The sequence below is a fragment of the Colossoma macropomum genome, unplaced genomic scaffold (genome assembly GCF_904425465.1).
Source record: "Colossoma macropomum unplaced genomic scaffold, Colossoma_macropomum, whole genome shotgun sequence".
Taxonomy (NCBI): Eukaryota; Metazoa; Chordata; class Actinopteri; order Characiformes; family Serrasalmidae; genus Colossoma; species Colossoma macropomum.
The window spans coordinates 18,264,697-18,492,717 of NW_023494787.1; the positions used below are offsets into that span (position 1 = coordinate 18,264,697).

General features: G+C 39.8%; 5 protein-coding genes across 8 annotated transcripts; 3 read left to right on the forward strand and 2 right to left on the reverse strand.

The window, feature by feature from the left end:
- Positions 1-8,550: 8,550 nt before the first annotated feature.
- Positions 8,551-16,541, forward strand: zbtb8b (zinc finger and BTB domain containing 8B). The gene is made up of 4 exons (XM_036566305.1): positions 8,551-8,668; positions 9,915-10,990; positions 11,938-12,095; positions 14,212-16,541. The coding sequence occupies exons 2-4, from the start codon at positions 9,952-9,954 to the stop codon at positions 14,512-14,514; spliced, it is 1,500 nt and encodes a 499-aa protein (XP_036422198.1). The 5' UTR covers positions 8,551-8,668; positions 9,915-9,951; the 3' UTR covers positions 14,515-16,541.
- Positions 16,542-17,521: 980 nt separating this feature from the next.
- Positions 17,522-21,847, forward strand: fuca1.2 (alpha-L-fucosidase 1, tandem duplicate 2). The gene is made up of 8 exons (XM_036566306.1): positions 17,522-18,101; positions 18,266-18,403; positions 18,848-18,985; positions 19,223-19,328; positions 19,414-19,614; positions 19,754-19,944; positions 21,028-21,127; positions 21,240-21,847. Exons 1-8 carry the CDS (start codon positions 17,746-17,748, stop codon positions 21,369-21,371), a joined length of 1,362 nt encoding a protein of 453 aa, XP_036422199.1. The 5' UTR covers positions 17,522-17,745; the 3' UTR covers positions 21,372-21,847.
- Positions 21,848-21,967: 120 nt separating this feature from the next.
- Positions 21,968-35,376, forward strand: gmpr (guanosine monophosphate reductase). The gene is made up of 9 exons (XM_036566307.1): positions 21,968-22,448; positions 25,823-25,942; positions 27,944-28,027; positions 29,311-29,484; positions 29,596-29,677; positions 30,305-30,411; positions 31,441-31,483; positions 31,589-31,748; positions 34,227-35,376. Exons 1-9 carry the CDS (start codon positions 22,362-22,364, stop codon positions 34,405-34,407), a joined length of 1,038 nt encoding a protein of 345 aa, XP_036422200.1. The 5' UTR covers positions 21,968-22,361; the 3' UTR covers positions 34,408-35,376.
- A 5,956-nt stretch (positions 35,377-41,332) lies between these two features.
- Positions 41,333-175,252, reverse strand: atxn1a (ataxin 1a). Of its 4 annotated transcripts, none has more exons than XM_036566308.1 (5): positions 175,103-175,252; positions 138,635-138,802; positions 85,048-85,157; positions 49,785-51,876; positions 41,333-48,140 (listed from the first exon to the last, which is right to left on the reverse strand). In XM_036566308.1, the coding sequence occupies exons 4-5, from the start codon at positions 51,543-51,545 to the stop codon at positions 47,580-47,582; spliced, it is 2,322 nt and encodes a 773-aa protein (XP_036422201.1). In that variant the 5' UTR covers positions 51,546-51,876; positions 85,048-85,157; positions 138,635-138,802; positions 175,103-175,252; the 3' UTR covers positions 41,333-47,579. The 4 variants fall into 4 exon arrangements, 3 of the variants coding, with proteins under 3 accessions (XP_036422201.1, XP_036422202.1, XP_036422203.1); XM_036566309.1 differs by having other exon boundaries at positions 175,099-175,242; XM_036566310.1 differs by lacking the exons at positions 85,048-85,157; positions 138,635-138,802; positions 175,103-175,252 and adding an exon at positions 59,095-61,043.
- A 45,209-nt stretch (positions 175,253-220,461) lies between these two features.
- fam8a1a (family with sequence similarity 8 member A1a) lies at positions 220,462-226,570 on the reverse strand. The gene is made up of 5 exons (XM_036566311.1): positions 226,078-226,570; positions 225,621-225,741; positions 225,301-225,424; positions 222,503-222,642; positions 220,462-222,404 (listed from the first exon to the last, which is right to left on the reverse strand). Exons 1-5 carry the CDS (start codon positions 226,469-226,471, stop codon positions 222,260-222,262), a joined length of 924 nt encoding a protein of 307 aa, XP_036422204.1. The 5' UTR covers positions 226,472-226,570; the 3' UTR covers positions 220,462-222,259.
- Positions 226,571-228,021: the final 1,451 nt, after the last annotated feature.

Here is a 228,021-nt window from a genome sequence, read left to right on the forward strand (position 1 = left end):
ATGTATGAACCCATAAAACAATGTTTTTTATGGGTTTATACCTTACTACTAATTCATTGAAACCTTTGAAGTTGAACGGGACAAGCATAAAGAATCATTTTACACATTTATCTGCAACATGCAGATGGCACAAGCTCCAGCTTAAATGCAAACATTTGAAGCTTGTAACCAACAATCAGGTACCAGATTCTTTCATTTGTATATTGCAGTGAACCTATTAGTTATCAGCCACCTCTATCAAGGCCAGCACCCAGAAGTCTCATGTTATTATGAAAAGACTCTTTGGGAAATCGGCATTCAAAATACAACTGGGAAACAATTAAAATAAATAAATAAATAAGCAGCAAAACAGGAGAGAGAGTGTGCTGCCAATCTGCCATCATGACTGTGATCTGGTATCAGCGGGGTTCTGTGAATAAGACTGGAGAACAGTCCATTGTGAGAGCGTGAAATAATACTGTACAGCTTCAGTTCTTTTAGGGAGACCTGTTCACAGTTTTTCAAAGTTCAGTCTTAGAAGTTGGCTATTTTCTGCTTCTCACAATCCAAGTAATCCGAGTGATGTTGAGTTCTGGACTCTGGGGTGGTCAGCCCACCACAAAGTCCGGAGTCTGTGAACACCAGCAGCTTCTTTGTTTGCACATTGTCTTCTTTTTTGTCCTCTTTTTCTATTTCCTCTTCACAGCTACACATCCTGTCAGACTCATAGTGTTGAGCTGTCTTGTCACAGTGAAAGGATGGGCAGAAATTGATTTTTTCTGAGGTTGATTTTTTCCTCTCTCTCAAATATGAGAGTTTATCTGTTTATCTGAAGATGACAGTTTTGATAGTCTACCAGGTCTTGCATTGCAATGTCATGAAAAATGAATATCTTGTGCTTAATGGCTGCTTTCATCAAAAATTAGATAAAAGAATGTCTCTGACATTTGCATGGTAATGTATTTGCACTTTTATCATTTAACACTGTATGTATAAGATTTTATTTTTTTGAGAAATCCTCATTTCCAGGCTCTCACCTTCTTGTAAATGCCTGTTCTCTTTTTGTAATTCCTGCTACTGTTCCAGACTTATGAAAGGTGAATCCAAACTTTTGAAGGCTGAGTAGCCTCAGGACAGGGTTGCTTGGTCAGTGTGGAAAGCGGGAGATGAGCGGCAGTCTCAGGCTCAGGTTTGAGCCTCAGTGTTTGGCGGGTGTTGGAGAGCTGTCAGTGTGTGGTCAGGCTGCATGATAGTGAGGGCTGCAGGCCTCCAGCTCCGGTCACCACGCTGCTATGTTTGAACTTAATTACATCCAGCCAGCCCTGTCATTACAGCTCAGCTTAGAGCACCGTCGGTCGGCCCGTAGGTAGCGGCAAACAGGAGGCCAAACGCCAGCATGCCACAGTCACACAGTCACACACTCTCAAATTGCTCCAAACTCACAGCCTCTGGCACGGACACAGACTCATCCAAACCACACGGACACAAACAGAACCACGCATGCAGGCGGTCACATTCAGCCTCACTGCATTTTCACAAACATAAAAACCAACCTCTTAGCACTGACCTCGTGAGTGGACATACAGTACCAGTCAAATGTTTAGTCACAGTTTGAAGTAGGAAAAATAAACATTAATGTGTGTTTTTCATAATCTTATATTTTTAGGGTTCTCAGTTAAAAGAAAATCATGTAATTTTCTTAGTTACTCACTGTTGCTATGACTCAAACAAGTTGACGCACTTAAGGCACAACACCCACTGGCATCTAACATTAACTTAAATGTTGATATAAGACTGTTTATTTAAGATTTTGGAATGATAAATAATGAATATATGTTGTGCTGCAGGCTGTGAAGGATCTGTTTCAAAGAGATGAGATGGATGAATGAGATACATTATGAAGAAAATGTCTGTGTAGTGTTAAAGGAAGGTAACTGGTGTGTTGTTAAAAAGGATTTTTTGAAATTTCACCATATTGCAATCATTAAGCTGGAAACTCAGTCAGAGTGGTTTGATGTGAAATGCTCTGTTCTAAAGACAATTAAATAGTCAACATTGTTCACAATGTTTGTGATCCATCCAAAGCATTTAATGCCTCTAAAAGCTTCCTCACTTAAAGTTGTTACACGAAATGATTATGAATATACTACCTGATGCCTAAGACACTGTTTTATGATAGTTTGGTCTAAACCATGTTTTTAGTGATTGCGCATTGCAAAGCAACCACCAACCATACTAACTGTCTAGCAACCACCTGGGATACCACACCAACCACCTAGCAACACCATAGCAACCACCTAGGATACAATAGCAACTGGCTAACAACACCTTAACAACCACTTGTCATACCATAGCAACCACCTAGCAACACCTCAGCAAGCACCCACCTGGAATTCCACAGCAACTACCTATCAACACTCTAGCACCCATATCAAATACCTTAGCAACCGCCTGACAACACCTTAGCAACCGTACTCAAATCGCTTCAGCTGCACAATCACTCTGCATTTTGACATGTGTAGGTTCACTGGTCATTTTAGATATTACGTCAAATGATAATAAGTAAAATATTTACATCATAAACATTGTGACCCCTGGCTCCTATCACCACCATTGTAAAGAAATTTGAGTCAGTAAGTTTCTCTATGATGCACCATTTTACATCAAACCATTCTGAATGACAACTTACATCTTAGCTACTGAACTGTGTAGTAATTTTGAAAAATTAATGAGTGGCTCCTCATGAAGCTCCTTGAGGAAAGTGCCAAGTGTGTGTAAAGTTACATCAATGCAAAGGTGGAGGGTCTTTAAAGAATCTAACTTTTAAGATTTGTTTGTTTAACACTTTTTTTAGCCACTGCAGAATTATATAAGCCAGGGGTGTTCAATCTCAGACATGGAAATCTACCACCTTGGAGAATCACCCTTGGATCTGATATCCAGATGTCCCTGAAGGTCTTCATTAGCTGCATCAAGTGTGTTAGAATAGTGTTGTAGCTACACTCTGGATCTCCATTGGGCATCCCTGCCATAAGCTTTATTTCATAGTCCTGTCTATACTATATAAATTTAGTCATGTTTAATTCAGTCTTTTAGTTAGATCTCCACCAGTCGCATGATACTACCAACATTGGGAGGGTGAAGGCTAGCACATGTTTCCTCAGAAGTGCCAGCACATCTTTTCAGACTGCTGCCAACACCGCGTCAGTGGACAGCTCAAAGAGCTTGAAGGAGAACGCTAACTGCTGATTCTGTTACGTCAGCTAACAGATGCTCATGCTGGCTAGCATCACGCTGAATGATGGGGGGAGAAGGATATAACTCGTGATCTCCCGATGATGGCACGAACTCTTAGATAGCTGTGCACACATGTGTACACATTCAATTATATATTGATAGATAAATCAAAAATATCTTTCATATTTTATTTTATTAGTTTTCAATATCTTAAATATGATTTTTTTTTGCTAATTTTAACCAAAAACTTTATTTATTCGACATATAACAAAAAAGAAAACATGAAATATTAAACTTTTCCACATTTTATTTATGTCAAATTTAGCCAATAAACAGTAACTGTGCATCAAAAAACTTTTGCAGACTGTACACAATGGGGTTCTACACAAGACATGACAAAACAAAAAATGTGTAAAATAGTAAAAAAAGAAGTAAAGAGATTCTCTCTATGAGTAAGTGTGTCTAAACTTTTGACTGGTACTGTAAGCATGCTGTTTATTGTCTCTGGTGGGTGCTGGACACGTTCTTAAGTCTCAAGCAGTGACTGTGGGCTGTTGTGGACAGACTGATGAATGAAGAGGAGCCAGCGAGTTCCACTTCAGCTCTAGACAGCAAAGCCATGCTCAAAGCTAATCCAGCGCTGCCGGAAGCGTGTGGTCACAAGGACAGCATTTATTATTCTCCCTCCGCTTCTATATATGCAATAATAAAAAGCCTGACGTGTTTATTTCTGGCAGCCGTCAAACCTTAGAAAGAAAGAAGGACCCGCAGAAAAAAAGAGTCAATGTCTCCAGAAGGAACAGGCACATTAAGTGGTAATTACAGAGAGAGGAGATTTCCCTTTCTTACCCACGACCACAGAGGAGAGTGGCGTCTTCAGGCCAAAGAGGGGCGCCTGTTCTATTAAGCTCAAAGAGATGTGATCATATCATCTACCCCCTGCCCCCCACCCCCCCACACATTGTCCAATCCTCTAGACTCTCTGCGGTGGATTTCATGAGACGCGCACACACACAGACGCATGCATGCACACACGCAAACGCATACACACAACAAAGACAGTCAAGTGAGACTCTGTCTCAAATCTTATGATCAATGAGAGAGGGTCTGCGCTGGTGCCACAAAACAAATTCCAGAGATTCTGGGATAATTCAAACGTTTCACGGAACATTCTTATACCCATAAGCAGCAGAGCGCTGAAAATCGGAATGCCACCACTCCTTAGCAATCTCTCCCCATTGTCTTCCTCTTTAATCAGTGTTTCTCAGTGGCTCTAAATATGCCCGTGGTGTGCGTCCTCGTCTGGGAAAGTACAGCTCTTCTCCCTTCTTAAGCACAACAAAACACCACACTGCCTGCCTCCCTGTACTCAGGAGAGCAATGATCATAAACACAGAATAGTTGTGGTCATTCTTTAGATCTTTCTATTGCAATCCATAGGAGAGCCTATATGAGTACCTGAAATTATGTAATGTGCATTTGCCGCCTGACTCAAAAGGTTGCTGACATCTAGCTTTTCAAATTGTTTTTAAACACAAATGAGCATGTTTTCTCGGTTTGCAGTAGCTTAGAGGGCCTATATGATGGAAAACTGAATTACCCTAATGTTTTTGAAATAAATGTGTTTGATGATGTATGTTTAGAGTGTTTTCAAAGTTGCCATTCACTCCCCAGTCCATGCAGTCCATTTACGGAAACCAAGCTTGTTTTAAATTCATATATATATATATTAGTTTTTTCAATGAAAAATATTATGGCTTTACGTGTGTATATCTGTTCAAAGCTGTTTGCTAGTCATGTACTGGCTGGAGTTTTTGAGTTCTTCTCAAAACTAGCAAAAATTGTACCTGCCGAAAGAGTCACAACAAAAACATTAAATACAGTTTTGTTAGTATTAGGATTATTTTGCTAGGGACAAAATGGACTATTCAATCATTTAATAAAAAATATATATATATATATATGTATGTAAGGTGTAGGGTCATTCAAGTAATTTTAGTCCAAAGTCCAAGTCAGTTAAAAGTCTGAAGTGTGTTTTCAACTCTGACTTTTAAACCAATCTTGTAGAATGATCCATATATTTTTGTTCTTACTTAACCTATTTAATCCCAAACTTTCCCCAGCTATGTGGGTACATGAATTGTAATCATTACACAGCCCCACAAACTACTTATCTTTTTAGAAAATGTTTTGCAAATGTTAGTGTAAAGGTTTATTCTTAGTCACAGCTGTATGGAAACTAGAGAGTGAAGTTGATCAATTAGACCAAATTACACAAGAAATAAAAACTAGAAAAATAACTAAAATTATATACAGTGAACAATGTAACAAAAACAGATCATAGGCTACTGACATCATAATGGAAATGCTGCATCTAGTCTCCACTGGGTCACCATGTTCTATGATGTCCAAAAATTAGACAAATTTAAGCTATTTGAAAGAAAACTATTGATACAATCCACAACAGCAATGTGAGCCACTGTGTTGTCCAACAGCCACAACTGCGACTGTTCATAAGTTTACATCTCCTGTGAGCATAATATTAATGTCAATACAATCTTGTTAAAATATCAATAATATAATAAATATCAAAACCAAATAATGTAGTTGTAGCTGTATTCTAACATGTTTTACTGACTTACTTATGCTCTTGTGGAGACTTCATTGTTTTCAGGTCCATGCTTGAAGTAAACAGCTCTGGTCATGTGACACGACCTGCACTATTTTTTACTGTTTAGTAGATAACAAATTAACAACTCTGTTAGAGCTTTACAAACAAATTTAGGACACAGTTGTGACTGGTGGGATTAAATGGGTTTTCTAAAAAGTAACAGTGGGTTTGATGGTTAATGCGCATTAAGGAAATTTGCTGAAGTTGAAATTCAAAGCTTTTCCTTTAGCGGGGTGCCCTGTGGCCGGCATGAGAGTCAGTGTTTGAAATTGTCTCGCTCTGAGTTTACAGTGTTGGGGACACCACTCTGATTTATTCTGGGTTACATGTAGGGATTATGAGCATGAATAAGCTTTATGAGGTGCTATAAATTTCATTTTCAAAAGAGGGGCTAAGGCCGCTTCAGTCAGCCTGCCTACCCTGTGGTTTTGAAAGGCCACCACGAAGCCTTTGTGCTCTGTGGGTTTACCATGGGAAAATTCTTTAAACAAATAAGTCACCCTGCGACCCCTTGGTGTAAAAAACACTTCTGAGAGCTGTGGATTGTACTGCACGGGTGTGGTGTGGCCTGCAGGATCCATGTGTTTACTTTATCTTGGTCCAAATGTTAAAAAAAGCTATTGCCAGCCTGAAAGAAAGCAAATAAACAGACATTCCAGAGAAACAGCGTGTGTGGACTGACACTCGTACTGAAATGGAAAATAAGGGCAAGTGAGGAATTGTTGTCTTCACTTTGACCACCATGGGGCTTCCTGCTGTACAATGCTGTGCAAACCTCACCTGCATGAACTGACCCTCCTGATACTGCTGCTGTTGCTGACTCGAACTATTTAATTAGAGCCAATTCTTTTTTCCTTGCCACTGTCGCCACTGGCAATGCTCATGGGGGCTCAGACCCGGGTTTTTCTGTGAAGCTGCTTTGCAACACCGCCTTTTGTAAAAAGTGCTATATAAATAAATTTTGACGTGACTTGACTTTAGTGTTATAGCACAATTCACTGGATCTTCTCTGGCATTTGATTTTTTGGATCTCTGTAAGCATGATGGAACTATAGATATGGATTTGCACACCACTTGCCTCTTACCAGTGTTTTCCGTTTTTTGGGGGATTTTGCTCCCCCCTCTGGTAATAAAAGCTACCGCAGCATATGAATAGTTATAATACAAAGTATTTAGCACAGTGCAGTAATAGCATCATACACTCTGGGAGCAACATCAACAACAATCACTACAACCACGATCATAATTATAATAGTAATACAAATAAGAAGAACTATAGCAAAACCTCAATGTGTCCAAAATATATAACAGCATAAAGTTTCCCATTCATATTCCAAAGCAGCCTACTCAGCTTATTTTCAGCACACTACAGGCTCTTAAACAGTTTGATAGAGGAAATAAAACTTTAAAAAGTTTCAGTCTACAGGAACTTGAGTGCCAGCACTGGGAAACAATAACATAACATCACACCCTGTCTTGTGACATGAAAAGGACAGAACAATACTGGATATTTAAAGAGGAACTACGTTGATTTTTTTAATCTGCATAATTAAATTGTTAAGATGGGTTTGATGTGAAATGGTCATTTTGGATAGTAGGTAAAATAGCTATGCAAACTCTAGTTCCTGTCACCAGCATTGAAAAGAAATCTGTGTTGGTAAGTTTCTCTACAGTGCTCTCACATCAAACCACTCCGAATTACTTTCTTTACATCTCAATCACTGAATTACACAAAAATTTTGAAAACCTGATTTCCCCTTTAAAATTTTTAACAGGTCTGACAGAACTGACCTTATAATTGTTGTTATAATGCAATAAAATATTACTAATGTCCTAAAGTGTCTACATGGGCCCATATCCTACATTTGTTTCCCTGTTGTTGTCTTTTTTTCCTGTTTATTTTATTTTTTCTCCTGGGGTACATTTATAGTGTTTGTGTGTTTTTTTTGTCTCAAAAACAGTCCTTATTAATTTTTACATATCTAATTTCCAATCTCTCTTCATTTCTTAATCAGGCTGTTTTAGTTACTCACTGATATATGTAAATTACCTCTGTTCTGATTGGGTACTCTGTATTACGCCTGATTCAGACAGCAGTCTGGGCTGAAACACTCCTCAAACACAGCGCTAGCTGGCAGAGCTAAACTACTGCGGGGTGAATAGGAAGACTGCGTAAATATGCTGTTTTTTGTGAGCTCACAAAAACAATGAATTAAAAAAATGTTATTTAGTGTTCATTTCATATATGGACTTCGTGGAAGGGGGAGTGAATTATACCCCAGATAACAAAGCAACGTTGAATCACGTGATTCTCCGTTGTCCAGTTCAACGCAGAACTGTTGAATCAACGTTGATTCGTAGTTTATTTTTCGGTCATCGACCAAAAAAGACGAAAATGACGCGATATCAACGTTGATTCAACGTTACTTTGCTATCTGGGATGTTTTTAATCGTTGATAATGTTTACATAATACATCACATTTTTTACTTCAGAAAAAGGAGAACATTCATATTTCCATGACATGGGCCTTAAAAAAATACATCCATAATTTTATGTAGGTAGTTTCCATCCTTCCATCCGTCCATCCGTCCCTCCACCTCTCCACCCTTCCCTCGCCAAACGGTGCTCTCGATTGGTCTGTCAGATGTGTCGTCATTTCTCTTGTGACACTACATGGTCTCCGGAAGCGGATAACCACAGCTTAGCAACATCACTGAACGAAGTTTTGGGGGAGAATAAACAGTTCGGTCGTTGGAATTACAGGCTCCCTCATTAGTAAGGTAATATGTTTAGGCTACCCCTGTTATTCCGTTCGTTCATGTGAATTATGAACTTTCTTTTGTAGACTTAGCAGGAGAACAGCAGTCTTGTAAGCTGCGTGCTAAGCGCTGTTCCTTGAAATACTAACGGCGAAGCGCTACAGAACTCGGCTAACGGTGTTAGCGGTGTTCTAACGGTTCACCTCAGTAACGCTTTAAATGGTTTCACTCACGTTTCTCTGTTAAGCTAACTACAGTTACTACCACTAATGAAGTAATACCTGTTAAGATTCTACTAATGTGACTTTACCCTAAGCTTTAGAAAACACCCTGACAGTAAGGTGGCCCATAGTCCACATAGAGACTAACAATAACAACAGAAACAATAACCATGTTTGTTTGTAACGGCACTTTTCATACGTAAAAATTCAGCGCATGTCCAAACATTTCCAGCATTCATGAGCCAAGATTCCAAGACTAATTCAGTGAGCACGCATCTAGATGGATAATCGACTTAATGTTAAATGTAATTTAAAATAATGCAAGCCATTAACATCACATCAACCTTTTATACTTTTGCTGTATATGAAGGGATCTTGCATTTGCAATGTGTAGCAATATATTCGCAATATATTTTGGCCATATTATTACTAATATCCTAATAGCTCACTGCAGTTCCTTTTTTAAATGGTTTCACAAACGTTTCCCTGTCGTGTAATGCACCATTCACTTGTAAGACCCTCAGAGTTTTAAGCCTGGAGGCCATAAACAACAACAACAACAAAAAAAAACTAATGAAGTTACTGTTAACTTTGAGATTCTGATGTGACTTGTAGCCAAGGCTTTAGAAAACAACCTGATCGTACGTTGGCCTACAGTCCACATACAGAGTATTATAAGAGCAATAATAATAAAATACCTGTCTTCGAAAAAATGCAGTGCAAGATAGAACATGCATAAATTAAAAAATACAAGACTCAGAAATTCACTGAGCAAATTAGCTGGATAAACTGCATTTTGTTCAGAATAATGCAAGGTTGTCTTAAACCTTCATATCCACCATTAATGCTTTTCGCAGCGTTGTATAGTGAGAGATTTCACAGTTGCAATGTGTAGCAACATATTCACAGTGTGAATGTTCACAGATATTGTGCCGTCTTAATTGCTGCAAGTAACACGTTATTAATGTCTGCCTACTTGGTTATTCAGTATTCATTAACCCTTTATGATCAATCCTTATTAATCTGTCTCCTAAATTTTGGCACAGAAACTCAACAGATCCTGGCTGCATGTAAAGGGAGAAGATGGAGGTGCCCTCCTATCAGTCCAAGCTTTTGTGTGAGCTAAATGAACAGCGTAAGAGAGACTTCTTCTGTGACTGCAGCGTCATTGTGGAGGGTCGTGTCTTCAAAGCTCACCGCAACATACTGTTTGCCAGCAGCGGCTATTTCCGGGCTCTGCTGGTGCATTACTTGCAGGACAGTGGTCATAGGCAAAGCACAGCTTCATTGGACATTGTCACGGCAGAGGCGTTCTCTCTTATTCTGGACTTTCTGTACTCTGGTCGGATAGATCTGCGGAGCGATAATGTTATTGAAATCATGTCAGCTGCCAGCTACTTGCAAATGACTGATGTGGTGAACTTTTGTAAAGGTTACATCAAATCATCACTGGAGATTTGTAACAGGGAGAAAGAGAGCCAGAGGGAGAGGGGTAGGGAGAGAGAGGGACCGGCTGATAGTGGCACTCCAGCTTCAGTCTCCAGTGCTAATGCGGCCTCCACGTCTCAGACAGATAGAGGAACCCCTCAGGGTATGGAGACACCCAGCTCAGTGGAGGCTCCTTCAGATATTCTTTCCACACCAGCTGCTACCAGCAGCAAAGACTCTGAAAGCGAGAGCTCACAAACAGGATTCCCCAGCCAGCCCCCCATAAATGCCCCTATTAAGAACTCAGGGCAGGACTTGATCAATTCTTCTTCTTCAGGGCTGTTTGTGGGGTTGGTACACCCCAAGATTAAATTTGACCCTGATGAGGAAGGTGAATGTTCGCTTGAATCTAAAGAAATGGCCCTCTATGTAGACCCCAGTCATGGTGAGGACAGGACCCTTAGTTCAAGCCCTGCACCCAGCACAGAGCCAACGTCCTTGCCCAACTATCAGATGAAGCAGTTTGTAGATGTATTGCTTCGTGGAGGACCCAACCCAAACCGTGAGGAGCTTGTGCCTCATTTTCCCCATAGTTTGGGGAGCAGTAGTATGATGGGCCGTGTGGAAGAGGGTCTTGGGCACGGAGGCCCTTGCAGTATGGAGCTGCAAAGTGACTGGTATATGGAAGATGCAGGTACATACTTTTTCAGAATTTTGTATCAACAGTGGGATCAGACTGAAAGATAATTAAGGTTGTATTCACAGCAGTTTTATTGCTCAATTCTAGTTTTCCATTTATGTTTGTAAGTTGCCTCTATCTATCATTAGTGTGACAGACCTCTGCCCAGAAAAGACAGACAATATGTCCATGCACCGCAGGGGGAAAAAAAAACACAAATTTTAATCTGCTCTAATTATGGTCGGCTAGGACCATTCTAGGACCATGTATGTAAGGCTACATTTATGTTACCTGGTTGAAGTGGCACAAATCAGATTTTTTGCCTTAATGTGACATAGATCAGATGTTTTAGAGCTGTGTGAACACACAAATCTGATCTTTTCAAATCAAATATGAGCCTCTTTTATATGTGGTCTGAGATTGGATATATATCCGATTCGTGACCTTAATGAAAACAGTCAGGTCAGGTGTTTTGTTTTTGTTTTTTTTTTTTGTTTATTTGTTTTTGGTTTGGTTTTTAACAGCACCCTCATTCAGTGTTGGCAGCAGCACCTAGCTTAAAGCAACACATCAAACCCTTTTTCATGATGGTGCTTACGTGACATTATTGATTAGGATTTGCACATGTGGGCTGTTTTAGACAGGGTTCATTCATATTAATGACAGTTTTGAGTCCCTTGCCAACATGAATGTGAACCATCAAGTTAGAAAGATCACATGTGAGCAAAAACTCAGAATTGGGCGATAAGGCTTGAAATGTGAATATAGCCAAATGGCTCATCATTTTAAAAGATTTTTGTATTCATACAGCTCTGGAAAAATCAGATCTGTCACATTTAGGCAAAAAAAAATCAGATGTGTGCCCCCTGTAATGTGTGCCTAGTCTTTGTTTGAATGATTGCTGTTTTTAGAGACTTGTTTAAAGGGTTGGCTTAATTTAAAATGTCACTCTACTTACTCAGGAAGACTACATAAATGTCCATTCTGCCCATACACCACCAAACAGAAGGGTATTCTGAAAAGGCACATCCGCTGCCACACAGGGGAAAGACCTTATCCATGTGAGATCTGTGGAAAACGTTTCACACGACAGGAGCATCTACGGACACATGCTGTTACTGTAAGCTACTCAAAATGTTAAGCTTTTTTTCAGAATTCACACCAGACACATCAAACACATTGTGAGTGAAGCACAGTGACCATTCGTCCAATCCACGCTGTTTCAAACTCAGTCCTCTGCCATTTTATATTCTTTTCCGTTTCTAAAGGAACATTTTTACGGCAGGTTTAATGTGTGGGGACAAACAGCAGATCTGACAAAATTAAGATTACAACAAAAAAGGTTGGGTAAAAGTATTACTTATTCTCCTGAAAGTACAGATACTAATAGTACTATGCAGTAGTTGCTCTGCAACTATTACGGACTATGATAAAAACACACCATAAGGCATATTGAGCAACATTTGCATGTGTTTAAAACACGACATAGGGCAGATAACACCATTGCCCTTTAGGGACGCCAGTGCGATCATTATGCATGCATATGGCTATATGACCCCAGTTCTGCTTTGAGGCACAGAACGTTGTTTTTCAATGCCAAAATGTGAACAGAACAAGACTGTAACATTGTAGTAAGTTATGAATTTATGCACAATTTTGGGTGTAACAATACAACATTTAGTATTTTGATTCAGGTCAGACCTTTCTATTTGAAATGCATGGGACATTGAACAGTACATTCACCAGACTAGATTAAATAAATTACTAATTTTTAATACTGCCTAAATTGCTTGAGGGGTAATAAAAACTAATGAGCCTAGTTTAGGGTAGAACATCCCTTCCTCTTCGTCACCAGATATGTTTGGGGGAAAGTACATGCCCAGTAAGTCTAATAGCTTATGGCTAGTGCATCAGCACATGACTTTCTCACTAGATTGTGGCTAGCATGTAAGCTTGGCACTAGGGGGTAATGCTCAGGACTAGATCATTAGCTTGAGGCTGTTATTAGCACATTAGGATACATTAGTGGCATGTCTGCTCATCTGTGTGCATATCGTCTTTGTCAGTGAAATTTAAAGAAAACAGTTAAACAGTTCAGTGGCTGTGGTGGTTAAGCTAAGATGATGTTTCCTGTATTTTGTGGTTTTCTCTCTGCAACTGGGCCTTTGTTCAGTATGTGTGCATATGCCCATGCAACTTCACTGCCATTCCAAAGTCTCATTGTCCTTTTATAATGTTGAATGTTGTAATAAACATTTAGCATTGTAAAAGAAGTTGGAAACCTAAGGCACACTTTCAGGCACTCCTTATGTGTTTGAAAAGTGTTTCAAGAGACATTACTGTATCTTATTAATCTGAATTATGAAGGTTGTGAGTAGTTACAACCCTATTCACAACACAATACACAACAATATACAAAATTTACTTACGTGAAGGGCTGCACAGTTGGAATCGGCCAAGATTGGAATCCGCAGATTTTTTTTCTCCAAACATATGACTAGCAGGCAATTTTTTAATTTGATCTACACTGATCTGTGTTGCAAATTTATGATGTACATATTATGAGACACTGCACTCATGTTGTATTTTAATTCTGCTGCTACACCGGTACCAAAATGTCAGAGAATAATTTTGCACGATTAATTGCACTAAAAAGCCAGTTGCCTCTTACTTTCAGTGCAGCACTTTGTTTGATTCTTGTTTAAATAATAAGTAATAACAAGAATAACTTCCTATGTAGTCAATTTTCATTTATGAATTTAAAATTCTAGTTTGGCAAATAATGTTTTTTATATTATGATTTTGGCTAATAGAAAGTAGTTGCAGGGTACTAGCGTTTTTCACGTGTTTAGCCCACATAGTATGAGCTTCAGGTTGAAAAAGAGGCTAATAAAAAAAAAAAAAGTTAAAAAAAATTAGCCATTTTGGTTATAAGGAAACTGGCTATAAAAATGTATGATCTGTCCTCACTCGTGTACTCCTGGATGTGTAAAAAGAAACGCAGCAGCGCTGAAGGGGTGTTTGATGAACATAAGACAGTCAGTGTCTCTATGGGTTGAAATCTTAACTAAAGTGGAGCCTGAACCTGTTTCGTCAGTCGGGTGACTCAGACACTTTCTGTGTTAATTGGCTCTTACCCTCTACCTTTAGTGGTGCTTCTTTGTTTTTTTGGACCTTGTGTGATTGCAGACACCTTATCTTCATGTTACTGTATACACCTGCCTTTGCTTCGACAGGTCCATCGCTCCAGCTGGCCCATTGTGTGTAAGGGCTGCAGACGTGTCTTCTCCGGGGTCGTTTCACAGGGACTGAAGCGGTTCGGCCTTTGTGATGGCTGTACTTGTGTCACTACAACTAACGAGGACTCCCCATCCATGAACCTCAGCAGCCAATCAGTGAGTGTGGAGCAGGGCTCAGGAGATTCTGATTGGCCGATCTTCATGGAAGATGGAGATGAGGAGCCCAGTGCTGGCGCTGGTGAGCTGGATGATAAGAAGGACATTCAGAGACAGCTTGCAGAGGGTGGGAGTCTTCTGTAGTCACTTGGTCCTGATCTCATTTCAACCTGGCAGTATCGTTATATCACCCTCAGTCACGCTTCATTATAAACGTACTTAACACACAACAATCAAGGCCTGGGAAAAAAAGATGTTATGTACCAAATGTTGGTAAAGTTTTAGAAAAAGATGGAGAGCAAACCTATCAGTGATGCTCATTGTGGTAAGAAAGGAAGGTGTGTTGTGAGCCTGGGGCTGGGCGATAAAACGATAATGATAATTATCTCGATATAACTTTCCTTGATAGAACAATAAGAAATGTTTGATAAATTTTCGATATAATACACCATTCTCACACTTCCACGTTCTAGCGAAAACCCTGGTGGCTATTTCTACTGCAAGGAAAGCGACACTACTCTGCTGTCGCCAGGAGAGGGTGCACTTCCAAATTTTTCAACATGATTAGAGAGGGAGGGGGCGACGAGTAAAATGAGTCGCCAGATATACTTTAGCAACGCCTGAAACGTGGGGTTAGACATTCCCTGTTTGAGTGGAGTGATCGGTGATCTGTTCTCCTGTGACCGAGTGCGAGTGATGAGATAAGTGTCGTAACTGTACTGTCCTACAGTGAACTCCCCTTTCCTAACGTCCTAATAAGCTTTAGCAGCGTTAAATCACAACTGCTCCACACAGCTACAGCACTGTTACAGCACTCAAAAGGTCATATGAATATTAGTGCATTCCCAGGAGCAAAAATCAGCCTTCAAACTTGAAAGAAATAATGATTTGACATTTATCGTGATATGTATATCGAATGATATGAATTTTGTTTATCGTGATAACATTTTTGGCCATATCGCCCAGCTCTATGTGAGCCTTATGCACATCACTGAGAGGAACTGCAGTCAGTTTATAGGGAATGAGTCCATAACCTGATTAACCCGATTTCCACAGCCTAGGTGGAATTGACTGGATGCTTTGTCTTACTTTAAACGTATAATGAAAGGTATTTACATCTTTGCCTTAAAGGTACAATACTAAGAATTTTCCTTGATTTTTTTTTTTTCTTTAAAACGTTAATAATCTTCATAAATATGATGCAGATGTTTAATCATGGTCAAGTTGGTAAGAATCACTGAGACATATCAAATGTGAAACTTTTACCTTGGATTATTCACAATAGCAGTAATGGCACAAAGTATTACAGTGGTATGACTATTTATTTTTACTTTCTGTGTGTGGGTGCATCAAGAACACTAGTTATTTATCCTCTGGCCAGCGACGACCATCCAGTCTAGACAAATACTGCATTATGCATATAACTGTCCACGTTCGAGAGATGAAAAAAATGAGAAGGCAATCATATTCTTAGGTTTTTACTTGAGAAAAGTAATTGTATATTGAGAATGTTAATTTCTATTATGATTCTACAGTGTGTAACGGGATACTTTCATATCTGAGTTTTGGTATTTTAAAATGTGAGTATTTACAGCAACATGACTTGAGCCCACAATGTTAATCATGGATTAGTACAGTTACTGTGTGCAATTGAAGTATGACCAAAGTGCAACTTTTATAGCTTTAGTTTTATTTACTTTTACTATGTATGAAAGTTCATATGTAACGATAATTTACAGTATGCTTACCCTAAAAGTGGCTGTGTGGGACTGACCATGAAGTTCTGATATTATGAAATAACATGCAGAAATAAATGGTGATCTGTATTTTTGTGTCTTGCTGATCTTCAGTCCAAACTGCTGAGTAATCAGGTCACAAGATCACCAAAGGCTCCACACTTGCTTGCATTTCAATTGTTAGAACTGTGGCATCTGTTTTCCACCAGGAAGTCACAGCAATCCTTAACTCAGGCCATACTTACTGAACCGGGGTCACCTTTGTGTCCCCCAGGAACGTTACATGGCTAGGAAATATGTTTCCAGGGCTCTGTGTTCCCATGACCCTGTGTTTCAGCCCCGTGATGCCCCAGTCCTGTTTCCTCAACATGAAAATAAGAGTAATGTTCATGGTTCTGGTATATTTACAAACGTACATATTCTGATGTTATGTGTCCCACAAATAATATCTGAAAGTGTGTTTATAGGCATGTTGCTTCTCTCTATTAAAACATAATCATGGTTGTACATGTCAGTGAGCAAGAATGAGAATCCGTTAGTGCTGACAATGAAATCTGAGCACATTTTCAATACCTAACCATTTCAAAACTGACATTCGTTTGTTACTTTACTACAGATGAGTGATAAAAAATTGACACACATTTTTGAAATATTGACTTAGTCTTGAAGCAGTAACTTTATCAAGATTTTGAAATTCTTACATACTATGTGGAAAATGAGTTATTTTTAGAAACTCTGTACTTTCTAGAAATAACTCATATGGTCAAGTTGGTAAGAATGATGAGACATAGTGTGGCGTCAAAAGTAATTGTCTTAAAACAATAGCTGTCAAAATTATGACCATAGTGATCATTTTGACAGTAAGTTATTGTTTTAGGAAAATCACGTTTTGACAGTGTGAGGCACAATTTCAAGACACGTAAGTTGTTATTTAGAGATACTAAATCATTATTTTGATAGTCAATTTTAGGATACGTTCAACGTTTAATAAGTCAATATTTCGAGGACATAAGTCATTTTTTTTTAAATGAAAGAAGTCATTACTCTGAGATACTGCCAAACAAAGAATAATCACAGAGGGAAAAATCAGGGGTGAATGGGCTTCCAGTTCAGTGCTTGACGAGGCTTTAAAGAGTCACGAGCAGAGAAGCAGCAGCTGAGTGTGAACAGCATGACAAGCAACTTCTGCCGCTGTGACAAAGTTGCACACTTTATATTTTTGTCTAATATGTTAAATTCAACAAATAGTGCATTAAACTGTGCAGAAGTGTGTTCCGTATAGAGGATGTATTTACTTTCACTCAGAAAAAGAAACAAAGCATGTCTTTTTGTTCAGGGGCGCACAAACATTTGCATAAGACTGTAGCTGGTCATTTACGCAGCATAGCTCTCACCTTGACTTCCTGAATGCGCAAACGAGCCGGTCGAGTAACGAACAAAACGTTCGTAGAATGAATCATATGACCGTCGGAGAGCGGCTGTCACATGATCCGCAAACAACCAGTTCTACACGTCCTGGTAGATTTCGCCGACAGTTCTGTGTTGTTTTTCTCTTTGAGGACAAATAAGAGAAATTTCTGTTTCCGGGTGAGAACCAAAGTGAACGGACGTCGTGTAGCTTCTGCTACATTGTTTTAAAATGGGCTCGGAAAGTCTCCGCTGGCTGCTGCTGTGTCTCTGCGCTGTGCTCTGTGTGTCGGGCAGAAAAGCCCGGTACACTCCGGACTGGGCGAGCCTGGACGCCAGACCTCTTCCAGCCTGGTACGACGAGGCTAAATTCGGCATTTTCATCCACTGGGGGGTCTTTTCTGTGCCCTCCTACGGCAGCGAGTGGTTCTGGTGGGACTGGCAGGGCGAAAAGGATCTGGATTACGTCTCGTTCATGAGAAAACACTACCCACTTGGATTCTCCTACGCAGAGTTTGCACCTGGCCTCAAGGCTGAGTTCTTCGATGCAGATGAATGGGCTGAGATCTTCGAAGCTTCTGGGGCGAAGTGAGTGAGTGAATGAGTGAGTGACTGAGTGAATGGATGGATGATGTGAGGTGATAAGATGTGCAGCTTCTATAAGGGCTGACCATTTTGTGGAATGTCTAGCAAGTGTTTAATATTTCCATCCTGTAAGCTGTTTTCACTGTTTTTGCTTGTGTGCTGAGCAGGTATGTTGTGTTCACTTCAAAACACCACGAAGGTTTCACCAACTGGGCATCTCCAACTTCATGGAACTGGAACTCTGTTGATAACGGGCCTCATCGAGACATTGTAGGAGAGCTGGCCACTGCTGTTCGGAAGAGAAAGTGTGTGCACTTATGTCTCTGTTGGTGTCTGTTAATATGTGTGACTCTTAATAGGGGTGGGTGACATAACATGTCTAAAAATGTCCTTGATACACAATAAGTGTCACAATGTTTAGCCTTTTGAAGATTTGATAAGTTGGAAGTGACAAAATAGAATAGCTGCCTCTAAAAAATACTTTTGAAAACTGGATACAATGATACATTCAAATTTTCATATGTTGCACAAAATCCAGTTAAACAGGACTAATTGTGCTTTTGTTGGAATGAACTATGCAGTTTGTCAGTGTTCTTTAAGCGCTGGCGATATCCACAATATGCTCAGAAATGCATATTATAGCAGTTTATCATGATAACAATACATATCATATTGCTCACCCCTACTGCTTGCTCGTGACTGTAATTATATATAGAGTATGTTAACGTGTTTATGAACATTTCCTCTAGGTCTCTGCACTTTGGACTGTACCACTCCCTGTACGAATGGTTTCATCCCCTCTACTTAAGTGACAAGGAATCTAACTTCACAAAACAAGACTTCATTTATAGCAAAGTCATGCCAGAGCTGCATGACCTGGTCACAAGGTAACATGCTGCATGTCAAATGATGTCTTATGAAAAGTGCTGAAATCTGATTTTTGCATGTTTTTTTTTTTTTTTATCCACACACCTAGACCTAATAACTCATTGTCCTACACTGACAGATTATGCAGACTGTACAGCTTCTATTTCAGTTTTGTTTTGGGCATGTCTGGCCATGCAGGGAAGGTTAAAGTTTTGAATTGGGACGTTTGTTAGCTGATAATGTGTCTGTCTTTTTAGTTACAAACCAGAATTGATATGGTCAGATGGTGACTGGGAAGCCCCTGACACTTACTGGAACTCCACTGAATTCCTGGCTTGGCTCTACAATGACAGTCCAGTCAAGGTGGGAAATTCAGTCTTTAAATCACATCTGTCTTATATTTATATGTCTTGGAATTTTAAGTTGTATCTTTGTGTCACCCCTGCAGGACGTTATCGTGGTCAATGATAGATGGGGACAGGGTTGCTACTGCAAACATGGCGGTTACTTTAACTGTGCTGACAAGTACACTCCATCTGAGCTGCCTGAACACAAATGGGAGAAATGCAATTCAGTGGACACACGCTCCTGGGGTTACCGTAGAAACATGAAACTCAGCGAGTTGATGGATTTGCCCACCATTATAAAGGTGAAATACGTTGCCCTTGTAATATAACCAATGTAAACAGATGGCTAATCACATGTGCTGTGAAATTGATTATGAACGTTGAGTTCTAATCCTTCATATGTTTTTGCGCTGACTTCTGACACTTTTTCCCCCACTGCAGGACTTTGTCTACACTGTGGCTCTGGGAGGAAATTATCTGCTGAACGTTGGGCCTGCATCAGATGGCCAAATTCCAGTTGTATTTGAGGAGCGTCTCAGGGGGATTGGAGAGTGGTTGAAGGTTAATGGGGAGGCTATCTTCAGCACCAAGCCATGGAGGGTACAGACTGAGAATGGCACTGTGCCAGTCTGGTGAGTTTTGAACTAAAGTGAAGCACTTCTGTTTATTCTAAAAGTGAGTTCTGTTACTGTGTTTTAGGGGCTCAGATCTTTGAAAACTGAACGCACTTTCTTGAAATAAGAGCATGTGAACAAAGTTTCAAAATGTGCCATACACTGGCCAGTCCACACAGTCCATATATGGTAACTAATGTCGCAAAGACCAACTCATTTACAGATCCCCACCCATTCAGCCCACAGCAGTTTCGCCCTGCCCATTCATGCTGAAGTTATAAGGAGTGTTTTAGCCTGGACTGGTTTTTATAGGAGGTTCAGTACAGGACAATCAGAATGGAGATAATTTACATATATAAGTCTTAAAAACACAATGACAAAAATTCTAAAGGATAAAGAGAGCTTTGAAAATGGTCATGTAAAAATAAGTTATGTTTTTAGTACATAAACCAGAGCTGTAGAATATGACAGTATTATTGCACGTGAAAGGAGAAATTCAACCTGTGCAAGTACGAAAAAGATCAGTTACACAAAGGAACTCTATGCGTAGTGCACATATACACATTTTTGTGTTACGTTATACTGCTCATGGTCATTGTGGTCAATTATGTATTTTATGAACTGTCACTCCTACGTGCAATGTGCAATATCAAATATTTCTATACTGCCTAAGCCATCTTCTCATACTGTTTATGGTGCTGCTTATCTAGCACCAGCGATAAATTCAAAAATTCAAATCATTCAAAATAAAAAAATTCAAATCACCGTCATGTGATGGAGAAGAGATGTCAGTACTGTCCCGGAAGAGATCTCGGTAATGTCCCAGCAACTGTATTCTTCTAAATTGGGGAAAAGTCATAAAGATTGAAAATTACAACAGAAATAAAAACCACTTTTGGACTGGTGAAATCCAAATGGTCCAAATCCAAAAGACAACTTTTAAGAAGAGTTTCAGTTCTGACCAGTTGTGGTCCGCTGTGCTTGTAACTTATCAGTGTGTCTTCAGAAACAGAAGAGAAACTTCTGTTTTCTTTTAGTACTTTGAAAGAAAGCAGTGTCTCTTGGAATGCATTACTGTTTTACTTGTCTTCCCAATTGCAGGTACACTTCCACAAGCTCTGCAGTGTATGCCACCTTTCTCACAAATCCAAAGCAGTTCTCTTTCCAGCTCTTTGTCCCCAAAACCTCAGAAAGCACTGTGGTATGTATTTCTGTAGCTTTTTGCACTGTGAGACTGATCCATTCAGTTACATATGGTCATTAATAGGATGAAAAATGGTGTCACTAACTCCTATATTACCTTCTTTGTTTAGGTGACTTTGTTGGGGAACCCTGATCCTCTAAAGTGGGCTCCTCTGCATTCATCTGGCCTTGTCATGCTTTTGCCGGACCTGCCCTCCACCCCTGCCGAGGCCTGGGTCATCAAACTGGAAGGAGTGGCATAGCATTTACAAATTTGTGGCATTTAACATACTACTGGAGGTGTTAAAGTAACCTTAGACAATCAGGGGTTTTATATATAAAATATAATGATGTGCCTAATATCTTTCTTCGAATGTCTCTCTGGTTTGTTTGGCTGGAATAAGGGATTTTGAATGCACTTTTATTATTTTTAATTTTTTTCTTTTTTTAAAAAAGACAAACCACTGAAAATAAATTATTTTTGTACGTTTTACATTTTGGATTGGAGAGACTGTCCATGTCTCCTTTTTTGTATGATGTGGATATGATATTCACCACATGAAATAGTTTCCAAGAGTGTTAGATTGTCAATCTTTATTTCTGCAATATTTGTTCATAAATCAACCATGTAAACAGCCAATCATGTCTCAGAGATTGCTGACAGATATCACAATATTACATAAATGTTGGGGAAAAAAGGAAATTTAAAAATTTTACAGCAATAAAAGCTAAGACATTTCATCAGACTATGCATGCTTTATTACAACTCTATTAAGTGGGCGAGCCAGATCAGATGCTATCATCTTCCTTCCTTCTTCTCTATCCCTCTTTCACCCCCCCCTTCATTTTCTCCTACTCCCTTAGGGGACTGCTTGTAGGGATGCAGGGGTAATGGCCCTGCTCGCACGCTGTTGCGCATACTGCAGTGCTGCGCTGAGCTGCAGTGTGTGTGTGTATGTGTGTGTGTGTGTGTGCGCTTGCTTATGTGTGTCAGCTGGCCAGACGGGAAGCGTGCCTGCCGCTGCTGCTGCTGCCACTCCATAGTGCGAGAGAGGCGGGGGAAGGAGAGAGCAGAGAGAGGGAGAATACAGGGCCTCGCCAAATAAAGCCATGGGGGCCTGGGCTGGGACGGCCCGTTGCACGCTATAAATACGCTGGGCTTCTGCCGATTCGGGTTTGGTGGCTGGACCTGCACAGCAGTAACCGCACCAGCCCAGCTCAGAAGAATCTCATCCACACTCAGGCCCTCAGCCATGCCACGGGTGGACGCGGACCTCAAACTGGACTTTAAAGATGTCCTGTTCAGACCAAAGAGGAGCAGCCTGAAGAGCAGGTCAGAGGTAAGATCAGCAGTCTCTGATGGACATAAATGTAGATAGAGGCAGACAGAAGGGGGAAATCATTGATCCAAAAGGGGAATTCGGTTGCCATAGTAATAGAAGAGTATGGGACATTAGATAACAAATAGGCTAATTACTCCTGTCACGCATATTTAAACAAACAGTGCAAAGACTTCAGACGCAAACATGACAAAAATCTCTGCGGGGAAAGTCTGTCATTAGGAGAATGTCAAAGTTGGGTTAAGTTAGTTTGAAGGTTTGTGTGCATGTGCAGCGGAGCGAGTGGTGGAGAATGCAAGTAGAGCTGACCTTGCCGAGGTCACACTAACTTGGCTAAGGCCTTGTTTAGGCCCCTGTGTGGGCTTCCTTATGAGCCTACTGTTGACAGGCTGTTCTGACTGCAGTCTGTCGTTCTGTCTCTTCTTCATTATCTGCTGTTGATGCAGCCCGAATCTAACCCAGATACCCAACCCCGAGGGAGAGGGCCAGCTCACGGTGACAACTGATCGAGCTAAGGTAGAGCAACATGAGCCGGGCCAGTGTGCAGAAAATGCGTTTAAAAATAGGTCTGAAGAGCTCTGTGTGCTAAATGTCAGAGAGAACAGATTCCACTGTGGTGGAGTTGCCCTTCAGCAACTCATGCAAAAAGGAACAACATGATGCACTTACGAGGAGCTAATACTTTTCTTTTTCTGGTGGGGAGGAGAATGGGTTTTGCCTGGTTAATTTCATAGGGTTGTGGAAATAAGCCTGTGATCACTTTATTAGGGTATAAGTAATAAACATCTAACCCATTGATTTCCAATCTATGAAGCTGAGATATCTTACTAACAGTCATTCTACCATAAAGGCAAAAAACATTAACATGGGACATGTTTACATGTTTACCAGCAAACAAGACCCTGCTCTTCAATGCTACTTTGAGTGTGACTTGACTCGTGTAAGACTATGCTGTTTTTGCTGGCTCATAATCAGCAGCTCCGTCTTAGCCATTGATCTCCTGAGCGAGAGGAGAGTCTCTTTCAGTCTGCATTCCGCTGCAGGATGACGTCAAAGGCTGGCAGAGCCTGTTGACGCTCGGCTGATTTGATTGGCCAGTGCCTAACCGGCTAGATGCAGAGGCTAAGATGCAGTGGCCCATTAAGCTGCTGCATTTAAGGCTGGACATCCACCTTACAGAAACCATCCCCTAGGAAACTGAAATGTATGGTTATACTTTGTCAGTATGTAACAGAATATACTGGAATACACACTTTTGTATGGAACAGCATGGAAATAACTGGCTACTTTTAAATGACATGGAGTGGGCAGTTTGATGATATTTTATCATATCATGACAAATTACATCACATTATGATTTTCTGAGCATATCATGGATATCGCCATTACTCAAAGAACACTAAACAATTGTATGTTTCATTACAAAGAGAGCATGATTAGTTCTGTTTCACTGGAGTTACTGTAGTACAGTATGTAAAGCATCTATCATTGTAATAGTAATAATGTGTGTGGTAATAATATGACGTGTTTTTTTATATGTGACACTAGTGGGGCTTTCTTTTGTTTGAACTTACCAAACCTCAGAAAAACAAAATACTGTTTTCTGTGATAAGTATTGTGATATTAAAATATAAATAAGTATCGTGATAGGATGTTTTTTGCCATATCAATCTCACATGTAAGAAGAAATATGATTCTGACACAGTGCTCATACAGTGTCAGACAACATTAATATTAAAGGGCCTGTTTCACATAAAGTGTTTTTTTCTTACTTTCTTGAAATAAGCGTTTGATGTAGTATGTAAACACTGCTAAAGTCTATCAGACCATATATGAAAACAAAGCTACAAAAACAGCCTGTTTTGAAGTCACTGTTTCTGTGATGTCAGAAAAACCAGCACATTTACAAATACCCACCTGTTCAGCCTACAGCAGTTTAGCCCCTCCCATTCATGTTGATATGTAAGGAGTGTTTCAACTCTGAGTGCTGTCTGAATGAGGCACAAAGCAGCACAGTCAGTCAGAACAGAGGTCACTTACATATATCAGGCTTAAAGGCACAGTAACAAATCCAGGCTCTTTAATTCTAAAGCACATGGGTTGGAAATGGTGATGTAAAAATGAATTATGATCATTTGTAGTTATTAAACACACATAAATGTTAGAAGTGGATCTAAAAAATAAAATACAAGATAAAGGTAAGGGATGGGCCCTTTAAAACAGCAGCTGAACCGATATCAACCTTGTTACATAGCATTTTTACTCCTGCAATTTTACTGATGTTGTCCATTTTACTTATATGGTCAGTGAATAAAGCTTATCAGATAATGTACCTCGACCAATCACACCTTCCCTTACACGTCTTAACCTCATTTTGCATAATTACTAAATGCTTCACTTAATCATGCCTTTAGTGCTAACGCAGAAGGAGCGGCCACCCTTATAATACATGAGATCTGAAAGAGAGAAGTGTGATGCATCAGGTTATAATTCACATAGTCGTTAACTCAACTGTTCCTATAGTGGTTCTGCACAAAACTACATTAAGGTAGCCAGTTTGCTTACCTGTCAAAAGAAAAACATATCTCAGTTTTGCAACACGCATTATTTTTGAAAGAAGCACCGTAAATGAAAGGCCTTTCACTGAATCCCTTTTAAACAAAATAAGGCTTTTATAAAATATGAGGGTTTGCATACTACATCTGTTTCTAAGCAGATTGTTTTAGATTCAAATCACCCTGCTGTGACAAAATATCATGTCTCCAACTTCACAGGAGGACAACAGTGTTTTTCATTTTAATGTATGTAAATGCAATGAGATTTTAGTAGAGGTAATCTTAGGCCATGTCCATTATGAAGTTTTCAGATAATGTAAAGAGCAGCTGGTGTTTTAAACAAAATTGAGGTTTTGGTATGACAGTGATCATGTAGAGATCAAGATTTTAGCATATAAAGACAAGCTCATTTCAGCAGGACAGAGAGATAAAAAGAGAAGCTAGTGTTGTATAATTCCTGTAAGACATGCTGGTAACTATCACTCATGCTCCTACTAATAATACATCTAAAAGAAATACATATGAGCCACACATGGCCATCAGCTTCTACAGCATGTGCTTACGTGGTGAATCTAAAGCCCCCAGACTGCACACTCCGAAGAATAGAACAAAATTAATCTTTAAATTGTAATGTTATAAAATAATTAAAACATACCTGGGGTCCCCCGTTGGTTCAGGGGCCTTAAATGAATATACAGCTTGTAAACTAAAAATGGCCTTAGTTACACACCAAAAGAGCAACTGCTGTAAAGGTTGTAAAGTGTTGGTATGTGTGTGTGTGGGGCCTAATATAGTTGCCCTTGTTTATCTTCTGCTTAGGTGGACCTACAGAGGACCTTCACATTCCGCAACTCAAAGCAGACCTACAATGGCATCCCAGTCATCGCAGCTAACATGGACACCACAGGTACTTTTGAGATGGCCCAGGTGCTGAGCAAGGTGAGCATTTCTTCAGTACAGTAACCTACAGTCTGATTCAGCAGCTGTTTCTTTTTCTTGATATGCTACACATATCTTCAATATAGACATTTATACTGAATTAGATCAAACTGTGGTTTCTATTAAAAAAAAAAAAACAGCAATTTAGTGTTCAGACCTTAAATGTTCACAAGTTGTTATTATCTAGCTAAACCCAAGGCATAAATAGAGATAATAATAACCTAAATATATACAAAATCATCATTTATAGGGTACTTTCTTTGGAAGGTGGCTGTCCCAAACCCTAACCCCGAAATTTCAGCTTGTGAAAATAATACTTTTTTTGTATTTAGTTTTTCAGTGTTTATTTTTTATTTTTTGATTTCATTTAAAGTTAAAAGATTTATCATGAGTTTTATTTTTAGATATTAAAAAATGAATTCAAAAAATGCTCTTCCACGCTTTCATGTCATTACCAAAACACAAAGAGTTTTAGTCCATAGGCGGAGCCTTGCATTTTAGATGCTGTCCCTCACGGCCTGTCCCTCACGGCCAAATGGTGAACAATTAGATCCCATTGTTTTGAAGTAAATGTGTTCCAAAGTCTGAAAATCAGTGTGTAACTTTAAGAATTGTAACTACTGAAACTCATATTTTAGTTAAGTCAAACTTTGTGTTTTAATGGAAAATGTTATGATTTTATGTGTGCAACTGTTCAAAGTTCGCCCATTATGTACTGGCTAGCGTTTTTGAGTTCTGCTCAAAGTTAGCTAAAATTGTCACTACTGAAACATTTGGTAAAGTTTTGGTAGTGCTATGATTGTTTTGTTAGTGACAAAATGCAATGTTCAATCAGTGGTTTTCATAAAATAAACATTAAGGTATAGGGTGACCCAAAGCTAAAAGATTTTAGTCTAAAGTTTCAAGTGAGTTAAAAGTCTAAAATAGGTTTTCAGCTCTGATTTTAAAAAGTTCAGTAGAATGATCCTCACACTACACTGCCTATCAGAAGTTTGCAGACACCCAGCTTTTCAGAATGCTAGTAAAGAGCTTGTATCGTGAAAAAACAAATTTACCTTGTTAATCAAATGTCCCTTGTTTGAAATAGCATACAAACATTGTTAAAGGATCAGAATGTACCATTTACTATGCCTTGCGTATGTTTTATATGTAACTAAGCCTCAAAAACAGCCAATATATTGTTTCTGTGATGGAATGAGAACCAACTCATTTTCCTATATCCATCTATTCAGCCTATAGCAGTTTAGCTCCGCCCATCCACACTGATGTTCTAAGCAGTGTTTCAGGTTTTTGAGGCACAATACAGGGCAGCCAGTCAGAACAGAGCTCATTTACACATCTCAATCTTAAAAGTCTAGTTAATTATAAAAGTTAACAAAAGGCTGGAAAACAGTTATGTAAATATGAATTATTATACTATTTTTGGTACATAAAATAACAAATTTTATAAGTGGAAAAAATTAAATACAACAAAATGTAGGAAATGGGCCCTTTAATATCTGAGCATGTTCTTTTTGCAGTTTAAAATAGTTTGGCTAAGCAGGTTTATTTAAGAAAAAAACATATCACGTTAAATATCTGTGGCAGTAAGTGTGACAGTGTGTCCTTTGGAACATTGCCAAAGTCCACGTTTTATCACCTTGTTGTGATGCCAGCGCTGAAACCTTTCAGGTGTTTAAACCACCTTCAGACCAAAAAGGTTTCGATACGTGCTTTTAACAATAGTCTGCAAAATAGCTTTTAATGGTCTGCAAAAGAAATCTGTCCAATCATTATTTAGGAAGAGCTAGTTTGCTCTTCAGACTAAGGAAGCCACTTTGATGAATGTGAAGCTGTGTTGTAACATATACCTGAAGTGTCAAAAGCTGTTTAGGCTAACAAAACCTTACTTAATTGAAAAGTAACTGCAGGAAAGTTACATTTTCAAAAGAAGGAAAGTGTGCTGAAACAGAGTACGTCCATTCTGTGCTTCCAAACTCCTCTTTGTTTTCCCTCTCTCAGCACACGCTCTTCACCACCATCCACAAACACTACTCCCTGGAAGAGTGGAAGACGTTTGCAGCCAGTCATCCAGAATGCTTAGAGGTAACATGAAAAATATGGCTGTATTTTCAGCTTTTGCCAAATGACAGAGCAGCTGAGTGTTCATAAAGGTCTATTGTGCATGTGATGTAAGAGGAACAAGGAAAAGAGAGCCAAGAAATAGTAGTGATTTAAGTTCAGTATGGAAGATTCTGTCTTCTGGATTTAGGTTGGCTCCAGTTTTGATGTTTGATGTGCAGACAGTTGTGCCCTTTAGTGGTATTGTCAGATGGACTCCTCCTGGACTGAGGAAGTGGGGAGGCCACCTGGGCTGTGGCCTGGGATTTTCTTTTTTAGGCCAACATGAATCGGAAATCATAAAGCATTTTTCTTCCATGCTGTGACATATTTTTGAGAGAAACAAGCTGTCAGGGAGGGTCTCTGAGCCAGCAGAGCATTTTCTCTCGATGACAGGGGGGTGGTAGGAGGGGGAGGTGAAACATGATATTATTGTTTAATAGTATTTCTCTCCACCACTGGTCCATGGTGACATCATCAGAAACTGTTTCAGAGGTGGGCAAATGACATTACATTTTGATGGAAGATTAGAGGAAAAATAAATGATATGATTTATCATTGTTTTGTGTGAAACGCTCTGTTCCCGAGAAACTTGCTGAGTCAGAATTGTTTACAGTGGTGGTGATAGGAACCAGACATCTAAAGTGTGTAATGACTCTAAAAGCTAACCTTTGCAAAATTAGTTAAAATACTCTGCCTGAGACACTGTTTTACAATAGTTTTGCGGTAAGCTTTTGGTATAAAATGTGTTTTCAAAGCCAGTCACAGTGGAGAACTCAGAAGACACTTGTAGGTTCACTGGTCATTTGGAAAATGTATACAAAGGATATGTTTGTGTTGTAGACATCATGTCCCCCTGGTTCCCACCAACACCACTGTAAAGAAATCTGAGTTTGTAAGTTTTTCTACAATGAATAGTTTCACGTCAAACCAATCCGAATGACTTTGTTTACATCTTAACAATGAAAAAATCGAGGAATTCCCCTTCAATGTCACCAGGGACTTGAAAAGGATTGTAAAAAAGATTGATTTTAATTCCAAGTTGCCCTTAATGTCAAAGAACTTTCAGTTGCTTTACTGTGTACAGTGAAGATCTATTCTGCTTTAATATTCTTCCTGTGAATTTATTATCCTACCCATTCAGTCACATGGAAATTCGGCTTGATTTGCTGCTGATCTGAATTTAATCAATCAGGCTGCTCTCTGCACAGCACACTGATGCATACTGAGAACTGGGGCCACCTTTCTAAAGCATCTTGTGTTCTCAGCATGTGGCGGCCAGCTCGGGCAGCGGCAAGGCTGATCTGGACAGACTGTGCAGCATTCTGGAAGCCATTCCACTCATTAAGTACATCTGCCTGGACGTGGCCAATGGATATTCAGAACACTTTGTGGAGTTTGTCAGAACAGTTCGGGAGAAGTTCCCTAACCACACCATCATGGTGAGACAGCTGAGTAAATTCCTTCCCAAGCATAATAAATAAGTATTGCTGTTGTTCTATTTAACTGACAGTCATATTATTGATGACTCTTCATTCTGATGGACCAAACAGGCTGGAAACGTGGTGACAGGAGAGATGGTGGAGGAGCTTATCCTGACAGGAGCTGATATCATCAAAGTGGGCATTGGGCCAGGTACGCACCATGTCTCCATTTTCATCTACTCAAAGCAAGACTTAAACTGCAGGCTTACTACACAGATTTTAAGGGGGCACTCTGGCCAAAAAGAAAAACATAACCTTTGCTTCATCTATTGTAAACATGCCTACTCGCCTCCTACGCCAGTGCTACATTTTTGGTTTAAATACCAGGAAAACCTCCTTCTGATGATGTATTTTGAAGGTGGGAAGAACTTGGGTGGGTACTTGAGGGCAGGCTGTTAGAAAATTAGAAAAAAAGTTCTTCACTAGCAGTCTGGATTTCTTTATCGCAGCTGGAGGAGGAGTGAATAATGTATTTGCGTAATGCATGCTGGGTATTGTAGCTGGAGAACATAGATGAATAAAAACACATAAAGAATACAAAATTGTGAATTCTGCCAAACCACTGTGAATGAAGTACACAATAGTGTGCTACACAATGTTGCAAAACACAACAAATAGCATATTAAATGCTAGTTTTAGGCCAAAGTGCCCCTTTAATCTCAAAGGCTTATTATTTCAGTAATGTAGTTAAAAAAGAAAAGAAAGTGAGGAACTGAGCTGTGGGTCTACATAGAGGAACTTAGATTTTAGGAAGTTAAGATGAACACTGTGTTTGCAGGTTCTGTATGCACCACCCGCATCAAGACTGGAGTGGGTTATCCACAGTTAAGTGCTGTTATTGAGTGTGCGGACTCTGCTCATGGACTAAAAGGACACATCATCTCTGTGAGTTCTCCATTATGATGAGCGCTTTTAGACACTTTCCTCTAATGCAGAAAATAAGAGCTGATTTGTAACAAGAACTTGCACTTATGCTAGGCTACCACAAGAGGGCAGCATATACTGTAGATGAGACACAGATTAACTCAGTACTGAGATCAGTTAGGATCAGTGGAGTTTCTCTATCAAAAGCCATCATTGTAAAGTATTTAGTGCCAATACAGAGCCCTGGTGGTGACATCCTGCATAAAAAAAAAATAATGTGTGGCCACAACTTAGTAAGGCATGGTAACGAGATCCTAATGCGTGGCCACGACTTAGTAAGGCATAGGAATGAGATCCTAATGCATGGCCACAACTTAGTAAGGTGTGGGAACAAGATCACGCCTTACTAAGTCGTGGCCATGCATTAGGATCTTGTCCTCACATGTTAATATGGCGTGGCCACACATTATTTTTATTTATACAGGATGTCACCAGCAGGGCTCTGAAGTGTCAAGTTAGGCTTTAATTGTTTCTGGCATATCAGGCCATTAAAGTCATTATATCACAGAATCATCCACTTTGTAAAAGTTCAATTTTTCTTTTACCCTAAATGTAGTCAGTCAGTCAAGTCTGGTGTCTGTAGTTTTTTGCTCTAGAACTAAAAGGCTAATGTAGCTTTTTGTATACTTTATACTGTATATTATGGATACATTATACTATATGTATAATGTATACTTTTAAGTAATAGTAGTAATGTAATGTAGGCTTATGACTGCCATATGTGGTTTGTGACACTGTATAACATACTGCTGTCTATAAAATGGACAAAAGCACATTGCCTAGATAAAACAGTAGAAGCATTCATCTTAAAGCCTGAATTTTGTTTGTATTTTTGTCCATTATTACTACATTTTGTCTGTATTTTTGCCTGTTTTACTTGTTGGCCACATTATCCTTGTATCTCCAGTGCAAAACTAAAATAGCAAACTTCAGTTACTGTTACATTCTTAATAGTGCATCTCTGTATATCAAGTTACTCTTTTTCTCCAGGATGGAGGCTGCAGCTGTCCAGGAGACGTTGCCAAAGCCTTTGGTAAGTTATGTTCTCAGATTAATGTGTTTATAGCAAAGCTCACAAATCCTAAAATCCACATCTGAACTGAGGGATCGCACTGTTTTCCTGACGGTGTCCCTGTAGGCGCAGGGGCGGATTTTGTCATGCTGGGAGGCATGCTGGCCGGGCATGACCAGTGTGCTGGTGACATCATCGAGAAGGATGGAAAGAAGTTCAAGCTGTTCTACGGGATGAGCTCAGACACTGCCATGAAGAAGTATGTCGGTGGTGTGGCAGAGTACAGGTGAGATGTAACTGGTTGTTGTCATCAATAGACCCCACCCCAGAGGAACTGGCCCATCTTTGTCTAAGACTGCACACACTCATGGCTAAAGCCTGTGGCCAGTTTTTAAGTCAGTAAAAGTTAGTGCCCATACTCTTTTTTCAGTTGTGGTTTATTTTTCTCCTGTGTTGATTGTGTGTCTTTATGCAGGGAAAACAACCATCAAACATTTTTACATGGCCATTTTCCAACTCAGCTTATTTCTTAGAACAGGCTTTTTTGCTGTTAACATAAATGTCCTTGGTAATGATTGGGCTGGATTTTGCCTCATTCAAAGCAGCCAGGGCTGAAATGTGTGCAATAAATGGTGATAGAGACGGCAGACAAAAATTCGCATATCTGGATTTTTTGGGATGCTGCCGCCAGCAACAGCACAGCATCATCAGTTTCATCACTCTCCTCCATATCGTCTGCTCCAATAACTCAGACTGTCTGCAGTAACACTCCTCATCACTTCAATGTGAGTGGGCGGTCATATGCAAATTACTTCAGAACCATGATGAATTCAAAACAGGCTTGCAGTTTAGTTACCATATTTAATGTTTACATCAGTGGTGGCCAAAGCACACTGTCCTTGAGTGAAGATAAAGATAAAACTGGATGTCCACTTTTTTATTTCTATTTCTACTTTAAGTAGATTAATTTAAACTTGCAAACTAGTGCAAAAGTGCAAACTATATGCTGTTAAATGTGTTTAAGTATCAAAAGTGAAGTATTCAAGCTATTATAGTTATATAAAATTATTATAATACTGAGGCAGCTGCCGAAAGAGGGACTTTTGGGGTGCAGTTTGCACAGTCTGTGCCGTAGCCCACCCCCATCCCTGCTAAACCAACTGTTTATGTTGTTATTTGATGTTGTTAATGTTGTTGTTGTTCTCTTTAGGGTGTGTGTGTGTTGTGTTTTATTGTGTTGGGCTGGGGGTTAGTTGGAGTAGGGTTGGGTTGGTTACAACCATTAGGAGAAAGAGTAGTGCTAGGAGTGACCTGCCTCTATCAGTTACTTTTCAAGTGGTGTTTCTGCCTTGTTCTAAGATAAAAGAGCATTTTTGAGTAGAAATTATTATTATGGCCATTCTGACTCTTCTTCTGCATGACGCCACAATATTTTGATGAACAATTTCTATAGTCTACTGTGTGGCTGAAAATATGAAACAGTGAGTTTAAAAACAGACAAATTTTCAGAAAGCATGTGGACAAAAGGGTCTCCAGTGTGTCTTTGAAGCCTGCATAAAAAAACATCAAGAAAAATAAATCACAATTAGAAAGAAAGAAATATCATCATATAGCAATTAGCTAACTTAGTCACATACCTTAGACCAGATGTGCCTGTTTCTTGTGATTTTATAGTAGTAAAGCTGGATACTACACTTCTCCTCTTATGTCTTTGGTTTAAGAAATGGGTGAAATTTTAATTATCCCTTCAAACTGTTACAATATTGCTGGGTATGTGGTTAAAATCCACAACATAATATTATGGCATATTGTTCTGAAAACTTGCTGCATGGCCCTATTACAGTTGCCAAACTACGATTGGACAGTTGGTGCTTAGGGGAGTGGTTTACTGAAAGGTGCACTATAATTAGTTAGCTTCAATTTTAAAATGCATCAGATATCGTGCATCATATTTTCAGATAAAAAATGTCTTTTTTTCTGTCACTTCAGAGTAACAAGTAATGATGCACTCATTCAAAACAGTAAAAAGTAGAATATTTTACTTTCAAATCTTGTGGTGTGAAAGTAATAGTCTCAAAAAAGAACACATACTCAAAATAAGTACTTACGTATAGTATTTAAGTACTACATTACTACCCACCACTGATCTTGTGCAGTGAATTGATTAAAATGAGATTTTCCACAACACTGGCTGCTCAAAGCCACAGTAATACTGGATCTGCATGTTAGCGTTGAAAAAAAAAAAACATTGGGCCTCATTCAACAACCGCTATTTGCTGTGGTGACAGCATCACCAGCAAAAATAGACGATTATCAGAGATGAGCTTTACCCATGTTGATTGTTTATTTAAGGTGGAATGAAGGCAGGAGGATGCTCTGTATTTGTTTGTTTTTTGTTGCATAATACTGGATGAGCCTGGACTTCAACAGTGACATTCAGCATCCATAACTCACAAAAAAATCAACATCTGATTTATTTCATCCCTGCAGTCAACAGCAATAGTTGCTAAAATTGAACTCTTGATGTAACATTCCTCTGACGGCTGTGGTACGCAGCTGTCGCCCCTGGCAGTGGCGGATTTTCTGCCATTTCTCCTTCAAAAATGATGGAATATCCGGTTTGCCGTTGACCGCCAACACGTAACCGCAGCATTAGGGTGACAGCATGGACTACAGTATTCATCGTTACTGTTCTATGATCCTTAATAATTGAAAACTTGACCTTCAATGTCGTCTCTTCACCCTCTCATTCATGTGTGTGCAGGGCGTCTGAGGGCCGGACGGTGCAGGTGCCCTATAAGGGTGATGTAGAGAACACTATCAGAGACATCCTGGGCGGTCTGCGCTCCACCTGCACTTACGTAGGAGCAGCCAAACTGAAGGAGCTCAGCCGCAGGACCACCTTCATCAGAGTCACACAGCAGTCCAGCCAGATGTTCACCTAGACCCATCCAGCAGTACATCCAGATTACAGATACACCCCGTACTGTACACAACACCTATCGGGGTAACATGCAGACAAAAGATCAGTCACACTCTCAAACCCAGCCAAGGACTGTAGCAGCTAGTAAAAGCACTGGAGCAGTAGAGCAACTGATACATGTTGCTTTGATCTCGGTAGAAGAACAAGACTCAGACATAAACATACAGCCTACAGTACCTCACCTACTTCTGTGTCAGCCAAGATGTCCTGATTTGTGCATGTTTCTTGGGTACGAGGATCTTTCATTGAGACAGTTCATACACAGACACAATAAAACAATGCCACAGATTCCTTCTGTTTCGCTCAGGACCCTGTGCTGTACGATACTATACCTTTTTCTTGTGAAAGCAGCCAATTTACAGCATGATTCATCCTGTTGTTAATGTAAGCCTTTAAGCTCTCCAAGCATGGTGCGTGTGTAATGGCAGTGACGGCAAAGTATGACAGAGGTTGAATAGGGACTCATGAGCCCTTAGGGAATACAATGCTTGGAGAATTCATTCACTGAAACTATGCAACAATGATGGCAGTGAAAGGACACAAGCCAGCACCAGGCTTAAGAGGAATAAAGGCAATGCATCTTCTCCTTATACAGCAGAGATACTACATGTCGACTGAAACGTTGTGGCGGCTTGCGGGTGCGTGCTAGCACTTTATATGTTTTAGCGTATGTAACGTATGCAACTTTTGTCTTGATTTGAGCAGAGACTGGTACACAGCCTATTGTATTATTTCTGTTGGCCTGCTTCCTTCATGAATGTACACTGGGTGTGGTGGGACGTTGTTGCAGACCAGAGGAATGTGAAAGACTGCACCGCCTAACGTGCTGTTCACATAGGTTTGTGCACTTCAGATCAGGAAATATGTACTTTTATGTCAAACTGAGTGAGACACTGTAAGTGACAGAGTAATAAAGGTATATCAGTGATGACTGTGACTATGTATTTACTCCTAGAGTAACTTACAGATACAGTATTGTTCAGACTGGTGATGATAAGCACAAAACATCTGAAGTGTATCATACCTCACAGAAAGCTTTTACACTAAATGGCTATAATAACCACTCCGGATGACTTTGTTTATAGTTAAAGTTTAAGTTACATGCAGAAATACTGAAAAGGAATTCCCATATAATCTTTTTATGTTTTCAAAAGCCAATTTAGCTGCAAAGTTTCACAGATGAGCCTTTGTTTCATAAGTTAAGGCCTGGCAATGCCGTCTGATTTCCTACATGTTTAAGCACATGCAAAGCACTTTCCAAGCACAATAAAGGTCAGTGATTGGTCCAGGAATTTGTCTTGCTCTATCATCAACTGTATTGAAATAAGATGAAATACGTTGAACATCTGCTGAATGCTTTACTATTTTCTCAGGCTGGGCAAACTTAAATTTATATCACTGTATTTTCCACTGTCTAGTCAATAACAATATCACATCAAAAATATACTATTAGTGCTGCTAAAAATAATAATACAAACTATTATTTTTGCTATCATTACAATAAAAAATAGACATAAAAATGACTTATATTACAGTTCTTTTGTACCATGCAGAGCAACTGGCTCCATTAACCCCTCTGCGCCCTGGTTAATGTTGCATTGTTTAGTGTTTAGAGAGGCGGTGAGTTATGCAGGTGCTGAGTGAATCTGTGCTAATTGTGTTAGGCCCTACTCTCTGCAGATTGCTGTGGGTTTCAGTGTCTGCGATTAGATCTGATTATGCCTTCGTTGACACTTATTTAAATGAATGAGGCAGCTACTAATGGAAGCTGATACTCAAGACAGCCACCTCATCTCACACCCACACTCCATTACCGCCTCCGTCAGGATCTGCCCAAACAGCGCAGGAGCCCAGGGAGCCACGGCACTGTGCTTTTCTAATGGAAAGCACGGTATACGCACCTAATGCCAAATTTTGGTGGGCATGATCTCCTAGCAACAAGCCTGTGTCGTCGAAGTACCAAGAAGGAGGAACAGATCCAGCAAACCCTAACCTCCCATATAAAACATATAATTTAGTGAAACTATATTGCAGTGTATTCTATTTGTTGTTAACATTTTGTAATGTATTAACAACATATAGAGGGATGACAAATTGAAAGGAAAAACTTGAATAACTGAGTTGGGAAACCTGCGTGCAGATGCCTCCAGACAGGTTTACTGCATTATACAAATAAGCAATTAACATCAGTTAACACCCTATCAAACTATGTGACGTATAAAATGCTGAACAGGCCCATACAACCTCGATTTTGGATCAAGATGGCAAGAGGAAAAGATCTAAGTGAACTGGGGTGTTGATTATTGGGGCAAAGATGGCACAAGCCTTAGTCACAATGTTCATTCAGTGTTCTCAGGTGCAGGACATGATTAGACAGTATCAGCAAGAACAATCCATCCATAACTACAGTAGAGGGATATGAGTAGGATCGCAGTGTAAAAACCCCTCATTACAGAAACCACAGGCTCTGATCTACAGAGAAGTAGATCTACAAGATGAGTCATCCTTCACTATGTTCTCCACAAGTGAGACAGTGCATGTGCAGTGTACACCAAGAGAATGGTAAAAGCCTGAATGCTTGACCTCTAAAGTGAGGAGCTTCCTGTGGCTCTGTTATGCTGTGGGGGCATTTTGCTGGCAAGGATTAGGTTCATTTGGGTCCCTATGATAAAACATATTGGTCCATTTGGGTCCCCCTGACAAAACATTTGGGTCCATTTGAGTCCCTGTAATAACACATTTCTATTCTGATGGGAGTGGTCTGTTCCTGGATCGCAATGCCTCCATCCACAGGGTACGAGGAGTTGAGTATGAAAATGATGTAACTGATACGCTATGGCCTTTGCGGTCACCAGCACTCAGCACCACCATCATGAAAACACCAACTGTGGGAATGTCTTCTGGAAGAATGGTGGTCCATGCCTCCAGTACAGTTTCAAGAGAATCTATGCCAGTGTACACTGAAGCTGTTTCGGAGGCTTATGGTGGTCCAACACTTTCAGTAACACAATTGATGTATGTCTTTTATTTTGTTTGTCATCCATCTGTGTGTCACAGATATGCTATCAGTATATATGGAATTTTGTGAAATAAATACTTGCTTTGGCTCAAATCAGCAAAAAAACTAGTTTGTGTTGTGTGTGTAACATGAGACAGGACTGAGTAAAGGGCCCATATCATGGAAAACCAAATTTTCCTTTTTGACATAGTATGTAAACAAGTTTCAAAACGTACCATTCACTTCCTGGTCCTTACAATGCTTATACGGAGTCTAAGGTGCAAAAACAGCCTGTTTTGAATGCATTGTTTACGTAATGTCACAAAAACCAACTCATTTTCATACATCCACCTATTCAGCCAACAGCAGTTCAGCTTCGCCCATTCATAATGAGGTTCTAAAGAGAGTTTCAGCTCTTTCTATGCTTTTTGAAGACGGCATAATATATATATATATATATATATATATATATATATATATATATATATATGGGATATGGGCTCTTTATGTATTTCCAATAATAACACAAACTCCAAAAAGTCCACATTTCGCTATTGGCACTGAAATTTTATTAGTACGTGTATACTGAAACAATAAACTTGTACTGGTATACAGACGATTTCTTTTAACAAATTTGTTCACAACCTGAATCAAATATTGTTTTTTTGTTATTCAGAATAATGAAATAAGTTCTAACTAGAAAACCGGCAAGCACCATCAAAGAAAGGGACCATAAAATCCAAGAAAATGGACGTGAGTGTATCCTACAAATAGACACACCACAATTAGAAAATAGAATTTCAATTCTTGAATTTTTATATTAGTTTCCATTTTTAAAAAAAGCTAGTGCAAGTACAATATTTTACACAACTTACAGAGTATGCACGCATATGGAAACAAAATGAAACAAATAAAAATAATCTCCGTTCACAATAGTTCCTACTTAGGCCTTTATGCAATTATATATGGTTTCTTCTTGTACTAAGTAAGGTGCAAAACATTACTCCATCTCCCAGGACTGCTTCTTGCTACTGGCCTGCATCCTCTAAATCAACCTCAAGAGTACTGCATCTTGGGATTGGACGTGACATTCATTGATTTTACATTTAACAGTCTTCTTCAACATGGTATCTTACATACGATAAGACCAGTAACTCCAAAGCTCTGAAACCATATCACGTACAGTTCTCTCTAAACAAAGCGGACACCTCCCTCCGTCCAGCCATTGCTTTCAGACAGGAGCCTACGTCCTGTTGAGTGGTTCTACGATCGTCATCCTTTCCATACAATGGCAATTGAAAGAAACTACAAACAGCCTCCTTTCTCCTTCCAGTGGAAGACATTAAGCCTCTTCACGACAGCGACACCCCGCAGCACCCATGTCCAAAGTGTCTAACACTACTGCAACTTCAGAGACCACTCTTTCCTGTGGAATGACCAATGGCTTCCTGTGTCACTATGCAACCTCTCATTCACTGCCCAGCATCTTTGAATAAAAGGGGGGGATAATGTAAAAGTCAAAAGAACTAGAAGTGGCAGGAAAAGCGTGCACATTTAAAAAAAGAACTAACCCCCTCCCCTTCTCAATCATCAATGAGAAGATGGTCATTTCACTGGAGGGTCACTAGGTGGAGCTTCAGGCCTCAGCTGTAAAAAAAAAAAGCTGTTGCTGATGCAGGCTGGAGTCTCCTCTAAAAGCCTGTTCTTTCACTCTTGGGTAAAATGTACATCCTCCGGTCACTAATTTTCCATTACGTTATATTATATATAAAGTTTTCGTACTGAGTTTTAACTTCAGAGGCAAAAAAGAATGGTACTTTTTTGGTGACATACAGATTTACATTGATGTTGTATTGAGCATTCATTGGCAACATACTCAGTGGTACAAAATGGTCATATTTCATATTTTGATGTCAAAGATTTTTCTGGACAAAACAATTTCTGAAGGATAAATACATACACCAGCCGAAAGGTTGTTGATTGCTATATACGAGGATGACATTGGGGATGTGAGAACAGCTTTATACACAAGTCGGATGTGGCCCTTGGGTCCAAGCCAGCGATCATCAACTGGTCATCCTTGGTTTTAGTTCTCGGTGGTTGACCAAGGCAAGGACCTGAAATGGACGAGCAATCTTTAGCATCCCAAAGAAGAGGGGTTCAGAAGAAGTCTTTTGCCGTAGAGGTTTTTGTTTTTTTTTCCTCTCCAGGCCTAAGACAGCTGGGTAAGAGGGCTGAGGAGGCAGGGCTGGGGAAAGAGAACAGAACGGCCCCTCTCTCTGAGTGAGTGTTTGTCAGTTGACCAGCTCGTTCAGGACTGGGCATCCCACTGCAACATGATGTGCGTGCCTCCATCCTCAAAGGAGTGCACGAGGTTTACTATCCAGCATGGACACAGCTGAATAACAATAATCATCATCATTATCATCATCATCATAATAGCAATAAGAACTGATCATAATAAACAATCTACCCATATTAAGAAGCCCACACACACTGTATAGGGTCAAACAAAAACCTTAAATGTGGGCTTGTTGAAGTTTCTCAGCCTGAGATTATTAAATCCAGCGATTTGGACATTGACAAGACGTCAAACAACAGTCAAGTTGAACAGAGGACTCCTGGTTGATTTCAGTTCAAACGAAAAAAAGAAAAAGGTGTCAACATGACTCGCAGAACTTTTCTTTTCTAGTAGAAACCCAAAAAAAACAAAAAAAAAACAAAAGGAAAAGTACATGTTTTTGAATTTCGCACCAACATTCTTTTCTTGTTATTTTGTGCCAGTAAAACAAGGAACTTAGTGGTGCTCCACTGTCATAGAGCCCCTCAGAGTCATCACACATTCGCTCAACGCGCTCTACCACAAGATCAGAGTGCTACACAGAAGACCAAAGCAAAAAAAAAAAACAACAAAAAAACCAAAACAACAAAAAACAAAGTTCCTAACACATCGGTTTGACGCAGAACCCATGTGACCTAATGAAGAAAATAAATTTTGTGCACACGTTGTGCAACATAAGTCGTGTTTTCTGGTTCCAAGAGGACCAACTTCAAAAAATGGACTGTCTTGCCTCGACCTCTCGACTCGTTGGACCCAGGAACGAGCAGAGAGCGAGGCACCTTTGCACGAAGAGGAGAGAAACTCCATCACTCTTTCACACTCTTTTCTTTCTCGCTCTGTTTCTCTCCCTGACGCTCTCTATTTGAATGAATGTTATACCTCGAAAAACACTTGGCACTGAGACCAAGCCTTCTCCTCGGATTAGAAAGTGCTGAAACAGTATTATAAAGTCTACTCTATAAATGACAAAAAACATGTGCATTTTTTATTTCTGTTAGTTTTTACAAAAGTGGTCCCCACTTTAATGAGGTTTTTTAAATATATATATATATATATATATATATATATATATATATATATATATATATATATATATATATATATATGATGCGTTTCTCAGTCTGGATCACTCGAACAGGTGAGGATCAGGGCTTATGACATCACGGATGATGAGAAAGCAACACGACCAGACAGACAGACAGACAGACAGACTTTCACACGTAAGACATAAATACAGTCTCTAATTGCAAACAGTCAAGACCGACACATAATACGAAGACAACAGAGAGGGTCAGGAAGGCCTCATGGGAGTGGCCTAAGCACTGGGGCAAGTTTAAATACACATACATACAAGAGTTTTTGAGTACACTAAACAGACATGTAGAACTACACTGTCACGTCTGCTTTGCACGCACGCTTATTCAGACACGCTCCTCATCCCTGAGTAAAGCCCGAGGAAACATTTGTGACGTTAAAAACAAAGCGAATCACGTAAAAATAAAATCAAGCCATGGTCTCTGAACGGCAAAAACCCACCCACAGGCCAAAAACAAAAAGAAAAACAATGTATTGAGAAAGAAGAGAGGAAATGTGCAAAACTGGACAGATGCAATGTAATAGCTGAGGGGTCAGCATCTCTAACCGATGATGAAGTTACAGTCCCTGGAACCAATACAGAGGCAAACCGTACTGATCAGTCACAGACACATCACATGCGTAATGAATGAATAATGCTACATGTACTCTGCGTTTAGGTTTGAGTTCTTTTACAGCTGGAGGGGACTTTTATGGAAGTTCTGCTATTTAGAATACAAGCAGAAATCCTCAAACCACATTTCACATTCACGTTCTTCAAACTTAAGTTGAACTTGAGTTGATGAATATGCTTTACGTTTTATTGCCAATGCTCACATTTCATTTGTTAAGCTTCCAATAAAAAGCTTTGTAGATCCATACTGGATATGTGGATTAACAGTTTGAATCCTTTGAATACTGGGTCATTAGCTGTTTGTCAGCCAATAAGAGTCAGTCAGTGCTCCTAAAAATAAAGGTGCTAAAAGGGTTCCTCAGAGAGACCTAAATCAGACATGTAATGTAAAGGTTCTGTATCAATTAAAATTTTTTTCCTTACAACAACCTGTCCAAGTCTTTTATTTTCAAGTACTATGGAGTTCATTTATGCAAAAAAACATCAAATCAGAGAAATAAGAAACAGGGCTTAGGCTTCTTAATAAGAGGAAAACTGTAAATAGTAAAAAAACAGGACAAGGCCAAAGAATAAGTACTGCACATGGCACAATCATGGGAGAATTAATTTTGAGAATTGCACATTTCTTAAAATGATACCAGAGCAAACCTGACATTTCAATGATTACACCAAATTCCCAATAATGGCCACTACAACTCTCACAACATACAGTACTGAGCAAAAGTCAGTGACCACCCTTCATTTGTTTAATCTCGAGTTAAAACAGCCATTAAGTACAAGTTATTCACTTTTCTGAGGAGATTAGATAAAAAATAATCATCTTGCACAAGGAAGTGGACATTTAGATGAAAAACGAAAAAAAAACAAAAAACAAATCAGGAGCTTCTAAAACAGGAGTTGATGAAAATGATTAAAATATATAGAGAAAATGGGACTCTTAACAACCATGCAAGACCTCATAGACCACCAAAACTGGCACCATCAGGTAAACAGCACTTAAAGCTTTTCTCTTTGAGAAATCAAAATTCACTCTTGCTTCACATCTGAAAAAATCCATAGGTGTTTGTCCATCCTTCCACTGTGAGAAGACAACTCAACACTGTCAGTCTGAAAGGATGTGCAGCTGTCAAGAAGCTTTTACTGAGAAAAGGAAATAGATCTTAATATCACTGAATGTGTTTAGGATTACTTGGATCAGACAATCAAAACCAACCTACTTCTAATACTGAACTTTGATGGTGCAGAAAAATATCCCTGCTGAATTATAGAAAAAATAAAAGCAAGTCTCATGGAAAGTAAGGAAGCAGTAATAAATGCAAAGGTTGGACACTGTAAATACTACAAAAATGAATATTAGTTTTTGAGGCTTTTGTGTAAATAAAATAACTTGTATTTAGTGGCCGTTTTGACGTGAAACTTAAAAGGAAAGGAAGAGTGCCCTCTGACTTTTTCCCAGCATTGTATATTGAGCATTGCATGGAAAATCTTCTCTCTGCATACTGTTGGTGGCTGTGGGTAGTAAATGAGTATTTGCTTCTGTATAAGTTATTCCACCAGTACCTTCTGGTTCACAAGGACTGACTGACATACATCACAGCCCAAACACACATGTATGCACACAGTTTCCATTACTACACACATAGATACAAACAAATGATCTTTTCTTCTCTGTTGGTGCCGGTAACGTTCCTAGCCAATGAAGACGTGTTGAGTGATTATACAGTATGCATCAGTGTAAGAATGCATGTGCTATTTCTGTCTGCGTCTAAACAGGCTTTTGTTCCATGTTTACTCTCATAACTCGCACATTACACTCAAACCAGGATATCAGGAACGTAAAAATACTGACTAGGTTCTATGGCTCTAAAATGAAAATGATGGAGAGAGAGAAAGAGAGAGAGAGAAAGAGAGAGAGAGATAAAGATAATGTGCTGGGGTTTGCAGTTGCACATACAGGCCAAGCCATTAAAGGTAGCTGGCGGTTGTGGCAGGTAAACAGGTGCGAGGCGTTACTGGTTTTGCATGAGTGTACCTGAACAGGGTCTAGAGGTCACTAGCAGGAGAGGGTTGAGCTGGGTTTAGAGGGACAGATGCTGTCACTGCATATACGCTTTACATTTCTCCCTGAAGATACAACGGGCTGGCCGTGCAAACTGCGACGAGGAGGAGAACGCCAGACTGTTAGCCTAGATAGTGGAGCAACAACTGGGCTTCCGCCATAAATAATCTGTTTTCCTTTTTGGTTTGAATACTGGAGACTAGGGTTATTGCTGTGTCATTATTTGGAATGCTTCTTGTGTATACCTATAGCGAACCTATGCAAGCAGAAAGAGAGAAGCCATTTGATGAAAAACCAGAATAGCACAGAAACAGCATGACAGAAATCAAAGTTAAACACAGAGAATGAAAAGGCATGGCAATAGATGAGATGCGGCTGAACTAATGCTTAAATAAAATGAAAAAACAAAACTAAAAATAAAATTCTACCTTTTGGCCCAAAGCTAACAGTTCATAATCATATCTGCTTTTTCGAAGCCGTTGCTTTCTCAAGATACCCTACCTAAACATTTGCATTCAACGCACACACATACACACTCTTCAAAGAGAGGGTATGAAGTGAAATGTCGAAATGATTTAAAAAAAAAAAGAAAAAAATGCACGGTTGTGATGTTGATCTGAGAAACCCTGTTTTATTATAAAAAAATAAAGCATTTTCAAATTGAATATGGGGTGCATTCACCCACCCACCACCATCCATCAGGCCATCCAAGCATACATCCATCCAATTATCCATCCATCCATACATCCATCCAAGCATCCATCATCATCACCATCGCCCACCCTGGCCAGGTCACCTATTCAAATACACCTGAACAAAGCCATCAATCAGAGAGCTCAACAAGTGTGCGGGCTTTAGGCCGTGGCTCCTCCTCACTACCTGCTTTGAGTGCGTTTCTGTGTATGTGTATTAGACAGTCCTCATAAGCGTCTGAAAACGTGTGTGAGTTAAGTAAGCAAAGGAGTAAAAAAGGAGGCCACGTCAGACCAGCAAGCCGAGCGAACTTGTTAAGTAACTGCTACATTTCAGTAAAAGTGGGTTTTCAGCCATGGCTGAAAACAAAATAATAAAAAGTCATGTTACTACCTCTCCAGATGTGCAAACTGCAAGATTCTCTTAAGTAGAACTTTAAACAGAAACACTGGACAAATATTTTGGGAACACTTTATTGAAGGGCAGCGTTCATAAGACTACTTGAATCTTACATAAGCCTGACATAAAGCTTCAGAAACATTTATGAAGGCTTATTCCAACATCCAAAGAATGCTTTGTCAATTTCATTGTCCTCAGTAAGTGTTATGACAAATGGTTGGAATAAGCCTTTATATACAGGTTTACATCAGTTGTCATGAAAGTCTTATGTAGGTGTCTTGTAGCGTTGAATGCTGCTCTTCAGTAAAGTGTTACCAATATTTCTATATATATAATATGTGTGATATTATATATACATACACAAACACACAAACACATATACCACTCTCTCTCTCACACACACAGAATGTACATATACACACACATACACATACACGCACACACACGCACACACTCCAGACCACTGAAAGTACTACATGCTTTGTGATTTCACACTAAGGTGTCCCTTCAGTGTCTTGGGAGATGGACTGCATACAGTGATTCAGATACAGTATATGCATTTCTATACATGGTAATGTACAAAAAAGACATATAAAGACACGTAACCGAGAAGTAAATGTGTGCTTGTGCGCGTGTGTGTGTGCATGCACATCCACATGCGTACATTATAAACAAACGTGTACAGGACACCCTTAAACCCCACTAAAATTTCTGTGTCCAGAGTTTCTCACATGCACTTTCTCTCTCTCTCCTCATGGCATATTTGGACAGTCTCATTACCTCTGAAGCCCTACTCCTGCCTGCGATCACACTCATACACTTTCATTACGATGATTACAATGGCAGTCGCTTCATGGGCCGTGCCCATGCTACACTTTATTGAAGAGTTCGGACGCCTTTCTAGCTCACTGTTAAAGGAGAACCTCATCGATTTTTCATATTTATGCATAACTGAAGCATTAAAATGTACACAAAGTTATGATGTGAAATGCTCTGTTCTAGAAAACCTACGCAGAATTGTTCACAGTGTTGGTGAGGGGGTTTAAGTGCCATTATTTTTAATGCTTTCAAACGTATGTGCAGGATTTTGTAAGGCAAAATACTACCAAAGATTTACTACTATTTTATCATCATCAATATTTCATATAAAAACTCTGTTGGTTCACTAGTTATTTTGGATAGTACATACATTTTGGTTGTTGTAGACATCCAATCACCATCACTGTGAAGAAATCTGAGTTCCTTTACAATGAACCCTTTCATATCAAAACAGTGAACAAGTTCTTACAACTCAATGATTGAATTATGCATAAATTAAAAAAAACTGGTGGAATTCTCTTTTAAGAGGAGCTGTACAGACCAGAGCAGCAAAGTGCTTCTCTATCTCTCTGCCTTTCGGCTTTCTGCTCTCGTCCGTCTTCACCATTCACATTCATTCTATTCACAGATCGAGGGGCACCTGTAAGCCCTCCACTTTTCCACAGAGCGCTATACTCCCCCGCCAGTCAAATACAACATACTGTACAGTACTGTGTTCATGTTCAGAGATCAAATAATAATAATAATAATAATAATAATAATAATAAGAGGAAATAATAATAATAACATTAATAATAATAAGGACTAAATTGATTAAAATAACTATCTGCTAGTGAGTGTGACAGGTGCGTAAAGTGCTTCGTCCACCTGTCCCTCCCTTCTCCAGCGACTTTCTCTCACTTTCTCTCAAATAACCAGCTTTCTTTCATTACAGTGAAAAATAACTGGTAAGTTTGCACCAAACGAGTCGTCTCTTTACCCCTCTACATATACCTCAACCTTTAGAGACACGTCCTCACACGTATACATAGACAAGAACTCATGCTGTGTCTACATGACTGAAAGTGACCCCTGATTGCAAGGTTTACACATTCATTGCAAAAAAAAATCTACCCATCAGGTCAGATAGGAGGGTTTAAGAAAATAATAAGCAAAACTACAAAAGAATAAAATAAAATGGTTCGACAGTTGAATATATAAAAGCCGTCTCTGAGCCTATTAACATAGTTCCCTCTTTTCCTAAGGAGCAACTGGCACTGCTTGATGACACGTCTCACTTCTCAACTTCTCTGACTCTGATTGTGTTACAGCACCCGGCCTGGTATGTACCTTAGTATTCAGGTGCCCGTCTATTACTCAGAATAAAAGCTAACGCGATCTATGCTGAACCGACATCTCTTACGATGTCCCTCAGATCTCTTTGCAACGGTCTTCGGATTGTCTTTTTTTACGCCTAAATCTCAGATGAGACTGCTTGAGCAGGATGGCTGACATCATGTAATCTCCTGCAGCCAGTGAAGGAGTGATTTCCGTCCTGCCTCCCTGAGCAATGTCATCCACACCAAACCTCCATCCTCTCTCTTATGCTCAAATATGGATGGAGCCGGGACTAATGCACTACGTGCGCCAAGGCATCCCTTTTAGTGCTACTTCAGTGGGCGCCCTTCAAATCATCCCCCTCGTGTTATGACAGGACAAAAAAAAGTTAGACAGATGTAGGGCTGAAAAGGTTGTAAGATATTTTGTACCCTGGAGGGCATCATGCAGTGCTCAGGTGTCCTATATAAACCCTCCTCACCTTGCACTATACCTGCCCCAGATTTGCCCAGACAAAAAAAAAAGAGAGAAAATTGCACCAATTGCCTGTATATATTCAATGCACCTACTAAAATGTTATTACTACACATAAGGTGGTAGGTATCGGCCTATACTGAGTTAATTTAGCCTACGGTACAGTAATCTGGATAGAAAAAAAACAAAACAAAATTAGAGAATTTAAAACTGAAATTATAAAAAAAACAATATTCAAAGATCAAAATGAAAGTGAGAAGAACATTGTGAGGGTAAATTTTTTTCCATTCAATTCAAAACCACAATCTGACAGTCCGATGGGCTTTTCACTTGCCAATATTTGATCTGCCTTCAATGCTGATTTTAACCTCCTGAGGGATGAAAGAAGGCTTGGGAAGAGTCAAAGGGGGCTCCTCCTCCGGCTTCTCCACTTTGCGGCCCTCGGGGGCCGACCACCTCCGCTTGCGGCCTGGGGGTTTGCTGATGGACTCTGCCTCTGAGGACTGTGAGGCTTTGCAGGCTCCCCTCTCCCCAAACCTCAGTTCTCCGTTCTCCGCGCTGGCCTGATTACCTGGCCCTCCCTGACTGCCGCACTGCCTCAGTCCATTCTCCTGCTCCTTGTGCCGTGTTCCACCTCGCGTCCCACCCGAGGGTGCTTTGGGCGGTTTGAGGGGCGGCCCGAGGCCCGCCACGTCCGGGATCTGACCCTGACTCTTCTTCAGTGAGCCGTTCTTCAGGTTCTTGAGAGTCAGTGAGATGCAGACGTCGCCCACTGACAGTTTGGCGCAGGGCAGCTCCAGCAGCTGGGTGGTCCGGTCCGGACAACAGGACGACCAGCCCTGACCGAAAACAAAGAAGGGGTACTCCACGAGCACCTCCACACTGACCTGAGAAAGAATTGAAAAAAGAACACAGAGAGCAAAACAAGTTATTTAAACAACGTATGATGAGGTGAATGAACTGCTTTGATAAAAAAGATGTCACATTCAGGCATGAGTCTCGCTGCTGAGCGTGTGTGACAGACTTTCAGCTTGAGTAGGCGGCCCAATCTCAATTCACAGATAAATGAAACAGATTTTTCACACAGCCCCCTCACTTCAGAACAGAAGGGAGCTGAACTAAGGGAATGACTCAGTTCTGCCTTCGAATCCTACACAAACAGCACCAAACAAGGGCAGCATACGGTAACGGGCGGAAGAATGACTGTGGCAAAAGCAGGGGACCAATAAAGCAGACATCCAGAACACTTCCTTACTCCAGCAAAGATGTAAGAGAACTGGTAAACTGGCAGCAGAAAACGTTCACACCTCCAACGCATGATCATCAGAATCAGCACCATACACTTGACCAAACTCTGATATGGTGGAAAAAATAACCTAAAGTGTTACTTTTCAGTCCAGTCCAGCCCATCCTCCAGATGGCCCACATTTTTAAGCTACCCAGCTCAATGAATCAACCCATTAACAACACCTGGCACAAGTGTACTAGGAGCTCAGTTAAAGCAAAGACATGGACAGTCTGGTAGGCCCTGAGAGCTGGGTTGAAAAATGCAAATCAATAAAATTCAGTTTACATATGAAGGGTTTAATTCCAAAATGCTCTATATCCGTTTGTAACACTTTTGAATGTAAATATTTTTTAAAGGAATAACAGTTGATGTTGACTGAAAACAGTTATTTCTCTAATAAAGATGGTATTAATAATAATATAGCATTGATATGTATTGTATGTGTTAAGCCCACTCACAACAACCTATATCACCAAAACAAGAAAAATTCTGAAAGTAACCATAACATGGTAACTTTACAGAAGAAGAAAACAACTTTCCAAATTTTTAATAGAAGTTAATGCACTGGGATTCTGTCCAAGATATTTAAGGCCATTCCTTTTGGTCAATACATCATGAGATTTTGGCAAAAAAGGGCAGCTGGTGTTTTCAAATCATGTAAAAAAAATGAAAAACGAAATTGGAGATTATTTTTGGAGGTTTTGCTCTGACAGCTACAGTGGAACAAATTCTTATATCTCCAAAATAATAACTTTACAGGAGAAGGAAAAACTTTCCTGTCTGATAATGTAAGTTAATGTAATAACTAATTCTTTCTAGCTCAAGTTTGTTTCTATGGAGATTATATGTTATAATAAGTTGCGTGTGCAACACTGAACACCTGTGTCCACCCGGATGTATCTTAAACTAGCTGATTTTACTACTAAGAAGGGGTGTCTGGACACTTTTGGACATATACTGTACCTTGAATACTAATAATTTGTTAAAGCATAAAAACATTATTTCCCATTTAAAATCACTTGGAAACATCACTGTTCCAGCAACATATTCCAAGTGTCTTATCTTGATTGAGGGGAAAACCAAGCTGTTTCCAATGAACTATGACTAATGTTTTCTGGAAAAATGTAGCGCAAACTGATTTAAGAGCAATTTGTTCTGATTATTACACTCGGTTATCAGTTGTTATTTTTCATAACAATAAAGAATTAAAAAAGGTCTGTAAAGACAGCACTGAACATCCCACCTGCGAGCGATGCTCTCCCACTGCAAACTGGATGATGGCAAAGTTAGGCGTATGGCTGCTGTCAATGCGCTCTACAGTGCTGGAGTCGATCTTCAGCTCACTGCTGATTTCGGCGCTCTGGATGAAGTCTTCCGTCTTCAGGTCCTCCACTCGCTTCAGCTCGCCGTCTGCAAGCTGGATAATGGAGCCCTTTGTGAAGTAAGGGGGCAGCGATGGGGCTGAAGGTGGAGGCGGAGTGGCCAGTAGGCTGGCAGGGGCTGGGACCATGGGCAGGTGGAGCTGGGCCTGAACCATGGCCCCCGCTGGGTGGGGGTAGGGGGCCAGGGATTCGAAGGCTTCACCTTTGGGGGCTGCTGAGGTGACAAACGCATGGGGTAGTGCTGCGGGAAAGGCTGTGGCTGCGGATGTGGCAGTTGGCTCTGCACCACTTACAGGGATAATGACCGGCTGAGCCCCAGGGATGACCAGGTGTTGAGGCAGGCTGGTGTGGTAGCCGAGAGGCTGTTGCTGACCCGTGCCTGCAATGTAACCAATAATGGGCTGATGAGCAGGATAGAAGTTCGTGGAAGTGAGGCCCATGGACAGCGGCTCGGTCGCATTGTGTGTGGTCTGGATCACTGTATGAGGGGATAACGTGGTAACTGCCGTCTTTAGACCGTCCACAGGCAAAGGTGGGGGTGGAAATGGATGGGAGGTGGACGAGGAGCTAGAGGGAGTACGAGTTATGGGCTTTCCTGCACAAATCCCTCCTTTTTCTGGCATAGAGGGAGGAGGCAGCTTATCTAAAGTGCCCCCTGGATCAGTGCTGCTGGAGTTGTGACTGTTGGGCACTAGCACTAGTGAGGTCCGTATGTCCTGTGCATACTCGGCAGGCAGCACCACGTGCCTGGCCTCATAGTGCTGCTGCTGGTGGATATGGTGCTGCTGGCTGGACAAGGACCCTTTGCTCTGCTTTCCTGCACTGGATTCTGACAAGCTGAAGCGCTGGACCTTTTCCAGCTCCCCGTTCAGCACCTCTCTGGGCCTGGCCTCCTCCTTCTTGGGCGCAGGTGCATCGGTGTACTGCAGCAGGACCTGAGGGGGCCCACTGAGGGCCAGCGTGTGTTGAGGGTGCAGGTGCAGAGGGAGGTGGGCATGGGGTGAAGGGGCAGTCCGAGGGGCAGAGATTTGGACGTACTGGGTCGAGTGTGGCGAGAGGGTGCTGTCCGACATAGGTGGGCCGAGAGAGCGGCCCAGGGGGTGGTGCTGCTCAGATTTTGACGAAGGAGAGTTGGTGGCGCTGGCGTAGGCTTCAGTGTGTCTCTGGGAAGTGGCGATGGTGGTGGAAGCTGGAGGAGGGTGTACGAGTGGAGAGATGTAGCCTGTATATGGTGCAGCATAAGAGGGGCTAATGAAGTGCAGGTTCGGGGGTAAGGGTGTGTACTGGATGGTGCCTCCATGCTGAGAGATAGGGGACGTGTACACAGCCGGGACGCTGGTCACTGCGGTCGCACTGCGGGTGGACTGTGTGGAGCATGGAGGTGAGTATTCAACCAGCGGTTTGTACTGAGGGCTGTTGGACCCCACTGCCATTCCAGTGCGCTGACCACCACTCTCCTGCCCACTGGCAACACTGGCCAGCCAGGCCAAGTTCCCTGTCCGCTGGCTTTCGCTGGCTGGCGCCATCATCACAGGCCTCTCATCCGAGGGCAGGGTGCTGGCTGGGATCTCACGCTTTTTAGGGGGCAGGCACTCGTTGCTCCGCTCCTGGGTGGGCTTCATGGTGTATGTGGCTGCTGGACTCTCTGGTTGTTTCTACCTGTTTATCTCTCTCTCTCGACCTTTCCCTCTGTCCCTCTCTCTTGTTCTCTCTGTATGTCTCTCTGACACAGCGTGCCCACCCACCGGTCGGCCGGTGCTGTTGGAGGGGATTGGGATGGGGGTAGAGAGAAGAGTGGCGGCGAAAGGAGCTTTTCTCCTCTGTTTAGGGCCGGATGGACACAGATCTCAGTCGAAAGCAACAGAACGCACGCCTGCCACAAAAGAGCTGTGCTCGTGGTTCATGCGGAATCATGTCCCTCTGAAAGCAAGGCTCCAGGACTGCAGCAGAAACCTGCAGAGTGCACACACACATTACTCAGGATCAAAAAACGTGTCAGAAAGGGCATTAAATACACTGAAGCAAGTGAAGCTGCACTGTATGCTATAGTCCTTAGAAGTTACAGTTATTGTTGTTACGCAAATCCGTCTCAACTACTGTGAATTCCTCCCATGGAGATACAGAAATTCACGCATGTAGAGGCTAATAAATACAGATGTGATGTTTATCTTCCTAGCAGTAACATTAACTGTCTGGAATCCTTCTGCATTAGGATGGGGGGTGCTAAACATTTTAAACATCACATATATCTGCCCTATACCTCTTATAGTTTTTCTTTTTCTTTTCTTTATTTTTTTTTAAGTTCCACCCACGAAGCAGGAGAGTAGGCATGCATACATACATAGACTACATGCATACATACATAGGCCAGACTGCCTCTTTAACACAGCATGTAAATGTACATTATTATGCAGAACTATATAACTATTTTGTAACTATAGAATTATATTTCAATATTCTACCAAACTGACTATTTGACTATAACAGCTCTACATTTGTAAGGATAAAAAGCAAAGGAATCTACACAGTATGGTTTGAGACTAGCAGGGTGTTTGAGCAGACGTTTTGTTGAGGTGTAGATGTGTAGGGATGCCTGTGTGTGTGAGCAGCGATATATCTCCACCATCTGCACACACTGTGTGTGTGAAGTGTGAGAGTGGACCCCCTGCAGGGAGAGATGGAACACTCAGTGTGAGCATCATTAATAATAAACTGGCAGCTCTGCACTCAAGACTGATTTGAAACCAGTAAAAGACCCTACTTTAAACAGTCACACATTCTCTCATTCACTCATACATACACACACACACACACATAGATATGCACCAGTGTGGGGCACTATATCCACTATTTATAAATACTAATGGATGCACATGAAGACACATACATCATGTACTGATTCCAGATGTGTGCGGCCAGAATCGGCAGATGTTTGCTCCAAACATGCAATCAGCATTTGGCCAATTATTCTTTTGATTTCAGCAGATCAGTGTTGCATTTTTGTGATGTAAATCATGTGAGTGGGTAAGTGCTGTTATAGCTATACCATAATGTCCTGGCATAATTATGCATGACTGATGGAGCTAAATAAACAGTAGCCTTTCTTTCAGTGTAGCACTTTATTTGATTCATGTTTTTTAAATAGCCAACTGATTTATCATTTATAGTTATAAGTAGCAAATAATGATACAGTCATCTGCAAAGGTTTGGGCAGGCCTGATCAAATTATATGTGTTGTGAAAACATGTATACATCCTTTGCACATAATTCTGCACATTTAAATGCACAATTACTGTTTATTTGCTGAATTTAACATACTGGCAAAAAATTAATAACTCCCAGTGCAAAAGTTATGGCATATTTTATATACATATTTTTTCCAATATGTTAAACTCAGTATAAAAATAGAACCTGTGTGCCATTTTTAAGTGTGCTCTCTGTAGAGAATGCGTTAACTTATTTTCAGTTAGAAAATCAACAAAATATGTCATTTGACCAAGGCTGTTCAAAACTGGATTTATATCGTGACTTTGGCCTTTAGAAAGTAATACAAATGTGTTTCATGTGTTAGTTCGGCCTCTACCGAGTAAGCTAATAAAAACTTGCTATAGGCCAGTTTGGCTGTAAAGAAATCAGAACCTGCCACAAAAATTCATAATCTCTCCATCAATTCACATCCAAAACCAAAAATCTTACTACTTATTCGATGGTGAGAAAAGTCTAAAGTGCTCATGCACTGCACAACATGTCAACTAATCACATGAGCAGTGTATGATCTTTTGGCTTTAGTGTTTGTTTGAGGGTCCTGCCTGAGTTGCATTGATCGCACCCCCCCCTCACCCCCGGCTCTGTCTGCTCTGTCCAATACTCGTAGGAGGGCTCTTTTGCATTTCAAACAGGGACTTGATGATTTAAGAGGTGTCACACTGCAATAAGAGTCTGGGAGCACTGCTGGAGAGATACAATGCGCTCATTATGCTGATGCCTGTTTAACTGTTCTCTTCATCTTATGTGCGCTGTCCCATAGCCTGTAGAGAGGAAGTACCCGTCCTCTTCATGCAGGCTCAATGATCCTCACTCATCACAGACTTCACAGTCCTCTTCTGTCTTTATCACTCCTGGTCGGCTCGCTTTGCTCATGATTTATTCATCTGAACCAAACTTTTCGAACATAAGAGACCTCCGGCGAACCAGACACCCAAAGTCATGCTAACTCCGTCTTTCAAAATCTGAAATGAACTGTCTTCTCACACATGTACAACGTTAGGCTCAAAAAGGCACAGATGCATCGTATAGATTCAGACGAGTATTTCCCTTCATAGCAAACGAAGAAAGGCTGTCAAGGAAGGAAAGAAATCATGGCTTAGACAAAACTCAGCACTACGGATATGATACAATCGTGCGGTGAACTTGAGACGTGGTAATACTGAAAATATTTTGCAGGATGTTATCCAGCATAATTTTTCTAAATTCTCTCCTGCAGGACGACATTTTCAGCTGTAAATGATTTACTTGCACTTAAAGGAAGGCTATGATTCATTCATTAGCTAACATAAAAATTTCCAGCAGACAGACCGCATTTACTCTAAATGTGAAGCTGGGAGTTCAGAGAAACAGTCATGCATATTTCATAAAATAAAATAAAATAAATACATATTCAAAATGATGTTTTGTTGATTTTAAATAAGTTGAAGTGAAAGTAAGTGCACATCCTCTACAGAGAACACATATCTACACTTTTTAATGCGCAATTAGTGTTTTAGTAAACATTTTATTTTGATGCATCTTTTTTACAATATATTAAACTTAGTAAATAAACACAAGTTAACAAAAAGGGTTTTGCATATGACCGTATAATGAAGTGCAGCCACTATAACAAATAAATTGATAAAATACTAGGAAAGAAGTTCTAATTTTAAGGAGCTTTGAGGAAACGGAAAACTTAAAGCGTTCCAAGTGGACCTGTTACATTGTTCCTTAAGTGAAAGGAATTATGGAAAAAGTGTCGACGACAGAGAAAAGATCTCTGACCAAAAGGCTTCATTGTAAAAAGGTAGTCCCTCTCTTGTCCTTCTCCATGGTGTCCAGATCATCCTCTCCTCAAGCTTTTTTTCAGCAGAGCTGTGTGCATCAGAAAAAGGCAGTCGAGCATGCTAATGAATAAATTACCATAATCATGTTCATACGGTGTCAGTTCCTTTAGATGACAATAGCCTTTTGTTGGTACAGTAACATATTGCAGTGGAAAACCTGAAATATTTGATCTGAAGTTGGTTATACAAGATGCAATCGTTCTTTAAGAGCCTTGATCTAAGAAAGTCAGAAATATATAAAGAAATTCATGTTTGTGTGATTTAGAATTACTGACAAGCAGCAGCCTTTTGGTTAAGCATAATATCATTCAGCCAGTAGTTCTCAACCCTAGAACCAGTGACACTCTACACAGCACAGTTTAGAGATGTTCCTCCACCCACACATCAAATTTAGCTCACGAAAGGCTAGTAATTAGCAGATGAGCTAAATCAGATGTATTAGAGTGAGGAAACTGTGTGATGAAGTGCAGCTCTAGGACTGAGAACCACTCTAACAGCTACTCTATGCTTACCTTTAGAACTACGTGTAAAGCACTAAAGATAAATGACACTTGAAAGTGAAAGACAGGAAAGAGAGACAGATAAGAGGTGAAAAGAAGAGAGGGATTTGCAAAGAGGGTGTGACTATAGGCTTTGCTGTTTCATTAAAGATTGGTTTATGAGCAAGACACCACAAAATGCTCAGCTTTCCTAAATTTTCCATCAGGTAAAATTAGAGCGTAATCTTCTCGATCACAACAGTTCTTGATACAACAATCTAAACATGAAAACCTTAATATGGTTCTTTAAAGCTACACTGTGTAAGTTTTGGGGATTTGGAGACCTCTCTGGTGGAAATGTGTAATTGTATGCAACATGTGAAAGCAAATTTTGTAATATCAGTTGCACTTCAGACTCTTTCCCGAGCGGATGAATCTGATGATTGCAAGCACATAGAAAGTGTAGTCAAAGAGAGCTTGGTCAAAACTTGGTAAAGGACGTGTCTTCCGAGGATGTAAGTAAGTTATCTGCTATTGTCATCATATCTTCTTCAGCATAATGTTGATTTTGCATTTGAGACCTAAACATCGAGCCAGACCTTCTTTTTGAGTCGTGTGAGTCTCTTTTTAGAAGGTTATCTTAAGTGAAGAGCTATTAAATTGCTAATTTTGAAGGATCGTAGATTCTAAGGAAAAATGTTAGATTGGTATCGGCCAGTACTCGAGGTTTCAATATCAGTATCAGAAAAGAATAAGTGGCATTGTGCTATCTCTATTTATAACCAAATAATGCCTTCATGGTAAGCAGAGAAGAAAGGGTGATAAGGTCAGAGAACCACATATTCTAGCCTTGCATGGCCAGACGGGATCTCTTAACCAGAATACACACCTAGATACAACTTGTTAAACTTTTGGTGTTGGACTGCGGCAAAATCACCCCCTCTAAAATCTGTCCCCAAATTCCTGTAGTCTAAGTAAAACAAGCTAGCTAGCGAAAAGCTATAAATAGCTAATGAAACAGTTTTCGATTGTAACAGGTAATATTTATTTTTACTGCACGTAATGTGTTCTCCACACAAGCAACGCTCATCTACATGCTTAACTGGAGGTTTCTAGGGGGATTTTTTTGCCAAATTAACTTACATTACATCCATGGCCTAACAGCAGGCTTGTTGTCCATCAGACAATGTGGATGAGCGCAAAATCTTTCTTTAAAGGGCCTGAATCCAGCATTTTTCTTGCATTTTATTTTTTCCCTTGAGATCCACTTGCAACCTTTGTGTGGTTTTATGTACCAAAAACGTCATAATTAATTTTTACATGACCATTTTCCAATCTCTCTTTATCCCTTAGTATTAAACACGCTGTTTTTGTTACTCTGCGTTTAAGACTGATATAAGATGAATGATTTCTGCTCTGACTGGCTGTCCTGTGTATTAAGGCTCATCCAAAAAGCACTCAGAGGTGACACATTCCTTAGACTTTCAGTGTGAACGGGCAGAGCTAACCTGCTGTTGGACAGATGAGTTGGTTTTTGTGAATTCATAAAAACAATCAATTCACAATGGGCTGTTTTTTGCAGCTAAGTTTCCATATATGGACTGTATGGACTAGGGAGTGAATGGTATGGTTTGAAACTTTAACACTGTTTACATATTACATATGTCAAACTCTTTTATTAAAAAAACAGGGAAATTCTGTTTTCCATGATATGGGCCACTTAAGCTCCGCCTCCTTAAAGCATTGGATCGGTTTAAAACTTAGGCTTTTTCCAGCCTAAGAAGTCTACGTTCCCACCCACACTTTCCCAGAATTTCTCATGGTTGCCCCCAGAGGTCACGTCTGACGCCGCAAGACTAGTGGTCCTGCATTCTGTAACTGTCCCCTTGATTAAGACGTTTCTCCAAGCCGTGTTAAAAAAGAAAAGCAATTACTCTTGCCTCTTTTGGGTCATGGTTAGAGAACCATTCATTGAACTGTAGGGCCATGCCCCGTTGCCCTGTACAGAACCTCTGTGAAAGGACTTTATCAAACGGCTAAGTGCATTCATCTACAGGGACGAGATGAAGCGCTCTAAAACGGTTCCCTGGAGCTTTTACTTTTGGAGTGCTGGGAGGACAGCAGAGGGGGAGGGACTGAAAAAAGCGAAAGAGCATGTTCTACTGAACGGACTACAGCCTACACTATTTTTTAATGAACGTCTGAAAGTGCCAGAGGCCTGTGAGGATTAATAATGAAGCTGCTGCCAATAACTGGTATTTTGCACATGCACACATAAACACATGCAGGATCATAAACGCGCCTCAGTCTGTTCCTCCATCCCAGCGGTATCCCGGGGAAAGCCAGCTCCTAATCTTCCACTGTTGCGGCCTCCCTGCTTTATCCCTCCGGATTAAGAGAAAGGCTCGAATCACGGCTCAGTCTGCTCTCCCAGCATAGAGACAGCACAGCTCAGCACACACACACACACACTCACACTGCACTGGAACTGGGAGGGAAGGAGCAGAGCAGCCTCTACTGACCTACATTAGAGGGAACACCACTCAGCACACACACTCGCACATGAAACAAGGGCACACTGCAAAAGACGAGTGGGAAAGGGGTTTGTATCATGCGTGCGCATACTCCAAAAGTACACCCCCATCCCCCAAAAGTACTGCACTGATATTGCTAGGGTACTGTAAGTTAATAGCACAGTGAGAGAGAGTTGTGGGGGAGAGAAGTGCGTAAGCTGGATCTTGCTGAGTACACATGCTCAACAAAGCGTGGTCAGTATCAGATGACACGAAATCTAAACGTATTGTCCTCCATCAGGCCTAAAAATTACAGCCCAAGGTCCTTGAGTTAGAGCAGCAGCCGGGAATCACTGCCATTTATTAAAAAACTTTTGGAGATGATTGGTGGAGAAAATGTATGTATAATAAAATGTAACTTTAACACATTATTATATCATTAAAACTAGTGCTTGACAGAATTTTAATGAAGTTCCTAAAACCTTTTTTCAACAACAAAGGACAGAATAGAGCCTTACAGTCATATGGTGCAACCTTCTGACACACATATCCATTTTCTCATCTGAAAGTAATGCAATCGCAGCGTTCAACAGCTACCAAGCTGTAGCTGCATGGCCGCTGTTAAAACACGCTGCTGTCCCTTTAAGAGGTGGGCATGGACTTAGAGTACAATTACTGCTCTCCCTGGCTTCCTGATCGCTTCGAGTGCCAGTTCCCCACAAAACGTACCTCACTGCAGAAGCAGGCAAGGAGCGACAAGCAGTAGAGGACAGAGAGAGAAAGTGAGAAAGCGAGAAGGAGAGAATTAGAAGAGTGCTCTGGAGAGGGAGACAGAGAGAGATAGAAAGAGTGAGAGAGAGAGAAAGGAGGGTTTCAGAGAGGCTGCATGACTTGCACTTTCCCTCCCTGCCGGAAAGGAAAAGTCTCACAGCAGGTTAAGAAAAAATAGCCTTAAAGAGTAAGTGGAAGCCAGCAGAGCTGCAGAAGGGGGCGGACAGTCCAGTAAGAGCCGCCGAAGGGCTGCTGACGAGCAACAGGAGAGAAGCCCACAGCAGGGAAAGCTGGGAGAAGTATGCGAAGACTTACCGCAATGTCTAGAAAGACTGCAGGTCCTTGATGCTTTCCCTTATTGGTGTCCAGAAGGGCAGTGAAATCTTTTAAACCAACTCTTCTGCCCTACTGGCTACTGGCTGGCTGTTTTCCCTTCTTTTCTCTCTCTCTCTCTCTCTCTCGCACTCTGGATATGTCTCTCTCCCCTCCCTGCCGTGGATGAGAGCAGTGTGTGGGACTCCACAGCTGGACCGTGCTGCGTCCAGTGTGCCTGAGTGTCACACACAGGCTGCCCAGAGCCGGAGCCCTGACCGCCCGCTGCCCGCCTGACCGCCTGCATGCAGCACTCCAACGTGTGTTATGCAAGGCCCTCACTCGCACTCACACACACACACGTTCTCACTCGCTCGCACACACACTCACTCACTCGCTCGCTCGCTCGCTCTCTCTCTCGGCTCCTCCCATGCCTCGCCTCACTGCCCTCCACCAACTTCATCAGGTATTCATTCAAAAAACATACACGCCAGCTGGCACCATGCCCAGACTCCACTCACGAGGAGAGAGAGAGAGAGAGAGCAAGAGAGAGAGTGAGAGAGAGGGAGGGAGGGAAGGAGGGAGGAGAGACAGGAGAGAGGGAGGAGGACACTCACAGATAGACGACTGAGGGTGGGGAGAGAGAGTGAGTGAGATAGATAGAGTGTAAGTGTGTACACTGAGCAAAAGGGAGGTGGGGAGAGAGAGAGACAGAGACACGGAGGATAAAGAGAGCAAGCGAGATTTAAAGAGAGAGTGATAAAGAGAGATACTCTCTCTCACACACTCACAGAAAACTCCAGGGAGAAAATGTTCCAGGGTCTTGTTATTTTTTTCCCTGCCTTATACATGGTTCAGCACTCACACTGTGCAATAAAACCTACACAGCTGTGGAGCACACACACTCGCACACACCTTCACAGGCATCCAGGTGGGGTCACAACTCTCTCTCAGGCATCTCAACAGACTTCTGAGTGTACGGTATAGTGCACAGAGGCAAAGACAATGTGCCGATATTTCCAATGACAAGGTGAGCCGATATTCAACACGTGTGGTTCTGGCTTCACAAGCTCCCACCACACTGTCGCACTGTGATCTCACGCGTTATTTAATGTTAGTACACCTGTTTTGGTGTTCAAAACAGCTGTTTTCGTGTTTAGCCCATCACTTATGGTTTAGAAATGACAACGTATGTCAGAAAGGTTGCACCATATGACTGTAAGACTTTATCATGTCCTATAGAATGACTTGTGAAAGGCTACATGCACTGTAACAGAATGCTGTAAAGCACTAGTCTGAGAACCTTCATGCTTGCACTGCTCTGCTTTTATACTTGATATGCTATCTAGGGAAGCAAGCGTGTTCCACCAGGTGGGAAAACAATTAAAATTGAAGGGGAAACCAAAGCCTTGATGCCCAATAATAGGGAATTCCACCATTAAATTACTTAAATTAAGGTTAAGATATAAACAAAGTGACTCAAAGTGGTTTGAGGTGAAATGCTCCCCTGGTTCTTATCACTTCCATTATAAAGAAATTGGTACATTTCTCTTTTATGAACTATGTCACATCAAACCACTCTGAATAACTTTGTTTACTTCTCAATGATGGAAATATACCAAATTTTTTGAAAAAATCCCCTTTTCCCCTGAAGTGCCATCAGGGAAGTTATTGTCAAAGACAGAAATCCCCAACATGTATAACCACGAAACACATTATTGCTATTATAAAATAACCTTCAGAAGGCTACATGTTTACACATGTATTATCTTAACTCAATACAATTTCATGATAATATCATAAACCAGGATAAAAGGTTAGGTTAGGTTTGCTACTGAGGCCAGATTCTTAACAGCTGTTTAAAGATCAGCTTACAAAACCTCCATCCACAATTAGCATGATTCAAACTGGCCACATAGTGGAAATGGGAAATTCTTCTCTCATTTGCAAAATGCATTGTAATAAACACTAATCTTACATGTATAGGGAGGAAAACCCCTGCGCTCTCTGTGCATCTCAGTATCAGAACTGACTCCTGTTTCCAGCAAACAAAGGTAGGCCTATCTTTATATTCTAGCCTTAAGAATATATACATTGACAAAGTATTGCTGTAAGTCAGTGCGGATAAAAGCATCTGCTAAATGTTTTAAATGTCCTCGTTGCACTTCCATGTGTTCTCCACCAGGGTGCAGTATTGGTAACACTGCCTCAGCTCCATAGCTACAGGCTGCGGTTTGTTTCATTGACCTAGTTAGCGGAGCACTTTTGATAAATATGTATTTCACACTGCAGTGAGGAGTGTGGCACGCACGCTTAGTGGGGATGGCATGACACAGACAGGCAGACACACAGAGAGGGAGAAAGAGAGAGATAAAATACAAATTGAATGACTGAACTAAGGCAGGAAAAGCACAGTGAGGAGATTAACCCTTTAAACGCTTTAAACCCTGTGGGCCCACACTTTGATTCATCACTCTCAAAACTACATCACTTGCATGTCAGCTGCATAATAGTTACTAAATAATTAATGGTAGTTATAGTGTAAGTCTCAGGCTTAATAACTGAATAATAAGTGATTTAATGAGTAATAACACCCAACTAGTTTCAACTTTGAAAAATGCTCAAAAATAGGAGGGCCACTTGGGCCACTTGCAATGCAAGTAAACTTAACTTCACTGTGACCCAAACATCCTTCTTGTAGACTCAACACACAAATACAAATAACAGAGAGCGATGGACGGAACGGGAGCATTTACCTGAGCATACAGATATCCAAACCCAGCTTGTGTTTAAGTAGGGTAATATTAAACGCAGTGTGGCAAAGTGAAAATGTACCAGCTTGGTGCTAATATAACACTGAAACCCCATTGGCAGGCTAGCAGAAATAAACATTATTGCAACTGGTCTAAACAATCATGACAAGGTGAAAAAAAGCACTGGCCTCAATTTTTCCAGACTCTTTATGCAATTTGTGTGGCAGTTTCTCACACAGCTGACCTTAACCAACATTAGGAAGGAGAGCGACAACCACTTAAGTCATGACTGAGTTCTCTCAGTCTGCTTCTCTTATTTCAAAATCATATTCGATCAGCGCAGCGTGAGGGTGGTGTTCTCATTAGGGGGCGTTACACTGGTTGACGTATTTGCATATTGTGCCATAGATTTGTACTCCAGTACTAATCTAAGTCACGCATACCTATAACAAATTTGAACCAGAAGGGGCGCTGCAGAGGCTGAGCTGACCTCAATATAGATGTTCCTAAGAATTATTAGGCCAAGAAATGGTGGCAAGATGCTAGGAATGTATAATGCCTCACACATGCTATCCTGATCATTTGGTGGATCGTGCTGTGTTTATTTCATTCCTGAAGCTGAAAAAGTTCTGGATTAATATGTGTGTAAAGCTCAAAAACTCAGTGACAAAACTAATAACAGGCAGCTCTAAGGTAAGTGGAACTTGATCAGGGTTAGAGTACTTGCTAATGAAAAATGAATACAATTAATGTTTAGATCAGTTAGCCAGCTTAGTTAGCTTTTCTTAGCTTAGCTGCTGACAGTGCTGACAATTTAATAAGTCAGTCAGGTTTAACGGGATTGTCATGTTCACATTTGCAATTTAAACATTCTGTTTGAAAATGAATATTAAAGCACTCAAATGCATACATTCCTTTGCTAAAAGACTGTGTAAAAGGTAACATATCTTCTGCATCAACTAACTTTAGGTGACTAACTCTAACTTCTGACCATCTGTTTTGTAGGTATTCTTCATTCATTTATTGGTTTGTTTATTACATAAACACATTTATGAGGAGTTGATGATAAGTTAATAGCCTACTAAACTGTGTTTTTTTAGTCTGGCCCACTTAACACTGGACTGGGTGTAATGTTCCTGTTACTTAAAATGAGAAATGAGGTGGTCCTAAAGGTGATTGAAGGGTGCTCCTAAAGACTAGTACTCACTTCTAGAAGAGTCTGAGCAATGGAGAGCTGATGGAGTCTCTGTTAACCTGCTTTTCCTTTTTTGAAATAAAAGTAAAAATGCTGACATCAGTGTTGTTACTGCATGTGATGCTGCAGCAGGAGTGGAGGCCTGATGAAGTAAGGCAGTCAGGGCAATCCCCATGAGCGATTTCCTCTGGGCTCTTCCATGGAAAGTCTGAGAGGCCCAGAGTGTGTGCGTGTGTCTGTATGTACAGGCAATGTGACTCAGTGCTGCAGATCTCTAATGCCAGTCCTCCAGGAGCAGAGAGCACATAGATAGATAAAGGGGTGGAGAAGTGCAGGAGTGAGGAGTGAAGGAGAGGAGGAGTACGTGTTTACACAACTACGACAAACTCACGGAAACAAGCCGCAAGCAGAGGCTTGTCTGTTGTCATGGCAACCAATTAGCCATGCTCTCTTTTTCAGGACCATTAGGATCATTTATTCACTTTCTGTGTGTTAGGTCAAAAATGTGTGCAGCCAACAGGGAGAGGGAGAGAGAGACAGAGAGAGAGAGAGAGAGAGAGAGACAGAGAGAGAGAGACAGAGAGAGAAAGAGACAGAAATAGAATAACAGTAAAAAGTAAGAAGAAAAAAACAATTAAAATAAGGACAGAAATGACAAAGATCAGTGAAGATCACAATCTCTCTCTCTCGTTTTCTTTCATTCATTCTCCTTCTTGCTCTTGACCACAGAGACAATCTGTTAACCAAAAAAAAGATCCTTTAAATCATTACTTGGAGGAGTTACGGCAATGACTTAATTATAGTGACATTCACCAACCATGACAGAAATCCAAAATGTGGTTTTTGTTGGTTAAACTGGTCAGCCTCTTTCTTCCTGTGTCCAAGCAGAGGACAGACGACCTCTCAGTCTGCCTCTGTGCACAGCTCCAGCCTCTCAGACCACCTGCTGAGCCTCTCACGGCTTCTTACACACATACACATATACACACACACCTCTCAAAAGAGACATCAAAAGGGCTGCCTACAACTCTTCAGTAGTATAGTGTATACTCTCTCACCCTCTCAGTTCTTTCTCTCTTTGTTCTTCTCCTCCCGTTCCCTCAAGCACCGAGCAATTCGTTTCACATACGCTTGAAAATTCCAGTGGGAAGGACACTGGAGGCAGTCTGAACTGTAGAGGAGTTTTCTCTCTGGAGCCGAGTTCTCTGATGCTACAGTGAGAGCACACTGCTCCAAAGAAAGCCCAGCAAAGTCCTGAAGTGTGTCAGTCAGTGACATCTAAGTACAGTCCACTCTACACCAGGGGATAAAACTGCTTCAAGCAAGGCAGAGTTAGAATATTTAAATTTATACTTTTGGCAGACGCTCTCATCTAGAGCAAATTACAATTTTGAATCATGTTACACAGGTAGGTGAATGCAGCATTAGGGGTCTTGTGCAGGACTCTCATTAGCATGATGGGTTTGTCCACGTGGGGAAATGAACCCCAGTATGCCATGTAGAGAGCAGTGGTGTTAATTACTACACTATAACAACTGCATAATATAATAATAAAGCTCAGTTTGTGACCAATTTAACATTCTCTAACTATTTTCAAATGTAAAATAAAAAAGCCTGGCATATTGCTTTAGTGTTTATGTTCCACTAATGTGCAAACAGCTCCTTCAGTCACATTTAGATAGTCAGTGTACAACCTTATTACCCAAAAAAGCTGGGATGCTGTGTAAAATGTAAATAAAAACAGAGTGCAACGAGGTGCAAATTTCCTGAAAGAATTTAAAATTTTGATTTGTCAGACCACATGACACTTTTCCACTTTGCCTCAGTCCATCTTAAATGAGCTCGGGCCCAGAGAAGGCGGCGGCGTTTCTGGATCCTGTTTATATATGGTTTCTTCTTTGCATGGTAGAGTTTTAACTTGCATTTGTGGATGCATGGAAGAAATGTGTTCACAGACAATGGATTTTAATGCCTGAGGTCTGAAGATCAAGGCCAGCCAATATTGGTTTTCAGCCTTGCCCCTTGCATACAGAGATTTCTCCAGATTCCTGAATCTTTTACTGGTATTATGAACCATAGATGATAAATTCCAAAGTTCTTTGCTATTTTACTTTGAGAAACATCATTCTTGAATTGTTGCATTATTTGGCTATGCAGTCTTTCACAGAGTGCTGAACCACTCCCCATCTTTACTTATGAAAGACCCAGCCGCTTCTTTTACCCAATCATGTTACTGATCCGTTGCCAATTAACCTATTTAGATGTGAGATGTTCCACCAGGTGTTTTTTTTAGCATTACACAATTTGTCTTTTGTTGTCCCTGTCCCAGCTTTTTTGAAACATGTTGCTGGCATTAAATTGAAAATGGGCAAATATTTCAGTTTCAACATCTGATATGTTGTCTTTGTAGCATTTTCAATAAATATATGTTTTCAATGATTTGCACATCATTGCATTCCGTTTCCAATTTTTTTAGAATGGGGTTGTATTTTCAAAATGAATTTCAAAATTAACCAAAATAATCAAATCAAATAATGTCAAATTTTGAAATTTCATGAATCATTTCCTAAAAATCAGAACAAAACCAAATTGTGGTTGCGTATGATTCTTTATGAATCAAAGAGATTTATAGCCCAAAGAGGCGCATTTCTGCCTTTCAGTTGTGCTCTCTCTCTTTCTCTGACTCTCTCACTCTCTCTCTCTCTCTCTCTCTCCTGATGCCAAGCACCCAAAAACTTCACTAACACTGAAGAATTCTCTCAATTCCTCTATACATACACTTTACACATACACATTTTAGTGCATGATTGATTGCCATACTAGTAACTGTGTCTTTTTCGTTCATTGCTTGGAACTATGTACAAGCCTAAAGTGGCCACATTGGCCCAGCAGACATTTTGTTTCCTAGCTATTGATACTAAGAAGCTCCCAACTGGTGACAGACACAACTCGAACTCAAATAAACAAACATCACTCACTGCTGTCCTCTAAAGGTGTTACAGCACCAGTTAGAACTTTTGTTATTTTTGAAAGATCCAAAGTTTTCTGCTTTTCTGTATTTACACATAGTGGCCTCAAATCAACTTATGCAAGTGCACTTAGTTCACATTCTGTTTGTTGTGATGTAGACATATGATTATGAAAGCTAACAACTGTGGAAAATAACTGCGGTCAGCTTAAATAATTGTGATCAACTCAAATAACTGTGATCAGGTGATCACGTAATAATTAAGTGAGAGTATATATAGATGGATATACTCTTTAATTAAAGCTAATGTTTTTTTTCTTTAACCTTGTCATCATTCCTTTCAAATTCAGTGTGCCAGAGTACAGAGCCAAAACAACAAAAATGTGCAATGTGTTGTTTATTTATAAACAAAAGCGGTCAGTATTCTGTAATGTACATAAGATACACACAAACATTTTAAAAAAGATCTGCAGGAACTTTGAATGATATCGGGGTAAAGCAGGAGGAAATAGCAAAAGGCATAATGGTTCAATTATTTGATTAATTAAACAATAGTAGATTAATTAACCCATAACAGAAATAATCACTGCTCTATATACGCTCATGCATGTGAGAGAATTCATACACAACCCAAACAAATCAGAGCTCGCCCTCACACAATTCAGTCCCACTAAACCCTACTACTGTCATGCAACAGAGCTAGCGCACAACACCCACTCTCTCTTTCGTCATGTATGTTATTCTTATTTTTCATATCTATAACTCCAGAGATGTTGCTAAACTCCCTCCTTGCCTGTCTCATCATATGCCTGCCTCAAACCACAGAACAGTGGCTCATTAGCAGAGTGAGCAGACAGACTGGCAGGAGCACACAGTGCTACAGCAGTGAACAGCAGGCAGGAGGCTTTATTGTGGAGTAATAACCCCACGCTGAGGCCTGCTAGCAGAGGAATGGCTACAGATTAGCTTTATGCATGGCATAATGTGCTGCCCTGCAAAGCCTGGCCAGAACACCTGAGCACTTCATTACTACATTAAGAAAAGTTGTGAGAGAATTTATGGAGTTTGTGGAAGAGAGAGAGAGAGAGAGAGAGAGAGAGAGAGAGAGAGAGTGTGTGTGCTGGAGTCAATACAGTACAGTATAAGCAAAACCCAGGCTGAAAAAACAGATAATTTTGAATGAACTGTTTCTGTGATGTCACAAAAACCAACATTTTTATGACATTTTGTGCATATTTAGGCTACAGCAGTTTAGCCCCGCCCATTTACGCTGAGGTTCATTTGCATACACATCTGGGGACAACTTAGGCTAAACTTTTGGTGCTGGATTGAAACACATCAGCTTATAAGAGTTCGCACCTTCTAAATTTTTTTATGTCTGGAATAATCAATAACACAAGCAAAACAAGCAAACCACTATTGCTAGCTTACATTCATTGAATGTTCCAGGAACAATGCTCAACTTATTTGGCTTGTTTTATATTTATATAAATCATTGACTTTTATATTAAACATTAATTGATGCTTAAGTGGCTCCAACACCCCACCGCGACCCAGAAGGATAAGTGGTTTAGATGATGTATGTATGTATGATGCTTAAGTGACTTTTTGAGTTGAACAAATCTGAAAGTCGAAAAGTTGAGACCTGACAATGATTTTTGCCAAGTGACGATAAAACAAGTTAGGAAAGCATTTTTAACTAACACTGGAGTCTGTTTAACCGGCTGATGATGGTTTATCATATTAGCTCAGTTAGCTCAGTATGGAGCTCCACTGCAGAGGAAGAGAGAGAGCAAGAGCCACTTCAGCCTCACAGCAGCTCTCTGTGTAAGTGTATGCTATTCTCAAGAGCATACACAAACACGTACACACCATTGCCGCCACCCCCCAACACGCACACACTGTCTCTCTGAGCCAAGTCTGAGGGTGTAAATGAAAACTATAAATGAGAGTGAGGAGGTCCCTGCTGTCAGCCAACTTAAGAATACAACTATACACACACACACACACACACACACACAAATCACTGTGCAGAGAGGTCAGAAATGCAGCTGGGTGGCTGCATAATTCTTGTGACATTTTTTTTTGCATGATCACAATTCTGACATAAGATTCTTCAACAAACCAATTTTGAAAAGTTACTAACCAAATTCTTACATAGTAAAACTTGTAAAATGTATAATAGGAGTTCAGATATCAATATAAACAGCCATTTCAGAAATCTATGAATACACAGCTTTATAAAGTATTATTTAAATAAACACATAAAACAAATAAAGAAATGAATTTATATACAAATAAATAAAGTAGTTGCAAAAACCCTGTTTGTGTGACCTGTGCTCTGATCTACAGATCGACCGTATGCTATAGAGAGCCTTGTCTATGGATGCACACGTAGATTGTGTATGTGTGTTTATAGCACTTGGCGGTAAGGCTGCTGCAGTGGCAAATTCTCAGCACCAAGATGACATCACAGCTAGACTTTAAGCTTTGAGTGTAGCAACTGCGCGTCCTTTGTGTCATCGTTCACACGACACTCAATACAACAAGCTTGCTGAACGTGGCCAGTGCGGTGCAGAAGCACCGCACTTACGGCTTCTGAAACAAGCAGAGAAAGAGCGTATTCTAAAATTTTAATCAATACACACCTGTGTTTGTAAGTAAATACACTTTACTATCATATGAACTTCATAAAAAGTATGTGTATGGTCTTATAGCTTGATACAGTGTAAATTCATTATGTAACTAACTATGTAATTAATTTTGTAATTACATTTGAAATGTACAGAAAAATAACAGTAATAACTCTTGGCCTCTAAGAGTTAATACTTTCACAGTTTTAAAGTAATTCACAGTACTACATGGTCAGCACAGCACTGTGGTTTAGTACTGAGTAGGCTGATTAAACATAGCCACATTTGGATGAAATACAAGCAGCGATGGAACACAGAGCTGCATTAGTAAGGGCTGAGCTACAGAGGTGACCTTGCTGTGGAGCTCCTCCTTTCATTTGGAGCTCAGAGCAAGAGTGAATAATCTCTCAATGTGGATCTCAGGCATGAACAGCATGAGTGAGTCAATTCAGTTTTATCAAATGATTCTTTCAAACTGTCCGTTTCAATGAATCAATTCTTTCATTCAAGGATTCACTGATTCAAATTTAGTCTCATCTCTCTCATATACCATGACATAGCACTAACTGAAAACATATGCAAATAAGCAAAGCGGGAGGTTCTTAGCTGGGAAATATTACTATTTACATTTATTAGCTGTCTTCAGCCTACAGCATGAATACAGGCATTAGAACACAGGTAAAGCAATGATATTACAAATATCTCAATCCAGCCCATATTATGCACACACAGACTCAAATGACTGGGCTTCTTTTCTGAAGATACTTATAAATTCTCAGGGATTTTTCAAGGTTATTTTGTAAGAGAGTTGGAGTGACAGGCATTCATAAGGTTCCATTTCAGAACTTCTATTAATCAGAGCGAAACCAAATAATCTGTGTAGTATAAAGAGTGGCCCGAAAAAGTATCTGGACACTTTAACCATTGGTAAACTTTAATGAAGTTTACAAACAAACAACAAAATGAGTTAGCAAAATGATATCAGCACCACAAGAAACTGATGATAGACTCTTCGGCCCAATCCCATTTTACCCCTTGGCCCTACCACTTAGCCCTTACCTCTCTGTTTTGTGTGTTGACGACCAGGGGTAGGGTGTCCCGATTTTTGTTGAGATGGAGATGTTGGGTGAAGTGTTACGGCCCTCCAAACGGAGGTTTTTCAGAAGCACACTCCAAACGGAGTGTTATTAGGAAAAAATTGCAAGATGGCTGTGTGAGCAACCAAGAATCGGACAAATGTATTTTCTCTGTTAAAAATGACGATAACCATTGTATTATCTTAGATAAATCTCATTTCATTGTATTATGATCCTTCATAACAGGCACAAGCTGTATGCTGATGCCTCGGTTGCTAGCTAGCTAAATTGTTTTCTTACAGTGGTGACAGCGAGCTTGTGATTATTAAAAGAATCAAGAATCCAAGAAGTACTGCCAGCTTCGCTCCTATGCAGGTTTGCAATGTGAAATATTTTACATTTTTCTCATATTTGGGAGATACAGACAGAGGAATGGAGAAACATTCAATGAGTGGAGATGATCTACCATGTGGCGTGCATAAAAATCTTGATTGAGCAGGTCCTGTTGACTTCAAATGTAGAACAAGATGGCAAGAGGAAAAGATCTAAGTGCAAAAAGGGTTCATTATTGAGGCACGGATGGCAGGAGCTTCAGTCACAGGTATCGGCAGATATTTGCATTTAAAAACAGTATTGGACAGATGTTTAGACTTAAGTGATTTTTTTAAACCGATATTTGATGATGTATTGATTTCACTGCAGATGAGCAGAATGTTTAGGTGATGCTGGGCTACTGCATTTTTTACATTTCTCTGTGGTGCCAAATTATGTGGATGTGGCTCCAATTTTTACAATTTATGAATGAACTGGCATCAGCATCAGTACTGGCAGATATGTACATAAAAGCATCAGATACTGGCAACTCCCATATCGGTGCACCCCTTAAAATAAATGTCACTTGCTTTGACATTTTGTTTCCCAGCACAATTAACTTAAAACATTTAGCACAAATGTCCAAATACTTTCTGGGGCCGCTACAATGAGAGCTCTGTAGAATCAAGACAGTTTTAACACGTAAATTACTGAAAATCAAATCAAATCTTGACCTCAGAAACTAAAATCTATCATTAGATCCCTGTTAAACAGCACTCTGTGCTCAGAGACTGTCCAGCCCAGTTCCCTTCATAAAGCACAGACTGCGCTCAGAGCTGCGGCCACTGCTGCAGCCAAACTCAAACCTCAAATCAATTTCATGCATCTCCCTGTACTTGGCACGAACCGTCCACGAAGCGCGGGTGTCCTGCCCACTGCCACTGTTCTGTTCATCCCTCTCCATTCACCCAGACATGTCCAAATCCTCCACTATCAGGCCAGGCACACAGAGCGCTGGGGTTTGTGTGTATTACGCTCAGCCAAAGCACTGCTAAGCTCCTCTATTACTCGCTAATCCCACAGGAGTACACACGCTCGGCAACACACAGTGATACGCTGACACAGATACACACAGCACACAGATATATTAAACACACACACACACACACACACACACACAGAGGATCGCATCTTGACAGCACACCAAGGGAACTAAACCATAGTGACTACAGGCTGAAAAAATCATTTACATCACATGACTGTTGTTATGGACTTCATTTATTCCTAATGAAAACATATTTTGTCATTACTGAAGCATGAAAATACATCCATACACACAGCTGGCTGGTTGTGTAACTGTATGTACTGTATGCTTCACTACACTTCAGTTATCACTTTCAATGTGTTGTTTTTGCACACAACAGCTCTGAAGCCTATAGCAGCAGCAGGGGCCAAGACTACTGAAAAGGTCATCCAAGGGCAACATGGTCAAAAATCCATCTGTTTCTCTGCTTACTTTGTTAGCCCCCTTTTACCTTTTACCTGCAGCAGCAGATAAGGTGGACAAGGTGGACTGACAAGGTAGGAGTGTCTAATAGAGTGGACAGTGAGTGGACACAGTGTTTAAAAACTCCAGCAGCACTGCTGTGTCTGAACCACTCATACCAGCGCAACACACACTTTTTGTTACAATAGAAGAAAATTTTTTGCAAAGAATGTTCTTCCATTGTAACTAAAATGATGGCTCTTCAAGGGTTCTTTAGTAAAGAATTTCCAAGCTTGACACCGTAACAACAGAAGAACCCCTTCTGGTGCTTTATAGAACCCTTTCCAAAAAGGTTTTATACAGTAGTGTCTACAGCACATTCTGCATCAATCTGAAGAACACTTTCATGATGCAAAGAACCCTTTAATCATGCAAAGTGTTTTTGATTGTTAATGGTTCTGTATAGAACCATTTTCTTCACTAAAGAAACCTTTTAAAAACTTTAAAAATCTTATTTAAGAGTGTATATAGCCCAAAAAAGGGCTGATATTGTAACAATAGAAGAAATGTAGTATACAACATCTACATAATTTTTTTAATGTGTCTTAATATTATGCATGCAACTAATTTATGCAGATCAATGCATGACAATGCTAAAATTTAATAATTATTTTGAATTAATTTTATTTTTATCACTACCATTTTGTCACTCAGGCCTAACTGACCCAACACCTCCATCTCTCCTGTTCCTCCAAACAGGCTGACCCACACCTTGCTCACTGACAGATCACGCAAGGGCAGAGAAACACCATTAGCCCTGAATGCAGGAACCAGAAAGTAGTTGTCTGTCAAACACATACACAAACACAACCCACCCTCAACAGCACAGATGAGCTGCTGCACAGCATGCAGTCCTGCTCCAGCCTATTCAGTCCCGCAAACACCCGCTGTGGAACTCTTTGTGCATCTGACAGCGCAGAGCTGGACAGCAGAGTGGCTCTGTGGGGCAGGAACTCTTAGTTTTGTGGACAGAAAGGTGGACGCGCTACTGCACTCTGTGTGGCCTTGTCTGCCTCCATTCTGGCTCTGCTGGGCTGCACTGGCCTAGACAAAGCAGCAGGCCTGCTTTAAGGCCACTGCTGAGCTTCACAATGGCTCACTTTAAACTTCACAAGGCTGACTAATGCACACCGTGTCGGTTCAATCAAATACACGAGCAGAGTTATATTCTGAATGAGTCCAGAGCTTCTTTGTGTCACCGCTGAATGCCAACCACCAAAAATCAGATGAGTTGCTGTAAGGGTGCACAATACGACAGAATACCACACTGCAGTTTTATTGCTCCATATTGCAATTGCAATATGCTTTAATACAGCCTATTGATGCCATCATAATTTTTCTGCTCACAGAACTTTTTTTCCTCTAATATTTAGAAGAAACCCATATCGCTGTTTTTTGGCTTCTATCTCATTTTTTCCACAGGATTTCCAGTGAGATACAAGAACTGATTCCACAATCTCCATATTTATTTTAATAACATTAACATGTCTTCCAGCTCTCCACCTCAGTGCTAACAGTCTCACTCACTTTCTAGCACTCAACTCTGTAATCTGGGTTCTGATCCTATTATACTGAATTGAATTTAACAGACAACGCTTCGCTAGCTGTGGCCATCTTAGCATGCATTATACATCAGACGGTCTGTGTACCTCTGCGGACGGAGCATCTGAGGTTACTCTTCATACAGCACGGTTAAAGACTTTCTTACATTACCGTAAACACAATTATTTATGTCTGTTGGATCGTAGCCATGCCTTGATTCATCACACAGGGTCGCTCACCTGGAATGTCTGAGTTTGTTCAGGATGCTCAGCGCTCACCACAAAACACTTTTAGAGAGCTCATTTACATACTGCAGCCTTCTGCCATATCAGCATTGCAAAGGCGAGCAAATGTGATAACCACTGAAATATTGTGCAGCCTTAGTCGTCCTGTATCAGAAAATGCTGTAGAACCTCCAGCGCCATTACACAGTTCAGTACATTGTACAGTTCAGAATAATAAGCCTTGCTGTATTGTGATGTCCTTAAAGAAAGCATCTTCACAAGCAACGATGCAAGAGAAACTAACAATGAGGATTTTGCCATCCAGGGGGCTTTTCTTTCACAGGCCTGTGATCACTCATTCGTGGCAAATCAAACATTTAGATAACTCTGAGCTAATAAACACATAGTGAGCAATGAGAATAGCAGAGCATCCCTACCTCATCCCCCACAAACCCCCACCAGCCACCTCCTCTATAAACAGGATGAAACTTGATAGCATGAGAACCGCACGACTTGGCAGAGAGAGAGAGAAAGAGAGAGAGAGAGAGAGAGAGAGAGAGAGAGAGAGAGAGAGAAAAGAGCTTGTTGAATTGAATTGAATTGAGAGAGAAGAGAAAAAGGAAGAGAGAGAGAAGAAAGAAAGACAAAGGAGAGGGAAAGTAAGAGAGAAAGAGCAGAGAAATAAAGAGAGAGAAGAAGAAAGGGGATAAGAGAGAGAGAGAGAGAGAGAAAGAATAAGAGACAAATATAAAGAGAGAAAAGGAATGGGCAAAAGACCAGAGAATGAGAGAGAGAGAGAGAGAGAGAGAGAGAGAGAGAGAGGGAGAGAGAGAGGAGAGAAAGAGAGAGAGAGAGAGAGAGAGAGAGGAGAGAGAAAAGAAAGAAAAGAAGAGAGAGGGGAGAGAGAAAAAGGGAAGAGAGGGAGAGGAGAGAGAGAAAGAGAGAGAGAGAAAGAAAGAAAAAGAGAAAAATAAAGAAGGGGAGAAAGCGATAGAGACAACAACAGAGAGATTCAGAGAGAGAAAGAATGAGAGACAAATATAAAGAGAAGAGGAACGGGCAAAAGACAAATAAGAGAGAGGGAGAGAGAGAGAACAAAGAGAAAATAAAGATAAAAAAGGACGGGTGCAACAGAGAGACGCATAGACAGTGAGACAGAAAAAGAGAAAATAAAGAAAGAAAAGGAGAGGGTATGAGAAAGAGACAGAGAGAAAAAACAGAAACAGAAATAAAGAGAGAGTGAGAGAGAGAGAGAGAGAGAGAGGGAAGGAGAGATTGAGAGAGGGAGGGAGGGAGAGAGAGAGAGAGAGAGAGAGAGAGAGAGAGAGAGAGAGAGGGAGGGAGGGAGAGAGAGAGAGAGAGAGGGAGGGAGGGAGAGAGAGAGAGAGAGAGAGAGAGAGAGAGAGAGGGAGGGAGAGAGAGTTGAAAGCGTCAGTGTCGGGACCACACTGGAGGCTGTAGATCACTGGCTGTGCTTTAGGTTGATCTAAGCGCTGGATTAATAAACAGACGCGTTTGTTCTTGGACGTGACAAATCGCTTGAACGTTTTGTGCTGTTAATCATGGATCCTAAAAGGACAGCTCCTGCTGTTTCAAAAACACATGACTGATGGCTTGGTCCACACATTGTGCTAATATTCATCAATACAGTGGCCAAGCAACTGACTGCAGCACAGTCATGTGGTGTGTCATGTGTTCTTAGACAGAGACCGCTAGGATCTTATGGGCCCCCAGTGCAAAAAAAAAAAAAGAAACAGTGAATAAAAATATGACTATGTAATTTGCTTGGTCTCTCACTATTATTATGCCTCAGACAAGATGATGCTCTTACGGCACACCCACTACCATCTGACATTAACCTAAATGTCTGTATTAGACTCCCTATTTAAGATTTGAGAATCATAAATGAATATCATGTTGCAGGCTGTGAAGGATCCATTTGCAGATGCTGTGCCACAGGCTCCAGTGTGATCGCCTTCCTGTCCCCCAGTAGTTACACCACTGCCTGCCATGTCACTCCACTATGAAGTTATTTGTTGACTATATACAGCTGAGCTTAGCTGCAATGTCATAACATGAGTTCTCTTGCCAGTAGGGTCCAGCTTCCCAAAAGAAAGAAGTGAAGTACTACAGCAGTAGTAGCCACGTACTGTACCACCATAACTAAAAATTGTGTTCGGAATGGTACACTTGCTAAGTTAAACAGTGTCTGTTATGCAGTGAATGGATTGAAAGGTTACCATGGAATTAAACTAAAAGATTTATCACAGAGAACTTGAACGGCACAACAAAACGGCTGATACTTTACACACTGATCAGGCATAACATTATGACCACCTCCTTGTTTTTACGCTCATTGTCCACTTTATCAGCTCCACTTACTATATAGGTGCACTTTGTAGTTCTACAATTACAGACTGTAGTCCACTGCTGTGTCTGATCCACTCGTACCAGCACAACACACACTAACACACCACCACCACGTCAGTGTTACTGCAGTGCTGAGAATGATCCACCACCCAAGTAGTGCCTACTCTGTGAGGGTCCATGGGGGTCCTGACCACAGAAGAACAGGGTAAAAGGGGGCTAACAAAGTATGCAGAGAAACAGATGGACTACAGTCTGTAATTGTAGAACTACAAAGTGCACCTATATAGTAAGTGGAGCTGATAAAAAGGACAATGAGCATAGAAACAAGGTCATAATCTTATGCCTGATTGGTGTATAGGGCTCTACTTTTGAAATAGGTAGCGTGAGTAAAGAGTAAAGTATAGCACAATATAATGTACGAGAATACATGCGCTCATACTGCTTATCATGATGTAGTGCACAAAACCTCACTTCTCCATGATCATTCTCAAAGGTATATTGACTTAATGGACAATACTTAAGGCCCACACTAAAAATGATAAGTTGAATTGACTTCAAATGTACATCACTTTTATACAAGTTTGTCTTTTGGTTCATTTACTCAGTAATTGTACTGATATAAAATAATTAATTAAAAGGGAAAACATCCTACATTTTTCTTATATTTATTTTTTCCTGAGCTTGACTGTGATTTTATATGCTAAAAATAGCCATAATGCCATGACGTTGCGTGAGCAGCAGCTCGAAAAGATGCGGTGGCTGGCTTCACAGGTCTCGGAGGAAGCCTGTGCTAGCCTTCGCCCTCCTAGTGCTGGTGGTATAATGTGATTGGGGGAGGCCTAACTAGTGGGTGGAACTGGATTTGACTAAATTGGAGAGAAAAAAAACAGCCATAATTCATTTGTATATGACCATTTTCCAACCTTTTACTAACCCTTGGAATTAAAAGGACTGTTTATGTTACTGGTGCCTTTAAGTCTGATAAATGTAAATGTTTTGATTGGCTGCCCTGTACTGTGTATCATTCAAAAAGCAGTCTGAGCTGAAACACTCCTTTTATTTCAGCAAGAATGGACGGAGCTAAACTATACAATGGTTGTTAATGACATTTTTAATGACAAAAGCTAAAATTCAAAACAGGCTGTTTTTTAGATTAAGTTCCTTATATGAACTGCAAAGACTGAGGAGTGAATCATACGTTTTGAAACTTTAACAGTGTTTACACACTACATCAAACTCTTATTCCAAGAAAGCGAGGAAAATTTAATTTTCCATAATATAGGCCCTGTAATGTGGAAGCTATGTACACATTTGAATGATGTAAATTCAGTGTATCACTTTTTAGTGCTGTAAAGAAGCTCAACAAAGAATGGACAAAATTTAAGCAAGGCTGTAGTGTAATATGAGACTGTTGTATGTGTGAAGTCTGACTCAGCACACTGCCCATCTGACCCTGAACCAGCCTGCTGAAGGTCAGCGTGTCACCTTCCACACTGCAGCAGCACAACTCCTCACCCGCAGCCATTGTTTGCAGGGATAATATAGCGCTTAATTGGTTTTCTAAGAACTAACAAGGGCTCAGAATCATCAGAGCTCAGGATCCAATGACGGAGCAAAATGCGTCTGACATTCGCTGAAATCTGAGACAATTCAAGGGACTTTAAGGATGACAATGTTTGACCCTTTGTAATGCTGGACTGAACTGTTGTGTGGCTCAAGGATATGGCATGCAGTAAAAATAAACAATGCTTGTCTCAAGCTCAATTCATATTTACGGTATTTCTAGCACAGTTCCTAAGAACTCTTGTAGGCTGAGGGTTAAGTAGGGGCTGGTTTAAGTTCAGATAGAACTCACTGGCTTGGTTTCTGGAAACAGATGAAGCCTCCTCTTGGATTAAAACTGGAATTCTCCATTGTAAATACTTGTCGTGCAGAACTAGACATCATCTGGATCCATGCATCTTGCCCTTGATGTACTTTATAAATATAGCTATAAAACAGATTAAATTTATTTATGCGTACTACTGTTCAAAAGTTTGGATGCACTACTTAAAAGTCTGGAATTGATATTTTCAATAATATTAAACCAATTGTAAATATAAATGTAAATATAAATATAAACGTTTAAAATGATTCTAACATTCTAGCTAGGACACTGTGAAAAAAACAACATAAGGAAATTTGGTAATGCTTTACTGAAGGGCAGCATTCATAAGACTACATGACACCTATGTACAGAGGAGGGTTATTCCAATGAGTGTCGATTGTCATAACACTAGCTGAAGAGAAATGACATCAAAATGGACAACAGCAACCCTTTATGACATCTGACGCTGGTTAGAATAACCCTTTATAAAAGTTTATGTAGCTTTACGTCAATTATCATGAATTGTCTTCTGTAGGTGTTGTGTAGCTTTATGAATGCTACCAAAAATGGAACTGGATCATCTAAAAAATGGACAGAGTTGTAGACAAAGAAAGATGTATAGCTTCGTGGATGAAGTTATAATAAGGTTAATATCCAGAAGCCTCATACTCTCAAAGGGGTAATCAAAACGGGAGGGAGATAATTTGACAAAACAATATTATAAATAGGTAATAACAGTATATAATATACTATTTCATAACTTCTTGCTGTTCCAAAAACATCTGAAGTATCAAATGAAACTTACTTTTGTTTTTTTACAACATACAACATTTAGAGTGTGGTAGTTTATTATATTTCAATCTACACTACATACTTTATATAAAATAACAGATTCCAAATGTTTCAGTAGTGCTGCATGTGTGTAATTCAGAGATCCTTCCTGTCTTGTACCTAACGGGATTGGAACTGGAAGTGATGGAAAGATTTTGTACTGGATCAGTATACATGGAAAGATACCAGTACACAGACCGCTGCATCATTTGTGTAATAAGGACAGAAACAGTTTCTTGTGTTTTGGTATATCGCTAAAGAACATGGAACTGCAAAGGTTTAAGCACTCATTAAACCAAATCTAAAAGCCACAATGGTTTATATCTAACAGCAACCTTATGGAAAGCATTAAGTCAATTTCCGTTACTGATATATTTTCACCACGGCCAGATGTGAGGTGGCTGAAGGTGAGTTTAGCCAACAGTGCGATGCCACATCAGTCTGGAAGCTAAAGCTGCTAGCCAGGTCTGCCAGAGACTTCAGAGGAAATTCCAACTCTCTGATGTGCTCTGGGTGGTCCGTTCCACAGGGGAAGAGAAGGGCCGCAACTGAAAAATACTGGATGATTCACAGATCCTTCCTTTCTGAGGAACACGTACTCTAAACTGTGGGTTTTGCAATGAAAGAGATGAAAGGAAAACATTAAGATAGTGTGAAAGATGGTGTAGGAGTAAGAGTAGGAGTAAAGTACTGGAAAGTACAACGTTGGCATCACGCTAATGATACAAAATATGAATATGAGTGAGAACTGCTTGAAATAAGCTGGGGTCATGTTTATAAAACATCTACTTTTATGAAAATAGAAGCGCTGGTCCTGGATCAGCTTTTGACTTTCATGTTCACATTGAAAAAGGCCAGTTGTAGGTCAGTTCTCTTACTCTGAGGATCTTTATGCATATAGGCCCAGATTTTAAAGTAACAGAAGTGCACGCAAAGTACTGGGAAGTACTATGTAGGCATCATGTTAATGATGCAACATGAATACGTGTCAAAACTACTTAAATAGTCAATGCACTGATACATAGTTGAATAGTTTATACATTGATATACATATTAAAATAGACAATGCACTGATACATAGTTGAATAGTTTCTACATTGATATACATATTATTATAAGTAACAGCCAGTAATAGGCCTTGACTGGAAACTCTGTAGGCTACATCTGCAGCTGCACTCCTGCAGTTATGCTCCAGCCTTTTGCCAGAAAAAGGGGTTCTCAGAGGTCATGCCTTTTATTGGCCTGTCTGCTTTCTCCGAATTTCATCGAGAGCCAGCAACTAACTCAACAGATTCGCAAAGCCAGTTCCTCTGACCTCCTTTTAATGCTCCATAACCTATGGCTTATAAACAGTTCCAGTGAATGGGGCAATGTGCTAAGGAAAGTGTTTATGGCGGTGGTGTGTGTGTCAGACTGTGGTAACTCTGGGTACAACAAGAACTCTGACCTGGCACCCTACTCCAGAACACCAGTCACTAGCCAGAGTATTAGGGTGGCCAGGTCCTGGCAAAATACTTCCCTAAAAGCCACAAAAGATGGCCTGGAATATGACCAAAATGGCCAAAAGCAAGTCAAAAATCTGAATTAAATGCAGAGGTTTTCAGTGAAAATTAAATATTATGTACAGTACAGTACAGTTTAGAGAACCACCCTCTATTTAACAATTCCAGTTAAAACAGCCATTAAGTAAAATTTTTTTCTATATCTTTTTTTTTTAAGAGATTTATCTGTGGGATGTGCAGCTGTCAAGAATCCGTTACTGAGAAAAGGAAATGGCTGGCATTCTCAGAACAATGAACTGGCCAGCCTAGAGCTCAGATCTCACTAAATGTGTTTGAGATTATTTGGACCATAAAAAGCAGAAAATGCAACCAACCTCTAAAGCTCAACTTTGGAAGTGTGAAAAAATATTCCTGCAGATGTCTTGTACTGACTTGTACTTAACGGTTGTGTTGACTGGGAATGAAATAAATAAAGGGCAGTCTCTGACTTTACAATAAAACCGATCTCTAGTTCCCACTCATTCTAAAACAGAAACGGTCCTCCGCAGTGTAGATACTTTGTCTGCGGATGCACTTACCCCTTACTTACCATATAGCTTGTGTTCATAGCTCTTTTTGAGCGTTCTGGTTTAAAATAAAAATATTATGTGAACTAGCTCAAAAAGCCTTTTTTCCAACTTGGTTTCTAAACTAGCTCAAACTGGCATTAAAACCACAAACCTGGCAACCCTGCTGAGTATACACAACAGGTGTCTGCTTCACTGCCTGATAAAGTACTGTGTGTGTGTGTGTGTGTCTGTGTGAGTGGGTGTGTGTGTGAGGGCTCATGTTAGAAAGACGAAGTACAGAAGCGAAATGCTTGTGTGGAGTTCCACAACAATGCCCTCTCTCTCTTTCTCTCACTCTCTCGCTCTCTCTCTAGAAAGCCCTTCACCGAGAGCAGTGAGCAGCCGCATAGCTTTAAGTGGTGAGGGAGAGAAAGAGTGAGGCACAATGGAATGCCTCTACTCACCCTGCCAAGAACACTTTTCCCATGCAGCGGAGAGCCAAGACTTCCCTCAGCCAGCCAAGAATAGCACCGCTGTCCTAACACACCCACCGAGGCCTAGACACACACACACACACACACACACACACGCATACACACACATCCCTCATGTCTGGAGTATCAGGGCCCCTTAAAGGACTACGGGGTGCTTTCCATAAGCTATAAATGAAAGACCTACATTTTAAAAAGGCAGGTGGGCAGTGCAGACTACCAGAAAAAGATCAATTTCATATGAGCTGATATGAGTTATGAGTTAACAGATGGCTTGCTGAAAGTTGTCATGAGCCCAATGCACTTGAACTTGAAAGTTCCAGTCATAAATTTTCTCCCAAGATTTGCTTCCAAGCAGCCAAATAGGGATCAGGGTAAACACATACTGCTGAGTTTTACTGGGTGCTGTATACGAGTGGGAGCAAAAAATATGACATCATGATTCTTCAAGACATTTTCATGATGCACAGTATGTAGCATAATATTTAATTATTTTGAGAAGTGTAAATAAATTTGAATGCACCATTAAAATGGTAGTGCTACATATAAAAACTGAGTGCCATCGCAAAAATAATGTATTTAAAGCTGCACTCTTCTTCAGGTGAAAAAAGCACGCTAAAATACACACCTGTTTTTGTGAGTCACACTGTAAAGCCTGAAATATTCTTTTCTTATAATATAATCTTTGGAGTTTTCAGAACACGTCATACACCTTTACGTATTAACTTGACATGCACAGGCTCAAACAGACAGTCCGGCTCAATGTTTAGGTCTAAAATGCAAAATCAGCATTATACTGATGAACATGTAAAACAATAGTGGACAATTCAGTTACATACTTTCGTTTTGACTGAGTTCTTTTTGACCAGTCTCATACTCACTCTCAATCATCAGATTCATCCACTCAGGGAAGGATTTTAAAGCCCAACCAATGTTACAAAATGTTCTTCCATACATTCTTCAACCTGCAATTACATATTTCCACCAGAGAGGTGGAATCCCCAAATCCCCAAATCTTACACAGTGTAGCTTTAAGAAGGAACAGAAGAACAGTTGGTAAAAAATAAACAAATAAAATTATATAATAACATAATGAGCTGAAATCCACTGGTTATTGTTGTTTACAGTTTCTCTATAATTGGTTTAAATATGCCTTTTATATGATGTATGCAGTTGTTCAGTGCTCTGGATGTACTCGCAATATCCTTAGAAAGGCACCCTGTAACGTAATTTATCTCCATAACAATAACATCCTCACAAAGGCCACCACTAGTGCAGTAGCACCCCTGTTGATGGTGTCCCTGTTAACGCAGTTGCAAATCTGCTCTGCTGATCGCCCTGATTGCTGATTGGGGCTTACAGATTACAACCTTTCATTCTATTTCTGGTCTGAAATGTAACTCACTGTATTCCGGGAACATGCCAGCTAGCACAACACAAAGGCCCAACTCTCCATCTCTTACAGAAAGGGCCACAACAACAAATAAACAAATACAGCCACAAACTGGAAAAAGCAAGATATACAATTATTTGCTGATTCTGGAAAACACTTTTGTCAAATGAAATGATGTATGCATTGTTTTGTCAGCCTCACATGTCATTGCACAACTCAATGTTTACTATCCGGTGTCGACCAGAGGAGGATGGGTTCCCCTTCTGAGTCTTGGTTCCTCTCAAGGTTTCTTCCTGTTTCTCTTAGGGAGTTTTTTCTTGCCACTGTCGCCACTGGCTTGCTCTTGGGGGCTTGGACCCGGATTTCTTTCTGTAATGCTGATTTCTTTGTAAAGCTGCTTTGTGACAACACCTGTTGTAAAAAGTGCTATAGAAATAAACTTTGCTTGCTGCTTGCTTGTATCTCCAAGGTACTTGTAAGTAAATTGTAATTGATGTAAATGAACCCATTTAATCTCACCTGTTTCCTGTTTTCTACTGAACTGTTAACTATAAATGAAAATACATGCTGTCTTGATTTCATATGAACAATATATGTGGGTGGTATGAATGGTTACATTTACAGAACCATTTACTTCTAACATGCACCTGAGAAAGATGATGTCTGCATTGAAGCTCCAAAAAAAGGAAGCAAGTAAAACATATTAGAATGTTGCTACAACAACTATATTTGGTACACAAAATCTTTAAAGGGTCTATTATTTATGTTTTAATAAGACTGTACTGACACATTTATGTCATGCTCACAGAAGATGGAAACGTGAACAGTCACAGTTCTGACTGGTGGGAGCCTCTCACAGAGGCTCAGTTAGTGGCTTCATACTAACTATGAGCATTTTTTCCACATAGCTGGACTTTGCCTGACATTTTGGACATGTTAACTCAATAGAGACAGCACGCAACATTTCCTTTATTATACCAGTATGCTGCCTTATTTTTTACATGGTTCACTGTTTTTCATTTTTTTTTTTTTATCTCTTGTGTAACTGATAAACTGATGCAACTTTTGACTCTGTGACAAAGAATAAAACTTCTATATTCACAAGTGTTTATGAATGTTGATGCAGTTTGTGTCATGGAGCTGTCTAATAACTACAATTCATGTACATTCACATAGAAAAAAATGGGATTAAATTGGTTAATATTTCATAATTTATGAACCACTTCTATTAGTCCATTCTTCATGAAATCATCACACAATGTAAAGGGTAGCTGCCATTTTTAAATGGTATAAAATAATTTAAAAAGGATACATAATGAGAATATATAATGAATATTTTGTGACGCTGGTGAAAATTTATCAGCCTAATCAGCTCACACTTATTTATCATCAAAAGCACCAGCCTGCACACTCAAACCCAGCTTGAGCTCAGAGAATGTGGTCTGGTGGTAACTTCAACTATACTGCCTTTCAAAGTGCTCCCGACCGCTCCCACACTCAAACGTCAGTAGGGGGCAGCCTTGTGATTCTCTCACCACAACCAATCAACACCCAGCCAGAAGAGAGAAGAAAGTGATACAAACACACATAATTAACTGCACAACTCACTAAGATTAATAAACAAACTCAACGATTTGTTTACCTGACATGTACTAGACTATTCTACCAGCACTGATAAACTCCTCAGCTAATAGAGAAGTGCCAATTAAAACCATCCAATAATAAAATCTATAAAAATAACAGTCCTTTCTTCTTGTTATTTTGTTGGTGACCAGCCGAATAAGAAACAAGAGCCTTAATGAAGGGACTGCTCTCGCTTCCCAGTATGCTATGAATAAAATGACCTCAGTGACCGGCTTACATCACCTGCATAAAAATATACGAACCATTTGCATGATTCATGGACCATTCCTTTAAAAGATGAAGCGAAAGAGTTATGAAAGCAGGGCTTTTTAAATGGATCTATGTGGAAAGACTAATCTGAGCGCATGTGCTCAGTGGCAAGCAGAGTGTGTGTGTGTGTGTTTGCACGCATACAATCCTATACGCAGGATTCAGATGTTACAACACTGGATAAGAGGAAGCTGATGCGATGCTTGCCCCACAGCCACAGGGTATGTGTATGTGTGCTCTGTTTCCTCTATACAGTAAGTGTGAATCATAAAAGGTGCGCTCTCCTCGCCACAGGAAGAGACAGGCTGGATTTTCCTGGAGGTGTTTTGTGAAAGTGGTCTGGACCCAGGTTGTGGGCGCACACTGCTGTTTGGTAAACAATAGCTCTGTTGCCAGGCAGACCCGCACATCTCCTACACCAATCAGGGCTCGCCATGGAAGGGCAGCGCGGTTAGCGCTCTACTAGCGAGGCATGATTTCTACAGTAGCTCCTGCATGTAGCTTCACGCTACCCTAAAACCAAATCACGTTGCCTCAGCGTAAGTGGAGTAAATGCACACATAACAAATACGAACATGCTTCATTAGCACAATTGCACCTTGTAGGCCAAATTACTCATTAAACAGCTGCTCTGTGCTCTGATATTCTAATGTACAGGAATCTGATTTGTTCTGATTTATGGGCTAAGCTAGGGGGCCTTAAGACATCAGTGGGCGGGAAGAGAACAACCATTACAGCTGTCAAAGACAAACAGATTAGAGGTGACAGAGATGTGTGTGTGGTGCGCGTGTGTTTCGTAAATCCTATCATACCTCATTCAGTTCAGCTCCTGTGTTCTCCCTCCAGTTTGTCAGCGTGTGCAGAAGCCCATGGGGGTCCTTACAATCCACCACAGCACGTGTTCTCAGACTTCCAGCTCGGCCTGTACACACACACACACACACACACAAACATTTGTTTTTATACTATGTCAGGACAGAGGGAAAATACATGCTGTATGTCACTTTAAAGGAGAAGTAAAACGTAACTTTAAAGGAGAAGGAGAAAACATTCTGAACATTAATATACAATAATGTAACAAGATTTTACTTCTGTCCATTCGTCATGAAAAATTCATACCATATTAATTGCAGCATTAATTTTGAGACGGTGTAAAATAAATAAATACATAATGAATTTTAAAAAAAGTTTGATATGACAATGACCATATGTAACTGCCTATATGTAATCAAGCAATAAGTTTCGATGTTTCGAGTTCGATGCTTTACAGTGATTTTATCACAGGAAGAACTTTCAGTCACTCATCACTGCATATTGCAGTCATTTCTATCTTTCAATTCCTGTGGAGCGAGACTTAAGTGAGATCATTGATTTTGAATGCGCATGTGTGTATCTAGTTGGTTGCTATTAGCATGTAGCTTGAAGCCAGTTTTAAACTGTGTAGCATCACAAGTGGCAAGATAAACCACTCCCAAACTGATTGTATAATATATATATATATGTATATATTCTTCATTTTATACAGCGACAGTGTTGGAAAAAGTGGCCTACATTCACTAAAAAAAAAAAAAAGAAATTTTTCCCCATGAAGCGTGAACGCTGCATAAAAGAACCCAAGTCTGCATTTGTGTTTTCTCACTATGAATAATGTGTATCATAATGTTTGCAGCAGTTGACAAAGATACAAAGTTAAACCAAACAAGGAGCTGAAACTCAAGTGTGTCAGTAATTGAGCAAAGGAACTTAATGGAGCGATCACCAGCATTATCTTGGAGCGAGGCAGGCATATTTCTGTCCTGAAAATCTAGGAAAACAAACAAGCAAACATCATAAACACAATTAATTCAGTGATCCAGTGCCAGCTGCCAATGCTTTCTCCACAAACGAGACTTTGAATTCCTATCAGTGGCCTGAGGCAGGGTGCTAAGCAAGCGCGAAGTGACGAGCAGACATGATCAACGTGAGCCCACATCAAACAGCCTCAGCTCAGAATACATTCCAAGACACACAGATGTACACCAGAGATTTGGTAGCACACACTCTCTGACACCGTCTCTGATACTTTTGATAAGTGTCTCATCTGCAGACACACACAGCCCCGTTCGGATCAAAGAATGCAACAGTGACACAGTAACTAGACAACACGCGGCTCTGCGGCTGCTCTGGGATCAGCCTCTAACTCTGCAGCCCACAAGCTTGTTAGTGCTAATCTGACATCAGGATCTGCTCAAGCAAACCTGATTTGAACAAAATGAATGACAAATAAAGACACATGCCCAAGTCTATCTGTACTGCAGCAGTAACCACAGTTCAGCCTTAAAGCGATAGCTCGGTCAAAAAAGCACACAGTTTTCCCTCTTCAAATGCAGACAAACAGCCGAGATATGTTTGTAGTTTAGTTTTGCGCTACATGCTAATGTAACAAGTAATGGAAATTTATTTCAACCAGGTGGGTATTGTGCAATGCACAAATCACATTCAAGCAGATGTTTCTTAGAAGTAGTTTCTGAGACTGTATGATATACGGTTACATATGACATTTTTCTGCAAATTTTAGTGCACAATTTCTTTCTATTTCTATTCTTTCTAACAAGTTGACAAGTGTTTGAACTTCTGCATACACCTGTGTATAAAATGCACAAAAAACAACCAGAAAATTCAACCTTCAAGATGGCAGCTACTACTGTTTTTGGCTATGTAACATACTTTTATCCATTTTTAGATAACCGTATCACATTAATCTCAGAGCAGGCTGCGTGACCTTCTGTCCACTCTCTGAATCCGGCCCACGTCTCGCTTTAGTATTCTGGAGGAGTGCGCACTGAGCTCAGAGTGACCACTGGAGCAGAGCTTGCAGTGTGAGGAAGCCAAAGCAGCCTCTATAACACATATTTCTGGGGCACCATGCGAGAGACAAACTGTTGCTTTCAGAGGCCTAGGAAGATCAATACAGGTTCCTTACATGAGCAGGGCCTGTATAAAGCCCCCAGTGGAACACAGTGGAAAAAGACCTGATTTCATTTGTTAAAAGTGTCAAAGGAAGGTAGAGGAGAAGGGAAGAGGAAACTAATGAGTAAGGTTAACAGGTTAACCTTAAATGTTAAATGTTCTATATTTTTCTTGGATTTAACCCGAAATCAAAATGAACCGTTTTAGGTTGGCTTCATTACACTTGGTAGGATCGTGAACCCTATATGTGAATGGTGCGCTTGTGCATTTGGGGCCAACTGCATGTGCCGTTTTCGTGCAGTGATTGTTCATACATGCTGTTTCCCATAAGAAATGAATGGCAGAATGTTGAGAAAGTTCAAACTGCCAGAAATGATGTTATAAGGGATGTCCGACACATGCCCCTCACAGACATTACACACATACTCACATATATACACACATTAATAACCACCTGGGATATCATAGCAATGGCCTAGCAACACCTTAACAACCACCTTGGATTCCATAGCAATAGACTAGCAACATCTTAGCAACCACCTGGGACACCAAAAAAATGGCCTAGCAATAGCTTAGCAACCACCTAGGATTTCATAGTAGTGGCTTTGTTAAGCCCTTTCTAGTTAGCTTGTCAATTCATGTCCTTTAACCCCTTAAAATCCCAGGCGTATTACATACTAAGGCTTATTATTCAGTAACTACAAGGGCTTCAATGCAAACTGGTTGAGCTATTCCTAGGTTATAGAAGTGGCTAATAAAACTGTGTTGGGCATTTAAGGGGTTAAACGTGTCATATTAAGCTTAGTTAATCACATCATACATCAAGTAAAAGACAAATTCTGTAATCTTCCATCAAAATGTAATGACTTTTGGCCTCTTCTAAAATGTCTTTTGAGTTTTGTTTATGTCACCATACACCACCACACAGGGAAAATATTAACCAATAATATCATGTTTCACTTGCCCCTCCCACCAACCCCATCTATCATTGAGTGACAACGTTCAGCCAGCTCAGTGACCCTCCCTGATATTTTGTTTTACTTGGAAATACCTCACGGTACAGAAGGAAAATGTGTTTTATGTGATTTCCAGTTCACACTGACTCACGTTGACTTTTCCCCTCCTGAAGGCTACTTATTATGTTTGTATTTTTTCATGTACCAAAAACAGTCGTAATTCATTTTTGCATGACTCTGTTCAGCCCCTCTCAGGCTGATTTTATCATCATGCCTTTAAGTTTAAAACACATAAATGATCTTCTGAATGTTCTGATGGGCTGAGCTCTTCACAAGTGAAAACGAGGCACATCACATTCAAAAAGCAGTTCAGGCTGAAATGCATGGAACAAACACTTAATACGGACTGGAAAAAATAAACTTCAGCCACTCCTTTTGGATGTCTGAATCCTTTGCTAGGCAGCAATGATACATTTACATCCCAACAGTTTTCAATTTTCCATGATATAGGCCCTTTAAGGATTGGGGTGGACACACTGCAGCTCGATATTGTGCTCCAGATCTGCAGGAGTGTATGCATCATTTTTAGTGGACATATAATCAAAGTCATCTGTTCTGAACATTGCTATGGGGACGACTCCATGTGGTTATGTATGGGAAAATCCTTACGCCACGTTCTACTGATCAATGCATAACCAAGCATGATGCTGTGACCTTCATTTCTGAAAAGCTGCTTAGTAATCAGTGCTGCAGAGAGTTCCATCCTGGTTCCAGTAATTTGCAGAAAGAAAATCCATTTCCTGTTCTCCTCCTGCTGAACTAGACCTGACTAAATTGGGCCTGACTCTGGTGTTAATGTACTGTGAAACCAGGCATGGCATTGAAAGGACAGGCAATGCCCGACGCCTTTTGAATTCCTTCGCAGGTTTTCTCTGTACCAAGCTGTAGCTCAGACCGCAAGCAATAAACAGGACCAGTATAAACTTGCTCATTCTTTTTAGGTGCAATGGTTCAGTCTGACACTTTCATTTTGCCACTGCATCGAATGGCACTCCTCTGAAAGTAACTCTTAGCTGCTGGAGACCACTAACAGAGCCAGTTTCTCCACTAAGTAAACACATTTCTATAACTGTGAGCATTCAACTGTTCACTCCAGGGCTGAGGGTAAGAAGCAGAACAGAGTGAAATTCAAAAATTTAAAAATGGAATGAAACACACATCCAAGCACATTAATGCAGTGAACAGAAGAATGACAGTTAAGAATATTATCTTCAAACTTTTTTATTAAAACTGCCATGAAACTATGTATTTTTTATTATAAAAATGACTATTTATTCCAGAGTTGTTTTTTTAGTATTTCTTTTAAACACTAGGGGCATCATTTATAAAATATCTGTATATGCAGATTTGATCTTAAAAAAGATTGTACGTAAAAAATCACTTTTAGTGAATGTAACATAAGTAACAGAAGTTTCAAACCTGACAAAGGTTTCACAGTGTCAGTGTCAATGGGCTACATGCATTAAAGTGCATGTACAAAGATTCATGAACATGTGCTTTTGTAAATCATTCAATGGCAAATAATGAGAATTTATCCTAAGAAGAACAAATCTCAAATGAAATTCATGCAGCTTTTATAAACAAGGCCCCAATACTTTACTACAATCCTAATGAAATATTCTATTTTTAGCACCACTGGGTTTCTCTAAACTATTTCAAGCTATTTTCCTAAATGCTGACAATGTGGAACAGCTAGAATCAATTCTGCAGTGATTATTTCACAGTGATTATAACACAATTGGAATTGTTCATAAGAATATACCTTTTGTGTATAAAATATTTAAAAAATACTCATATTTTTAAAGATATTCAAAATAGCATGAGCAAAAGCATCTGATTTAAGCATGGCATTTTTTTAAACTGCAATGCATAAAGGGATATATTATATGCACGATTCTACCAAATTAGTTCAACGGAAAACTATTAGAAAAACAGCAATGAAGTATTCAGCCCTCCGATATTTTCAAGCATTATGTTATGATGTATTTAAATTCAAGACATTAATTGAGATTGTAATAAGGCAAAAATAGACAACATGTCCCTAAATGTCAGCTTGTGGAAATAATACTTTTTCTTTTGCATTTTTTTTAGATCTTTTTGAGTTAAAAAAAAAGTTGAAAAATGTACATGTATCTTGAGTTTAATTTTTAAATGTAAAACTTTATAAAGATTCCATGTCATTACTGAAAGTCAGAATTTTAGTCCATAGGCAGGGCCTTATTTTAGCCTCACCCCAGACTGCATCCCTGTCCCTTGTGGCCACATGGTGAGCAGTTAGATCCCAAAGTAAATGTGTCCCAAAGTCTGAAAATCAGTCTGTAACATTTAGAATTGTCATTACCAAAACACACATTTTCTGCAATAAAGTAAACATTTTTGTGTCTGAATGAAAAATATTATGGTTTGATGTGTTTGCTAGTCATGTACTGGCTGGAGTTTTTTTATTAAAATTTTTATTTCTACTAAACTTCTGTAGCTTCCTCTCACAGCTGAAGTACTTGAACTTGGGGAAAGTTCCAGCACTCTCTGATCTGCTCAGCAACAGAACATGCCACTGTGTGCACTCTGAAGAGTTGCTGTGTACGTGGACGCTGCTACGGATTTCTGCTGGTTTCTGCAAGTTTGGTGTGGAGGCCTAGTGCCCAGGCCTGCGTTCCCTCATAATGAGTGTCTGATTTCAGCTGGCCAGAGCCCGGCATGTTCCAGGCCTGACGGATCGTCTGACAGATGGCCTGGGCAGAAAAATGCCCGACTCCCTGTTTTTTTTTATTTTTTATTATTATTCTCAGGCATTCAACTCCAACTGGCCAGGCCGCAGTAACATACCTCAGAAATCTCCACAATACCTCAGGCCTGCCCTGCTTCAAATTCCACTCAGTCTACAGAGGTCCCAGTGCGCACGTTTAGAATGCAGACAGTTTTGTTACTTTAGGAGCCTCAAGACTGGAGTAATGTCTTTTATGGCACAGATTTGGTTCCAATTTATGAGCAGACCTGGGGCTTGAGGTGTAATTGAAAATGGAAGTGACACTGAAAAATGTTCTATATAAAATGAGAGTATTTCTCCCTCTGTCCCACTCTTCATGTAAATTGCTCTATCGGCATAAATGAAATGGAATCAAGACGGACCATGCCACATCACTCAACTCTAAACCGCTCTGATGTGAGCGGATCTCCAAAATAACTCCACAATAGAATACACAAGCTTTAACAAGGACATCCAAAAGGTGGAAGACACACACACACACACACACACACACACACACACACATACATACATACATACATACATACACACACACAAGAGCCACTCAAAGGTTTGGAATCACTTGTCATGTTAATAATTGCTGTTATAACAAGTAATGCAGTGTAGATTGAAACACTATAAGCCAAGACACCAGAATCAATCTTAAAAAAAAAAATGTGAACATGAACAAGTTATTCCAAATAACTTCAAGCTGTTCATACAGTGCTTTCAAATTTTTGAGTGGCAGTGAACAGTACTGGGCAAAAGTCAGATCAGCATTTGTATATTTAATGTCCAGTCAAAACAGCCATTAAGTACAAGTTTATTTTTTAGAATGTCTGAGGAGATATAGGATAATCCACTTAGACTAAACTAAGTCAAATGAAAATATTATTAAAAGACACATAGAAACTGGGAATTCTAAGAGCTGTGGAAGTCCTGGTAGACCACCAAAACTGTACTTAAAGCTGCGTCACTGTACTGTACAAAAGCAGAAAATGCAACCAACTTCTGAGACTGAACTCTTGGGAGTGTGGAGGTGTGGAAAAATATCCTTGCAGATTTCTTTGAAAAACTGGAAGCAAGTCTCTCAATAAGAATGGAAGCTGTAAGAGAGACAAAGAGTGGACACACTAAATACTGAAAAATGTGATATTATATTTATTTGTTGAGGCGTTTACGTAATTTTCTGTATTTATTTCTGATGATGACAAATTAACTTGTACTTAATGACCATTTTGACGGGAAATGACACAAAATAAAAGGTGGTCTCTAACTTTTGCACAGTAATGTAAATACAAGGTATTCTGGATGTTAATTTATTATACCTTTTTTCCTTGAGGTTATACAGCTTTCACAGTCATTTCAGAATCATCTATAACCCCGTTCATCATTCTGGAAACATTTCTTAATAGTTTAAGTCTTTCTGCAAAATATTTTAAATTTGAGACGTTACACAGTACAAGCATATGCAAGAAAACTAAGCTATTATTGACAGTATTGATTCCAGGCTTTTTATCAGTGTTTCCAAACTTCTGAAATGTGGTTTTTATTTAAAAGTCTGTTAACACTGGGGAAAAAACTGTCAACCATATTTGTTTTTCAGCATTGCTGACCAGGGCAGCCTGGAGGGTCACATATGACACACACCATACACACACAGTGTTCCAAACAGCGCCTTTCAATCTTCATTAGAGCGGTATAAATATGTCAGCACTCCGGCACACCTGTGCGTTATGGAGAGTGTGTAGAGAACTGTGACAGGCTGAGAGCTGGACCTGATGCCTGTCAAGCGCACGTACACACCGCTCATCACACACTCAGCCAGCAGACCACGGGAGAGGAAAGAGAGAATGCTCAGACACAAGCTGAGTCTAAAGAGAAAGAATGGAACGATGAGGAGGAGTGTGTGCAGTGATCTGAGGGAAAACATCAGTAAATTCTGGAGCTGTTTTAACCATTTTTCCTTTAATAGCCATCCTCACATAAGAGGCCCATATCATGTAAAAACTAATTTTCCTCAGTTTTATAAAATAAAGAGTTTGAGGTAGTGTGTAAATACTGTTAAAATATCTAAATGTGCCTTTCATTCCCCGTCCATATACGGAAACTCAGCTGCAAAAACAGCCTGGTTGAAATTCAATTGCGATGTCACAAAAATCATGAGCCTACAGCAGATTAGCTTCACCCATTCAGTCCATTCATGCTTAAGTTATAAGGAGTGTTTCAGCCTGAACTGTGTTTTGAATGAAGCACAATACAGGGCAGCCAATCAGAACAGAGCACATGTACATATTTCAGTCTTTAAGGCACAGTAACAGCCTGTTTAATTCTCAGGGATACAGAGAGGTTGGAAAATGGCCATGAATTAACATTTGTGGTAAATAGAACTACACAAATGTTATAAGTGCACCAGGGAAAATATAAAATACATAAAAAATGTTCTCTCTCCATTTTCTTTCTCTCCCTTTATTTAACATACATAAGAATTCCATGTTACGTGCTATAGTCATCACTATGCTGACGTGCAGTTGGTCTTCTTGTATATTTTTTCCAGCTATTGTCTGAAAAGGAACAGCTTTTGTCCCTATTCTTTATTGTAAATACATTAGAAGGCCCAGAGGGAGTTTGCATACTTTTCACACTGAGCCAAAACAAGAGCGTGGAGGATGTTTCACATTCTTGACATACAGCAGCTTTCTTCTACACATTACTTTAGGCTGTGAAAGAGAAACAGGAAAATAATACATAGTGCAAAGGCTGTATGATATAGACATACAATCTGATGTTCTATTAAGTGGCTGGATATTTTATCACAGTATGAGAAGTGATATATTATAATTGAAATACTGTGACTTACTAAATCTTACCATATTACTATTTCAGAAATCTTACTAATTTCTCCTTTAGGCAAAGTTAGAAAAGCACAATTCATCATTGTGCAAAGTGCAAAATGAGAATCATGAAATACCAATAGCTCATCACAGCACATTATTTGTGCAGACCTAGTGTAAATTGTAACAAACTATGAATAAAGATTATTCATAATTAATTATTTTCACCTGCAAAGCCAATGCATATACCAGGTGGCATCTATCCCAACATACACTTTTTGTTTCAGAGGTCAGTTTAAGTTAACAGAGTCTTTCCCCAGAAACGTACAGTTAAAGCACAGCTGCTAATGTGTGCATATGCACAAGGGCGGGATTGCAAGTATGTGGTCTGAGGAATTTCTATTAAAACAACTGTCATGGGCGGAGCCAGCTGTAGTGTTTTCATTGGCTCTCTCCATTTGAAAAATTACCTTGGTCAACTACCAAATACAACAGACTATAAAGATGAAGTTATTTAAAGATATATAATCCCAAAGCTAAACACAGCCAAGCTGATATGGTTTACTATAGAGGTTAATTTACCTGTTTTGATGAGCTATAGCTGCTTGGATACCATCTGTATGAGGCTTGATCCACCATTGGTTTACATAAATATAAAGGAACATTTCACTGACTGTGTTATTATGTCAGATCCTTTTCTCTGTTTAGACCGACTTGGACAGGATTATTCCCCCGAAGTTATTAAAAAACTGCATGAGAGTGAAGGCCAGTGCCAGACTGTCCATATATAACCCCGTTTCCAAAAAAGTTAGGACTTAAACCATATATTTCATTAAAAATTGTACAAAGACAGCATATCAGATGTTAAAACTGAGAAATCGTATAGTATTTTGGAAAATATTGGCCCATTTTGAATTTGATCCGAGTAATACATTTCAAAAAAGTTGAGACGGGCAACAAAAGACTGGTAAAATTGCCTAATGCTAAAAAACACCAGATGGTTAATTGGCAACAGGTCAGTAACATGATTAGGCATAAAAAGAGCATCTCAGAGAGTCTTTCAGAGGTAAAGATGGGGAGGGGTTCACCACTCTGTGAAAAACGGCATGGGCAAATGCAACATGCGCAACAGTTCAAGAATAACGTTTCTCAACACAAAATAGCAAAGACGTTGGGGATTTCATCATCTACAGCGCATAAAATCATGAAAAGAATCAGGGAGTAATCTCTGTATGCATGAAAACCAGTATTGGCTGGCTGTGGTCTTCGGGCTCTCAGGCGGCACTGCATTAAAAACAGACATGATTCTGTAGTGGAAAATCACTGCATGGGTTTAGCAACACTTCCGAAAACCCTTGTCTGTGAACACAATTAGTCACTGCATCCAAAAATGTACGTGTTCTGTGGACCGACGAATCAAAATGTAAAACTCCTTATGGAAAACATGGACACATCCTCCAGGCTTAAGAGGAGAGGGACAATCTGGCACGTTATCAGCACGCAGTTAAAAAGCCAGCATCCATGATGGTATGGGGGGGCATTAGTGCACATGGCATGGGGGCATTGCACATCTGTGAAGGTACCATTAATGCTGAACAATATTTAAAGCAAGAAACGCTGCCATCCATGACGTCTTTTTCAGGGAAGGCCTTGATTATTTCAGTAACACAATGTCAAACCACATTCTGCACGTATTACAGCAGCATGGCTCTGTAGTAAAAGAGTCTGTGTGCTAAACTGGTCTGCCTGCAGTCCAGAACTGTTACACATTGAAAACATTTGCCGTATTATGAAATGAAAAGTATGACAAAGGAGACCCTGAACTGTTGAGCAGCTGAAATCCTATATCAAGCAAGAAAGGAAAAACATTTCACCTTTAAAACTACAGCCATAGGGCTCCTCAGATCCCAAATGCTTACAGAGTGCTGTTAAAAGCAGAGGTGATGAAACATAGTGGTAAACATGCTCCTGTCCCATTTTTTTTGGAATGCCCTGTTGGTATCAAATTCAAAACATATGTGAGCATATATTTCTTAAAAAATTAAATAAAATAAAAAAAACATTTTAACATTTGATATGTTGTTCTTGTACTATTTTCAATTAAATAAGCATTCACATGATTTGCAAATCATTGCATTCTATTTACATTTACATTTTGCACAGCATCCCAACTTTTTTGGAAATGGGGTTGTACAATAGCTCTATTAATGGAACTAAAATACACTTTAAGTAGTAAGACAAAATCAATTCAACTGCTGAGAGATTGGTGCGAAAGCAAAGAGTTAAAGAGAAAAGGAGAATGAGGAAGACTTTAAGTCATTTATTTAACCATTATTTATGTAGGAAGGGCATTTAAAAGGATAGAATGGCTAAAGATGGTATACTGTGTATCAGAAATGAAACTGCAAAGCATCTGTTTCACTAATGGATAAGACTTCCATCCATTCACTTTATCTGTTTAACTCCAGCAAAATGGAATTCAATGAGCCAATTTTGCTTTGCCAGTCAGAAAGTTTTGTTAGAGTGTATAGTTCTGGCTGATTCTGGGAATGCTTGTAACCAAAGACTGCAGAGAAAGCAAAAACTTCAAAATCGAGGAGGGTATTATGACAATATGTTATCAATATAGTCATTAAATGTTTTTTTTTTCTTATGTTAACATCCTGGCCAATCACAAGTGTTCTTTTAGATAAATCAAGACAGGACCTACTCAGGACCTTCAGAGTCTTCAGAGAAGGCCTAATGAAAAAAAATGCATGTCTCTAATTTTGGTTCAAATCTGTGGTATCTTGGTAGATACAGCCAAGTCAACTCTCCCTTTGGTTAGGCCTTCAGGAGCTGGACAGAAGTCCTTAACATCCACCAACATAATTAGGAAGCGACTGTGGAAACAACTTATCATGTATTGCTTTAAAATGGGTGGGACCAGCTTTGTGAGTAAAACATATCACTCTAGGCCTTCTGGAAGTTCTAGATACATCCATGACTGTGTATATGAGCCATAGTCTAACCAGGTTTCAGTTAGTTGTTAGAAACAGAAAACAGCAGCTCTATGCCAGAGCTCTTTACTGAAAGAGTCTCTGTAAAACCTTAATTCAAGGTAAAATATATGTTAACGTGTCTGTTAAAAGCTTCAAATATACACACTGAATGTCTTTTACAAGCATAATTCAGAATGGCTAAACATTGTACGTGTGCACCAGGGTTAGTTTAGTGCTAACATACTATTAGAAATCCCTCAAGGATGTTAACAGAAATTAGTATTATTGTAAAGATGGATGTTTCTTCTCGTTTTTGACCACATTTTGACATGTATGGCACAAGTAAAGGCCTAACTCAGAATCAAAGAATTCACATTATCCATAAAAATATTATTTCAGGTAAAACAATACAAACTAGTCATAAATACGCTATGTTAATAGTTCACTAATACGTTTTAATACAACACAAAGCACACTGGAATTACAATATATGAGACAACATAATCACAATTATTGTGTGCATATTGAGCAGCCTCAGTTATGGAAAATATAGACTCTATAATAACAGCAAAGGTGTTCATTAATGACACTGACCGTCAAATTTTAAATTCAGGGCAGTATAAATCCTTCATGCAGCTGCCATGAGAGACATAATAAACATGTGTATGATTTGCTCGCAGTGCATTCCGACTGGTCGTACTGCCTCTTCTTCAAACGGACGGATAAAATCAGACAGGACTCCTATTTCTCTCTAAAGAAAAACACATGATGAAGAGCCTCAGAGGAACCAGGTTTTGTGTGTGTGCACATTAGAGGTCCTCCTTTCATCTCCTAAAGCTCAGTATATCTCTCCTTGTCTCCCTGTCTCTCCCTCTCCGTCTCTCACACACGCACACACTCACACACAGTGAAAGAGTGAGTGCGCCCAGTAGCTCAGTCCACTGAAGGTCAGAACTGTGAGTGTGAGTGTGTGAATGAGGGAGTGGCAGAGGATGACATCATTACTACTCCAGCACTGTAGACCAGATCGATAGACGAGCGGCTGTGGGCGGAGCCATGAGCTCATCTTCTCAGCCAGAACCTGATGACTACAGCCTGCCACAGTGTGTGTGTATGTGTGTTTGTTTTTCATACATTATCAGGACAGAAAATGTACTTCTAAGACTGAACTTTGGAGGTGCAGGTGTTTTTTCAGTTTTTTTTTTCCCCTGATGCTGAATGAATAACTTGTACTTAATGGTTATTTTGAATGGATATTTTAATGGCTGTTTTGAATGGTGGTCTCTGACTTTTGCAGAGTACTGTATGTATGATCCATTGTCCTGAAACTGTATAAAAACAAGTTTGTCTGTGTGTTTGTACTAGACAGGCGGGGAAATTCCACTAAACAGAAGAACAAACACATATATTTACAGTCCAACACACGAGCTAATCCAACCTGAAGCAGGATCGTAGGCTTTTCTCCTCTTAATTTATCTCCTGTGTTGCGCCAAGCAGTGAGTCAGCTCTGTTTTAATGATGAAAAACGACTTTACACAGCCATTCATGTACGGAGGGATGCTACCCATTTCCTCAGCAACACTGAAGCTCATTCATTCCCTCGCTTGCCACAATGAGGGACACTACCATCCTGAAAAGGCACTATTTACATTTACAGCAAGCCTCAATAATGCTGTACCTTACAGTGGAGAAGCTCTGCTTCTAATAGCGCTACTTCTAATGCACATTAAGACTGCACAATATATTGGTTGGAAATTGTTGTAATACTGACATTGCAAGAGGCTGCTTCATGCAAATGAGGTTTGATGTGAAATGTTGCACTGTAGAGATACTTACTGACTCGTATTACTTTATGATGGTGGGGACACAATGCTTACGAAACAAATATGGCCATCTTATTTACAGTCAAAAACAATCAGTGAACCTACATTAAATTTTTTGTATGTAAAGAAAATTTTCTTTATATTAAGTAAGTTTTAGGCCGAAACCTTCTCTTGAAACTATTGTAAAACAGCGTCTCAGACATTTTTCAACATATTTCTAACCATGTCTTACTACACTACGTGGCCAAAAGTATGCAGACACCTCACCATTACACTTATATGAGCTTGTTGGACATCCCATTCCAAAACCATGTTCATTTACATGGAGTTGGCCCCCCTTTCCAGCCATAAGAGCCCCCATTCTTCTGGAAGAGTTTCCGCAATATTTCCGAGTGTGTTTGCGGGAATTTGTGCCCATTCAGACAAAAGAGCATTTATGAGGTCACTGTGAGGGCACGGATGTTGAATGAGAAGGCCTGGCTCACAATCGATGTTCTAATTCATCACAAATGCGTTCAGTGGGTTTGAGGTCAGGGCTCTGTGCAGGTCACTGGAGTTCCTCCACACCAAACTCGTCAAACCATGTCTTTATGAATCTTGCTTTGTGCACAGGGCACAGCTATGGTGGAACAGGAATGGGCCTTCCCCATCAGACAGCCAGATAGTGAAGCGTGATTCATCACTGCTGAGAACATGTTCCCACTTCTCCAGAGTCCAGTGATGATACGTCTTATAACACTCCAGTTGACGCTTGGCACTGTGTTTAGTGATGTTAGGCTTGTGTACAGCTGCTTAGCCATAGAAACCCATTTCATGCAGCTCCTGGCGCACAATCATTGTGCTGATGAAGCTTCCTCAGGCAGTTTTGAACTCTGGAACTACCGATTTGTGGCTGAGCTGTTGCTTCTAGTTGCTTCTATTTCACAATAATAGCACTTACAGTTGACCAGGGCAGATCTAGTGGGGTAGAAATTTCACAAACTGACTTGTGGCAAAGGTGGTCTCCTATGACAATGCTACATTTAAAATCTCTCAGTACGATACATTCTACTACCAGTGTTTGCCTATGGAGATTGCAAGACTATGTGCTTAATTTTATATACCTGTTAGCAATGACTGTGGCTGAAACACCTGAACTCAATAATTAATTACTCTTGGCCATATAGTGTAGCTTTTAGAGGCATTAAAAGCTTTAGACATCTGGTTGCTATCACCACCACTGTGAACAATTTAAAGTTTTTCTAGAACAAAGCATTTCACATCAAACCACTCTGCACGACTCTGTTTACATCTTATGGATTTAATTATGCAGAAATTTTGTTAAATGAGTTGAATGTACTGCAAGGCACACAGCAATTACAATATGTAGCAGTGCAATAGTAAGACTGTATTTTGTCCATATTGTGTCACCCTGCTTGCAAACTAGAACTAAATTTAGCAAATAAATCATGGCAAGGTCAGTCTAGTCACCAGCAATCTCAAAGCCTGTCATTCAAGCACCAACTACCATTCAATCCCTCCTCTCTGTTCCTCTACAATGCAAAGGTGAAAGAAGAGGTGGAACAGCAGATACCTCATACTCACTCTGACAAACATGCATGCTTACTTTCTCTCTTTCTCTCCAATGCCTAAATAGCTATCTAAAGCTCTTCCACCCACTCAAGGCAGGTGAACTAGATGGGTGTCAGCTCCATTCTGGCCCAGGCCGTGCTCTTTCTCTCTCTGTCTCCCCCGTTTGTGCCTCCGTGAGCAGGCTGATGCAGAGATAGCGAGCGTCCTTGCTTAATTTCTCCTGCCTCTGCTAACATATCGGCCGGGACAAAAGCAGCAGTAAGCAGATAGCACTAGCTCTCTCAAGTTACCACGCTGTACTGAAACAACCTCCCTCTCTCTCTCTCTCTCTCTCTCCCTCTCTCTCAATCACATACACTGAAGGCCTCAAAGGGTTCAGCTCCTGTTCTAGGTCTGGGCTTGACTGACACCATTGTCCACCAATCATACAAACCTATTCACATACCAGGTGTACGTTACTATCCAGCATTGTTATAAAGCGTCCCTTTTCTTTCTAGCGGGTTGAGGATCAGCTTACTGCCCACTGCAGCCGAGCTCCTGTGAAAGCAGAATTAAAACGGCTGATTGGACGCAGATATCATGTAAGACAGACAATATGCACATCTACAAAGACCCAAAGACAGAAAAAGACAGACAGACACAGATGAAAAGTGAATGCACACATTAGAAATATAAGGAAACAAAAAGAGAAAAGAGTCTTTCTCCGCATTGCCCAGATTTTCAAAGCCCCCGAGGAGCCCGGAGAGTCTCCTGAAAGCATGCGTGGGACTGCTATTCCCCAGGACCCCCGCTGCGAAACAAGCCGGAAAACAGACAGTGCTGGCTTTCTGCTTGCAGAAAAAAATTTCCACAATATGAAAGGCTTCCATTTATAATTGATGCTGTGCAAGGGAAGCGAAAAGATTATAAATATTCAGTACCTACACGTAGTTTGAATATCTTAGAGATATTAAAAGAAAGTTGTCTTTTACTTTGCTCTTCACACAGTTTGTATGAGCTCAATGTGGAGAAAAGAAATCAATCACAAACTGCATTCACACTTTGTACAGGCAGATGGCGCCGTTCCGCAGCTCACGCTGGCATTCTGAACAACGTTAAGGGGTCAGTGGGAAAATCCAGCTAATGAGCGCAAGGCTGCTCTGAGGTCAGTAGGTACAACTATCTGAGCATGAGTGCATCTCATTGCAAGGAACAAGACAAACAGCACTTGTAGCAGTTCAGCATCATTCCATGTATCTGTAGTACATTATATTACATGAGACCAGTAGAATATGCATAAATTAGTCATCTGTAATATCACAGAGCAAAGCACACTGGCACTACAACTGATAAATATGCTAGCTATCTCAGGCAAATGCAGTGACCCGAGTTATTGGGCTCGCTAAACAGAAGCTGAACAGCCCGTAAAGGTCACAGCACTTCACCAAGGGAGATCAACTGGCATGTAATTGTGGCATTTGGGCTGGCTGGCATAGGGGACTCTTAGAGAACACAATCCTGGTCCAGCGGTGCCTTTAGATCTGACCACCGCTGAAGCCAGAGCTGGGAGACGCTCATCTATGATGCGTTTACATTGTGACATCACCACTGGAACACTAAGTTGCCTAGTAACACTGTTGCATAAAGTTCCAGGGGCATGGTTACAGAGAGCGAGGCTGTTTTGCTGCGGTCTAAGGCAAGTACACGGAAAATGTAATTAAGGAGCCGACTACCTCACTGCTCAAATACTCCACATAAATATGGTGAGGTGGGTAAGAGAAGTGGCATGTTGGGGGAAAAAAGAGACCAGCACATGCTAAACGGGTGCTAAACACTTAACTGCATGTTTCAATGCTGGATGATTAAACCATGACAAGTGAAACTGGTAAACAGATTGTGAGTGATGAGGAAAACGCTAGCACCTAGCAATGACAAAAAAATGATAGTCTAGTGCCTCATGCTAGGCCAACAAAGACGTAACGATTGCTGATTGGATATAAACTAATATCTGATAGCACAAAGTTGACTGACTGGTGCTGGAGTCAAATGTGTTCTGTGGTGTGGCTGTAGCTAACAGCCTGTTAGCCATTGCTCAGCCACTCTTTTATGTAGTTTTTCTCAAGTATTTCCTGCTTCTGCTTTAGCGGTATAGCAGATGGAAAAAAGAAACAGTAACAAGTTTCACGAGTCCACACCAGCGGCCCTGGGAACCCTTTGACTCCAACGTGGAAATGAGGCCTAGGTGTATCCAGTCAGAATGAAGTAGGCAGAAAGGGACGAGCGGCTTATGTTATACAAACACTCAAATGACCAGATTTTTATTCAAAAAACACTTATAAATTCTGGAAAGTTGCAATTTTTTGGACTTATTTTATTTGAAATCTGTGCCAAACCAGTCTGTATGTATTTATGTACATATATAACTAGTACATCATCAGAGCTCTACAGAATCAAGACATTTTTAAAACATAAAATATAAAAAATTGAACCAAATCTTGAGCTCCAGAATTAAAAATCATACTGAATCTGAGCATATGCGTATCACTACAACCCTAAAGGCCAGACATTTAAGTGACATTTTCACAAGGTGAACTGAGGGCGTCCAGCAGCCCAAAGCTGTTAGGAGAACAGACAGCGAGGCATAAAAGATTGCTTACATTAGAGGGCATGGTTGCTTGACAAAGTCTCAACCATTATTTGAGACATTTCCTTGGCGACTTAATGTAATCTCATGCCTTATTACCCCTCTCTGCTAAACGCTCTCATGCTTGCTCTCGTTAGCTGAGAAACAGACAGCAGAGACTAAAGTCTGCTTGTGAACAAACTAAGTAAACTACAACATGAATCTTCCATAAATGTCACATGCAATCCCCCCTCCCTCCTCCCTGTCTGGAGATGTAGAAGCAGAAGCAGATCTGATGTAGCTACTAGGCCAGGCCTGGAGGGCCGGTGTCCAGCACAGTTTTGTAATTCCCTTACTCAAACAAATCCACTTAAACTGGCAGTTAAATCAGGAGTGCTTGAGCAGGTAAATCACTGAACTTTGCTGGACACCAGCCCACTCGATACTAGGCATGAATACAGATTATAAATCACCCTCATAGAAACCATGAAATAGTTACACATGGCTGACATTTTACTGTTGATCTGCAGCTGTACTAACAGTTTGAATTGATCTGCATTGACTAGACCAGGAGAGCGAAGAAAACTAGAAAACTTTAATCACTATTTCTCATTACTATTAAAAGTACATGTGGTCTTATTTTTTTACATTTCTTTGTAGCTCTATTTATTCTTTTTTTTATTTTTGGCTGCTTTTCGGCTAACAATTTTCAGTGCATCCCTATGTACATGTTACTGTTTCAGTTTAAGAGTAGGCAATATGACAATATCTATTGTTAGTGTGATGATCTACATAAACATGTGGTTTTCTTAGGGTATCATGGATGTTGTCAATACTCAGCAGTGACCAACTGTGTGTTTCATTACAAAGACTGCGTAATTAGTCTGTTCAACTGGAATTCAGTGTGTGAAATGCTGAACACAAATCACTGTATTCACAGATTTTGACTGTATTTTTTAAATGTGGCACTTCTGGATCTTTATTAATCCCAAGGGAAGTTGATTAAATAAAGTGTCTTATCTCTTTGTTCCAAACATACTGTGTATTTCATTTTTTTCTTTTTTTTTCCCAATAATACCCACCTCTGATACACCACTGCCTAAACGTAAAGCTGGAACTCTCTTTACCTGTGCATGAGCAGAAAATGGAGCCATGGCCCGGTGCGTGTATGAGGTGTGTGTGTCACTTTAAGAGGCGCGCACAGTTCATTGAGGCAGCCACACACTGAGTGTCTATTTATAACCTCTGTGGTTGAGGTCTCCATTACATTTGCATGGGAGCCGTGCGCTCACACCCCACTTGCTCCTCATTTACATACGCCGGCTGGTTTGCACAAAGCCCTTCCTGCTGCGGCTTACCATTCAAATGGCTTTTTGTGTGCCTGTGTGTGTGCGTGCATGTGTGTGTGTGTGTGTATGTGGTGCATGCACAGTGGGAGGGACAAACATTAGGCGTGTGACATGTGAGAGAGTGTGGCTGTCACTATGCTCTATCCTCTGTTAGCGCTAGTGGAGTGAGTGTGTGTGCGTGTGCGTATGCATGTAGAAGGCGTTTAGCAGGACTGTGTGTACTCTAGCAAAGCGAGCCTGGCCGTATGTGTGTGTGATGAGTCACTGCCTGACACAGCAGGAGGATTAATTACACTCACTGAGCCCCTATGTGTGTGTGTGTGTGTGTGTGTGTGTGTGTGTGTGTAGGTTTGCAGGCCTGAGCGTGCGCATGCATATATTAGCGTTAGCATGAGTATCAGTGGCCATGTTTAAGTAAAAGAGTTCAGTTGTGCAGGTTTGCAGAGCGTATCAGGTGCTCCTCTCTGCTCTCGCCATACTGGGCAGTTTCTCTGCTCCTGGGAGCACAGAGGCTACTCAGATCACCAAAATAAAGCTGGACAAAGCTCCAGCCAAGCTCACTAACACCGGATACACCATCAGCAGAACAGCACTGAGCCTTCTCTGCTACTCTCCCTCATCTTCTCCATGAGGATGGCCAAATCGATACCAAAGTATCGATACTTCCAATCCTGGTGTTACCTTTTGAGAATTGATCCTGAAACAAAAAGATCAATACCAAGTGTATTCTTTTAGAGTATTTGTACTGGATTATAGCTCTGGTATCGTCCTTTTGAGAATCGATTCTTAAGCAAAAAGATCAATATTAAGTGTGTGTAATCAGTGCTGAATGAGTGAAAAAGATTAAATATGTGTCAGATAGGAGCATACAGCTGTTTGCAAAAGTATGAGCACCCCTGGTCAAACTGCATGTTCTGTTCATTCTCAGGCAGCAGACTTAAATTTGCCATTTTGTTCTGCAAACTATCATAATTTCTATTTATTTGCTGATTTTCACATATTGGAAAACATAAAACGTGAAAAATAAAATGTGCCATAACTTTTAGGCCACAAGCCACATTTTATGCTTCCTTTTTTTCCAGTTTACTGATTCAGCAAATAAACAGTAACATGTGCAGATGTGGGTTCTCTGTAAAGAATATTACCTATTTTCTCTCAAAAAATCAACAATACATTTGTCCAGGGGTGCGCTAACTTTTGCACAGGCTTAGGTATATAGTGGTAGGCCGAGTAGGTCATTTTAATCATTTAACACCTGTAAATTCTTGAGAAGCACAACTTTGCAACAATATAAGACCAGCCATTATAAATCAACACCAACAGGATCTCACAAATGCATGTATATCTGTGAATGTCAACTTTCATCTACATGAAATAAAATAAAATGACTGCTTTTACAATTGATGTCTGCATGAGCATAAACATTCCCCTTTTTCACACGCACAAGAAGACATCTCTGTTGTTACACAGGATAAAATCAGTGGTTCTGCCCATCCCTAATCTCCTCTGCCTAGCGCCGCCTCTTAGAGCATGCTGCTCACTGCATAGTTCCCACAGTGGACTCAAATGACCATCAGCATGACTCAGGACCAGCAAATGGTGTCTGAGTAGCTTGTTTGTGAAACACTGATATCATCATTCTTGTTCACTTTCTGAGTTGGCTGTACATGTTAATAGCTGACTTAAGCATGAACACAGATCAGAAAGCAGATCATATGGACCTCTGACCACTCTAAAATGTACTGTGTAATAGCTAATGCCCCTCTCACGCTCAGCATTAGAGCCTATAAAATATAACGCTGATACCCTTCTTAAACACAAAACTACCTTTAAGTTCTTTACTAAGCTAAGTGGAGGCCCTGCCACTAGCCATAATGCATTGCAAGTGAGAAGGTCATTAGCGGCCCCGGCCATTAATACAGCCCAATCCTTCTGCTCGATACTATTTGCAATCCAATCAACCTTGACCGAGTGTCCAAACCCCAGGCTCGCCTCACAGCCCAGTCCAGGGGCAGTTTATCACAGCAGCCTGCCTGCAGTCAACTTGTCTAGTTTATAGCCATCGATCTGTCTTTGCATATATCGTGCTTAGCATTTTTACTGGACCAGCAACCGATTTGAGAGGGGAAAAACTACACATATGCAAAATAATAAACATAAAAACAAAGTTTTGAGAATCAAGTACGGGTCCAGAGGGCTGAGTTAAAGCCACCTGTATCTCATGCACATTTTTCCATTACATTCCTTCACACACACTCATCCAGCAGTCACTCACTGCACAGTCTGAGGAGGGTAGCTGTGACTATGTGTCTGTCACTGTACATTAGTCTCTACATCCCAGACCTCACTCTCATCTGCCAACGATTTGGCGCGGTTAGTGGTTTTTCCAAAACAATGCAGGAAATGTTCACGCATTTCGCTGGATTTCGATTAGCAGTCATCCAATATGTCTCAGTTGCAACAGTAAAGCCTGTGTGGGAGTGTGAGTGCATGTCTCTAGCTGAAACATGGACTTAAAGAGATAGCTCAGTGATAAATCACACTCACAGTTCGCCCTTCACCCCCGGATACACTTAACTAAGACATGTTTTGTGTCTAAAGCTTGCTTCTTTACTTTTGCACTGGAGCTATGAATGAGCTAATGTAGCTGACAAGCAATTAAGGATTACAATACAAAAGTCTAATTTAGCCATGAAAGTTGTTTAAAGTATTTATCTCAGCAGTAAGTATGTTTTTGCGAGCGAAAAACTCTTCATTTTTTGTGAAAAACGATTAGAAATGGTACAAGGGATGAGACCATAAACCTAAAACAAGCTAATTTCAGCCTCATTAAAAGAGGAACAAGATAACATCTACTGCTCCGGAATTAAAACTTTACTTTGAATCTGGTTAACTGGTTAATAATAGTTTATTTTCAGAGAATTACGACTACAGTAATGATTTATCAGCACATCACTCCGGTTTCTCCTCGTTCTGTAACCTGCTCGAACTCAAGCTCCCTTCAGCAGCATCATTTTGTGAAATAAGCTGTTGGTAAGATGTGTTCAAACATTAGTCACCTGTAATCATTTATTAAGCTACTGGACACTACTTGGTATAATCTGAAAACTTTTATCCTATCACTATGATCTGTAGCAGCTCAAAACAATGGGTTAACTACACTGAGGATGGTTTAATCTCTGCTATCCCTTGGTAACCAGCTCTGCTGCTTTCTTGGTTAATATCATGTTATTCATGTTATGTTATTCATCCTGCACCAGCCGACGTGGCAGCGTTTCGTGCACACTCCAATATAAAGCAGTTTTGAGCAGCTGAAAAAACTTTTTTAATTTTTTAATTTTTACAACGATGGTTAAAAACATGCTCTCCTGCACCGGTCACTGCTGTTCAGAGCCAGATAAGGGTTGCCAGATTGGGTAGCATTTTAACGCAATTCAATTTTCAATTAAGTTTTATTAAAAAGGAAAATAAAGACAATTTATGCAACAGTGACCAAAAATAATAATTAAGCCAAGAATATTTTTTTTTTCTATTCAGTTATTAAAATGAAACGTCTTAATGTATTGTTAAAAAATATTCAAATATTCAAGATATTTAGCATATATTTGAAAATGAAGAATACAGATCAATATATGTAAAACATAACAAGAATTTCTTTTTTTTAATAATTAAAAAAGTTAGAAGAACACGTTTGGCTCCTGACTTCTCAGTCTGCTACAGCTATTGCATGGATTTCTTACAAATTATCAGCAGCACACATGATTCAATATAATGAAGCATTGACTAGCTGAGCTACATACGATGGCAACTGTAAACACTGGGCTCCCTTAAGGAAAAGTGCGGAAATGGTTTATTCTAATGTTAGTGAGATGTTTGCAAATTATTTATTTTAACGTTAGCATTTTTCAAACAAATAAACACTCACAGCTCAGATAGTTTTACAAATCATTTTCTCAGGTGGCCTAAGACTAAGACTACTGTACTGCACACTTCACTAAATAAGCGCTGTATTCCTAAATCACCGCAAACTTGCCTCAAACTACATCAAACTGTTAAGAAACCTCAAACAGGCTTGCTTATGACATACTGTTATCTATAAAAATGGACAAAAGCATAGTAATAGCAGCCCAGATGTTGTCCGCACATTGATTTATTTCTCAGCTACATTGGGCTTGGGGGAAAAGTGTACAAATTTGATTTTTCACTGAACTGCTCCTTTAAAGGAAGTATGTGTGGGGATGACAGCGAGATATAATGAGTTAGTTCTGCATGTACAGTCACTGTATTTGTAAAAGATTAGGGCTGTCCAGAGCATGACAAACGATCCAGCACACAAAGCACCAATCAGAGCAGTTAATCCACTTTGGGCAGGAGTAGGATGGGTACGGCTGAGGGAGAAAATTACACGTGTCATTGCTAATGGAGCAGCGCCTCAGATAATACATCTGCATTACAGTAAGATCCACACATTCCACAAAATCACACATACAGAGAAGCAGCTGCAAGTGCATCCACACTGAGAGGGCTGTTCACTCTCAGTCAGTCGAAACTGCTCCACCTCTCTCCACACATACACACACAGGTTTGTTTTCATACCTTGTCAGAATATGAGGTCTTACATATGTATTATGTATACATAAGTAGGAGAGAGTAGGGTACAAACTAACACAGGACAAAATGTAACACATTAAACAGGTTCAAGTAGGACATGGTTTTGGTCACCTTCTCATTCCCATAGCAACGTCATCTATGGATTTTCACAGCAATAGAACAGATATTTGTCAAGATGAAGACTGAAGACTGTTTCTGCACCATAAAGTAGCTTTTCATCTTAAGTGTTTTCAAATACAGGGTTGTTTGTAGAAGTCACAGAATTCACTTCTATACTTTTTAATCACGCTCTTGATGGCTGTAATATAGCACCATTTAACTCACAGAGAGCGCGAGTAAGGCTAAAGTGCAGCCTCCACACAGCGAGGTTAGTTGTAACACATTCCTACTTTGGATTTATTCACCCAAAATAAACAATGATATAACTCCATATCCTCCCATTTAAATTAAAACAATCAATTGTTTTGAAATTTTTATGCACAGATTCATAAAATACATTGAAATATTTTGTTCTGATATTTTCTCTTCTACTTTGTGGTCAAAAATCAATTTGCCACATCTGACAGATTCCCTTTTCATGAATCATATTTAACATATTTTTCTGTATTTACATTGGAAAACTTGTCTAGTACAGAACTGTATTAAATTAATTCTTGCACTAAGTATTGAGTTTTGTACTGATGATTATATATATATATACACATACATTTACACAATGTAAAGGACAACAGGCATTTTTAAATTACGTCAAAGCAGAAAAAATATATATATATACAAACACATATATAGCACCATTTTACCTGGTATCTCCATTTTTGTTGTTTTTCAGTTTTTGACATAATTTAAAAATGCCTGTTGTCCTTTACATTGTGTGTATGTATATGTATGCATATATATATATATATATATATATATATATTATATATATATATATATATATATAAAAACCAAATACTTTTACCCTCTCAGATTTTAACAATAAAAAACATAGCTTTTATAAAATGCACTTTCCAAACTCATGTTGTTGGTCTTGTCTGTGAGCCCTGTTTTTCTCTGGCTTTCCTACAAAATAAGAACATTTTTGTCCTGAAAATGCACAAAATCAACCACACACCCACACACAGGCGTGAGCACATACAGGAAACACAAATGAAGCGCTCGTATGCAAATCATTCTCACACACAGAAGTCTACATGCACAGACGTGCGCGCACAGAGCCTGTGTTTGCATTGATGTGGTGCTGGATGTTCACTGTTGCAGAAAGTCCAGCACAGCAATAAACCTGCCACACTCCCACGCTCTCTAATCCAAACCTGCTCACTGCAGCGACACACACACAGCACAGGCAGCCAGGCACGCGTGTGTGTATGTGAAAGGTTTAATATGTGCTGTGCGTAAGTGGGAGCTTTCATGCTTGTTTGTTAGTGCGTGAGGGAGAGTTTCACTGTTTTTTGTGTATGTGTGAAAGGCTTAATGAGAGTGTTTGTCTCAGGCTGTAGGGAATCCTCAGAGCCTTCTAGGGCTTCAGAGAAGGCCTAATAATTTCTGTGAAATTATAAATGAAAAATATATGTCTGTAAAAAAAAAAAAAAATGTCTGTAATTTTTAGTTGTTTTTATTTAATAGATCATGCAAGTAATGCAGCAATGAAACAAAAGGATTCATTTCTTGAAAAGCCTATTGGAAAATGATCCAATCTTAATTTATTTTCTTATTTTCTTGTATCTAGGCAGATAACCATTGGTTATGACTTCAGGAGCTGAATTGAAGGCTTTGCTTGTTAGATGAACCACTAACATAACAGTGGAATCAACCAATCAAGTTCTGATTTACAATGAGTAGGACCAGTTTTGTGAGGAAAAAATGTCACTCTAGGTTTTATGGAAGTTCTAGATACATCACCGACTGAGAGTACAAGTGATATCGTGATCAGTGTGTTTCAGTCAGATGTTAGAAATGGAAAGCAGTAGCTGCAGCTCTATGCCAGAAGTCTTTACTGAAGCAGTTACTGTAAAGCTGCTATAAGTTAAAAGATAAGTTAATGGAATAGAATGGAATAGAGCCTTTTACAGACTCCAGACATCTGCTGTTTAATCAATAACAACTAAAAAATGTTCATTTGAATGGCTGTTACCTTTAAGCGGTAATATACTACTAGAATCCCATAGGGGTGCAAGCAGAAATTTGCATTATTCTAGAGTTTTGACATACATGGCCATCACTCGGGTGTGTTCTGTGTGTATCTGTGTGACTAACGGTCAGGTTGTAAACAGAGCTGTTTTAAAGCGCACCCAGCAGCAGCGGTAGAGATATTTCTTGAGAGCTTCATCTATTTCTTCATTACACACTACTGCCCTGTAGCACACACACCCACACACACACACACACACACACATACACACACATACACTCACATACATTCCTTTCTCTCTCCCTATTTCTCCACACTGTCCCACACACAAATACACATACACAAATCCAGCAGAGCCGCACTACAGCAGGAGCATTAGCCTCATGCAGGGAGGGGCTCCACAGCTTTAGTTTCTGTATAATGTTTGTGGACAGAGAGTGTCTGTTTGTTTGTGCACCAGTCATATGATACTGAATTACTGAATACAGTATAGCTGAGCAGGAGCTGCCCTAAGACTACTGCCATGTTTAGCACCATTATGTTACACTATTACACCACATTATTATACTACATCATTATACCACATCATTAAACTGCACACTACAAACCTACACTATTATGACTCACCATTATACCCTGCTGTATACTACATCACACACTGTAACATTATACTACACTGTATACCATTATTCCATTATGCACACCATTATTTCTTTCTCTGTCCTTCACCATTTCCCTGTCCACACCATTATAACGTTATATTACACTACTATAGTGTACCTTTACATGTAGCACTACAGCATTATAACATACCATTACACCAGTATATAAACCACTACATTATACCATTATAGCAGTATATACAACATTACACTTTACCATTATAGCAGCATATACAACATTACCACACAGTTTAACATTATACTACACCATTTACCAGTCCATTACACCAGTTTATGCACTATTACACCCCATATTATACTACACTGTTTACCATACCATTATACCATTATGCATAGCATGATACTACATTGCATAACATTACAACATTAACATGCAATACGTACAACACTAACATACATCAAAACATTATTATTTCTTTTTTTCCTTCAGCATTACTCCTTCCACACCATCATCATACCATTACAATACACTACTACAGTACCCCTGTATACTATACCATTATACCATAACATTATAGCATTATATTATACCATTATACTACAATATTATACTAACCCATTATATCATAACATTATACCAATATACTACACCTTTATACCACAATATTATACTAGCCCATTATATCATAACATTAGACCATTATATTACATAAATACATCATAAAATTGTACCATTGTACTACATCATTATACCATAACATTATACTAGTACACAATAAATGCACAATTACACTACGCTGTCGAACCAACCAGAGAGACAGACAGACTGATGAATATATAAATAGTCAGAAATATAGACAAAAAAAGGGAAATACAGATAGACATATAGATGGAGAGACCAACAAAGAAATGATTAGACAGAGAGGGATCAACAGACAGACAGACAGAAAAACAGACAGACCAAAAGAAATATAAACAGACATAGATAGATAGATAGATAGATAGATAGATAGATAGACAAGCACACAGACAGACAGACAGACAGACCAAAAGAGATATAAACAGGCAGACAGACAGAGGGAGGGAGACACAGTGACAGACAGATAAGCATACAGACCGACAGACATATGGATAGATAGAGGGAGACATAGGGACAGATAGATGGACTGACAGAGAGAAATGGGCAAAGATACTGATGGGCAAATAAAGAGACAGACAGACAGAGTAAAGGGGTCAAGCAGTGTGATGTGAGAGTGTGCTCTGGCTCTGTGGTCTGCAGTGGAGCTCAGCGATGTACCGTCCAGACGGCTGCTCCAGTTGTGGCTTTGACAGGTATTCTCCATCAGCTCTACCTGCAGCCACTGCAGCTGCCAAACACACCATCTAGAGCCCAGCACTTCACATCACAGCATCATTAACACAATCTCCACACTGAACACTCAGCCACTGAGCTTCACTCACGGTCTGAAACCTTGGCAACACGGAGTGGAGCCCATACTGATGATGTCACTCCACAGTACCATGCCCTCTTTCAAGTTATAAAACAGTCCTGATGTACAAATGCATGAATGTAGTGAGGACCCGGGGGTGGGAGTTGGTAGAAGGGAGAGCGCTCTCACTGGAGCCATTAATAACAATAATCAAACCCATAAATGGGAGGAATGAATGTGTGTGCCGGCCAGAAACATTCAATTTGTCTTATAAAATGGCCAGTTCAACTAAAACGGCACAAAAGGTCAGAGGCATTTCCACCCGCTTGCTCTTTAAAAGCTTGCACACAGACGACCAAACACGCACATGCACACACACACAGACACATGCTGCAAAACTATATCTTGTTAGTGCTGTGAAAAGGAAACCACAGAAATCTGTAAAAAAACAGCTTTTGAGAAGAGACAAACTTGTAGATTTTCCACCAGTTTGGCCTTAAGTAGGAAGCTTTAAGAGCATAGCTCAATTTTTCACTTTACAACAAATGTAATTGTAACATTGTATAACTGTGTAAATATAACCATACATGTAATAAGAAAGCCAAACACCATGAAGAACAGCTGTTTAATTTGCATCAGTATTACTATATCTCAGCTCTTTTACCTCAGCTAGACAAAAGAAAGCAAACCACATGACTGCTCACTTTTGTCTGAGACTTGGTTTTGCAGAGACAGTTGAAAAGGTCTTTTTGTCCCTTCAAGCAAACGTGGGCACCAGTGAGGTCACTAGAGTCACTGTAATAGTTATTATGAGGTCACAGCACCTATGTATTATCTATGTATTATAATTAGCCAGCCAGGCTGATGATCCCACTGCTTAAAGGACTTGTATTTGTATTCTGATGTGTTTTTCTTAGTAAAGGAACAGATAGAGCACACATGTAATAGAAGCAAATGGCCAGCTGCTTCAGAACCTGCCCGTTTTCTTCTATTTATCAGTGGGCGATATACCAGTTCGTCCAGTATACTGGTTATTTTATATGTGCCTTAACTTCAGACCAGCATGCCACAAACAAGCACACACTGTTAGAAATAAGGGTTCTGTGCAGGTACATTTTTCAGTCATCAAGGTACAAACAATGTAAATGTATCCACAAAGGTACAACAGTGGTTTTAAGGTCCAATTGTGCACCTTAAATAAGTTTTTCCCAGCTGAAAAGTACATATTTGTACCTTTTCATAACAGAACAATAAAATAAAAAGCCTGGAGATGAGACAGGGTGTGTGGAGTCAATATAGCTTATATAATTTATACATATATAATTTAATTTAAATAGATTATGGTACAATTATGTTCCCTGACTAAAGGTACTGAGATGTACCCTTGAGGGTACCACCCCAGTGACAAGAGGGGTACTGCCCCAGTGACAGTTTCATACCTTTTTTCTGAGAGTGCAGATATCGCAGCATCCAGTCAGTCCAAAACATGCTAAAGTTAATCCCATTTAGCTGAACTGAGTCAGGGATGTTTCAGCCATGATCCAGTTTAAAAAAAATGAAAACACAGACGTGTCACAGCAGTTTGTTGTCAAAGAAGCAGACACTAGTGAGAAATACAAAAAATGAATATGAAAAGTGCAGCCTAAAAGCTTTTATTTGAGAATATGCAAATTGGGTGAACAGTGTAGGAATTACAAGCATTTTCATACATAGCTCCCCCCTTTTAATGGGCTCAAACTTAACTGGACAAACTAACAATCATTAAATAAATTGTCATATTTAATACTTGGTTGCAAATCTAGTGTACCGCTGTGTTCTTTATTTTGCCAGAGTTACTGTTTCCCATACATAATTGATTTGAAATCTTCTTCTCTCACATGGCTTCACCTCGATTCCTACAGAAAAGCACAGAGAGTGCAAAGGAGGCTCCACCTTGTGTCTACTGGAGGAGAAAGAGAGCGCGAGAGTGAGAAATGACTTCAGAGCAGTAGATCCATTATGTATACACACACTGACAGGTAGGGTTCCTCTATAATGCCCAGCCTGAGATTCAGAGTGTGACATGCTTGTAGGTTGCCAAGAGAGTACAGCGTACTCACATAACGGGAGGGAGGGGGAGAGCGAGAGAGTGAGAGTGAGTGAGAGAGAAACAGAAATAGTGGAATAGACAGGAAAAAAGAAAAGCAGAAAGGGGGGATACTAGTAGGCGATCTCTGTGTGTTACACAATTCACATTGTATAACAGTGTGGGCGTCACCCACCATCTGCACAGCAGCAGCCCCTGCGCTCCACACCTCACTCTGATGTATATTTAGATCCATCCGCTGTGATGACACAAATAGCACCATCTCTCCAGGAGAGAGGCTCCTCCACTGCTTCGGTGGCACTGGGAGCCCCCAGCCAGCAGGCAGGCACAGGAGTGGGGAGGTGGGGGGGGTATGTGGGGAGGGGCAGTGAAGTGGGTAAAGCCTGGCTGGGACAGCAGAGAATGCACTCACTGCCCTCGCAGCCTGTGATTTAAGAGGCTACTACAGTGAGGTGAACCGAGTTTTTTTATGAAGTGTATCTAACATTTAAAGGTGCTCATTGTAAAAATCTAATTCACACAGTTTTGTCCTTACCCCAAAATGCCAATCAGGAAAATGTATTCGGTGTCCTAAGTTTGCTTGTTTACTTTTGTACTTGAGCTACTAAGCTAACATAGCCAACAAGTAATGGATGCTTACATATGCCAAAGTAGAGATACCCTTTGTAAAATATTACTCAGGTAATAGATATCCTCCATTTATATATCTACTTGAGTTAAAGTACAAAAGTACTTGCTTATAAATGTAATAAAGTATCAAAATAAACATACTGTAAGTTATTCTAGCTACATGTGGTCCAGCAACACAATGCAAATACAACGCAAAAAGGCACACCGGAAAAGGTATGCAGCCAAGACTTGTTCAAGCAATGCAACGATACATCCATCTGACATTTATCTGGCAATTGCAGATAAAGCTAGCCTTCTAGTTTCTCTATGAGTGCAACTAGACTAACAAATCAGCCAACTGACCATTCACTAAGCTTTGTTTTGTCACTTTTGAGCTCACCATTTCAACTATGGAGCTTACAATGGCAAAAAGGATAGCTACTAAAATTTCATAAAGAGTTGATAGAAAGGCCTCCAGTTTGTGTTTGAAGGTTCTCAATTCTGGTCTTGAAGATCCACCACCCTGCAGAGTTTATACTATTGGTCTACAAGTTTGTAGACACCTGTTCATTAACGTTTCTTCTAAAATCAAGGACATTAATAGCAAGTTTGCTCTTATTGTTTTGTCCCAGTAACAGCCTCTTCTCTTCTGGGAAGGCTTTACACTAGATATTGGAACACTGCTGTGAGGATTTGATTGCATTCAGCCATAATAGCATTAGTGAGGTCAGGTACTGATGTTGGACCATTAGTTCTGGATCACACATGCCACTCCATCTCATCCCAAAGGAATCAGATGGAGCTCCATCATTCCAGAGAATGCAGTTTCACTGTTCCACAGCCAATGCTGTACCCCTTTAGCTGATGCTTGGCATTGGACATGGAGCCCTTAGGCTCATGTGTGGCTGCTCTAAAGGCTCCCATTCAATTGGTCAGTGCTTTTCTATGGAGTTTTTACAAGCTGTGTGTATGCAACGGAACACTTGTATTAGTAATGGGTGCAGCTTAAAGTAGCTAAGCTTACTAATTAGAAGAGGTGTTACTACTTTTCTTTTGCTGTATGATGTATTTCTATCAATTTTTATAGTTAATAGTATACAGTGCTAGAAACAACACATGTACATAAACCATGTCTGTGTACATCTGTAGTAAGGGAAATATTTGTTTTTTGTGCAAATTTGCTTTTGACTTCAATCAGACTTTACTTTAATTTAGCTGTGTAATCATACCAGAACACCGTTCTCACTGCCCTCAGTGCTGCAACATGCATCACGTTACTATTATTACTCTAACATACTGTCAAAAAAAAACCCACAGCACACACCTCAAACAAATATGCCACCACCAACAAACACGCAGGTTCTGAAGCCTGCAGCTCAGTGGCACACCCAGCACCCGCCGCTCTGGCAACAGTCTTTGTTTTCCTGCACACCTTCTGGCTCACAAGGAACTTCATACATGTGATCAACAGCAATAACCTCCATCGAAGCTGTGAATTCACCTCATATTTTTAGATATAAAGTAGCACCTCTCAGAGCTCACGGATCTCACACTTGCTCTGGAGGAGAGATTCCCACGACATGCACGCACACACACAGACACACACACACACACACAGCGGATATACACACACAGCGCTGAATGTGTGGCTGTAGGCGAGTGCTCAGAGTCTGATTACTACAGGCTCCGCACCTGGCAGACGCAACACGTTTCAGTGCAAGCTGCTGAACACTGAGGAGGAGCTCAAACATTCAAAGCATGAAACTCGCACCACCTATGCATCTTTTTCCTTCTACTACAACAGTACTGTTAACATTACTCCTTTAGACATATTGCACATTCACGTTCATCTTTTATTACTGACAATTACAAAAAAATACATATGCACTTCAATGCACAAAGGTCTTTCAGTGTTTTGTTGATTTTCTAAGTAAAATGAGTGCATATCCTCTACGAAGAACACACTTCTGCTCATTTAAGTACTGTAAGTAGCCTGGGCAAATGTTATGGCATATTTTATATTTTATGTTTTACCTTTTTGAATATGTTAAATTCAGCAAGAAACAGAAATTGTAAATGACAATTTGCAAATAAATGTCATATTTAATTTGTTCCCAGTAGAGAATGTCTGAACTTTCACCTATAAAACCAAAAAAAGTGACCACAGGTCTTTTTTTGCATATTAATGTAAATGATTTTGACAGTACTATGACTAGGGGTGGGTAATATGAATATATTGTATAGTTATCGTGATCATTTATTTCACAATATGCTTCTCTGAGCAGTACTTCATCAGTACTGAACACTGATCCATTTCAGCTGCCTGTTCCCTTATAAAGTGAGCATGATTAGGTCTGTTCAATTGGATTCATTTCAGTGCTGTATGTGAAATGCTGAATAAAATTCACTGTATTCATTTTTGTACTTCCCAACTTATCAAACCTCAGAAAAAAATAATTGTGACACATATTGTGTATCAAGAAAATATGTGCAGTATTGTGATTAGAAATATCATTATCTTGCCGTATCATCCACCTCCATCTCCGCTTATTATACATGAAAGCCTTAGTCTTAAAATATATTTCATTTTAATTAAAATTAAAGAGGTTGCTAAGCACTAAAGGCACAATGACTTTTCAAAATAAAACACTTCTGTACACAACAGAACGGGAAAATGAATGGACCACATTTTATGGTTATTGTAATAATTTACGTTACAGTGGGCTTTTCCAAATATTCTGTGGGTAACAACACTACAAAACACATAATTAGACCATTTATAGAGACTCTGTAAACAACAACAACAACAACAACAACCAGTGAACAGTAACGGCAGAAACTGCATAGATTATTGATTTCTCCTGTTCCTTCTCTAAGAGTTTATCATGCAAAAGTTGAATTAAAAATATTGTACTTATGCCTGTCACAATTAGTGCATAATCGCATGACTGCAATTATTTAAGCTGCTATTATTTTTCATAGTTGTTAGCTTTCACAATAATATGTGAATGTGAACAAGAGGCAATTTGTGATACATGTTATTTATTGTGAAAATGTCTTCAGGTATCATTATGTTATATTTTTGCCATATTGGTCTCCCTTAATACATGCACATACATGTACGCACGCCGTGAAACGTCTCATTAGTCCTAGGCTTCCTGAGCTTCTTGGTCGTCCAGCTGTAGACCTTGTTAAACACACACATGTTAAAGCATGTGTTTGTAAATGGCCTCTGGATAATGCCTAACACATGCAGAGGATCAGAACTGAGCTGAAGCTGCAGAGCTCCATCCATCACTTCACATCTCTCCTCCTCTGTCTCTCTCTCTCTCTTTCTCTCTCTGAGCCGCGCTAGACCCTCCAGCCGCTGACCTTGCAGCTCAGACTCTCTGAATGCCAATGACTGTCAGTCTGGCTATGAGCCTCTGTAGTCTTTTTTAATGTGCCAGACACACAAAGAAAACCTTTAGTCCATGCAGATAATAGAACACAGCTCCGAAAAACACAGCAGTGTCATGTCAGCCCTCTGTACCACTGTGAGGCAGTGGTGTTTACAGATATATGTCATAAATATAATCATAAACATCACTGCCATATCTAGTACCATCTAGCTGATTACCATTACAACGACACGTTTTGGAGCAAGCTGCTGAACATTGCGGAAGAATTCAAACTTTCAAGCATGAAAGTTTAGTCTAATGTCCAATCTGGCAGTAAAAAATCATAAATAGACATAATAATTTTCTGCAAATTTTATGGCACAATTTCTATTAAAAATTAGAAAAATAGAGAGAGCAAGAGCGAGAGAGAGAAAGAGAGAGAGAGAGAGAGAGAGAGAGAGAGGCACTTGCAGACAGTTGCTCTCTTGGCCATTCAGTGGCTATTCTTTCCATGCATCTTATTTTTATTAGAGAAGTGTTCACTCTGCTTGCCCTCTCAGCCCTTTTTCTCTGCCATCACTGGGGCCACAACACCCAGCGCTCTCCACACGCAGTGCCTCGCGGCCATGGAGACAAAGTGAGCATACAATAACAACACCACTTTCACATCACTCTCTGTATGAGTGGCAATGCCCAGAAGTGAAGCTCAAGTCGACTCTTAAAATAGATCCAGCCTCGAGCTCAGATACATTCTGTGTGATGACGGTTATCAGCAACACCTCGGACATCAACGGGGTTTATATCAGGACATCAGAGTGTTAACCCTTACATGCATGTTTTACCAACCGTTCACACATAGCTCAGGTGGTTAGTAACACAGCACGTATACGTAACACAAATCGACACAACAATGTAATGATAAGGGAAACTGGCAAAACACAATAGTAAAATAAATGAAAATAATTTAATATTTTATAAAAAAAATATTATTTTTATTATTTGAGTAATTGCATCAACAGCAACAAAACAGCAAAAAATGACAATTATTGATATTACTATTAACTGTTTCAAACTCTATAAAATATATAACAGAATATAAAATACATGTATATTTTTATTTATTTTATTTATAATAGTAATAATAATAACAATAATATATTGTTGTTAGTAGTAGTGGTGGTGGTGGCATAGTAGTAGCAGTAATTATTAATTAGTATTGCATATTATTATTACATTTTTTATATGTGTGTATATATATATATATATATATATATAATATATATATATATATTTTTTATATTTTAATAGTTTGCTTGTTACTAAGCTGAAAAAATAAACACTAGAGGGAAGCGAAATGAGGTCTGGGGTTACTACCAGCTTGAGGTATAAATTTGAGCATAAAACTAGTCATTCCTGCACTTTTACTCCAGCAGGGCTTCCATTCAGGGGGTCTTTCACAATAGAAAGCTGAAAGCTTAGACAGGGCCATTTTTAAACGCAAAAACCAATGTAGGGTTGTAACTGGTCCATTTGTCACCTGCCTTATCAGTGACAGCAGCCTGCCCTGCTTGCTCGCCAAGCCTGTCACAGTGGAAACCACCCAGAGAAAGAGAAGAAATCCATACTCTACCACACCTCCTCTGTTTCTCCTGGGTCAGGAGTGTCAGGCTCTGATCTGCTGTAGCAGGTGATGAAACGTGTGCTCTGAATGGCAAGATCCACACAGCTGTGGCAATAAAGCTGAGGCAGGGCGAGGGGCCGGGTGGAGTGAGGCAGGGAGAGATGGGCCGACGAGGGCTGTGATGTACAGCAGGAGAGTGAGGCCTTATGGAGAAGATGAGGGGAAGGGATGTTTTTAGAAGAGAGAAATGGAGACTACCACAGACCTCACAATGTGTTAATAATGGACAAGGTTAGAGTGTGGTCTGCATTATTCTGACTAAAATAATTTACTACAGGAACATCTTGATTTATCAGAACACTCACAACATCCTGTGCTTTCTAATACTGATTTCATAACAACATCAGACTACAATACACACAAATTTAGTAAACGTTAGGGAACAGTAGACATAGGAGTTTTTTTTTTTTTGTATTTGTACACAATCTTTAAAAATTTAAAACTTGCAAAATGACCCTCTAGGTTTTTCTATACCTAGTATTAGGGACATATTATGATACCAAAATAGGATATGACCATAATTCAATGTATTCAATGTATGTCAAACAACACAAAACACCCTGCATATACAGCATGGACCAATGCTTCTGGGTACATAAACAGCGGTTTGAAATAACTGTTTACATTTACACAGAGCCATGTACTTAACTACAACTGTGTTAGGTTTGTAGCCGAACCTACACTGCTTTGCTGTTGCTCACACCCCTCATTTTCTCTTTTATTTTAGACTAAAAGAATCCCCAAAAGAGAAGCAAAGCACATAACAAACTTCAGCTCACATGCTGACGGACGGTGGATGCACTACTGCAGTTCTCAGTAACTGAAGACTTTTTGAGGTTTCTTTTACTTCTCTTTGAGCTATTGTTTAACAGAAGTCAGGTAAGACTATACGCGAGTGTGGTTTTAGGCCACTCTGCATATACATGCACATGCAAACTCAACCCTGCAAACTAAACCTCATTAAAACGTAACCTGCACACAGATGTCTGTTTTTATAAGCTGTTAGGACGTGGACTCATGCATATTATATGTATATATAAATAAACAGTTAAGATATATACATAAATAGGTCATATATATACAACTCACCTTAAGCTGAAGATAATTATTGACCCACACCTTGTTTGGTCAGATTCTGAAGAAAAGGTGTGGGAAAAGGCCTACATCAAACTCTGAACCTATTGTTGCCTCTTAGCAAGTTTGTCATTGCCTGTTCAGTGACAGAAAAGAAGAACTAAACAAATTGGAAATAGTCAGAAGCCAATAGAATATAATTCCACAAACAAGACAGGCTGTGAATTGTTTTACAGACTGGCTGGAACGAAATGACATTCAGAATAATGTGGTAAACACTGAAGCACTGATCAAGGCTAAGCTGAACCTGATATTGTGACAGGTTTATAACTATATGAGTAATACAAAGGTTTTTACTTTTTTTTTTGCTAATATTAAAGCACATTTGAGAGAGATATTTTGCTGAATTATTGTATAAAAGCAATAGAACATTTGAGGTCACGTGTTATCACAGCCGTGATGTTATTATTCACGCACTCCCTCACATGCTCTATTGCTTTCAATTCTATTGCTTTTAGAGTTAAATAAAGAAAAAAACGATTACATATATGTAAGTGCCAGTCTGGCCCTGAACCTAACCCTAATCTTAACCAAACAGAAATGATTTTGTACTTTCACTTTTAAATATAAAACATTTAGCTTTCATAAAAATGACCACCTGATCCCGACAGTTATTATTGCTTTTCTTTGGCTTTCCTACACAGTCAGGACATCGTGTCCTGAAAAGGTATGAAAACAAACAAACATACACACACATACAAACACACACACACACACACACACACACACTTACACACACACAAACACACGCATACATGCACACTTCTTGCATGCCCTAACAGTAAATCCATGCTACTTGAATGAGTTAAATCATGCTGAAAGCATTAGTACGAGAGTAACAGTCTCTCAGCTCATCAGGCTGCTGTATTCAGGATGTCACTCTAAATGGCTACAAAGCACCTCTCAGCCTCTGCGATTAGCCTCCCCGCATCCCTATGCCCCCCCACTCCCCCTGAGCACTGCCCACGGAGCTGAGGGTGGCACTGAGGAGAACAGAGCCAGGGGACGGCCAGAGCAGTGCAAAGGCATTTTAATCATTCAGATTCAGTGCTCATTTACACCACAATGGCTCGCTATACAAAGCCCTCTTGCTCTGCCATATGAGTCACAAGGATTTAGCTAAGACTGAAACTACAGCCAGACTAATTGAAATGTGTTTCTCTCACCAGCCTGATATGCCTGCATTGACACCACGCTGGCGCTGTTGCTCTGCCTAGAATGCAGACAGACGGTGAATGCTTGCATAACAACAGCATAGAATATGTACAGTATGTTCTGTAAGGAAGTTAAAGAGGAGGGTGAGTGTGGAGTGTTTGGACAGTGGTGTGTGTGTGTGTGTAGGGTTTGTAGCTGGAGGATCAGTGGCGTACACACTCTGAGTCACTCTCTGCATGCCGTGATGTCACCTTATTTCTCTGATCACACTCTGGTTTTGTCTGTAGTACTCACTAACACACACACACACACACACACACACAGCGCTCACTGCCAACACGCTCTAAAAATACCAACAATCTCTCTCTCTCTCTCTCTCTCTCTCTCTCTCCGTGTGAGTGAGGATGAATCACTCGATCAGAGAGAGATACAATACTCATCTCTGTATTCCATCTCACGTCTGCTGCTGCGGGTTTGTATGTGCGTATGTGACATAAAGACAGAGAGAGAGAGAGAGAGAGAGAGAGAGAGAGAGAGAGAGAGAGAAAAGATGACAGAGGGAAAGTAAACAGAGATAGAAAAACAGACAGAAAAAAGAGAGAACAAAGAGAGAGAGAGAGAGAAAGCAGAAGATGAGAAGGAAGACAGAGAGGAGAAGAGAGAGAGACAGAGAGATACAGGAATAGTAAATAAAAGAAGAATGTGTGAGAAAGAAAAAGGGAGGGAAAGAAACACAGAGAAAAAGCTAGAAAGAGAAAGAGAGAAAAGAATAAAGAGAGTGAGCCAGTGAAACAAAGAGAGAGAGAGAGAGAGAGAGAGAGATGAGAATAAGAGAGAGAGACCAAGAGAGGGAAAGTGGAAAGAGAGACAGAGAGTGAGTGAAAGAGAGAAGAAGAAAGAGGGTATAAGAAACAAAGAAGAAAAGATGAGAGAGATAAAGAAAGAGCAAGAGAAATAAGAGAGAGAGATAACAGAAGACAGAGAGCCTGAGAAAGGGAGAGAGAGGGGGAGAGAAAGACAGAGAGAGAGAGAGAGAGAGCTCTACTGACTGGGCATGTGTTGGTACATGTGTGGTTTGAACAGCACTGAGTGTGTAGAGTTTTGAGAGTGTGACACACACACACACACACACACACAGACAAACACACACACAGACAAACACACACACACACACACACACACACACACACACACACACACAGACACACACACACACACACACACACACACACACACACACACACACCGCTCAGGTTCACATTCCAACCACGCCAACGTTTGTCACTCACGCACATCAACTTTCACTCTACATCACAAGACAGACAGATAGATGGACAGATAGCACAGCAGAGGAACCAGCAAAAACAAACTGTACTAGAGGGAGACGGGAGGGTGAGAGAGAGAGAGAGAGAGAGACAGAGAGAGAGAGAGAGACAGAGAGAGTGTTAAAGTAAGAGTGACAGAGAGAGAAAGGAACTCCTCCACTGAAGGCATCAAAGCCAGCAGTATCCGTCAATCAGCAGCTCCATCAGTCAGGGAGGCCTCAAGCATCTGGCAGCGTGTTCTGGAGGCTGTCCACAGTGAGAAAGCCGTTCACACACTCCCACACAGCCCAGCATCACACCGCCTCCCCGCTACACACCATACGGCGTCTTTGTGGCATGTCTCTACCACTCAGACTCTGAGACCAGGCCAGTGAGTTCCTCTGGTAAGGACAGCACTCAGTTCTTACTGAGGAACGACTAGTGCCTTCACCTGTCACTACTGATTATAACAGTGATGTAGTCACATTACCTATACGACTTAAGTGACTAATCAGCACATTGCAAATAGCTGACCAGTCCGTGCTCCACTCAAAAATACGTCCTTTTGTAGCAACTGTTTCCAGGTTGGACAAGATTTGAAGAACGTCAGTAATCTCTAATTTAAAATGCTATGCAACCGAGCTATGAAAACTAGTAGGAAAGCTGTCACTGGGGTGACCCTCTCAATGATACATCTTCAGTACCTTTAGTTTGGAACTACAAATATATCATATTCTGTTGCAGCAATATTTTTAACCCCTTACATGGCCAAGGGCCAAACTCTGGCAGCCCCAAAGGTATATTATACACTTCTATAACCTAAGAGTAGCACAGCCAGTGTGCATTGAAGTCCCTGTAATTGCTGAATAATAAGCCTTAGTATGTAATAACCCTGGGATTTTAAGGGGTTAAACTGCATTGATTCTGTGCACCTTGTCTTGATCTCAGGCTTCTTATTTAATATTTCTACATAAAAATGTTAAACATGTCCCTTTTTCCAGGGAAAGTGAATGTAGTGTACTTTTAAACTCATTTAAGGTACACAATTGGACCATAAGGACCACGTTGTGCCTGTACAGTCTAAATTTCAGCCAGACAGCGTACAAGATAAAAATGTATATAAACAGGTGTTTCATATACAGACTTCTTTCTGTACCAGTAGAAGAATTTGAAATGTTTTAACATCATGCAAATTCTCGACATACATTGATGATTTGCATTTTTTGTGATAGCCCTAATTTCCACAACTCCTGTTCGCAAGAGACTTGCTCTGAACTCCCCTCAGCTATTTCCTGCTGGATCTTACATAACCACTCCCTGGCCAATGTCAGAGTCCCAGTCAAAACAGCCCAGCTGAACATACAGGAATAATTAGCGCTTACATATTCTAAACATTAGCTTGATGGAGTCCAGGTACCAAAATGTCCCACCGCAAACACTTAACTCTCTCATGAACTGCAGGTATCACTACATGCTTTATACACACTGTCCATCAGAGGTTTGAAGAGAGAATACCCGTAAAGCTTTTGGTAACATTAGGCCTATGACAGATGTGAAATTTAAGCTAATGATTAATTGCTTTATAAATAATTGCTATTAAGAATTTACTAATATATATATATATATATATATACATATATACATATATATATATATATATACACATATATATATATATATATATATATATATATATATATATATACATATATATATATATATATATATATACATATAGGTTTGCTATCTTGCTTCCTAGCTGTCAATATTTGGTAGCTCCCAACCAATAAAAGACATAACCCAAGCTCAAATAAACAAATATCACTTATCACTGCCCTCTAAAGGTGTTATTAACAAATATCGAGTAAGCAAACATTGCTCAACGCTGCCCTCTAAAGGTGCTATAGCACAAGCCAAAAGTCGGAACTTGTTTTTCTAAGACCCATGACGTCTCGATGAGCACACTTTCTGATTTCTTATATTTACATGTGTTTGTCTCAAACCAACTGATGAAAATGCACCCAATCTGTTTGTAAACAAGTGTGAGGGTGAACAAATGTGTAAAATTTAGCTTTTGTTCATCTAACCAGGGGCACCCAATCCTGATCCTAGACAACTGCCACCCTGGAGAGTTCAGATCCAACGCACCTGGCTCTGATATTCAGATGCTTCTGAAAGCGTGCATTATCTAGATCAGGTGTGCTAGATTATGGGTGAACCTAAAACCTGCAGGATGGGAGATTTCCAGGACCAAGATTTGGCACTAACTTAACCTCTAACCTATTTACTTTGCATTGTTTCATGTAAAGTATTAATTTGAACTAATTCTTTTAAATTCAGTCAAAAACAATTTTTTTTTTCCAATCGGAAGCCTTGTCTACAGAGGCTACAGGCCTTCGCCTCTGTAAGTAGCTACACTGTATTAGTAAACCTGATGATGGAAGAGCCCTTATGGACTCATAGGGTAATATAAATCAGCACCACAATGAGAGCCACAATTATTACATTCCCATCAGCCTACCAGCACTCTCTTAACCTGCCTGCTGCTTCTACAGCGCAGATAGATTAGAAAGAAATGAAAAATCAGACGAGCGGTAGATGAATGGAAAGGGAGTGAGAGTGCATGTTAATCTGTTGTTCATTGCGGTGTATGAAGGTGTAGAGTTCTGAAAGGACTTAACTGATATCTAAGAGGCTGTGTTACTGGGCATCAGAGAAATACTGGCTAAAGGCCAGCTTGGCCAAAAATGAAATCTTAGACAATTTTCCTATTATTACACAGGTAGTCGGATTAGGCAAGGCATGTTTAGTGCGTCTTAAGTTTTGCACTAGAGCTACAAGGCTAATGTAGCCAACAAGTAATGGAAGCTTATAGCCACCAATATTCATCATGCATACTCCATGCCTAAATCATACACTTGCCTCAGATGATTTAAGCATGCAGTTTGCAGGATGCTAATAATATGTCTACTTGATAGCTACATAGGGAATAAAAGGAACATTGTGTACATTTCCCTTCAGCTGAACCATCCCTTTAAAGTGGCTGAATATAAACATACGAGGTCATAAGTCAGAAATGATCATCACTACAAGTAGAGAATGACCATATAAAGAACAGACCCCTGAGCTCGTTTGAACACACAGCCAGCGTGACACGTCGGGCCTGCGGCTCAGAGAGAGCAGGGCAAAAATAGAAGCACTATATCAAACATTTTTTTTTTCTTTTTACAAATGAACGTAAGGCCTTCTTTTACAGACCTTGAAATAAAAAGAACAATTCCAGAAAGCTCTGAGCACAATTATAGGAATCACAACAGAACTGAATTCCCTGAGCTGCTGCATGGTAGCTGACCACATTATCAAAATTCACCATCAAGTTCTGAAGGTTTCAGAGAATTGTTGCTCATATTCTATTAACATTTGTCACCATAGTCAAAATTTCCAAACGCTTATTCATTCTCAGTATGTCTCAGCACTGGTCCAAGCTGTTATTTCACAAAGCTTGGCCAGACAATATAAACTTGAAGTAAACCCTGTCCAATAATGACCCTCAATTTTGGCTTGTTATCCAGCTAACTGAAAAATCCTGCTTTGTGAATTTAGCACCCTCCCGTGAGCCCCACACGCCCTGCATGTCAAGCCAAGTCAAGGTTTATTCATATAGTGCTTTTTACAACAGGCGTTGTCACAAAGCAGCTTTACAGAAAAATCCACATCCGAGCCCCTATTAGCAAGCCAGGGGTGACAGTGGCAAGGAAAACTCCCTAAGAGCAAGACGGAGAAACCCTGAGAGGAACCAAGACTCAAAAGGGGAACCCATCCTCCTCTGGTCGACACCGGATAGCAAACAATAACACAAGAACAATGTGAACAGAGAATACACATTTTAGTGTTCTCCCTGCTACCAACACACCTGACTCAACTCATCAGCTCATCTACCAGCCTCTTCAGAGTTGAAGTGGGTGAGCTAGAGCGCACTGAATTTTTTAAAAAATATGTTTACCTGGCAGTCTTAATATTTTGATTTCACAGAACCTCTAAGCATAAATTAAAAGACTGAAACATGTTGTTATCCTGTAAAGTCACAGTTACAGGTTCAACGAACACAAAGGCAGCCAGAGTATTCACTCTTTATATGTGGGTGAAACGGCACTCATAGCAGCAAATCAGGAAGACTTGAAGGGTCTTATAAGAGCACATATCCCACATTTATCTTGCATTTTTTTTGTTCCCTGATGTACCTGTATGACGCTTGTGCAAGTTTATGTGCCAAAACAGTCATAATTCATTCTTACATGACATTTTTGCAACTTCTTTTTATCCCTTAGAATTAGACAGAATGCTTTAGTTAGCAGTCCTTTAAGGTTGACATATGTGAATATAGGTAAGCTCTGTTCTGATTGGCTGTGCTGTATTGTACCTTATTGTACCTAAAACAGTGCAGGCTGAAACACTCTATAACTTCACCACGACTGGGCGAGGTCTTCCAGATGTAGGCTGTGTATGTGGAGATATGCAAATGTGTTGGTTTTTCATGACATCTCAAAAACCAATACATTCATAAATGGCTGTATTTACAGCTCGGTTTCCATACTGTATGGACTGGGGAGGAAAAGGTGCATTCTGAATGTTTATACACTATTCTTTTGATATCAAACTCTTTTAAGTCAAACAAAGACCTAAAAGACAAAATAATCTTGAGACAAAATTGTTTTTCCATGATGGTGATCCGGTGAATAGACTGGACATCAGCTCAAAATAAAGGAAACAAAGGTTATAAAAACAAGAAAGACCACTAATTTTACCATTGAGATGTAGAATTGGTGGTCAGCTTTTGCCTTCTTGCATCAATTATTAACAGCAAAGGAGTCTCTCAGACATGCATATGGACCCAAATATTGACTACTGCCTTCCAGGCTGTTGCTTTGTGAATACAAATGTAGAATGTTCACTCTGCTTTGAGCTCAGACCAGCACTTCAGAGTGGACCACACACATATTGTAGTTCTTAGTTCCCCCAGCATTACTTATTTACTATTTTTGCATTACTTTTTATCAGCACTACCATCATACCTCCAACATCCTCAGTGTTCAGTCACCAGCCCACTAACCAGCACCTGTTCTCCTCACCTGCTCCACAGATCTCCATATCTACTCTGAGTACTTCTGAGAGGACTTTGAGTGGACTCCAGTTTGCGCTTACCTCTCATATTCCTCTTCACTGATCTGACATTTGCTTGTTTGACTCTCCAGCTTTCCGTACGACTGATGCTTACAAACCACCACTTTAATTCAGACATCCACCTGAGGCAGTCAAATGTAAGAGACATCCTATTTTTTTCCATTAGCTGCTTGACAATACCATCATAGGGCATGTGCCAATCGTCTAATATCCCAGCATCTCATCAGTGTGGTGGCTGCAGATGCAGAGCTGTGTGATTACGGTATAATGCAGCTGGTTTTGTATTCATTTCCCAGGAAGAAAAAAATCGAAGAAAAAAAAAATGTACACAAGCTAATTTTCCTGAGGGCACATTGTGGAGTTTTTCTTTCTGAGATACCATCCCATCACCCCACTATGGCGCTACAGCTGCAGAGGAGGGATGGGCTCCTCCTGATAAAGCAGAAGATATTAAAGATCATCAGTCAGTGCCCGGTGGCACATCGCTAATGGAAACACCGCCTGTAATGTCCAACTGCTCCAGTGGTCTACCTCTCCTGACCTTCTGCTACTTTCTACAGTTATTAGGGTGGAGTAGGGCAGTAAAGTATATCACTTCTTTAATCTCTATAGCAATATTAGTCTTTGCAATACCGATATTGCAGAACTGTGCAACATGCAAATGAGCCTCTAGTCAATCACTGAATGATTTATTGTGTTTTAGGGATGTCCTGACCAATTAAGGATGTTCTTTGGGTGAATGGTGAATTTTTGACAAAATTAAGGCCAATACTTGCAGCATGCAGTCATGGTGACCGTACTATTGAGGAAAATGGATTATGATCAGAGGAGAGTTTACGAGTGTAGCTTGTATTTAAGGTGGACAGAGAGCAGGAGGATGCTCTGTACTCTTTTATTTTTTTGTTGTATATTACTGGGTGAGCCTTCGACAATGAGACATTCGGCATCCATTTCTCCCCAGTTTATTCCTCCTCCGCAGTTGACGGCAAAAGTTGGGAAACTGTAACTCTTAAATGTAACTGACCACCGGGGTACGCTGCTGATGCTGCTTTTAAAATATCAATATACGGCTAATATATGGCATTTGCAATACACAGCAATTTAACTGCAGGAGTGTTATTTTTGTCCATATCTATATTTGTCCAATTGTCATTGTTTGTCCATATTGTACAGCCCTAAATAAAATCTTACTATATATCACTACAGGGCCAAGTGATAAGGGCAAAATATTTAACTGCAATTTTTCTGACCAATACTGTGCCTGAGATTTAAATTATCATTGTTTTTTTTTAATTGCAGTTCAAGTTTTTTTGCCAAGAAGACCAGAACATCCACTTTTTCTGGCTTGAGGCTTGAACACTGAACATACTGTGCCAGACTGCCATGTAGTGTTGTCATGTAAACAGCACTTGGGTTCTTATTGGTGTAACCCTAGAGGCGATTCACAGGTTCCCCACAATTTCCCAACTTCAACCTTGTTGATAATGTAGGCTACAACTAAACTGCAGTCATTACTCTTTGGAACAGCAGTTTCAATATAACAACAGTTAATCTTTCAGCCCTATGTTGCTACAACTGCTGCCTTTATTCCCCCTGTAAAAACACATTTTCTGTGCTAGAGTGATAATTAGCTGTATTTGGGTATATTTTATCTGGACAACACTTTGCATATTTTGCATATCGCAAACCTAAAATATCACAACGTGAATTGTACCCCAACATTGTTCAGCCTTAGACTGGACTGGGCTTCGGTTTGTAAGTGTAAGTTCTAGAGACTGGGAATAGAGTTTGGTGGAGCAGCACAAAGTGGCTCTTTCACAGGCCGTCTGGAAACACGCCAATCGATCGAGATCTCCTTGAGTGTGCAGATATCCACAGGACGCGCTCCGTAAATATCTTCCGCCCTGCTTTCTGCCTTTACTGAACATAACAGATAAACACAAAGGAGAAATAGTTACATTTCTTATTGATTCCCAACAGCTGTCAGAAAGTATTTTCTTAGTGTTGTGTAGCTACAATGAGATTGCTTTCCAATGATAAAAAAGCTCTTGATGAAGCGCATTTGAAAAGATGGCGTATGAAAGGAAATCCATCTGCTCTAAGCAGGACGGAGAGACATAAGTATGCTCATATTACATCGTGCATACAAAACCAGCTCTGTTCTTCAACATGGCTTTTAATGGACACAGGGACACTTGCTCCTGCAATAAAGACGTGAACAGCTCCTTTGAGAGGAGAGAACCTTACAGCTCAGCACTCCACAAGGCTTTGGTAATTACAGACTGTATGCATAAATTCATAAGCTCTGGCGCAGGTAATTAACTCATTGTTTAGTAATTAGAGGCATAGGGAGGGAGGGAGGGACAGAGAGTGAGTATGAGAAGGGCAAAACACAGTAGGGACGAGGGTGGAAAACAGAATGAGCACTCATGGGAAGATGCTGCCTTCACATGCTTGTCCGATTTCTCACTTGCATTTAATTGCTTTGTAGTTGTCAACTTGGAGGATTTCAGGAAGTTAAGCATGTTTGGGAAAACCTGACTACAAACTTACTTTGAGCACAAGCGTTCAGTTCTGTTCTGGTGTTTCCCTAACATTTTCCCCCAGTATTAGGGGTGGGAATCTTTGGGCACCTCACGATTCGATTATAAAACGATTATCAATGCATCTTTTTTCTCTATACCGGTTGGTTAAATCTGCAATGAGAGACTGTCTTTCTCTAAAAAGTTGCGAAAATGAACTCGCTTCTCTTTCGAAATTTCCCGTTCCACCTTAAAGTGCAGCAGTTACATTCGGCGCCTAAGGCAGAATTTAAGGTGGAATGGGAAAATTAGAACGAGAAGCGAATGAGAAGTGACTTCAGCCTCGTAAAACAGCCGAATGCTGAGACATTTTACAAGAAACTCTTCTAGTTTTGAAGAAAAGTTTTCTGGCGGAGATGGGAGGAAAGCGGCTGTAGGCGAAGCTTAAAGCAGAGTAAATCTGCGCTCTCGTTTATATTGTTTAGCCTAAACTAGCACATTAACACATACTGAGACATACTGGACATTAAATGTTGTGGCTCCCAAGGTGGTCTGACTTTGTTGAAAGGACAAAATGGCTCTTCTTATCATTTGTGCTGTGACTCCTGACCTAACCTGGCTTTAATGCAGAGGGAGCCGCTCGGATTTCTCTCTCGTCCTGTTGTTTTTGTTATGTGCCGCCAGAGACTGTCTGGGCGCTGCACTTACCCACTTCCAGTTCCGCCTTTTGCGTTCCGTCAACATTACGTTATAAATTACATATTTAGAAAATCGATTTTTGACATTTATGATTCGATTCATGATCGTTCACGTCCGCATCGCGATGCATCTAAGAATCGAGTTTTTCCCCCACCCCTACCCAGTATAATTATGTAAGTTAATGTAATGTGATATTTTCCAAGTAATTGTTGACCCAGCTTGTACAATCTCCATAAAAGGCACTGCCAATACAACAAGATGCTCTGGAACAGCTCCACATGAGCCTAAGGTCGGCTAGAGGGGTATAAAGCCCCCTAACGTTGAGTTGTGGAGCAGTGGATCAGCATTCTCTGGAATGATGGAGCTCCACCCCACACTTTTGGGATGAGTTTAAGAAATTCATAACTATTCATTCAGCATCAGTACCTGACATCAACTTTTGCGGCTGAATGCAATCAAATCCTCATAGCAATGTTCCAACATCTAGTGTAAAGCCTTCCCAGAAGAGTAGAGGCTGTTACTGCAGCAAAGGGGGACAAACTCCCTATTAATACCCTTTTGATTTCAGAAGAAACAGGTGTCTATAAACTTTTAGACAGTGTTTGTCTATGGCCTTATTGGTGACGACTAACAGTAAGCTGCATTCAAACAAATAAAGAATTATAATGACAAACTGTGAAATCCTCTTAAATCCTGTCAATATATCTACTACTTCTCATTTCTGTATTGTTGTAAAAATATTATAAGATTATTCAGCTTATAACTAGACCTTCATACTAGACTTTTATACTTTATACTTAAGTCTAGTGAAATTGTCAAGTTGTATTGGCAGATAAAAACAGGAAGAAAAAAGGAAAATTACCTGCATTTTTTCTTGAAACAAGCAAAGTTACCAATAGAATCAGACAATTTCTCAAGACAGAATTTCTTGAAAAAGCAAATCTAGAAATCAAGTCAAATAATCTTATAATATTCTCACAAGAATCACAAAATGAGAAATATTAGACTTATTGTTTAGATTTAAGATGTTTTCACTTGCCAATATATAATTTTTTGCAGTTTACCTATCATCAACCACTCATATTGTCCTTTCTTCCACCAAGGGTAAGGGTTAATAACAAGTTAAAAACTGTTATTTAAGTTCTCTTGTAATTACACAGTGAAAGGAAGCTGTACAACTTTTGTGCCACACTTATAATGATGTCAATAACACATGAAATAGCAAGTCAAGATGAAAGCTGCACTTCAAGGTTTGTGATGAAGTCTACGCAAGTGTGAGTGAGTGTGAGGAAAAGGTGGTGGACAGATCTAGATGATCAGAGCAGCTGCTGCATCAGCCATAGAGCCCAATGTAAGCCTTTGTGGACCATGACCAGGTCAGGCAGGGCCTCACAGACGAGTTGCACAGACAGTGGAGCAGCTCCTCTCTGAGGCCCTCCTGTCAATCAGTCAATTTCATGTTGTGGCTTCCAGACTCTGGCTGACATTCTACACCCACCGTCTGTGTGTTTGCTCGGATAACAAAAAAAAAAAGAAAAACAGAAAGAATGCGCAGCCAGAGTTTCTCGCTGTGAAACCGTGTGTGCAATGGGAGCTATTCTGAACAGAGCATTCCACAGAGCGAGCAGGTTTTCCTGGCAGTGATCACTGCTGGAGACAAATAAAAGAGGCTGAATGATAAGACACAGAGAATAGAAGAGAGAGAGAGAGAGAGAGAGAGAGAGAGAGAGAGAGAGGAAAGGTGAGAGAAAAAGCAGAGAAGAGGAGAATGAGAGAGAAATAGAGAATGAGAATGACACAGAGAGAAAGAGAAAGAGAAAGGACAGAGAGAGGAGAAAAAGAACAAAAAGAGGGGGGAGAGAGAGGCAAGAGAGAAAGACAGAAAAAGAAAAAGAAGAAGGAGAAAAAGAAGAGTTAGAACAAGAAAGACAGAACTAGAAAGAGAGAGAGCAGAGAGGAGAGAGAAGACGGGGCAAATAGATAAAGAAAAAGAAAAGGATGGAGAAAGAGAACAATACAGAGAGGAGACAATAAACAGAAACAGAATGAGAATGATAGAGTGGAAGAAAGAAAGAAAGAAAGAAAGAAAGAGACAGGAAGGTGAGAGACAATGTAACGGATAAAGAAAGAGAAAGAACAGAGAGGAGAAAAGGAGAAGGAGGAAGAGAAAAAAGAAAAGAGAAAATATAGTGAGAATGGAAAGATAGAAAAGAGAATGCAGAAAGAAAGAGAAAGTTATGAAGAGAGAAAGGGGAAGAGAAAGGAAAAAGAGAATGAGAATAAAAAGGAAGAAAGAAAAGAAAAAGAAAAAGAGAGAGGACCAAGAGAGGGGAAAAGTAGAGAAAGAAATAAACCCAGAAAAGAAATAGAAACGAGAACAAAGAAATGAATAAGTTGATGGAGAAAGAGGAGAAAGTAAGAGAAAGAGAAAGAGAAAGAAAAAAGATAGGAAAGGGAAAGAGTGGAAGAGAGGAGAGACAGAACATGAATGAAGAAAAGAAAAGAGAATGAGAGAGAGAGGAGAGAGAGAGGGAGGGAGTGTGAAGGCGGAGATCTCTTCCAGAAGTCAAAGCAGAGCTTTCTCTGACAGATTTATCTACGCACTACTGGCCACGACTACAGCTGCATCCACAACCTCTATCAGAACCCAGTCCCCCCGGACCCCCAGACTACCCACACACCACAAAGCACACACCCAGAACAGTCTCTGTCTACCCGTTTATCAGATTCAGATGCTGTCCACATTCGGCATGTCCACCTACACACAGCCGGCCTCACGCTAAACACTGTTCTTCCCTCCAAACCCCGAACACCAACTCCATACAAGACGAGCAGGGGCTCAGCAGGGGGTCCCCAAGATAAGCTCCTTTGTCCCAATGCACTGGAAGAGCATAAAAAGGTGAGTTCTGCTGGAGCGCTGGATTTACACACACATCCTCAGAGGAAGGGTAATGCATCACCCACCCACTGATAGCCAGAGACAGAGAACATAGACAAAGAGAGAGTAGTGAAATAAACACAGGCAGAAGATGTATTGTAAAAAAAGTCATAGGGGACGGTGGGCTTAAACGGCCTGGGATGAGACTGACTGAAGGGGCTGGTTATGGAATGAAAGGATACTTCCTTTTTTACTTTTAAGCATAGAAAAAAGCCTTTTTTCTATACAGAATAAGGTTGTTTTAATTCCACAGTCATTAAACCTTTTCCAAAAAAGAAATCACATGACATGAAGCATTTCCAGTATATCCAAGGCAAAGTATGGATTGAATTTAGGCCTCTATAACAGACATTAGGGATTGACTAATACAGGAATTGTGGTCCGATGTCGATATCCAATGTTATTTCTCAGTAGACATTTCTGAGGAGATTAGACACACAATAATCCACTTATATTAAAAAGGGGAAAGTTAAAGGAAATTAAATGCAAAGCAGCAAGACCTGGAAGACCACCAAAACTGTCACCACCAGATACACAGCACTTCATCTTTGAGAGAGAGGAGAAAGTCAAGCTCCACTCTTGATTCAGATCTGAAAAAATCCACAGGAGTTTCTGTCCATTCTTCCACTGTGAGAAGACAGGGGTCAATGCTATCATCTGAAAGGACGCTGTGTAGCTGTCAAGAAGCCCTCACTGAGAAAAGAAAGCAGACGAAAAAAAAGAACATTTGCAAATCAAACAAAGAAGTTGCTGGTTTTCTTAGACTGAACTGACCACCCCAGAGTCCAGACCTCAACATGATAGCGTGTTTAGGATTACTTGGATCAGGAGAAGCAGAAAATACAACCAACTTCTAGGACTATGAAAAAAGAGAAAGAGAACAAAAAGAGAGAGAAAGATAGAAAAGAAATAAGGAAAAAGAGAATGAAAGAGTGAGAAGGAGAGAGAGTGAGAGAGAGATGGAGAGAGGGAGGGAGTGATAAGAAGAGAGAGGAGAGAGATAGAGAGAGAGAGGGATGGAGAGAGAAAGAGAGGAGAGTGAGAAATAGAGAGAGAGAGGGAACGTGTGAAAAAATAACCAAGTTCAAAGATGAACTTCGAACGTATAAAAAATTAAAAGCGGTCTAAGGTCTTGCACACTACTGTATTTGCTGATGTCGATACATAAACATTTATAAAATGTGGAAATTAGGACCACATTCACCTTGATAAGCATTTCAGTGGAAATATAACATGTTTATAGAGTTAAAAATACATTTAGAAATATAGACTTTTCAGTACAAAAGCCCATGTTATGCTATGTTATATTTTATATGTCATGTTATGATTTATGCTCTGCAGGAGCACAATAACTTATTTATTTTAAGTGACTGTCTGTCAATATTGATATGGCTCTCAAGGCATTTTATCAGGATATATCACATTACTGTAAAGGGGATAGAAAAGGAGAATGGCAGTTTTCCAATAAGGATGTTTTTTTTTTTTTTTTTTTACTGGGAAGCCAGTATCTCCCCTTAAATTGAGCCCCGAATGGGGGGCTTGGATGCTGACAGAGATGATCAAAGGAAAATGTGAAAATGAAATAGCAAGACGACAGATAAGAACAGGGAACTGAGAGTGTAAAACTGAGCGCATAAAAACAGAATTACAGAGAAGCAGAGGTGAGAATGAACACAAAGAGAGCAGGTGGACAGAGGCCAGGAGAGGAGGCAGCTTCAGACTTCAGTGAGTCAGCGGCACACAGAGAGAAAGCAAGTGGGTGAGAGGAAGGAGAGAGAATAGTGAGGAGCAGGAGGAGGGGAAAAATAGCCACACTGTACATTTCCACACAGCTGTGAGAAGAGGCTGACCTCTCGCCACCCGCCTTTACACACAACTACTACAGAGAGAGGAGTGGAAACTCCAACAGTCACCCAGCCAGCTGTTCCGGCCATCAGCACAGCGCATCACAGCCTTTAACTATGACTGAAAACGTACAGACGAAACCACAGAGGCCTTCATCTACTGAACAGTAACAGAAGAACAGGGTAGAAGAAACATGACCTAAGCTGGACTGCATTAGGGCTTCAAATAACAATTCTAAATATGATCAATAAACCTAATGACTATTAATCAATTAAGCAACTAATACAATATAAGTTGATTAACTAATCTTCAGTTACTCTCTTTTTGCCCCCACTATCATTCAAAGTTGCTTTAGTGCAACAAACATTTAATGTGCTGCTGGAAACCCTACTTTTAGCGCCCATAATAAGAGCAAAGGGGCGGCTGCTCAAGCTCAAAATCATACAGTTACCTAACAACCAGAATTTTACATTCGCAGTTTCCAAATGCATGGAACTCTTAAAGGGGAAATCCTCCAACTTTTCAAAAATGTTGCATAACTAACATCAGTGGATGATAGGTCAACATCATTCAGATGTGAAGTGATTAATTGCAGAGAAACTTAACAACTCATTTACTTACAATGATAGTGAGAGAAATCAAGGTTTTGATGTCTAGAACACAAATATAGCCATTTTATTTACTATTCAGAATGGCCAATGAAACTACATGTGTAGACCGTCAGTGTTTAGCGCCTGTTTTAGTAAATCTGCCACCTGCCACCTGCAACCAGTCGGCATAAGAGCATGTATCACAAGAACTTTGTTAAACATCAAAGGCAACTCTGTCAGCTAAGCATTCAGTTCTACAATGTGTTACTGTACTTGAACTTGGGTTCTGCATTGACTCTGTTGGCATGGACACAGTATCATTTGCACTTTTGAATTGAAATGGTCTGGAATAATTGAGGGAAAAGGCGTGATCAGTACAGTGGGACAATCTATGCTGTTCATATCAACCTCAAAAAGCTGTAGAAGGCACACTAAAATAACAAACCAACCTTGTTGGCTCCGGCAGTAAAAATAATAACTGTAACTGCTTTATGAGAGGAGCTCATGATACTATCCAGAGGACAAAGAGACAGAGCAGTCCACAACCAAAACCAACCCTCATAACAGCGCTGATACAAAGCGAACAGAGGAAAGCTCTGCTTTCTTACCTGAAATCAGAGGAGACGAGTGACTGGGTGGGACGCTCCTGCTTAGTTGAAGAGTCGGGTCCAGTTGTTAGCACAGTGACTGGTCTGAATTCTGAGGGGACCGTGTGTGATTCCCACTCTGTCTGTCCACTTCTGCGTCTGTCTGGCTCCAACTGCTCTCACCATTCCCTACCAAACAAACAGACAGCAACACAGCAAGATTAGGAAAGTTATAATATGTATACATGCATAGTGCAATTCACACAATAGCAAGTGTGTTCACCACCTATGGAAAAAAAAAAAAAATAACGATACCGGTCATAGTCTGAACAGCCAGTGTTTACTGGAATGAACACAGAATACTAAAATGGTTATAGAATAACATCTGTGATGATCAAACCTATAAAAAGGTCTCTTTTTTATCAGTACAAAGCCTTTTGAATGTTAAATAAATCAAATAAGTATCAAAATAATTTAATCATGACCTCATTCAACAAGTTCTGAAAGCAGTTAGATGAGGACACACAATATAGCCTAACATTCAACACACTGTGTTTAAAACTACAAAATGGACTATACCATATTATGATTGTTTCTTGCTGCTTAAGGTCATGTTAGTGCAGCATTATATCACTCAGCCTCACCAGTTTGACAGAATTCACAATTTTACATTGTTTTCATGTTTTCATCAATGTTCTCTCACTACAATACCCAGCATGCATTACGGAAATATATCATGGAACCATTGGAAATCGAATAGTGTCAACCAATCCTGACTGCTAGCCTAGCGACTGATCTATAGGCTAATGAATATAACCAAGCTAACATTAGTGTAACTCTTACCTCATCAAACAAACAGTTAAGGAAATAGTGAATTTATCCTGAACAGAAAATGGACGCCAGAGATAAATTTTACATTATTTACTCCAGTCATCCGGCTACAATAAGATATCCTATCTTCCTAGCAGCAACATTAGCTATATGGTTTCCTTCCGGGGTTTTCCTAATCTTTAAACTGGAAAATCTCACTGTAGGGACCACCTCAGCACTGCTGTAGGAGAAGAGCAGACAAGTTAACATTTAGCAATGGTTACATTTTTTATTTTGGCCAAAATGTCCTTTCAACTGCATGTTTTAGAAAATGCATCTCTGCTCAGCCAAGTCAAATCAGCATGTGCGATTTGACTCATCTATTGCCAGAATACAATGCCAGTGTAGTGTTAGCCTATTTAAAAAAAGACACTAAAAGTACCAAAAGTTAGAATATTGGATTGTTTACCATATTGTGGTTTTGAAAAAGGGCTGAACTTGTGGTACATAATGCCACACTGTGTAGACAGAGGTCACAGCTAGGAACAGACACTGATGTCACACTTTAGTGCCACTGGAATCACAAGCCATCTAAAATGGTATATATTGTGATCATGTATGATGTTAAGAGGGTCTCACAGAGCTTCCCATTAACACGCTGTGGAGGAGGGCAGTGTTAGTACAATGTGTTGGGACTGCATCATCTCTCCATCCCCACACTATCTTCCGTTTGCATTCCTGCACTGAGCATTAAGAGGAAGAGCTTGTAAAGCAGAAGCTCAGTGCGGGCTGCCTCAGTCTCTGACGCTCCCAAGGGAGGGCGCATTCACAAAACAAACACTGCCCACTATTTATAGACGGCCGTCGGCATGGTAACCACTCTTTGTTTGTTTGAGTCAGAAACTATTTCTGCTCTTTGGCGAAACACGAGTGGTTTCGCTTCTTTCAAGATCGGAGCTTCCGTCAAGGCCAGCATCATGATTAAAGCCACGTATTGATCATAAGTCTCACTCTTAATAGTACATGCTGTAGTACTCACTGTGCTGTTGCATGTTCATTTTTGAATGAGAACCTCAAATGCTTTCTTAATAAAACAGTGAATGGTCTTTCAAAGCCATCCCCTCATGGAGATGGCATAATTTGTGCAGCCTCACTTGTCAGGAGAGATGGCAGAACAGGGGTTTTCTGGAGATACAGCACACTACTAATTATTCTTCACGAGTTGTGTCTGAACAAGAAAAACACTGAGCTCTGCACTGCTGGGGCCTCCAAGGATGGAACTGGGCAGCCTTGCATTACACACTGCTGTATACTACAAACTGGCATTAGTTCTATGGTTTCTTTTGCAGTGTTTAGTAAGATTTGAACAATAATGTAAACATAAAAACTGTGATCCCAGTGCAGTCATGAAGATCCACATGTAAACTACTACTACTACTACTACTATCAATATTAGTAGTATAATCATTTTGTAGGTAGTTTGACCAGAGGAGGATGGGTCCCCCCTTGTGAGCCTTGGTTCCTCCCAAGGTTTCTTCCCCAGCTCTGAGGGAGTTTTTCCTTGCCACTGTCGCCACTGGCTTGCTCACCAGGAGGATTTACATTTCATGTTAAAACTTTGTCCTTAATGGATTTCTGTGAAGCTGCTTTGTGACAACATCAGTTGTAAAAAGTGCTATACAAATAAATTTGACTTGAAAATTTGACTTAAACATTACAGAGTCTTACTCTACAGCTTGTACCTTCTCTGATGGTAATATAATTAATTGTAATTATATTACCATCAGAGAAGGTACAAGCTGTAGAGTAATTACCATGCAGACTGACTCTTAATATTACTTAATTTATAATAATAACAACTACATACTTTAATTATTATTATATAACTGCACAGACAGCATGTCACACTGTTAAAGGGGAATTCCATCGGTTTTCCAAACTTTGCACTTAATTCAACTGTTGAGGTGTAAACAATGCCATTAATAGTGTTTGGAAGTGAAACTGTGTATTATGCAGAAACTTACAGACTCTGATTTTCTCTACAGTGGTGGTGATAGAAACCAGGTGTTGCAATGCCCACAATGCAAATATAGCCATTTTATTTACAGTCCAAAACCAGTGAATCTAAACATATCTTTTGAGCTTTTTATAAGTATGCTGATAATGGCAAAATAGTGGTAAATCTGTTTCTCTGGGGACTATTTTAGCTTTCAAGGCTCTGCATGTACCTCTCTGCCATGAATGGATAGCCTGAAACTTTATCTCAAAACTATCATAGAGCAACGTCTCAGGCATCAGGTGATGTATCTGTAATTCTTTTGTGTTATCACTTTCTGTTAGGGACACTAAATATTTTGGACGTCTGTTTCCTATCACGACCACTGTGAATAAAGACTTTACATTGTAATGATTGAATTATACAGAATTATAGAAAAATTGGTGGAATTCCCCTTTAACCTCCAGTGGTTGTCTATATTTGTTTATCTGAAAACCAAAACATTGCCAAACACACACACAAATATCTCATGTAACAGAGTTTCTCTGTGTCATTTGTATGTTCCCTTGTATTCTTTACCAGACTTAAAATCTAGATTATAATCTTGTTCAAAGTATGTATGTGTAATAAATTAGCTGGTGATGTTCTGTTTATGTTCATTATGTCTCAATATATTCTATTTATTTATAATTAGATCTCAGTATTTTCTACTCTATACATTTTTCAACTAACCATAGATTAAAATGATTGTACAAAAAGTTAAATAAAGGTAAAGCAGTAAAAAAAGAAAAATGTAAAAAAAGAAAAAGATCACATGGCACATGACAGAGGACAAATAACACTAATGTGCATTATATTGTCACTTATTTAAAAGATTACAATATTGATAATACCAATTATTGCCCCAAGGTTGATGTTCATGAGACGTTCTTGGGGGGGGGGCAGATGTGTAGAAAGGGAAATCCTGACAAACATGAACTGATATGGTGTTCTACCAACACAGGTACAGCAGCACCTGCACTAATTAAAGCTCACACACACATCACACTCTCAAACTGACTCACTGGTTTGTTTGTACAGGTCTGTTATGTGCGAGCTCTAACAATGCTCCTCTCTAAAGTGAACAGAGTGAATATCTGTAGGATATCTGACGTGCTGTGAATCAGCTTGCACTTCTTCATGAAGTCATATACTTCACAATTATCCAGCACTGGCACACTTTTCATAGAAAGTCTGCCAGTTCTCTGTCTGTCCGTCTGTCTGTTGCCCTTTTTTTGCTCTGCCCTTTGACACAGTTCTGTGAAATGAATCGAAGAGTAAGATAACCTTAATTCCACTGAGCTAGTAACAAAGTTTACTTCTGCAACGTTGTAGAGGAACAAGAGCCGCTGCAATAGATAAGACACGCACACACAAACAGGCACGCACACACAGGCCTGTTTTCTCCTGACTCAGCGGTTGTGGGTAGCAGTTTCATTTCTCACTAAGAGTCCCACACGAGCCTGAGTAGAGTAACCAGGGCAGACCAGACACGCCCCTGTACTAGAGCATTACAGTCAGGACTCCTCCCACTTCACACTTTTTATGACTGTATGACTGAACATGGCAAGCCATTTTGCTTAAAAAAGCACTGCAATATGACTGTCACTACTGAATTAGTATTTGTCATCAAACCCAGAGTCACAAAAAGGCCAACAGATAAAAATTATAATTATAATGCATGTCATTTATCTTTCACTTTATCTTCAATATTATTTGACTTATTTTCTACAATTACTTAGCAGTCAACATCCGAACAGGACCCCCACATGAGTGGTCTAACACAGCAGTGCTACTAGAGTTTTTCTACATGGCGTCCACTCACTGTCCACTTTATTAGACACTCCTGCCTTGTTGGTCCACCTTGTAGGTGTAAGGTTAGAGATGATAACTCATCTGTTGCTGCACAGTTTCTGTTAGTCATCCTCTCGTCTTTCATCTGGGGTTATTTACTGGCCACAGGACGCTGTTGGCTGGATATTTTTGGTTGGTGGATTATTCACAGTCCAGCAGTGACACTGAGCTGTTTAAAAACTTGCTAACATGTCAGTCTTACTGCAGCACTGAGAATGACCACAACTCAAATAATACCTGCTCAGTGGTGGTCCGGCAGGAAGTCATAACCATTGATGAATGGTGTAAAGGAGGTCTTAAGAAAGATGGTTCCTCGAGGGTTCTCCTGTAAAGGGAATGGTTCTATTTAGAACCATGAGTTCTAAGTAGAACTATTTCATTCTTAAATGTTTTTTTTGCACAGTGAATTGGTTCTTGATGGAGAATGTGTTGTACACGGTTCTACATAGCACCAAAAAGGGGTTCTTCTGTTGTTACAAGGTTGACATCGTAACAACAGCAGCATCTTTTTTGGTGCTACATTCAAAAAGGTTCTATACAGAACCATATACAACACATTCTCCATCAATCTGAAGAATCATTTCACCATGCAAAGAACCATTTAAGCATGAAATGGTTCTATACAGAACCATTCCCTATACTAAACCCTCAAAGAACATCTTTTTTAAGAGCATAAGAGAGCTCTGTAGATTTTTATGTTAACTTGAGTATAATTTATTAATCGTCACAGCTCTACAATATTTTTCTGGGATACTGCATATTCGCCTGCTACAGTGGACCATCAAGACTTTCCACTGTAAAACTAGTGTAATTTCTGATGTTCAAATGACTTTAAAGTAATGTTCACCAAAACTTTCCACTTAGATAATACCTTTCCATGATCGACGTTCACCTCTTTTGCTGTTGCTATGCCATCTGACTGTCTGTTGCTAGGACAGAGTGGGCCAGCCAATGACAGGTCATATGAGATACAGTAGCCAAGGCAACTCAACCGAAAGAAACGTGGTCAGTGTACGTTCTTCTGCAGATTTCGCCCTCATTGCATTTCCTTTCCCATGCTACACTGACGGCAGTGTTGGTACCAAGATTTATATCAAATTTGTAGCCAGAGACTAGAAAACACTTTAGGTCACTAGGCTTTCAGAAAACAGCAACTCGAGCCACTTCTCCTTTTTTCACATGAAGAACTTTTGCCCTCTATGCCTTATGCTTTCAGGGCAGCTACAGAACTCATTCGCTTGCTTTACATTCCATATTAAGACTACTGGATAGATAGAGGCTGACAGCTGACTGCTACTGTTTTTAAGCTGACCATTTTTATAGTCATACAGTATCAGAACCATTTTTTGCTTTGTACTTTTTTACATCCATTTGAGCACAGTAGCTGCCCTTCACACTGTGTAACTATGTAAACATTTCATTATTACTGGACCAATAAAAATAGGTCAAAATAACTTGGAGAAAAAAATCATAGTACATTAATACACATTACAGTTAAATGTTTTTTCTTTCTCCTACAAGGGCAAGGCAGTAGCATTCCTCACTTATCTGGAGTTTGAGAGCGTAATCCAAAAATAAAGAGATAGACAGAAGCTTCAGTGCTCCGTAAACACAAAGACCCTCAGCACCCCCTCATCTGGCTGTGTGTGTGTGTGTGTGTGAGTTGTTCCGGAGGGTTTCCTCTGTGTGAGGAGGAATTCACAGTACAGTCAAATTCATCTCCCTCCACATAACCAGCTGTGTTTATATTACAGAAAGACGGGCCAAGAGAGCTCTACCTTCAACCCTCTCTCTCTCCCCCTCTCTCTCTCTCTCTCTGCCTGTCATGCTTTTAGTCTTTTTTCCCCTTTTGCTCTGTCTATCACTCTCCCTGTGTCTCTCACTCTGTCTAAATTTTCTCTCAGGGTAACCAAACTGCCTGTCTGTCTGTCTTTCTGTCTCTTTTGACAGTCTCCTCACATTTTTGCCTATCATTACCTCTCTATGGTTACCTGCAGCTCTTTCCTCTCTCTCTCTCTCATCCTCCACCTCTGAGAAGAGTAGCCTGTTCTTTGGTTATGATCCCTCACCAGCCTGAACCTGTAGACCCAATGTGTAACACTATTATATATTAGGTAAGACAATTATATGAGACAGAAAACTGTTAATAATGAAGTGCAATGGAACCAAATCTAAACAATTTCATAATTAACATTATTCAATTAGCATTCAGCTATTTATCTATATGTTATGCAATGCTGTTTAGAAAGGTGAGCTACACAAGAGTTCATTAAAGGGGATTTCCAGTGATTTTTCAAAATTAAACAATTAAGATGCAAACAAAGTCATTTGTTGGTGGTCTGAATTAGTTAGAGTCAGAACTATTTACAGTACAGGTGATGGGAACCAGACGTCTAAAGGGTTTGATCCCTCTAAAAGTTACCTCACAGAAAGTTATTACATGAAATGCTTACAAATACACTCTCTAATACCTAAAATATATGATTTTAAATCTATTCCAAATGAAAAGGGATATTAAAATCCCTTATATATATATATATATATATATATATATATATATATATATATATACACACACACACACACACACACACACATACATATATATATATATATATATATATATATATATATATATATATAAGGGATATTAATATATATACACGTGTGTGTGTGTGTGTATACACACACATATATATGTATACCTTTTATTTGATGATCAAATAAATAATGTAATGAAATAAACAATACTGTAAACAGTGGAGATATGGCATTATTTCTCACCTGAGTGCTACAGATAGACAGAATGAATCAGAATCTGTGACAAAATGTCCATATCGGTCAGTAACTAATAGACAGGGACAGAACCAGACTCAGAGAAGATCTCTCTAGAATACCTATGTTAACAACCGGAAGGTTGTGCCTTTCAGAAAGCAGAATTCCTTCAAGCTTATCTTGAGCATTGTTATTGCTTAAACAGAGTTTGTCTGCCTCTGACCAAAAGTGACCACACGCTAGTAGCATCCACCAGCAAGCAACAACAATACAAACAGGCACCGCAACCACAGACGAAACTCAGGCCTAGCAGAACAGGCCTTTGCTATGCAGACACTAACAGCAACTGTCCATTTGTGGTGGGGTCAGAGTAAAGTTTTCCAGGAGCAGAGTAAGCATCTTACAGAGTGAGAACTTTTCTGCAACAGTTACTGAACAAGTGAGTCAAAGTCCAGCAGCCATGAGCAGCCTGGCTCACACACTAAGCTTAGAGTACGTTACATAACTCTAAGCACATGCCACACTGGCCGGCTCAAAGTCCTCCCCCTTACCCAGCTGGCTGACCTCTGACCTGTGTGTATACTGGATGGCATGCTTTCAACACCTGACACTCCTGACAAGAGTGAACGCCCAACTGCAAAACACAGTCAAAGCAATTCCATTATAATTTGTTAGGGAATGATTCAATGCATCATGAAATTTCATATTTCATTACAATTTAAATTTGATTTCTTTTGATAACTGAATTATTTTTATAGAATACTGGAGAAAGTACTGAAATATAGACAATATGAACTATACAGCAGGGTCTGAAAGTCTAGATCAGACTGAAAATTCAGGATTTTTTGTCATTTAAACCAGAAAATAAAGAAGAGAAACTTTTGCAATTTTGAAAAAAATAGTCAAAGAAAAGTTATGATTAATATCAAGTAAAAAAAGAAGCATATCCAGTTATTTCGGGGTTTTTTACATTTTAAAAATAGCCCAAAATGTAAATTTGGGAAAAAAATGGGTACATACTTTATCAAACTTCTAAAATTGATGCACTTGAATCACCATATTTTTTACACCACTACTAACTGCAAACAAAACAGCTCAGCCTGCTGAAAGCAAATAGATTAATAGGAAATAGTACACGCTGCGTGCTGTGCTGCTCTCACACTGAACAGCAAGAACAGGTACTCGGCATGAGGCCAAGCGAAAGAGATAGAGCCCAGAGCCAAGCAGCTGACCGAAAGAGGAAAAGCACTCTGGGGGAAAGTGGGAAAGAAAGAGCAGACACACAGTTACAGAGTCTCTGCCAAGCCTGACTAATTACAACAGCACCTTACAGGAGAGAGAAGAACACAGAGAAAAAGAAAAAGAGAGGGAGAGAGAGAGAGAAGAAATGGGCTTTTCCAGCATAAAGGGATAGTACAGAAAGCTCAGCACTGGTCGTCTGAACTAAGGAGGGGTCAGGGTGAGACTCAGAGCTCTGCAGCTCTGATGTATCAGCCCACTTCATCAGCAAAGAGGTCATACACATACACACAGACCCAGCAAGGACCATCCTTGCCCAGGAAACAAGTTGCTGACTTCCCCTCCACCCTCCCGAACTCTGAATCTGCGTAAATCATGCGTAACACGAGTGCTCACTTACTGAAAAAAATGTAGAGCATAGTTTAAAAATGAAATTTACTGTGAGACTAATCCCTTTAAACGCTCATTAAAATGGAGCTGATGGTTTGCGCTCTATTTAACTTCTTACATTTATTATATTTTTGCTGTACACAGCTAGCGTTCATGCTAGTTCTATATGGAAGCCCATACCTGCCAGGTAGACGAGAAAAAAAAATCACCTGTTTTTTCTTCTTCTCTGTTTATGGCAGCATGAGAAAATATTGGCTTAGTTCCTCAAAATATTGACTTACCTTCTCAAAATTTTGAGTTATTAAGATGAAATTCTAAAATATTGTGTCAAAACAATGAGTTAAATTAAAAAAAATTATAATAATTGTTTGGGGTTAATAAGTCATTATTTATTTTTGGATAAACAAGTGATTATTTTGAGATAGTAAGACACTTTTGAGAAAACAAATCATTGTTTAAGATACAAAGTCAACACTGTGAGAAAATAAGTCATTATCTTGAGATAGTACGTCACTATTTTAAGAAATCAAATAATTATTTAAGATGCTAAATCAACATTGTGAGAAAATAAATCATTATTTTGAAATAGTGGGAAAACAAGTAGTTATGTCAAGACAATAAGACAATATTTTGAGAAACTAAGTCATTATTTTTGAGACAGTATGTCAAAATTTTGACATACTGCTGCTTGAAACAAAGACAGAAAAAATTGTTGGAATTCTGATTCCTAAACGGATTTACAGAAGTTGTTTAAACTTTAGGAGTGTGAGTCTACAAAACTGTATACTGTAAGCAGCGCCATCCCAAGATTACATTTTTCATCACAACTCACAACGCAGGTGAATTTTTTTCCTCCCGTCCTTCAAAAATGGGCTTCCATAGTTTCATAAGATTTCAGTTTACTGTTATTGTTTGAAAAGAGCATGCATATTTATCATGCTTGATCACATGATCACACCTGGCTATTTAACATTAGCTGAAAGTACATATCATGTGTGTTTGATGGAGACAGTTTTTCACCATATTTTATGGTGGTGATGAAGAATGTAACCTCAAGCCCAATCCTGTTGAGAGTCAGAATTCCCTTCAAGCTGGTAGCAGGAATTCTCAAAGTGCCGTAACAGGTTCTTTGGAGGAAGACTGTAGAGCGACTGAATCTCTAAAGACCCAATGTGACATGAAGAGATGTGTAAGAGAGAAAAACCATTTTAAAGTCACATAATGTAAAGCTTCTATACCAATTAAAGATTTTTTCCTAGGAAGGTGCGCAAATGTAACCATATAGGGACTTTTATTTCTGTGGTCTGCAGCTGTTTACTGTTTTCTTCTGTCATACATCAGTTTTGCTTGTTTACTTGTATTATCCTAATACCTGTTGTGATGTCTGTACCGTATTTGGTAATGTTCCAACATGTTCCATCTTCCTCAGGCCTGGGAAAGGCGCTATCTAAATAAAACACATTATTATTACTGTTTTTATTACTATTATTAGACTAAATGACTGCTGTCTAGACCTCGTCCTCCACTTAGTGAGCTCCATTTAGCAGAGTCTAGTCTAGGCCGGCTCCACTGCAGCTCCAAAAAGCCACACCTGCTTCTGCAGAGTGGGGTAATCCCCCACCCAAATCCACAGCAGGTATAATGCTGGATTAGGGGTTTCTGCAAGGCATTAGTGGTCCAAATACATGCTTCAAATTTGCTCTCACCTCCTCCTTGCACCTTCACACGCTTTCCCTGTCACACCATCAGAAGAAAGCTCTATTCATGCTCCACTCACTCGCCCTCTCTCTCTCTCTCTGCCTCACTCACACTCGCAGATGAAAAACGAGAAGGAGCTTTCAGTCTGTTGTACCCAAAGAGCAGGCGCCCTGTCTGCATGCTGCAAAACAGTGGACCATAGGCCGTGGGCAGTTGCACTGAGAATGAGACACCACAGAGCACACTGATCTGTGTGATCTCCGCTACAGCTAACTGCACTCCATCATGCTGACAGCACTCACACTGTGTGTGTGAGAGGGAGTACAGTGAGCCTCACAGCCGCTCCAACTTTCATACTCTTTACAACAACAATAGCTGCAACTGAAAGGCCCACAATGAATTAAAGACCAAAGCTTTTTTATTTTTTTCACGACAAAGTTTGAATCCCTTTCAATGAAAATTCCTGCATGCTTGCATTGTGCTCTCTCACTCAAACCCTCTCTCTCTCTCTCACTCAAACCTGCATGCTTGCATTGTGCTCTCTCACTCTCTCTCTCTCACTCAAACCCTCTCTCTCTCTCTCTCACTCAAACACTCTCTCTCTCTCCTGCTCTCTCTCTCTCTCAAGCCTTCTGTTTCTCTCCCAAAAGCTCTCTCTCCTTTTCTCTCGTTCTCAATCCCTCTCTCTCTATTTCTCATTTCAGCTCTTTCTCTCTCTCTCTTTCACTGAATCTCTCCCTTTCACTCCCTCTCTCTCTTTTACTCATTCCCTCTTTCTCTCTTATTAAACTCACTCTCCCTTTCTGTCTCTCTCACTCTTTCACTCCTTTTCTGTCTTTCTCAAGCACTCTTACCCCATCTCTGTCCCTCTATCTCTCACTAAAGCCCCCTGTCTCTCGGTCTCTTATCCAAGGGCTTCTCTCTCATTATATCTCTCTCACTCCTTTTCTCTCCCTCTCTCTCTCTCACACACAAGCCCTCTGCCCCCTCGCTCTTTGTCTTTCACTGACTCTCTGTCACTCTTTCAGCCTCACTCTCACTCAAGCTCCCTCTATCCTTCTGCTTCTCAGTTAACCCAGTCAACATGCCTTCTTTGTCTCTTGCTCTCTCTAAGACTTGCTATCTCTCACTCACGCCCCCCGTCTTTCTTTCTCTCACTCAAGCTTTCTCTCTCTCTCTCTCTCACTCTAGCAGTGCAGAAAACCGTCCAAATCATGCATTCAACAACTCATTGTAAAAGCATGCCAGATTCAGAGAAATGGAGGCTGGAGAGCGACCAAGCGTACACAGTAAGTCATGTTCAGAGCTCTGCATTCACACAGCACACACATGCAGCAACAGGGAGGTGATGTGCCAAGAAATCTCAACTAATTTAAGCAGTGGATGACACACTGACTTCTGTAAATGTGACACACATTTTACTGCATGGCTTTTTTCAAAGAGCAGCCCAGTGACCTGCGAAGACACTGCATGTGATGTACCTTGTGATTTTTTATCAGGGAGGAGGGGATTACACTCGCTATTGTGTTTGGGACAGTGGAGGCTAGCGATGCACTGATATAGACTATCAGGGCAGATGAAGATAATGGCTAATTAACATCTTGTTGTGGCCAATACTGATACCAGTAATAAATAATATACTTGTTTTGCATTTAAAAACAAGCTTACACTTTAATTAACGCTTATATTTATGGCATTTGGCAGAAGCACTTATCCTTAGGCCATCTTATTCATTTGACGTAAAATGTTAAAACTGCTGCAGAGGTAGGGTGAATGTAGCAAAGAGTCTTAAGAGCCTTGCCCAACTATGGTGTGGTGCTTATCTGGGCAGGGAAGTGAACCCCAGGCTGCTATGTAGAGGGCAGCAGTGTTACCCTCGACACTATACCAACCGCATATACAAAGTACAGTGAGATATGAGATATTAAAGACATGATACTTAATATAATGTAAAACTTTACAGTATGTCAATATTTTACATTATTTAGTAGACACTCACAAGAGCCACTTAGAATCATAGGAGACTGTAGCGTTAGGAGTCTTGCCCAAGGACTCCTATTAGTACAGCAGTGGTGTTAGAAGGAATCGACCCTCTAATCCAGTGGTCACCAACCGTGACCCTAGAGATCAACCTTCCTGCGTAGTCCAGTTCCAACCACAATCTGTCACACCTGTTCCACCTGATTAACTTCGTCAGAAGTCCTTAACTGGTAGGAACAGATGCACTGCTGTAAGGCAAGAGTGGAGGCAGCATAATAGATGCAGGTTGGAACAAAGCTGTGCTGGAAAGTGTATCTCCAGGAGGGGGGGTTGTGCCACTGCTCTAATCTTTTATGTTGGGGGCTGTTATGTTTTCCCACTGTGCTCTACTAACATAAAAAGAACGGAAGTTGTCAGCACTAGGGACAATACACATCACAAATATGTGCAGATAACACAGTGTACATGCAGAGCAAACTATGCTAACCCCTTTAGCCTCTTTAGCTGAGTGGCTGAGTCAGGTCTTGGGGCCTTGTGTGCAAAACAAGCTGTGGACCAGCTATGGACACATGAATGACTGAAATATTTTCCAAATTCCAGCTGTGTCTGACGGTCAGTGACATGAGCGTGTGGGATGCGTGTATGAGCCAAATGACTTGAGAAATTTGACGAAGTTGAAGTTGGCTTCTTATTCGAAATTTCTGTTCCACCTTAAATGCTTCTGCAGTTGCATTCAGACATCTCAGGTGTCAGAATGTAACTGCTGCTCCATTTAAGGTGGAACAGAAATGATGAACAAAAAGCTGCCTAGTAAGAACTTCAGTTAGAAATAAGTAGACATTAATTAATTAAGACATGAAACAACAGTTAGCACTGGTTTTGCCAGGCCTGTGCGACTAGTGTTAAAAAGCAATACTGACAAAAGTGTAATCTATTTATTATTCAGTTTTGTTTCTGCTACTTTGCACAATAAAATATTTCAGATTCACAGTGATGAAGGGACAACTCAGAATAACAAGCCACTGCTAACATATAAACCTAGCTTTACTTAAAATCTAAAACGGTTTTATTTGAAAACATGTATATACCCTGATATATACCAAAACGGTCAGACATTTTAATTATACCATGAAATAAATTCATAGCCATACTGCCCACTATTACCACCAGTACATCATACACCCCCAGGAAATCTCAAAGCATGAGGTCATACTGCTTAATCCACATCAGTGAGTCTCACTACAATTCATGTATTCAGGAAAAGTGAACTGAAAAGCAAGAGTTTTGGAGAGCAGATTTGTCCTTGAATGTCTCTGCCAACCTGTGTATGTATGGTGCTGTATATGAGACATGTCAGAATCCCTCACCGCTCTTCTCCCCAGAGGCCTGTATATGACGCCCCTGCTTATGTAATGAAGGTTGAGGCGACGGGGGAGACACAAACGCACACACACACACACAAACACACACACACACACGCACACACACACACACACACACTGGAGAGCTGTTTTGCATTCCTGGCTGCTAGACAGTACCGTTACTTAATGCACACTGGGGCTAATGATATCTGCTGAGATGTGAGGCCTGCTGGAGCCGAGCCAAAATGTCAAGGCCTGAAAACTTTCCCAAGTCCCCCGGGGGAAACTGGCTTCTCTATGATCAACAACAGCCTCTGTTCAGAGCCCAGCGTGCGATGTGTGTGTTAGTGAGGGAATGACTGTGACATGTTGTACGCCGAATACATAAACGGTGATTCACTAAACCGAGTCCATCCCTTAACAGGAGCCCAAGATGAGTGTTGTTGATGAACTCTGACCCTACTAGGGATGGGTGTGGTTAGTCTTTGTATTCAATTACGTGACCAGGTATTTGAATAAGGCATGTGTAGGTTATAGTAAAAAGATAATACATGTTTTGTTTCAAATTATCTTCAGTTTTCTTGTTGTGTTGTTTTTAACATCTAAATAGAGCTTTTATGGAAGATTAATCATTTTTTAATCCAATTTACAATTCGAAAGAATTCAGTTTTCAAACAACAAGAGCTGCAATTTTAATTTTAGCCCTTTTTATCAACACTGCTGCCCTAAGTTTTAAGGGAGAAATTTAACTTTATAACATGGAGCTTGTGAGCTGCCTGTAGACGAGTTAGACCAATCAAAAGCAACCAAACACTAACTGCAGTGTACATCACAACCTCAGTTAACTGGCAGTCTGGCATGCTACGCTCAGTGCTCAAGCCATGAGCCAGAAAAAGTGGATATGCTGGTTTTCATGGCCCAAAAAACAGGCCTGTAACTTCATATATAGAAAAAAAAAAATCACAATTTAAATCGCAGTCACAATATTCGTCGGAAAACTCTTTCAGCCCTATATGGAAATACTTCTAACATTACTGTTCTGTCATTGAGTTATTGTTCTGCACTAAATCTACCAAACAATCCAAACGAATCTTAAGCTAGCCACACATAAAAACGAGTGTTAAGCCTTCCATATTTTTGTTTGCCATTTAAAATGATTAATGATTACTTCTACAGTTGGTTAATCAATTTACCTTTTTTTTTTTTTTCTTTACTTTTTTTAATCTAACAATTATGGTACTGTTTCAGGGAGACATTCCCATTTTTTAACATGACAGCATTAATTTGGAACCATATCATATTATTAATACTACCTCAGTATGGCATAATTTTTACTACATTGTGCTTAACATCTGAAATGTTCCTCTCTTCCAGGAGAGGTTCTGTTTTCTAACGGCTGTCATTAATCCACTTAGGCTAGTTAATTAAAGCACTTTCCCAGTATGGACAAGAATGGAAAACTTTTTGGAACCCCTAGGCTTTTGTTTTATTTGTGCATGATTGTCGTGATGCTGTGAAACGCCTCCTCTGCTTTGATTACTGTAGCATTCTCGAAATGTGTGATTTCCAAAGCCATTAAGAATGTATTATGGGGAGCCTTTAGAAAGGTCCAATAACAATCCATTGCTTTAAGAATGAAAGTGAATAAAACATGATGTGTACATATTTTTAAATATTATTTAGAAAGCTATTTCAAATGGAATTCCTCAGTAGATCTCTGTCAGTTCTCCTTCCCAACACGCCTTTATTACCTTTTAAGCATTGAAATTGGGTTACTTGTCAATCATCGACAATATAGCTAGGCCTACGTCATCATATTTAATATGCTTCTTCCTATTATGGAACAACACACCAGAAGCTACATTAGATAAGTTTATTGAAATCTATCAGAATGAATGTACACATTATAGAGTGTTTTTCTTTAATGAAAAAGTTAATTATTATTTTGAATATATGTAGTTGCAGCACAGCACAACATAAAATATCTTCTTGTTAGGGTACTGAAATGTTAATGCAGATATTTGACAGCAAACATGATTAAAACATTAATCCAAAGACCCTACACTGCAAAGATGTCAGACTCCGTCTTGCACAAGATCAGAGCTAGAGGCCTCGCTTCAGGCCCAAACTGCTGCAGTACACAACACAAAGAAGCACAAGTGTGTGTTTAAATATATACATATATATATATATATATATATATATGCATGCAGAATACTCCATATGAACTCTCAGACTACTCTACACACTCATTACACACTGCGCTCAGAGTGCTCACACACACAGACACCCACATCCTCACACTCACTCTCTGCCAGTCCATTCTTGAGATGAAAGACTAAAAGTGGGGCAGAGGAGGATAAAAAATGAAAAGTACTGCAGTGGTAGAAACGAAGAGGGACTCCCGCCCCTACCAACTCAATTCTCCTATTAAAAGCCACTGAAAAAAGGCAGCTTTATTGGGGAGAGCCCCAATCAGCTCTGCCGAGCTGCACTGGAGCACCAGGGTAATTGATACGTAATTGAGGAAAAGATCTGGAGACCTTTAATTAACTATGATAGGATTGCTGTGTGCTTTCAGTAAGTGCAGCTATGGTTACTGCCATGCCCTTAAGAACAATACAAAAAAGGAGAAAAATCAAACTGCGCATCATCTCTTTTTTAGTCAAGGACCCAGTCAATGACTAAATGATCATTATTATCAAAAATGAGAGCCAAAGCTTTTATATATGACCTCGGGTAAGTCAGCTAATGTGATTGTAGCGCTTGGAAAAGGGAGAGGTGAGCAAATTGAATAATCATAGCCACAAAAAAGGCACTGCGTGAGAAAAGCATTTGTCATGCTTTGCGTGCGTGGAAGCACGGTATCGTTTCATGTCATCTTTTGGAAGAGCGGAGGCATTAAGCAACACCAGAGCCAGCTGGAAAGTGTCCCTGCATTTCTGAGCGATTCAAAGAAAAGAAGAGAGGGGGGTTAAAGGGGGTGTAACTTGGACACAGTGCTTCGGAACGATCAGTAAACATACTGTGAGCCCGGACAACCTTTTACCATGAAAAAAAAAGCAAACAGTTCCCATTCAAAGAAAAGAATCCTCGCCACGGGACGACGAGCCTACAGTGCAGAAACTACAGCAGGAAATGTGGGTAAGTACAAGTAATGCTTATTACAAGTTTTAAAGCTTTCAGAAGATGAATAATCAACAACAACAACAACAACAAGTACACAAATCTCTAAGTTGGAACAAGTAGGATTGAGAAATGTTACTACTGATGGAGCATTCATGTGCTACACTTGGCTCACTGCCTGAAGAGCCAGAACTCACTTTGCAGGAGTTCAATGAAACTTGCTAATCCAGCAGCTTCTTAGTAATTAGTGCAAGATGTAGGACATGTAATTTGGTAAGGGCTTTTTATTTAACCCCTCAAATTCCCAAGCTCATTACATCCTAAGTATTCAGTGCTTACATGGAAAACAATGCAAACTGACTTATTCTTAAGTTGTAAATGTGAAGAATGGAACCCCGGACTCACTGGTGGGCTCTGGGCATTTAAAGGGGCACTCCTGCCTAACTGCAAAATGTAACATTGATCTGTACATTAACCCCATGTAACCATTGATCTGTTGTACACAAGCCAACTTGCTTCCTGCTGTAGTGATGCAGTAGTCTGTAAGCCAGATTTTCCCATTTAAAGACCAGGAAAATCCCCTTCTGATGACATATCTTGAAGGTGGGAGGAATTTTTGAAAAACTACAAGCACTTTAGGGCAGATGCATGAGGGAGAGTTGTTTTGAACTGTTTTTTTTTTTTTTGCACTAGCTGGGGAATGCAGAACGAAGGCAGACTGCTAAAGGTACTAAAATGCTAAAAACCATGTCTGTGTTGAGCCTCTGCATCAAAGGGAAGATACTTGTGGCAAATTTGTGATTCTTTCACACCATAGGGCTTAAGGATGCCCTGCTGCACTACAAAATACTCCCTAACACAACAAATAACACATGAAATGCTAGTTTTAGGCCTTAAGGAGGTCAAGAGTAGACTCTGGAAGCAGCTTTGCTATCTTTTTTTTTATCAGTCAACGAAAAACATGTTTAATCTGACAATTAGAATCCAGTCTGTAATGTTTTTGGGTGTAATTGTGAAAAACACTGCAGAGAAATAAATATCCTTACATTCGGTGCTTCACAGCATGCAGAAGCATGTTCCCCTTCTATCATTAGCCATGCACAAGCAGCCAAAGCTCTGCTCACACACCAGCTGAAGCTGACCAGTCCTATGCTATGGGTAAATGAGTTTATGGGAATACAAGCATGCAAATCAAATCATTTCCCCTCAGGAAAAAGAGGATCCTCCAGCCCCTCTCTGGCATGCGTGTTCTGATGTAATCTCCAGAACGGCAGGACCAACAGTCCTCCCGCTGTAGCTAAACCAGTCGTGACCCTGGACCCTGGCGGTGCACAGAAGTGCAGTCCCAGGAGAGCGCGCTTCTGTGAGTGACCGCTGTCCTCTCCAGCTGGGCTTTGGGTCACTCTGAGCAGTTTCCCTGAAAAGGGACGGGCAGACTAGGACACAGGGCTGGCTTTTCAGCCAGTGAGCTGCACCAAGTCTGTAACTTATCTCCATAACTGTGTTTCAATAAGAGCAGTATTTTGGCGAAATAATCAAATTCACACAATTTTCACTTTGATCAGCACAGACCGCATCCATAAAATGCACCTGAGATAAACAGTGACATTAAGAGCAAATAGCGTGGCAGTTACACGTTTGCTCATCCATAAATGAGGATTACTGGCATTGTACCGCTTGCACAATGTGAGGCGTGTCCACACACTTCCTTCATTTACATATGGTGGTAATGATCCATTGCACGACACAATTCCGCAAAAAAACAACCTCTGAAGCACTCTGACGGTAACTTTCCTGGTAAGAAGCCGATGTGTTTCCAAACATGTTTGATCCCACATGTACACATGCACGCTGCACATACACACACTCTCAGCTGATTAACCAATATGTTTAAAAGACACTGATCTGTTTGGACGGAGCAGCATAACAAACTCCCTAACTTCGGCTCTAAGAGTACAGAGCAGTAACAAGACTTGCTTGAGCAGATTTCAGATCAGCAGATTTAACTGCCCCTGCACTTAAAACAGCCTCTTCTTCCTGCACATTTACACATTTACAGTGACACATTTACTTGCTAGATTCTTTTCATTTTCCAGTAAAAACTGTACTATTGTACTGATATCAAGAATTTAATATTTACTAGTTGCAATTTAATTTTTACATTGTAAAATGTGTAAGATAAACACAAAATGGGAAATAAAAGCTAAAACAGCTACCATAGGAATTTGGAATTGAAATTGAATTGGAATGTCAGCATGTCACTTAACATAAAAATGACAAAATATTAAACTTTGTTAGTAAAAGTATTATTATTATTATTACTGTTGTTGTTGTTGTTATTATATGAATCTGACTCATTGTAGCTAAGTACACGGCTAATGTTGCTAAATAATGGAATCTTATATCAAGAAATCATTGTGCATGCTGCTGCTTTTAGCTATGCAGTGTACTTTTTACTAAACAGTTCAACACAGTTTGAGGCAAGTGAGGCGATGATTCAGGCATGCAGAAGGCACAGTGCTAACTGCTGGGCTATAAGCTTCCACTACATGAATTAGCATGGTAGCTCCAGTGCAAAACCAAGTAGGTAAACTCCAGGTGCCAAACATGTCTTGACTGATCGACTACATTTGGGGAAAAGGAATAATTGAGTAAATGTAATTTTTTTTAACCAAACTACTCTTTCAATAGATTCATCATGTTCTTGTGCAAACGCCTCCACAGGTTTGCAGTTAATACAGCGCAGCGGATGACAGGATGTCAGAATTTTCAAATTTTTGTGTGAAATTTATAAATAAACTGAATAATAAATGCAAATATTTTATAAGCAATTTAGCTTCTCTCATATTTAAGAACCATGCAATGTGGACTATATGGTCCACCAGAGGGCAGAGAAGAGACCGAGTCACAGCACAGACTACTGCTGCCATCTAAAGGCTACTACATAATGGACGAGAAGTGCCATTTCGCGCAGACAGTATAAAATGCAGCTACGCTAAATAAAACATTCGACAGCGTTTAACGATCTGATCATGTTTAGTATCCACTAACTCTTCACAAACTCTGTTTTTGAGTCAAAAGGTTCAACGTGAAATCAGCAAATAACGTTAGCTGAGGTAACTGATTATTAACATTGTCTGTTCATTGTAAAGACTTTAGATTTGGGGGTCTTTCTCATTGTAAATTTCAAACCGGATATGACTATAGATCTGTGGTCTGTGTCTGGAAAACAGCACATCAATAGTTTGATGCTGTGTGGTGCTTTTTTGGACGCTGCAGGTCACGGTAGCCTCTAGAGGGAATGTCTGTATGTTTGTATAGTATTCTTCGAATAACGTCTTACAAATTCAAATTCAATGACACGGAAACGGCCATCCTTACTGGATAACCCCACAGACCAGGGTTCAACTTCTCCACCCCGCCAAGAACACCACCCTATACAAATAAGAATCCTTAGGCAAAACTCTAGATGCTATATTCGCTGACCTCTGTATCGTGATTAACCCGTAAGGTGCTCTGCTAAATGGTACAAATGCTAGCCTGTCAGGCGTGATACATTTAGCTGCAATAACTGCAAAATTACATGCACTGGAAATGTCACACAGTCCTACAGGCTCATAGTCCAGACACTCTCCCTACAGGTGCTACACAGTCTGACCAGTGAAGTGCATCTTTTTTCACTGCCCTAACAGCCAGCTGCTATTAAACTACCCACTGTAAATGCCTCTGAGTGGTTGGAATCTCTCTCCAGTGGTGAGGGGGGGTTGATAATGACATGTTATGTAACATTAGCAAACATTACTAAATCCAGGCTGTAGCACATAAACTCCTATTCCCGGACATTACTCCATCGAAAGTGCCTTAGTGTAGTCGAGACTTAAGCCGGGTCTGGAACACCACCCCCTTGTGTTACAAAGCAGTGAACATGATCTCTCTCTTGCGTGATCGTTTAACAACGTGAGAACAATGCGCAGCTAGAAGGAGGACGTTCTCCGTCTTTCTTATAGAGCAGGCGTCCTCTCTCTGATGCAGATTTAACCTCTCTTCATGATGATCCTCTTTCTAGCTCCCTCCTCACACCTCTTGTTCTCCTCTCAAACTGTGAAGGACAAACGGCTGGCATCAGAGGACACTCTGAAAAGAATAACAGAAGCATAGCCCAGGCTATCCACCCAGGGTGTTCCCTCTTAGCAGCACACTACACACACGTTACGAAACACTACGTTTTCACACCAAAAAATAGCCATGCATTCACTTTTTTGCTTCAAATACGTGCATCATTGCCACATAATGCATCAACACAAGTACTGATAAAAAACCAAAGTCATTTTGATAATGTGGAAATCTTCAATCTATCTGAATCAATGCATTTCTTTTAGTGCACTAATCAGTACCTTTTGGACAATCAGACCTGCGCATTTGACATTTCGGCCCACATCACAGCCGGCTTCAGTTTGACAAGCTGAGAAACAATTTTCCAGTGTGGAGCTCTTATGTCAGCCAAAGAGAATCGATTTTATTTTACTACGCTCAATATGGATTTCCATGATGCTCGTAGCACACACAGCGTTAGTGCTCATCTATCACAGCACAGCTGTCCGTGTTATCACACGCTGGCTTGTTGGACATGCAGTCTGTACACTGCTTCGCCATGTTATTTCCGATAAGCTTACGCACCTCTTTCACTCCAGCAAAGCGTGTACACACTCCATGCACTTCTGCTAGCTCTTCCAGCCAGAAACCCACACACTGAGATGCTCTCTGCACTTCTATGCCTCATTTTATTCTTTCGATCATCTGAGGAGTAACATGCGTAAAGAAAAGCTCACTTCTTAGGGTGATGCTTGACATGAAAGTAGGTCCTGAGAACAAATTTGAATGTTATTACCACAACATATTATAAAAATCTTTACTTTCAATGTAAGTTAATATAACAAGATTTACTTTTGAACAATTTATGTTGGTCTAATGTTGGTGTTATGTTGTTTTATGTGGTCATGAAATTTTCACACAGAGTAAATGGCGGCTGGCATTTTGAAACTATAAAAAAAAGGATAGCATATGGGCCTCCACTTCAATTTGTCACTCAGTTGCACAGTCATCACTGAACAATGTATTACTTAGCGAGCAATTAGTCTAACCTAAAAGTGTGTTCCAAAAAGCTAATGTTGCAGATGCACCAATATAGGAATTGTGGGTTGATTCCACTATTTTTTTTTTTTTATGTACATATTTACCAATGTATGTAGAAATGTTTAAACTGGGAGTACATCTACATGGCTTAGCACTGTGGAGAAATATGACCTTTATTTACACAGAGTTAGAAATGTAAACCTATAAAATGAATAAATAAAAAATAAATAAATAAATATAATGCAGAGTTTTTAGTACAGTACTCCAGTATTGTCTAAACATTCTAGTAAATATGTCATCAAATATCATTTTGAAATATTGGTCAAATCCAAACATCTGTCTGATGCTGATAACTGTATTCTTCTAAGACTCTGATATCCTTGTGCATCAATATTTACTAACAATGAAAATAAACAGCCTTCAATTAAATCTTATACACATGCCATTATGCTAACTGGTGTCTTCTAACTTCCATTCACTGTTAGCAACATTAGCATGTTTGGTCAAGCTAGTCCTTTACAACTAATAACTGTAGAACAGGCCTGCAGTATAAAGGGTTAATGCTGTTGTTTGATGTACAACATCATAAGATCACCTTTAACTTCATGAAGACCACCTGTAAACTGTCCAGTGTTGTATCTTATAACCTGCAATGTCATGCAATAGTGCTCGCGTATACTCTTTACATGCTATTTCTGTTACATTGATGAACTCCAGATGTGAAAAACAGGGTAAAAGCTGTTGCACAAACATACACCCCTGTGGCTGTCTTGTATTATAGTGTATGGAAGCTCTCTCTCTCTCTCTCTCTCTCTCTCTTGCTCGTGCTGACGCCTGGGATAGTGCATCACAGTGAGGCCCCCAGATTAGCCTCATTTATCTGTGTCAGGCCTCATCAGTCCACTGCCTGCTGCTCATTCAACCTGCCTCTCCATCTGAGTGCTGCTTCCACACACTCACAACTGTTGACTCTCCACATGCCAGGGATGGCCTATTTACCAAAGAACGTGCCATTTATCACTGCCAGGATCCGAATCAGAGCTTTTTGGCAATCAAAAGTCCCTGGAAGATGTGAAAAAAAAAAAAAAAATTCTGAAACACAGCCAAAGGTAGTGATACACAAAGCATTCATTTAAGTTAAGCAGAAGTGAGATTACAAATGAAATTCGAAATGCTTGACACAAGTCAAGTGTTTTAGAATGCTTATGTCCAAAGAGAGGTCTATGAATTTGCGTTTTTTTATCTATGTTTGATGTACCTCTGGCTGGCCAGCACACACGTTTTTGGAGCGCTTGATGGAAAAAAAGGGAAAACTCCTGAGAGATGTGGAAGGCAGGAATGTTTCTCTGGCAGCCCTCCCCTCAGACGCTCTCTGGGCGGACTTCAGAGGGATGACGCGTGGCCAGCAGAAGAGGTGGAGAGAGGAAACGTCTCTCTTTCTAAACACAGACGCTCTCTCGCTGGCTGCATGACATCACACAGAAGGGGAAATGGGACAGAATCGGGCAGCGTTTTAAGCTCCAGCCTTATCTCTGCACCCACTACTTTACTTAACACCAGCCTGTCATTTCTCTAGTGCTTGTGCCATGGCCCACTATTCAGGGACACTTTAACTCCAGTAAATTACTCTTTATCTGTGTGAAGTGAAGCATGTAGTAGTGAGCAGCATAAAACTCACAATATCAGAATATTTTCCAAATATATTACAGTATCGTGTTATCAGATGAGGGTTATATCTGCAGCATAAAGTAAATGAACCCATGTTTCCTGAGTACTGATACTCCATGATAGGAAAAGCCCTACAGCAATGTTTTTTTCTCTTAAAACTGCTCCAAAGGGAGTCTTACTAAGAATCTTAAACTACAGGCCTAAAGGGGCCCTTACAAAATATTGTGTTTTGGGCCAACTTTTCACACACAGCAGCTAATGATGCATTTACGTTACAGTGAGGTGGCGTGTCGCTAAAGCACAAGCATGTTTATCTGTCCAGGAGGAGTTCTAGCCTAGTTCTGTGTTCTGATGAAATGCAGGTGACGCCTATCTCCACAGAAATGAACAAGAGACGCGATGAAAACTGTCTCGCTTCACTGTAATGTAAATGCAGTGCAACAGTTGATCAGAGGAGGGCGGATGCTGTTCTCTGCCAAGTATAAAGAGCAATTCCACAAAAATATTCTATAAATAAATACTGTTAGTGTATCACAGATGTGTAAAATACCAGTTTATTCCATCATGACATTTTTAGTCCATCAACTCAACAAAACAAACCACTGTCAAACTGCTTCTCTGTTAAGAGCGTGCAGGTTCGGGTCAGATTCGGGTTTCAAACTGAGCAATACCAGTTAGGCCTGGTCGGATCGTATCTCAAAGTCATGGGTACGAGTCTGCTCTAACTCGGGGTGGGGAGCTCTGTACCTGGAGGGCCGGATTCCTGCATTGTTTGGTCATTTTCCTGCTTAAACACACCTGATTCAACTCAGCAGTTAATTACCAGGTTTAGCTGTTGTGTCAGAGCAGAGAAATCAGCAAACTGTGCTGGACGCCGGCCTTCAGTTCCCCACCCCTGTCTAACTACTAGCACTACAACATGGACACTGCTATTTTATGGAGTACAATGTTATCATGGACATAAACAACATTATCTGTCCATCTATGCCGGTATAGACAACATAAACAACATATCACTCAGCACTAGCTTATAGTAAAGTTCCCAAACACACTGTCAGGAATGATGCACTCTCTCCACAAAATCCACATTTAAGCACCTAAGGCACCTCAGGGTGAATCAGTTACAAGCCAGTGTGTGTCACAGAAATAAGAAAACATGCATAATAAGGAAAGGTTATGCCATGCCAAAAATAACAGTAGTAAGGGTGGGTTTTGGTATTCCACAGATTGTTTGTATCAGTGCCGTTTTCCTGTTATTGAATTCCTTTCTCGATGCATATCCTCCTTTGTGCTGGACGCATTCGTGGCTCATGAAGTTTACGCTGTTTGGCAGGGGCTTTCAGTGCCACCCTCACCCTGCATACACAAACCCACACACCATCCACACAGCAGCTTGTCATGCTCTTGTCTCTGGACCTGTCCTGGAGAGAGACAGAGTTTGTGCTTCTACCCTGAAAAAAAGTCATGCACTGAATTTACTTGTGTCAAATGTGTGCATTATTTCCATGATAATAAAATATATTGCATCAACAAAATTGTTTTAAAAAGTAAGTAAACTAAAGAAGGAAAATTGTGCTGATGTAAAATACACAGTGCTGGGTAATACACTGCGTATCAGTACACACTGGTATACCAGTTTCGGTGCAAAAAAACTCCACAATACTCACTGTCCATTTTAGTGTAGTTAGCAGATAACAGACTTGGTTAACTGCAATGTATGTCATTTGTCAGCTGTTTTAAAAGAACAGTTTAAATTACATAAAACTAAATAAATGGTTAATTTCCTTTCTGGAAATGTGGAGTCTTTCTGGTTAACATTTACTATATAATGCACTATAATACATAATAATCTGTACATTTCTGTTCCATGTCATTTTAAGAGAAGAAAACAGGCCAATCCAAAACCAGCTATGTCAGGATTGTAAAACAATCTTCTAGCATAGACTAGCAAAAGTCAGGAAGCATGAGTTAATTAACTTTCTCATACCTTGATATCATGATCTATTTGGAAAGTACTGTGATATTACATTTTATCAGTGCTGCCCAGCACTAAATATACAGTATCCTATTATGTGGATATTATGTACACATTTGAAAAGTTGATTCTTCTCTCTCCTCTCTGCCCTGAGCTGATGGCTTAGGCCTTGTGTTCACATCACAATCACCCTGTCACTCAGAGTGAGCTGAAGCCTGTAAAACCGCCCCACATGATATCTTATCCACAGTATGAGGTACACATAGGAGAGGTAAGAGGATGAGACTGAAGCGGACAACAGAGGAGGGTCTGTAAGGGGTATAGGTGGGCGCCAGTCTTTTGGTGGTCATGCTTAGCTGCTTATCTCCACCAGAAAAAAAGAGCCTGCTGGCTCCAGAGTAATTGTCTTCCCGTGTTTGCTGTTCAAGGGCAGATGCTAGCCAAGCTGATAAAGGCTGCACAATATTGCAGTTGCATTGCTACATATTGCAACTGCAATTAATTAAAAACATATCAATGAAAGCCTGATGTGGATAAAGATTGGTATTATATTTGACCAAAATGGTTGGATGATGTGAATGCCTAAATGCACCTAAACACCTACAATAACCCATCTGGAACATCTGATTGATCAAGACACAAGAAAAAAACTGTGACTTATTAGAGGGTCATTTGCATATTCCAGCCTCCTGCAATATCAGTGCTGTAAAGGCCACTACTGTGACGATGATTAACAAACCAATGACATATTACACAGCTCTGAAACGAATTAAGTGGCACAGCAATGCCAGTCATTGTTTATCACTTATAAAGTCTGTCCTGTCCAAAGCAAATCAAATATCAGGATCAAGACTTCCTTTTCCTGCCTCCATATCATATTAACATACTAATCAATACAAGGGGTTTATCAACTACATGCTCTGCCTAAAACAAATCAAGTAACCATATCAAGATTAATTTATCCTGGATCCATATAAGAGTAAAACGTTAGTACAGTCCTATGCAAAAGTTTCAACATCCCCAGTCAAACTGCGATTTCACATCCTTCTTAAATATTGCAACTTTCTACACATTGTAGTGCACAGTTTCTATTTATGTGCTGAGTTTAACAAACCGTGGGGTCAAAAGTTCTAAGAACACTGAAAATGCTTCTGTTGTGCATTTCTTTTTAATTTAACGCAAAGTGTTTTTTATTACAAATGATATAAACAGCATTACAACTTAAAAAGGTAAGGCAGAATCTCTGAAAATATAACATGAATTCTAGAATTTTTTAGTATTCAATTTGTTCCCCCCCTTTTTCTTTCATGCCAGCGTGCACTCGAGCTGGCATGGACTCCATAAGTTTGTGCAAAAGCCTCTGATCATTAGATCACATCCACCTGAGAGTCATCTGAACATGTGCTTCAACAAAAGGAGGAAGACTAAATATATGACCTTGTAAGTGCAAAGTTTTGAATATTTCTTATCTATTTTAACTGTCATAATTTTCCTTTCTTTTCATTTAATAAAGATTCCTTAAATAAAAAAATACCAGATTTCCAATGTGTTCCCAGACGTTTGGATTCCTCTGTATTTGAAAAAATAAAAACATAAAATATAAAATATGCCATAACTTTTGCACAAGCCACATTTTAAGGTTCAAATGTTAACTTGTTGTTACTTAGAAACTAAACAAAACGTCATTTGACCAAGGGCGCCCACACTTTTGCAAATGACGGTAAGACATTTCATAGGGGTTTCTCCTATGATCTTTATAGACCGTCTTCTGTACTCTGACTTTTGGCTGAAGGAGGAACAGAGATATGGACAAAGAGTTGTTCAGTCACCTTTGAATACTACCAGAATTGTTCGAATGAGCAAGTGAAACAGACGACTGATGGTAAGCCAGCTATAAATAGATGGATGTTTTTTAGTCTTGTTTCTCCACTAAGTTCCTCATTACACGCAGAGTCCTTGGTTGCCGGGATACCTCCCCTGTCTATCATACTACAGAGAGAACATTATCAAATATGAATCAAGGCCAAGCCGGGGAAGACAGTGATATGGATTTGCACTGGCCTCAGGTCTAAGGAAATATACAGAGGTCTTGCTCTGAGCGCAGCCTCGATGACTGGTCTTTCGATTAGGCTTTAACACTCATTACATATCATTACAGTTTTCCTGCAGGTTAATGCTTTAGGCACTTTCATCATATCCATATAAATGTGATGGCAATAAAAGTTAGTTTTATGTTGATCAGGAAAAGAGCTGTGCACAGAGTCACATCCAACAAACAACATACAAGATACAGTCCCTGAAGAGGTCAACAGCACACACAGGGGTCATCCAAGGCTCAAACTGATGCACGGCCACTCTCTCAGACAACCATTCAGAAGTTTACCGGTCACTGACTCGTCACTGAAAGTTCAGTACTTTTAACTTTAAAGCTCATCAAGACTTTAACAGTTAGATGCAACATTAAAGCATGATGTAATTCAGATGGCATGATAAAATTTTAAATGGTTTCTATCAATACTGATATTGAAACCTTGAGTATCGGCCGATACTGATTCTATATTTTTTTCTTTAATAACTACTATATAATCTATAAAATTAGCTACTTTTAATTTAAGCACTTCACTGAAGGGGGAATTCCATCGATTTTTTACATCTTCTGCACAATTAACTGGTTACAATGTAAACAAAGTCATTCAGAGTGGTTTAATGTAAAACGCTCCGCTCTAGAGAAACGTCCCAAGTCAGATTTGTTCACAGTGGTGGTGATAGGAATCATACGTCTAAAGAGTTCAATGACACTAAAAGCTACCTCATAGAAAGTTATTACATGAAATAACAAATATGTGGCATGATGCCTGAGACACTGTTTTACAGGTTTGAGATAAGCTTGAGATAAGCTTTTGGCCTGAAGCACATTTTTAAAAATCCATTCATTGTGGAGAGTTACATGCAGAGCATTGTAAGGCAAAACGGTCCCAAAAGAAAAAATATTTTTCAGGTTTACCAGTTTTACTATTTTCAGCACTACATATAAAAACTCAACACATGTAAGTTCGCTGGTCATTTTGTATAGTGAATTAAACGGCCATATTTGCGCTGGACATGACCCCTCATTACTGTCACCACCACTGTAGTCGGTAGGTTCCTTTATATGAACCATTTCAAATCAACCACTCTGAATGACTTTTTACATCTCAATGATTGAATCATGCAGGAATTGTTGCATGAGCAAAAATTCACAAATGCTCAGCTAACAACATCACATCATACAGTGTGAGTGATTTCAGGCTAGATTAGTTACAGGATTGGATTGGATTGGATTTTTTCTTTTTCCCTGCAATATCTGCTGATATCAGTCTAATATTGGTACCTGCTCTTGGAGTGCTGATATCATCAACATTAGTAGCTCAGATAATCAATGTAAATCTGTTGAAAGTGTAGATTCTAGGGGTGTAATGATATACGCAGCCCCCGATTCAAATTCCAGTACTGGTTTCACAATTTGGTATTCTTAATATATTGAGCAAAATTCCAATGAAGAAAAATGGTGAATATAATAATGCTGTTGCACAACTTGCTAGTGACACTAGAGCTGGGAGGTGGTAAGAGTGCTGGAGTGATGTGTTGATCAGTGCTGACTGTTTACAGACTTTGGTGTTTGAAGAACGCAACTGCATTAGATGTAGAGATGTAACAACACAACATATGATATTGCATCAAACTGTATCGTGCTGTACTGTATTGTATCACTGACTGTGTTTACATGCATTTAATAATCTGATAACTGTAGAAAATAGATAATCAGATAATGGGAAAACTCCGGGTCTACGTAAGTCAGGCAGTAATCAGATTTCTGCTTTGCAACCAACCATAAACTCACAGAAAAAGACATGATGTAAACATAACGTAAAACTCATCATCACACTGCAGCTTCTTTTTCAAACATTGAGTCACTTTAGCAGAAAATATGAATCATCTAGAGGATGAAGAATTTATAAATCCTTAATTTCTTCAAGCATGTAGCTGGTTTCAGCATCACTCCTAAAGTGTTTTATTGCCACATCGCAGGCGCTGTTTGCTCTTTGCTATTTCTGGTACAGCGCTCTGTTTTTGCACATGCGAAGACGGACAAAACTGAAAGAAATCAGAGTGAGGGTATACAAGTAAGGAAATAGGAAATATATAAAAGTATTCAACACATGCAGGATGTCAATGTTTATAGTCGTATAGTTGTAATATAGTTAATGGGATCATTCCAAAAATGAATCACTGCTGCCTTGGCATTATAGAATCTGGCTGTCACCCGCTTCAGGATAAGAATGTTCTGGAAATATCCATACCATCCATACCACAACAGTGATCCTGAAATATTAGGTTCAAACCAACTTTGCAAGATTGATTTCTTGGCTGCAGTTAAGGCTGCCATCACAACCATTCTTTGTTGTACACTAAGCATCAAATTATGATCGGATTACTGAGTGCATGTAAACGCATTCAGTGCAGTTTGACCAGCATGTCAGCTTGTGGCTAGAGCATTAGGTTAGGACACTATAAAGCACAACTACTGTTTAAAATATTGTAATTTCACCATGCTTAATGCACTAATAAACTAAAAATGGAAACATTAACATATTAATAAGGCACAACTGCAGCTACTGTTTATTTCTGCTGCATCAACTCGAGACACTGCTGCATCATATCATTTCAAATAATGAATCTGGTCAATTGTGACACTCCTCTTTAGAAAAATAATTCATAAAATGTCCACTTTCTACAATGTGCATTGTGACAGTTCTGCACTGTGATACCATAATGTCACAATGCATTGTTACACCCCTTCTAAACATCCAATCAACATTCATAAGTAGAAGAAATTACACATGTAATTACACAATCACATGTGAATAGCACAGCAAAACAAAAGTAACAAGTCTCAACTTCTAACAGTTCAAATTCTGCTTGAGTCCCAAAGCACACTGTTGCACAAATACTTTGATAAAACCTGCACTGACTGCATGATTTATTTATAGAAGCATTTCCTCTCTTTTACCGTATGCAGTACTGCTCTCACGCACTCTGCATGGCTGCACAGATGTGTCACTGTCGATTTAACAAGGACAGTCTTGGCTGATATGTAGGACATAAAATCTCATGAATGCACTCCACTTTCGTGTTTGTTGCATTGTTGAATTCTGCCGTAAAGTGCAAGCTTACATGTAATCGGTACATAAAGTCCTCACTTGGAGTTGCGAGGAAGAAGAATGACCCGCATGCCGACATCCACTCACCGGCGAGAGGAATGTTTTTCATCTTGACATCAAAAACCTCTCTCCAACACTACAGTACAAAAGCAGTTTGCGTCTGTGTACTTCGCCCATGAAGGGGGAGCAAATGAATAAAGCTGAGATGAAAGGGGGCTGGAAAGGTCTGGAACCAGCATCATTCATTCCGTCCCCATCCTCTTTCCTTTCCATCTTTCCATCTTTCCTGCTGTACTTTGTCCCCACTGCGAATTCTCCTCTGTTTTTATACTATGAAAGAAACCAGAGCTCCTATAGCTGCTATGAAGCTCTAAATCCAAGGTGCACTTCCGAGGATTCTCCTGGAGTAGCACAGCAACAGCACCGGACTTGCATAGTAGTGCTGCATGCTATACTGTTTGTTAATCATTACTGGAATATTGGCCTTGGCAATGCTGATACTGCAAAAGGCTGCAATATGCAAATAAGCCCCCAACAAATCACTGTTTTTTTAAACTGTGCACTGTGAATTCTGACAGATCCACATGAGTCTCTGTGGGGGTAACAAGAGATTCAGATGATCCAGTTTTTTTGGTGAAAACGGGGCTGCACTATACGGACAAGATACTACAACTGCGATTACATTGTTGCAAACTGCAATCGCGATTAGCCTAATGAATCAATAATGTGACATTCTGATCAGTGTTTAGCTTGATTCATCAAAATGCTCACAGAAACACTCATCTGGAACTGACATATGATGCTCACTGCACACAGAAGGACGGTATCAAGACCACCTCTGTCATTTTCAAGACAAGTACGAGACTATCACTTGTTGAGACTGAGTCAAGACTGAGTCTAAAGGGGGTCAAGACCAAGTCAAGACTCAGTCCAAATGCAAGCAAGACCAAGTCAAAACCAAGCCTTAACTAGTTTTCAACAGCTTCAAGTCCAAATTCAACTCTAAATTAATCCAAACAACGTCAGCGCCAAATTGGCTAAATCAAATACAAACAGTTGCAGTGATCTGGTTTTTTAATGTGAGTTAATGCACACTGGTGACTGACTGAATGATTTAAGGAACATATCTAATTGCCATTTTTCTGACCAATATTTAGTTTACATAAACAACCCCTTAAAATCCCAGGCTTACTACACACTAAGGCTTATTATTTAGTAACTACAGGGATTCAATGCAAACTGGTTGAGCCATTCTTAGGTTATAGAAATGTGTAATAAATCTTTGGCCAAATAAGGGGTTAAATTGGAATTATTTTCTATAAATTAATTTACAGACCTCTTTTTGGGCCAAGAAGACCAGAATAACCCTTTATGGCTTAAGGCTTGAACACTGAATGTAGTGCACCCGGCTGCCAGTTGTGGTTTTGATGTTACAGCACATGAGTGTTTGGTTGCTTCTGATTGGTCCAGGCAGTTCCCTAGCTCAGAAGTGTTATTTCCCCCCTTAACACTTAAGCAAACAGTGTTGATAAGTGTTGAAACATTTCATATTGTGGTACTTGTGATTTGAAAACTGCAATTTCTTTCAAATTGCAATTTCTTAATTTTTTAAGAAATCAATCTTTAAGCACGATTTTTTGTTAAAATTCATAAATTCGTAGCATAAGGAAAAAACAACATGCTAAAATACAACGTGTAATCGCTGCCAAGAGTTTTTTGAACCACGTCGTACCATTACCTATTAACGTCTCATGCACAGGCTGAAAAAGAAGGTCTAATTCGACGTTTAGGTATCAAATGCAAAATCAACATTATATTGATGGAGGTATGATGACAATGGTAGATAATTCACTCACTTTCTCCGAAGAAACATCCTACACCAAGGTTGGACTGAGTTCGCACGCAATCATCAAATTCATCCAGTCGGGGAAGGGGTCTGAAGCACAGCTGACGTCACAAACTTTTCCTGACACATGCAATTACACATTTCTACCAAAGGAGTCCAAATCTCCAAAACTTACATAGTGTAGCTTTATTCGAAAGAAAATACATACATATAGTTTATTTAAACAGCAATTGGTTTCATTTAAGACCAGACACTGGCTAGACCAACGGCCAAGACCAAGACAAGTCAGAGTAAACAAACTCCAAGACAACGGATAAAACATCTGAAGTCTGAGACCAGATTCGAGCACTACAGCACTACAACACACAGTAAAAACCACTGTGACTGCTTAGAGGGCTCATTTGCATATAGCAGCCTTATGAGATTTCAGTACTGCAAAGGCCAATATTGCAGTAACGTTTAACAAATGATAGAATGTGAAACCCTCATGATATTAATGCAGGCCAGTCTTTAACCACATCAAGGATTCTCTGTAGTGTATCGCAAAGCACATCACAAGTCCAGTATGCAGCAATGCTATGACAACTTTTGCCCATATCGTGCAGCCCTAACACACCCGTGAGGGAGTGTGTACTGAGAGCTTGTCTGGATAGGCCTAATTTGACAGAGTGTTCTCAGAAACAAGGTGAAGCCAGGTTGTTGCGGGTCCCTACCCTCCGCAGTGTAAACGAATTTCTTGTTCGGCTGGCTCTCCTCGGCTATTGGCTGACAGTGTCCTTGTCAATCACATCGGCATTATGCAAGCCATATCTGCAGGTGGAGGTGTGTCCCTCCATATTACACCGGCACTCGAGCGTAAAAAGTAAGCCTCACCTGCACCTGTCACACGCTCGCCATGCTTCAGCACACTGAGCCTGTTACGACACTTTTAGTGCCTTTAAAGGTGCAGCTGCACTTACAGAGAAACACTGACAAGAATGAGCAACTAAGGAGCCACTGGCAGGTGTGTGCATGTGTGCATGTGACTGTGTGTGTGTGTGTGTGTGTGTGTGTATAACTCAGACAAATGAGCTGACGCACAAGCGCACTTGTGATTAGGCCACACTTTGTGTCTTAATTACAACTCATCAGCATTTAAAATTAAGTGGTGCGGAGGATAGATCAACACTGGAGGCCTGACACAGCACCACAATACGCTCCCAGCACACCATCACAGACACAAAAAAAACACATAAAAGCCATAAGCAACGACTCAACAATGCTCCTAGCACAGCTCTCATGACCTTACAGACACATAATACAGTCTAGTTAGAGTATCATATAACCAAAGCAGCTTGGAGAAGAAAACACAACAGATCTGTCCTTCTTTGTGGCATCCTGTGGCTTGTATAACTGTTTCACTTATGTCTGTATTAGCAACACTCCCTCTTTGGTTGCTAGATGCATTAACGCCTCCGTGTCAAGCTCTTGAGAATAAGAATTTTTTTTCCGCTTGGAAAACAACATATCTGCTCCAGTTCTGCTCCAGTGAGCCACTGCCAGCTTGGGCAGGGAAACTCAGCACCCTGCTCACATACATGATCATATGAATGATCTTCAAAAATGCTATTTTATCTGTTTATTTCTTTCCTTACTTACTTGTTTAGATTTGCAATAAAGTGACATCTTTATTTATTTATTTGTTTATTTATTCACTGACTTATTTACTTATGAATGATTTGGAAAAAAACAACTATATGTTATTCATCAATTAGTTAATCAATTAATTCACTTCTTTATTTATTAACATTTGCAATAAGCTGACCTGTACTGGAAAGGGAATGTAAGCACCCAGACCACCTACACGACATTATGAGTGACTTGGAAAAAAAAAACGACTATATGTCATCAATTAATTATTTAAATAACTTCTTTATTTACTAACATTTGCAATAAACTGACCTCTACTGGACAGGGAAAGTGAGCACCCTGATCGCCTATATGACGTAATGAACTATATAAAAATAGCAACTTTGTTTAGTCATTTATTTGTTTTCTTGTTTGTTTGTTTGTTTTTGCCATAATGTGAACATTATTGCACAGGGACAGCAATTTTTTATTCATTGTCTACATGATGTGATTGACCAAAGAAAATGCAGTTGTATACAATATATATGTTTATTTATTAAATAGAGTAAAGAAAGTAAGAGAGGAATCAGGGAGCAATTCAGAAAAATGCAACTTTACTGAATATTATTACTATTATTGTGACTATTTGATTATTACTAATACTATGCTTATCATTATTCTTCTTGCTATTATTATTACTGTTCATAATAATAATAATAATAATCATCATCATCCCTTTGATCCTAACAGTGACCTTTATTGGGCAGGGAAGGTGAGCACTTTCATAGTATACAGTGCAATGTAATAGTCTAAAAATGCAACTATGAAAGTTATACATTTTCTCTCTTTCTTCTGAAATTAAGTGACCTCTCCAAATCTCATATGTCCAGGTCTTGTAATGCACAGTTGTGAAATGATGTGAATGTAAACAAAGTGAGCAGAGCGGTAAAGCCTACTGTAAGCTGGAGCAGAGATCCCTCACCTCATTATATAACCAGCGGAGCTGGACTCACACAGACACGGGAGGCTAACTACACACAAGCGGCAGAGTCAATGAAACAAACTCATGCCTGGTTTAACGTGAAATAACATGAATGGACCTTAAAAACAGTGGAGATTTCGCAGTTTTGATCGCTGTCGTTGTGTAGAAGTGTCACTACCTCATAGTACAGTATTTAGACGGGTAAACAGCGTAACGTTAGCAACACTTCCGCGATTGTGTTTTCTGGTTCAGCAACCCGATTCCCACTAGCGTATCGACTCGGTGGAAAAAAAGACAAAACTACATACAAGACACGTTGAAACAAGCAATGAGCAGTTCTGAAAAGTAGAAATGACGACCCAGGGTGGTGCGAAAACGGTGGCAAGGTGAGTGCGTTAGTAAGCGGAGGAGCTGTGGGGAAGTTCGCCAGCGCCGTCTCCTCCCTCAGCAGCCCCCGCCAGAGCGCTCCCTGCCCGGCTTCGCCTCGCACCGACTCTGACTGTGACTCTCTCTCCCTCCTTTCGCACTTTACTGAGTTGTATAGTTTTGAAACCGCATGACAACCTGCCCTGCACACGGCCGTCTGGTCAAAATAAAGGTACGAAATCGGCCAATCTGGAGTGAGCAAAAAAGTAACCTAAATAATTTTGTCGGAGCTTTCTTTCTTTTCTTTTTTTTAAAGATGAACGTCAGTCTCTGATCCGCTGCGTCCTTTTCGCTCCAGCCATTTTTCCCTCGCCCCGCTGCTCTCGGCTCGCTCAGGGTGGGTGAAAGTGGCAGGAGAAGCGGTGAGTTTGAGCGGACTTACTGTGCGCTGTAACGGGCAGTGAAGTGTATGGCTCTCCGTGTTGGGGCTTCCTGCGCCCGCTTTAGCCGGTGGAACCGTCTCCCCTCCACTAGCACGACGACGTCTGCTGCAGCAGAGCTAATAGCTCTGTGGCTCTATGCCCCCACCTCCTGGAAGTGTGTGACCGAGGGAGCGTGTGTGTATGTGTGTGAGAAAGAGAGAGGGCGTGTGTACGTGTGTGAGTGTGTGAATGTGTAACCCAAATATGGAGCAGTTGGCCGGCCCCGTTAGCTGAGGGCTTTGAAGCCTGGGCTGTATCATGAAAAAAAAAAAAGAAAAACGGAGGAGGCGAGGGGGTGGAGGGGGGCGCCTTTAGCAGGGCTTACATTCACATTCAGATTCAGTTCACAAACAGCAGACTGAGGACCTGTGAATAAATCTATGTTATGGCTGATAAAGGACAGCTTCGTGCAAATGTCAGCGTCACCTATAGGATAATAAAGGAACCACCTTTAAAGTGACCACTTACATCTCTATTACATACCTCTCACTGAGAAAGGACAGCATGTTTCTGGGGCTTGACATTAATAAGACGATAAAAAGGAAATAAGAACAATATTAAAGGTTAAGGAAATAAGAATTAAAAAAAGAAAAACATAAAAATCATAGAAAACCCCCCCAACCACCAAAAAAGTCAGCCCATTGCCTACATCCATTATAATGGTCAAAATGTATGAATGAATTAAAAATGCAACTTTGTATGGTTTATTTGCTTGGTTGTTTGTTTGTTTTTGCAATAAAGTGACATTTATTGCTCAGGGAACTTTAGAAAACTGTATTTGTATTTGTAAACTATATTTGTTAATATTATTAGAAAAAAAGTAACTTTTTTGATAGCTGAACATGAAAAAAACTAATTTTGTTTATTTACAGAAACCAGTATATAATATAATATAATATAATATAATATAATATAACACTATTGTTGGAACAAAACCACAAATTTCCAAAATGATAACTTTACAGGAGAAGGAAAAAACATACTTTACTTTTAATGTAAGTCAATGGAACCAGACTTTTTTCCAGGTATTTTTGGCCATTTCTTTTGGTCCACTCATCATGAAATTTACTCACAGTGTAAAGGGCAACAGGCATTTTCAAATTATGCCAAAAACTGAAAAACGACAAAAATGGAGACACAAGTTTTTTTCCCTATAGCAGCAATAAATGATGCTCGAATTTGCTAAAATCACAATCAATATTATAGTATTTCTGACAATAAGTATATTTATTCTCCACTGTTCCATCATTTAGAGGCCATGTAGAAGTTTCAGAGCTCTTTTATATTCAGAGCAGAGTATTAAGCAGGTGACATGAACCTAATTCTCTCATATGTGGGCTACCACTTTGTTTTTCAGAAGCTGTGCCTGTGGCTTTAAATCTTTGCTTGATGATTGGGAACACATGACTATAACAGTAGTTTCTCAGAAATGTTCAGCAACCACAGGTGAAAGGTCAGGGGTAACAGATCTAATAGCAAGTGATGAGACTGAGGAAAACAGCAGACTGTGGCGATGAGAAATGCATTTTCAGACCATCACTCATAGTTAAAACCCTGTAAACAACCTTAGAAAATCTCAAAAATGTTCATTATATCTGCTGTTACTTGAGCTTTCAGACATTCAGTTTGGGGCCAGAAATGTTATTTACTTAAAATGAGGCATGCACAAATGCTGTCACATTTTCTTGAACAAACTCGGATGGGACTTTTCCAAAGTGTTTGTCGCTGCGTTACTGTGGAGACCACATACTCTGAGCGCTCCACCCGGGAATATATTATCATTCCTGCCCTGTTCAACTGCTACGACTGCACAATACACAGGCCTGTTGGTGCAACACTGCATGAACTTCACCTTCTTAGGGCACCAGGATTTAAATCTGTATTATTATTAATGTCACAAATGACGTATTAAAGAGAATATTACCTTTAAATACTTCTAATTACTTTCTTAGTTTACGTGAGAGACCCCATAGTGTTGACCTTCTTATATGAATTTTGTCTGAGGGTGTGAGATGGTCTGTGTGCTGTGTGTGATAGAGCTGCCCTCAATGGATATACACACACACACACACACACACACACACACACAGTCACACACTCACACACACACAACCACTCCCATGACCACCTTTGACAAAGCAAGGATCAGGGAAAGTATTCAAGAGTAGGGTGTGAGTGAATGTAGGCAAATTTGTACTCTTGACCTGAAGACAATGAATATTCTAAGTACTTACAGCAATGCAAAAGTGTGTGTGTGTGTGTGTGAACCAGGTTTATGCCACATTTTCAGGATGGACCAAAAAGCTGTTCATAGACCACATTGTAGGGGCTGTTCTTCCTAGTGGGGACCACAAGCTGGGCTAGTAGTAGATCTGGTTGAGAATGTTCTGGTTGAGAAACAAGAAACACACACACAATTATCATATGTAGATACGTACATATATATATATATATATATATATATATATATATATATAGTATGGGGTGTTTTATTATTTATTATTATAACATTGTAGAAGAACAAATGTCTGTTGTGTGTGTGTATGTGACAGTGTTTCTTCCCTAGGTTAGGCCACTCCAAGGGTCTTCCACTCACCGGACTGACTGTGTGTGCTGTAGTAGAGTTACAGGAGTGCTCTAATGATGAATCACTGATATTGGTCTTGCTATGTGCATCCAGATGGAAAATCATACCAAAGGCATTTCTGAATATGAAAGCCAGTGGTGTAATCACAGTGACAGTTCTGACATTTCTCTTGAACTGAATGCTTAAGGGTTGAGTTGTCTGTGCCTGTTTTGAGCCACACCCAGGCATTGGGTCTCTGTGTGCATTCACATTTCAGCCACACCACACTCCCTTCTACTGGCATGTCAGACGTCCATCTGAAGATTAAGCTGAACGTAAGCCACATTCACCTGCAAGCACTGTCATGCTTCTCATCATGTCTGTATACTGCATGTAGTTATGAAGGGACATGTTGATTCCCATGACAAATACACTGTACAATTCTTCTGTGTACATTTTTAACACAGATGTAATGATGGTCTGAATCAGTGTTGTATGTACAAGAGTAGAGTCAGGGTGTATTTAATTGGGATACCAGAAGTGTCACACCCTCTGCTGGGCAAATCAAAAATTGCAAAGCAGGCCTAAAAGAGCAGGTGCTGACAGCTACTAGCACGCATGGATTATGCATTCATCTACTTTTTGAGACAGATTGAATTTGTGGCATTGTGAAAATATACCAACATGGCATGACTCTGTACTTTTTCTTTGGCCAAAGTTATAATGAAGGCATTCTTCTAAGGTGCAATAAGAATAGACAATATTAAGTATGTACAAGCATATTGTCACTGTCAGGAGAAAGCCTTGTGCTTCTTTTTTTTTCCCTTTTTTGCTTTTTTTTTTACATAATTTGAAAATACCAGTGGTCCCTTACACTGTGTGAACATATAATGTTGAATGGACCAACAGAAATGGTTCAAAATTGCTTGGACAAAAAAAAATCAAACAAAAAAAAATGACCTTCCTTTCAAAATTAAGGTAAAGTTACCCTTTTTTGAGACGACCGTGATGATATGCTTCTCTAAATGAGCCCTAATCTATTCTAGAACCTGACAGCACAAGCTACTTTTATCATTTATGATTTTTCATCATTAATGTTTCTACCTCTGTGATAATCGTTGTTACACAGGACAGGATCTAATTAGTGCAGCTATAATAACAGATCTAAGCCATTAGCATCTTTGATAGCGGCGTTAAATTAGGCTGTTTATGTCATAGTGCCTAAAGGGAGACACTGTGTTGCATAACCACCAGATACATGTAACATTCTCCATTCTTTACTATGGACGCAGATGTTTACACAGACTGAACAGGCCTGAGGAGCCTCTTTATTTTTCAGTTGACTTTACAGCACAGAATAAATTAACTCCACAGCTCAGAAATGCTTAGAGAGTTAACCTGAGTCGTATCCTCTGCCGTTCAGCCAGAATTCTCAGGAATCTTTATATAAACACCTTGTATGCCTCATTCTAACAGAGCAAACACTCTATAATAGGGAATAATGTAGTTTATTTAGTTTTTGGCTGTTCAGTGCAAATTTAGTTATTGATTACTACGGGTGGCAATCTCTAGGCACCTCATGATTAGATTTGATTACGATTCAGGGCTGCGATGCGATTATAAAACGATTATCGATACATCTTGATGCATCTTTTTTTTTTCTACACAGCATTTCTATTTTCTCACTGTCTGAGGACTTGGTAGTTTTAAAGCAAAGTATTTGTAATGATCCATAATAAATTTACTTCCAATATCCTTTATTAATAAATCAAATGGAAGTGATGTGGCAAGTGAACTAGAAGGCTCTCATTGACTGCCTTTGGAGCACGAGACACTTCTGCCACTCATCTGCGATAAAATGCGCAGTTACGGTGAAATAAGATCCAGTGGTGATGGATGTCCACGCAGCGCGTTACCGCCGTCCTACCCGTTTTTAGTGACTTTATAACTTTGGTTTTGGTCTCGTTGTAGAGGAAAGGGTGGGGGGTGGGGGGTTGCTGTGTCAGTAAAATATCCCTGAGACGGGTCGTGTGCAACGCAGCGCGAAAGCTCTGTTTCGCAACGACTGAGAATTGCCGTGCAGACTGCAGGTCACATAGCAACGATGCGTTATTCGCATTTATAAGCAGCGCAGTTGGTTTCCTGGTACGTTAAATCTGCAACGAGAGACTGTCAAACAGTAAAAAAGTCGCTTCTCTTCCGAATTTTCTCGTTCCACCTTAAATGGTGCCGCATTTACATTCGGCGCCTCAGTCAGAATTTAAGGTGGTACGGGAAAATTCGAACAAGAAGCTGGAGAAGAAGCGACTTCAGCCTCGTAAAACAGCCGAATGTTGAGAGACATTTTACAAGAAACTGTTCTAGTTTTGAGGAAAAGTTTCCTGAGGGAGATGGGAGGAAAGCAGCTGTAGCTGAAGCTTAAAGCAGAGCAGAGTAAATCTGCGTTTTCGTTTATATTGTTTAGCCTAAACTACGACATTAACACATACTGGACATTAAATGTTGTGGCTCCCAAGCTGGTTTGGTTTTTGTTGAAAGGTCAAAATGGCTCTTCTTATCATTTGTGCTGTGACTCCTGATCTAACCTGGCTTTAATGCAGAGGGAGCCGGTCGGATTTCTCGCTCATCCAGTAGTGTTTTTGTTATGTGTCGTCACAGACTGTCCGGGCGCTGCACTTACCCACTTCCAAGTTCCGCCTTTTACGTTTTAAATTAAATATTTGGAAAATCGATTTTTGACGTTTGTGAATCGATTCAGAATCGTTCACGTCCGCATCGCGGTGCATCTAAGAATCGAATTTTTCCTGCACCCCTATTGATTACTGTATGATTTATATAAATAGACTAAAGTGTCTTTGTACACATCAGAACAGCTTAAATGCACCTTGACATAGATTCTACAAGCCACTGCAACTGTACTACAACAACATTCTTCAAAAAGATATTCCCTCAGTTGCTGTTTTGATGGTAGTGGTGAACAGCGCTGTCTAACAAATTCTCCCATAGGTGTTCATCTGGGTTGAGATCTGGTGAGTGTGAAGGCCATAGCATATTATTTCCATCATTTTCATACTTATCAAACCATTCAGTGACCCTTTGTGCTAGAACAGACTCCCTTTAGTATAGGAATGTTTCAACATGTAAAACAACCAATCAGTCAGAATATCGTTTGACCTTTCCCTATAAGAAGACAAGTGGATCAAATCCATGCCAGCAAAATGCCCTCAACAGCATATCAGAGCCTCAAGACCCCCTCACTGTAGGTGTTAAGAATTCAAGCCTGCACTTTTCTCTGGGTGTACACTGTACATGCACTCTCCCACATGTGGAGAACATGGTGAAGGAACACTCATCTGACCATATCACTTTTTTTCCACATTTCTGTAGATCAGTGCTGATAGTTCTCACATCAATGAACTCTCAAATGCCCATTCATCTGTGTATTGAGGGCTTTATGTATTATGCATCTACTATAATATCCTCTCACTGTAGTTGTGGATGGACTGTTCTTGCTGACACAGTCTGATGACACACAAGCATCACAGTTATTTAATGTGTGCTTTTGACCACAGTTTCCAATTTACAGATGTCCTCCCTATAGATCTAAATGCAGGTGTCATTTTAGTTGCACTTCCTATTAAAACAGTAGCCAGTTGAGCAGCCTTTGTGACTGAAGCTCCTGCCATCCGTGTCCCAATAATAAAACCTCTCTTTTATTCACTTAGATCCTTTCCTCTATGCCATATTGATCCAAAACAACTGAGATCAACTGGATCTGCTCAGCATTTGTACACATGCCACAGAGCACGGTAGGATATTAATGCTTAAGGTACTTACATTTCTGAGTTTCATTGACTCAGAAACAGCTGAGAAGTTTAAAAACATTTAGAATAATTCATTGGATACAGCTCTGACTCCCTCCTGCAACAATCTGGTCTCTGATCTAAATGCTTAAGGGAAAACTCGACATTCTCACTCCAGTCAAATGGAAGAAAAACTGGCATACTCATAAAAATCCTTGGATGAATGCGAAAATTCACCAGCTTAAAAGAAATGGTTGTAAATCAGAGCGCTTATGGAGGAAAACTAAGCTGCAGGTACATGATGACATTCTCAAATTGCAGATCTCCACCTAGAATAATGCTATGAAAATATTCAGTCATACCTCTCTAGTGTAATTAATAAACACAAGGATAATACCAAGGTTCTTTTTTACACCATAGACCAAGGGTGTCCAGTCTTATCCATAGGCTGCAGGTTTTCATGCCAAACAAGCTGAAGCTCACCTGATTCCACTTGTTTAATCAGTTGGTCTCCGTCTTCAGCAGTTGATCACATGAGCTCCTGCACTGTTGGAATGAAAACCTGCAACCACACTGGCCCTTTGCGGATGAGTTTGGACACCTCTGCCATAGACCGACTAACTAACCCTAACTGTTCTGCTAGTGTGTCTCATGGTGGTTTATCTAAAATTTGCAGAGTTTAATTTTCAAAATTAAATAGATCTGATGAGACAGAGCATAGCTCAGCCAGCTGAACCAAGCTCCTATAACCTTCCTGATAAGCCACCTACATCAGTAGTGACATCTCTGTTATCAATTATCAGGAGCTTACAACTGTTATAAACAAATCAAGTTGTAAACTGTTCTCTGTCAACAAGTGCTTTCCCAGAAGCTTTTAAAACTGCTTGATGAAGCCTCTTCTAAAAAAGAGTAGAATGGATCCTTCTGTACTAAATAATTTAGAACCATCCTTCTTCAAGTAAAGTCTTAGAAAACATTATTTTCAAACAATTAATTGCATATCTAATATTGAACAAGTAATATGAGACATTTCAGTCAGGTTTTCGTCCTAACCACAGTATTGAGATAGCATTGGTTTGCGTTGTGAATGACCTCAGGCTCAGTGCTGAGGCACAAAATGTTTCTATCCTAGTATCATTGGATCTTAGTGCAGCTTTTGATACTACTGATCACAAGACTCTACCATCTTGAATACTGGGTCGACCTCGCGGGCACAGTTTTAGAATGGTTTAAATCAAATGTATTTAATAGACAGTTTACAGTTTTGCTGGGAAATCATTCATCAAAGTAAATGTAACATTTCTTGTGGAGTACCACAGGTTTCAGTTTTTGGTCCTTTGATTTTCTTTTTGTACATGTTACCTCTAGGTGATGTCATTAGGAAACATCAATTTCATAGCTATGCTAATGATACACAATTATACGTTTCCACTCCTTCTGATAATCAAGACTCTATAGACAGATAAACCAGCTATGTGTCAGATATTTAACAGTGGACATCACAAAACCTTCTACAACTAAATCACAAAAAAGCTGAAACACTGATTTTTGGTGCTTAAACTCAGAGAAAGCTGCTTTATGGGATGCTCAGTTCTTCATATACTGAACCTGAAGTATGAAACCTGGGTGTGATCTTAGACTCTGAGCTCAGTTTTATCCTGCATGTAAACGCAGTCACTAAAGTAGCTTTTTATCATTCGAGAAATATCGCCAAAGTTATGCCTTTCCTATCTCAGAATGATGCAGAGAAACTTGTTCAAGTATTTGTTACAAGCAAAGTTGTTCACTGTAATGCTCTCCTTACTGGACTTCCTAACAAAACAATACATCCTTTACAACTCGTACAAAATGCAGCAGCATGAATACCAAAAATAAAATCATTTCACTCCTGTTTTGAAAGAACTGCACTGGCTACCTGTATTGTTCAGGATAGATTTTAAAGTTCTGCTACTAGTTTTTAAAGCTCTAAATGACCTTAAAGCTCCTGTGTACCTCAGAGAATGTCTGTCTGTTTATGTTCCAGCATGAGATCTTAGATCTGCAGATACTGTCCGTCTACAAATACCTTCTGTAAAATACAGAAAACATGGAGAGGCATATTTCAGTCATTCTGCTTCTATACTGTGGAACTCGATTTCACCTTTAATTAGACAGTTAAGCTCAGTGCTCACTTTAAAGAAACATTTGAAAACAAATCTCTTTAACTTTTTAAAGTTTAATTAAACCTCTACTTCTAATTTTCTCTACTCTATTTTTTTTATCATTTTAATTTGATCTGTGATTTTGTTATATGATTTTAAATTAATACCCATGGTTTTTTTTTACTGTTACACTCTATCACTTGTCTGTAAAGCACTTTGAGCTGCCACTGCCATGAAAAGTGCTATCTAAATAAAGATTATTATTATTATGATTTTTATTAATTGTATCATAGAGTAGACCTATCTCGAAGCATCTGCACTCATTATGTTTCTTCAGTCATATTTTTTTCTTTACATTGTCAATCTTCTGTATAAGTATTTATAAAGGTCTGACATAGCTGTCATGACAGATGTATACTGCTGTTTATATACTGCAACACTACATATACTGTCATATCATGTCTGTGTTGCAAATTAAATGCTCACTGTATGTGACACACTCTGAGGTATCTAATAGGGCACAATTTACACAGCAACACAGCTACAACTACAAATAGTATGTGGGCACAGCATATCTACTGCTCTGCAAAGCGTAGCTGCTATGCAAAGTATTCTATGACATGACAAGTGCAGCATGAGTGGGTGGACAGGCAGAGACAGAGTCGAGTATGTAATGCCAGACAGCAAGATGGTAAGGCAGAGCAACAATGCTGTATAGCATCACAGAATGTGGAGTGGTATGGCCTTCTATAGCAGCCTTCTGGGTTTCTTCTGCAGAATTCAATGCATTATGCACAGTCTGTGAGTGGTTGGAAAATGACACAGTTTTTGTTGTTTTGTCTCTGCACTCCAGCACATTGGATTTTTAATGAAACAGTGGCTGAGGTTAAGCAACAGCTTTAATAAATGCATGCTTTTATGGTATACTGAATTATTTCTCACTCATAGCTCATAGCTAACTTTCAATCGATACCATGTTTGCATTTATAATTAGAAGATGAGACATTCTATTATGATATGAATTTCACAAAAATGATTGGGGTGCATGCAGCATTGTTTTTTGCTATGTGTTTGTCATTCGTTAATACTGACACAAATGGAAAATAGAACTGCACACTCATATTTGTTGATTTATTATGTAACTATATGTCTTCAGCCATGTAATTGCATAACTATAATAAATAGTATAGCAAAATAACAGTAGTGGATAATAGCTGATAAGAATTGTGCAGAACTGGAGGGGATCTATACAGGTTATATCTCTACAAGGTCCATATCATACAAAAGCAAACCTTCTTCACTGTTTTTAAATAAAAGAGTTTGATGTAGCATGTAAACATTGTTTTCAAAATGTATAATTCACTCTCGTCCATGCAGTCCAGGTGTGGGAACTAAGCTGCAGAAACAGCCTGTTTTGAATTAACTGTTTTTGTGACGTCACAAAAAAATGCATATTTGCTTACACTGATGAGTCAAAACATAATGACCACTCACAGATGAAGCAAATAATGTTCATTATCTTATAACAATGGCGCATGTCAAGGTCTGGGATATATTAGATGATAAGCAAACAGTCGGCTCTTGTAGTCGACAGACCGGACGCAGGAGAAGAAGGGCAGGCGAGAAGACCTGAGTGACTTTGGCAAAGGCCAAATCGATATGGCCAGAAGACTGGTTTGGAGCATCTCCGAAACATCATGTGGGGTGCTCCAAGTCAGCAGTGGGGAGACTGGGCAGACAAGGCTCATTAATGCACAAGGGCAACAAAGGATATCTCATCTAGTCCAAACAAATAGAGGGGATGTTGAGGTACAGGTCACAGAAATGATGGTTACAGGAGGAATGTGTCCCAACACAGCGCATAACACTCTTCTGCATATGGGGCTGCATAGCCACAGACAGCTCAGAGTGCCCATGCTAACCACTGTCCACCATTGAAAGTGCATACAATGGGCACACAAGCATCAGAACCGGACCTTGGAGCAATGGAAGAAGGTTGCCTGGTCAGATTAGTCCCCTTTTCATTTACATCATTTGGACGGGTGGGTAGCAGCATACACCATGGGAAGAAGACAGCGGTGGAGGGAGCATAATGCTCTAGGCAGTGTTCCACTGCACATCCCGTGATAGTAATAGTATTCCCCGATAGCAATGGCCTCTTTCAGCTGGATAATGTACCCTGCTGTACTGCAAGCATTGTTTAGGAATGGTTTGAGGAGCATGATGAAGAGTTCAAGGCGTTGCCATGGCCTCCAAATCCCCCATATTCTCAAGTCTGCTCTGCGGCGGCTCCACCTTGCAATTTACAGGATTTCAAACATCTGTTACTAACGTCTTGTTGCCAGACATTACAACACGCCTTCAGTGGTCTTGTATAGTCTGTGTGTCGGAGCTGTTTTGGTGGCGCACGGAGGACCAACAGCATCTTAGGCTGGTGGTCATAATGTTTTGGCTCATCAGTGTATATGCGCCTATTCATCCTACATTAACTTAGCCCCGCCCATTAATACTGAAGTTATAAGGAGTCTTTCAGCCATACTGCTTTTAAAATGAGGAACAATACAAGGCAGGCACTCAGAACAGAGGTCATTTACATATATCACTCTCAAAGGCACAGTAACGAAATTATGTTTAATAATGAGAGGCTGGAAAATGTAGAAATGAATTATGATGGCTATAAGTGGATCCCAGGGAAAAAAAGTGTAGGATATGAGTTCTTAAAGCATATGGGAATCACTACCCTTTTATATATAGCATAAATTAAATATTTAATTAACTATAAATGATATATCAAGAATTAATGAAACGTGCATCATTACATATGTATCAGAGCATATTTTATCACAATGAAGGCATGTGTTGGGTGCATATTTCTGCAAGTGAGCTTATCTTTTTATTTGAGTTCTCATTTTAGCTCAGCTCCTGGCACCTGTGACATGTGCATGATTACTATGTTCAGTATTATGGCTGAACCGAGACATGATATTAAACCTTTGTCGTACCACAGTCTACAGCATGTTTATAGACATGTAAGTTCCTTTGAGGATAAGGATTTCCTTTTGATGCTTTCAGACAGCAGGATAAGATGTTCGCAAGCTTTTTTTCATACATCCATCACCTTGTTCAGCAGCGAGGGAAATAAAGTTCCTAGACAAGACATAGAGAGTTCCTAATCTGAGCATTAAGAGCACCCAATTTAATCAACTTGTTCGGCACAGACAGATTAGCTCTAATCTTGAAGCACCTAATGTGATCTTTAGAAAGTTTAGCCCTAATTAGTGGTTGGAAATCCGTCAGAACAGGCAGAGTCAGCGAGAAATCTTCCGGAAAGAAGGAATGGGTGACAACATCTGAATAATGCATGATCCAGCAGATCAAAAGGAACTCATCCACCACTTAACATCCACAGGCATCCAGCGCTGCCGAGGAAAAGCAACCAGAGACGACTCTCAAACCTCCTTCAGCTGTTGTTTTCCAAGACTGCGTGGATTTGTCTGGATCTTCCACTGGGCTATTATCGCTTTTACAGGCAGTCCATATATAGAGATGAGGCTTGGTAAAAAAAAAAACCCAGGGCTACACTTGTAGCAGTCCATAAATCAATGAGTTCAAGTAAATGGGGAGATGACATTGACATACCATTTGGATCTGAAGTTCCCCTACACTGAAGATAAAGTGTGCTTTACTCTGAGGCTTGTCAGTGTGTCTCTGCTACTCTAACTATTGGGCCTAGTGGGTCTTTGGTTTGGTTTGCCGTATGGTATTAACGCCAGACGGTAAGGCAGAGCTGTCATGCTGTATAGCATCATAGAATGTGGAGTGGTACAGCCTTGTATATCAGTATTCTGGGTTTCTTCTGCAGAATTTAATGTGTTTTGTACAGTACAGTCCATAAGTATCTGGACAGCGACACAGTTTTTGTTGTTTTGGCTGTGCACTCCAGCACATTGGATTTTAAAGAAAACAATGACTAAGGTTAACCACTCACCATAATAAATGCATGCTTTAACTGCATATCACTGTTGTCGGAAGAAAACCTTGTATCTCCAAAATGGTAACTTTACATGAGAAGGAAAAAACCTACTTTACTTTTAATGTAAGTCAATGGAACCAGAATTTTTCCCAGGTAATTTTGGTCCGTTTCTTTTGGTCCATTCTTCATGAAATTTACATACAATGGAAAGAACAACAGGCATTTTCAAATTATGTCAAAAACTGAACAACGACAAAAATGGAGATACAAGCTTTTCTTCCGACAGCAGCGATGTGAATATTTCTCACTCATAACTCATTGAGCTGATAAGAGACAATCTGCAGAAACTGCAGATTCGGAACTGTCAATCAATACTATGTTTGTGTTCATTATTAGACAAAGAGGTATTTTATGATAATTTGAATTTGATGGAAAATTATTGGTGTGCATGCAGTCTTGTTATGCGGAAAATGCCATCCTTTACATTTTTGTGTTTGTCATCTATTTCACCAAGTAAAGACTGAAAAATAATTTAACCCTTTAAAAGGCCAGGCCCTACTGGTGGGCCCAAGGTTTTATTAGGCACTTCTATAACCTACAATAGCTCAGCCAGTTTGCAGTGAAGTCCCCATAGTTACTGAATAATAAGCCTTAGTAGGTAAGTCTGGATTTTAAAGGGTTAAGAGGTGTCAGGTCAGTTTTTCGAACCACGTCATACAGCTTTACTTATTAATGTCACTCACACAGAGTCAAAAAAGGGGGTCCAGCTTGATGCTTAGGTCTCATATACCAATTCAACATTATACTGATGAAGATACGATGAGAATAGTGGATAATTCATTCACATCCCCAGAACACACGTTCTTCCTTTTGACTGAGTTCTTATTGAACACACTTTCAACACACTCTCAATCATCAGATTCATGTTCTCGGGGAAGGGGTCCGAAACATATTAGGGGTCATATTACAAAAGCTGCGTCCACATTACCAGGTTGAAGTGGCACAAATCTGATTGTTTTGCTCTAATGTGATTCAGATCTAATGTTTTCAGGGCTGTGTGGACACGCAAATCTGATCTTTTCAAATCCGACCTGAGCCACTTTCATATGTGGTCCTAGATTGGATGTGTATCTGATTCGTGGCCCTGCGACCTTAGTGTGAACGCTCAGATCGGAATTCATGTGTTTTTTTCCTACTGCGCATGCGCCATCATTCAGGGTTACCATGGCAGCAGCTGCGAACAGACAATAAAGCCTGTAAGCGGTCGGAAAGCAACACAGCTCACCCTTTTTGCCTTTGTTTTGTCCTTATAATGAAGAGCTGAGAGCTGTTCAGAGTTAATTATCTTCTCAGCGAAGGCTCGCTCTGCTTGTTAGTCTGTTTGCTGTTCATGACGCACGTCATTCATTCAGGTGATATTGCTGATTTTGATGTGCGCATGCGAGTCATTTCAGGACGCCGTTTCATTCACATTAATGACAGATTTGGGTCATTTACCAAAATGAGTGTGAACCGTCATGTCAGAGAGATCGGATCTGAGCAAAAAATCGCATTTGAGCAATAAGGCTTGTAATCTGAACTTAGCCAAAATGTTCTTGTATACACTGCATGCCATTACAAATTTCCACCACAGAGGTCTCCAAATCCCCAAAACGTACATAGTGCAGCTTTAAATATGACATTTTTCTGCAACTTTTAGTGCATACATTCTATTTATTTGTAGAGTGGAACATACTGGAGGGGATAAAAACTAAATAAATTAGAAATTGTGCCATAACTTCTGCACAAGCTAAATTTTTTTTTTTCCTACTATGTTAAATTCAGCAAATAAACGGTAAATGTGCATTCAATTGTGTGGAAGTGTGTTCACTGTAAAGGATGTGTTAACTTATTTACACTTAGAAAATTAAATAAACATGTAATTAGACCAGGGGAGCCCAAATTAATGCAAATGACTACATTACATTGACACAGTTCTCAGCAAAAGTAAGTAAAATAAACAGTAATTGTGTTGCAATATATTTCATACAGCCCTGCGATGGACTGGTGACCTGTCCAGGGTGTGTCCTGCCCGCCACCACCCCCCGCAACCCAGAAGGATAAGCGACTTAGAAGATGATGTGTGTATATTTCATATATGTTGAACCAGTGTATGCATTTAAATAAAAAAAAAAACACTTTTTCAGTGTATGCACATGTATTATTTTGCATTCTCTGCAAAACTAAAAAAAACTCTGATTCTGATTGTAAAAGATATGCATTGAATGGGCCAAATAAAAAATGAATTCCTGTCTCCTCCTTTTCTGTTAAACGCAGGATCTGTCCAGTGCTAGTGTTCTGTATAAGAGACAAATGCCGGTTAAATATTGACAAGACAGTGAGAGCCTGCATGAGGAAACATTGCACCCCCTCACACACACACACAGCCTGTTGAGTGCCATCAGCACACTCCACTACGCAAACTGTGTTCCTGTGAAAGAGGGGTTGCACGGGGGGCAGCTGAATTATGGATGAGCGAAGTGGAGGCGGCCTATGAACAAAACGAGACTCAGCTTTCTCAGCAGAGCCAGAGAACGCCGCTGAACCAGTCAATGGGGTTCAAAGGCTGAGCTGATGCGAAGGTTTGTGCAGGCAGAGGTCCCGCTGCTTTCATTCAGATGATGGATGAAAGTGTTGAGCAACCAAGTGCTGTTCGGTTGTAGAATATCTAATGCAGACGTTTACACGTGCGCACACATATACATGCTTACTAGCTGCCATTAATCATCCTCATTACTATCAGCTTGCCTCTGACATGGGCAGAGCAAGGTTAGGCAAAACAGTTAGAGAGAGAGAAAAAGAGAGAGAGAGAGAGAGAGAGAGAGAGAGAGAGAGAGAGAGAGAACATGTTTACTCATGTTCTCCCCTTGCTCTGAGATCTTTGTGTACCCATAAAGTTATGCATAGCTGCTGCGGAGTGCATGGATGACATGAGGGACCCACCTGTTCAGTGCATTAGCGAGAAACTAAATCATTCCTGCTACACTGAAGACATCCATAGTGACTGCCTACTCCAGCTCTGTCTGCTCCCGTCTATTCCAGACCATTCACAGTACTTTTTAAAGTCGAAGTCAATTAGCTTGTCACAATTAAACAATCTGCTCATTTATAGGGGCCAAGTATTACATTTTTCTTGTATTTTATCTTTTTCTTTGTGGTCCACTCATGATGTTTGTTTGAGTTTATGTACTAAAAACCAGTCCTAATTCATTTTTTCATGATCATTTTTCCAACCTGTCTTTGTCGCTCTGTTTTGTTACTGTCACTTTAAAACTGATATATGCAAATAATCTCTGTTCTGATTGCTTCATACTGTGCTTCATTCAAAAAGCAGGCTGGGCTGAAACACTCCTTATAACTTCACTGTGAATGGGCGGGGCTAAAATTCTGTAGGCTGAATAGACGGAGAAGGGTTGTTTTCTGCAATGTAATAGAAACAGTGAATTCAAAACAGGCTGTTGTTGCTGGTTACTTCCCATATATAGTTTTGAAACTTTAACAGTGTTTATATAATACATCAAACAAGAAGAAAACTTGCTTTTTTAAGTTATGGGCCTTTTAACATTCAGAGCACTTTTAGAGACTATTATGCTTAAAGATAAATTTATAAATTAACATATTTTCCAAAAATTCAATCACTGAGAGGTAAACAAAGTCAGAGTCATTGTTTTTGTTTCTATTTTTCTTAACACATACTGTATGTACCTGTACAATGTATCAGGCATCAGGCAACATATTAATAGATATTTCATGTAATAAATGCTTCAGGTATCTGGTTCTTATCACTATAACTGTGAACAAATCTGACTCTGAAGTTTTCTCCAGAATGGCAAACTTCACATGAAACCATTCTGAATGACACTTAACAACTGAATTATGTAGAAATTTTGTAAAATCAGTGAAATCCCCCTTTAACATTACTAAAAATACATAAAGCATCAATAAATTAATTACAAGAAAGCCAAGAAGACTATTTAAACCTATGTAAGTCAGCAGTACTTGTTTTTTTACAAAATCTTTGATTGAGGTGCAGTGACTTTTTCCCACCTGTAAGGCTGATTTTTACATCACTGTGCACTAATGGGTAGAGAAAAAATATTAACCAATGGTATTTTGTTTCACTTCAGCCTTCCACCATCCCACCTATCATAGAGAGAAAATGCTCAGCTGGCTCAGTATTGTATTTTTAGCCTTCCCAATACAAGTGGTATCCAACCCTGGTCATGGATAGCTGCCTACCTGACGAGTTTAGTTCCAACCTGTATCCAATAAGTCCCGCCGCTTATTTCACTCTAATACATCTAAACCAGCCAATCAGGGACTTGGGAAAAGGTTGATTAGCTGGAGCAGGTATGGCAAATTGTAATTGGAACTAGGATCTGCAGGAAGGGAGCTCTCCAGGACCAGGGTTGGAGACCAATGCCCCATATAGCAAACAGGGTTGCTATATCCAGGAAAAATCTTCAGCCTCAAAAAGCTGCTCATCAGAAGCTGAAACTTTACAATGTTTCTTCCACAGCTGCATTGTAATACTAGTGCAATTTGATGGAAAAACCGTGAACCTGGCAACCCTGACAGGGCATGCGCTATGCCAAACACTCCACATTATAATCAATAGAACCACCTCATCTGTAGACATGCTCTCCCCTTTCTTGTTTGACATGAAAAGCTCTTGTAGTGGCTAAATCTCATGTATGGATGGAGCAAAAGTAATAATGGAGATGTTATGTGATATTGTATTAATCCAAAGGGGCTGTGGAAATTTCACAAGTCATTCTTGGCAGCTTTCCTTTGCATCCCCCCCCCCCACCCCCCTTAAATTAAGCTCTGGCTAAAATGTAGAGAACATACCAAAGTGCACAGTGCTGAATGAATGCAGATGCACCGAAGGACTAATCTCATAATGTAACACTTAAAGTGCTCCATAACAGTCATGCATTGTAATTTAGTCAGGATAGACTTAATCCATGTCTAGGAAACTGGCCCTAGATCTATTCATGTTTGCTTAAAGCATTCCCTTCATTGCTTATTGAGACTCAAGGAGAGCACATAGCAAACTAAGAGTCACTCTGGATCACAGCATCACATTTTTACCTCAATCTCTCATTCCTATCAGTCATGTAAAGTCACATGGTCCCTGTGACCCTTACTCTGCCTTTGATGTCAAAGTCAGCTGAACCACAGAGGTATGTGTGCGTACAGGAGACGTCAGCTCAGCTCATGGGAAAAAGAGCGATTTAACATGACAGCACTCTGCGCTCAACCAGGAAGCATACCATCTCTGGATTTCCTCTTAAGGGCAAATCCTCAAAGATTCCTCTTGGCATACCTGATCACAGAAAGCATGCCTGTGGTCGAGTGGACATTATGATCTAAAGGCCTAAATGCTCACTAACACTTTACTAGGAGTGGTCCTTTGTAGATGATCATTAAACTCTTAACAGATTATCCGTAACACATCAACAACACATCAGTGAAGTAGCAGTAGTGAAGCATCTGAATACACTGAAGTAAATATCTTAAAGATGTTCTGTTGATACCGCGACCCTAGCTGGACTAAGCGGTTAACGATGATGATGATGATGATGATGATGTTCTGTTGATACATTACTTACATTAAGTAGATGTATTGTTAATATGTTACTTCCATTACTCAAAATCTAGCCTTACCCAACCTTACCCAAAACCTAACCCTAACCTTGGCCCTAATCCTAACCTTAACCTTAACCTCAACCCAAAACCTAATCCTAACCCTCGTCTGTTTTTGACATGTTACTGAGAGTCCGTTGAGTGTTTGTTTCATCTAAAAAGGACCACTCAAAATAAAGTGTCACCAAATTTGTTTCTAAGACAAATATAAATATTTATACGTTTTTTAAGGCTTATATATGAATTATTAGCAGAAGAAAAATAACAGTTAAAATACTTGGCAATGCTACATGGACTGGAACTACATGTATATTAAGAATTCATAACATATTCATGAGCAGTTCAGTACCACTACATTACAATTATATAATCATTTTGAAACATTCATTAAATAGATTCCTTAAAGAACAGCAGTCATTTGAACTCGTGATGAACAAGTAATGTTTAGTTTATAGTTCATTAAATACATTAAAAAACATAATAAAATATATTAAAAATTACAAAGATTTCACTCTGTGATGAGTAGCAGGTATTATTTGGGTGGTGGATCAATGTCAGCTCTGCAGTGACACTGACGTGATGGTGGTGTGTTAGGGTGTGTTGCACTGGTACGAGTGGATCAGACACAGCAGTGCAGTTCACTGTTTATGCCAAAAATGCTCCACAAACATGTACAACAGTTGATGCATTTATACAAATTATTAACAAAACAAATGTGATACTTACTCATACTCCTAAAATAGTAACTTTACAGGAAAAGAAAAAAATATTTGTCTTAACTTTCAATGTAAGCTGAGGTAATAAAAATGTAATCCCAATAATGGATGATTGATAAATTCATCAGAATGGCAGCTGGTGTTTTTAAATGATGTAAAAAATAGAGTTCTTTATTCTTGTTGGAAAAGCACCCAGGCGGCTAAACATGAAGCTGCTGATGGCTTCACCAGTGTTGTAAAATGTGAAAAACATGTCAAAAGAATTCAAACCTATATAAGCCAAACTTTTGACTGTAGTGTAGGTTCATTCATCACTGTGCATTTCTGTGCATTGTAGTGGGAAAAACTCATTATAAAATGATTTTGATTCTAAAACTAAATTTCCATAATAATGAAGCGCTAAAATACAATGCAAATGACAATGGAATGGAATGATGACTGGATGCTAACTTCTTTAGCATCATAAATACCACTTTGCTGAAATGCTGAATGAGTGCAGGGGTTTTATTCCAATTAAATAAAAGTCTATAAACATAAAGGAGCAAAGAGTTTGTAAGGCTCCTCAATAGGCTGAAGCATGAAAGGACTGAGTGTCAATGGCCATCACAAAACATCTCCTCCTGTAGGCCTTCACATGAAGACTGGATTGAGAGATGCCTGAGCAAAGCCTCTGAAAGCATCTCAGCCTGCATTTCTAAAGCTTTCTGCACTTTGAATTCCAGTCTGAAGAGCTTTCTGCACTGCATTCTTACACACTCACTTGGGCAAACGCCATCTGAAGCCTTCGCAGTTCATAACTCACTTGAATTGAGAGGGTACAATAACAATGGGGCTTGGGTCAAGGGAAGAATTTGTGTGGATCTATGCTTTCGTCACTATCCACAAAGCCTGCTTGTGACATTGTGTCAGTGTTGAAGATTTAAATTCAGGTCCGTCTGATACGTTGAATAAAATGTTTCAAAAGAAGTGCAGGTCAGCCGAGGCTGCGGAGTGAATTAAATGTGTTCACTGAATAATGGTAGGTGAGAGGTTTTGTAAACAAGGCCCGACTAGTCCCTTTGTGCCAGACTTTAGTAAAGCTACGTAGCCGGCACTGCATTCACTTTACTTTAGCTTTTTTGTGACTTATTTTCTAGGTCAAGGGTTCTCCCTGTGGCAGACTGCCAGTTTAGAGCTTGGTCTCATATAAACCCGCAAAATAAATCAAGCCTCTACTGAGATCCTGGGTATCTCTCTCACACAGATATTTGTTTTTATACAATGTCAGGACATGAAGTCATACATATATACTCGCTCACTGAACACTTTATTAGGTACACCTACCTTGTATCTATACTCGTTGTGCGTTTTATCAGCTCCACTTACCACATAGGAACACTTGGTAGTTCTACAATTACAGACTGTAGTCCAACAGTTTCTCTGCATACTTTGTAAGACCCCTTATGGTCAGGACCCCCCAGGACTACCACAGAGCAGGTATTATTTGGGTGGCGGATCAGTGTCAGCTCTGCAGTGACACTGATGTGGTGGTGGTGTGTTAGGGTGTGTTGCACTGGTATGAGTGGATCAGACAGATCAGACAGCAGTGCAGTTGGAGTTTTTAACTGAGGTGTGGACTCAATTCATATAACTAGGACTCGAGTCAGAAGCAAGTCAAGAATTTGATGACTTGGACTTAAGTCAGACTCAAGTCAGGAATTTGATGACTCAAGTGACTTAGACTTTGACTTGAACTTGAGCCTCATGACTCAGAAACACTCAAGATCCAAAGTGGAGGAAACGTGAAGAGGCATCTGTCTGCAAATTGCTACACAGTCGCTTACTTATCACGTGAATGAATCTGTTTCCTTCTGTAAATTTGACATACAGCAACACTGTCAAATGTGCTCATGCCTGGCTTAATGTATTTCAGAATTCAAGTTCACCTCCATAAGCTAGAGACAAATAAAACATCAATATCATCAATAACCCCTCAATCAGCCCTTAAACTCCAGTCTTACTAGAGAAACTTACCAGGCAAACTGGCCATTTTCCTCATGAGAGCAAAAGTAAAGAGACACAGCTGTCACTATTTGACCGATTTAAACAGCTTCTGCAGGTAAAACAAGCGCAACATTCACCATGAGGCTGAAGTTGACTTGTTAATTGCCGGATTCATATTCAATCACCGCATCGCCACACAGGCCGAGGAAAACTTTGACAAACCATTGTAAACAAACTTCGTTCATCACTGCATCTACAAATGTGGTTACATTAAGACTGTACTATGCACAGTGGAAGCCATATGTTAACAACTTCCAAAATCACTGCTGACTTCTCTGGGCTTGAGCTCATCTAAAATGGACTGATGAAAATGCGTATTCAGGTCTGATGAGTCAAACTTTCAGATTGTTTAAGAAATAATGAACTTTGTGCTGTCAGGGCCAGGGAAGAAAAAGATCATCCAGATTGTTACCAGTGTAAATTTCAATACTAGGGTCTGTCATGGTATGGGGGCATATTAGTGCCCATGTCAGGGGTAACTTACACATTGGTGAAGGCACCATTACCCTGAATGATGTGTACACATTTTGGATCTAAAGCGTTGCCTTCTGTTTGACGTCTTTGTCAGGGACATTCATGCTTATTTCCACATGACAGCACCAAGAGACATTCTGCAACTTCAGCAAGCATTCAGCAAGTGCTAGACTGGCCTGCTTGCAGTCATTGTGAAGCGCAAAATACAATGACAAAGGCCTCAGTTGGTTGTGCAGCTGAAGACTTATATAATGGGAGTATGGCAAACAAAACTGCTTTCAAAACTAGATCAATCATCTCCAGCGAAACTACGGTGTGCGACCTCGGTGCAGCACATAGACACACACATTGCTGTTCACAACAGCCTGTGGATAAGGCGGTTTGTGGGTGTGTTCTGATACTATGCACTGTCCTCCAGTGAGTTACATAACATTACTCTTGCACAGCCTGGTTGAATAACTAGTATTAACCTTACACCACAGTGTGAAGGTTGCAAATACACACTGTAAATACTTTCAGTAGCCAATAGGAATTAAGCAGGCAGAGTGAATAGCATTGAGGCTGTATGAGATAGTCTGCTCTTGCTGAGCCTTCAGCTCTGTAAAGTGATTGCCCTTACTGTGAGAGAAAAGCGTAAACAAATGCTGGAACTGCGGCTGGGTGCATCAGAGGGACGTGCAGTGACCACGTACACAAAGGTTACACTCAGACGTGCTCACTCTCACACACACTCCCAGGAGACTTGAGTCACTACTGAGATGAGCAAGGGGGAGAGAGAGAGAGAGAGAGAGAGAGAGAGAGCAGACAGAAAGGGAGAGAAAGATAGGAGAGATAGAAGAGACCTAGAGAAAATGAGTCAGACAGAGAGAGGGATGAATAAGGAGAGAGGGAGAAAAAGGGAGAGAGAGATACAGGGAGAAGAAGAGGCAGTGAGAAAGGAAAAGAGAGAAAGAGAGAGTCAGATATAGACAGAAGGAAACAGAGAGAGAGGGATAAATAAGGAGAGAGAGAGAGAGAGAGAGAGAGAGAGAGAGAGAGAGAGAGAGAGAGAGAGAGAGAGAAACAGAAATTGAGAAAGAGACAAGGGCAGAGAGGGAGAGAGAACCAAAGAGAGACAGTGAGAGAGTGAGAAAAGGAGAGATAGACAGAGAGAGAGAGAGAGAGAGAGAGCTATTCTACACCATGCTCTCTCCACTCTCTTTGTTCCTTGCAGGGCTTTGCTCTGTGCTTTTGTGCGTGTGTGCTTAGTCAACTATTCCCCTTACACATTCACCTTACAGCAATAACCTCAATTCACCCCACACACACACACACACATACACAATCCTTCACACGAAGTGCCCCCCCCCCACCACATATCTCTCTGTGGAGATTAGAGACACATATTACGTGCTAAAGAATATTCCATTAGAAAAAACTGGGCTTCAGTAAACAAATGGCATTACTCTTCTTCCTGTAACTGAGTAATAAAACACTGTAGAAACCACAACTGGACTTCATTTGTTTGGAGTTTAGACTGCTTTCTGGCCCTTTACGGGAAAAGGAAAGAACCTTCTTTACTTTTAATGTAAATCAATAGAAACAGACATTTTTTCCAAGTCATTTTGGGCTGTTTGTTTTGGTCCATTCATCATGAAATTTACACACCATGTATTGTACAACACGTATTTACAAATTATGTCAAAAACTGAAAAATGACGATATGAGGTTTCCGACAGCAGCAATACACACACACACACACACACACACACACACACACACACACACACACACATATATATATATATATATATATATGATATGTATGTGTGTGTGTGTGTGTGTGTGTGTGTATATATATAAATGTATAGATAGATAGATAGATAGATAGATATGTGTGTGTGTGTCTGGGAAAAGGAAAGAACGGGAAAAAGGGATAGATAGATAGATAGATAGATAGATAGATAGATAGATAGATAGATAGATAGATAGACAGATATGTGTGAACATAAACAAGGTTTAGTGATAGGTCAAATTAAGGCAAATTCAGTGGATAATTATATAAAACCTTACATCTTGCTAGAGATACATTAGTAGACTTTGTCTTTGTCCCTCTTTAACTTAAGATTGAAATCTGCCCCTGGAGTAACTTGGGCCATGTGTATGTCCAGAATAGCACTAGTAAACCAGCATGTCGAAGCATATCTTTCTGTGTGCTACAATGTTTTCTCTGTTTAAAAGAAGCACCATGCTGCCTTTATTGTTGGATGCACCAGGGCAGTTACTGACTGAGCATGATTGCACATTTAGAATGCAATTCACATCTTTATAGCCCTTGTAACTGATTTGTCAATAATCAGAGTAAAAATCAAAGGTGACTGATGTGTGGAGCGTATTAACATTCATGTGTTTACTTTTTTAAAACAGGAATTAATCTAAGCATTAACTGTATTGTGTGTTCGATCCCAGACAGGAGAGCATAAGTGACCTCACTCTCTCTGGGTGGGTAGGATGGTCCTCCCCCCCCCCATCACTCAGCATGATGCTAGCCAAAATGGGTGTCTGTTAGCTGAGGTAACAGAATCGGCAGTTAGTGTTGTCCTTCGAGCACTTTGAGCTGTCCGACAATGATGCGTAAGTGGCAGTTTGAAAAGCTGCAGTGGCACTTCATACTTCACTTCCTCAGTGGAAGCACGTGCCTTCACTCTCCCAGTCTGGTAGCATTAGCCATGTCTCATTGTATTTGTATTTCTCAGGCCATAATGTCACTGAAGGCTGTCACGTTTTTGCAGGATCTTTCAAATGCGGCCGACAAATGCACTTTTCGTTTTTGAGTCTGGTGTATCCTTCAAGACCTTTGGTCACCCATGATCCTTCCGCAAAACTGCGGAAACAGCTGTGAGTGATTTGCAACATTTAAACATATCACATTGTTTATGTCAGTAAGCTGTGACAAACCAGTACAGCCTGCTCAGGTCATCTCAAATGTGCATGAGAAAGCATATTTGGGTTTGCGTCAGGTCCACATTTCACCTTCAGGCTTTCACAGCTCACCTGCCACTTTTAATAGATATTGCTTTAGTTCTGCTTTAGTTTTGCTCCTCACTTTATTAGTCATTATTTTCACTGCCTCGAACTATTTTTTAATCTGGCACACTGGAGTCACCCACTCAGCACCAGGCAACAAGGAAATAACAGAAAACAGGACATTAACAGTGAATCCATTCAGGAAAGTACTTTTTAGTGTAGCTAAAAGCATATTCAGTTTTATGTAACATGTTCTATGTGCAAAAATAGTTTTAGGATTAAATAGGTGAAGAGAAACATCTGGCTATATAAGCACAGCACAATGTGAGAACACACAGTATGAAAAGACAATTTTGTCATCCCCCTAATATCCCAGGCTTATTACATACTAAGACTTATTATTCAGTAACTATACAGACTACAAATGCAAACAGGTTGAGTTATTCTTAGGTTATAGAGGTGTGTAGTAAAACTGTAGACTGGTTGGTGGGCCCTGGCCATTTAAGGAGTTAAAGCAGAATTTAAACTTAACTTTGGACAGCTCATTATTTTATTATAGAATATTATGTTATATTATTTTATATTTTATGTATCTATGCTCTATTGTTATTGTCACATGGTAACAGGTGCTGTCCTGTCAGGTTTTAACTGGCACTTTGGGTGATGATAGGCTGGTTCAGGTCAGCCCTGGACAGAATTTTGTTGGACAGTTTTGGACTCGAACATGTTGATGTGTTTTGGGTTGAGTCAGCTTCAGACAGAATTTTGTTGGACTCAGGTCAGGTCAGGCCAGGTTCAAACTCCCTATTAGTACCGTTGATTTCAGAAAAAACGTAGCTAGCTAGCTAGATAGATAGCTAGATAGATAGATAGATAGATAGATAGATAGATAGATGTGTTATATTCTATATACGTGTGTGTTGTATTCTATATACAGTAAACAGTCTGTTGTATGGAAGTGCAAGGGATAATAAATAATAAATAAATATTGTGTGCAACATACAACATTACAAGATAAGTAAGTGGTGTGGAGTTCAGCAGGGTCATAGAGGAGGGAAACAAGCTGGACCTGAGCCGACTGGTTCTGGTCAGAATGCTTCTGTATCTCCTTCTGGATGGTCGGCTGAGGAGTGTCTACAAATTTTTGGATATATAGTGTAATTCTTGGGTACAAATTAGATACAACAAAATTGGGTTAAAAATCATTGAATTTTAAGCTTTATTAGATCTTGTTCTTTGCATATCCAAATAAATGTGACAGCAAACTGAGACTTCAACTCATTAAAGTCAACCTGAACTCAAAATGGACCATTTTTGCCTTGTCAGTTCATGTTCCTGGTCATATGAAGTATGATTCATTATATTATTCAAAAGACAAAATTCTTGTTTTCCTGTGATCGTTGATTTAAGTGTTTCAGCTTTTCCCAGCTTTTCAGCCCCTGAAACATCTTCTGAACTTGATTACATCATTGTGCACCAGCAGGTGGGGAAAACTAATATTAACCAATAAAATTATGTTTCACCTCCCACTTCCAGCACCTATCATCGAGTCAAACGCTCACCTACCTCAGAGACATACCTACTCGTACACACAACAATGCAGAAACAAATGTTGACTTTACAGGAGTAGAATAAATAAAAAAGCAGAAATAGCTGCCTTTTAGCACGAAATGATGAAGGAGTTAAACTGCAAACTACCACATGAAGTGCATTATTTTAGGTTTAACTGACAAACTATTTGTGCATATGCAGTGCAGTAAGTGGACAGTTATGTGCCATTAAGGTAGAGCACTATCAGTGGGTGGGCACTCGCCGAGGCCGAGTGTAGCCTGCAGCGCTACTGCAGAAAACTGCTCATGAGTCAGATCCTCTCAGCATTTACTACTGCTCCTCCCCCGGGACTTCTACAGCACGTAGCAGAGCAAGGGTCACAGAGACCGGACAACACACACATACGCACCCGCACACACACCCACACACACATCCATATACACAGATGGCTGGCCTCCGTCGGATGCATTATTCGTGTGGTCCCTAGATCCGTCTTTGCCGTGGCTATTTTTAAAAGGCCTAACAGCGCGTTGCCGTGCTTAAATGCATGCTGTCAGTCAGCGGGCTCACAGATTAGACTGGTTTTCGACCATCTGTGACTGTATTACATTTCACATACAGTATCATCTTTTACTGCACGGCCTCTGGGGCGCGAACACAAGGCCGTGTTGTGAACCGCATGGTGGGTCTGTGTCAGCAAATCCGCCATAGGCAGCGATTGTGAAACATGGGGTCTATTATAGACACTGCCTGTGTAGAAATTCAAAGAAAATTCTAGAAAAGCTGACCCACAAGCGTATGCGCGTAAGAAACTTGACCGTATGCATGGCCTACTCACGTACACACACTTGATGATTAATGAGCTTAGGTCTCTCGTACAGCGCTCTAAAATGTGACCCAGCCTAAACAGATGACCCAAGTCTGAAGTGTTTCTCCCTCTGCAGTGGTGACATTCTCCGGCGTGGTCACTGTCCCCATATGCCCCTCACCATTCCCCCGTATCTGAGCTACTTTCTCTCTCTCTCCCCACTGCGGCTGATTATTTTGGAGTCAGGGGCACAGGCCTCCTGGCATACAGTACATTCCTCCAGCCGGGTGAACCAGGAGCCATGGCTGCAGAGGCCACATTAATCCTAGCCTGTAGGCGTCCGTCTGCATCCTGGGCACGGCCACATGCCTGGAGGTTGAGGTAGAGGTGGTCACTATGAGATATGTTAGCATTATCACAATAGATTCCATCACAATAAGCTCTTTCAAGTATATTCTAGGCATTGTCTGTAATTGTAGAGTGTTGCATCTTACATTATCACAAATCAACAAAGAAAAACTTCCTGTTCAATAAACAGGGAAAGGCTGGCGTGCCTATGTCTGAATCTTAGAGGGGAAACAGGCGTCAAGTGAACTTCTAGGGTGCCTCCACAGTGCCTTCTAATTGATGTGGTCAGTCTGAGAGCAGGCCCGGCCAACACCATGCTTTTTCTCTTGGTCATGTGAAGAAACTCATAAAACAAACTTGTAAAGGCCTCGCTGAGGGGGCTTTGTGCTCAGAAAACAGAGTCACAAGTGTGGGACTTTTCCCACACAGAGAGCTGTGTGTGTGTGGAGAAGCTGGTTGTCTGCCCATTGTGTGTACTTTTATACAGAGTGAAGGAGAGGCCAGCCAAGCCGGCGGAGAGGCAGAGAGAGCCAGTGAGTGAGGGGCTCTAATGGCTGTGTAAACAGGATTATCAGTGGCTGAGCTCAGTCCAGTAAGATGACACCAACGAGCCCACTGCACACACACACACACACACACACTCAGACATACTCACTTACTCTCTCCGTCTCTCAAAGGCACATTCACACACAACCAGCAGGTCATTATATCTTCTCCGCATGTCTCATCTATCAGTAATTAAAGTGTGTCCAGACTGACAGGTGCCCTTGATGAGCCTTTTCAGCATGACCGCTAGAGAGACAGCAGCCAGTCAGTTATATAAAAACAAGCCTTATACATTAATGGGGATTTCCACTTCCACATTATGAGGGAAACTGCTGGGGAAAGAAGCCAGTGTAAGACGCACTGAATGCAGGTCAGCCATATGGATCATTCTATCAAACTGGTTCAAAGTCAGGGTTGAAAACATGTTTCAGACTTTTAACTGATCTGGACTCGGACTCTTTTTGCTTTGAGTGACCCTATACCTTAATTCTGTTTTATTACAATAAATGATAGAAAATTCCATTTTGTTACTACCAAAGCAATCACAATACTGCAGAAAAGTGATTGTTCCTGAGCAGAACTGTTTTTGAGAACTAGCAGAACTAGCTAGCACATGAGTAGCAAACACAGCTTTGAACAACTGTACACATGTGAATCACAATATTGTTCATTAAAACAAAAAAAAATGCTTAATTGCGGAAAATGTGTGTTTCTTAATGCCTCACACTGATTTTCAGAGTTTGGGATACATTTGTTTCTAAACAGTGGAATCTAATTGCTCACCATGTGGCCATGGGGGACAATGATGCAGTCTCCCTTCCTGCTCAAAAATGCTGGTGTGAGGCTAAAAGTGATATGAAAAAGTGGGACATCATTTTTTGGATAAAGCTTTTTTTTTTTTTTGCCTAGAAATGAAACTCATTACAAATCTACATATTTCAATATTTCAATATTTCATAATTCAATTTCACTTTAAAGGAAAGAAACATCTTCAAAAAATTCTTTTGAACAACAACTATATATGTATGTGTATATAACCAAATTACACAATTAACTTTTCTTTATTATCATCTTTTTGCATATTTTGGCCCTGCCAAAAGGTTCGCATAAGGTCAGTGATGTTGTTGTGAAAAGTGTAGTTGCTGAAATGATTCTTTCTGTCCTGCTTTCTACTTGAGTCAAGAAAAGTGGTCCAGCCACCTCATATCAAACCCCTCGCTTACACCAGTATCACTTTCATATTCCTGCTCAACGTACCTCCTGCAGAGAAAGCTGGAGAAAAGTAGGTCAATATATCAGCACAACAGCAAAACTGTTTTTTTCATATGGACGAGAGCACAGTTTGTGTTTAACTAGCACAGCAGAGATTTAGAAAGTTTTGTCCATACTTTGGGGCAGACCTGAAGCTAGAATAACTTTATCCACCTTATACATGTGAGCATGTGTGGAGTGGGGTGGTTTAGGGGTAATGGATTCCAAGCTAACAAAGTATTTGGACACTTTAACCATTTATCTGGTGAACTTTAATGAAGCTCTTGAGGTCACGCCATAAAGTGTTTAACAAACTGATACTTATTTCCGAGAGAAACACTTCAAACTGATGGTAGACTCTGTGGAGAAAACCTGGAGCAGAATTCCAACCAGACTGCACTGAAGCTACTGTAAAACACAAATGTGGAAACATCAAATTCTGGAGCTGTTTTTCTTACAGTGGTGTCACTGAGCTCGCATTCCTTGATGAGATCATGAACTCATCAACAAAGACATATTATAGATGTAATGCTGAGGAAGTCTGCACAAGCATGAACTACCAGAAACACTTCAGATGCCTTTTGAAAGAATTCTTTACCAGAAAGACAATGACAGTTTTGTAATGGTCTGTTTAAAATAAGTACCATTTGGTTTGACATTACATTTTCTAACGTAAAGATCTTACTACGTTTTTAAGCATGGCACAAATGTCCACATACTTTTTGTGACCACTATACACTTTTTAGATGCAAAACACAGCTTTTCCCCACAGCTTCTGTGTCACTCATTGAAATAGAGAAAACCCACACCAGCAGGATATCATGAATGCATGCATGTTTACTGTTCCAAGTTGCATGTCAATGAAGTAAAGGCCTGAAAACACATTAAAGATGCTCTAGGTGAGAATGCATTTTTGTTTAACTAGGTCTAAGCTGTTCAGCTAGGCAGATAAGTAACAGACTTCTCCAGTACGTTGGTTAGGTGTTGTTCATCTCTTCTTGATTCATCTAAAATAAAGCACTAAAGCTCAAATGTCATAGCTGTGAGCATGGTGTGAAATACAGAAGGTACTGGAGGTCCAGGACCTCCCAATTAACTTCTTGGACCCCCTGAACATCTCAAAATCAAAATTCTGGGGGGGTTCTCTGAAAATGAACATATTGTGATGTTAAGCAGTCCATTAGGAAAGAATAGAGGCTCAAATGCAAATTTAGAGAAAGCACATTTAGCTGCTGCCAGCTTCTGTCTTTAATATTCTTAAGTAACTGGAGATGCAGCACTGGTCTGCCTCAGGGTGGCGTTGTAGCAGTTGGTCCTTCATAGCCTAGCAACTGTAACTGTCCTCAGGATATCTTTGAAAAACTTTACAACATGCTGCAGCATATCTGTAAATCTGAAAACTATCTCCATTAATGTGTGGAAGATGTGGCTATGGCGAGTGAGTTTGCAGGCAGCCAATGCGGAGCTAGCCAACACGGAACCCCCTAAATACCAGAGGGTATTTCGCACACTGGTTGTGAGCAACAACAAAGCAGTACAGGTAGTTTTCAGCAATGTAACGGAATGAAAATGTAGCAGAATGTAACTCATAAGAAAACTCAAGTTTAATGACTAAAATCTAACAAAGGTAGATTCCTTTCCTCATGAATATACTAGAGTATTAGTAAAAGTGAGGGTGAAAATGGAGCACAGCTGAGGCCGCAGCCTAACCACATAAACTACAGTGCTGTCGTCAAGCGCTTACTACCCCTCCTCTCTCTCCCTTCTCTTTTCTCTCTCTCTCTCTCTCCCTCTCTCTTTCCCCTCCTCTTCTGGTTGCTGATAGTACTACGCTCTGCAGCTGACAGCACATGCCGAGGCAGCAAATTCCACATTATTACTACTTCAGATGTTTGTGCCCCAGAAGCACTCCGATTGGCTGTGGAGAATCTGACATGTGCTGTGGAGAGAGCCAATGAGGTGCAGCGAGGAGGAGCGACAGTAAATCATCAGCGGCTGGTTTCAGGGCAAACACTGCACGACAAAGACTCTAACTGCAGACTGTGAAAACCACACAGACATTAAACTGACATGAACTAAGATTTAGTGCTGATCAATTTAGTGTCGTGCTGTAAAAAAAAACAAAACAAAACAAAAACAAAACAGGTTTTACCACAGATGTCTATAGATCATACCGCCAGGTTTCTTTCAGGCACTCATTCCACACAGTGACGTCATGCTAGCACTCTCTTGCAGAGATTCATTTCAGAGATTATATCTCCCTTTCAGAGGATCTTATCTCTCCTGTCTAGACCACACATTTTAGTCCTTGGACAGCCCAATCACACCACAGGCCTTCTCAGAAACTGCTTTGGAAAAGTTCATGAAAATGTTTTATTATTGATCACAGTTGTGATTGGTGGGAATATGGTGAGTCAAAGTTTGCAACAGTTGAACAATTACTCAAGTAATAAAACAAATAAACTAATTAAATTGGTAAACACTGACACCAAATGGAAAAACTGCTTGTAGTCTCTACTGGGTCATCATGTTCCATCATGGTCCATCAACAACAGCAAATGTAAGCCACTGTGTCATCCCACTTGTTTCCATCTACTGTGAGCGTGATTTAAATGTAGCAGGACAATTTTATAAAGAATATCAATAATATACCCTTTAAACATTATATGTACCAAATAAGTCAGTCCATTGTTCTGAGAACACCAGCAGCTTCTTCGTTTGTTTTGCAATTTGTCTTCTTTTTCATTTCCTTTTCTCAGTAATGACTTCTTGACAGCAACACAAACTTTCAGACTCATAGAGTTGTCTTCTCATAGTGGAGGGACAGCACATGCCGAGGCAGCAAACACCCGTGGATTTTTTGTTTTTGAGATCAAGAGTTCCAAATATAAATAAAATGAGAATACATTTGTTGTCAGAACCACTGACTGACTTTACAAGTGGCTGGGATTTCAAAAACTTGGTAAAGTAAGCTTCCTCCATGCAAGAATCAAAAGATCACACAGACATACACACACACACATTGTATTCCTGTCTTTGTGAACACTGAGCTCTGCATTACTGTAGCTAAAATGATACATGCTAAGCCTAACCCAACCATAACCTTAAACTGATGAACCAAAAGGACACACAAACATGTTCTTTTAGGCTGTACAAATGTCCCTACATCAAAATGTTCCACCATTCTGGAGACGTTTAGTCCTCACAAAGAGCTGAATACATGGCCAAACACCCACATTTCACATCTGTGAGCTAGCAGAAGGCCAGACAGAGCTCAGACTGTGCTCAGCAACTGCCAGCGGTCAGTTCCACACTGGTCTGCTAGCTAGGACTGTTCTCTTCTTGTTCAGACACCTGTGAAACGGCTCACATTGCAATGAAGGTCCTTGCTTGGCTGTTTCAACAAAGATCCACTGTGCTTTCCTTCATCTGCAGCCAGACTAACAGTTCCCACCCCATCTCCAGCTTGGAACATAACCTTTTATAGGGATGTAATCATAAAGGATGAATCCACAATTCCTTCTCAGACGTGACTGGTGATTTTTTCCTGTTATCATTCAAGTAGTTTAACTGAGTTTGTGGTATCATTCAAGTAGTTCCTTATAGAAACCTGCCTTAGGCCTGTTATTGCTGAGCGACTCCATCTGCTGGTTCTAAGTTGGACTGCATTCTTATAAACCATAACCGTTGAACATGTACAAGATATGAGCTTACTTGAATGTTTATCATACAGTAGATATACTGTTATCTTTTGACAGTGAACATATAGACCCTGAACACCTTGCAGATTGGTGGGATTAGCTGAACGTTTACTGAAGACCAGACAGATGAACACATCTGCTACATAAGCACTTTACCATGAATAACATGTTAGTAGCTTTGTTCTAAAGCTGTTCCTAGACATTGGCCTGTTTAAGCAAACATCCCAGGTGAAGCGAGGTCCTCAAAGCACACGGCTATGAAACATGCAGATTATGAACAGACAATCTGCCATCAGCAGTCAAGCAGGCTTACCTACGTTAGCATGAGGAGAAATGTGATAAGGCCACCACAAAGCCACTGGCCCACCTGCTGTCACGCTCTAGGTCATAAGTTTCATTTGGGGTGAGGTGAAGTAATGACACAGTAGGGCATGAAATCACATCCTTTAGGATTAGATTTGCATTGTCAAGACAGCTGCAAACTGTGCAATAACAGAGGTCTTATATGTTTATGTGGTCACACTGTATGAGATGATAGCAATAGATTGCGCTGCATGCCAATTTATACTATAAACGTTCTTTAAAAATAGGCCTACAATGCAGGAAAATGAAGACATTCTGCTTGGGCTATCCATTAGCCCCACCTTGTTAATAATTCTAATTTTTCTGGCTGTAATGTGGTGGCTCGCCTTGTCATTTCGAGGCAGATCACTCTAGACCAGGGGTCGGCAATATGCACCTCTGGAGCCACATGTGACTCTTTTACTGCCCTGTTGCAGCTCCACAGCAGAAACAGACTTTCAGGCAATAATAAAATAATCCTCCTTTTCAGTAAAATAAAGCTTTGCCTATCGTTTTTAACATAGTTTTAACATTAAATGATCTTAAACGCTGGAATTAACTGGTAATTCATTGACCCTTAACCCTGAAGATTGGTGTGCAGAGTGCTGGTCACATAGCAACAATCTTGCCCAGCTAGCAGCTAAGGAAAAGGCAAAGAGAAATATTTAAGATGAACAGCAATAATTTGGACTTATTTGCATTTATAATCACTCCAGCTGGTTTCCTGATACGCTTAATCTGCAACTAGAAACTGAAGAAGTCGCAAAGCTGAAGTCAGCTTCTTATTCTCCAACTTCTTGTTTGAATTTTCCCATTCCACCTTAATTGGTGCAATAGTTAGCTATGTTCTGGTGCCTCAGGCACCATTGAAAGTGAAACAGGAAAATTCTAACAAGAAGCTGGTGAATGAGAAACTGACTTCAGCATTGTAAAAAGTTGAACGTTGAAAGACATTTTTAAGAAACTGTTTCACTTTTGAGGAAAAGTTTCCTGCCAGAGATGCAAGAGAAGTGGCTATAGCTGAGCTAAAACTTAAAGCAGAACAAAGTAAGTTTGCATTTTCGTATGTATTATATTTTTTAGCCTTTATTAGTACATCAGCACATACTGAGACATATTTACAACCAAGATATTAAAACAGACATAAAATTTTGTGGCTCCCAAGGTGGTTTGATTTTTGTAGAAAGGACAAAATGGCTCTTCTTAACATTTAGGTTGTCGACCCCTTCTGTAGACACATCCAAGTATGTGGTTAGACAGTGTTTTCTTCACTTTTACGACAAGACTTTTAGTCGCACGTCTAATACATACATAATATGTTCAAACATGTGTGGACACCTATAGTAATCAGTGAATTCAGCTACTTTAGGCTGCACCCAAGTTTTCTTGGAACAACATCTATTAAGCTGATCCAAGATAGTCAATTATATTATCCACCCAGCTATAAGATCTCTCTCCCTCTCTCTGGTATCATTATAAAGGCAACAGTGAGGAACATGTACAAAAGTAAATTCAAATAGTGGTTTATACCATCCACCACTCCAATATGGAACACGTTGGGTATTAGCAGGTAAGCTCAAATACTTCTCTAATTTGTGCACATTAATATGAACTCAAATGCAGTGTGTTGGATTTGTGCACAGGTGCATAATCTCAAAATGACACAAAATGTACAAAATGTAACCTTGTTTTGATGACACTTTGCTAACATTAGCATGCTAACGTTAGCTACTTGGATTCAAATCTCTGCTACCTCCTTCAACTTGGTTTTCACTGCACGACAATCTAGTTACATTAACCAGTGTAGCTTAGCTTGCTAAGTAACATCAGATAGTAATAGCTAGCTAGCATAGTCAGCTGGTTAAAATCTAGGTAGTTAGCCTTAGTAGTTAATTTGGTAGCTAAAGTTATATTACACTGTTAGGGTGGCATTTGAAAGACATATGTTCACGTAAACTTCACCATTCAGCTATCTAGCATATTTATACCAGTGTGATAACAAAAGTCAGATTGTGCCAATGCATGGGCAGCACATGGGCCTGAGGTCATCATGCTCAATTCCATCGTTGGCTAGAAGGGTATAAACCCCAGTATTGGACTGTGGAGCAGTGAAACTATGTTATCTGGAATGATGGAGCTCCATCCAAGACCTTAGGGATGAGTTAAAGTACTGTTTATGATCCAGAACTAATCATCCCACATCAGTCCCTGACCTCACTAATGCTCTTGTAGCTAAATGCAATCAAACCCTCACAGCAATGTTCCAATGTCTAGTGGAAAGCCTTGTCAGAAGAGTAGAAATGATTTCTGCAGCAAAGGGGGACAAACTCCCCATTTAACACCCTTGATTTCAGAGGAAACACTGGATGGGCAGGTGTCTACAAATATTTGGCCATATATATTGTATCTGATCTTCTCTAGAATGTGTGAACATTAAAAACTCCACAGTGGACCAGACCTTTTCACTTCAGATGGACCACAAATGGCCATTTGAGTAGATCACTGAAAAGCACACTGTAAATCCAGCCTGGTTTAAAGCACTACAGACTGCACTCTAAATGTCGCCTCGGCCTGTTTTATATCCAAAGTGCTTACAGAGCGGATGGTGTTAAATAAGGCAGAAGTAGAAGTGTCTTGTATTAGGTTCTTATGTAACTCGCCGAAGCTTTCTGAATGTTAATGAATTTCTGCAGGGGATTCCACACCCTCTGGACTCGCAGTCAAGAGATCAGAGAGAATATTCAATCATTCAGCAATGTCCCTGTTTCTCCCCGTCTCTTTCTCTCACAGTTTCTTTCACTTATTTCTTCTGCTTTCTCATCAGGTCTTTTCTGCTTGCACTGACCCACTCGAGGCACAATTCCAGAGAAGAGCTTCAGGCTCTTTTGCTTTGTGTGTGAGCGTGGACAACAATATGCGCTTCTTCTCCTCTCCAGGAGCTTCACAGGGCCGTCCTCGCTGTGAGGGATTGCCGCAAAAGCTGACCCCTGCATGCCTGTCACAGTGGTGCAACACATGCAGGGGAAGCGCTTTTGTTCTGCCACTGCACGTTCTGCGTGAGGAAGCAGCCTGGTTAGCATTCTGGAGAGAACGGATAACTTTCAGCGCAGTCGTATCACAGACAGTGAGCTCTTCCTGTGTCTGACAGGGCTGTCTGATGCTCGGAATGCAAAAAATTAAAGCAAAAGTCATGTTTAACTTGTATATCTTCTTAAAGGGGAATTCCACCAATATTTCAGAATTTCTGCACAATTAACACTTTTAGCTGTTCGGAGTGGTTTGACGTGAAATGCTCAGTTCTAGAGAAACTTACCGAATCAGATTTGTTCATAGTGGTGGTGATAGGAACCAGACGCCGAAGGAATTTATTGCCTCTAATATAAAATCTACATCTCAGAAAGTCATCACATGAAATGGTCATAAATACACTGCTTGAGCCACTGTTTCATAATAATTTGAGATAAAATGTCTATAATTTTGTTGTAGACATCATGACCCCTGGTTCCTATCACCACCATTGTAAAGAAATTTTTAATCAGTAAGTTTCTCTACAATGAACCATTTCACATCAAACCACTCTGAATGAGTTTGTTTACAGCTCAATGAGTAAATTATTCTGAAATTTTGAAAAATTGATGGATTTCCACTATAAATGTATGTAACATATCTAAGACTTGAGATATGCTGTAAAAATAGAAGATTATTCAAGATTATTCAACCTGATTCTATATATTACTTTGTATCTGACTGCTGGTGCAGTAACATAAGTTCACTTGATATGATTACTTAAAACAGGTTTTAAAAAATATACATTAAACAAGTAATACAATAAAGCATTAAACATACTTGATTCAAATGTGTGCATCATTTCCCCATGAATTCAGTATATTATTAACACAATTATCGTCAAAAGTAATTAAACTGAAAGACAACATTGCACTGATGTATTATATTTTATATTTGTGGAAATGATGTTCACATTTGAATCAAGTAATTTCCCCACATCAGTTTTTCAGAGTACAAATACTTCAAATAATCTAATAAGAATAATCCAATAATCTTACAATGAGAAATACAGTACTGTTGTGCACTCACTTGCCAAGATATTGTTCTTTGTAGTGAGCACTCTTAAGTCTTGCACAACTCTTTTCTTTCAGGTCTGTGGAGCACCATGTTGGGGGAGGCAAGTCATGAAACCTCTGTAAATGGGGTCAGTCAGTTCAGGCTCACCACTGCATTATCAACAGAGCCCAGTCACACAGATTTCTCATACAGAAACCGTCCTGTTTTTGGAAAAGACTCAAATCCCCATCCTGACTCACAGAAAAACAGACAAGTCTCAGTCTTAAAAGTTCTGCTCTTCAGCCAGAAGAGTGCAATTCTCACAGCAACAGCACGAACAGACTGGAGTGAAGACCGGCCTTCAATTGCCCAGCCTGCACAGTGACAGACAGACGGTCAAAAAAAGAAGGTCCTTGAAAGGCAGCTTCATTTGTGCGTCTGAGCCCTTGGGAGACAAAGATGGTTAGAAACTGGTGATGACTCAGGCAGCAGGATTAATGGAGGCTATTTAGGGAGCCTTTATGCAGAGCAGAAAAGACATGGACACTTTTTGTTGTTCTGAAAATGTGTGCGGGGGAAAATCCATGGATTATCCCCGATGAGGCTCTGCTGGATCATCACGCCCAGCAGCAATTCTGAGACTGCTGTAAGCACTTTGCTCACATGGATGCGATTATAGCTGGAGTATTATCTGTTGAATGAAGATCAAAGATGAAGGACTAGCAAGATACTTCATCATAATTCACTATTATCCAGATAACTTACATGCTTTAAAATGAAGGTGCCTAAAGGGTCTTTTTGCTACGATACCATAAAAGAACCACTTTTGGTTCCCTAAAGGCCAGAGCACACCAACTTCAAGTTTCCCAAAGATAGACAAGGCAAGTTTATTTCAAAGTGCTCTGCGAACGAGAAAATACAATATTTTCAATTAAAATTTAAAAAGATATCAATAAGCCCAGATGTTTGGCTGGTGTGCCATACCTATGTGATTGCTGAGAGTTTCTAGAATGCCCCTCAATCGTGCTGTTCTAGAACATTCTTCCCCAGAATGTTCTCCCTTCACTGAGTGTTCTAGAGTGTTCGAATTCTATTTACAGTGATCAAGAATGTTTTCCTCTTCATGATGTTCTAATGTGTTCCTCCCCAGAATATTCTGCTTCCATAAACAGTGTTTTAGAATGTTATCCCCATTCACATGGTTCTAGGATGTTCTTCCCCAGAATGTTATCCCCATTCACACTGCTCTAGAACGTTCACCCTGTTCACTCTGCACTAGAATGTTCTTTCTTATTCAAACTACTCTATACTGTCCTCCCCATTCACTCTGCTCTACAATGTTCTTCCGCATTCAAACAGTTCTATAATGTTCTCTCCATTCACACTGTTGTAGTTTGCTCTTCATCAATATGTTCACTGTCATTCACTGTTATTGAATGTTCCTTCCCATTCACAATGTTTGTCCTTTTCCATTCACAATATTCTAGAATGTTCTCCCTAATTCACATTGTTCTAGAATACTCCTTTGTTATTGTTCTAGGATGTTCTCCCCATTCACACCATTCTAGAATATTCTTTTGTTTCTAAAATATTCTGCCCATTCTCACTGTTCTAGGATGTTATTCCCCATTCACACTGTTCTAGCGTATTATTTCCATTCACAAGGTTCTAGAATGTTGTCCCCATTAACACTGCTCTGGAATATTATTTCCATTCACATGGTTCTAGAATGTTATTCCCATTCTCATTGTTCTAGGATGTTATTCCCCATTCACACTGTTCTAGAATATTATTTCCATTCACACCGTTCTAGAATGTTATTCCCCATTCTCACTGCTCTGGAATATCATTTCCATTCACATAGTTCTAGAATGTTCTCCCCATACTCACTGTTCTAGGATGTTATTCCCCATTCGCATTGTTCTAAATATTATTTACATTCACAGCGTTCTTGAATGTTTTTCCCATTCACACTGTACTAGAATATTATTTACATTCACATGGTTCTAGAATGTTCTTCCCATTCACACTGTTCTAGGATGTTATTCCCCATCCACACTGTTCTAAGATGTTATTTCCTATTCACACTGGTCTAGAATATTATTTCCATTCACACTGTTCTAGAATATTTGCCCCATTCTCACTGTTCTGTGATGTTATTCCCCATTCACACTGGTCTAGAATATTGTTTCTATTCACACAGTTCTAGAATGTTCTCCTCATTCTCACCTGTTATATGATGTTTTTCCCATTCACACAGTTTTAGAAGGTTTTCCCTCATTCACACTGTTTCAGAATGTTTTTCCCCACTCACAGGGTTCTATAATGTTCTCTCATATTCACTGTTTTATACTTTTCTCCACAAGAATGTTCCCCATATTTATTCTCCTTCTGGTTCATTTTACTTATGCATTCTTATACTGGAACAGTATAAAGCTAATTGCCAGCATTACAATGTTGGTGTTTATGAACCTCTGTTTTTAAGATTGTACTCATAAGAGTGATGTTTTGTGTAGTTTTAGCCTCAGATGAGGCTCAGACTGAGTATCAAACTAGAAGCATATATTAAAGTCATGCACAAAGCTACTCTGTATTATTCACCAGCATAAAACATCTCGCTACTAAGCAGCATCAATACATCAGTGCTGGGATTTGTGTAGCAGTGCTCACAGAGGGATCAGTGCAGGCTGCTTCCTTCCTGTGTCGGAGGGGCTTGTTATTTTCGCAGGATCTCTCTCTCCAGCACTCTCTGTGATATCTCCTAATTAGCCACCTCACTGCAGCGCTCCCCTCACCTGACTCCCAGCTGCTAGCGCACAATGAGAGCAGCAACAGACAGAAAACAATAGCCCGTTTAATGAGGACCTGTTTTTGCGCACACCAGAGATGACAGAACAAATTGAGTTTTACGGTGATGACATGTTACCATGTCGGAACAAGAAAAAAGTTAAGTGAGCTCTCATTCGTACAGAGTATTAACTCAACAAAGACCACAACTATGGCACAGAGGGTAATAACTTCACTGTGTTTGCCTAAAGGTAAATGATTCGTACATTTCACATACACATGTAGGATGTTCCATATTGACTGAGAGAGAGTAAATATTGTTGTAAGATAGCTGCATGTCACATTCTAAGAATGGCCTGAACAGACATGGGGTCATGTAAGTTGACTACTGCAGGAAAAGAACAGTGTGTATGGAAGATAAGTGATGGTGGAGAATGTGCTGCAAAAAAACTGCCATGAAATTATGTTTGACTTGTATCTGAGATATAAAGAGAGCTGGTAGGTGTGATACTGTAAAGCTACAACTCAGAACTGAATAATCATCACCTTTTTCAGACCACGTTACATTTTCAAAACACAAGTCTGTTGAACAAAAATACAGTACTGTGCAAAATCAGAGAACAGTGCTTCTTTTCATTTCCAGACAAAACAAAAATTAAGTACAAATTCTTCTTTTTCAGGAAACATTTCTGAGGAGATGTGAGTTGAGAAAACTGGGGTTCCAAACGTTATAAAGGGAACATAGAAAACAAGACCAAGCAAGGCCTGGAACCATCAGATAAACAGCACTGCCTGGGGGTACCAGCCAGGGGGTCTTCTTAAAGGGGCTTTTGATAAACAATTTAGCCTTCACTTGAATTAAGTAAACATGCATTTAACAGGGGAATTGCATGGTACTCATTATAATAGCAATGGTGTTTCTGATGAATGTGAATAAAGTTTTTATGAGTGAAGTGCTGAGCAGTTATCAGGGTTCTCAGTGGATTCCTTTGATAATTCTATTAATTTCTTCATTCTGACATGCTGTGTTTACCGCTGTGACGTAAATGAATCAGGCACATGGCACATTTACCTGACTAATTAGTATAAATTAGAGTAATAGCTAAGTTAGTCATAGCTAATATACAGTATGCCTACTCAGTGTGCAGAATTCATGCTATATGCAACATCAGGTTTTCGTTTGCTGATTCGTCTCGCATGCAGCTCTGTATTTTTGCTTTTAACATCATTAACATCAGCCTAAACTGATTTTATATAGCTTATACTAGGTAACCAGCCACAGTGTCTGATCAGTGAAGCAAGTTTAGCCATCAAATGTAAATATCTGCTTGCAGAAAAATGGAAAACAAAAAAAAAGATTTTCATCTTTTAAGGATGTGTAGCTGTCAAGAAGCCCTTACTGAGAAAAGGAAACAGAAGCAGAAAATGCAACCAACTTCTACAACTGAACTTTGCAGGTGTGAAAAAATATTCCTGCAGATTTCTTTGAAAAACTAAAAGCAAGTAACATGAAAAGACTGGAAGCATTTAGTTGCTGACGCTTCTGTGTAATTTTCTGTTAAATGTATGTTTACTACTTTTTCCTGATGCTGAAAATGCATGACTTGTACTAAATGGCCTTTTTGACTGGAATTGAATAAGTAAAGGGTGGTCTCTGATGTTGCACCACTGTACACGTTGAGTAAAAACTCATCAGCACATTACCATTCTTCAGCACAGTGTCAGACTAAACAACCAAGCTGTCTTAAGTCTGCCAATCAGAGCTGGGTGTGTGTGTGGGCAGGATGAAGCTGGGCCCGCTGGGACGCCGTTTACCAGAAACCCGCTGATGAGGAAGTGGAGAGAGCCAGCAGCTGGGAAACAGCGGCCCTGCCAGGCTCCACGGCCCCGCTGGAGCAGATGTGCAGCTCAATAAGAATTACATTAGACATAAACAGTTGAGTGGAGTTGTGGGTAGTGTACAGGTTTCTGTCTGAGGTAAGTGATCAAACCTACTGCCTGTTTCATCACTCATTTTAACACAGCCTTGTCAGCTTAGCCTCACTGCATCCCTCATAGAAGAGTGCAGATTAGCTCAAGTGAAGTTAGATGAGCCCTCTGAGTCGTGACAGACTGAATAAACACAAGTGTTGACTTCAGCTGCAGAACTTGCCCAGAAATTATTGCAGTTTGATGCAGTTCCCTTTTCAACCCCGCCCCCCCCCCAAAAAAAAAATAGACAAAATATAATATAGCAATAAAATACTTGATATTTCAAAACTATTACATTCAGTTTGCTATGTTCAAACAGGGACTTATGCAGTGAACTACTCCATCTGTTGTTCATGACTGTTGATTCATTATTTTACTTCGCTAGCTTGATCTGCTAGGCTACACAGCCAGCAACACAAAAAATAAAGGCAAGACACCATGGCTTTACACTATATAAGCATATAACTATAGTTTTAAACTTGTAGCCAGGCAATATTATTCACTGTAACGCAGGTGTAACACACTTCCAAGCAATTAGTCAAATTTGGTGAAAGCACTTTAAAAAGTACTGAAAGAGAGCCCTGGAAGGAAGATGAGGCAAAACTTGCTTGCTGTTGTTCAACAAGTCTTCATTTATTCATCTTCATAATTCATAATTTCCATAGCAGCCTCCCTGTAAAGGTCCCTAAATGACAATATGGGCCTAAACAGCTAAAATAGGAACTTAATTAAACTTATCTGTAATTACTTTATATTAGAAGTGATTTGGAAAGAATGATGAACAATATCTGGAATTCTTATATGTAACTTTGTAACAGCTTAAAACTTTTTTCTAAGTGTGCCATCTTAAGACATGAACCATTTTGCTGTTTGGAAAAATATTTTGTAAGGCTTTTTTTGCATGGTCAGCCATGCCCTATTAACCCCCGCTGTAATCCTCTTGGGATTACACATTCTAAATAAAGCTCTAGCTATGTAAATGAGTGTATGGGTGCCTGACAGCACATCATTATAGCAAAAAATGCACATACCAAATAGGCAATATGACGATATTTATTGTTAATATTTTCTAAGCATATTGGAGTGGACATCTTCAGTACTTACTTTGTAATGAAAACTGACTGTTTCATTCATTACAAATAAAACACAGTCCTGTTTGGATTTAGTGTTGCACAGTATGTCATGTTGAATAAATGTCACTGCACTCAAAATTCGATAGTATTTTGAAATGTCTTCAAGTATCATGACATACTTTTGTGCATGTTAGTGTGGACAAGAAATGGAAGAGCAGCATTCACAAGCAGAACAAAGTGTCCAAAGTGGATGGCCACCTGGTTTTCATCAGACACCATTTAAAGCACATTATGGGCAGCACGTCACCTAAATATAAAGGCTGAGTGGAAATACAGTATAAATTCCATCATTCACAATGCCAGGTGTCAAAATCCATCTGTTGCCACCTAATTTATCTGTGCTGAACACTCGCTGCTATGTCCTGAAATCTGATTCTGCATGAATCATGACCCACAGATTGTTACCATATTGTACAATTGCTGACTTTTCAAGAACTAAAATTGTCCTGGAAAAAAGAAGAAGAAGAAGAAGAAGAAGAAGAAGAGGTGCTCTGTTATATTTATTATTCATATTCCCCAATTCCAGGAACTGAAATTCAGCCAAGATAAAAAGTGATAAAAAATATGGGAACATTGTTCAAACATTGAAAACATTGTTCAGTAAACATATGGCAGTGTTAGATGATATTTGTTTGTTAAATAAGACTCTTTGATTTATTATTATGACTTAGATAAAACCAGGTCATATTTTAAGAGCCTCTTATGCAGAAATGCAGAAAATTCCAAATGATTATCAAACCTTTTTTTGTAACTGTCAGAATGAGCGAGTACTGGGTGCTGCAGACCTGGATAAGTGAATGAGGACTTACACATTTATAGGCACATTGAAGATGGTCATATCAATTATTAAAAAAAAAGTTTTCCCATTGTTTTATTTTATTTGATTTGAACACATCTGAGTTTGATTATGTATTAGCAGGCAGGCACAACCTCCCCCACCTATCAGACAGATTATGTTCAGCTAGCTCAGATATCCTGACAGCATTTTTCACTCTGAAATGTCATGATTTCCAGTTTACATTGACTTGAAGTCACATTTATACACTTAGTGTATAACATTAATACAGTAAGTAGTGATTTCATATGCATCAATGTGTTAGTTTGACCATTTCCAAATATCCCCTCAAGCTATTATTTGTAGTTAGCATCTAAATATGATCCTATACCTAGTTTGGCTAAGTCGATCCTTCATAAATAAAATCAGGTGTGCTGAGTGCACTGAGAAGTCAAGAACCAAATCTATGTTCTTCTAACCAGCTCAAAAGAAATGAAAAGAAATGATGTTTATGAGTATTTATTCTAAAGGTATTTAGTGTTTTTCTTTACTGCTGAGATAAATGGCTTTAAACAATTTCCTGCAGTGAAAGGGACCTAAAATTTCTACACAGTTAAATTGTAAACTGGTTTTGTACAATGTAAACAAAGTCATTCAGAGTAATTTGATGACAAACGCTCTGCTCTAAAGAATCTTACCGGATCAGAATTCTTCAGTGTTGGTGATTAAAACCAGACCAGACCTCTGAAGAGCTTAATGTTTCAAAAAGCTCCCTCACAGAAAGTTCCTATGTGAATTGCTTATAAATTTTTGGTGTAAAAGACATTGTTTCCTGATTGTTTTGGGATCATATTTTGGCCTTAAACATATTTTTGAACACGGCAGAGAGGCACATGCAGGGTATTGAGAGGCAAAATAGTCCCCAAAGAAAACTTACTGTTTTAGATTAATGGCTGTTTTACCATCATCAACATCACATATAAAAACTCAGAAGACATGTGGGGATTCACTGGTGGTTTTGGATAGTAAATAAATTGGCTATATTTGTGTTATAGACATTGTGACCCCTCGTTCCCATCACCACCACTGTAAAGAAATTAGAGTCAGTAAGTTTCTCTGCAATTATCCATCTTACATCAAATAACTCTGAAGACATTTGTTTACATCTCGGCAATTGAATTCTGGAAAAAAAAATAAATCTGTGAAAACCCCCTTTGTTTCACAGTACAGTATTTCACAGTGATGACACGATAATTCAAGCCTGAAGACCTCAAACCTAAATAGTTCTGGAAATGAGTGTGGATTCAAGTGAATTGTGTGCACTGTCAGAACAGATCCTCCTTAACTACACATGAAAGTTTATTCACAAACCAATGAAAGGTATTTTGTGAACAGATTAGTGACAAAGTAAAACACTTTATATTTGTGCCATTAAACTGTTTGTTTGAAACCATGAAAAATTATTGTTTGCATACTTTTGTGCATGCGTGCGTGAGTGTGTGTGTTCTGGGGCAAGTTTGTCCCCGTTTTCTTCATCTGACCCATAAGGTTCTGATTAGGAACAATGTCTGTGGGACCAAAAGACCTCCAGAGAGTCCAGGCAGAAAAAAAAACGAGAAAGAAATGAACAAGGCTGCAGGGTTATGGACTTTTTTATTTATGCCAAAAGATTGAAATCATCATTCCTTTCACAGTAATTATTCCTGATTGGCCATGATATGAAATGAAGGCTTAATTCTGTTGGCTTGCTTTGGGACTGCCACTATGAGCCAGGGCCACTGGAGTGTGTAAGAGCAAGGCATTTTCATATTGGAACTCAATGAGCCTTTTTAATGTTAGGACACAATTAGCTTGTGTACAAACAGTACCCTCTAGTGGACATCACAGTAAAAATCATCTTAGTTCACATAAATGTAAATGAACTGTTTGTGACATTCTTTCATCATTTGATACTGCAATTCAGAAAGTCTCTCTCCACTAGGCAGTGTTATTTAAAGGCACACACTGCCAATCCATTTACTATAAAGCTGCGAACACTGTGTTACTCCTTTCAAATATATGGGCAACCTTCCACTTGCAAGGACAAATAATCTGATGAAAGACATTTTGAGGCTTTAACTGCTTTACACTGAAGATAAAACCTTTATATACTGCCTCAAGGAAAATAAAAACGTTTCTCTTAACTCTTTAAGCATCAAAGCAAATGGTATTCAAGATTAAAATGCTAACATGCAATAAAGTTGGTGCAAATAAAATTAATTGAAGGATTTTTAAGAAAATGAAAAGAGTGCAGTAGCTTTAATTCAGCATATTTTGCACTAGTTCTTAGTGGTTAATATATACTCTGACTGTCTCCTGTCAAATAAGTTAATTATATAATCCATTTTGAATAAAACATTTGCAAAATAGTACGATTAAACTGATGTGCACAATGAGATACAGATTAGTCTCATATAGAACGATGGACGGCATTGTTTTATCATCATTACATCAGCCTGAAAAAGCCAAGCTGCACTTTGAGTTTCAGATCATCACGGAAGTGAACGTAAACTTCTGTGCTCTGATTTACGGAATTTGTCAAAATTGCAACAGTGAGTGCAGCCATGAGGTCCAGTTCCAAACTAATTACTGTTGAACCTTTCATAATAACATAAATATACCACAAAATGTGCAAACCCATCATGTGCACTGCAATCCACTATTTTTAATCAGCAGCCTCCACTGAGATTCAAGGTATGGCTTATATACATACAGTGGGCTGCTATCAGGGTGATGCAGCTTGCGAACAGACGGGGTTTTTTTAACATACAAACAGAAAGGCAGCCATGTTTACAGCCTTTCAGACACTGATGGCCTTAACAAGAATACAACTGTCCAGACAGCGGCATGCGAGAAAAGAATGTACTCCAGAGGACAAGGGCAGGGTAGACATTTACCAAATGTCAAGCTAAGCTCCTCATCTTCAATGCAACTGATAACAGCCATGTCTGGCTGCGCTGTGAAGTCTGATACTGGATAACACTAATGCAAACCCTTTGGTGAATGAAGTGGACAAGACTGGAATCCTTAGGGACATTCCAGATAAGACGTTTTCTCAAAAACTTTCAATATGAAAACTATACATCAATTAAATGCTAAATTCATCAGTATGGCCTAGCATCCCCAAGCACTTAGGAAGTTTCTTTCTTACGTATGTCTTAACACTAGAATTACCAAGCACCTCGATGTTCAACAACTAAAATGCTGACCATCAAAACACAAAACTCCAAGACGCATTAATCACACATATTTAAATGAAATAGCAAAAAGATCTGGTCACGATCTATGGACATAACCTTTCAGGCTTCAGTAGAGTTATACTCCCACATAATCAATACTATAAGGTTATATTCAGATACTGTGCCAGAGCCATTCTCTAATCTATGGCCCTGGTCATCTGCCCCCCCTACGTCGGACCACAATGGTTCCAGCCACAATGTCATACACAGTCCTGTTGTGCTGGAAGAACAGCAGTGTGATGAAGACAGGAAAGAGGAACGCGATGGACAAGTTCTTATTCAAGGCTCGAACCGTGGAACTGTGGATGAAAACAGCCATGAAAATCATGAAAATCACCTTTTTTAAGCGTTTTTACACATGAACTATATGAGCGTCAGGTAAGTTGACATTACTCACGCAGATAAGGTGACATTAGATGCTGGTACCACCAGGACACGGTTGGGTCGTATCAATACTGTAGAATCACAGGTGACAACTCGCAGGCCAAGCAGGAACTTCCCAGGTGTGGCACCTCCTGCTCCCCAAATACAGATGATCTGAAAGAGTTTATATTGATTAATTCTCTTTCACAGTATTTTGGATTGACTTAATTTGAACAAAGCAGAATATTCACTCACATGTAAATATGTTTGAATACCTTGGAGACAAATTACACGTTTTGTTGACGTTCCAAGTGAAAATAATTATTATATAATAATAAATGATTAATAAAATACCATACAGGGAACAAACACATGAATATGATGTTTTCCTGTTATATGAACTATTTTATTTACTCATTGAGTTTGACACATTGGAAAATATAACATAACACACAAGATGTGCCCCAACTTTTACACAGGCCAGCTTTTATGTTTTTTGTCTGATCTGTTAAATTTAGGAAATAAGCAGTCATTTGGAAAATGTGGGCTCTCTGTGAAAGATATGTAGATGTGTGCTTAGAAAATCAACAAAACATGCAGTCTGTCCTGGGGTGCCCAATGTTTTGCATACAACTACACAGTACTGTGTAAAAGCTTTAGGCACCTATGCACAGTGTTTAACCCTCTGGGGTCCATGAACTCGCCTGCACATCGAATTTGATGTTTCTATATACGTTTCTCTGTCATTGTGATAACACAGTGCAGAAATATGATTTACATTTCCGGAATCTGTAGTCTGCCCTTTCACTTCAATCTTATCATGAGATCATACGTGACTCACATTCAGAGTTACGGGGCTTTGAAGAGGGGCCGAGACACATGTCACCATGTGTAATCGGTAGATTTGTGTGTCTGTGTACATTTTGTGTGAAACTGACCAATGAACACTCAGGAAATCACTAAGGACAAACCCATCACGTTGGAAACACTTCACTCTTCCTCGAGTCCAAGTTAGAGACACATATGAAATGTTGTGCAAAGAGTTTACAGCCGCTGAAGTTGCTGCAGTGGTTTTGGAAAGTAGCAATAAAGATAATGGAGCATCTTGATATGAAACATATGAGCATCTTCTTACTTTCCTCAGAGCCCAGAGAGTTAAAACCAATTTTCTTGGCAATAAGTGTGTTTGTGTTTTTGCTTGTATATATATATTTATTAGAATAAATGAAAATATGCAAAAAACAGTAAGAAGCTACAGAAATTTTGAAAAAGTAGTCACATGGATTGGTTCAATTCCGTCACCACACTTGTTTTAACACAATGAAGTATTAATTAGCCAAACCAGGTGTTGTTTGATAACTACAAAAAATACTGGGCTGCACTGAGGAGAGGTTTGGAAATGGTTAAACAAATACAATGACATATGTAAAACCACTACTTTTGGTATTAGGGTTATTTGTATTTATTCTAATATTAATGTCTTCTGAGCAAATAAATGCAGCCTGATAAATAAACAGCTTTGTAGTTCTAATTAACTCAGGTGCCTAAAACATTTGCACAGTACTATTTTTGATTGAAAATGGAAGTGATTGGAAGTGTGTAATTTACAATACCAGAAGCAAACAGGATTTTTGTCTTCGTACGCTAGCAAGCAAGGTAACATTTATAGAGCTCTTTTATCTGATTTGAATGCCATTCTTCATTATGGCAGTTGTTACTGTTTGTTGTTTGGCAGTTGTTACTCATGTTTGTGGAGAGGTGTGAATTGTTTTCTCAGCAGAGGATTCTAACCCATCTCCTTTCACCCCTCATTTCTTGTTAGCAGCAACACAGAGTCAGAGTATTTCACACACAGAGAGCCAGTGGTGTCCTATTTAATCTGATAACAGTGTTTAGGGGGGACATTTTTTGAGAGGGATATTTTACAGGTGGAATGGCTTTAAGGAGAAAAAGGAATTTGAAATTTAAGCAGGTGCTACACTTAGACACACCACTGTCTAAATGCAGGCATAAATTACCGATACAAGATAACGTGTGTATAGTTAGCCCTTGTGGGTCCTCAATGGTGTACAGTAATAGGAATGATAAGAATAATTACTTTATTTATATAGCACATTTCATGCATACAGTGCATGAAGTATATACACTGAAGTACCTCTCTTTTTTTTATCATGTCTCAGTCGTAGCTCACTGAAACAATTACAGAAATTCTGTTGAAAGACTTGAAACTTTCACATTTGTGTTTTGATCTGATTTGAATTTAGATATCAATTTTTTTATACTTATACTACTTCTTATACTTTTTTATACTTTTATACTTTTTATGCAAACTGAAATGTATATTTGCATGCATGTTACACAATAATCATGTAACTACGCATGTAATATATGGCTATGTAATATAAGTAGTATTTAAAAAAAATGACAGCAATAACTCTACAAAACAGTCACTCATACAAAATTTTTAATTAACTGTGCTGTGTAAACCACTAACATATATGGGACTAGCTTCTTATGTTGATTTTGTTTACCTGAGAGCCAAATAGCAAGTAAAAATCAGCAGAATTTTTATGGAAATAGACAATAGGATAATTTTCTCATTTCACTACTGGTGCATTTATATTATGCTATTCTGGAACCTGAAAAAGAACACATGCTAATGTGAAGATCAAATGACCTGTGTATTTGCAATTCAAATTCGATGAGTTGTATGGAGCCTTTAACAAGATGTATTCATAAAGTATCTTTACACAGGATGATTGATCTCTAAAAATAACAGATATCTACAGTATCTGAATGAGAGACAAGAATACTCACAAAACTGTCCCTCACCTCATAAAAACAAACCAAAACTCTGTACACTAGAGCCACTGCCATCATCTTCTGCAGGTCCTCCAGAGATGTGTTTTCATCTATCTCCTCCACCACAAACTGCATAACAACTTTGGAAATGTCTCTGTGGACAGGAATGATCAACAGGACATCGCTTAACAATTCATTAAAAATCATAGTAGCGCTTGGTAATATGCAATTTTATGTATGAAATGTGTTTGGCAACAGACACATATAACAACAGAGGGATTAGCACATCACTGGCACAAGCATATCAGCAGACTTGTTATGAGAAGTGACAGAAGAGTGTTGTGACTTACTTCATTCCACTTAAGTGCATGATCCACAAAACTATGGTTGCTTTAACACAGAAGAGGATGAAGAAATCCACCATTTCAGCTAGAAATCTGTGTAAAGGGGAGGGAATGGTGTACTCTCTGCCTAAAACACAAAAGGGATGTGTGGGCAAACCAAAACAAAAACTGCTATGGACAATCTTCATATAACTACAGAAAACTTCCAGTTTAAACTTGAAAAATTCGTGCTCTTATTAAGCAAGTAAGCTATAATCACATTAACTGGCTGTATAGGCATTCACTGTAAATTGGTTTTGAAAAGGTTTAAGGTTCGAACTAATTAACTAGCTGGTGGCTTTTAAAGAAAGAATTAAGTTAACCTTAAAAATCTTGACAACGTTGAACATGAAGTCATCAGTCTGACAGCCAGGCACTTTATTTAGCTGTTGACGCTAACTTAGCTAGCTAGCTAACTAGCTACCTGCTTGCTGCCCGGGCGCGTTTCCGTTCGCCTGTGCCGGGCTTGGCGCAGCTGCTGCTGGGGTCGAGGGCGAGAGGCTCCCGGCGTTGGCACCCGGTGTGGTGGTGGTCTGAGGCGTAGCCGTAAGCTGGCTGTACCAGCTGGCCATATCTGAGGCTGTGGGAAACGGAGAGGCAGAAGAGTCGGCCGCCTGCTGGCTGCCAGACTGCGGTGGAAAACACGGAGGAAACGGCAAAGCTGACATCAACATCCAGCTCTGCCAGTTCGCATAACCGCAGTAATACTGCCACATCCATTCCTGCAACTTCTTACAGTACTCGGTTCTTGACATGTTTACATCTCCGTTAAGCGTTTTACCGTCTGTTTTCTCCTCCTCACTCTTCGCTGTGGCCATGTTTTGCTGGCTTACGTGTTGTTTCTTCTTACTGTATACCTCACTCAAGAAACTAGCTAGCTAAGCTGCCAATCACCAGCGGCCATGCTCAGTTCTGCTACGACCTGGAAGCTACCACCGCGGCCGTGCTGACACACTGGTGGGTAGTAAGTCCACGTAAGAGATCTCGGTCATGTCCGTTTTGCAGGTGCTTTATAATAACGACACATTTTCATAAAATGCATGTAAATATTGTATGAACAAAATAAGACGATGTTTTACGAACAAGCAGTCAAATTAAATAACGCACCCCTAATAATGTGATCATTAATGGTGTAGACCAGTGTTCACTGTCTCCGTTCCTGTAGTCCACCTGCTCTGCACACTCAAAAAAGATGGTTCTTCGAGGTTTCTTTAGTAAAGGCACTGGTTCTGTTTAAAACCACGAGAACCGTTCCATTCTTAAATTTTTCTTTGGATGGTGAAATAGTTCTGCAGACTGATGGAGAATGTGTTGTATGTGGTCCTGTGTAGAACCTTTTTGAAAATGGTTCTGTGTAGCACCAAAATGTGTTCTGCTGTTGTTACGATGTCAAGCTTGTAACAACAGCAGAACCCTTTTTGGTGCTATATAAAACCATTTTCAAAAATCTTCTATATACAACCATATAAAACACATTCTCCAGCAATCTGAGGAACCATTTCACCATCCAAAGAACTTTTTCACCATCCAAAGAACGATTTAAGCATGAAATGGTTCTAAATAGATCCATTACCTTTACTAAAGAACCCTTGAAGAACCGTCTGTTTAAAGCAGGTACGCAGTGCCCTTTCGCTGTGTTTTCTGCCTGAATAAAGTGTCTGGATATTCGCTGATGAGAGGTTTACACGAGTTAGATTAGGGAAAATAAAAATGAGAGTGGGGGGGAGCGCTGCAGACCACCTACATCTTTGCAACACTGTGTGCACTTTTCAAGACGTTTAAGAGAATATTCAAAGGGGAGTTCAACAGATTTCTCAAAATGTATAATTTAATTGTGGATGTAAATGTATTCAGAGTGATTTGATGTGAAATGCTTCATTGTACAGAGACTTACCGACCGTTTTTTCATTACAGTGGTTATGATAGAAACCAGGGGTTGTGATGTGTACAACACAGATATATGGCCATTTTATTTACAGTCCAAAACCATGAGTGAACCTAAACAGGTCTACATAGTTTTTATATTTAAAGTTGATGATGATAAAAAAGAGTTCCACTGGGGACTATTTTTTTTTTTTATATTTTGCCTTACAATGCCCTGTATGTATCTTGCTGTCATGAAAGCATTTAATAAAGTACCTTCTTGGCCAAGAGCTTTGCTATTGTTTAAAAATGTCTCAAGGGTCAGCCAGCATATTCTTAACTTTTCTGTGTAATCATTTTCTGCGAGGGAGCTTTTAGAGGTATTAAACTCTTCTTGTTCCTATCACCACCACTTTGAACAATTCTGATTTGGTCAGTTTCAAAAACAATGACTTTGAATGACTTTGTTGGCATCTAAGCTATATAACTATGCTAAAGTTTAGAA

Coding starts and splice junctions, on each gene's coding strand:
- fam8a1a (XM_036566311.1), bottom strand. CDS start 226,471: ATGGCCACAGCGAAGAGTGAGGAGGAGAAAACAGACGGTAAAACGCTT. Junction 225,425..225,620: donor ATGCACTTAAGTGGAATGAA/GTAAGTCACAAC, acceptor TCCTGTCCACAG/AGACATTTCCAAAGTTGTTA. Junction 222,405..222,502: donor TCTAATGTCACCTTATCTGC/GTGAGTAATGTC, acceptor TTTCATCCACAG/TTCCACGGTTCGAGCCTTGA.
- atxn1a (XM_036566308.1), bottom strand. CDS start 51,545: ATGAAGCCCACCCAGGAGCGGAGCAACGAGTGCCTGCCCCCTAAAAAG. Junction 48,141..49,784: donor TGGGAGAGCATCGCTCGCAG/GTGGGATGTTCA, acceptor ATTCTTTCTCAG/GTCAGTGTGGAGGTGCTCGT.
- fuca1.2 (XM_036566306.1), top strand. CDS start 17,746: ATGGGCTCGGAAAGTCTCCGCTGGCTGCTGCTGTGTCTCTGCGCTGTG. Junction 19,329..19,413: donor ACAATGACAGTCCAGTCAAG/GTGGGAAATTCA, acceptor TCACCCCTGCAG/GACGTTATCGTGGTCAATGA. Junction 19,945..21,027: donor AATGGCACTGTGCCAGTCTG/GTGAGTTTTGAA, acceptor TCCCAATTGCAG/GTACACTTCCACAAGCTCTG.
- zbtb8b (XM_036566305.1), top strand. CDS start 9,952: ATGGAGGTGCCCTCCTATCAGTCCAAGCTTTTGTGTGAGCTAAATGAA. Junction 10,991..11,937: donor CTGGTATATGGAAGATGCAG/GTACATACTTTT, acceptor CTACTTACTCAG/GAAGACTACATAAATGTCCA. Junction 12,096..14,211: donor TACGGACACATGCTGTTACT/GTAAGCTACTCA, acceptor TTGCTTCGACAG/GTCCATCGCTCCAGCTGGCC.
- gmpr (XM_036566307.1), top strand. CDS start 22,362: ATGCCACGGGTGGACGCGGACCTCAAACTGGACTTTAAAGATGTCCTG. Junction 28,028..29,310: donor GTCATCCAGAATGCTTAGAG/GTAACATGAAAA, acceptor TTGTGTTCTCAG/CATGTGGCGGCCAGCTCGGG. Junction 30,412..31,440: donor TAAAAGGACACATCATCTCT/GTGAGTTCTCCA, acceptor CTTTTTCTCCAG/GATGGAGGCTGCAGCTGTCC.